Here is a 259,157-nt window from a genome sequence, read left to right on the forward strand (position 1 = left end):
TGACTTTTCCTTGAGTAGCAGAAGGCTTGTTCTTACCCGGGTGGTGGCAGGCCTGTGACTGTCACAGTAGGAACTGAGCTTTATCTGCTGTTTCCTTACCTCTGTTTCCTAAGTACAGGTATTGTATTATTGCTGCGTTTGCACACAGTTCAGAGTGTGAAGGGATGCTGCTATTGTGTTCAGAACCTCTCCTTCACCACTTCAGCCATTTTTTTCACAAACTTCCTACAATTTTGTACTGACGTGTTGATTATTTTTTGTTACGATTGGCCTGTACAGTCAAAACTTATTTTCGCACCTTTTACACCTGTTATTGTCCTTCTGCTGTAACATCATTGTATCTTATGTCTGAAACCATCTGTGCAAAGCAAAATACAACTCGAGTATTTACTGAAGTTAGTTATTAGAATAGCGAGTACCATGAAACACAATAAACAGATTTCAGATGAATGGTTATTTTGTTCTGAAACGCTGTTGAAAAGTGGAAGGCACACCCTGATGGTGTGCTTGGGGTACTACATAGGGAAGAACGTGACTTCTAAGAATGCAGGGCCTCAAAGCCTTAAGAGCTCTTCATCTGTGTTTGTCAGGAGGGTGTGTGTCATCTCCAGGCTGTCTGTCTGTCACTGGTCATTTGTGGGCCTGCTGCTAAGGGAACAATAAATAATCTTGATGTAAACTGAAACTGGATCAATAAGGTGACTTTAATAGTAACTTCTTCAGAGTGGGGAGTACAGTGCCACAGAGCACCACTGCCTCTTTGCCATGACTTGAGAGCTGTGGGTTACTGGGAACAGGGTCTTCCTCAGCTGCATGAGTCCAGCCCTGAGAAACTGTGAATGGAACTTGATAGTTGGATAATTGCTCAAATGTAAATCCATAGAATTTAACAGCAAATTAATTTAATTGCAAATATGCCTGTTACCTGGGTTTTATACAGAAATGCAGTGCCATTGGTACACTTGAGAGAGGAGCTTAGGTGAGAAGCTGGAATTTCAGGCTGGCCTTAATGTGTCACATCAGTCAAAAGCATATTGTTGTTTCTGGGTTTATTATTTGAAGTAGTAAATGGCACCTTTGTTGTTACCTTAAAAGACTGCAGGTGCTGGGGGTGAGGTATCTCTTTGTCATTGATGTTTCTGTATTGAAACATCAGCTATGTCAGTAGAAGTGTGCTGAACAGTGCTTTGCTGAGGTAGGAGTGGGTTTTCATTTAAAAAAAACCACCACAAACAACTGAAGTAAAAAAAAAAAAAGCCAGCAACAACAAAACCTAGATTTTAGATGAGTTCCTGTGAAGTACAGTTTTATTTAGGTTTCAATACTGCAAAAACCAAGAAGCTGTGATGTAAAAAAATTGAATTTTGATTTAAGAGTAAAAAAAAAGATGGCTCTCGTTTAGATGCAAATTTTCTACTTCAAGTGTACCAATTCCCTCACTTAATTAGTTGTAGAGTCATAGAATGGTTTGGGTTGGAAGGGACCTTAAAGATCATCTAGTTCCAACCCCCAGACCCTGGGCAGGGTTGTGTTCCACTATCCCAGGTTGCTCAGAGCCCCATCCAGCTGGCCTTGAACACTCCAGAGATGGGGCATCCACAGCTCCTAAGGGGAGCCTGTTCCAGTGCCTCACAGTAAAGAATTTTTCCCTAATTATCTGATCTAAACCTGCTCTTTAAGTCTGAACCCATTCTCTACCTTGTTCTGTCACAACATGCTCTCATAAATAGTCTCTATCCAACTCAGGATAATCCAGGTTGGGATAATTGCTTGAGGAACTTGAACATTTCATGAAATCTTGTTCCAGGTATTTTTGGCACAGACTATTCTTCTGTTTGTATCACTGTGGAATTCACTTTAGCTTTAAAACCTCTGGAATATGTTTTTAACTCATGAGAAAGTTAATGCAAATTGCATTCCTGGAGTTGGAGCTGTGTTCATGTTTATATACTGTTAAGCAGTTGTTGTTTTAATATGTGTATGACTTTCATCTGACAAGACTTAAAAAACAGATTTTGCAAGTTTCAAAGATGCAGTCAAATCAAAATTATTTCAAAACTTTGTACCCTAAGCTATGATAGGTTTTTTTAAATCCAGTTTTTTCACATCTTAGATTGGCTTGGGTCATAATAGAAGAAAAGGTTAAAACAAGTGGACTGCAGTAATTCCTAAGTAATTATTTTTAATTAATGCAAACAGTTACCAGTTGTAATAGATGTACTTTTTGTTCGGATATATTAAAATTACTTAAGTGACTGAAAAGTTTAGTGCCTTTGTTTTTAAAAGGGAGTCACACTTGTAAACATTCCATTTAATACTTCAGACAAGGAAAAGGCTTTGTGTGCCTGCATAAACTGTAGCTGTGTATTCCTCCTGAAAGAGTTGCATTATATTTGTGCCTCATGCTAACCTTTATTAAATAATGGATATTTTACAGGTAAGGTGTCTGTCACAATGCCTTAGAGCAAGCTAAGGGAAAGCAAATGTGGAGCAGTTGTGTGAATGGTTTTCAGGAGGGTTTTTTCTTTGTTTGCTGTTGGTGTTTTGTGTTGTGCCCCCTCCACTCTCCTGCTGTAATAACATGAGGTGGGAGAATTCAGTGTCACCAGGGTTGGCACAATTGTTGGGAATACAAAACTGGAACCACAGCATTACTGAAAAACTAATCCTAGGAGAAAGGGTTTGCTGCAACTTGTTCTGTAGTTCTGTTTGCCTTCTCTGGTGGCTAAAGGGAGATCACTGGTAGATTTACAGTACAGCAGCACCCAAAGTTTGTTACATGTGGCCTAAATGGTATTTTCTTCATAAAGACAGTATTCCAGGTAGTGTTCTGAAATCCAGGGAATGCTACTGTCCTTCTCTCTGTCTGACTTTTGGTTTGCTTAAACATGAAGAGCTGGCTCTGAGGTGCACCTTGTGCAGACAGACCTTTTCCTTTGACTTTGCTCTGGCAGTTCCATTGACACTTGACAAGCATAAGCATTTTCCCTGTGTTCATGCTGGAAACGACCAGAGTTTTGACTGCTGGCAACTTTGGCATGCTCAGACACCTGAGAGAAGGGACAGGGATAACCAGGGGGATCTACATCCTACCTCTGAGCTGCTGGTGACCTTCCAGCGAGTTTTGACAATCTGAAATAATGTGATATTCACGGATTATGGGGTTATTCCAAATTGGTACTGTTTTGTCCTCTGCATTAATGCCTGGGGCATTGCTTTTTTCTTTGCCAGTAGATGCCTACATAGTAATTATTATCAGTATTAGTCATGTTTAAAAACTAGTATTTCATTGCTCTGTAGAGATACTGTATTAAAATAGGACATTACACACTTGGAAAGCTCTGCATGGTGCAGATTTTTAAAATCCTTTGTAATGAATTATATTCTGTTTGGGGGGCTTTTTAACAGACTGCTGATTTGTTGACAAATGCAAAGTATATTTTGTGAATATATAATGTACATGTCCTCAACAATAAGCTTGATTTACACGAAATAATCTGTTTCTAAAGCTTTTTCAACTTGTTTCCTAATAAACAAGTGTTCTTATTCTGCTTATATTGAGCTGTACTTCCACAGTTTTAGATACGTGTATTTTTATCTTGTTAAATATTCTAGTTGTCTTGTCTCTCCTCTTGTTTGGCTTTGTATTACACACCAGCTGGCTTGGGTTTTTTGGTTTGGGGGGTTTTTTAATTTAATTGGTGGCAAGTGTTTCATGGAGTTAACATCAACACGAAATGCAAACAAGGCAGTGTTCTCAAAGAAAGCCTGGCTGGATAGGCCTTAGAAGAACCACCTCTTGCTGTTTGTTTTTTATGTTGATTTGGTTACATGCTCTCTTGGACATGCTGTTATTCAATAGGGCTAAAAGATTTATGGTACCATACTTTTCATATCAAATTCAAACGTGCTTAGAGAGGAGCATTCAAGGGGTGACTTCTCTGCAGCTGCTCAAGTGTCTTCAGTGCCCCAGTCATCTGCAGTACAGAGATGCAACATTTTCTGACCCAGTGCTGTGGTCAGAGTTTCTGCATTATGTTTGTGCTAGTGATTTCTTTCTCCTCTGTGGCAGGAAGAAACCGAAAGAAGTGGGAGGGAAAATCATGTCCTGGGGAATAATAAGATTCAAACTTGTTTTCTAAGGTACTCAGTTGTGCTGTTACAAAGAGACCGACCCTTTCACAGTTTTTACGTTTTTTAAGTGCTGAAAAGTTGTGTTACACTAAAGGGAAATAGAAGAGGGTTCTGTGTGGATCTATCTGATATGAGCAATCTCTCTGCTTTGTGTTGATGACTAAATTCATGAAGATGTGTGTGAGTGTAAAATCTCACCAGGGCTTGGTGAAAACTCATCAGCTGTGTAAGGAATGCAGACAGAAATACCAAACATCAGTGCACTCTCACCCTTCTCAGTCTGTTCTCAAGCCCAGCAGGACAGGAAGGGAAGAGGGAACTCAGCCACGATGTTAAATACAGACAGCTTGCTGAGCATGAGGTTCCAATGCCCCTGTCCATGGCACTTTGCTCCTGGCAGGCATTTTCTAAGGGGGGATTTTACTGTTGGGAAAGAGAGGCAGAGATGAAGGTCACAAATGCACTGCTCATAGATTTACTGCTTGTTGGTCAATTTTTATAGCTCACATTTGCTTTGTGACTGTAGCACCTCATCTCTCTACAATATATATTTGCCTGGAACAGAAAAATGTGACAGCCTTGGTCACGGAATGTGTAAATCTAAATTACAGGACTTGCTGCAGTCTGGTTGTAGGCTTGACCTTGTATTTCTCTTTCAAGTCCTGCATATGTATGTTCTGTGGTCCACTGCTTCTTTTCCATTAAAGAGAAATGGGCATCCTCCATAGGATGAAGTAATTGCAGCTCACAGTTTTGAACATTTTCAACCTGCTGCAGTCTCTTGATTTGTGTCTGGCAAGGAGCTTCAGGAGCTCTGCATTTATATTTGGAAAGAAAAGCAAACGACAGTTCCTAAAACTTCCAGTCATTTGGTTCTGAAATGAAAAGACGTATTTGAAATGTTTCTAGGCCAGCACGTGAGAGGTTGTGTTCTTTTTGGGGGCCTTCTGATCTGCTGTCCCCTTGCCTCCCACGCGGCAACACGAGAAGGTCACTGCTGCCTGCTGGGGTGGCAGCAGGTGCTGCTGGCAGTGGCAGAGGTCTGAGGAACAGCAGCACACTCGGGTTGGAGTGGTGCAAGTGGATATGATATTCCCATTGCTGTTGTGCTCTTTTCATGTTTTATCCAGCCAGGCCCTTCAATGACAGTGTCTTACCCAGCATCTTCATTGTCCTGTGCATTTTTTTTTCTTTGTACATCTGTTTTGGCATAGGACAGAATGCTGCATTCTTAAAAGTCATTTTTCAATGATGGCTGGACTTTGGCTGCAATAAGACACTTTTTGTCTGCTTCCACATAGACTGCTTTCAAGGAGGTCTGTTTGTCTTTTTGCTTACTTACATCTTAGGAGCCTGAGAGGGGTTTTGTGACTTCTAATAACATTAAATAGTTCAGGCCTGGGAACATATTTTGCACAACCTTAATAAAATATACACCAGCATTAATGATTTTTTTCAGTTACAGTCACATTACAGGATCTACTAGTTAGCCAGCTTTAATATCTCCAATGTGACCTGTTGTTTCAGAATTGGTTTAGTTCCCCAATCCACATGTCATGGAGTAGCCAACTCTAATACATTACAGAGCATTTAGTAAATTGCATCAACGTTATCACTTCAAAAAAATCGTTCTATTGTTTTCCCCAGGACTGATGGCATAGGAAACAGGCTTATGACTTGTTTAGTGGCACTTTGGAAAATATTTGGTGGGGAGCTGGCATTTTTCCAACCCTCTGCAGTTTCCCAGGTTTTCAAGACCTTATTAAAAATTGATACTGATGGAGAAGCTTTTCAGCATTCCCAGTGTGGAACTGTCCCTCGAGAACAGGTTCTGTGGCCAACATCTGTGAAGGGGGAGACCTCTGCTCTGAGCTTTGGGGAGTTCAATTACCCAGCTCTGCCCTCAGGTTAGGAAACACAGGCTGATGCAAAGATAGGTGACTTCCATGGGATCTTGTTGCCAGTGAGCACTGAGTGTCAGCACAAACAGGCACCTTAGGGAGCTCCCTTCTAAACAGAAGAACACAAAAAGATCTGTAAGTGCCAAATGAAGCTTACTGGCTGTGTGAAGGCCAGCCCTTAGCAGCTGCTTGAAGGGAAAGGTTGTTAAATCCGCATTCTGCCCCTTGCTGGTGCAGCTGGAGCCTGTTCCTCCCCTGATCTCCAGCTGGGCTTTGCAGCCTTGGCTCCTGAGCATCCCTTCAGCCCCTTTCCAGAGAAGACTCTGGCTGCATCTGCAGCTCACTGAGATGGAAAGGGCTCAAGTGGTGGCCCTGTCACGTAGCAGGAGGAGTTATGTAATCAAGTGCTTCACAGGGGTTTAAAACTACCAGTGCAGAGAAGAGAAAACACTGAATTAAATGCCTGTGGAGGACAACAATGAATTAGGTCATCTATTAAATTTTTCATCTCTCGAGTCTGTTCAAGCCCAGCGGCATCAGAAGCAGTGTAAGTCTGAGAATTCAGAATCTAAAAACGAGCAAGTGATGGATGAAGAGCCCATTATGAAACAGAGGTACAAGGAGCTGTATTGTTTTCCCCTCCTTTTTTTTTCCTTTCCAAATACAGCAAGAAGGACAATTTTGTTGGCCAAACTGATTGTGTGTCCACCTCGGGTTTATCAAGCTGAACATTAATCATTTGTCAAAAGGAAACTATTTCATACCAGAGTGGATAATGCAGCATGAATGAAAGATATTTGACAAAGTCTTCTGTAACTCAGGAAGAAGCAAAGTGATTTTATTTATTATGGGATTAAATCAGACTGCAAGAAAAGTCTCATCTTTAACTCTTTTCTCCCCTTCCACATTGTATGAGTGGGGTATAATCAAAATTTAAACGACTGTACATGGGCATAGCTCCCTTCCTGTCACTGGAGATTAGCTGACTCATAGCAGCAGAAAGTAAAATCCTTGTGCTTTACAGCAGGGTTGCTAGTTTTCAGGGATTTCCCCTTGGTTTCAGTGGTTTGAGTTGTTTTTCAGGACACCATTCCACTATTTGATAGCCTAATATTTACTGATAAGAGGGTGATAATAATATTCTAGTACCTGCCTTCTCTTCCTTCACTTCTTATCCTACTGTCTCCTTGTTCAAACTTTCTGTCAGCATCTGAACAGGGAAGAGAAGAAATTATTTGTCCCACTCTCAGCCAGTTACCATTGAGATGCAGAAACAGAGAGGAAAAAAAAGGTTTGTTTCTGGCTTACGATTAAAAATAAACTGGATGTGTGGTGATTTCTGTCACCTTCACTGAACAGCCTGCCTGTCTCTGTTTGTGATTCTGCCTGTCACTGGGCTGCTCGGTGCAGTTTGGGTTGATGCAGACTAGGAGGAGTAAATCTGAGCCGCTGGGGTGAGCAGCACGGGGCTGAGGAAAGATGCACCAAAACAGAGCCCAGATGGGCGAGACAAACAGGAGCCCTGGGCTGGCACTGAGGAGGCAGGTCTCTTTAATGGCTCTTAGCAACGCCCCTGCTCTGACCCTCCTCATATGTGAGGGAAATCAGATCAATACACTGCTCTTCAAAGCAGGATGCTGCAGCAGCAGCAGGGCTTTGTGGCAGCCTTGGTCTCCTCAATTCATCCTCGCCTTTCAGCGTGCTGATCTCTGGATATCCAGCCTTGCTTCCCTGCTGAGGAACACTCTGCCTGCATCTTTAACTGGATTGCTTGAGCTCCCATGCACAGCCTTCTTACTAGCAAGAATTAGGTAGGCAATTTTCAGGTGTTCTTGGGTTTGCAGGCAGCCGTAACATTGATCTGACAGCACTTGTATTCTCTGTGAACATTGCAGAAGCCTCTCTTTCAAACCTGCTGTGTTTTAAATCTTGCATTTCTTCTGTTTTTGGTGGTCGGGCAGGGGGGACTGCTGTTATTTCCTTCCTTTGAAAAAAAGATGTTGTAACTGATTTTGGAAAAGGATATACCCTCGCTGATCCCGCCCCTGTTCTGTGGGGCTATAACCCGGGGCCCTACAGTTATTTCAGTGTTGATGAACATCTGTTCAACTGTCTAACATTTAGAGCAGGCTGCTCACTCTTTTATCTTTTCATTTTCCTCTGCATGCTTCAAAGCTGTAGACTGGGACTCTGACAATAAGTAAGTTCTGTGTTGTTTCCAGAGATGGCTAACAGAGGACCGAGCTATGGCTTAAGCCGAGAAGTTCAGGAAAAGATTGAACAGAAATATGACCCCGAGTTAGAGTCTAGGCTGGTGAACTGGATTATTGTACAGTGTGGAGAACAGATAGAGCACCCTCCTCCTGGGAGGCAACACTTTCAGACCTGGCTGATGGATGGCACGGTGAGTGTTTTGTCCAACTGCACACTTTTGTGTTTTGATATGCACAGTGCCCCTGTGTTCTGTCTTCGTTTAGATAAATTGGTCAGAGCTCATGGTCAGTGCAGAAATATATGTCTTAGTATCTGATTTTTTTTCCCTTTTGACCAAGAGTCTTAATCTCAGAAGATAAATCATCCTACTGGTGCACTGAGATCAGTACAATATTTATGATTCTTATGAGTCATGCATGTTTTTTATATAAGTATGACTCATTCCTTCTCTTTTTCGAGATATTTTTTAAAATGAGATGTATGCTTTTATCTGAAAGAAATAATCAGTGTTAACAAGGAAAGGTGAAGAGATATGGCAAATTTGAAGGATAGGATTGTGTCATAACTGTCTTCTTGGGAATAATTCTGCAGCTAAAACATTGTATTCCATTGGTTTGTTGAACAACAGGCAGATGCTGCTGTTTGCAGGGGCTGTAAGACTATGCTAATCATTGAATCTCTGCCAAAGTGACTTTAACAACATTGCCATTGACATTGCTTATTTTTTTTGGCTTGGACATGAGGCTTCTTCTCTGTCAGTTGTTATATAACCCCTACCACTGATTGCTTTGTTGTTTCTAGCAGATTAGGATTTACACAGTTAGGCTTTTGCCTCAGTTAATGAAAGCTTTAATGCTTTTCTAATATACTTTGATTACTATCAAGTCACCTTTTTGTTTTTAACTGAAGATATTATGTCCCTGACAGAAACTGGCCAGGTCAAAAGCATTATGGAGCATCTTTTTATGTGCAGAAATTGCCTCCTGGTTTGGTGCCTGCTTTCTAATTCTGTTTCTGTCTTTATCTCTCAGCTGTTATGCAAGTTAATAAACAGTTTGCATCCAAAGGGAAATGAGCCTATTGCAAAGATCTCAGAATCAAAAATGGCTTTCAAGCAGATGGAACAAATATCTCAGTTCTTAAAAGCTGCCGAAATCTACGGAGTAAGAACAACAGATATTTTCCAGACAGTGGATTTATGGGAAGGTAAAAATAATAAACTGGAAGTCAGTTTACAGTCTTCATTTTACTTTGCTTTGATGTGCATTTTGTCCAGGCATATTCTGTAATGTAATTATCTTTTGTTTCTGTTTGCCTTACCTCATTACCATGTTCTTGCAGTGCTGCATTATTTCCTCTGAGGGATTTATATTACCCTGAGGGCATAACAGAACCTTTCCAAGCTCCTGTGTTATCCAAAACCCCATCATTCTGATAGAAATTCACAGATGTAATAAAACAACTGTTCTCTCTGCTAATTATTTCAAAGCAAATGGCTCCTAATAATAACATGATTTAAAAACCCTGATTTTTCTGATGCCAAAATTTTATTGCAGTTTTCAGATTATAAGCAAAGCTTAAATTGGAGCTAAGAAATGCATTCCCAGGATCATATATGCTTCTGTGAAGCTTATGAGGCTCATTTATGACTAGTGAGAAACAAAACTCACTGCTTAATGCCGTGTTAGCTGAGCTTCTCTCTCTAAGGAGACAGTCTTTTAGGAGAGGTCACTATGGCAACAGCAAAAAAAAAAACCTCAGGGTGCTCCTGTGGTTTTCCAGCAAGACAGGTGAAGTCTGTCTCCATCCCATGCTGGAAATAGAACCTGCCTGTTGTAGTTGCTGAAGAGCTGAGTCATTTGTGCATTGATGGGGCTGGTTTTGCCCATTTCTGTGGTGGAACCTCCTGCCCTTGGTGCTCTGACCAAACACTGTCTGTCCTGCATCTCCCTGGACGAGGTGCTGCAGGGCTTTGGCTGAGTGCTCAGAGCAAGGACAGCTGCAGAGTAGGGAAAGGCACCTGTGAAAGGGCCAGAAGTCTTCCAGGATAATCCAAGAGTGGAAAGAGGAAAACAATCCCCTGAGAAAGCTGGCCAGCAGAGCTTGTGTAGGAGTACACACCCAGAGAATAAAAGCAGGGTGTGTTGTCACAGGCAGCCAGGGTAAATGTGGAAGAGATCACTTCTCTGAAGGACAGCTGGGGAAAGGAAAGGCTAGAGAGCTCTTCATGGATGGGTTAGAGCGAGAGGACACACTGAGAGCTGGACTTACTGCCATCTGTAAATGTCTCACAGTGCCACATTTGCTTGACAAATATGTACCTTTGGCACAAAGGCAAGGGATTGTTTCTTCCACTTCAGTCTTTAGTGTTTTTTTTTTTTTTGCAATCTATCTTTACATGTCTTAAATGAAGGGATTTCCACCTTCCTGAAGTAGCACCTTCCCACCCCTGAGCCTAGCAGGCTGTTGAGAGAGAAGCTCCATCTATCTTGTAAGGATGATGATGTCTTATTTCAGATGTTGTTCTTTGCAGTCTTTTGCAGTGGCTTCCCACCATGCATATGAAAATATGGTATATTGATCCCCGTGAGGAAAAGGACTTGCTTTGAAGACAAAAATGTTCCTAATGCTAGTGGCTGTCTCCTAATTTCCTTTCAGTCATCACCTTTTCTCAACAGATATAAGGCAAAAAGATAGTAGCTTCTAGAGGACAGGAAGTCAAAACACAACTTGCAACCTAGGAGGAAGACATACAAGGCTTTTTTTTTTCACTGTTATTTTAAGACTTCCCAAAGCTCATCTGTGACTCCGCACTTTCCCACTCCCTTTGCATCATCCTGCTGCTCATTTCAGGGCTGAGATGAAGCAGTATGTCTCTCCAGCAGTGAGAGCTCTTTGTGTCTCCCCATAACTCTGACCTCTGGCATCTGTGCTGCTTCAGGGCTGAGTTGTCTGAACAGGGGTGCATTGGCTGGGCAGAAAGGACAGTCTCTCCTTCACTGTTTCATAATTGCAGCGCTCCTACACAGCATAATTTCTTTAGAAAGAGACATGTCAGTGTATGTTTATAGGGAAAGAAAAGCACGTGACTGAGAAACAGCTTTCCCCTGGCACTAATTGTTTTCTGTGAGCTTTTGCTTTGAAATTCTTAGCAATGATTAATGACAATGTTTTAGGGTATGGGCTGCTGTTGGCCGTTTCAAACTCAGTCCATCTGTTGTGTTTTTCTTCGTCTCTGTGGCTTCTTGATCCAGGGGAAGTATCACCTCTCTTTTGGTGCCTTCTTACATAAATGTACTGTGCTGAGCAGCTTTCCCTGATCCACGGCCAAGAAATGTTTGCTGCCTTTTACAGACCCCTTCTTGATATATTCCCAGGCAGGCAAGAGCCATGTGCACCACTGGGTATTTGTTCAACATTTACAAAAAGCCATTTCTGGAGTACTCTGCAGAGCAGGTCTCCATCTTTGTGTTTGAACTCTCTGGACCTGAAGAGGAAGTCATTCCAGATAGTTTTCCCCTAAAGTGAAAGGGGAACAAGAAGTGAGCAGAGAACCCTTCCTCCTTGTTTTGAGAGCAGTGCTGAGTTCCTCTGCAAGGCTGTTCTATTCAGAGCACAGTGCAGAAGACACTGAGGCACAGAGTGTCATCAGTGTGGGTCCCTGCAGAGAGGCTGGAGCTGTGGGCCAGGTGAGCAGCCCACATGGCTGTGCACAAACAAGGACTGCAGCTGAGGGAAGGCACTGACTGTAATTTGCTGCAGTTTGACTGGAGCCAAATGCAGCTTCAGGGAAGGTGTGTGATCCCTTCTGTCAGGTGACTGCACTGGAAATCTAATTTTTTTCTCAAGGTTGTTTTTTTTTTTTTTAATACTGACCATGGAGCCCTTTGTACCCTTCACTGGCAGAGGACAAGTGACACAAGACCACTGGGACTGAGGTCTTTCCTCCCCCATAAGCAGAGCAGAGCCGTGGCTTTGTTTTGTCACGTGTCACTCAGCTCCCACTCACTCAGTTTTCCCCCTGCAGCATCTCCCACTCGTCACTGACAAATAAAGCAGGGCTGAGCACAGGGCGTGGGGGGGCTGCCAGATGGCTCTGCCAGGCTCATCATCGTATTTCACTGCCTGTCTTTTGTTCCCTTTGCTTTTTTTTCCCCCCTTCGCTTGCCGTCATTATTCAGCTGATTCACTTTTCAATCCTTCCCCGCATCTCTTTTCATCCCAGGCAGTCACTGCACTCCTGTTATATGGGAGGCATCCCAAGGACGTTGTCTGTGGCATCTGTTAGAGCATATGGTGCATCTGCTGCTCTGGGAGCTCTGGGCTCCTGCCTCCTGCTCCTCTGTGTGCTCATGGATGGATGTGTGCACGGGGGATGCAGCCACCCGCCCCAGCCAGGCCCCCTCGGTGCAGTTTGCCTTAAATACACACTGAATACATCAGTTCTGGAGGGCTGACAATGAGCCAGTGGTCCCCAGCAGACAGGGGTTTTATAAACTCTAGTAGGCTGTATGAGGTTGGAAGCTGATATTTGTTTTCAGCTTTGGTGTGCTGCCCTCACTTCAGCCACTGTGTTACAGAGCCCTGGACCTGCCAGGGCTGTAACCTGTAATCTGTGATCTGTAACCTGTAATCTGTAATCTGTAATCTGGGTGATGCACTCCATAAACACAGAGTGTGCACTGCTCCCTTCCCTCTGCACTCCAGTTTATCCACAGGGATGCTCATTAACATCGGCCCACTGGAAGTGTTTCTGAATTCTGTTAGCATCGTGTCTTGTCTCTGGTGTCTCTTTTTTTTTTTGTCTGAATTGCTTGTTTTCACATGTGAAGAGCCAGAATCAGAGCTGTCAACTAGATACATTCCTTTAGGAAAGAGGAAGAACTGGAATGAAAGAGAGGAGGGAAGTCGTAGAAATGCTTATGGAATGATTTCATAAGGGAGAAGCAAAAGGCAGATTTCCAGTAATTTGCCAGCTCACACAATTGGAAATACCTGCTGTAACTTATTTTTTTTGCTAGAAAGTATTCCAAAACGTAGCATGTCTGCACTGGGCAATGAGTTATGTAACTTTTATTTGGCTAAAGATGAGACAAGGCCTGACTTTTTGAACTGAGGAATGAAGTAAGATAGCATAGGGAGAACGTGGAAAAATAGTGGACCAAAGGGGAGAAATTAAAGGTATGAAACCAAATAGCATCACAGGAAGTAGGAAGGTTTAGGGAGGTGCTTTGATGGTTAATTTGGGAAGGATTGATAGAGTTTATCTGCACAGGAGTTCCCAGAACTGCTGTCAGCTCTGCTAGCAAAGGGATCAAACTTACTCTGAATAAACTGAGACACAGCACTGTTATTTAACACACAATTCTCCTTCAGCTGCATTTTACTGAGAATATTACCATTATTTGTACACCAAAGTCATCTCTCTATAGGAGAAAATTTTGCCAAAGGGATTCTATAGACTTTAAATGGTATAGAGGAAGGCATTAAAATAATCAAAGGCCTGGGAACCTAGAAATGTCTGAAAAATTAAATTTTGCTTTAACTCTATCCCTTTGTTGACTTTAATAAGCTCTTGCATGCCAGTACTTTTATTTCAGCCACGGTAAAATAGTATTCATAATTCTATTAATACACATCTTCAGGGACCTGAGGGAGTTACTTAATGCGTCAGATAAAAGTGTTTTTCAGTGTGCCAAGCTATTTGCTGTGCAAGGATTTCCTGTGGTAATTTCACTGTCTGGCTTTCTAGGGAAGGACATGGCAGCAGTGCAGAGAACCTTAATGGCTTTGGGCAGCTTGGCAGTCACCAAGGATGATGGCTGCTACAAGGGAGATCCATCCTGGTTCCACAGGTAAAGTCCAGAGCTCAGAACTGCCTCCTCTGGGAAGCTGCTGATATCATCTGCCTTTAGGCTTCAGGGAAATTTATTGGGAAAGGAAAGGAAGACTATTTCCCCAGTTTTCCTTCTAATAGGCAGGTTTTTCTCTCTGGAGGCTCGAGAGCAGAGGCAGGAGAAGTGTCCATCTGTCATTAGGTGTGCTCTCTCACATCAGAGAGCAGACAGACAGACTGATGAACACGAGGCTGTTAAGGATGTCTGTGAATCTCCAAGGAGTGACCCCTTTACTGAGCAAAGAGAAGGCATGAAGTGTCTTTACTTCTTTCGTCAAACCAACAATTATTTTATTTCCTAGGCTTCTTTTGTCTTGGGGAACACCACCTATCAGTGAAGAATTCTCCCATTTGTTTTGGCTAGGGAGGCTGTAAACCAGGGACAGGAAGAAAAGGAAATCCTCCCACAGTTACTCTCCTGCCCCACAGGCATATTATTGACATGAGTTTCTGCCATCCAAGAGTGTCCCTTACATAGAAATGTCGAAGGCAGGTTAGCAAAAAGAATGCTGACTCTTTTTATTTCTGTTTGTTTTTTCTTTGCTTGAATTTTCTGATGTCTAGGAAAGGCTCAGCAAAAATGAAGCAAACTTCAATTTTGTTTGTCTGGAACCCTGAGCTGGTTAAACTGAATCTGAGATTTGAATTTTAGGTGAATAAATGCAACTCCTATGCATTGTTTTTATGAAATTGGATTACATTAACTTAATACACTGCGCAAATAGATTTATATTTATGGAATATAATTAGGTTCAAAATTGATTTCAAATCCAGTTACATTCTTTAATATAAACCAGACATGAAATCACTATGACCCAGACAGACTTATTTGCTTTATGTAACTAAAACAAAGTCCCACATGGAAAAATTAATTTTCATCTGGACCCTTAATTGTGGGTGGGAACAGTTTTTCTTGGCATGGATGAGGATGTGATCACCTCCCTCCTCTTCTCACTGTCTCTCCAGCCCAAATTGCTTGGATAGCAAACTCATATCTATTGCAGTCCCTGGGAAATACCATGGTAGAGGTATTATTTCCTTAAGGAAAGCTGGTGTTATGGCACGTTGCCAGTCAGGAGCTGTTTTCTGAGTAGCTTCCCCTTTCCCTTCTGGCAGACCAAACCCCCTCACTGCCACCCAGTGTTACTCATAATTCAGGGCTTTCAGGCTGATTCTTAATCTCCTTAAGTTAAATTGAGAGACCAGTATCAAGCAGCATAAGAGTATCCGTGCAGGGATCTGCAGTGATTAGGATAATGCCACACTTGAGCTGAGCCATTTAACTTTCCATTGCCAGTGTCTCACACACCCAGTGCCATCAGACTGGTGTCCCTCTCCTTGCATGCCCTAGCAAGGATCATAGATCCACAGTTGTTTGTTACCCTGTGGCTTGGCAAACACAAGCACTAGTGCAAAGCTGGCACAAAAACTTGACAGATCTGCTGGGCCAGTGATGCCAGACAGGCCAAACAGAGCTTGACGTGGTGTGAGACATGGGAGGTAAGAAGACTTGATTTCACCTCTTTTCTTAGTCTCAGTTAAGGTCATTTCCACCCACCTAGGAACAAATATTGTACACGTTATCTGAAAGATCATCATGTTCTAAATGTAGGGCTTATGATGGTAAAAATAACACTATATGATCCAAGCTATATATGTAATCAACTTTTGTTAGCATATCCAGGCTATCCTTTAGTCTCTCCTTTTATTTCTTCTTTGCAGTTCTCATTTTTCCCCTTGTTTAATTACTTTTTGACTTTCTCTGGAAGTACTCACCAACATAAAAAAAAAATCTAGGAGGAAAGAGAAAAGAACAGTAGAATGCTTTCCTGTTGTTTTAATTAAAACAGAAGCAGACACAGTGAACCTGAGATTCAATTAGGTAATAGGAGTTGTTCTAAAAACATCCTCTCGTGGAGATCCTGGCAGGAGTTTGCTGCTGTTTAAGTATTCTGGAAAAAACATTAAGCAGCAGTGAGAGGGGCCTGCTTTCTGAGGCACCACAGTTGTGTGTGTCTCCCCCAAAAGAGTGGGGCTGTGGGATCTGAGAGCCTGTGGTGGGCCCCTCTAAGCCCTTTTGCTAGTCTATATTAGTATACACTTGAGGACTCATTCTGAAAAATGTCCTGGTGTCCTGTGCATCCTTCTCCCCTTCTGTTCTGCTGGGCTTTCCCATGAGTTCATCTCCTGCAGTGTCCTGAACACCCTGAGCCCAGCTGAGAGCTTCAGTGCTTTTCCAGACTTGTACCAAGGTTCTCAGCACAGTGCAGGATCTGACCCTCACACAGAGGACCAGGGTGATGGTTTTCAATCACAGCAGGCACCTAATCTAGCATTTTCATCTAGTGGAGGGGTGGGGAAGAAAAGAGAACTGTAAATTGATGCCATATTGCAGCGTAACCTGTAACCAGACACAGCAGGGAAATAGGGTGGAGTTAGGTTTGGTAGAGAGATGGAAAGCCTCCCTCAGTGTGGTACTGCCAATTCATATAGCTCATTTGATAGTAACTGATCCTTCTCCATCATGAATCACTTGTTTTCTCCACCTAGTAGAAATGAAGGATGAATCCAAGATCAACAGTTTCTTGAGAGGCAGCAGAGTGCAAACTTTTTGTCCTTCTTTTTAGCTGTCACTTTGGCCTTCAGTGCTATTTTCAGGGGGGAAAAAAGGCTCCTTTTATGCCCCAACAAAGGTTCATTGATCCAAAGGGCTTTTGAGACCAAGGACACTGAACAAAAGTGGTCAGTGTGTTTTGACAGAAGATAAAGGACTGTCATACAGTTAAGACACAGTCGCAAAGGGTAAAGTCTATTGCTTAGGAGGTGAGAGATCTGGAAATGGCACCAAAGGGAACGTTCTGTTCTGCAGACAACCAATGTAAACTCTGCAAAAATGTCCCTTCTCTGAGCCATTTGCTGCTCTGGGTACACTCAGCTTTTATTTACTCCACTGAGTTAAATTATACCAGTCTTTATGTTGCTCTAGATGGGTATCAACTTGTAGTGCAGCACAGGTAAGTGTCTCATGGATCAGATGCCATGGACTACAGCTGTTAAGAGCCACAGGGTTCAACACAGATTGTATATAAAACACAAAATAGGGTTCTGTTTAGTGTTTTATATACAACACTGCATAAATAGTTTGCCTTTCACAGCTTCTGGGGAAGTCTCTTGGGGTTCTGGAATAACTGAGACACTGAAAGTCTAAAGTGTTACAGGTTTGATTAGGGCATTACTTCTACCTGCAGGAAAGCAATCAGCCCAGCCAGTATTGTGCAGCACATGGGATGGTGCAAATGACTTATTGCATTTCAAGGGATATGAGGCAATTTCAGATTAACTTTTATGATCAGACACAGAATGATGGCATGTATGTATGTTGCTTTTCTGTGTGTTTCTTTGGACAGGAAAGCACAGCAGAATCGACGAGGATTTTCAGAAGAGCAGCTTCGGCAGGGACAGAATGTAATAGGCCTTCAGATGGGCAGCAACAAAGGAGCATCACAGTCAGGCATGACAGGCTATGGGATGCCAAGGCAGATTATCTAAAAGCATCCCTGTCTCTGGAGAAAACACTTTCTGCAGCATGGTCTTTTAAGGAAAAAAAAAAAAAAAAAAAAGAAAAGAAAAAAAAAAAAAGAAAAAAATTGCTTATTAGTTCCCTTTCTGCCTGGTTTTTAATAGTTAGTGCTCTCTAAGGTTTGGGGTATTTTTCGTTTGGTTTGTTTGGTTTGTTTTCTTTGCAGCTGCAAGAGTTTGCCTAGGAACTTGGGTTTTTGTGGTGGTGTGTGTCAGCTCACAGCACGTGCGCACTGCTGCCTCCTACTTTTGACTTCTGAACTATGCAAAGACAATTATTCTGTATTAATTTATTTGCAAAGTGTTATCTTCCATATTTGTCTCACACTGCACTTGTATTTCAACCAGTAACCTCGTTCTTCAATTCAGTGATGATATTGTTTGACTGAAGAATAAAGACAAATTAAAGACACCTCAAAGGCTCGTTATTTAAAGGAGGTAAAAGCTGAAACCAACAACCACATGGTACAGTGCGGATGAGTTAAATATTTTCAGTGGTCAGTCTCTCTAATCTCTAACCCAGAGCCCTCTCTGAGGGGCTTGCTGCTGTTTACAGTCTGTGTTACATGTTCAATTTAGTGTTTGTCTAAAGGCACACCAAAGTATTTTCTGAAAAAGAAGACAACATTTATTATCCACTGAGTCTGATTCATGTAGTCCCATGTAGCCAACTGAGCTCAGATTTTTCTTGACCTAGTGTGCTGGGTCATCTGCAGCCCACAAACTTGTGGATCAAGCTAAAATCAGTTTTATAGGGAAAGCAAAATCTGTGTGTGAAAACAAAGCAAAATAAGGATTAATTCACTAGTTCCCGTTGGTAGGTAGACATTTAGCCACTTCCTCAAGCAAGGCCTCGACATGCACGATGGGTACTTGTCACCACAGTCCTTTTGCCTCTTCCCTGAGCTTTTGCTGCTGGCCATGACACAATATGGGATATCCCCTGTCCAGGTGGGGCCAGCTGTCCCAGCTGTGGGTCTCCCAGCTTCTTGCCCACTCCCAGCTATGGGGACAGAACGAGAAAGGGAAAGGCCTTGACACTGTGCAGGCAGTTTAGCAGTAGCCACTACTGGTGAGTTATCAATTTCTTTAGTCCCCAGTGCAAAGCACAGCACCCAGACTCAGTACAGCCAGCAGCAGGGGAGTCTCCAGACTTAGGGAATTCTCCACTGTGAATGAGCAGTCTGTCAGACAGCTGAGAACAGCCTTCATCTTGTCATAGTTGGTACTAGACCAAGCTAAGCACAAAACAAGTTGTGTTTTAAATGCAAAGCAAGGAGTAGAACAAAAGTAACAGAATGCTTCCGACCTGAAAAACACCCAGAACTCAAATTCAAATAATCTGTTATGGTCATCTATGAAGGGCTGGAAACGTGGCTAGTGGTTCATTTGGAGTCATTTGCTGAAGTGTCAATAGAAGAAGGGGCTGACACAGTCACTTGGCCACCAAAGGCTGCCAGAGCATTCTCTGAGTCCTTGACCTGCCAGTCAGCACAGCTGCCTTGGGGCTGTGCCCCACACACACACAAACCTTCTGCAACACCTTACACATCACTATTTTCTCTGTAGGCTTTTCTTGCTATTGACTGTCTCTGGGCTTTCACTCACAAAGCCCATTCCCGCAAGCAAGAGGGAAGGGAAACATGATAATTGAGCTCTGTGGATTATTTGGGGTTTTTTTTCCTTTTTAATTCATCCGAGGCCCTCCAAGAAGGCCTGAAACCATACTATCTAGGCAGGCAACAAATGAAGATGAATGTGTGCTGACAGCTCTCTGGGTGCCTGCATACACGGGGTGATTTCTGTCTGCCTTTGAACCCAGTGACACATGCTGACAGCTAGGTGTGTTTACTAGGTAGCCCTAGGGCCAGCCACACACAGCTTCACGTGGCTTCAAACATTTCTCCCACTGAGTAAACTGAAAGGATGGTTCCTTCAGCTCATGGGAAGCTCTATCTTCCGTGCCAGGAGAAAAGAATATCTCCCCACTTCAGCCAAGCACTGCAGAGAGAGTGCTGTGAAGGTCGTGTTATATCATTGGGGCTGATGGATCTGCAGCAGTTACCACTGCAAAGGTCCTGTCCCCACTTGTACCTCCTCTTACAGCAGCTAGGGCATCTTGGCTCCTCCACTGTCCTACTGGCACACTGGTTTGTGTTGACTGCCTTTTCAGGCTATTTTTTGTCACTTAGGTGAGTTAGCTCAGCAGAGGAGCAGATGACAAGTCCAGGTGGTGCATCTCAGGTAGGGGAGCTCACATTGCAGCTGTGGTAGGGCAAAGCACAGTACATAACTTCCCCCTAGACAGGACATTAGTTGTAGCATGAAGAGACTGGCAGGTTTTCTTACTAAAAAAACAAATAAGCTGATTAAAGAAATCTGGGCTGATGGAAAGACAAATGCCTGCCACCAGAAATTTGGTGAATGTGAACAGCAGCCAACTTCCTCTAATAGAAACTACAAAGTCATGGTCACAGCAGGAAAAATGGCTGGATGGGAGGAGCTGGAAGAACTGCCTTGAAGGTAGGTGAGAGGTCTGAGAGGTCCCAGCCTGACCTTCTGCCTCAGAACACCCTCACAGGGGACACAGCCTGCAGGATCCATCCCCAATTTGGTGACCTTGGCCTCCCCTCTCTGGCTGCAGAATTTTCATTCCATTTTCCATTAATATGTCTTCTCTGAAAACACCATTTTTAAAAGCTACATGACAATTACATTCCCAGGGTATATTGTTTTCTCTATTTCTGATGTAAAAAAAAGAAAAAGAAAGAAAAGGAAAAAAGGAAGAAATAATATTAGTGTTACTTTTAATTAAATGCTAATATGCTCTGGCCTACTAATATTCTTCTATTAAAATATCCTTACTACTAATTTTACAAACATCCTAAGCTAATAAGTAAGTTAACACAGTACCATGTTATTTGTTACCAAGTTAGCAGAAAACATCATCACTCCTCTTATATTAGCAATAAGCCATTGTAAATTTGCTTCTGCTACATCAAAAGCACGTATGCAAGTCTCCCAGACAGCTAATTAATTTATGTGACAACCTTTTGCCTTGTTACTAGTTCAAAGCCTTGCTATCCATTAGAATAAAGACAAAGAGGAGCTTTGAACGCTGAGGAGTGTGTGTTTGGGAGGAGGGCTTTATGTGTTTCCAGTGCTTAGGGGAGGGTTTCCCCTGCAGATGAACAGCGTCTCACTCTGATGAAGGCTTTGGACTCAGTTTGACAGCAAGGATGAGCTAAGACAAGATTCCCCACACACTGTCTGTAATCCTGTTTGAAGCCTGATTGTAACCTGATTAACTATCCCAGGTTAAGGATAGGATAGCGCAGCACAGCATAGCATAGCATAGCATAAAATGGAATATTTTTGTGATAAAGTGCTTTAAACATCATAATATCATCCCCTTTCAACAGCTGTACTGGAGAAAGGCCCATCAGAGCAGGCTGGACCAGAAACACCTTAAACATTGTCACCCTTGAGCTTCAGTTTGCCATATTTGAAGACAAGTAAATGACATTTATCTGCCTTTATAGAGGTTTTTTGGACTGTGACTTCGTTATGGACAATTGCTAAATAACTTCTTTTCAACATGAAGCTGGCATCTAACAGCCTTCAGAAAAGATGCTCCACAGCTGTGTGAGTGAGGAAGAACTGCACACATGAGGATGGGACCCAAGTTTATCTCCATATGTAAGAAGAGCAGAAAGAAAATACACTGAACAGCAAGTCAGTATTAAGTTCAGCCAGTTCAATTAAGCTGGAGTTTGAGGACTGTCATAATATAACATAACAAGATATGTTTAAAATAAAAACTAATGAGGGTGAACAGCCTGAAGAGACTTTGCTCTCCAGTAAATCAGCCTGCAGCATCACTTTCTAAGATGCCTGTGCTAAAGAGCATCTCCCACACTGGGCAGGGATGAGAGGGGAAGGAAGGTGCCCCTTGCAGCAATGGGCAGCAGCAGCCCTGTCTTTCACCTGGGAGTTGTCTGTGTGGGCTCTTCACAGGCCACAACACATTCACACCAAAATATCTTGTTTTCATGACTTCTTATGCCAAAACAGAGCCCCCAAGGAGCAAGGGTAAGGGTTCAGGATATGAAAGTTTCTTTTCTATGTCTGCAATTGATTTGATTTGGCTCTGGCTGCATTGTTGGGATTGGCCACCTCCATTCCTCTAATGGGAAATACTAACAATAGTGATGGTTTGAACAGCTCAGATATTAATAGCATCACTGATATGGTAATGTCTCCTAATTAGAAATAAGCTTTAAATATGCTGAGAAGGGGAGTGAGCACCTTTAGAGGAAAAAAATCCAGTCAGCTACTCTAAGGCTGCTTAGTGATTGCCATGGTAGGTCCTGAGCAAGAGTTTACCAGGGCTTCAGATAAGCCTGTGCACACAGACCTTCCTCCAGCTATTTTGTCTTCTATAAACTTTAAGAGAAACATAAAAACTGATCGTTTTAAATGCACACATGAGCTACCAAAGGAAACATTCTGCAACACCTTAAATTTAAGGCTGTCACCAAACAGACAGAGTAACAGACAATTTTGTCTGTTACAATTTTGTGAGTTTTGTGCACAGTGTGCTCTTGAGGGGGAAACAAACTATTTTCCTCTTCCACAGGGCTTGTCATCCTGCAGAAAGGGCAAGCAAGAAGACAGCACAAGGCACTAGTAGGAAAACATTTGGGGCAGCCACTACTCCCCACCCTAACAATCTATTTTAACTTTGCTGTGGTTGTTCTGCCCACGTGAATCTCCAAAATAAAATCACCACAGTTCTACAACTAAGGCTGAGCAGTACAAAACCATGTGATAAAATGGTGGAGGGGGCCAAAAAAAAATACTGTTTCCACAGAGAGAAAATCACTGCTTTGGATGGAAGGAATTTCTTCTGCTTTCACCTGCATTGTTTGTACTACTACACAGTGTGTGCTCCTGTGACATTTCAGTGAAGTTCTAATGCCATTCCTCAGATGTAGGAATAGATTGTCTGTGGGACTATTGGATTTATAGGGGAAATTAAGGAGGTGACCTTTCTTCCTAATGAAATTTCTGTTAAAGGGCTCACTTTGGTAGAAATGCTACCCTCTTACTGGGCAGCAGTAAATCTTATGCTCCAGTGAGTCAGTGCTCTGCAGACCATGTGGCAGCTTCAGTGTTTACATCCAGGTCCAGAAGAAGTGATGTCCAGAAAGTCAGGTGCAAGTTTTCCTTTCCTGAGATCTGCAGGGCCCAGCTTGCTGCTGAGAGGAGAGGCAGAGCCAGAGGGAAGGAGCAGGCAGCCCCAGGCTTTTGGGGGCTGGAAGCAGCACGTGTCTGAGGCTTTGTTGCCTAGAATCAAAGACTAAAACTTTCCAAGTGATATTAAGGGCAGTAATATAAAAAGCAGGTCTTGAATGAAAGCTTTCAGATGCACAAATATGGCTCTGTATACGTGTACAGTTGATTTACTACAAATTTTCTAAGGTTAATTAATAAGTAAATCTAGCAGGCATATCCAATTAAAGAACATTTGCCCCAACAACTTGGGGCAACAACAATTTGCCCCTACCCTTGCAGTCTGCACCTTGCAGTCATTCCAGGGACTTCTTTGCCCTTTTTCTTGTTATGTCTTCTAAATTCTAGTGCAAAACAGTGTCCTTGTTAGAATTCCTCTTCTTGAAAAATAAGACTCAAAAGAAGACTAAACAGAATTTCAGGAATGTGTTACAAAGGGTTAGCTTATTGTTCTAAAATGTGAGAGAAAAGGCAGGAAAAGTACTAGAAGCTATATAACTATCTGTTAATGGTCTACAAAACTACAAGTATATGAAAAATATACGAAAAGCAAAAATCTTCAGGTATCACTGCTGGGTACTTCCAAACTGAATTTTAAGAAAGGGCACGCATTGTCATCTTGTCAGCAAAGATGTGAGGTGGATGAAAGCTTTTTTGTTTGCACAAGAATCAGCTAAATGCTCCGTTTCTCTCGTTTCTTGTCAAGACACAGAAAGGCCAGCAAAAAAGAGCAGTGTTTGTTTTTAGGAGCAGGTTTTGCGTTAGTTAGTGTCGTTATGAGTCAACGCTTCATTCTGAATTTCTTTGTATTACCTCCCACACATAATGTAAATGTACAGGTGACTTCCAGCTGCTTCCAGCACTCATCCCAAGCATTGTTTTGACCAGGTTCTCAAATGTGCTGGAGGAGCACTTGCACCCAAGGGTATGCCCCAGGTCTCCCAGTGCTGCTGAGCACTGGACATGGTCTGTGTTAGTGTGATTCTTGGTAAAAGGGGGCAAATCCCCTTCCTTTTTTTATTAAAGGAATCATTTTGGGATATTAATATTATAGGAATATTGGGATAATAATATTAAAGGAATTAATATTATTTAATTCAGGAAAAGTCACATCAATTCAGGTCTGGCTTTGAAGTGCTGGGATACCATGGCAACATTACTTTTCCAAGAGAATAGCAAAACCTTTTAATTCAAGGAGGGAAAATCAATCATTCATGTTTGGAAGGTGCAAGTGGAAGACCAAGGGACTCTGTGCATGTGCCAGGAACGTTCATCATCTCCTGGCATTCTTCAAAAGACCTTTTCCCCAGATCTGGCACAACAGCTCTGACAGTGCTGTTAAAGCAGTATTTCTTACATTCCCCTACCTCAGAAGAGTATTTTGGAATATGGATAAAGGTCAGACTCAAAGTTCTCATTATTAGGGTCTTTCCCAACCTAACTGATTGTGTGATTCAGTGAAGATGAGCTACAGCTGAGTCCCCACACAAGTAGCAGCTGAAGGTTTTGCTGCTGAAAAGCAGGAGCCTGAGCTGCAGCCAGGTGCATGGGGTGGATAAGAGTGCAGGAATTACTGCAGGGAAAGGGTCAGCCCTTGCCTGAGGACATAAAAGGTGAGGTGAACAACACCCAGCCTCTTGTGTAAGCTGAAGTTAGCTTTGTGGGGGATTTTCCTCTATGGGATGTCCCTAAAAGGGCTCAGTAGGGGCAGGTGCTGCTGGGACTGTGGCAAAGCAGCCACTAATCCTCCCTGGCTCTTTGTTCCCAGCTGTGGTTTGTTGCCAGATGCCAATTTTTTATTTTATTTTCCAGGCTCCTGTGCATTCAGTTTAATTCTCTACCTTTTTTTTTTTTCTTGGAGATCTTCTCTTTAGGGCTTCTTACTGCAGTTAAAAACATTTCAGTTCGGGTCCCAAAGAGAGATCCACTAAAATCATACTGTGTTTTGTAAGAAATTCACTTTGCTCTTGAGGTCTTGCTTAAGACAAGTCTTCTTTTTGTGCTGTGACATGTTTAATTATGGAAATCCTTCCCCCAGAACCTTGCCATGAATGTGAGCTGGATTATGAGGTGCCAAATACAATGGCTAGAACAGATGATTTTTCTCTTTTTTCGGTGGTGGTGGTGGTGGTGGGGAAGGTCATGCATTAATAAGTCAAGCTTTTCCATAACGCTTCAAGAGAGAGTATGAAGAGAAGTATTATGTGAAAGTGATTGTCGTGGTATATTTCTGTGTTTTTTGGATGTGAGACATCTGTAACGCATTGAATCAAAGTAAGGAGAAAAAAGAGAGTGATGCTTTTACAATAATTGGCTATTTTTCTTTTTTTTTTTTTCCTTTGTTACTTCTGTCTTTTTCACTTTATTTCTTTATACTTGGTGTAGGTTGAGACTCACAAGCAAAATTACTGTTTACAGCCTCTGTATTGTGTAAAATGAATCCATGAATGATTAAACAGGTTTTGTGCTGCTTGCTTTTTAAGTGTGGTTGGGAAACAAAGCCAGCCGTAGTAGTGCTGTGTCACTGAAGCAGGCTGTATGAGTATACCTCACTCTGGCAGAACATGTTCTCTATTTAAAATGCCTGCCTCCATGTAATATGATGAATCCCTTAAGAACTACCTTCTGCAGTTGCTCTGTGAATTGCACTCCTCTCCTGCTGGAGTCAAGTACATCCAGGCAAATTGGATTATTAGCTGGAGATAAATGGGCCCAGGGAGCACTTAACTGCAGGAGCAATGATGCTCTTGCCCTTTAGCTAGGTGTAAACGCTGGCTCTTACAAAAGCAGGAGGCATAAAGGAAGGAGGTTTTAGTTCTGAACATTGTCTTCTTCCTCTAAGAGGCTCTGTACTAGCTGTAATGGGATGAATCATAAGCCTTAACACACACCTAGAATGAATCTTTAGTTTTGAACACAATGAATTTCAGAAAATGTTACATTCTTTATAGTGATTTTGAAATAAAAGGGGCATTTTAGCTTTGTGTTTGGGAGAACCTCCATAAAATGATAGTTAGTTAGTTTGTCTTGTAGGCCTAACACATGTGATCAAGGCCAGCAGAGAACAGTCTGCATGCTTCAAACTCCAAAACCTTACAGTGATATTTTTATAGAGTATGAGAAGATGCAGGATGGAAACATCTGGATTTATTTGTTTGCTTGCTGTGTCGAGGTGGTGAGATGTGAGCCCTCACATGGGCAGAGCAAACAAGAGAGGGGTTTTTTTTGTTGGTGGTGGTTTTCTCATTATTCCTGGACATCTTGCTTAACTCTGAGAAGGGGAGCAGATGCAGTCTGATAGCAAATAAAAACTAAATGCAAACATTTCCTACCTGCTGCTAACCTGCCTGTTTTATACGTGTGGTAGGTCTTTAGGAAAACAATGCAAATTAAAAAGAAAAATTAATTGGAAGAATAAATGGTTTTAAAGATGTTTTTCCTGAGAGGAGACTTGAAATAACCAATGAGGGTTAACTTGAAATAAGGGAAAAGATAACCCATAAAACACAGGAAAATATGGACAGAATAAAGCAAGTTCTTGGGAACAAAAGACAACAGTGGAGGGTAACCAGCTGTTCCTTTAGAAAAAAAAGGAGTATCTCCCTCATTTGGGAGAAGAAGGAGATGAATGACCTCTACAAATGGAAATATAAACCAGTCATCTTTAATGTCATCAATACCATCCCTTCTGTCATCAAAGGTCACCAGGGGCCTCGATTTTTAGTTGTTCCTTTGGCCAATGTTTGTATAGGCTCAGTTAATACTTCTGATTTAAATCTATATATAGCAAGTGAAGGGGCAAGTCCTGTCACCTTGGCTGGGAGTGAGGGAAGGCAGATCTTTATCCACATTAGTGGGAAGTTGTTCATAGCACAGACCGGTAATGTACATTGCTTAAGGAGAACTGGCATTTGCTTGTTTACTTGGCTGTCTTAAAATAAGACTGAATACACAGCAAAATGCACATGCTGTCTCCAGATCCTCCCCTCTGTGCAGGCAGAGCTGCTGCACTGGGAAAAACTCTTCCTGTGTCCAGCAGGAGCTACTCAAAAAAACCAAATAACTAAAAGACAGTGCTCTGACTAAGGGGATTTATTCCAGTATAGATGAGTGTCTATCCATCAAAAGGTGAGCAGGACCTTTAAAGGAACATATTTTTTTTAAATTTGATTTTTAAGAACACTCTTTTGCTCCTTGGAGTGAGGAAAACTAACTCCAAAAATAGTTCTGTAAAGAACATTACTTATGAGCTGGGTGCTTGTAGCTGCACTTTGTCCTTTGGGATTGAGGATGTGGCTATTGCCATGTGCTCAGTGTTTTACAGAATGGATCATGTTTCCTCCCTCAGGATTCATTACAAATGCAAAAGCACTTCTCAGACTTATTATTGTGTCTGGGAGTTCTTCATAATCATCATGAGGTGGAAGGCACTGAAAATGCAGGGTATTAGGAAGACTCATTGGAAAATACAGTATCTATAACCAATTTGAACTCATGCACATACAGTTATGTGCCATGTCCACCCTTAAATTGGAGTTAACTAAATTCTTTAAAATATTATGAGAAAGAAATTTGAGAAATTGTGAGGCTGAGGCAAGCTCTGAGATTTCACATCTTGAACAGGATCCCAACTGTGTGTAATGAATACTCTGGAAGAGAAATATTGACAGCCCTGCATGTCCCTTGCAAAACTGAGCTGAGACAACCTAAGGGTGCACAAATTCAGAGCTGTGAGTTGTGAGGAGGGGTCCAGGCAGTCCTTATAGAAGTGTAGGCATTTTTTGTCTTGTCCATATTGTTTTGTGGCCCTGGCAGTAAAAAGGTGGCTCTGATCATCTTAGATGATCATAAATTAGCTCTCTGCTCCTTTTGACTCATCAGAACACCATGAGGAATCCATCTGGCCTGGTAAAATAAATCCACTACAAGTCTGGACAGGCAAAATGTAGGTAGGTAGCCAACATGGAAGTGAATATAGGGAGCTCCCTGTGTCTGAAGGTCAAGAGACACAGGCATTCAGCACTACTGTGTTACATGGAGGAAGTGCAGTCTTTGCAGGTTCTGACATTACTGTACACAAAGGATTTACTGTGGAGATCTTATCCCATGCTTTCCAGACAACAAAAGGTACTGAGATTTCGCTGCACTAGGCAGGTGCAGCTTGTATGACCAGCTGCCCTTACTAGACACTGTCCTTGTATGTGTGTGATCAGCTTGTGTGCTGTGACATCCACCCGAGCCTTAAACAAATCTCAGGTGTGGCCTGCCTGATTTGGCAAATTGCTGGTAAGACTGATTTCCCCTTGATTAGCTTCATTTTACCTTTTACAAGGTGATTTGCTCTAACACTGGGAGAGTTGAAGCTTCTTGAAAGGATATGGGATAGGACCTTCTTATGGGGAAACGCAGTATTTAAATCCCTGATTTTAACTTAAATCAGGTAAAGCTTTTGTCCAAAAAGCTGGCTCCAGTGGTGTTGCTGTGAGATGCTGATTGATGAAGATGGATAACATGATGGTGCTGAAGAAAAGGTTTGCAAGCTCTTTGTGTTGAGGCTGTATGGAGACACAGCAGCTGGAAATGGTATTTCTGCTGACCTTCCACATGGCAGACATGAAACAAAACATAAAAAACAAAACCAAATCCCCTCAGCTGTAGTTCAAACCACAGTAAGATTTTTTTTTTAAGTGATTATATTGTAAATGGAGAAGGCAGGACTGTAGCTCCCTCCTGTTTATAGTTCCTTAGTTCTTACAATTTCTTCACAGGAATTGTAAGGACACAGCCATATGCAGAACATGCCCATATCCAAACCCTGCAGTCCTGCTTCTCTAACCAGCATAGAAACAGCAATCTCTGTAATGCAGAACCTAGAAGCAGGCAGGGGGAAAATGCAGCCTGTGTAGGTCGCAGTAACAAGTTTTATATTTAGACTTTCATTTGTTTTCATCAACCCAGATCCTCTTAACTTCTGTCTGTTATTCCTCTGCACTCAGCCCAAGGGCACGAGCAGATATTCAGCTGGTGATCAACCCCTGATGAAGATTAGCATCCCTGCAGCTGAGAGAAAGAAATTGCCTGCCAGTACCCACAGATGTCAAGGTCAGAGAAGACTGCAGTGACCTAGGCAGAACACCGTGAGCATCTCTGGGGGGAAAAAAAAATATTCAACAGGGCTGTTTGATCAATAGTGCAAATCTTGGTGAATTATATTCATGAGCAGTTCATCTTGACAGGCTTGTCTGTGCTTCCATGTGGAGTTTTGTTTTTTTTTTTTTTCTGAACACCAGGTTTTCCTTGTAAGTTATCTGAGAATAGCACAGCTATGTTATGCAAACACTAAAAATACTTTTGTGTAAACTTTCCTTTGTCAAATTAGGTGGATTAACTTCCTGGTGCCCCTCTTTGTCAAGCACATTTTTCCAGTTCTAGAATTAATCTCTTTAGGTCTTCTGGGTACTCTGCTTATCAAAATCTTTAGTGGGTGAGGGATGACCACAGCAGTGTCAGTAACTTCTAGGGATGAGCTATTGATCTGCCCCATAACTCCTGAACAAAGAAACTGAAACCCCAAAGTCACCAGACTCAGTGAAATTGCTTGTTTAATAGTTGAAAGTGCAGATAATCCTGCTGTTTAATAGTAGGTTAGTTTGAGTTACGTACTTTAAAAAGGAAAAAAAAAAAAATCTGTATTGCTCCCTAACAGTTTGAAGTTGTATGTGCATGCCATATTCTCCCTGCCTGGATCATAACATGGAAGGATAGATAGAGTAGAAATAGAAGTATCACAGGTGGCATCAATGCCCTACTGAAGTCTTTTAGGTAAAAAAAAAATAAAGCCAGAAAAACTCCAGGGATTTGGGTTTGTTGGGTTTTTTTTTCCCCAGGCTTTTTTGGTCTCTTGTCTTACTTAAAAAGTGATCAGAGTAATAGAAATGAGGGGAAACATCAAGACTTGAAAGGAAGCAGCATGGGTAGGTTTTTGAAAGAAAGAGGAGGGAAAACAAGGAGTTAAACTTCCAGTGCTGGTCTTCTGGCAGGGTATCTGAGATCTTCTCTGCCTAATTGCTAGGAAATGCAACTGTGGAAAGGCAGAACAAGTGGATTTTATTAGCATTTTGTAGTGGCATTTGTTTGTGGCAAACACTGACGCTCGGCTGGCATGAGGCTTTGTGTTTCCTGGCAAGATAAGCATGAGTAAGATATTTGTGGTTTTCTTGCACTAAACATTAGACTCACATCAGCTGGCATCTGTTATGGCAACAGAAAGGGCTGCTAAGAAAGTGAGAGATGTTTTCCTCTTTGCTTTCCTTGTGGCACACAGGGTTTGGTGATAGAGAACAGGGTATTCATTAACCATGTAAGTTTTTGGAGGTCTTAGCCTCATGGAGCTTTTGTGCTTTTGTACAACACTGCCTACAAGCTGAAGCCATGACCTTATAAATCTCATCTTTGTTCCCTTTTAACCAGTGAACAGCCAGGTCACCAGATGAAGTGTGATTTGCAGGGACAGGCACAGAGACTTTGACTGCTAAGAGTGCTTGTCAGACCCTGCTCAGGCCTGACCTATCCAAGCACACATGACTGAGCATTCTGGAAGATGGGAATTTGTACATCAGGAAAACACCTGAAAAGCTACAAATATGGCTTTTGCTTGGCTGAAGAGCTGCCCTGACTTGGCCTCTAGAGGATGTTACCATTGGTTTCAGTGCTACTTCAACTGGTTAAACCTCATTATTGAAGAAACTCTATTTTTAATAGTATTTATTTTCTTTGAAATGCAGTAGATTTCATACCACTGTGATTGTCCTAATAAGTCATATTTAGTCCAGCAGTATTGCTCCATGTATGCTGTGACAACAGTGCTTGACTTATTTCTTGCCTTGCTACCCATAGCACTTTGATATAAGCAAGAGAGAAATGGGGAATAAAATCAGCTAGTGGCACCAATGAGCACTGAATAGTGCAAGACCATTAACTGATGGAATAGCAGGGCTTGCTGTCCTTAAAATGGCACAGACAGATAAATGGATGTTGTGTCCAAAAGATGCGCTCAGTCAGCGTTTTAAATTTAATTTAAATTGACGTGAGAGAAATAACTAAGCTATTCTCAGTCCTTTGTTGGGATGAAATAGCTCTATTAGCACTGCTGTGCAAGATGGTCAGCTGCTTCATTTCAGGTGATGTGCTCTGCCAGTGGCAATTATGTATTGCTTCTGGATCCTTGGAGACAGCTCAATTGCCTGTAATCTCCAGGGTGATTTTTTTTTCTGTTGGAAAATGTTTTGTTACATCAGAGACCTCTAGAGCATAATCAAGCATTGTCAGCAATCAGAAATGGAGTAAGAGATCAAGGAGAAGAAAATTAAATACAAGCACTGTGATTCCAAGTTGCATCTCCAGATGACAGAGATTTGGAGAGCAAGCAACACAGTGCTCGTTCAGCGGAGGAAGGGAAAAGAGGCTCAAAGTTCCTACTGAAATGTGTTACTAGACAGTTATCAATAATTTAGTACTTAGTAATCAATTGTCACCCACTTCCATACTTTGATAAAAGTGTCACTTCAGCTTGCTTGCAGTTTCAGCTTTCAAAAAATTGAAGCAGCATCTACTGTGTGCTGGTTCTGCCTTCAGTGGTGGAAGAGAGATATTCAAAATGTTAATGACTTGCCTGTTAATGACTTGCAGACCTTCTCAGACTACTAATACCACAGCGGTTATTAGTACATGCTTATTGAAGGCATTTGACTTTCTCTGTGCTCAAATGAAGCTGAATAACAAATTCAGCTGGCTTATTAGGAAGGACAGCCAAAACCTTTCCTTCCTCTGCTGGAAGTAATCTCGGCTGTAATTTGAAGAAATTATTTGAGGGAGAACATATGAAGTCAGTGTGATTGTGTACCAATAAAAATTGATTGATTTAAGAATGTTTATGAAAGCCTCCTGAAATGTTACTATAAATTGCCACTTAAACTCTTGTTTGGTTTTCACAGATATTTTAAAACCATTACTTTACCTGACTTTTGATTAAAGAAAAACAGATACAAGCAGTATGCAAGAGAATTCTTATTGGTAATAAAACCAGTTTGTAGTAAAATTAACTTTGCTTTGTGCAGGGACTTTCCTCTGCGATTTCATCCAGCTTGTTAGACATTTTTTTGCTAAGCAGTGGAAGATCCTGCAATACAAGCAAATTCTGTCACTTCTGATGTTTAGCTTGGGGAAAAAATGTCATGCTGAGGTGAGTGGCTCTGTGGAGCTCTGTGCTGTGTCAGTGGGCTGATGGTGTCACACTGGTTCTGGGCTCCCATCAGTCAAAGGACCATGAAGGCAGCTTCGATGAGAAGGGAAATATTTTGTAGAAGATAGGTTGGGTAAGATAATTGCCTCTTTTCTGTCTGTGCTCAGTGGTGAAAGTGTGATTCATCTTCTCTATTTTGCATGAGACTTAGGGGAGTTACATGAGCACTTTAAAAGACAAGAACAGTCCCTAAAAGTTAAGCATAATTAAATAAAATAAATAAAGATACTTTGAAGCAATTAAATATAGTAATATGGACTACATGGATAGACTTTCCTATGCAGCTAAGCTTTAATATGGCCCAGAACTTAACATATCACTTCACATTCTCAGAATACTTGCAGTTCTAGATCAAGCAGCAACAACTGAGGATGTAATTACTGTGCTCCAGGGCATAAGCCAAAGAGGACTCCTGAAAAGAAGTGGTTAGTTTTCTAGTACAATATCTAACTGTAGGATTTTTTGCCTTGTAGCTGAAGTAATTTACTGCTGGTTATATGGACAGAGCACAGATCACAGCTGGAGCTCACTTGCTATGAGTTGACTACATCTTTTCTGTTCTATTCTACACCTTTTTCTTAGTACTTTTTTCCCCCCTTTTTAATTTTTTTTTATTTGCTAGTCTAGGTTTTCTATCTTCAAAGATAAATTAAAAGAAGGGTTATTCTTTAAATAATATTTGTCTCTCTCAAGTACCATTTCTGCAGCTGACTCAAGGAAGGCATTGAGATTGTTAATCACTTAAAAGGAAAGACAGCTCTATACTTAGCATCCATTGAGGAAAGTACTGGTTTACATCCTCTATAAATATTTAATTAACAAAGACAATAGGACGGAACTGTTATAATACAAGCGACTTCCTGCATCTGGTTACAAAAAAGATTCTCAGTTTGAAGCCTTCTCTGTTTTAATAATATGAAATTATTGCCTGGAGTAGTTTATTTTTATAGTAAAATAACTGAATTTGAATGTTCAACAGGTACATTACAAGATTTTAGATGAGAGTCCAAATGCTCATCTTGATTTGCTGTTGTTATTTGCAATTTCCAACACTTTTACTTAGGTGCTTATGTTTCTTTTCTGTATTTCAGCACGGTTTTGCTCTCACTTTTACATTTGACTTGCCACTTTTCTTGTTCATGTAACTAATGTTGTGACATTTTCACAGAATCATAGAATATGCTGAATTGGAAAGGACCCATAAGGATCATTGACATGTAGATTTTAGCACTGTATTTTATATTTCAGCTTTATAAAGACCATGAAAAGCCTATTTTATCCAGTCTGAATTTAAAGTCTAAAGTTACCTGAGAGCAGCCTTCTAACATTTGCAAAGGTGCAGCAGGGCAGATGAGATTACAATTGGAAACTCATGGAAGTAAATTGATGCTTCTTTTGGTCCTGCACATCCAATTAGCTGTCTACAGCTTCATTAGCAGAAGGGGTGCCTGAGAAAAGGTGCAAGGCTCTTTCTCAGCTTGGACAAGTCATAAAATGAATTCTGCTGAAATGGATGAAAAAAATGATCCCCCAACAGCTAAACCTGAAGATGAAGCAAGTGTAAGTAGGTGACTTACACATTCTTGATTTTCCATACTTCCTGACATTGCTAGATGTCTTGTGATCTAATTCTCAAGTATTGAACTGAACATAATAGTTAGATTTGGTATAGTTTTCTAGTTAATAGCTCAGTCTGAAAATGTAAACATGTGTTTATCTCTGGATTGCTAATATTATGTATTTTCAGACGATTGAAATAATGGACATGTCAGTGTGACAACATAAAAGCTTATATTGGTGTCATGCAGCATATTTTTCCAAAAAGAAATTACCTTCTAGGCAAGAAAGGCAACATGAAAGGAGGCAGAGTGTTTTTCTTTTCCCAGAGAAGATAGAGAAGGGGATTGTTGTATGAGTGCTAACCCATGACAAAGATGTAATTATATAGTTTAGTGTATGGTGATAGTCAAAGTGCAACATTAGCTGGAAACCAGTTCTAGAATACAAGAACTAAGTTGCAGTAGAGAGGAAAGCTGAATTGAGAATTATGGTCCTTATTGAGGGAAGGGAGCAGCTTAACTTTGCTGTCACTTTCCTTACTGTAAAATGTTTATGCTAAAGTAATAAAAGATGGAAATATTGGTAATGTAACACACAGCATTCAATATTCCTATGAATCCCATGTAACAGAGAACTTGGTCACGGAAAGCTTGAGATATGAATTGCTTTTTAAAAAGAAATAAGATGAGGATTACAGCAGATACAATGAAGACACAGGCAGTTTTTTCAAGTGCCCATTTATACATCCAGAGTGTAATTTGAGTGATTTTTAACAATACTTGACAGGATTTGATTTTTAATAATGAATCTGTCTGTCTAGGTCTAGAGCCACAAATAGGAATTACATGGGAAAATCTTAATATAAAATATTGTTGTGGGAATCTTGAAAGTGACAGGAATTTCAGATGTCAGAACTCAGCATTCATTGAGCTCTCTCACGTTGGCCTCCTGAATACTTGAGTGTGTGAAGGAACATTGTGACAATCCACAGTTTTAAACAAACAAACGTTCATTTTCATACTGAAGGAGACTCAGTAAGGTTTGTAAAAAATACAGAAAAGATGGGTACATCAAGTGGAGAGCACACAAAACAAGGGCAGTTAATTACCTTGATAGAAGATGTCAATCTGAAATGTTCCAATTTTTTGTTTAAAGATTTTGTTTGAGGAAATTGTGGAGGGCCATACTTAGTCTTTTAACTCTACTTGTTATTACTTATTACCAAGTTTTCTTCTCCTCTTAGAACATCCTCCACTCTGAGATGAAAGATTGCTATCTGTGGTATTTAACTATGGGACTAGCAGGATATTTGTGGGGATGTTTCCTTTGCTTCCTCTGAGGATACATAGAGGTCTCTTTTTGATAGTACTGCTAATACATAATATCAGAGAAATGTATCAAAAAATGTATCAGTGAAGACTTCTTCAGGTTTTTAATTATTTTTAAGGACAGAGTTAACAGCAGAACAAGAACAGATTTGTTGGAATGTTGATTCTCTGAGGTTTGAATAATTCCAGGTGTGGGGATTCCCTGAGCTCTCTGGGCATGGCTCAGGTACATGGCCCTTGTGATAAAATACACAATTGTGATAAATTCCCCCTCCTGCAGTGTAGTGGAATGTCCCCTGTATGTGACTATTGTGGCTCTCTGTTCACTGTGCACAAGTGAGAAAAGCGTGGCTCTGTTTTCTCCACAGCTCACTTTAGACATGGAAATGTATAATTAGATTTACTCACGCGGTCTTCGCCGTCTTCTCTTCTGCTGAACAAACCCTGAGGGCTCTCAGCTTTTCGCTGTACATCATCTCCTCCAGCTCCTTACCTCTGTGATCTTTCCTGGAGTCATTCTGGATTATCAACATCTCTCTTATCTTAATGAACCCAAAACACAGATGGGGGTGTTGCTAGAGGCTCTAATTAATAGGAGGCTGGACACAGCAATAACACATGCCAACCAATTCGCGACATTCTCCCCCTTATTGTTTACCAACAGTGAGTTATATAGATTCACTCATAATTTACAATTACAGGGAATACAAAGAATGCAAGCAAGCCTTATTTCTCTCAGTCTTAAGGTGGCTAAGCTGTCAATATTCTAAAACGATTGTCAATGTTATAACCCCCCCGGGACACCTGGAGTGAATTCCCGGTGAATTTTTGCTGCGTCACTGCGGCCTGCAGGCCCCACAGGCCCCGGAGGCCCTCAGGCCAAAGCGCCCGGTCTGGAACTGCTCAAGCCCCAATAAATCATGTTTTACTTTATGAAGTGCTCTAAGAACTCCTAGTGCTTAGCAAAAGTAAAGAAGGACTTACTGTAGGTTATTTCACAGCACTGCTTTGGCAAACGGCCGGCACTTGTGTTATCTCCTGCGTGTCAAGCTGCATCGCCACAGGGATTTTTTAGCCGCTGCATTAAACTTGGCGTCCCACACTGAAAACTCCAGTGTGAAATTCTCGGCTGGCTCCTTCCTGACTTTCAGTCTTCTTTCTCATCAGTAGAGGTGAAAAATTACTGTTGTGCCCACACATTTTAGTTAACACCAGACCACACGCTCTTTGAGGGCTGCCTTCTGAGGGGCTTCAAACAATGCAATGCTGGTAAATAGATGAACATCTTGTCACACCTTTCTCCTCATTGTCTACCTGCTGTGGGTCTGCAGAGGCTAAAAAAGGACCTACTGAGCACAGGGAGCATCTTCCTGAGTTTGGGCCTCTGCCATTTAGTGTGCGATTGGGAATTCCTCAAGGTGTTTTTGTGTGGGCACGGAATAGGACAGCGTTTTGTCCCTCTCAGTGAGACTGTCAGCATCTTGGGCAGATCACAGACCAATTATCACTGGTTGTTGACAGAGCTTTTCGATTTGCGCTGCTTAGGAATAATGTAGCACTTAAAGAGCAATCTGAGTGGCATGAATTCGGCTGTGAGGGAAGGGAGGTGAGGGAAGAGGCCCTTAAAATGAGCCAAGCTGTTCCAAAAACAACGGAAAAAGACCCATTTCTTTTGGCCTTCACCTTTAAAATTACGGAGTTCGGTTGAATCCTCATATACATGAACTCCTGAGGCACATAATTTTATCCAAGACTTTGTGCTTCTTAGAGGACTGTGCAGTAAAATCCTTGCTGCTGATTGCTGGCTGAAATTTGTCAACACCTTCAGTGATGGACAACCCACAACTTCCTAAGGTGCTCCTTGAGACACTGGCATCAACATGTTTTTAGAGTATTTTTCCTGCATGCTCCTTGTTTCTGTACAGTATTATCTAACTTACGTTATAATTTTTATGTAAGGAGGATATGCATGGCGAGTTTTGGTGTGGGGTTCTTGGGTGGTTTTTTTTGTAATTTAATTCTGGTGCAGCTGGGTAATAACAGCTAAAACTGTATTGATATCCAGTGCATTTGGTCAGTAATACTCTGAATAGTCCAGGAATTTAGCAGCTAAACTCTTGAGAGATAAGAGAATGGATTGACTTGAGAAAGGCAATTGAACCTCCAGCTGATCTCACAACAAACCAATTTACTGTGACAGGAGATACCCTTAAGTGAGAATTTTATGAAGTGCCAGAGACTTCTTCAGGCAGCTCTTATTGTGCCCACAGCGACTGATAAACATTTTTTTTTGTCTGCTTAAATGAGTTGATTATCTTCTGCAGAGGAAAATGCCTGAGGGGTGGTGGTGTCTGGTACAAATGGGCTTTCCAGAACAGACAAACCACAGATACCTTACGGGAAATGCAAACTCCTCCTGCAATAGAAATGGTCGTGCAGTCTTTTGTACCTTGATGAGATAGTCAGGACATATTTTGGATCCAGTTTAGAGAATTTGGGACTGTAGTTCAAAATAATCTGTCAGTAATTTGGATATCCAGGTGATGATTTTGTCCCATTAGGTCCCATCTCAGCAAGTCCTGTGCTGAGGTTCACTGGAGGTAATTTTTTCAGAAGGAGCTAGAAGAACCTGTCCATAACCACTGCTCCACTGCCTAAAGGAAGTGGAGTCTTTTCTCTGAGGAAGAATTGGTTGAAACTTGTTGCTCAGTCACTTCCTGCCAGAAAAATTCCACGACTTTTGTTGTCTTTCACCTTATTTTAGGCAGCCAACATTTCAGTCCAAATGGTATCTGCAGAAGACAAGTTGGCAAAGAGGATTCTGGCAAGGAAAAAGCATGACAAATTGAAGAAAAAAGAGAAGTTGCTATGGAATTTTCAAAACAAAATAATTCTCTTTACCCTCATTCTATTCATTTTAGGAGTTGTAACCTGGACATTACTGTGGCTCTTCATTGGTGAGTTGCTGAAAGTTCATGCCAGCTCCATATATCATTATTGCCAATAGTATTTTCAGATTACTTTAGGATCTCAGTTGTCCTGAAGGCTGTTTCTAAAGTAAATGTGGAAATTTTAAAATGAGGTCTGTAAAACTTTTCTCTTTACTGAGACTTAACAAGTAATTAGGAAAATTACTCCCTGGCTTTAGGGAGCGTGACTTTATTTCAGCATTGTGCAAATATTTTAATGTGCAAGCTGATTTGCACAGACCTGACAGGTTTTATGAGGTTGATTCCTCAGAAATTTTGCCTTCTACTGTGTTTCTTGGCCTTCTGAAGTTCAGGTAAGTCCTTTATTTTTCAGAGTAGATTTAAGGAAGTAAAAGGAGAGTAAAATAAATATGTATGTAATTGAGCCTTAAAGGCTATGTTTTCCTCTTTAGGCCCCTGATGCTAATACTATCTAAGATATTTTAGGGATGCTCCAGTATCTGGATGTTGATACTGCCTTTAGTTTTGCTGGCTCATTTGTATGGTGGTATCTTATATTGTGTGTACTAACAGGAGCTCAGTTAACCATAATTTAATAGAACAGTTAGGCTATAAAAGTGTAGTGTTCTTTGGATAGTTGTTTCAAACTAAAAAGCAGATTAGGCCAAACACATTAATTTTGCTTCAAATTTCATTAAAAAAATCTTCGTTGTTGTTTTTTAAAACCTTCATTGTTGTCTTCTCTGTTTCTTGCAGTTCAGGCAGAAAACAAAGATGCGCTGTATTTTGTTGGATTGTTTCGTGTTGCAAACATAGAATTTCTCCCAGAATATAGGCAGAAAGAGTCGAAGGAATTCCTCTCTATGGCACAGACTGTGCAGCATGTGGTAAGATGGGTGGGCTGCTTGGTTAGCAAAAGAGATCAGAGCTGTGAACAAGTGATGTTCAGCTGCCACTGAGGCTGCTGTGGTGTTCTCCTACCCCTTCTCTCCCAGAGGATTAGGTGCAAGTGGCTGTCTGGAGGTGTGAAGGAACTGACTGCGTGTTAATCACAAACTGAATTTTTAACAGATCTGGCTCATACATTTGAATTAAAATTTTCCATCCTTTCACCCATAAATTATGATCTATGACTAACCAAAGTCCTTAAACTCAAGTGCCTCTTTTGAAACATCAAACACATGAAATCTTTTGCATTTACACTGGTATCTTCTGCCTTAAAGCATCTATAATTACCCTGAGGACCACAAACATATTTACATTTACATTTCCTTCTGATACTAGGTATTCTAAAGACCATTATTCTCTCCAAACACTTTGGATCAGTCAAAGCAGAAATAGAATTCTGTATCAATACCTGCTCTACAGTGGGAAGAAAGGGGTGGGAATCTTGGTTAAAAGGGAATTTGACTTTAAATATATTTGGTGTAGAGAGCAAAACTACATTATTGCCTAGAACTGCAGTACTGTCCACACAAGGATTCAAGTATGAAAACTGCTAAACAAAAACCAAAACAAAGTAATGTTACATAACACCAAGATTTTTTTTTCAATAATTACTAATCTTTTGTCATTATATAATGTGAACTAATGTTCTTGTTTTCTGGCTCTTTCCAAGTCCCACATATTGACTGTTAAATTTCTTTCAGATACCAGTGCAGGACAGCACCTTTCCCTGCTCTCCATGGAGCAGCTCTAATGTCCTGTATTCCCTGTGCCTCCCTCTTGTCCCAGAGCATCCTGCCCTTGTCTTACATCGTGGGGAGAATACAGACAGAAGGCATTGAGCTGTCACTCACCCACTTGAACATTACTTGGAATTTGGTTTTTTATCTGTAAACTTCGCCTGAACTCATCAATGGATTTTGCATTGCTGAAACTGGCAGCCCTAAATGTTGACTAAAATTGTTAGTAGGGAAGTGGGGGATTTTGGATTTTTTTTTTTTTGTTGTTCTCCTCAAAACTGTTTTGTTAATGGCTTCTGACCCAGAGACTCCAAGTGGTAGTAGAAAAACCTCTCAAAATAGGTTCTTTCCATTTGATAGTAACAGTAATACATAAAATCCCTTGTACCTTAATCTGGAGAAAGATTGAGCTCTACCCACCTTATTTAGGCCCTTAAAATTGTTCTTTAAACTTCCTGTTTCAAACTATGAAAGTTAGAGATTAACATGGATGTGATTTTTACAACCTTTGAAACATTCTGTGCCGTAGCCCTTTGTGCATTAATCATAAAGCAGCAGAGTGAGGTCTGAACAGCTGGAGGTACATGCCACCTTGTGGCTTTGAACAGGACGGGGAGAGGAAGGTTATTGCCACATTGGTGCTGTCACAGCCCAGCAACAGGGACAATCAGGAGCTGGCTTCTCCCAGAGGCAGTCCTTTGGCAGGGAACAGGCAGAGATTTTGCTTCTCCACATTTTACTCTGTGTGTAATGGAAAGAAATGTGTTAATGCTAAGCTGTTGATGAAGAAGATAGACACAAATTAATCAAAGTGCAAGAATTCCTTAGCTGTGAGGGGAATCAAGCACTGGTGTTCTCATCCAGAGAAGATGTGGAGTCTCTATCCTTGAAGGTAATCAACTGGAAATGGCCCTGAGCACCGTGGCATAGTTGAGCCTGCTTTAAGCAGTGGGATTGGACTAGATGCTCTCCAGAGCCTTTTCCTGTCTCATCACTCTGTGATTCTGTGGGAAAAACTTTGGAATGTGCTGTTCACTGCACCTTAGTAACAACACAAAGAGCTGTGTGTGCACATTCCTTTAAGTCTGCCTTTAAGTTTTAGCATCAGGATAGAGAAGCCCTCTGTGTTTGGGATTTTCTGGGTGAAGGATGTGCACCTTTTCCAAAATTCATTCCTATGGAAGGAGCATTACTGTATATGTCAGCTGGCCATGGGCAGAAGATTTGCTGTTTCCTGAGAATTTTGGATTTGTTATGGGTGCATTGAAGAGCTGCTCTGTTCACCTCCTATTCTGCCTAGCTTGGCTGATGTGTGTCTGAAAGTGTGTGCATGTTGCATAATCTCAGTGGAAAACAGGTTGTTCCTAGGAAAGTCTGGGCATACAGCATCTCTAGGTGTGACTGATTTTCATTTCAGAATGCTAAATCTTTATACTTTTTCTTTCAGATGAACTTGGTCTACACAGCTTCTTCTTTCTCCAAATTTTATAAGCAGTCCACTGTCTCAGAAGTCAGGTAAAACTGTCAGGTTGATGTGATTGCTTTTCTGCTGGGTAGTATATACTGTGAATAAGCTCACAAAGCAAGCTTATTTTTAATAAGTTTTGATTCAGAGTCTTTGCTATGTACTTGAACTGATAGCAGAACAGGTTTATAACCTATACCAATTCACTAAACAAAAGTAAGGGTAAACTAAAGTCATATAAACAGTTCCTTGTCTGCCAGAAATACAGTGCAAGATGAAGAGAAATTGTCTCAATAAAGAGGTTTGGTGATCTTTTGGCTCATGCAGAAGTTTAAGCACTTAAACATGCTGTTGGAGCACAACTCTGTGTTATTGAATAAATTGCACATATTTTATAAGTAACATTATTGGAATAAAACTACTGATGAAGTAGTTACTATGCAATAAAATAGTCTTACTCTAATATTAATGTTTGCAGCTAATGCTAGAAGTTTAGCTATTTCAGTTCTCTAACCAAATATAGTTTTGGTTCAGAAACTGGAAGTTTCTAGGCTGTGTTTGATTTAAAGGTCTTTCTCCCTACTAAGGAGATAGAGATTAGTGTGATCATACATGGCCTCTAATGTGTTACCTAAATAGTCTAGGAATCATTTCCTACATCCTGCAGCACACAGTGCAGGGTGAGATACACACCAATGCAGAGCTCTGCATTTCTGGAGATGATAATTCTACTTTCTGCTCTTCTATTTCTGTTTTGGTCTTTAGGAAATAGTCCAGCTCTAATTCATGTGTAGACAATGTGATTTCCATAGATGACAAAAGTTAGGAGCCCTCAGGAAATCAGTCTGCTGAATATTCCTGACTGGATGTGAAGAGGGTGTTTTGGGGTTTGTCTTGTTTGTTTGGGTTAGTTTTTTTGCAAGGGGAAAATATACATTCAGTGGGTAAAAGTAATTATAAAATATGGAAATGAGCCATGCACTTCTGAATTTGTACTTGAGAAGCTTGGGCTGAGAGCCTAGTCTTCAGAGAACTTCCAACAGGATGATAATCTGAGCTCTTTATTTCAGTAACAACAACAATGGAGGCCTCCTTATCCATTTCTGGATCGTATTTGTGGTGCCACAGGCCAAGGGGCAAGTGCTGTGTGAGGATTGTGTGGCTGCCATTCTAAAGGATTCCATTCAGACCAGCATCATTAACAGGACTTCGGTGGGAAGTCTTCAAGGCCTTGCAGTTGACATGGATTCCATTGTCCTAAGTGGTTAGTCCATATCCATATCCATGAGGAAACACTTCATTAAGCAAAGGTTTTTACCTTGGAGCAGCAATTACTATAAATAAAGTATCATCATGATACTACATCTCTAGCTTCTAGTACTAAAATTTTAATAGGAAAAAAAAGTGAGAAGGAAAATAAAAAATGAGATTTGAGGTCAATCAAGGTACAAATTGTCCTTGTAAAACAGTGTGATTGCAAAGGATAGGAGGTGATTGCAAAACTTCCTATATTGGGAGTGCTGATGTTCATAGTCAGGAGGTAAAATGGATGCCTTTGTAGGCAAATTTGGGTTGGTCTGTGATTTTAAAAGCATAAAAAGATAAAGGGTTAAGGTGGGTGATTCCATTGAAAATGAGACTCTTATTGCTCCTTTATTAAAGATTCAAAAACAGATTATAAAACTGCCCATTTGTTAAATAACTCCTGTGTGGGGAACAAACTCACAACATGTGATTTAAGCATGTTTAATGCATTTAGCTACAAAATGTTTAATGATTTTCCCTTTTAAGGATATCAGACAGAACAATTCTGTCGAACTGAAAGCTGAGAGAGACTTTGTGGCCAAGGATGACAAAATGACCTCCTGGGTACCTCTGTCTCAGTCATTCAATTGGCTTTGACTGCTCAATTGTCATGGAGTCTCTTTTTGCCTCACCTCCACAGCTGCTTGCACAATTTTCAGAAATGAAGGAGGCTATGGCAACCCCCCCTGACTGAGAGAAATGTTTTGTCCTCTGTGTTCAGGGTTAGGACTGAGGTGTGAATGAATGAAACCCTGAATTCTGAGTTTCAGGCAAACAAGAAGACTCACACAACTCTTTTTCTATGCAGCAGGTCTTCGGTCAGATTATTGGTCAACAACAGGAACAGGTAATTCACCCTTTTGGCAGCTTCCTTTAGAGGAGACATGGAGATTAAGGCTTTTTCCAGCTTTGGTTTCAAATGAGCTTGCTTGAACTACTTCTAGTTCTAGAGTCAGCTCTGAATTCTCTTGACTGTGCTCCATAGCAGCAGCAAGCTCATCTCATTATTAATTACTTAGTAGAAATAATGGTAGTTACATAATTTTAGAGATTATGATGGAAGTTGGCTTGGCTAAGGGTGATTAAATAAGCACAAAAAGTTATTATAAAAAGAATGTTATTGGGAAGAGATAAGAATGAGGAAGAACAATAGCTTAAAGCTTTTAATAGTTATAACTGTAATTCATATCAATGGAATTTGACCCTTACAGATTGTTCATAAACATTCATAGCATTAGTTTCAAGATTCTAATTTAGAAGTGGAAGCTGGACAAAGCCTGCCACTTCCTGCCTTGATTAATTACTGATCAAAAGGGTAACATGTAATTTGAGTCAACAATTGGTAGTAAACTTTCACAGTGCTCTAACTGGTGTTTCCATGATGGTAATAACTATTTCAGATACTTATGTTTGTAATAGGCAGAAATTAATGCAAATATTCACTTTGGATCTTATTCTCCCTAATTTGCATTTTCCTTCCTTCTTGCCTTTCATAGAACTATGTTAAGAGTTTTAGATATGATCAAACAAAAATTCCCTGAGCTTTTTGCTGACTGCAAACTGCAATGTTGAATTGAAGTAAAGACCTCAATATATTTTATTTGGAAATTGCAGCTGTTTCAGCCAAATTGGAAAATTGGATGCAAGTATGGTAATATTCTTCTTATCCTTGTCTAAATTATGACACAAATTTATACCCTTTTTAATAAATGTTGTGTAGGGTAGATCACATAACTTTTGTTTCACAGTATTTCTATTTCTAAAGGTGATTTCTAATGCTGCAAAAATTTTCAAGACTGTGCAGAACAAAGTCCTGGTCTGAATTAATTTTTATCCTGCTTTGATCAGAATGTTCAGCAAGAAAAGTCTTAGCATCCCTTTCAAACTGAAGGACTTGGTGAATCTGAATTTGTTGCTAGCACTTCTAGCTCATGTCATGATAAAAAACTGAGAACTTTGACATTTGATCAATTAAGAAGCTCGGGGGATACAGGCATGCAACTGCATTTTTGCTTTGATTTTGTTTTATGTATTTTAAATATCCTAATGTCCATAGGGGCAAGCAGTTCATTTATCCTTTGAAAGCAGATGAGTATCTCCTAGCGAAGAATTAAGCAATTTATCCTCTAGAGGCTCTGCATAACATCAGCTGCAAATTGTTCAAAATGGCATTGCTTTAGTGCAAATACCCTGCAAAACTGAATTACAGCACTGTTGGCCATGCTCTGTACTTTCATGAATAGATTGTTCTTTGACCACAGAGTGGTAACTAAGATGAAAACAGTGAGTGACACAGCCAGAAACGGATGCTTCACAAGGTCAAGGGGGAATGGCTTTAGCCTGAAAAAGGGTAGATTTGGGTTTAGAGCAGGAAGAAATTCTTTACTGCAAGGGTTGGCTGCCCAGAAAAGCTGTAGATGCCCTTTGGAAGTGTCCAAGGATGGGTTGGATGGGGCTCTGGGCAGCCTGGCTGAGTGGAAGGTTTCCCTGCCATGGCAGAGAGTTTGGACCTAGATGATCTCTTACAACCCAAACCACTCTGATTCCATTTTTACTTTGTTTTCCAAGTTAGATGTGCTTTCCTATTTTGCCTTAGTTTAGCACAAGTTTTAGGATTTCTTGTTCTAAGTGGATTTAGGAGTTTTGGAGTGACTGCATGCAGTGTTGAAAATGTGCCATTTTCACAGGAACAAATTGCATGTATGATCTCTATGCTGACCAACTGCATGAGCACTTTCCTCTGGATGCACGAGCTACCTCAGAGGGAATAATCTGCTATTTTAAGCTGATTGCATCTGTGGGCCACCTCATCCGCTTCTCAATAGTATCCCTTCAGATTGAAGCAGATAACTGCATCACTGACTCTCTCACCATTTATGACTCTCTGATGCCAATAAAAGATAAGGTACTCTACCGGTGAGTATAAATTTCTATTGAGAATTAATTGACAACATTTGGTTTTTCTCTGAAGACCTGTCACCTTCATCTTTTTGTTAGTTTGGTTTTGTTAAAATTGCTCTGATCTTCGTGTATTACTCACATAACACCTGACAGAATTTTTTGGATAAGATATCTTGCTAATAAAAGGGAAAATTTTCTTCAATTTTTTTCTCTGTTTCTTTAATTGGAATGCATTGTCACCTAGCTACAGAACTATGAAAAATTCACACATTACAGGACAAAATTTTCTGTTTCTTATCAGGAAACACATGCTGACTGAAAGAGAATGTCAAAATTTCCTCCCTTAAGCAAACTGTTCTGTGTGAAGATTAGTGCTTTTCAGATAAAGACTGAAGTTCTGAAACTAAGTCTCGTGATTTTCACTTACTGGCACTCACTAATTCAGTACTTTTTTTTATCTGCTTTATTATAAAAATCTTGACTTGAAGCTGTGATGGGTTGGGGGATGTGGATTGTTACTTTTTTTTCTTTTTCTTCTCTCTCTCTTTAATGATTCATTATGGTTGTTTATGGACTTTTTCTTTAAAATCCCTGATAATTAATTCCATAGGACTCTCTTAGTCTAAAGGAAACAACAGCATCTCCATGAAGCAGACAAAAGCTCAGTGTTTTCACCCCTGAAGCCTTTTTCTCTGGCATTTCAATCTGTGTATAAGCCTCAAAACCAGAGCATTGGCTTTTCAGTCCTTTTTGAGAGCTGTCCTGTACTAATCTCTATCTCAAATTGACTTGGCTGGTGTTCACTTACATCTTAGGATCTATAGAGGACTGAAGATGTCTGCTAAGTAATGCATAGGACAGGGTTTTGGTGTTGTTTTGTTGTTTGGGTTTGGTTTTTTTTAATGAGACTACTTGATTGGCTCAAATCATTAATTTCTGACTTGAAGAATAACTTTCTTGTCTTTCTCACTCCCCAACAAAAAGATAAAACTGTTGCTCTAATGAAATAAGATTTCTATTTCTTCCAGCTTTTTGTTAATTTTGACTCCATTTATTTTTACTGAAGTGAAGGCTGAAAATCATTATCTCATAGAAGCACTGCCATATTCATTTTCATGTTTGCAATTACTCTCTTTTTTGCAAGAAGGATTTCCAGTGTTGAGTTTCTAACTGGCCTTGTGACAGGGAATTTTGTGCTTAAGAGCATGGAGATTTGATTGGACTTTGAAGTAGGCAAGATCTGAACCAGTGGAAAATTTATGCATAGAGTGAGAGTAATGTGTTAAACTTTTCAATTTTTAAGTGATTCCTTACGTATTTGCTCTGCTTTCTTCCCCCTCAGAGCCTGTGAACCAGCTGATTCATTGGTCTCACTCGTGTCCACAAATAATCTCATGCTGGTAGTATTTAAGGCAGCACAAGTCAAGGAGCAAAAGGAATTCCATGGCTATTTTGAGGTCATTACACAAGAAAGTAGGTTTGTTCTGTGTTTGTAAGCGTGTTAATTAGATCATTTCTTCTAAGATCCTGAAGTGTCTGTCTTGTTTCTGTCTATGAAAAAATGATGCCTGTATCTGAGTTTCTTCTTTTTATAGGTGCCTGTCTCCCCTTCATCTCTTCTGCATTACTGTCTGCCTTCTATTGAGTGATGTGATGTGAGCAGACTAGCTGACAAATATGAATGTCAAAGGCTGGCAGCAGCTCTGAATTCAGGTGATGAGGACTGCATTGTGCCAGCAGATGGGGCTGTTATTTCAGGTGTAGCAGAGCTCTCCCTTCTGCCTTGGGACTCCGGGATCGTGTTAAGGTGGAAAGATGTCAGCACTAAAAGCTGCTTGCAGAAAATAAAGCTTCAGTTGCTTTGTCTGCATTTGCTATCGGTCCCTGCCTCCTCAGGAACACAAAAGGGTCCGTAACGTTTGTGCATCAAATCCATGACTTTATTGCTTTAATCTTTTAGAAATGGTGAGGTCATAATCACAAGCAGTACTGAGAATATCATTCTAGAGGCGTAAGGAGAAAAACCTCACACAACTCAATGCAAGGCAATTCAAGCTGCTCAAAAAGATGCTGCATACATTTCACGTTGACAGGAATTAAGCATTCATATACCATGATAAAAGCATGTGATAAATTCTCCATAATAATTAACTTCCAAGTTCTGTTCTGTGTGGGTTGTAGATTGGTTGCTTGGTTTTCTTTGTTTGTTTCTCTGCGTGTGTGAGCTTATCTTTAATGAATTCTGTAAATCTGTTGAGTGGTCATACAAGAAAGTTTCGGTTTCCAGGAGGCTGATGAGTTAATATGTTGTCCATTTCACTTCTAACTGGCTGCATTTTAAAACTAGAGATCCCTGTGTAGTACTGCAGTGTGCATGGATTGAGATTCTTGTTTGCAAAACTGTCTTCAGGGAAATAACATATTTAAACTTTACAGTGTGTTCTTCTGATCCTGCAGAACCCAGCACACATCCCTGGGTCTTTACATCCTTTGTTTTCTGTGTGCATCATTAGAAAGGGTTCCTTTTTACAACTTGAATCCAGCTAAATATAATTCCTCACTTGTCCAGCTTTGCAGTGGCAGACTTTATGATAAATTTGGGTGCTTTAGCATGCTTGAGATACTGAAAGTATATCAAGGTTTGCCAAATTTTGCCTTCTTTATTTTTTCCCCTAGGGTGTGGAAAAGCAATAGTGACAAAAGAGGAAACTGGCTACGAGGGGAGAATCACAAGTCCATATTACCCAAGCTATTATCCTCCCAAATGCCTGTGTGCATGGAATTTCCAGGTAACATGACTCTTTATCTCATTGCTGTGTGTTTTAGGTGCATAGAGCTTAAGTAAAGCACAAGTGATTGGGTTGGCAGTAACCTGCATCCTCACAGATGTGGTACTTTATGGAAATGGCATTGCTGAATTCCTTGCTGTGCTCAGGTGTTCTGTATCAGTTTTTTTTTCTCTTTCTGTGCACTTCCTTTTAAGAGACAGAACAGTTCCTAAGCTGTCCTATTACAAAGGTGAAGAGCTAAGATGAGTTTTGATGTTTAGCCTGCAGAATTACTTCGTGGCAGGCAATGTAAGACTTGACTGTTTTTAACCCCTCTCTTCCCACCCCCAGAAATCTGGATGAAAAAGTATGTACAAAAAACTCCTCTAACCTAGTTATTACTGCCACTTGTCTGGTATCTTTTCATGTTCCTAATACATTTAATTTGTCTTCAAAATGGTCTGTCCTATCAGCACAATCCCATAGACTGTTTGTGGGTTTGTTTTTTATTTAATTTGGTATCCTTTTTCTACATCTTTTCAGCTACTCTCCTGAAAGGAAATTGCTGAAAGTTGGCATTGTTTTAAAGTGGTTCTGTTTTCTCTGACATGAGTGTTTCCTTATTAGTGCTGCTAAAATAAGGTCTCTGACTTGGAGTTTGCTCTTCAGTGTTTTTCTCTCTAAAGAATATAGCAGTGGATATGATGAGGTCCACTGTTTACCCATCTTTCTGTTTCTGTTACTCATGACTTGTTAAGCTGGTGGCTTCCAGCACTGAATCACAGCAATATAAATTAAGTACAGCTAGCCGTAACCTACAGCCTCTTCCCCTTCTAGAATGATAAGACAATTTCAGGGGGGCTAAATTTATGGTCTTCTGTTCATTCTGGACTTCTGATAAACAGGTTTATTGCTCAAACCAGTTCCATTTTTAATATTGTGTTTTTGTGCAATATTGAAACTTCACTTATTTCCCAAGTTATATTTTTTTTATAAGAGAGGGAGGAAAATTTCATTTCTGGATTTTTGCCCTGAATCAGCCCTTGTTTTTAAATTAACCCTGCCTCGCAGAAAAGGTTCTGTTCCTTTTATGAAAGGAACTTCCAGTTAAGTATGAACAATCATGATTCTGCTGGGTTTATAAATGTTTTGTAAAATACTAAAGAATGCATGGCTAAGCAGGTGCTAGCAGAAGACTGTAATATTATGGCAGAAGTAACTCCTAGCATTACAGAGGTGACACAGGTATTCCAGTCAGTATCTTAACTCTAAAAATCCTCTGGGGCTCTGTGTCCTTACACAAATACATTTGGATGTGTTTGAGTGCTTTGATCTTGATACAAAAGCTGCTTTTTATCTCTGAAGATGAGAAGGCTCTTGGCTAGAGGGGGAGAAAGCCTGCAGCTGTGATGTAGCTGTGCCAACCTTTGCTTTGACTCAGGACTGAATGAAGCCAGCACAGCTCCTGGGGTGTGGCAATGCCAAACTCTGTAATTCCTGAATTATGTTTATAGATTTTTGTGTTCTCTGCTCACCAAAGGAAAAAGCAGACTGCTTGCACTGTCTTTCTTGCTCACAACAGACTCCACAGAAGAGCCTTGGTGTAGCTCTGAAGTTTCATAACTATACCATCAGTGAGAAGAATATTAAAGGCTGTGAGCGAGGGTGGTGGAAAATTAATGAACGCATGTAAGTACTCTGCATGGATAATTAATGTAATTGTACCAAGATGAACCTTCCCATTACCACTGCAGTGCACTCAGAGAGCTTCCACAAGGACAGAAGTAATTCACTGGGATGTCCTGCCATTCTTTCATTTTAGCTGATCATGTACTAATCCTTATAAAATATGTATTCATATATATATATATGTGTGTGTGTATGTATATACATACACATATATATACATATATACAAATACACACACATATATATACATACACACACAGATATATATATATTCAATTGGAAAGTACCAGCAGGATGAAGACAAGAGTCTTTGGTACTCTCTGGAGAGAGAGAAATGGAAAGAGTTGGATGAAGATTGATGTCCTGTGGACCCTAAAATAATTCTGTGTTTTCTAGGGCCATTAAACAAGGTCTGTTTAAAGCCCTTTTAAGTGTAACTTAATTCTATGATTGCTCCACAGGACAGAGAATCTAATTAACTTCTTGGTGAAAGCCATTGCAATGAGATGATTGGGAATAGAACTGTAACTGCTTCCTCATTCCAGTCACTAGCACTTGAAAGAGAAACTGCACAAAGTGGCTTTCCAGGAACCACTGAAGTGGTTTTATTAAAATAATGCTGCTGGTTTTTGATTAAGATACCACTGCTTTCCCAGCACATTTTGAGGTCATCTTTGGGATGCTGGATGATGAGGCAAAGCTAGATTTAAAGCATCAGATTTTTTTTTTAAACTTCGTTCAAATGGAAACAGTGATCCTGTGCAAAGGTCTGGTCTTTCTCTGGAGATCCAGTGGTGGCTGCCAAGAGCTCTTTGTCCTCTGGGTGTCAAGTGGAGATGTTGTGGTGTCCCCCAAATTATATCCAGGCAGGCAGGACTGTTTGGTACACCCCCCAGGGACTTCCACAATGGGGTGATGTAATTCTCTGAGTCGTTCTGTGGAGTCCTTGGTGGTCCATCAGCACAGATGAACCCTCAGAGTGCTGCTGCTTCCCAGGAGGGAGTTATTGGGGTCATGCAGAAGATAAAGAGACACTGCTCCACTCATTTGAACAGCTCATGTAGATGGCAGTAGAATACTTACTTTTGGTTACACCTCACATTGTAACCCAAGACAGTTTGTTTGGGGTTTTTTGGAAGGAAGTTTTTTTGTTGCTGTTGTTTGGTGGGTTTTTTGGGAGGTTGGGTTCTTTGGTCATTTGTTTTGGGTATTTTTTGTTCTGTTTTTCTTTTTTTGTTTCGAGGGTTTGTTTACTTGCTTCTTTGTTTGGAGCTTCTTCTACAATTAATTTTCCCGTAGTAAAAGGCTGTAAAATTAACTAGGATTTTTGCATCTGCTTTCATGATGTCAAAGAGGAGTCTTATTTTTCTGAACTATTTTCTTCCTTTATTTTTCACATTGCTGGAACAGAATCTCTTAGATCTGTTAACAAGATGTTTCATTTCTGTGGGGTGAAGTAAGGTGTACATGAAAACATATGAATAAGTGTGTCCCTTTCCTGTGGCAGACTTCACTGGCATGCTCAGGACTCCAAGGCAACTTCTGTTCACATGAAAATCACTGACCAATTTTTCTCCACACATCAACATGAAGAGTAGTCCTGATGCAATTCTTGATGTGGAAAAATACACAAGGGAAATATTTACCTCTGGCCAGCCGTCCACTACTCCATTTGACAATATAACAATCCATTTTTTTTGTTCTTTGTGTTCATTTTGTTGCCAGTGAGTGACCTTGTACTGCTGTCAAACAAGTGTGTGTGTCAATTCTGCTAAAAATCAATACAGCTGCTTGTGCTCTGAAGTCTATTTAAGATTCGTATGTACTTTGACTTTGGCAGGAATATTGAGGCCAGATGTTTTTTTTTAATAAGTATTGCATTTTTGAGGCATTTTTGTTGAACAGAGGAGAAAGTCTATTTTCACTTCTGGAACCTGTACCATTGATGTTAAGTGGTTTACTACATTTAAAACTGTCTCCATTTTGTAAATAATGATCCAGCAACCTTCCCCTTGTTGAAGAGGCTTTGTTTGGTAGTGGGGGATTTTTTTTTTCTTGGTTTGGGATTTGTTTGTTTTTCTTAGCTTGTTTTTTTTTTTAATGTAGGTATTTTGTTGCCCACCCCTCAGCTAGAGATTGGCATATTTGATGAAAGGAACATTCGAAATTCCTTAACAATGGATAGATTAAATGTTTACTGGTATAGAAAGCATTTAGGTTTTTCTGACACCTAGTGGCGCCTAGGCAGAAGTCCAAAGAACCTCTTTGCCAAAATAGCAATTTAAAGTAGATGTGCACCCAAGGCATTATTTTTAGGACCATTTATTTGAAGGTGTGACATTCAGAAGTAAATTCCACAATGTTAATGGTAGATGGAGGCTGGGTGCCTACTGAGAAGTATTTTTGGTTTTGGCTCTTAATTAAAGTGTGGCAGCTGACTGTATTTCTGCATTTCAGTGGTATTGACATTTAAATTGCACGTAAGGCAGTTTTCCTGTGAAGTCTGCTCTAGAACTCACCTGAACACTTTCAGGTACTGTGGTTACTATGTGGATCACCAAACAGTCTTCCACATCACCAGTTCTGCTGTCAGTGTGGAGCTTCAGTGCAGCTCAAAGGTCTCTGAGAAGCCCCTGCTGGTGGAATACGGCAGCTATAACATCGGCCAGCGTAAGATGGATTTTATCTTTCCACCCTTCTCTGCACTTCACATCTGTAAAACAGCCTTTTTTGGGCCAGTAGGAACTTAATTAGGTTTATGCAGGACATTGCCTGTTGGGTTTCGATTCATTTTGTTTTCTAATCTCACTAAGTCAAACAACTGGTGAGCAAAGAACCTTTTCTAGGCTGTGTATCTGTGGGCATGCACATCTGGTTTCCTGCATGCACACTGTTCTCTTCTGCACAGTCCTCAAAGCTCCCTGCCTGGCTATGACCATGATGCAGTCAATTGAAGTCTGCTGTGCCTGTTTGTCTTCATCCCTACCTTTTTGTTTGCAAGGTTTCTATTGCTATGAGGCTTCCAGGTAATGAAAAGAGTACCAAATCATCACCTTATTTCAATGTTTCCATGTATTTATACAGAGTGTGCACAAATCTGAATCTGAGCCGAACAAACAGCTCAAAAAAAATTGATGAACTCCAAGACCCTGATTTATTTTTCCAGTCCTGAAACAGACAACTTGTTTACTAGTACTTTTTGACCTATGTTAGTCCTACATATTCTTTGTAAAGTAGTAGAGAAGCAGTGGTTTCTAGACAGAGTTACTTGTTGCATCAGAGGAACTTTATTCAGTGTATATATCCAGAGGGGAGGTTTGATTATTTTAGTTTGTAAGGCAGAATTATGCAGTTCATAGACCACCTCAATCTAGTTGTTTACCAGAGTTGCAAAGTGCTGCAAGTTTAGGCTATTGGAAGTGGGACTGTCCTTTAAAATAAAGATGGCATTCTAAGCAGTCCTGTGTTGCAGTAGAACACTGGCTGATTTGGTCCAGCCCTAGAGAGCCTGTGCTACATATTCCAGAAATGGCTGAATTGTAACTTTAGAGTCATTTTTTCCTCTTCTTTAAATCACTCTTCTCAACATTTCAATTCAATTCAAGTGCTGGCAATGTATACAGGCTATTAAATTTACATCAACTTTATCATTCCTTGGAGCAGCTTAATGACTGTAAATTGAAACGAGCTGGTAGTATTTATGAAACAGAAATTTTGCAGTTTGGTTGCTTGGTGTTTTGTTTTTTTTTCTTTTTAACCTCCAGCATGTCCACCTGGACATTTCAAGTGTTCTACTGGCTTATGCATCCAGCAGATGCAGCGTTGTGATGGCATAAACAACTGCTTCGATGAAAGTGATGAACTCTCCTGTGGTTTGTATTCACTTATCAGAGATCTTGACTGGAAAACACAGTGAATGTGTTCTCTAATCTTAGAAGGCAGCTGAAACAAGGTGAAACTTTTTAATGGGCATCATCAAAGATGTTTTCAGCTTCGTTTGCACGTCCGGGTACAGACTACCCATCAGCCTCTTTAATGCTTAATTTGTAGTTAATTGGCAAGGGACAAAACCAAGAATGAAGAAGGTGTGGTGCTGGAGAGCACAAGGAAGAAATTCAGATGTGCAATAATAGCTGTAGTAGGCTATATTTTAGTTTTTCCTCACGTGATAAAAGCTAGCAATTATTCATAAAGTCCTGTCCCACTTTGAGATGAGTTATTTTATTTTTGTGGAGGAATGACAAAGGGGGGCTCAGAGAGTAGATGGGAGTGATACTTGCCATCTCCACCTGGGGAGCTCACTGAACTCCTTTGTGCTCTGTTTTCTCCATGCACAATGTGGCAATGATGCCCATCTTTATGCTATATTGTGAAGGAATGAATGTTTTGTCCAGACATAGCCAGAAGGGGATGTGTTAGCATTTACAGGAATGCTTCTCTACCTGATTTAACTTATATTTTTAAAGTTGTCCCTGAGTGGAACTGTAACTCCAGCTTCACAATACAGAACAACTTGCTTGCCTGCAATGGAGTCAGTGACTGTGAGAATGGAAAAGATGAGCAGAACTGCACCCACAGTAAGGCTGCTCTCCTGAATAAATCTTTTTCTCTCTTTTTTCATCTGTCTATTTCTGGCTTGAATTCTGGATGCTGCACTCACAAGGTTAGGAGGCACTGTCAAATCTCACTTGGGCTCTATAATTCCATTCAATTCTTCTAATACACTTAGAAACAAGCCATTACTGATTTAAAACTATTTCTTTTTAATAAGCTCATGAACATCTGTTTCTGCAAAATACTGGCAGAAGAATAAGGTACTTCGGGTGCATGATGAGGATCTAAGGATTTAAAGCTTGAGTCTGAGATTTTGTCTCTTTACAGCATAATCTGTGCAAATTAATTCCTGGATCTGTCTTGCCATCTGTAAAATAACTATAAAAATGATGGTTTCTCTGTAGTTTTCAGGGTTATAAGGTTAGGGGAAGCCATAAATTTAGCATTAGGCAAATGAAAGGTTTGAATCAGAACTTTCTTGAACTTTTCAGAATAAATGGATGCTGTGACATACAAAAGGGACTTATGAAAGGGTGCACAACTGAAAAGTGCTCCAAGTGACTTTTTTAAAGAAAACTTTTTTGACCTCTCTAACAAGAGAGTCTGTTTAAATGATTACAGAATATATCTGTGTATTGACAAGAAAAATGGACTGGGTTTGAGTGTCCTCATTTATTGCAAGCCACAGGGAAACAGGAAAATGCTGAGTTTTGAGGATTGCAGTTTTACTGGATACAGTTGATAAGTTTTCACTGCAATCTTTCATTTCTCATTTAATGCTGAAATACAAAGGAGATCTCCTTTCCAGAGTACTGGATGTTTTCTCTTACTATCTTTACACTCTATATCTAATTTTCCCTACTATATCTGTGTGTGTTATCTGTGGGAAAGGATGGGAGGAAACCTTTGTTTGGACTTAGCCAAGTAAAGGCACACCCAGCAACAGATGCAGTTCTATTTGAATAGTTTATTCTGTTTAGAAGTTAAACCATCCCAGCCAAAGTGCTTTTTTGTCATATTACTTCCTATCTATTAATACAATTATTAATACATGTACATCTTCTATCTGTGCAGACATGTCTTTGTGTATTAAGCTGAGCCAATGGTTGTTTTGTTTTGTTTTTTTCCTCACAACTATTTCAGGTACTCCCTGCACCAGCCACACATTCAAGTGCAGGAATAACATTTGCATTAGGAAGAGATATGCAAGATGTGATGGGACTGTGGACTGTGTTGATGGAAGTGATGAAAGCAGCTGCAGTAAGTTCCTCTCAAATATTCATCTCTCTGAGCTTTTTTACACAATAAAGACCTTTATTTCTTCCTCTTTGGGAGTGGCCACAAGTCGGGCAGCAGTACTGAATGTTTATTGCATTCTCTCTGTCGTAGTTGGGTAATGATAAGATTGCAGAATTTGCAGAAGATCCGATCTCAGATCTGATTGCAGAATTTGCCAAGTTCCTGTGGGAGGGTGGGCTTACAGTTCTGGGGAGCCTTAGACAGCTGCACTGCTTATTGCAGCTATTCTAAGGGTTAGGGCAGGGTTAATTACAGAGTGAACTTGGTTAGCTGGGGAGGCAGCAGCTTTTGTTGCCTGCAGCAATGCCAGACACTTCATTGAAGTCAGAGTATTTGAACTTCAGGAGTGATACAGTTGCAATGAGAAAAATACCATGAACTTTTAGCTTTTCTGACTCTTCCAGATGGTGAAGACCCCAATACTAGGTAGTATCAAGTGAGGTGCTGGTCTTAAATCTTCCTAAAGTAACCTCTGTACAACCTTTTCATTTTGTTCTGCTGTAAAGCAAACAGATAATTATCACTGCAATAGCAATAAAAGTGGGTTTAGGATTAATTGCTTAAACTGAACAGTCCCGAGCATATTACACAAACACAAATGTGCTGGAAAAAGTCCAAAGGAGGTTTGTGGAGATATCTGCAGGCTGGAGCACCTCTCCTATAAAGACAGGCTGAGAGAGCTGGGCTTGTTCAGCCTGGAGGACAGCTTTAGGAAGAAGGTTCTTAGCACTTTCCAGTACCTAAAGGGGCCTGCAGGAGAACTGGAGAGGGACATTTCACATGGGCATGTAATGCTACAACAAGGAGGAATGGCTTTATAATAAAAAGGGGCAGATTTAGATTAGATACGGGGAAGAAAGTCTCCACTGTGAGGGTGGTGAGGCTCTAGCAGAGGCTGTCCAGAGAAGCTGTTGATGTCTCAACCCTGGAATTGTTCAAGGCCAGGCTGGATAGAACCCTGAGCAGCCTGGTTTAGCAGGAAGGTGTCCCTGCCCATGGCAGGGTGATTGCAACTAGTGAATCTTTAAGGTTCCATTCCAAACCAAACCATTTTATGATTCTGCCTGGTCCTTATCTGTCTCTGGCTGTATGTCAAATCTGTCAGCACTTGCCTTGAATCCAGTAGGATGTCTTAAGAGACTAGCCATATGCCTGTTTTAATTTGGAAACATTAAAGCTGCATTCGGTTTTGTGGATGTGTCCAGGAAAGGGTCCAGAAATATTAACACCTGTGTGTGGGAGTGTGGACTAAAACTCCTGAGCAGAAACTTTATGTGCAAGCACTGGGGATGGAGGGGAGGCTCTACAGAAGGGTCTTTCTTCCTTGCCTTTCTAATTAAGAGTTCAGATTTTTGTGCTGATGAGACATGACTTCTTCACCTGTTAGTAATATACATTGTCAGACTGTCAGTCATTTCTACACAAAATAATGATTGTACCACCTTGTTTCTCAAATAAATGCCCAATCTCCACGTACTTTTTGTTTCTATCATTCCCACTGTTTTGGCAAGAGGTAAGTGCTCTGATGATGTTGAACTTCTTTGTTGATGGTCTCCTTTCAGGTGAGGGTTGGCAGTATCAAAAAGAGATGAGAGTTTGCCTATTTGTATATATTCATTGTAATGCTTGTTAAATCAGTGGATCCTTTGACATTTCTGACACAAGAAATATTTAGGGGCCAATTTCTGTAGCAGAGGGACTTAGTAAAATTTCCAGACTAGTGCCTTTTTATGGAGTCACTGCTTGTTTCATTCCTGGAGTAGCCTAAAAGAGAAGTTTTGTGATTATAGCAGGGGAATGACGTGGATTTCAAAATATTTCCCAGTGCAATATTCTTTCATTGCCACGTGTGGGAAGCCCCTTCATTAAAGAGATGAGGATTATAACCTGAAATATCTCTTGCAGGTTGTGGCAGCAGCAAGATCAGCAACCTCATCTCTCGGATTGTGGGTGGCTCCAACACTGAGGAAGGAGAATGGCCCTGGCAGGTCAGCCTTCATTTTGTGGGAGCTGCTTACTGTGGAGCATCAGTGATATCAAAAGAATGGCTTGTGTCTGCAGCCCACTGCTTTCAAGGCAGCAAGTAAGCAGTCTTCCCTTTTATCTGTCCCAAACATGGCCAGAATCTACAAGTGTGGTTAGGTTCCAGAGTCTGAACTGCGTGGAGGTGCTCCCCTTTCCCCAGCCCTGCTGTCAGGGGGTGTTTCGAGGTACTTTTTAAAGGAATGACTCCTCTGTTTGCTCCCACCCAGGCTGGCTGACCCCAGAGCGTGGCGTGCCCACCTGGGCATGCAAATGCAGGGGCGTGCCAAGTTTGTGTCTGGGGTGAGGAGGATCGTAGTGCACGAGTACTACAACAGCAGGAACTACGACTACGACATCGCCCTGCTGCAGCTGAGCACAGCGTGGCCAGACACCATGGGCCACCTCATCCAGCCCATCTGCCTGCCCCCCTCTTCCCACAGAGCCCGCACAGGGGACAAGTGCTGGATAACAGGCTGGGGCCAAAAGCAGGAGGCAGGTGGGTTTTATCCCTTCCATGGAGCTGGTTTTGTTCTCGGGAGCCTTCACAGCTGGGGCAGTGTGTATATACCTTCACACGCTCAGGAAACTTGGCTGCTGGTCCCCTGGATCTGAATGCTTTCCATGGTGTGGTGTTAGTGTAAAGAGCTACACTTAGGCAGCACTGTGATATTTTGGTTTTCTCCTTTGTTCCCTTTGGGGGCGTGGGATGCCTGGTGTGGTTTCTCACTTAGGGCTGCTGGTCAGTTGGATGTGAAATTAAAAAGCTGGTTATTTCAAAGATAAATGTAATGCTTCAAATAAAAGATGAGGGGGGGGTGGTATTTTTTAAAAAAGATGGGGGATGTATTTTTTCCCTGTTTCCCTCTATTCACTTCATCAGCTTCTACAATACAAGTGCCAAATCATTTTTTTATTTTCAAAGTATACTTTATTACATACCAGCTTTATCAAATCCTAAAACCACGTTTCCTGATGTAAACCAGTGCTTGCATATTTGAATATGTGGGTGAAGGCTTTTTGGCTATAACCAGATTTTGAAAGGATCACCTGGTGATGAGGTTGGGCTGCTGTATTGGATGGAAGGGAAACTTTGGGTTAATTCTGTTATTATTGAACTATTTATCTTATAAAAAAAGAGGTGTTTCACCAAATCTTTCAGACAGAAAGAAGCAAATTTGGGAATTGATTCTTTATGCTGTCAGAATTTGCATTCTGAAACTCTGAGTTTCAATTCTTATCTTGAATTCAGCTCCTTCAGATATGTTGCCCTCACTGCAAATCTGTCATTTGATCTAAATATCTTTGTAAAATTCTGTTTCCTTTTTGAAATAAAAAGAGAGCAAATTAAGAAGTCTTGAGACATTTTGGAAAAAAACCAAGAGAAAAGGTTTTGGCCAATGCTAGTGACTGTGCCATTGTGTTTGGTGTGTCTGAAGGACTCAGATCACATTACACTATTGCCTGATGGTTTAAAGAGGCTTTCTGCTCTGTTGCAGTTAGTTGTTTGGAATCTGGAATAGCTCGATGGCCAAAAGTGTGTCTGGATATTTTCTGGTGATTTCTTGTTTTGCATTTCAATAGATGAGTAAAGTGCTAAGCTCTGTTGAATCCCCCTGCCCTGAATTTGTTTTCCAGATGATGAAGGTTCAGCAGTTCTTCAGAAAGCAGAGGTAGAAATCATTGACCAGACATTATGTCATTCCACGTATGGGATTATCACAGCTAGGATGTTTTGTGCTGGGCTGTCATCTGGGAAAAGAGATGGCTGTAAAGTATGTATCTCAGCAAACTTTGCAGAGACCTTATCTTGTCTTTCATTGTTGTGTGGTGAGGGGTCAAGTTGACAGGCAGACCACTTTGTGTCAATAAGTTTTAATTCTGAAAAAAAGCAAGATAAGGATTGTATGTCAGCAAATCTCCTCTGTGGGTAATTTTGGAGTTCTGCTGCTTTATGTGCATAGTAGCATCATTAAGTTTCAATTGCAGGTCAAGAGCAAATCAAATTGCAAGTCCCAATAACAAGTTGAAATCAGGCAAATTTTGGCATAATAGGCTCTCATCTGAAGAAAAACACTGAGAAACTAGATTCTGTCTTTTCAGGATCCTTCCCCTCCAACTTGGAACTTCAGGACTGTATGATGAGATGCAGACAATTAGGCATAAATTTGCAAATGTAAGATATTTCTGGTCTGGAAAAGCTGAAAGATGATAAATGTAAAGTGCTGAATTTACTTCTAGTGAATAGTGTAAAGCCACATAGATATGCAATATATATCTATGTGACACTTAATATTACAGGTCTTATATGCCATGTTATACTATATTGAACTCATATAAACCATACATATTTAGTGCTAAAACAGTAGTAAATTTACTGCCAACATAATAATCAAACCATTTTTTAAATGATGGAGATCTGAAATCTTCAAGATGTTCTAGCTTTCACTGATCAACATAAAAATGAGTGAGCCTACAGTGGCTGAGGGAGTATAAGGCACCAGCTGTTTTTTAGAGGTTAGTGAGGCCATTGATATTAAGTATTACTTTCAGTAACTGGGGAATTTGTTTGTTTATGGCTGCTCAAGATACAGCCAAGGGAAGACATCCATTTTGGCTGCATTTTTGTAAAGGCAAATGATTTGTGTCTCTGTTTGGCAGCTGTTAGAGCTAATCAAATTGTGGTGTTCCTGTTTCGTGAAAAGTACTGGTGTTCTGCTTTTGTTTTTTCCTAGGAATGAAAGAAAAGGCTTGCAAATTTTACTCTCTAAATGTAAAATCTGATTTGTCATGGAAAGAAAAAAAAAGTCTTCTATATTCTTAACCTTTTTTGAGGCAATTCAAGATAAGCCTACTTTGAGGAGAGGGTGGCACCTAAGCACCTTGGAAGAGATCCCTTCCAACCTGCATATCCCAACAACCTGTAAAGTGAAGGCAAAATAATTTTCTAGCTCCAACAAAATATTTATCTAGAAAGAGGCAAAATATCTCTTGCAAAACACATCTGTATTTTGCCAAATGCACCTTTTGCTTTTAGAAGCCATTTCTTGCACCCAATGTTGTGGTAAAGTCTAATTTGCCACTGGGTGTGTTTTTCAGAGATGCTGTGTGTACAGCAGAGCCTTACACAGATATATAAGTTTGGTCCCTTGTAAAAAGAACTTCCCCAAATGGTGGCAAATGATTTAATACCCGATGCTCTGCCCATGTATTTCTAAAAGAACACCTTGTAAAGGAAGAGTCCTAGTTGCTTTGTCCTGCATTTTGGGATCCTGTATTAAGTTCTGAAGTGTAGAACAAGCTTCATTTTAACAACTCTAATTACATTATGGGCCCCTAAACATTACATTCTGACTAGTATCTACTAGAGGAAAATCCTTGGGCTCTTTCTCCTCCTTAAAAAAAAATATCAAGGAAAACCTCAAACACATAACAATAGAGGTATCCCATCTATTTCCATTTACCTCTGATTTGAAAGAAGCCATACAATTATTAAATACTTGAATTATTTTATTTATCTTATTTTATTTTAAAATTTTTTTCTAAAAGCTTACTCTTTTGAGTTTTAGTGTGTTACCTATGAATATCTATGCATGTTAAGTAGCAGATTTGGGGTTTAGGGGTGAAGTGTGAGGTTAGAATAAAAATGTGAATTTTAAATATAGTCCATGCAAAGTAATATCTTTATTAGTGTCTTTAAAGAGAGAGAACTACCTTCTCTCTGGTGAAAGAGCAAATTTTGGTAAAACTACTGGGAAAAAAACCTCTATCAGTAGTTTGAACTATGTAGATATGAAAATATAAACACTGGAATTTTACAAAATATCACCTGTGGACTTTTGCCCAGTTTTTATAGCTCGTATTGTAAACTCGTGCAACTTGATACATTATTTTTAGGGTGATTCTGGTGGACCACTGTCATGCCAAAGCAATGGAGATGGAAAATGGTTTTTGACTGGTGTTGTCAGCTGGGGTTATGGATGTGGAAGACCAAATTTCCCAGGTGTCTACACAAGAGTGTCTAATTTTGCACCATGGATACACAAATACGTGCCTTCGGTCTTGTAACTTGAAAACTGTTTTCTTGGGATAAAACATATCCTGGATATCTTTATTAAAACCATATTTGGCAGAAGTGTTCAGTAGTGGAATTTCTTTGCACGTCTCTTGCTGATTCTGGAATTCACACATGGAGATAATAAATACCATTGTTCCAAGCTTTGGTGGAAAAGGAGGAGGCTGTTTCTCGTGGTGGTTGTTCCACACAGATATCTGGAGACGTGGTGGGAGGTGCAATAATTAACTTCCTTTTCAGTGCACCAGCTAAATGCAGGTGCACTCATCTGTCAGGGAGCTGAAGACACAGTTGATGTCTGAACAGAGAGCTTGAGGTTTACTCATCTTATCTTCAGAGATGTGTGTGGCCACTGCAGAAGTGTGAAGTGGCAATGAACTGTTTGATAGTGGCAAATCCCACCAAGAGCAGCTGACAGGGAGAAAGGGAGAGGAGGCACTAAAAAATGAACTCAGTCCTTTCAAATCTCTAGGGCCCTAATTTCTGAAGATCAGAAATGCTGCTGCTCTAAGCAGTGAATTGTTGCACGATTATTCCTTCTCCTGCTTTCATTTTTATTAACTGCATGATATGGAGCTACTCTTTTATTTCCTGCTTTTGTTTCTTTATTTTCAAGTTCATCCTCCTAAGAATTTGAATTCTTGAGCTTCAGGCAACCTAATCAAGATGAATAAACATAGTGATGTGTGGTATTGCAATATCTTGTCCTTGCCAAAATAAAACCAATGTTTATAAAAGCTCCTGATATAATTTTTATGCAAAAGTGGGGTTTGTTTCCTCTAGGCCTTTTCCTGTGTTTTTTTTCTTTTCCAGGAAGGAAGGGGCAAAGCATATTCTGTGTGTGTAGCAGAGGCAGGCTGTTGAAGAACAGAGGGCTTGAACAAAGCCATCTGTCTGCAGCTGTAGTTTGAATTCCTGAGCCATAAGGATTGCTTTTCAGTTAATCCCTTTTGCAATCTCTGTGTGAACTGATGGTATTTGTTTATTCTCTTTCTATTATTCTTCTGGGGCTGAGATTTCTTCATCCCCTTTTGCTTTTCTAGGTTCTTTGTGCTCTCTCTCTCTCTCTCTTTCAACACATATCAAATATGTTATTACCTCATACATATCCTTGATTTCCTTATTTTACATGCAGAATATGCTGAATTTGATGGTTTGCTGACTTAAAGCTGCTTTTCCTTTCAAACAGGAAATGTGAACATAAATCGGTTTGCAATTTATTTACTGCATTTATTCTGTGGTACCACCTTGAAGCTGGAAAACTAAGGCAATATGAGGAACTGAGCATTTCTCCTCTCTTATGGATATTTCTATGAATTCCCTGGGGTGTTTATTAGAAGTTGCCTCATTTATATTGACCTTTTATCTGTAAATTTGTTGCACGTCCTTTGTCTTGTGTTGTAAATTATTTCCTTGCTCTTGCATTTCTGAAAGAAGTGATCTATTTTCAAATGATGGGATCCATATCCTGCTCAGCCACTCAGGAGAACAAAGAGTTACAGCGGTGGTAACTTTTCCTGCCCACCTTCTTCCACTGCAAATCAGCTGGCTCCAGCTTCAAGCAGCGTGGCAAAGGTGAAATAAAAGAAGCCTGCTGTGTTGGTGGGGAGAGCAGCTATTCTGAGTTATGTTTAAGAAACGGGGTTCCTTTTTAGGAGGTTGTGGCTAGGTTTGTCCAAAGGCATTTTTCCTGGCATCATGCTGCAGGCTTCTCCCTCTGTGTACAGCATTCCAGCTCCAGACTCTGCACGGGCACCAGGGCAGGTAAGAGCCACCAGCTAAGCTTTGTACTAGGAACACAGTAAATAAATTCTCTCTGTCCACTCCTGTGTGCATTGACCCCCCGATGTTCATAAATTGCTCTTAACTAAAGTGGTAAAACACCCACAACCTCTTTCACAGCTTGAGATGCATACAGGAAGGAAATAGCCCAGAGATGTGGGGTTTGTGCCTGATGTAGCTGATAGCATGAAAGATCTTATCTCCGCTTTAATCTCTTTAAAATAGACAGAGTAAATACACCAAAAAGTGATACAATAGCTCTTCTTTTCTCACTAACTGGTGCCATCCATGTCTTTCTCTAGGAAAGTCTGCACATTTGCTACCGCCCATCCCACCGAGAAGGTTTGTGCCAAAAGCATTGTTTCTTCAAGTGGATGAAGTTGTGTTCCTGGAGGAGATGCCTTCTAGGAACACTACCTGCAGTTTCTTTAACAGTTACAGCAGTGGTGCTAGCCCTGCACTACTCCCTCTGTGAGTGTTACTCCCCCAGTGTGGTCTGGTTATTTCCCACTGTGAAAAGCTCTGCACCAGGCAGCTGAGCACATAATGTGTGTATATAAACTACTGACTTTCCCTTCTCCTTGATGTCTTTGCTAAAGCAACAAAATGCACAGTGATTAGCAGTTAGCACAAGAATAGTGAAAGCTTGCATTTTATCTCTATTTTTTTTTTTTTTGTGTGTGTCCGCTTATGAATCATTATTGGTATGAAGCTTTATCTTTTGCAGGAACATATAGAAATTATTTGTCTGTTTTCTCTTCACTTTTCTTAAAAACAGAATGGGCACCTGAATTGTTTATGTACTTTCTCAAATGTCAACACATAGCCACTAAAACCATGCATCTTCAGGAGGAGAGGATTGCAAAGAAGTTGAAGTTTAACAATGATATCTTTCTAGTAGAAATGCCTGCCTAAACCTTTATCTCCTTCCTTTCTGTTCCTGCTGGGAATTACTCTGCCAGTGGGACTGACTCAATGCACTAGTTATTACTGCACATTTCTCTTAAGAACTAACACCTGCAAGTGCCAAGGACAAGCACATACTTCAGCAAGCCTCTTGTTCTGTAAAGTTATTAGAACATTCTATAACATGCTAATTTTTTATCCTTTTTTTTCTTTTCTTTTCTCTCAGCTCCAACTTTTTCCTTTATTTATATTGGTGGAAGTGTAGAAATCCCTAATTTGACTTACACAAATGACCTCAGTGATCCAACATCACAGAAGTTCCTCCTGCAAGCAAAAGCAATCCAAAATTATGTAAGTTCCCGCACAGGTAGAGCAATATTTTGTGAATATTTATACAGAATCAGCTGGGATTGAGGAGAGGATGCCAATTAGCCATATTTTTTCCCCCCTTGGAAATAGTAAGCTTAAAGCTAGCAAGAGCCTTGGCAGTTTTCAGATTTAGAAATGCAGATAGACAGATGGGGTCAATGTTTTCTAGGTAATAATGTTTCAGGGTTACAGACAACTTACTTGTCTTGAAGGAAATAGGAGAGTGGGTGTTGTTTTATTTTACTTTATTCAAACTCTCTTCCTTCTACATTTTTATTTTTATTTTTAATTTTACCTCTAATTCTTGTGCTTGCTTTCTTGCCCTTCTTATGAGTTTCAGTTTGTGAGATCAGTGCTGTTTCCTAGGTGCATGTGGACAGCAGTTTTGAAGACAAAGCTGTTCTCTGTCAGCCTGTATTTCCCAGAATCTGGTGTATCAAAGCTGCTTTGTGCACAGTCAATACAAGTTGATCATATACTGGAAGTTTAAAGACTGAAACAAAAATATAAATGTGTTCATAAAGGCTTTCTTCATGACTAATTATCAAGATCTACATCCATGGTCTTGAAAGCAGATGTGAAAAAGAAATGTTTTAGTGGAATTTAATGCACATTTATGATTCTTATTTGATACATTTTGTGAAAATTATGGACAGTGCTTTGAATGTGGGGGAGAGCAGTGAGGAAGAGGAAAGAATGAAAAAGACAAACATTTTATAGTATTAGAGATTATATTTGCACTAAAATATAATGTTACATTTTCTTTTACCACTATTTTGTTTTCAGTTGGCAGAAACATATGAATCTTCCTTCTTGGGAAAGTACTACCTGAAGTCTGTAGTGGCTGCTTTCAGGTGGGTGCTTTTTCAGCATTTGGTATTTCAGCATATTTCAAGTATTCAGATGTGGTTTTCTTTCTTTTAATACATTTTAAATTAGCTTTATAGAACAATTTGCACATCTCTGTAAGAAAATGCATAAATACATTGAAGTATATGAGCTCAGCTGATAGTGTGACTTCTGTTCTGCCCTGTAGAACTGGGGAGAGAAATGAAGTCTGATTAATTGTTCCCGAGTCTATGGGTTGTTCTGTTGTCTATTAATCTACTTTTAATTTTTGAAATAATAATTCAGCACTTGCAGGACCTTATTTTGGTTTTGTCCATTCAAATGAAGTTCTCTTAACCTCTGAAAGCAAATCCTTTAATGTATCATTTGGAGCAATACACTAATTGAGCTCCTGGTAAGAAACATAAATCCGTTGAGCAGCAGGTTATTACAATCCTGGTAGTTTCTGAAAATTGTGAAAGGTCAGTGCACAAGCAATTTCAAAAGTATTGTGGTGGAATCACTGAAGTAACAACTTGTATGTGTATGCTCACGGATTCTTTATTTCAACAAAAATTATGTGAAATGCTATATCAAAGTACAGGCATAAAATTGTGATATTGTATGGCACTAACTTCCATTAAAAATATTAATTACAATGTGTCTGAAGCTGTTGTATGATCTTAAAAGTGTATAATTATACAGCAGGGATGGTAACATGCAATTTCTTTAGAACTGTTGAAGGATTCCAAGGTGTAGTTTCCAGTCTCAGTGTGTAGCTGGTTAAGCTGCATATGTCAAAAATATTTCTACTGTGTAGCAAAAAATAATTGTTAAACAAGACAGCTTTTTGTCACCACGTTTTGCAGCAACAATTGGACACAGAAGTTCAGCTGGCTATAAAACTGTGCCAGCCAAAAATGCAGACCAGTGGAAATCATATCCAAAATAGTAATTAAACTGTATTTATGACGCATTTTTTTTCCCTTCACAGTGAAGGAGGATCTGGGCTGCGAGCTTACTTCTGGAATACGTTCTGGGCACCACAAGATATGGTTGTTTCTCTTAAAAAATTAACCCCAATGAAAGGAAAAGAGATCTGTAGTAAACAAGCAGCTCCCCTGTTCAGTTCTGGGGAGGAAGATTTTGATCCTGTTACAATGGAGATTTTTGGTAACAATGTACCTGTCATTTAATACCTATTCTGTCTGTTTTTCTTTCTCCACTTTGTCTCTTTGGCTTGTGTAGCTGATAATTATCACATTTCAGTTTCAGATTCCACAGAATATGATGTGATGCTAAAATCAGGTAATTATGCTTCAATCTCAAGTGATATAATTTGGGGGGGAATGGAATCCTGTGACAGAAAAATGGTATTCTTCCAGTTATTCTTATATCTGCAAGGCTTATGACCTAAACCAGACTATGGAATCTCCATGCCTTGTGTTCCAAATGGAGGCTGGATGAAAATACCTTACAGCTTTTATTCTGATGTCCTGACTAGAATGGTTGAAATTTAATAGTTCCAACTGAATTGCAGTGAGTGGTGGCTCCTATTTTTGACATCTCTAAAAAAAAGCAAACCAAAACAAACCCCAACAAAGCCTCTAAAAAACTGTACTTGGTAATTGTAATTACAAATCTTAATTTGGCTTGTGGTTAGATAATTTTGGTTATATGCTGATAGTGATCAGTCAGTTAATGCAGAGTTTTAATTCACTTTGCCTGATTTCTTCACATCAAGCACATCTGAAGATTTTTCTTCATGTACTTAGCATCCTCATTGCATGGAGAACGAAGAAGAGAAAATGGCAAAGGAAGCAGTATTTGTAGCAGATATTGCAGCAATTGCAGCTGAATCATCTCCTGCTTGTGGAATGTGCAATGAGCTGGTGATGATAAGGGTTTGTACTTCCTTGGCCAGAGCAGGAGAAGGTGATGCAGTCTGAGAGGGAAAAGGGAACAGAGTTGTAAACATAAGAGCAGAAAGGGAATAGAGTAGTCAAGAAATGTGGGTAGGTGATTGTTTCTACCTTGTCTGAAATCTTACCCAAGAACTTATCTTTCACTCCAACACTTTTTCCATACTGATCTACATTCTTTTTTTGTAGCAGCATCCTTTGACCTCTATGCCAAGCCAGGTAACAACAGGACTCTAACTCTGACCAATCCCAAAAAGTCATTTTATCAATGGAGACTGCGAGTTCCTTCTAATTACGTGGTGAGACTGGTAATTATCACTTGGCGTGGTGTCACTCCAGAGAGCTGTGCATCACACCACTTGTCAGCATATGATTCCCTTCTTCCACTGCAGAGCAAGATCATCACCAGGTATGATGCACAGAGCACAGATGCTGTACAGAAGCTCTCTGAAACTCTAACAAATTGATAAAATGTGAGATTTGAAATACAACTTAATTCAAAGTCTTGGATAGTGTAATAAAAAGATCTTCTAAAAAAGTTAGAATGGACTGATAAGGGTTTTCAAGTCCAAACCCCTGTTCCTTAGAGGACTACCTAAAACCAAACCATCTGACCAAGAGCATTGTCCAGACATTCCTTGAACTCTGACAGGCTTGGTGCCATGACCCCTTCCCTGGGGAACCTGATACAAATTTCTGTGGGGTTTTTTTTCTACACTATGACTAATTCTTAATGATTTCCTTTCCATAAAATTACTCTCACAACTTAAAAAGACACAGGCTTTATTTTAGGGTGTTATATTCTATTACTTTGAGAAAACATATGTTTTATGGCAGTCCAGTCACAGCTGAATTCCTGTTCACAATAGGAGGGCTGGAAGGCACCATTCTCAGAGTCACTGAATAGTCTATCTGCATAAGTGAGTGCAGATGATATTTAAATTTGAGTGGCTACACTGCTCCTGCTTCTCTGAGTCAAATTTCATGTATAAGCACAATGAGTTTTTCTTCCTTAACGAAAAAAATAAACAAGTTGTGGGATCTGAGGATGGATGGTTTCAAGAGGAGAATTTTACTTAAGTTTTCTTCTTTTAGGAACTTTTAGGAAGAGGTTAGCTGGGCATGAGGATTCAGCTAATAATCTGAAATGCACTTGTACTGAATTTACAGGTGCAAGAAATAGCATCTCACATTACAAGTAAAAGAACAATAGGAAGTAATAGTTGCCAAACATGGGGCTTCACATTTTGTGTGATAGCTTTTGTGACACAAAACCAGGCTGAACGTGGAGAGATTGGAAATGTTTTGGGTTTATCTGTTGCACAGATGCTCTGGACACTGCTGCACTGGCACTTGTAGCCTTTTCACTCCCAACCTCTGCTTCTCAGTGCCACAATCACCACTGAAGTAGCATCATCTGACATTGCCTTTCTGATGCTTCTATAGGTATGAAAAAACTGCAGGGCACTTGTTGAGCAAGAAAATGGTGATATAAATGCAGAGTGACCTAGCCTCAATGCTGGGAAGCCCCAGCATCCCCTGTACCACCAGCTGGATGCAAAAATAAAAGGGAAGTGGTAGCCAAGGGAATGCTTCTGAAACACAGATGCCCAGCTCAGTCTTACCTCTGCCCAGTTTCACAGCAAAGATGACAGGAATGTGGGAAATGGTTTGGGATTACATTTTTTAATGCTTTTTTTTTTTGTAACCTTCCAGATGGTGTGGGCCTGGGCCCTGGACTCCTTCTGTGGTGCATTTAACCTCATCAAGTAATGTGATGTTGCTCACCTTCTCACTGGACAGAAGAGGAGAGAGCAACTTGTTCAAAGCTTATTTTAAAGCCGTTCCTAAAATCAGTACGTAGTTAACAGAAACAAGCATCTGATGGAAGCACACTTATTACTGGTTTTGCCTCAGACAAGTTGATATTGCCTTGATCATGTCTGGGGGAGGGAATGTTGGCATTTAAAGCAGGGAATTACCGTTCTGCTCCACTTTACAGAAGACTGACAATTGAGCAGAAGAGAGAACATCCTTTTGTCTTCCTGATAACTATTCAAGGCTCACTTGGCAGTCATTTCATGGGTAACACAGAGTAGTGGCAGCAGAGCAGACAGACAGACAGCTCCTCTCTGTCTAAACAAAACTAGATATCTCCAGTGACAGAGCAGCTACTCCCATCACTTTTGCCCAGGGATCCACAGATCGTAGAAAATACGTAAAGAAAATGGAAAACAAGAGCAAGCATTTCTAATTTATCCTTGCTCTTTCTCTGAAAGCATTGTTCAGTGTGGTTAACTGAATGAGAAAAGTGTGTTCCAGACCTAAAAAGTGAATTTCAAACCTATGGGGTGCTATGGATTGTACGTGAGTGCTGCGTGGTGAAATGTTTTGAATAATGCTAAAGTGTGGTGCTAATTTTAGAAGAGATGAAGGGGCTTCACAGGGTCAAGTTGCTACAGTTATTTTGTAAGGTACAAATGAAAGAGTTTTGACAATGAAGCAAGTGACTGTGTTTTAACATGTGGAACAAGTCACTGGGGATAAACTCCTCCAAAGCTGCCACATTTCAGCTTTTGTCTCTTTGCATGCTGCTTATCCAAATACTTATCCCATGCACATTACTAATTAAAATGGCTTCATTGTTCTGAGGATGGGCGTTTCAAATTATATTTAGCCCAGGTTTTGACACAAGATTTTTTTTTTAATTTCAACATTATCTTATTTTCTGCTATGTTTATATTTGCATTCACAATGTTACCCAAAGGACTAAGGACTGGATATCTAGGAGAGTCCTTGGCAGGAAGCAAAACCTCAAAGGAATTGTTCAAATATGGCATGAATTTTCAAAATGAGAACTGATAAATGAACTTCCTTGTTTACATGAAATTAATTAGTTTTCATGTCACTGGGCTGATTGTATTTTAATTTTGAAAATTAAAAATTAATTTTGAAAACCTACAGAAAGTCAGAAGTAAACTGGAAGCAGGAGGTTTGTTGCATCCACGTCTAATTGCTTCTTTCACTTGCCATGAAAGATTTTTTAAAAAAGAAAAACTTCAGTCAGTGCTTTTTTTTTGTCCTTACCCTTAGTTGTAATTTGATCCAAAAATAAGAGAAGTTCAGTGTGGTGTGGAGGTGGAAGTTATGTGATTTTCAGTTAATACAGGAAAAATGTAAATTTAATTCTATGTATTCTTCTAACTGTACATAGAGAAGGGTCCTAGCAGGTGAAGCAGACTCTGCACTTTGGCCCAACTAAGATAATTATGTTCTTTGCTGATATATTTCTCTCCTAGTATGTGGTGGTCATTATGTTTCCTGGAATGGGACACTGAGTTCCCCTTATTACCCAAGTTACTACCCACCAAACATTGACTGCACCTGGATCATCGAGGTAAAATGCTGGGAGCTCTTCTGACTTTTCTTTATCTTATGTGGACACAAAATTGGGAGAAATGGCTTTTGATGTGAGTGAAACAGAGAGAGAACCTAGTGAGACCACTGAACCTGACTTCTTCTCAGGCATGCATTTCTTTCCTGTCCTATGCACAGGGAAGAATTGCCAGCTTCCAGAAAACTGAGCATCATTTATGCAGAAACAAATTAATCTGTAAGATGACAACTCCCAGCAGCCAGAGATAATTAATAATCAGAGCTTTTCTTCGGTATTAAAAAGAAAAAAATGGTCCTGTAAACCATGCCTCACGTGATGGATATACACTGTTTCCCTGAATTCTGCAGAGCCAGGACCTTCTCTGGCTCAGAAATTCACCTCCAAATTTCCTTTAGCAAGACTTAAAATCTGCTCATGATTTCTACCAACCACCTAATGCGTTGGTCTATTGTCCCACTCAGCATTTAACTACATTTTTAGTTTCCCTGGTAAAGGAGACTTTTCATGTATATGACTTGATAAGTCTCCACCTTTCACGGTATTATCAGCAGCTTGTAGCACAAAAGTGTCACCTCTGTGCAGGACAGAAACATGTGGCATTGCAAACCTCAGATATAGTGCTTTTTGCTGGCTGCAGAAAGGATTTCCCTCCTTCATCAGGCACAGTCTAGCCAAAGTTTAATCTGAAAAGACTTCTGTAGATGTTAAAATTAGCAAAGTTTTTTTTTGTTTTTATTGTTTTTCAGAGGTGCTAATTTCAATAGAAATGCAATAATCCCATAATTATTTGGATTATTGCATATATATTTCAATCCCATGATAGGTAGAACATCTTGGAAGCAGAGGCTGTTTTCATTTTGTGGATGCATGTCTGGGGTTTTTTGATTTTTAGGCACCATTGCCTGGCTACAAACTCTCACTGAAGATCCTTGTAATACAAATTCAAGAGAAGTCTCCAGAGTCCAGTAAATGTGACAAAGACTGGTTAGAAATTGATGGAGTTAGGTGAGTAAATGCATTTTTTTTCTGGCATATTGATTTGCACTTTGAAGTTCTGCACCTTTAGGCATCCTGGATTTTTCTTACAGGTATTTATTTTTTCTTTTGTTCCTGTTAGAGCAATAATGTAGAATACAACAGGATTTTATGCAGCTGCAGCTGAACTGTAAATTCCTGGCTGTGGTCTTGATGTGGCTGAAGAGTTTGTGTAATCAGAAGTTTAATTTTCTGTACCACTTGTTCTTCAGTGACTGCAATTGTTACACAAACACTTATAATAGAATTAAACACATTGCTATTCAGAGAAATCTGTCTCTTAGAAGGAGCATATTGAAACAATCCAACAGCTGTTGGATTTGGCTGAATGATTTAATCCTTTCCTGGATGTGCAGCTTTTGGGTTTGCAGACCTAAATGGGAAATCTGAAATTAATAATGCTTGAAGCAGTTTGTATTTATAAGGTAGACCCTGACATTGATAATCTTGCTGTATCTTTGTTTCAAAGTCTGCTAATCCAAAAAATGTTGCAGAGTAGGAGGAATTTCTAAATAGGCTTTCTAAAACTTTTGCTGAGCAGTTTTTAACACCAAAATATAGCTGATCCTTCTTGCATTGTCTTGAAGCTTTTTTGACATCACTACCACTCAGTAAAAGGAGACAGAGCTGGATGGTAGTGATCACTTTGGTTAGAAATTAATATTTCTCACTTTTGCCTTGCTAGATACTGTAAAGCTCTTTCAGAAAACAACAGAAACAGAGAATATGGCTATTCTGTTGCAATCAACTTCCATTCTGATGAGCTGCTCACCCACAGAGGGTTTTATATTGAATACAAAGCTTTCAGTCATACAGACCGTAAGTTATTAAGAACACACTTTAAATTAAATTAATTACACTTAAATTAAAATTAATTACAGTTAAAATTTTTAAGGAGAAACCTTTGAGAAACCCTGCTTGACAGACCAATTGTATACAACTCATCCTGCCTATTTTCTTAACCTTATTGCAGGAGAAAAAAGTAAAAAATGTTATGTCTTTATTGACCAAATAGAGGTACAAACTTAGATATAAGATGCATTTAGAAGCTAGTACTTATTTTCTAACTTTTATCACCATTTCTGTAAAATGGGGAGTAAAAGTAAAATTTCTCATTTTATCTGCATCTAGTTATACAGCACTTTGCTGACACCTGAAAATAGCCAAGCTGCAACATGAAAATAGAATGGCAGAGAGCCTCTAAGCATGACTTCTGCCAAGAAAAGTCAACCATGAATACTCAATCTTCTCTTTCAAATCACACCTCAAGGTGCTCCAAGATCAGTTTCCAGGTTTAGACAAACTGTTTAAGTTTTATTGGCAGTCAAAGAGGACAAATTGTTAGAAGATGTTTCAGAAATATGTCTGGGTTTTTTAGGGGCCTCTCGTAACTCCCTAGTCTATGGACTTCTGGATTAATGTTAGATTTTGGGGGGCCTCCAGATGGTGGAGCAGGAATTTTCAGGAGATATTTACTTGTGACATTTCTTAGAAAAGATGCAGTTTAAATGCCTGGGGTTTTTTACCCAATTAATGTCTAGGTAGCTAAATTTTTCTGAGATTTCAAGAGATCAGTTCATTTTGAGAGGCCTCTTCAAACCTTCATCTTGCTTGTTGGAGTGTAATTCTGTTCACTGTTGACACAGAAGCATTTAAATACGAAGTTTTTTTGTAAAGATTTTTGTTTCATGTCTTTCACTCTAAATAAGTGATCAGTCATTGTATAAGACTCACAAATTTTCAGGGATTTCTTCTTCCACCAATGTGGGTCTCTTTCTACTAGAAAAAAAAAATTACCAACTATTCTTAATTCTGTGGTTTCTCTGGTTACTGCCTCAAAAATGGTTAAGAGTTGAAACCTAAGAACATCTTTTTTTATGAGAGAAAAAAAACCCAGTCTTGATGGTTTGTATCTGTGTGCTCTGCTTCCAGCACTGAGCCAGATGGTTCCAAGTTATTTAATCCATTCTTAGTCACAGCCAGGAGGCTCTGCACAGAGACTCATCAGGAGGAGTGGAATTGCTGTGATGTGTCAGGATCAAGTGGATGCAGTAGTTTGGGGAAGGCTGCCTGAGATAGCAGCATGGATTGAGAGTGCTGGCCTGTGTCAGCAGTAATAGAAGGAGGAAACAAAAATAAATTCATGTTTTCCCACATCTTTAGTACCTGCAGTCACCCACCTGAGGTCAGTTTTTCCCCATTATTGGGTGCCTATCAAAGCAGAGTTATTAAAAATCACAGGCATTTGTGATTCCAGGTCACCTCAGATGTTCTGAGGTGATTCCAGGTTATTAAAAATCACAGATACTGTTCTGAGGTGACCTGGAAAGCAAATTCCAGCCATCAGGGAGAGTGATGAGAAAAAGGAGACACTCCTGCTTTGAGCTCTGCTGGCTGGGTAGTGTGTGCTTTCCTCCCACTGGCATCACGTGCAAGGCAGTGAAGAGGACTAATTAACTCCAGATTGATTAGACAACTGTGGGACAAATGAATTTGGTCTTTCAATCTGATGTAGCTCCTAATTTGCCTATGGTGCTAAATGGGAGAAAGAAAGTTTCATTTGGCTTCACTTAGGCAGAAAGAGGAATGGTTTGAGCTACTAAATGTTTCAGAGACTTTTATTTTTCTTGCACATCTGAAAGAGTGAAAGAGAACAAATACTTTTTATATATCGGAAAGAAACAATTTACCATCTATATTAGTAGTTAGTTTACATGAATGTAAAAGAAATTCTTGGTCAAGGGCTGTTTTATAACAAGACTGCAAGTTTTGGGAAGTGTTTGATAAAGCACTTATTCACATCAGACACTGAGGGTAGTAACAGAATTGTAATATCAGGAAATATGTATTTGTAATACTAATGAGAATGCCTAGTTTTAATTTTCTTTTCCTTAGACATTCCTGTATTAAATACATCCCCTTAACAAATTAAAGAGATGCTTCCTATCAGTAGTTATGTATCTGTAGAGAATGATTTTCAACCCTTAGAGAAGAGGCCATTAATGTGAATTTAATTTGCAAAGTCTATTTAGGTGACTCGTGTAATCCAGACTGCTTGACAAAAGGCTTTGACAGATTGTGCCAAGTAATATATTACTTCTTTTAAATATTCAATTTGTTTTACAAATGACACAAACTTTAATCTTGATTAGTCTTTTTTTAATATTTCTTCATGGTAGGGTCCTGCATGACTGCATTTAGACTGTATCCATATTTCTAGTGTCACTGATTTCTTATTTTTCTGGCTTGTCCTTAGAAATGCAAACAGAATGCACAAGATTTCCTCCAAGAAATCTGTCTGAATGCTGGAAAGGCTGCCCAGGTGGTAGTGATAAATTGGATTGGAGCAGAGCAATTATTTCTTGTTTGTTGCTTTCTGTAAAGTTGAGAGATGGGCTGAAATTATTTCTAAACTACTGCTGGCAATCTTTAGGATCACATGAAGCATGTGGGTGTGGAAAAGAGGCTGTGTAACATGTCTCTGAAGACTGGGAGAACAGAAAAATCAAGAGGCAATTTTACACCAGTCTTTATAAGTGAACCTTCCAAAGGAAAAAAAAAATAAAAAAAATGCAGAACTAACCGAAGTTAGCTATTTGTAAATAGTGAAAAGAATATTAAAAGCAGCATGGAGATTCAAAATTTTGTTTTAGTTCCCTGCTATGAGAGAATAAATAGATAAGTAGTACTTTGACACTGTCTTGTGTGACAAGCTTATAAGTAAGTAAGTAAAATGTGGGGAGAAAAAAAAATAGAGGAAACAGTTTCCACAGAACAAGTGGTCAAGACTCATTAGCAAAGAGGAAGGATATTTTTAATGTCATTCTGCCACTATTGTTACAGAATGTCACATAATTTTGGTTCATTATCTAAATTATGGACTAGAGTAGATGCTTATGAAATAGGAAAAGTGTTGCACAATAGGAAGATGGATGTATTTAAGAACAATGTATTTGTAAGTGGTTCTGAGGAGCTGCAGAATATATATGGAGAAAAATAAAGATAAGGATATGAATCAGCAGTGCCCTGGCAGCCAGGAGGTGACCACCCATGTCCTGGGGGCATGAGGCACACATCCCAGCCAGGAAAGGGAGGGGATTGTCCCCTCTGCTCTGCCCTGGGGCAGCCCCACCCCGAGCTCTGGGGGAAGCTTTGGGCACCAGAATATAAAAAATATTCATCTATTAGAGAGTGTCCACAGGGTGGTAATGAAGATGGTGAAGGGCCTTGAGGGGAAGCCCTAAAAGGAGCAGTTGAGGTCACTTGGACTGTTCAGCCTGGACAAGAGGAGACTGAGGAGAGACTTTATCACAGTTAAGCTTCCTCCTGAGAGGAAGAGGAGGGGCAGACACTGATCTCTGCTCTCTGGTGACCAGTGACACTCCCAAGGAAATGGTCTGAAGCTGTGTCAGGGGAAGATTAGGTTAGATATCAGGAAAAGGTTCTTCACCCAGAGGATGGCTGCTCACTGGAAAAGGCTTGCCAGAAAAGTGATCACAGCCCTAATGCTGCTGGAGCTCCAGAAGCATTTGGAAAATGCTCTCCAGAGAAAGGGTGTGACTCTTGGTGCTGTGCAGGGCCAGGAGTTGAACTGTGAAATTCATCCTCGTGGGTCCCTTCTAACTCACAGTATTCTGTGATTCTGTAAAATGTGAATGTAGATAACTGAAAACACATGTGGATTGCCTAAGTTGTTTTTTGGGGTTTTTTTTTGCTAAAAAACAGCTGGGGGGATGATTGTTGCTCAAAAGCTGATTTGTGAGTCAGTCACAAAATACTCTCTGTGAGTTTTGTTCGTATTTGGTGTTTTGTTCTGGCTGGTTGTTTTTGTTCTGGGGTTTTTGAAATGTCACACTAGGATGCAAGACAAGAATTAGAAAATACCTTCCCAATCACCAGTGGGAAGGCTTCAGCTAGGGTACTGTACCTAAATTAGGCACTGCATGTCAAAGAAAATAGGGAACATTCAGAAGAGGCCAGAAACAATGACCAGAAGGTACTCCAAGGTCTGAGAGCACAGCACTGTGTCACTGGATGCCATCAAAACCAAGATGGGTAAATATCTGACAGAAATGGCACAGAAACACCCAAGTGACCTCTGGCAGGGAGTGCAGAGTGTGGCTGTTGGTCTGCTGTTTGTGTTAGAAATCTACAGACCTTTTTCCTTCAGTTTGTAATCCTGAACAATTGAACTGTGGTGATGGAAAGTGTCAGCCTCAGTATAAGTCTTGTAAAGACCATGACAGCTGTGGGCAGGACAGTGATGGAAAGAGCTGCTGTAAGCATGTATTTTTAGCTATTTTCCAAAAGATGGTGGAAGGCAGAAGCAGGAATATGCATATTTTAGTGGTTAAATGTGTTGTTTCTAGATTTTTTTTTTTCATAGCACAAATTAAAAGTTTCACAGTAGTGAACATAAATCACACAGAGTAAAATTAGGTTTGGGGAGAGTTTAGACCATTAATGAGGAAAAATCCAAGATGACAGGGATTTTAGTAAGGAAATCAAACCACATTTTGCTGGTGATCTTGTTGGAAGAGCACTTTTTCCCCAAACTCTGGCAGATCAGTACCACACAATTTAAAGAAGAGACACTTTGTAGGCTGGGGACTTTCCCCACATTGATGGTCTTTTTACTACACACCCACAAGGACTCCCTAGTGACTTGCTGCATTTTGCTTATATAATTTTTGTCTTGCTTTCAATCTTGGGGTAGCCAGGAGTAAATCTTTGTTGAAAAAAAACCTACCTCCCCCTGTTTAGAGGTCCTTGTAAACAACTGGTAATAAGAATAATAGTAATGGAGGCCAATTGCTAAAGTCTATCAGGATTCTCACATAGTAAACTGTGATAGTCCTTCATCAGAAATTTATTGGAGGGAGCTATAAAGCTCCTCCACGTTTTTCTCAATTTCACTTGAAAATGAAAAGATGCTGTGAGGATTTGTGATTTGTAATGCCAGTCGTGCTGGTGAAGGCAAAAGAACAGATCTGAGAAGCCACACTTGCTCAGTTCAGAGTTATGTAAAATGGGAGCGTGGACAGCTGGAGGGTCTTCTTTTTCCTCAGGGGCAGTGAAGACTGAAATTAGTGTGATCATTAATTAGAGTGGATCATTGCCCTGTCCACTCTCCATAGAGGGACCAGTTTACACCAGTATAGACTACTCCTTCAAGCAGGCTAGAATGTGTATCTTCAACAACAAGGTTTTTGTTAATAATTCCAAAGCATGACTCCAAACATGTGACACTATCTTCTCTCTCTTATTTCAGCCTACAAAAGTTGCTCCCCTTATGCATACAAATGCCTCAGTGGAAAATGCTTGCTGAAACCAAACCCTGAATGTGATGGGAAAAGAGACTGTACGGATGGATCTGATGAAATGAGCTGTGGTGTAGTGACATTTAATTTTATTTTAAATTTTTTTAGTTACTTGGGAAACTAAATTGACTAATTTGTGTTATTATTAAGAATTATTGGATTAAGAATTGGTTAAATCAAATAAGAATTTTAAAAATGAAATTTCCCAGTAACACTGTATGCAAATGTCTGTCTTGAAGTTTGCACTGTTTCTTTTAAATCTGTCTATAATGACTTATTTCAAGCAATGCACTTCCAGGATAAACTGGTAGGTCTTGCTGCTTTTTTGAGCTGAATGAAATGCAGTCAAGGAGCTGTGTTTGTAAGGAGGGAAAAGAGACAAAAATTATTCAAATGAACTTCTAAATTGTGCTTAATCTCTGAGTTATTCAACACTTTAGAAAGCTACACAGAAAGACAGACAATGACTGCCTTATATCTGACCTGCCCATTGAGTGAAAATGGGCAAGTTTTGACCTTTTCACCAATTGCACAGTAAAGTCTAAGGGTAAAAGTTTGTGTCGAGCACGGCAAAGTGAATTAACTGCTGGGCTTTTTAGTGATTTGTTAACTTATTTCTGTTAGCTTGTGGAAGAGGCCGGCTTCAGAAGAACAGAGTTGTTGGGGGTGAAGATGCAGGACCTGGGAAGTGGCCTTGGCAAGCCAGTTTACAGCTGGGGACACGTGGCCACGTGTGCGGCGCCTCTGTCATTTCCAGCAGGTGGCTCGTCTCTGCTGCCCATTGCTTCCTGGATTCTGCTCCTGTGAGGTGGGAAGAAATTACACTCTTCTAGAGTATTTGTGGTTTAATCACCTTACAGGGTTTCTTTCAGTAATTTGCAGAAGTTATTCCTTGTCTAGATAAGTTGATCCGTGTTGTAACGTGGTGATGTGACCTCGCTACACAAACACTCGGTGTTGTCTGCTGGCTTCAAAAGTCTTCAGTTTTTCAAGTTATTCTTTTACTTCCATCCCCACTGAGTCCTGCATGATAGAACACTGTTCTGTTCAATTTAGGGTAAACACCTTTTTTTTTTTCCCCTTCTTTTGAAAAGGCAGGGGTTTTCTGAGTAGAACTATGGCCTTTTATCCCAAGACATGCCCTATGTATTGATCAGTGAATGAAAACCTTATTGATGTTCACTTTAGGTAGTGTAAATTGAAAATGCTTACCTCCTACATGTGGTAAGGATGAGACAGAGTTTAATAAAATGCTTTTATGAGTTCCAAAGCATGATGCATTGCAAGGAGTTCGTTTTATAGCTCCAAAAAAAGTAATTATTTTCATAATAACGAGTAAAAACACTGTGTAATGTTTTAGCAGACAGAGTGCATTTATCTTCTGAAGTCATATGCTACTCCATGCACTTTGGTTTTGATGAATGTCCTCAAATACTGAACAGTAGTCAAAATGGAGTGAACTAACAGCGAATTGCTTTCCAGTGGGACATTCTAAAGACATTTTTTTTTGCAGATACTCCGTTCCAATGGGATGGAGAGCGTACATGGGCTCACACACTGTTAATGAAAAGAGCAATCGTGTAGCTGTGAGATCAATCACAAGGATCATTGTCCACCCACAGTATGACCAATCCACCTCAGACTATGACATTGCCCTGTTGGAAATGGAGACTCCTGTACTCTTCAGTGAGCTGGTACAGCCCATTTGTTTACCCAGCACCTCTAGAGTATTTCTTTATGGAACTGTCTGCTATGTCACTGGCTGGGGAGCCATCAAAGAAAATAGTATGTGCATTTCCTGGATATGCTTTTTTTGCAAGTTTGGCTTAGTTTTTAAACTCTAACAATGGAATATTTACACTTGTGAGCAAAAAATAAAAACCCATGTGGTTTGCTTAGTGTGTCTATAAAAAGCCAGGAAAGATCTCCTTAGCTGCAGTCTGTGAATTCTGAATGGTTGCTTGGGTGGCAGGTGACGAGTGACAAAAGGCATACTCTGGTGTCCCAGTTCATTGAAAGGCAAATGATTATAGATTTACAAAAAAATGTGCCCATTTTCATGACTCATTACTTATTTTATCTGGTTAATAGAACCTTGCAGGTAAAGAGATTGTAACTTGCAACTATTGCAGAGAAAGAATTTGTTCCTGATTGACAATATGGAGCCATAAGCAGCAATAAATGCAAAACCAAAAAAAAATGTGGAGGGCCTTTATTTTCTCTGTCTTAATCAAAGGCACTTCAAAGTATGCCTCATGAAGTGTTCTGCCTCTGTGCAGCTTGGAGCAGCCAGCTGCAATGGAGAGGCAGGAAAAAGTGTGTTGAGTTAGAGAGGGGTTGCAGGGGGGAGCCTGTGGGATCCTTGCCCCATCTCAGCATTAAATAACTTGAAACCTGGGCTGGGGCAGCATCTCAGCACATCAGAGGTTTCAGGAGATTTAGCTCACAAGGTCACCTTACATCAGTACCAAAGAATTAAGGTCTTAGCATAATTTGTGAGTTACAGACTGTTCTCTGGGTTTTTGGTTTTTTTTTTTTAATTATTTGTTTTTCCACACTCAGCTTTATTCCTCAGTTCCTTCCCTAGAACTGAGAGGATGGAAAACAACATAGAAATTGCACTTTGTAGGACTTGGACGTTGTTTGGAGCACAGCCATGGTGTAAATAATAGCAAAAAGCTTCAGGCATAATTTGAAATGGTATTCAAATTTAGTCACCCTGTGTCCAGTCTTATCTTAAAATTTGCATGGCACTTTTACTACTTTCTGGCAGAATAAGGTCATAAGGATAAAGTCTAGGGAAATGGGAAGGTGGTGCCTTGGAACCTCCATGGCTATAGGGTAACAGCTTTCAAAAACAAGGGCAGGCACCATTCAAAGGGAAGGGAATTACTATGCTTCCATCAGCTGGATAGATTTTGAGTTTGAAACAACTCTCTTTTGTTTTGCTAATTGGTGTTTCTATTAGAAATTCGTGCCACCTTAACCTCTGCAATACCATCTGTATTATTTTCTAGGTCATCTTGCCAGAACACTGCAGGAAGCTCGAGTGAGAATGATTAACCAAAGTGTTTGCAATGAGCTCTATGATGGTCTTATAACTTCACGTATGCTGTGTGCTGGGAACCTCAGTGGTGGTGTTGATGCATGCCAGGTAATCTGGAAACTGGTAGGAGAATTACCAAGGAATGTTTCCTTTCATTGGAAAGCTCTTTAGAGTTTTAGGTTGTTTGTGTGGTGTGATTTTTTGGTTGGTTGGTTTGTTTTAATTGAGATGTCACGAGTGTGAGTTTATGGTTAATTTAACACGGCAACTAAAAGCCCAAAATAAGGAAGAAACCAAAATAAGGAAGAAACCAAAATAAGGAAGCAAATTCATCGTAGATAATCTCTGACTCTTTTGAGAAATATCATTTTGCAAAGGCAAGGGGTAAAATGTGTCAAGAATTCTTTTTAATTTTCAACTGTTACATTTCATACAAGAGAACAAAAAACATAAAAGGAATCGTCTGTGATAAAAGGTCCATCTGTGAATTATGATATTCATATTAATTTCTTTTAATCTTTTTTTAATATCTGGGTATGGAATTGTTAAAATACTGTAAAAGTAGAGTGAGTGATGTATTGTTACAGTTGCAAAGAAATACAAAAGGAAAAGCTAAGTTAGATTTTGGAACTGCAGCTGCAATGGTGCTTTTTAATTTCAAACATTCATTTACAAAACTTTACAAACATGTTTTTTATACCAGTTACCATATAAAGGGGATAGAGATTTGTTACTGATTATTAGACTGAGGCAATTTGGTACAATTTTTGTGTCATATATATATATATTATTATTTTAATGCAATAGGGTAACTTTTGCAAGGCTGTAGCTCATGATAGGTCAAACTTCTTGAGCACAATAGACTATTTGTAGAATTTTCTTGCAGTGTCTAAAATCTAATTATATTAATTACTATTTTTAATAACATTATGTAGCGTTTGCAAACTTGGACCTTGAATTTGTTTTGCTAAAATGTGTTCATTTGGAGGGGTGATGTTCCTCCAAAAATTTTGTTGCTTAAGAAACGCCCTTGAATTTTCAGATGGGCATTTTTAACCAATTCAGCTGTATATGAGACTTGCCAGTTTTGTTCCTCTGGATCTTTAGGTTCTTAGTCTGGGTAGTATCTTTGGGGTTTTGGTTGGGGCTTGGTTTTTTGTGGGGTTTTTTTTGTTATTGTTGTTGTTGTTGTTTTAGGGTTTGTTTTTGTTTGTTTTTTGAGGGGTTTTTTCTTTGGCTGGTTTGGGTTTTTGTGGGGGGTTTTTTGTTTGGTTTGGGGTTTTTTTGGTGGTTTGTTTTTTGGTGGTTTTTGTTTGTTTGGGTTTGATTTTTTTTGGTTTTTTGTTTTTTTTTTTTTTGTTTGTTGGGGTTTTTTTGGTTTTGGTTTGTTTTTGTCTTTCCTTCCTCTCTTCCCTGTATTATGTAATATATAATATGTGTTTCCTGTACAATGCTAGAGAGGAATGACACTGGGAGTTCAGGAAACCCCCAGAGCACCCTAAACCCCCTTTACTATGCTTTGACTTGAGTGTCCTGTTTGGTTTCACTTCTTCCTGCACATGTAAGCCGTGCATATGTTACACAAGTCACGTGAAGCTTCCAAAAACCATTCATCTTTGGAGGATCCAATACATGAGAAATAAGAAATGTACCCTTTCAGACTGTCTCCTTATGACTCTAGGATATTCTTTGATCTTGGTTCCTCAGCTTAGGATCTTTCCTCCCCACTGCCATACAGCCCCCTTTGGTCTTTCAGCACTGGCTGAGTAATTGGCTGGATTATGCAACCTCATTTCTCAAGTCACTCTGACATCAGTCTCCTGGATACCAACATTTCTAGCAGCTTGAGAAAGAGGGAGAACTCTGGCAGCTTCTCTTATCTCTAGATAATTTTATACCACCATAATAGATCATTTTGTTTGGTCGGGTGATGAAAGCTTTCTGTTATTACTCTTTTCTCAGTACATGGCTTTCTCCTGACCTCTTGCATGTTTTGGATCCAAGTGGGGGCTCAAATAAACCCAGGGTCACTTTGGAGGCTGCTGACTGCCTTGTGTGCATCAGGAGCAGCTGCAGAGAGGAGCTGCACTGCAGTTGCCCAGGGTTCTGTTCACAGAAGACATACAGGGTTAAAGCAATGAAAGGCAAAAAAGTATTGATGAGCCCAAATGCATTTTGATCCTGTGAACTGAATTGAATGGGAATTTTTATTTTTCTGCGTTGCTGTGCAAACCTGCATGTTCCATTTGAGAAGGCAGTTCTTATTTGCACATTCTTTGTTCCTTCTTCTGCCTCTACAAAGTAATCTCCTGTAGACTCAGCCTCGATTATAAAGCTGCTGATAATACATAGTTGTGCCTGGTTTGTTTGTTGGGTTTGGGTTTGTTTCGGTTTGTTGGCATTTTTTCATTGGGCGTGTGCTGTATCTTTCTGTTCCTATTTCATACACAATGTAAGAGATCTGCCTTCAACCTGTAAATAATTTATGTTCAAACTGTAGTAGAATTCCCTATTTCCACCTTTGTCTTCTTCTCTCCCTATTTGGGCTGTGGTGAGTTATTCTATGAATCCTGTAATGGGACATTATCAAGGAGTAATTCTGTAAACTGCTTCTTGCCATTAGCTTTATATTGATTAGTGTGCTACACTCATAAGTTAAAATAATTCAAGAAATATTACATCTGGCTGGGTACATTTTACCCAGAAGTAAGTTTTAATTAATATTAAGTTTTACTCTGAGAAAAAGAGGGGCAGGTATTTACTGTCCTGAAATAATCTAATTTTTGTTAGAGTGCTCTGTGTGTGTGCACTGATGGCTGGACTTGGTTTCAGGGGGATTCTGGAGGTCCCTTGGCCTGCCCAGGGAAGGACAGTAGGTGGTTCCTCGCTGGCATTGTGAGCTGGGGTGAGGGATGTGCTCGGCACAATCGTCCTGGAGTGTACACCAAGGTGACAGCACTTCAGGACTGGATCCGCCAGAACGCAAACTGACGAGCCAAGGAGAAAACGCAGGTCAGCTCTGTGTGAAAGCTGCTTCCTGCTGCAGTCACTTTGATGATACAACATGGAAATGCCATTGATTGTCCCTTCGTGAAATAATGCACTTTTTAAATGAAGAAACTGTCATTTGTTCACCTAGCAATAACTGTTCAGCCTCAGAGGAACTCCAGATTCCTTATGGATTCATCTTCCTTATGCCTATTTGCAGAAACAGCACTGCCTTAAAAACAAAATAACATTAATTAGAACCTGTAACAAAAATCCAGCCATACCTCATCCATAACCCTTCTCCTCTCCTTCCTCGTCTCTTGTTATCTGTATTTGTTTCCACATATGCATATCAGGATAAAAACGGCCACATGCCAGATATATTCAACTCTTTATGAGTGTTACAGCATTCTAAACATAAATAATTATTTCATAGTTCTTAAAAATATGAATAGTGTATTGTGTACAAAGCTGAGGTTAATTCTTTCTAGTTGTGTGTGACTGCATGACTTTAACTTTCTGGGCTGCAACTTTTGGCTTCTATACTTTTGGTGTTTTCTTAAAAGTGCCAGATATATAGCTCAAAAATGTTAGGACGCAAGAAATTTTCATTAAAGAACTGGAAGAGCATAATTTAGGTTCCTTGGGATGATGTCCAAGTAAAAACAAGGAATTAATGAGTTGTAATTCATTAAGCAAAAGGAAACTATAAAGCTTTCTTAAATTCTCTTTAGAATTTGAACTAACTGTAGGGTTTAATGTTTGCAGTATGTTACAGGTGTATTTCTCCAGCTCTGGCTCTGGCATGCACTGTGAATTTTTAGCATGGTTCTGGTAGATTTAGGATTGTTTTTCCTGCTCTCCTTGGTCCACAGTAAGTAGAGTTTCAGGCTCAGGAAAAATTTTTTGTGTATCTTTCTGGGCTGTGCCCACAAAGCCACACCAAATTGAAAGGGATATAGAAGGAAAATGGATTTATGCAGTTGGATGCATCCTTGGGCTCAAAGAAAGTAGAAGAAATGACAGCAAAATTCCTTTAACCCTGATAGTAAATCTAGATTTTATAATTTTAATCTCCTGATGATCTTATCACTCCAAATCTAGCCAATTTAAGGTTTCCTAAGATGTTTATGGGACTTCTAACACCAGTACTTAGCTTAATAAAAGAATTGTTTAGATGGTCTTTAAGTTGTGTTCAATATCTGAAAGTGTTTAGCTTTCACCTTTAATATACATATCTAAAAAATGAAGGTGGCAGTTGGAACATCTCTTATTGCTGTCCACACAGCACACTTACTGTGCAGTGTATAAATGTGTGATCTTTGATGTTGGCAGCACGTGGGGGACATGTTGAAAAGAACTAGCACGGTGAAATTCCTTTTCTGACTCTGATATTGCTTTTCCTTCCTTTCTCCAGCTGAGCATCTTGCCCCAGCTCATGTCCAACTTGCAGCATAAGCTCTATTCAAAGCCTGCATGTCAGGAGGTCTGTTTCTTTAGTGGCTACTCAATTATTCACACCTTCCTCTTTAATAAACACGTGCTAAAACTGCAAGGGGCTATATTTTATTTGTTTGGATGTGCAGCTGAAACTCTAAACCCCAAGTACAATCAGAACTGCACTGGTGCCTTGGACTTTCCTGGTTTTGTAAAGCCCAGCCTAATGTGCCCCTGTTACTGAAGCATACATTTAAGGGCACAAGTTTGTTTTCCTTTAGCTGAAACCAGAAATATCCTGCCTAGGGAAGAAAACAGCTTTGCTGCTGTTCTGTTTTAGATAAAAGCCTAGCCTAGAAAGTTCAGCTCATTTCTTGACTTCCCGTTTTCTCTGAGAGTTTCTGTCAGAAGGGTCAGTATTTCACATGGAAGAAATCCACCAAGTGTGGAAGTTAGATCTCCAAGATGGAAGAGAGACTTTAAGGAACTTCTTGAGAAATATATAAAATAAAATAAGGACTTTGGCCTTTGCATGGTGAGATCTGTATAATCATTAACTCTTTGTCTCAGAAGAACAATTTTGATTTCAGACAATCCAGTAGGAAGGTCTACTGTGAGTGGAAATTAAATATTTGAGCCTGATATCCAGCAGGAGTAGTGAGAACCAGATAAAGGCTTTTCTAGTGTAAGATGTCCCATGTGAGATTCTATAGATCCAGATACAAGTTCTGACCTTGAGGACTGCTCAGCTTCACCTCCAGTCCTCCAGAGCTTCAAGGATTCTCAGAGGTATACAATTTGTATTTCTTTTTACTTGTGGAATAAACCTAAGAAGTGCTCACTTTCATGGAGTGCCTTTGCCTGGATGGGTGTGACACGACTTCAGAAATGCAAACCCTGGGTGTGCTTTGGGTGGCAGAACCAAGGTGAGTTGCACAAAGGAAAAATTGAAGTGGTGGGGTGAGGAGAGAGCTGAAAAAGGAGTGGTGTGTGAGTGGATACCCAGGCAGCAGAAAAGGGGTTAGGAAGAGAGGCTGTGTTTGGTTCTTAATGCATGATACTCTCTGTGCTGGGATAAAAGAGTGAGCAAGGGTCTGGTTAGCAGCTGTCTGCCCAGACCTTTTGATTCAGAGGGGAGAGAGTTGCTCTTTGGGGAGGAAGGAGAACACAGGGATAGAGTGTGAGCAGAAGAAATAAGAGGAGATAGGCTCAAGGGTCCTGGATTTGTAACCAGCCCTGGCTGCAGTAAGTGTGAAATAATGCACTTTCTAAATGAAGAAACTATCGTTTGTTCACCTAGCAATAACTGTTCAGCCTCAGAGGAACTTCAGATTCCTTATGGATTCATCTTCCATGCTTCCAAATCACCATGCTCGTTTCATAAAAGCATGTTCTGTAGAGCACAGGTTGAAATTGAAGTCCATCTTTCTCTTCTCTTTAGCTATGTCCTTTGGGGTATTTTGACCTGAAAGCAGCTTCTCAGCTTTAGGTTGGATAGTATGTTCAAAGATATAAATGGTTCTTTAACACCAGGTATGATTTTAGTTAGTGTAATAGCTAGAGAGAGAACAATATTCTGCACAAAGGTCAGTAGTGCTCATTTCTTTATTGACTATAGAGGAAAAATTAGAAATACAAGTGTTGACAGAGTCGTAGCCTAAGCAAACAAGATGCTTTGTGAACTTTTACTCAATCTGTGCTGTTCAGCACATCTGTTTAGCTGGATAACAGTAATAACATTTTATTGTTTTGGCTGACAGCAGCAGAAAAAAAGCACTGTGGTTCATTTCAAAATCGTCCCAGCAAACGACAGCGTTTCTAAAGGTTTAGTCATCTGCTTGTCAAGGGCTGGGACAGGAAGGTAGGCAAACTGGAAAACCTGGTATTGCACAGCTGAGAGCCAGAGTTCCCACGGCTACGCAAATCGATACCTCATCCGCCTTCCTTTTCTCTGCAGCTGGGGCAGCCCACTTTCTTTGTTCCCTAGTTTATTCCCCTAATTTATTCCCCTAATTTAAGACTGTTTTGAGACCTCTCCTGTGGAAATTATCCCCACACTCCCAGTCTCCAGCCCGGTGGCAGAGCTGTCACAGACCGTATCTGCAGCTGAAGCAAAAGGGAAATGAGAACGCTCCGTGCTCACTTCAGAGACAGAGGTCCTCACAGCAGACCTTCTTCTAAGGCAGAAGCAATGACAAGGCAGAACTCTGCTCAGGAGCATGAGATTATTGAACTGCGGCAACAGAACGGGGAGGAAAGTGAGACTGATCGTGACCAGCCTCCAAATGCTGGAACAAGACAGGTAAGAATTTCACTTGCTCATTTGATCCTTCTGGTGGGGGAAGTACTACGCAGCAGGAATGACACTTGAAGGAACCTTTTTTAGGGGTGATTTAATTTGTTGTTTGAGATAAACAGGCTAAAACCCCATTAATTTATTTTTTTTCTCATCAATGGGGTGTTCTAATTTGAGAGTGGGATTTTAAGCTTTAATTTAGGAACTCAAACTGTAGTTGGTTCTCTGAGTTTTGCTTTCTATTTTAATGTGCTATCAGTGGGATTGGGCTCAAAGGCAGAAAAAAGTTGAAATAAGTTTTAAAACCAGGCTTCCCTTCAGTAGAAGTTAACCAGGGAGCAGCGCTGCCAAACAAAAACAAGGTGTGCTCAAACAGACCACGCTGGATTCTCTTGATCTATGTCATTTTCAGTTGCTAACCATTGTGAATTTCTATTAATAGAATGCTCCAGAACCTCAGGTAAGGTCAGCACGTGAATCCTGAGAGAGGTAGCTCCTGGTGCCTGGTTTAAAGCTGCGGCACAGACTCATTCTGGCAGAGGAATGACACGTTCACGGGTGATGCTGTGCAGAGTTACAGCACTTACTGCAGGAACATTGGGGTGGAGTGAAGATGTTTCCCTCTTTTCCGTGGGCTGGTTCATCCATCCCTGGACCAGGCAAACCCTGCTTTGTCCTGCTCAATCAGGGCTCAGATGCCTCTGCTGGGTCAGACACATTCCGGGAGGTGCAAAGAGGAACAAGGAGAGACAGGAGGAGAGGCAGGGGTCAGCTAGATCTGCTTGGCTATCTTGAGAAACTTCACACTCGGGTTTATCCTTCCCTTTTCCAGAACTGAGTTTTCGTTTGAGCTCTCTTTAGGCTGATGATAAAAACTCCCCGTCCTCTGAGACTGCTGGGAAGTTACCATGCTCTGCTCTCTGCTCAGGTGGCAGGTGAATCAGAGCTGCCCTGCCCACTGGGGAGAGACTTTGCCGGCTGCTGCTGCTTCCCCACGGCCTGTGGGCAAAGTTCAGAGGGTGTTGGACTACCTGGGGAGCTGAGTGCTTTCCTGGGATCGAGCTAGTTTGCTACATGTGATTAAGAATTGAGTTTTGTGATGATCTAAACGGAGTGGCTCAATCGAAACTCGGGCTGGCCAGCTGCCTGTCTCAACTGATGAGGCTGTGGCTGATTTCATAGCTGCACTCTAGGCAGTAGTTACTGGCCTTTAAAACGTTTAAAATACAGAATATACTAGTGTTAAGTATTAAGATGAAATTCAGACTTCTAAAATATTTCTAAAGTAATAATTTAAAAAAAAGGAAATATGATCACAGCTGAAAGCTGTAAACAAAGTGTAAAAATAACCATACTCAGATATGAATGGCAAGGAGACCAGATCCTTTGAATGCCCTTATTAACATCAGCTCTAGATGGGGGCTCGTGGGGTTGTGCACACCACTGCTGCTCCTGATGATCAATGCAATGGAGAACATGTCCACCTCTAACTCAAGGCACAGCTGGACCTTCCACCTCTGCAAAAACCTCTGGAAAACCCTTGGGAATGCCCCAGGAGAGCACCAGCTTGTTGCAAAATCTAGGGTACTCCTGCAGAGAGGGTACTGTTCAACCTGCAGTGACAAGACAGAAAGGTACAAGCAGATAGCCCAACGCTTTTCTCTGCTCACTGATGGCATTTGGAGCCCAGTCCAGGCACTGGCTCTGTTGCTTTAGGCGTTTTTAGATATAAATTCCACTTGTGCAGGGCCCATGGGAGTTCTCATTTTGCATGTGCCAGGTGGTGACATGGTTTGCCATGCAGGGAGCAGCAGGGCAGGGAGCAGCAGGGCAGGGGTGGATGCTCCACGGGGATGAACACAGTTCTAAAGTTCCCTTCGTTCTGAGGGAAGTCGTATTTAACAGGGAAATTTATTCAGGACAGGCGTTTGCAATTACAATAAGCTTGGTGTAAATGGTATTTAACACAAAAGACTATTCAATAGGAATGAGATAACGAGGTATCCACTATTCAACCGAGAGAAGGCGCTTTGCACCAACGATACTTACCTGAATTTAGAAACTTGTGTTTTATTTCTTACAAGTGTTTGCCTTTCAGTCCCCTGCAGAGCCAAGTTCTGTGTGCAGGTGTGTTCCCTTTTCTGCCTCTGCTCCCGGAGGAATCTCTCTTGTAAGATCTTTCTCTTTATGTGTGTTTTCTCTCCCTGCTCTCCTGCCACACACACAGAAGCTTTTAGCCAGCTGCTCGATTCAGTGAAATTCAGTAAAAACCTCTCTGTGTTCTTAGAAAGCCCAAAAAGTAAAGGAAGGAAATGTGGATTAGTGGCTGCAGCAGCAGCTGGTTCCTCCCAAACTGCACATGTGTGGCCCAGACAACCTACAGCATGTGCTTTTCCTTACCTGGTACTGATGGCAAAAAGAGCACGGGGCTTCCTACTGCCTTTATGGTGGATGGAGAGGAGTAATTAAAATGACAGCTTATGATCTGCTTATGAATTCAAGCCCTTGCTTCAGTCTTCTGAATCTTCTGGCTGTGGAACAAAACAGATGAAGTCACCTCTTTTGCCATCACCTAAACTTGCTTTTTTCCCTGGGTTCTTTTGCTTGTTTGGGTTTTGTTGGGGTTGTTGTTGTTTTTAATATTCCTCCTGCTGGAATAACTCATTAAAAACTAATTTCTGTCATGGTTTTCGGCCTTATTAAAAATTAAGTAACAGGCAAGGTGTTGTCCTTTCTCTCTCATGTGAATGTACATACATGAACAATTGCTTTGAGGGAAGTTTTCTTTTGACCTCACAGAACAGGTGAGATTTGCATGAAGCTCTCTGTTAAATACACTCAATAGCCTTCAAGTTTCCAATCTTCTGAAGAAAAAGTAAGTCAGCTATAAATGTCTCAATTATTTTATGGAGGGTTTAACAAACAGTATGTATTGAATAGCACTGCCTTTGCTTTGGGGGCTGGCAACCAGAAGCTATGCAGGTTGACATCATCAATGCCACAGAGGTGAATGATTTTGGAAATACCTCCAGAGATGCCTTTTTAGCTGGGGGAGATGACAAACATTAAAAGGAGAGCTTGTGGAATGTGCAAATATAATTCTCACAGTTAAAAAAAAATATGGAGCTAAGAAATCACCTTTGCAGTAGGTGATAATATATTTATAATATTTATAATAATACAATATGATATAATACGATAATATTTATAATAATATAAATCACTTTAGCTTGGGCCATTCAGGAGTGGGAAATTCTGCACAAAGGGGAACGATATCTCTCAACTGAATGTCCTTTTCCTTCTCTAGGTCTGCATTTTTCTCCTGCTGCAGTAGTCAAGGCTGGGAACCCCTGATGTAGGGCATTGCTTACCAATGAGACTGTCCCATCTGTGTGGGGTTTTGTTTCTAAGTGTGACAGTGACATGCCTTATTTGATTAATCAATATGCCCTTCTTTTTTATACCTAGGAGAGAGATCCCTGGGAATCGTGCAAGAAGGTAGTTTTCTGGAAGTGTAAAAAATGGATGGTTATAACTACAATATTTCTAGTGCTCCTCCTGGTCATTGTCATCAGCCTAATCCTTTATTCCAGTGAGTATCTCACTCTTGGTTACACTGATATAGACATCAATATCTGCCCTCTAAAAGAACACAGCTGCAATAGCATCCTTTAGTCTCCTTCAGTAGACTGCTGAAGGAACTGGGATGCTGACTGCTGAAGGAACTGGGATGCTGACTGCAGAGGGTGGTGGTGGAGTTCAGTAGCTGTTCTGAAAGCTTTGATCTTAGCAGGCAGCAAGCAATTTGGACCCTGATCAGGTGGCAATTCGAGTGTGTAGCTAAGTGAGAAAATATCACAAAAGGAGATTTGGATATGAGGATGGAAATCATGTTTGTAATGTAGGAACAAGTGCCATGGGTGACTTAAGTCTCTTGGTGTCATTCAGAGCAGATGACTTTTGCTGATGGAGGTGGGTGATTGACCTCCACGTGCTGTCACTTTTTTCAGGTGACTTGCACTTTGTTTCTGTCTTTCCCAGTCAGTCTTTACCCAGGAAATTTGTGAGAAAGCAGCTCTGGAGAGAGCCAAGAGGGGTTTTTTTCAATACTTCACCTCACTGAAACTTTTTCCTCCCTTTTCTGTCTCCTTTTGATCCTTAGCTGTTTACACAGACGAGGATGACTACTGGGATGCTGATGAACTACTAAGCAGTGGGAAGGTTCACAGTTTTTCAGGAACATTGGAGTTAATGTGCGGTCTCACAAACTTCTCCTCTGAGGACATTACTAAGAGGGTGAGTGTTTTATGTGATTTTTGGCAAAGTTGATTCTGCTTAGAACATAGTTTCAGTGCTTTGCCATTTAAGAAGTTTCTGTTTCTCTGCGTAACAACTCAGTCATTTGCAAGTCCGCAAATAAAGTGTGTCGTACTTTTTAAAGTTGTGATCTCGAAAAGAAGGAGTTGTCTGCTTTTAAGCACAAAGAAGTAATGATTTTTTTCCCCTTAACCCAGCACAACTCTGGGTTACAGCTGAAATAAACTCAGCGTATTTGGCAGTGATCATTTGGGAAGGCAATCTCAGGACAGAGACCACCCCTTCCATGAAATAAGAGTTAGAAGAGCCTTTTGGTACTAATTAAATCCCAAACCAAACAACACGGCAACATGAGCACGTACTTTTAGTTCACCCTGAGTGCCTCCCTTGTGTTTAGGTTACATAACAATCACTCAAAAGCACAATTAGCTTGTCTGTCAAATTTAAAGGACTCTGTACCTTTTCCAGGGCAGATAGGCGCTGTTATTTGACCTTCAGCACCTGGTTTTATCCTCCTTAAAGCACTTTGTAATAATGATTTGCTGGGATTTTGGGGGGTTTTTTGGGGTGTTGGTTGTTTTGTTGTTGTTGTTGTTTTTTGGGGGCTTTTTTTTTGTTGTTTGTTTGTTTGTTTGTTTTTTATTTATTTTGTGAGGGGAAAAAAGAGATTGAATAGAAAAAACATGGGTTTTTTTCCTCTCTCTCTCAGCTAACAGAGGTCTACAGCTCATCTCCAGCTTTAGGACGTTACTTTAGGTCAGCTCAGGTGCTTTCTTTCAGGTAAGAGATTTCTGTCACCAAAGTTATCTGAAAATTACAGGCTTTTGATGAGACGTGCACGTGCTTATGTAAACATGTACAGTATTTAAATCTGTGAAGAATAGGTTGTTTTGGGAAAATTATATGTATAGGCGGTGAAAACTGGTCAAAGGATCCTTTGGTGTAAATGGTAAATGCTGCTAAAATTATGTAATGACATGAACATATTGTTGCTGTGAAGTATTGCCTCTGTTATCTTTGGTTCTAATTGCAGCCCTTAAACATATTCAAGGTTATTTATTAAAACGAGAGTTAATTGCTGGAGACACTTAAGATTGAGGTAGTTTAAATAGTCTTAAGTAAATAAAACAAGGTTCATGGGGAGGAAAGAATCATTTTGTTCCCAAAAGAGATAAAGGCAAGAGGAATATACATGTCCCCTGTCATGGAGAAATAGCTGAGAAGTAAAGGGAAGACAGAGAGCTTCCCCAAGGACTTCTGAAAAAGAACTCTGACAAAAGAAATTAGAAAGACAGGAGAAAATCAAGGGAAGTCGTTTTGCAAAGTCCCAGGTCCTCTGAGATAGGAAGGACAGAGGAAAAGCCACGTTGGAATGTGGCAAGGGGCAGTTTTAAGGGCACTTTGCTCCCTTGCCCTGCCAGCTTTGTTCAGCAGTGAGCTGTAGCTCCTCAGCCTTCTGGGCACTCGTTATGATTTGGACCATTAAGTACAAAGCTGTAGTTCTGCACATATATTGATTAACTAATAACTCTCTCTCTCTTGCTGTCTCTCTCTCTCTTTCTTTCCTTTTATTTCCCCCCATTCAAGTATCTTTTGAAAATGTTCTGAATTCTGGGAGCACAAAAGATAGCTGTAGAATCGTAATCAGTTTTGGTAGACCACAAGAAATGAAATCTCCAGAGACGGTTTCCAGTTCACTGGTTTGTGTAATCCACTCCAGAGCTGAGCCAGGAGCACAGCTGGGTTGTCCCAGGTCCTGCTGGCAGGAAAACAAACCCTCCTACAGGTTCCTAGCTAAACTCTGCACAGGGCATTGCAACACCTCTAATCACAAGCTTCTTGTGGAGCACCAGTGCTGAAAAGCACATCCCACCAGAACAAGGGTCCAATTGCCCCTCGTGCCTTTGGAAACATTTCTCTGGCTGCTTTCAAGTACATACCCAGTTTCAAGAGCTGTTCTGAGAAGGGAGGGGGAGGCAGAAACTGGCATCTTTGGCAGTTTTCTTTCATAATGCTGTTCTTAGGAAAATGGGTTAAAAAAAAAAAAAAAAAATCCTGCTGAAACTTGAAGACACTCATCCTTGACTTTGTTTTTCAGTAATGAGAACTCCACTGTAAATTATCAGCTACTGTTTTCTGTACCACCATCAACAGAGGGATTTATGGAAAACAGCATGAACCCAGATTTTATAAGGAACATTTTACGTCAAAATATTTATGATGAAGATACTCTGAATCCTGGGACATCTGAATGTGATACCTTAAAGCTTGACCCGACTTCTCTCACATGTAAGTCTTGTCCATGAGAGAAACTCCTCCTTCACAAAGATCAGAAGTATTTATGGGAGAGGAGGAAAATATTTCTAGAAAAATATTGAGACTCACTAGTATATATGATTTGTGTAACAGTATTAAGAACATTTTAAATTAGCTTTCAGAAAGTCTTGATATGTTTAACTTAAACACTCTTTTGTCCTCAGATGAGAAAGGGAATAGTGATGAGACTGTTTAGCTGTGGACTCCAAAGAAACTTTTCTGATCTAATATTGTATTTTATCTATACAAAAAAATTCTCCTTGTATGTGTGTGTACCGTAGTGGAGAGACAAATAATTTAAAATATTTCTCCTTATTGTACATTTGGGTTTGAATGCTAACAAAACAAATTTTAACCCAAGGGCTGAAAAAGACTTCTGGTTTTTTTGTAAAATTTATCATGCACAGAAATACTTTTAAAGGAAACAAATGGTCATTCTTCCAGGTTTTCTAGGCAGTGAATCCAATGGCTACCAGGGACGAGGTCATGATTCCAATGCATTTATATTTGTCCTGATAGAAATGCCTGAATAAAAGTCCCATGAGCTTTGAAGTTTTACTGAAAACAATGCATGGAGCTGCCTCCCCCCAGTCCCAATTTACTAAATCACACTTAGGTGCTTTTAGAATGATCCTAGGCTAACAATTCAGCATTGCAATATAGGTAAATAAGGTTTGTAATTAACTCATATTGGTTCTCCTTGGGACTCTTACCAAGGGACAAGAGATCAACAAGTCACGAGTTTCAATTTTTAGAAGCATTTTATTCCTTTATGTTGACAGGATTCTTTGAAAAAGCAGTGTAAAAAGAGACAGGAAAGAATACATTGAAATAACTATTTAACATTTCATTTTAATATTAATATTGTACTGTTTTAACTTGCAGAGAAATTATGGAAAGATTCCTCATCTTCATCACCTCCTGGAAGAGATGGGATTCCCTATCTATAAGTAATCCCAGGGCAAGGAACTATTCATTAGGTAGAAACACTTCTAAAATTGTCTTATAAATACTGCCTGTATTGTAAATGGAAATGCAAATGTTATAAATGGAAAATGTGATATATTTATGACAGTGTTGTATTGCTATAGCACCACTACCTCCTTCTTCTATGTCTCAACAATCTGTTTCATCCTTGAGAAAATCATGCATTTGGTGCATGCTCTGTTAGCTTTGAAAGCTCTGCTTTGTCTTGCCTTATGATAAAATCTAAATGCTCTGCATGTGCTTTAAAAACAATCTTGCACATGGCTCCATCCTTTTTCTCTTGGCTTATGCAAAATCATCTGCACAGCTTCATCCTCAATGCTCACTTCCACTCAAACTCATCTCTCTTATTTTTTCCCCTCCAAACTTCATATGCCACATTTTCCTGGTTGCTCTTTCCTTGTAAAAGAGCCTGAAAACCTATTTTTATATATAGTGTGTATATATCTTTGTATTCTTTAATTACATCAAGGCCTTTGCACTAGCTCCTTAAGAGTGCTTTAGCTCTCATCATTTCCTTATTCTTCCTACAGTCTCCTTGGATGAGGTGCTCTTTGCTCTATTTTTCTCTTCTTCAATGTGAAATATGAAAGAAGAAAGCAAGAGCATGAAGAGATGTTTCTTGTTCACTAACACTCCTGAATGTCACAGGAATCTTTAAAAGGTCAAATCAGCAGTGTGCTTTTACAGTTAGCTACTGCTACTAGATAATAGATAAATACTTGACCTGGTTTTGGAAATCTGAAGACTAGTCTATACCCTTAATCATAGTTCCTGCCCAGCTCGGGGGGATAAAAATGAAGAGATGTAAGGTATTTGCCTTAATAAGGCAGGAAATAGTTGTTCTGGTCGATGAGAGACTGGATGAGATGAATCAGTGCCAAGAGGAAAGTGAAGCAGACAACGCAGACAGTAACTGCATATGACAAAAAAATTAAGCATTAACTTTATGCAGAATGGAACATATTCACTACCATGTGAGTGAATTATATCTTGTCATTTATTTATAGCCTTATAAATGTTAGTAGTGTTGGGTAGACACTTTTATGTTTAAAAGCTTTTTGTATTGTAAGAAATATGTCATAGAAATTTTTTTTTCTCTTTCTAATATTATCAGTTTATTTAAGGAGTAATCTGACCATGTTATTGTGGATTAAATTATTTATTTTTATTCTTGAAGTGACTGTTTTCATTCTTTAGCAGCTCTAGCCTTTCAGCTGTGTGAGTCAGAAAATAGCCACTGGGATTCTAAATGCTGAGCTGTATGAAGCACATCTGACAGCTACACACTCAAACCCATAGCTGCTGTTGCATCTGTTTAAACTGACCTTGTGAAACACTCTGGACCAAATTAGGGCCTCATATTTGCACAACTCTCATATTTGTGTTTTATTCTGATTGCCTCTTGGTTTGTAAGATACAGCATTGACTGTAAGAACTATAATTTCTCTTGTTATAATACTCTATGTAGCATACAACCAGAAGAAAGATTCCTTTTGACTCTTATGCTGGGCAAGGATAAACTTCATGGTTTATTTGGCTTGTCCCAAAAGCAGCAGGCTATGAAAGCACCAGCTGCAAAGAAACAAATTGCTGTTGAGATGCTGCTCAATCTTATTGCTCTCACCCCTGATCTTTTCCTTGAACACTTCTTTATCTTGATTCTAGGAACTGAAAAATCATGTGATGATTAGACTTTTTTATGATGATACCCATATGGGCATTAAGAGCTGAGAAATGAGTCAAGCATTCAGTTTTTTTCCCAGCCATCCTCCTCTGTGTGCATACCATCACCTCAGAACCTCACAGGAAACACGAGGTGGAGCTGTAGCAAGATGTGATATTCAGCAGAAAATGTCTGACTTCACAGACTGCATCCACTCAGGTTTTGAACTCTTGTTGAAGGAGATGTTAAAAAAAAAGGTGGTTACTGGTTATATATCTGTGAGGCAAATTGATCATGTAAAAGAAAATTTAAAAGTGAATTTATTATGACTCAATCCATTAGGGACACAGCAGAGTGAAAACACATTATTACATCAAGTTAGATATTTTGTGTGAATGATCAACATTTATTTTAATAGAAGAAACGAGGAAAATAATTACTTAGACACTGTTAAAAAGCAGCTTGTGGAGTGTGCAATCAACCCTTTGAAATCCTGTGGCTGGTGTCCATCCACTGCTCCATGGGACTGTCCCCAGCATGGAAATGAGAGGTGGGAGTCACAAAGGCACTGCACCAAAAAGCCAGGGCACAGCCAGATAATCACATACCAGAGAGGACTTAAAATCAGAAAAACCGTTCAATATTTTCTTCCATATTGTTCTGTTACAAAAATGGAGGGAGCAAAAAAAAACATGCTTAAGCAAGAACACAGGCACATAATCACTTTATGAGCTCTGGTAAACAATCAGCAATTGATGGAGAGATGGGAAGACTGATTCATGATCACAATTCTATTTTACTCAGGTTTTCCAAGTCTTATATACCATTTCAGCGAGGTTAATAATTTCTACTGCAATAATTAGGTTAGAAGATCATACAAGCAATTCATGCACTTTACAACATTTTTACCTTAGGGAGCTGATTGAATCTTTTCCCTTAAGCAGGTTTTAATCCCATCTTCTCATAAGCTCAACGTTCTGTTTGTCCTTACCACGGCATCCTGGTCACCAGACTAGTTATGCTAATTAAGTTATGCTAATTAAATCTGTCTTACTCTCAGACTTGTGTATTCCCACAGTAAACAGGTTTATACCTGATTTCAGCCCTTTGCACCCAGAAATGCTGCTTGCAGAGGCTGCAGGGCTGTGAGGAGGTGATGCTCTATCGCTGCAGAAAGCCCAACTGGAGTCTCCAGGCAGGAGTGAGCTGTGGGAGCAGCACCTGGAATTCTGCTACTGATACGTAGTTATCACCTGGGCAGCATCAGTATGGACTGTTTTCTTGTGGGTGTAATGTTTGTTTGGCACGCAGTTTATTGTTTGTGGGATTTTTATTTCATTCCAACTTTAAGACTTCACATTAAGTAGCATTATATTAGAAAGGGGAGGGGGGAATTTGAGAAATGGGTCCTTTATAAAAATTATGCATTGTATAATGGTACAAATCAAGCATGTCAGAGCAATTTTGGGCAAGAGTAAGTGTTTCTAACACAAGGTTTATGCTTTCATTTAAAACATGCAACATTCCCCAAACAAACATAAAGACCCTGTTATTATTGTATTTTTGAGATTTACAGCAGTAATTCTTTAAGGCCCCTTTAAAAAAAAAAAAAAAAGAGGTATTCTAAAAGTCCAGAAAAATGTACAGCCTTGGTTGTTTAACATATTGTAGCTCCTAGTTTTCTATAGAGGAACATTGTCTTCTGCTGGCAGTTTCCAGTGATTCCTGCTGGTTTAATTGTCCAGTCCTGTGCCCAGTCCGTGTTTCTCTGTTCATGGACAGGTTTGTCTCATAGTTAATGACTGGGAGATGTAGCCTAATGAGCAAACTCGGTGACAAGTGAGAGGGATTTGTTTGAAGACCCAAGAGCAGAGGTAGGATGGTTTCTGAGGCAGAAGAGTCCACTCTAAGTCACCAGGACATCATCATATTCACTGTGCTCCTCAGCGACATTGGCTTTCCTCTTGGGCACACTGATAAGTGCATATTCTATCTGATTATTGCTGTCCATCACAGACACTTCGTGTTTTACATCGTGCCTGACAGTCGAGTACCACAGTTCACTGGAATTGGCAGAATCTTTTTTGGCGATGTTTTCCTGAGGGGGGGAAAAGAGGGAAAAGTAAAAGGGTATGATTCTACCCTGAGGATGTTCGCAGATGTCAGCACATCTGGAATAGCCTGTACACCCACGCAGTGACTAATACACGCGGTTTTAGGTTTGTAAAGACGAACACTTCGCCTAAAGCGTTTGTAAAGCCTAACAAAGTGGGTTTGTTGGTAGCTGTGCGGGCTGTGGCTGCTCACCCGGACAGCCCGAGGATGCTCGGCGGTGGCGGCCAGCTAAAACCATCGCCACACGAGGGAGCGCACGGCGGGGATCATCCCCGGGACACCCATCCCTCAGGGATCATCCCGCAGGGATCACCCCTGGGATCACCCCGGGACACCCACCCCAGCAGCAGATGGGAGCTGCTGGCCAAGGAGGGAAGGTTACAGAGATGTTATCGCTGCTTGTCAAGGGAGAGCATCTGCGGTTTGAACAAGACTTGATATGGGGTGTTTCGGGAATGAACTGAAGGAAGGGTGACTTGCAGGATAAAAAGCATAAGGAAAGAGAGGAAGAAAGGGAGTCAGGGACTGTGCAGAGTCTGGGAGCCACTCACTGGTGAAAATTAAGAGTCTGGGAGGCAGCAAAGACCCAAAGCACAGGTGTGTGTGTGTGTGGCTGTCCAGGAGATGCAGTCCTGGAAGGAGCCCAGGGATGAGGTGAGGGCTAATCCCTTCCCCAGCAGCCCTCACCTGAAGCTGCCCTTAAGAACAGGAGAAGAGAACCATTAGCAAAGGAGGAGGTAAGGTTGTGTGAGCAAATGCCTTCCCAACTCTGCTCAGACTTGTCCCTCCTTTGCCTCCTGAGGGGGTTTGCTCATGGCTTGTGGGTGATTGTGCAGTAAATAGTTGGCAGGATGACTCATCCCAAAGGGCTAATGAGCACTGATTAAGTGGTTGGAGCCACAAGTTAATAATCTGTTTGCCCTTAGTTCTTGATTGGAATGCACTCAAGCCAGGGAGTAACTACTGGCTTTATAGTGGGGTTCTCTGCTGTCTGCCCCAGTGCAGTGTTTTGAGTGAGTGTTGCTGGGTTCGTGGTGACATTTGTAGCTACCTTCCACACTGTATAACAGAGGTCTGTGTTTCATGGGTTAAAAACTCCGAAGGGTTAGCTTTTATTTTTTCAAGCCTAGAAGAAGGACAGTGTTAGAACGAAATTCCTGCAAGAATTTGCCTTGCATTTTCCAAGTTCATGAAAGTCATGTGGTCTATTTAGATTCTGCTTTGTGTAGAAGATCTCCTGACCTTGAGAACATGAAAATAAATTCTGATTTTTGATTTAAGGTTTTATAAAGTTTTGAGATGTAGAAATTTCAAGAATTTTAAGGAGCAGAACAATCAGAGTAGACTTGCTTATCATCAAGTTCATGGTTCTTTCAATCCCCTAGTCATGATTGCAAAAATGGAAGGACAGCAGTATTTCTCTTAATGTACCTGTGAAATAAGAACAGGTAGGCTCTTAATTTTCATGAGTGAGTGGCTCTCAGTGCACTAAGTGGAGTCTGGAGCATCTCTTGTCCCTTCAAACACATAGCTCTAACTAAACTTGCTGAGTCACATTTTCCAGAATCCTTTTGAAAGGCTGTTATCATCCACCTTCTCTTATCAGCGGGCAGACTGAAGTGCAGAGGTGAAGGGATTTATCCCACCCGCCAATGGAGCGAGTGTGAAAACTTCCATTACTCCCAGGCCAAGTTTACCCTCAGCAGGGGCAGCTCTCCTATTGCACGAATGGCCCAACACACCCTGCAAGGAACTGTTCTCAAACCACACTCTGGGGCTTTTCCTCGGGACACCAAAAACTCTCAAAAGCAGACAGCTACTTGGCAGGTTCCCCATTACAGTTCCACCCCCTCCCGTTCCCCCACAGTCCATCCCACACTCACAGGTACAAACGATGAGCTCATTTCATCACACCCTTTTCTGTCATCTTGCCCACTTTCTTCAAAATTTTCTGCTAAACACCCACTTATCTGCTGGGCACCAACTTTTGCTTTTACTGAGGTCATCTTTGTTTAAAAAAAAAACCCACAAAAAAACCCAAACCAACCCGGTTAGGCTGCCAAATGGCAGTGGTACATAGGGGTTCTGATGGTTGCTTTTCAGCAGGGATTCAAGATGCAACTTCATTTCCCCTCTGCTAAGATTAATTATTTTTGAAGCAGTGGCAGCAAACTGTACTCAGTACTCAGCCCCTGGAGTTCAGCACATTAACACACACAAACAGCCAAAGACAAACGACCACTTGAGAATGTGAAGTGCCACAGTGGAGAGGTGGCTGTTCCCGCACTCCTGCCTTCCAGCATCATGAATTTGGGCAGAGAAGCAGGGCACACACCAAGTTAGAGAGTTACTTATGAAATTACTCTGGATGCATTGCCAGAAGCCCCAAAGCTAACCCCAAAGCAGAGGGGTAAGATAAACAGGCAGTGGGTTTATCTTACCACTCTTTCCTGCCTTGAAATGCAACCACTTGCTTCGTTCTCATTTATCAGAAACTAAATGTGCAACCTGAAAGGGCGTGTTTGGTTTTGTGGAGATTTTTTTTCTTTTGTTTTCTTCCTTCTAGAGGCAATGAGATGCTGGAAGGGGAAACATTATTCTTTTCCAACAGAGCCTCAGCCATTTGTTGATACATCTGCTATTGTTTTAGAATGCAAAGATCAACCAAAACCCTTTAAACCTCAAAGCATTAAATGTCTCTTTGTTTTTCAACTGAAAATTTCTTTATTACTAAACCTGGTTGGTAATAGTCTATTTAAATGGCTTTTAGAGAAAACATCATGCTGAAACTGAAACTCTTCCAGGAAAGATGCCAGTAGTCAAGAGACCAGCTACCAAAAAGCTGAGTGGAGAAGGGAAGGAGAAGGAGAGAAGCATCTCTGCAGCCGTGAGTTGTGCAGAGGACATTCACTGAGACATCATCACAAGGTTCAGCCTCCTGAATTGCCTGCTTTGGGCCAGACAACACTACACTCAGCCTCAGAAATTATGATGTGTGCTGCAGTCTTTTTTGGCTGCCCAAGAGCTGGGCTGCATCTCAGTGTGACAGTTTTATGTGCACACAATTATTTTGCATGTAGGTTTAAACTGGTGCTTTCCTGCATCCTAAGCAAATAGTCTGATCATAGGCTTTTCTTTCTTCTGCAGGAACATGATGGACACATGTGTCCACGTGTCACATTGAACATGTGGATGCTTTGGACTCTGTTGCCCCAGAGAGTGGAGGGAAGGGGAGGGAAAATCAGTTTTAGTCTTTACCTTGATGGTACCTGGTGGGTAGCTGCAGGTCTGTGCTGAGGAAAGAGGAAGAAAACACATGAGATTGTCATTCTCTGGTGTAGCAACACTAGACAAGGATTTTCATCAGCACAGGATTTACTCAGTCACAGACTGAACATAAGTTGTGCAAAAGCTTGAACTTGTATGACAATAGTAGGGAAAAGGGTTAAACCTCAGAGCTAAATAAATCTGATGACTTTTTGAGATTTATCTTGTCTCTATAGACATTTGGGTCACACAGCAGTGCTCACTGACCCAAAATAAACCTAGACGTGCAATCTTCTTGGGTTCTTTTTGTTTTAGTTTCATTTAGTTAACTGGAATCAGTTTTACACATTTGTCATAGAGATGAAAGTTCTTGCTTGCTTTCTGACTGTGTTTTAGCTCTATCACCTGTGCAGCCACAATCCTGCCTGGGATCTCTGGCTGGATGCTGGGGCACAAAGGTACTACCTGCTGTGCCACATGTGCTGGGTGTCTGTGCACAGACTTGGCAGCCTGGGGCTTTATCTCTCTGTCTCATCAATATCTAAGTGGCAGAGGTCTGTCATTTTGCATTCTGCTTTCTCCTAGCCTTGTCTTTATCTGGCTGGTTCTTAACCCGAGGTGGATTGAACATGTTGTTCCTGTAAAAAGCTGAACTTTCACTTTTGATTAAGATAACAAGGCTTTTTTAAGGCTGCTTATTTGGCAAACTGATAGGAGAGACATCAGTCTCTCAGTATTGCATTGAAACTGCCATCTTAGAGAATTTATGGTGTTTTCAAACATTATTGTGCTGCCTTACCAATGCCACGAAATTGCCAATGTAGGTGACTAACAAGAGGAGGATTTTTGCTAATGCTGCAACTTGCCAAAGTGGTAGAAGTATTTTTGTACCTTTGCTACATAAATGCCTTGATGGGAAAAGCCAGCAGCCTGAATCTAAACCAACACCTCCTGATTCACATGAGCTACATGTGATCCTGACTACCACAAGAGCCTTCTCTATTTGAATATTTGAAGGAACTGTTTTGTTAGGAGAACACGTCATACCGATGACTGTTTGGAGGAAGCCCTAAGCAGTGTCTGTGCATGGGGAGCAGGTCTGGTGTGTGAGCAGATGTAGGCTGTGCTGTGCTGTGCTGTGCTGTGCTGTGCTGTGCTGTGCTGTGCTGTGCTGTGCTGTGCTGTGCTGTGCTGTGCTGTGCCAGCAGCCCTCTGGCTCAGCAGCCCTCCACCTCCAGTGACACACAAGGGCCAAGTGTCTCATGGCAGGAGGCAGCAGCTGAGGACCTGGGGCTCAGCAGCTGGAAGGGGATGGCTGCTCACTGCTGCTGCCTTCTCCAGGAACAGGAAAAACCAAGGAGCCCCCGAGTGAGCCAGCACAGTGGGACAGCAGAGGGCAGCTATATTCCCCAGTGGATGCAAGGAGGTTTCCCTCCGGTGGGATGCAAAATGCCTTGCCGTGGCTGTGCCTGTCAGCTGCCTCTACAGAGATGCAGGGATCTCCCCCGTGTCCCCACTCATGCCCCACACCACCCCCAGGGGCTCCAGCTCCTTTACTTACTTTCCTTGTGGGAGTATCTTTTTCTCCGGCTGGCTACTGGCGCTTTCCACCTAGGGATGGAAATAAGGGTGAGCAGAGGCAGATCTGAGGATCTCCACGGTCCTCACTTCCCACTGCCAGCCGGGGGCACAGGGAAACCCTCAGGGAGATACCTTCTGCAGCTGTTTGGACCAGACACTTTATGTAGCTTCTCCGCTGCTGCTGTCCCCAAGAGGCAGCCCCTGGCAGGCACCCAGCCCTGCTCTGGGGATGCCACAGGGTAAAAGAGGCACCAATCCCAGCTCCAGGGATGGAGGGTGGCAGCTGCTGGGACGTGTTCCAGCATTTAGCTGTTCCTGGGGACCTAAAGCCTTTGTTCCCTGGGAGCCCTGGCAGTACAGCAGCGAAGTTTGTGGGTTGGAGGAGCAGCCAGCCTTTCTGTGTTGTCCATATCGAATAGCTCTAGGTGGGTGAGTCAGCAGTAAATACTGGGAAGAGAGAGGAAAGGACCAGCCTCATGCTCCCACAAACGATCTACATGGATCTGACCTCTAGCATGTGAGAAAAAGCAAAAGGAGATAAAACATAGTCATAGTGTGACAGAAAGGGCAGACACGTGGGGCTGAGTGCCAGGCTAGCAGATCTGATCTCTAGCAGCTGAAATAATCCTTGATGGTTCAAGCAGAAGACTTTACTTGCAGGTCTCAGTACTGAAATTATTTGGCAAAGTGAGGAACTTTTACACTGTGTTCAGGTTGCTGTTAGCAAGTTTCTGGGTGATAAGAACTAGGGTGTGCACTGTTGTTTAAAGTTTACAATTTGGGGCTTGTGCAAAGCCAGTAATTAACTAACATTTTGCAATGCAGTGTTAATATTTATATGCTAGATTAGGATATATGATAAAAATGTGCTGGTGGATATATAGCTGCCAAGTCATATGAATTTAGGGGTTACACACAGCATGCTGCTGGAGGTACATTATGAATCAGTCTCTAATTGCTTATTTGTTAATTTTTTTCTTTCCTAAGATTGAGGAAAACAGGTAATGCTGCTATTCTTTTTTGCTGTTGATACTTTCCTTGCTAAGTGTGTGCTCTTTGGTGTCATTTCTTTTACAAACTACCCAAGTCCCACAACTCACCTGGAATGATTTCTTTCTGCAGATGTCCCTCTTATAAGAGTAGCAGAAAGTTTTGCAAATATTAGTGGAATTCCCAATTTTCTGTTTACTGATGACTAACTCTTAGGTTAATTCTTATTTAGTCAATCATGTGTCATCCTGCAGGGGATATGCAATGTATGGTCTGAGAATTGCAAGTCTTTCTTAGCATCTGCATTCATGTTACAGATGTGCTGACTCTCTGGGGCAGGTCCCCAGCAGTTAGAGAAAGGGAGCCCAGCTCAGGGTGGAGAGGGGTTCTGGAGGGTCAGCTCTTATTGGGCTGAGGTTTTTTGAGGCAATTATAACTATAGTTTTATCAGTAAAAATGCTGGGAAATAGTTCTGGCCAGCAGTCATGAAAGAGGGCAAATGTGACTCTCATTTAAAATGAGAACAAAGGCAGATTTCCTTTTCTTTCTTTCTTTCTCTAGTTTCATTGAGCTCTCTGCAGACGAGCTGCATGAACCATGTTACAAGGTTCTCGTGCTCAGGAAGTGGTGAAACCAACTACAGAAATGCCTCTAAAAGAAACACTCCAAACAGAAGGGATCAAATGGCAGCCATGACGACGTACAGGAAGAAGGAAAGAGTTAAGAAATCAATTACAGAAGAAGCAGGAGAATTTATAGATAAATGGTAAATTTATCTGCACCATTTTCTCCCAGCAGCTGCTGTTAAGAGCTCAAGCTTGTGTTGCCTGCTTTGCACACCTGAAACTGGGGCTGCCTTCAGTCTGAATTCAGTCCAGCCCAGCTGGCAAAGGGCTGAGAGACAGGGCAGGGATGTCCCCTTCTGTCCCTGAAGGGACACTCCTGGGCAGGGGGTGGGATGCTGCTGGTCACAGAGACACCCACCTAAGGAGCTGCCTTAGTAAGGTGAGCCAGCCTCTCCTGCTTCCAGAAATAAAAAACTCCTGTGACCCCTGTGGGGCAGGACAGCAGCCTGCAGGGGGGACCTGCTGCAGCTTGTCCTGATCTGTCCCACAGCAAGAGGTTGCTGCTCCAGAAAGAGCTGGAGCTTCCTCTTAAAATATCCAATTCTTACCTGACTCCTTAAACTCAGCGCCTCTGACACAAAGCTGCCAAACTCTCAAAACTCCCCATATCCTACAAAAAGCATCATCCTTCCTTGCTTGGTTGGTGGCTGCTTAGCAAAGAAAGCCCAAAGCCCCATCACTTTATTTTAATTCCTCCCACCCCTGTGACTGACTCTGGGCCCTCCCTTGGAGCCCACCAGACACGGCTGATCCTCACCTACACGTGGGCTAATTAATCTGATGAACTTTGCCTGCCTGTCTCACTGGAGTGATAATTTTGAGATATTTCTTCCAACCAGCTGCCAAGAATTTTCCAAAGACTTATAGACAGACACTCCCTCACCTCTAGGTGCCCATCTACTTTGATTATTTCCCACATCTAGTAAAAGTTACTCAGGAGAGATGCTGACAGCTGGATGATGTAAATGCATGAGCCTCATTCCTTAGGAATTTTATATGGATGGGATACCTGTTATGAGATAGATATAAATTTGTGCTGCCCTTTCCCTTTAGCCTGACTCTAAGCTCACCCTGTGCTGTGGAGCAGAGGAGTTTTTCCAAGCTGACCCTCACTCTCTGCCTTTCACACGTCCTGGAGAGCAGCAGTGGCCAGGACTGGACCTCTGCAGCACCAGAGTTTTGCAAAGGAGTCATTGCATAGGAATGACTATTTCACTGGGAAAAAAAAAAAACCCAAAACCAAACCAAAAACCCCACCCTTGTCATTTCTCCATCCCTCTGAACTTCTGTGAAGTCTGTGATTTTTCTGAGAGGCTTTGTCAGCAATGGGGCAGCTATGACTGAGGAGAGATGTGCTACACAAAAATCACCAAAAGCTGCCGCAGCTCATCCACAGCAGCTGGAGTGAGAGGATTTGCAATTGCTCTCTGCCATGCAAGGGCAAATCCCTGAATGACTTCTCCTGGCAGTGGTTTATTGGAATTTTTCAAAGTGATGGAAACAGGATGCAGAGCTGCATGAGCCCAGACTGGGGCACAGCACCATGCCAGTGATGGCTTTTATGGCACTGGCCCCTCCTCTCTGATGGGGGATATTCACAGCCCCAACAACCTAGCAGAAAAAAAAAATCTGCCTTACAAAAACCTGGCTTGCAAGATTCTTATAAAGGAATTCTTATTCCCACTCCTAAAAAGTAGTCAGGAATTATTTCAAAAGCAGCACAAGTCCCACATGTAAGGATGACAAGACCACCTAAAGCAGTGGGGATTCAGCAAGCCCGGACCTGAGACACATAAAGCACAAAATGTCATCACTGCTCCTTGCTGCCACAGATGAGGACCCATCATTTCACACGGATTTTGTTTGCCTTGACTCAAACTGCTTCAGAGAGCAAGGCTTCATGGTTTGAGGACTTCTACCCTTTTTGTCAAGGCCAGGTAACGTGGTCACAGCTCAGACATCGGGCCACAGACCTGTAGAGATGTAAGAGATGCATCCTCTTTACAAACAAGAGGAATGTTGAATTTTGGCAGTGGAGTGCCTCATCTGAGCTCCTTAAGACCAAGTAAGCAGTCAGGATGCAGTACTCAAAAACTGCATGACCTTTTCTCTGACCTATCCAGAAGACAACGGAAAGAAAAGGGAATTTTCCACCTGTCCTAGGTTATTCCTGTTGAGCATCCTCCTCTGTCCTTACAGTTCCTTAGGAGACTGTTCCTAACTGTCCTAACCTGTTCCTAATCTGTTCCTAACCACTGTCGTACAGAACTATAGGATATTCACATATCTCATGTACACCATTTAAATATATTGTACAATTCAGTCTATTTCTACATAGTGTACATAAAAGCTTGTCTTTATGACACATGGTACCAACAGATAAGAGAGAGCAAGATGAATCTCCTCTAAGTGTAGTTTTCCTGCCCGGAAACTTGGAGCAGATGACGGGTATTCTGTGTTCCTTTTGTTCCTCTCCAGGATGGACTCTCTTCCTCCCTTCAGCAGACTCTCTGTGCTGGGAGTTTACAGACGATGTCACCTCTGTAAACACCATCCTGAGGACATACTAAGGACTATATTGTTCCTCTTAATTTGCTTGCTAAATTGTGTTTTGTTATTCAAGGAGCTCCTCATGGTGCCTTGCACGATCCCTTGAGGCTGATTCCTTGCAGGTATCAGTTCTACTAAGTTGAGTAATTAAAACTGAGTTGAGTAATTAGAACTAAGTTCTACTTAGTTCTACTGTTGAGTAATTAAATATAAAATGGTGTCGGACCTACCTTACTCTGGGTAGGCAGTTTCCCATCCTTCCACTGGATCTCTGCACCCTTTGGTAGCCAGTTTTGGTGTGGTTTCCTCGCAGGATGAATTGTTTTCTGTGCTGCCTGTTTTACAGAAGGAGACTCAGTGACCAAAGCAGTCAGTTTTCTCACTGTAAGTGTGTGCAGCACTCAGAGGTTGTGCACCTAAGAAAACCAGAAACCACCCCAAAGCTTCCACTGCATGCAGGCATTAACAAGTGGGGGTGGGAGAGGAAGAGTGGGGGAATGGATGGGTGATGCAGCTTCCTGGGGTGCTGCTGGTGGCCTCCACAAAGTGACTAATGTGCTGCAGAACGGACTCCCTCAAAATTCTGTTGTCTGAAATAACTTCGGGTGTTTTTGGCAAGATGAAACCACAGGCCTAGACATCTTTCTGAGAAATGCTGTGACAAACTGAATGGTAAAAACCAAACACTTCAAACCACAGTGTAGCATAGCCTTTACCACTGAAGCTTTCCAGTGCAGTCTTTTTGTGCTTTGTCTCCTTTTTGTCCTTTGTTTTTTAAAAAAAAAATTATGCCTTTATTATTTTTCTTTCTCTCAAGCTACAAGGAAGAAGAAATAGAGAAGAATCATAATTTATAATAATTTACAGAGCTTGTTGACTGGGGAGGAAGCAAATTTTACTTGACACATTTTAATTGCCGTACACTGCCAGAAAAGAAAAAAAAAATCTCTGTAAGATTTCAGGTGTCTGCAGCCAATTCACCAAACCTCAGAGGTAAGAAGTGTCAGGCAGTTAACAGGACACTCTAAGAACATGTGCTGTCCCCGGGGAATGTGTGGTTTTGCAGACAGAGGTACACCATCATGAAGTAGGTCTCCACTAAGTAGCCTCCTCTTTTATTTTATTTGCACTTTTCTAGGCAGCCCAACAGCAGATGTCAGCAGCAGAAGCTGTAACTCGCAGCTGACAGCAGAGTGTGAGCAGAGGGAAGGGGTCCAGTTTGGGAAGAGATCACACACCTCCAATTCAAACCTGACATGGACAAACAGATGTGTGCAAAAACTACCCTCGTGTGCTCTGACCTGTGCTCAAACACAAGGATTTGGCTGTAACCCTGCCTGAACGAGCACCACCTGGTCCTGCAGCATCCCCTGGCTGTGAGCTGCCTCAGCCTGCCCTGATGCAAGGCCAGAGACTGGAGCAAATGTTGGTAGATGAAGTTACTATCCTTACCTCGGTGTACTGCAGCTCCCCAAACTCAGGTGAGATTTCCCACATGCAGGCACTACTAAAACTTGTCATAAAGTTCCAGACCTATTCAGTTGTATTTGACAAGCTGCTTCCCAACAGTGGTACTTACAATTAGAGCTGAGGAGCCAACCTCCAAAAGTCACTGCGATCCAGGAGTGGATGAAACCCTTCCTACCTGTTTTGTTCTCTTTACAGTGTCTTGAGAGGTGGCAGCGAATCCTTCCAACAAGGGAGGCAGATGTGCAGTCATTACCCGGGTTTGGATGGCTGAAAACACAGTGAGTTAGTCTGGTGATTGACAAATCAATGTTTTAGACTATGATTGTGCCTGTGTGACTCCCCTTGGCAACGTTTTCTGGAAGTTCAAGTGTATGGATTGTTAACTGCATTAGTCACTTGGTCTGTGGGGAAATGCTGGCATTTCGTGACTGCACAATTCTCGTATGTCCCTTTTTCATTTGCTCAGAACTAAAGAGAACATCCTGGGGAAACAGAAAGGAAGAAAATAATACAAATCGCTGTGCTTTTCAAGCAGTTGCTTCAGGACCAAAGAGAACATCGTGGTGAAACAGAAAGGAAGAAGATAATACAAATCGCTGTGCTTTTCAAGCAGTTGCTTCAGGACCATTAGTGTCTAATTTGGAATGTGGCTGAAGCTCAGGCGTGGTGTGCAGCTCTCAGAAATGAGAACGTTGTGCAACTGAGGAGCATGGCATCTGTCTGGCCAGGCAGGAGAAGGTCTGTAATCCACCAAAAGTCGGTGCAAAGATGAACAGAGCAGCAAAATACACGCACTTAAATATGCATTGGCAAACTTCAAACGACTGGTTGGGTTAATGGCTCTTACATTATGGATAAAATGTTAGGTTTAAAGCAATTAATCAACTGCTGATGTTGTCTGGTCCCTGGAGGAATGGGGAGTGGTCTGGCAGAGATGCTGCAGCAGTTGGATGTGCATGCAAACACCAATCATTAAGGCTGTCAGGGAGGGTCCTGCAGGCTCAGGATCCCTGTGGCACCAGGAGCTGCCAGGAGAAGGGCAGAGCTTGGAAGGAGCAGCCTTTCTCCCCAGGGATGCTGTAACAAAGCCAACAAACCTTTCCCACTAGCAGAGCCATCTCTGTCTTTTGCTGAGACTGAAAGTTTTCATTGAAAAGTGTTTCCTCCAGCAGCACACAGTTTTTTAAGGGTTCTGGAAGATCAGAGTGTTTCTGGGAGAAAATAAGTTGGTTAAAGCTGACGAGAATATTTCCTGCATATCAGTTGGGCTTGCAATTCTTTTAAAAAATGTGCAGTTCCTTTTGTGATAGCTAAGTGGTGATCTCACGTTTTGATCAGGACAGAATGCCTCTCCAGAAATTTTGCAGGAAAGTGCAACTACACAAATAACTCAAGGAAAGGGAAATAAGATATCTCAAAGGATACAAAATAGTATGAAGCTACTGCATTTTTCAGACTTATGGGAATAAATTCTTGAATCTACTAAAAAGCACTTCCAAAATGTTTCTTTAGAGGAACACTGATACTTGAGCCATTTCTGTTTTCAGATTAGTTGCCACTAAAGAGAGATGGAATCATAAATGTGGATGCATGTTTGAGAATTTTTTGTGCCACTTTCTGCTTTGGGCCTGCTGGCTTGCAACTGATTCGCATAATTTGAGGCTAATCAACAGAGAGAAAACATTTTATTTGCAATCACAGTCATTTGGAGTAGTAAGAATTTGCAAAAATGTAATTCACCCCATCAGAAATGAGAAACGTGAAACACGATTTACTAGTAGAAGTTTGATTAGCAAATGAGCTGTGACAGTCTGGCTGCCCCACTGTGCCACAGGAGAGGTTCCTGTGGGCTCCGGGCTTGGCTGGTTTCAGCAGGGATCCCAACCCACACAGAAAGGGGAACACTGGCATAACAATGAGAAAGCAAAAAAGGCACAAAGGCAATGACTCAGACGAGTTGTATGACCTATTTTATGTCATCTCAGGTGATGGTGGAGGAGAAAGGAAAAGGAAAGGATGCTTGTGGAAGGGCAATCCTGTCCTTCCAAGGGACAGGGCTGGGGAAGGGTCATGGACCTGTGGAGATGGGGACAACCTCAGAGGAGGAGAGGTCAGAGCAAGGCTCTGCTCTTTCCCTGAGGCAACACATGACCCTGAGTCCTCCTCTTGTCTTGCTTGGATCTCCTCAGCCCAGAAAAAGTTTTGTTACAGAAGCACCAGCAGCTCCTGGGCCTTCACTGATGTACATGATGGGTGCAGGCCACCAACTGTGTCATCTGAGCCACACGTAGGGACATTTGCACTGCTCATTGCAGCATGGCTTTTACTGGAGCTCAGGTCAAGGCCAAGGTGACTTTTCCTCCTGCAACCCACAGTCACAGGGTGCTGAGCCAGTTTCAAAACCCGTGCTGGTATTTGGGTGCTTATGAAGACCCAACCTTTGGACAGAGTATTGAGAAAACCCCAGTGTCCCTGACTGCTTAGCAGCACAGCTGGGAATAGCTGTGAGTTTCTGACAGGGGTTGTTGTGTCCCCAAAGATTCAGCTGTGTCATTGGGTCATGAAGGCAGGAGGTTTTTCATGGGCTTTACTCTATTTACTGTAGTTTCACGTGGGGAATGTCCCGAGCGAAGGCCAAGTATAAAAAAGGGGAAGTGGCACTCAGTGGATCACTGGCTCCTCTCACTGAGCACACAGCTAAGATGATGATGGTCACTTGTCTGCTCCTCTCCAGCATCTGGACTGCTGCTCGAGGTAACTGCCTTGTCTGTCTGGGTGTCTGTGTCCTTATCCTGACAGTGTTAGGGACCTCAGTGGCCTTGCCAGCCTCCTTCTATGCTGCAGGGTGCTGCAGTCCCTACCTTGCACCCTCCTGGGGCAAGCCCAGGGGTGACAGGGCACCTGTGGCACTGTACTACTTACCTGAGGCTCACAAGTGCCACTGCTGCCTGCATTGGCAGCATCCACTTCTTAATTTACCACCAGTGCATTTATAAATTCCAGAGAGATATACAAATTTATTGCAATGGGGAAAATCAGAAAGCAGGCAAACTGTGCTTGTAGGTATGTGCTCAGGCCATCAAAAGCATGGGTGTGTTACAATGGATTTGTATTTAAAGATCATGTAGAAAAGGCTGAATTAGTTCCAAACTAGCTTCCATGGTCATGGTTTGTAGTCTGCCTATGGCACTGTTGAGACCTGGAAAGGAAAGTCACTGGCACAGTTTGACAACTGGCTTCTTGGTCTTTGATGGCAATGCACATGGCCACAGGCAGAATCCCAGAGCACTTCATTGAGTGGGTTAGCCTGGTGTACCTCTGGGCACTGTAGACAGCCTCACTCTTCCCTGCAAAGTTATTTCCCTTTCTTGTAAATTGAACTCTGTTTTCAGTGCTTCAGCTGATCTCTCGCTTCCCATGCTGACATGCACAAATAAACCTTGAAGACTCTTGTGCCAAGAGAACCGTGGGGCTGAGCTTCACCTTGCCTGTACCCTTACAATTTTTTCATGTCTACGAATTGGAAGAGGAGACATTCTTTTCTTCTTTTCTCTGGAGACTTTTAACACCACGGCATTTGTGCTGTGACAGTTTTCTGCCTGTGAGCCCTCAGTAGGGTCTCTTCTGCAGCTGTTTCTCAGCAGCAGCATGATTTCAATGCTGAGATAAGAGGACAGATGTAGTTTGCCTCCTTCCTTGCTTTTTCCTTCTGATTTTCCAATCTTTGCCAGTCTCTGACAAGTGTGACCACGTGATGTCTAGTGAGATATATAATAATTTTTAGCAGTTTTACTGATTTGCTTTGCCCCATGCCCCAGGAGGGCTAAGAGGGTGGCATTGGGGCAATTTGGTCACCAGCATGGCTGGAAGTTTAGGGAATGTCTCCATGGGTGCCCATGGGATAGCAGTCCTGGCAGACAAACCAGTGACTCCCAACACCAGAACTGCCTTTTAAGTGCTGCTCTCTGCAGCACAGGTATCAGGCTGCCAAGATGCTTGGTGTGAGAGGTGGCAGGTCCAGTGAAACTCTCTGGGTAGTTCCTTCAAGCTGCATTTTTAATTTTTCCCTGGATGGAGGGATAGAGAAATCCTCCAGAGTTGCTCTGCTTGGAAGTGAGAGAGTGAGGGGCTGCAGGTATCTCTACTGGGGTTGGGCTGCAGAAGAGTATGAGAAAAGCTGAGTGTGACACCCGCTTCTCCCCCAGCCTCTGTGCAGGTGCTGAACAGAAAGGTGCAGTCAGTCCAAGCAGGAGGAAATGCCACTTTTTCGTGTCAGTTAGCCACAAAAGAAGATGTGATACAGGTGACCTGGCAGAAGGAGGTGGACGGGGCTGAAGACAACATAGCAACCTACAGTGAGATGAATGGCCAAAAGATAGCCAAGGCCTATGTCAGCCACGTGAGCTTTGCCCACAGCCAGCTACGAGCCTCGGCCATCTCCCTCCATGGAGTTACCCTTCAGGATGAGGGATGCTACAAATGCATCTTCAACAGGTTTCCCTCGGGGGCTGTCACGGGCAGGACGTGTCTCAAGGTGTATGGTAAGGCACTGTAACTGTGTTTGGGCACTCAGCTGAGGACAGAGTCATTTTTCCTGTGAAAAACCTTCCCTAACGTTGCTACATTGATGGGGGGAAAGTGGTTCTTCCTGGCTCTCTCCCTCTCTGGTTTGACCTCTGATGGGAAACCAGCATTCCACAGTTCTTCAATTTTCTTCCCTTTAAGTCAGCATTAGTGAGATTCAAAGCTGATGGGTAACTCATGACTTCCTCCGAGTTTCCCTGGTCCTGTGCTGTGTTGACAGCTGCCTGGCCATGAACTGTGTGCTCCTCTGCTTCCCCTAATTGCTGCTCTCCCCTCCTAATCCTGGAAATCAGGCAATTTTTAACTTGCTCTGCATTTGCTCGTTAAAAAATCGCAAAGTGTTCAAAAGGCAAAGAGGCACATGCGTGACCAGAATAGCTGGGAGCTCATTTTGAAGCTAGAGTAAAAATAACAGTAGTTGGGCTGGGGGCAGGAAAAGGATGAAAAAAAAAAAGAAAAAAAGAAAAAAAAAAAGGCTGAAGCACTGTGCAGCTCGTGGGATTTGACACATGAATATCTTGAGCAAGTCAGCATCAACTACCTTAAAGAAGAGAGTTGAAACAAACCATGAGTCAAGATTTGTCACCTCCATATGAAATCATCAACTAACAAGTGCAACCTGAAATAAAGGCAAATAGATGAACTCATAAGAACCACGAGGGACAAGCTGCTTATCTTTTGAGGAAAGCTGCTGGGTTTTGTCCAGCTGAGAAAGCTGAGACATTAAACATGCCCTGAGGACCCCCTGTTGGCTCCTGGCTTTCTCATGGATGAGACTGCTGTGGGGAAAGTGGCCAAGGATCATATCTCATGTGGGGAAATCAGCATCTGTGCCCTGTCACTGATATGACCCCTGGAGAGAATTGTGTTTATCCCTGGTACCTTCTGCTGACAAAGACACAGAAACACATGTCTACACACGTCTCTGGAGTCCTCTGTGTGGAGAAAGGAAGCTCCTAACCTATAGGGGAAAGGATGTGGTGGTGGAAAATACAAGGGAAAACCAAGTCAGGAACAAAAAGTTCTTTTTTCTTCTCTTTTGGGAAAACTAGGGCAGAAAAGAGAAATTAGGAGAAATTCATGCAGTAATTCATATATGAAAAGGAAAGTTCCTAAAGAAATCCATTCTGAGGGATCCCCTCCCTGATTCTTTTTAATCATGTGAAACTAAATACAAAGATTTCTTTTGGCTTTGGGGAAATTCCTTCCCAAACTCAACAACCTTTTGTCTATGGTTCATCCTTCACTCAGTAGAGCATTAATTCTAAAAGAAAGGGACGTTTTTCTGCTGAGACACACACTCATGGAAGCATCTCTTCCTGCATCTCAGATGACCACACATCCATTGAGAGGGTTCAGCTTCTCTCCAAGGCTCACAGGACACTGCCAGAGGCAGGTTATGGTGACTTTCCTGTCATGTGCTGTGTCAAACCAGCCCTGGAGGGTCACCGTGAACAAATGGAGAACTCTGACAGAAGGTTTTAGTTCATATGTGGTTCTTTCATTGAAGCCAATTTATACAGCACTAATTAAAAGCCACAGTCCTGCTGGTTATTCCCCAGCTCCTAATGATGGGAATGACTTTTCTGAGCAGCCCGGAGGGTGCCCCAGGAGGGAGAGTGAAGCCAGCAGGAATCTCCCAAGGCTCAGGGCAAAGTGAGCAAATCAGGGTCACCAGCTGAAAACGAAACACTGCCATGTCTTTGCCCTCAAGAGGGGGCAGCCAGGGAATTTACAGGCTGCTAATTGCCAGATTCCAGCAGCCTTTTTAAGTGCAGCCGTTCCGGGACAGGACAAACACCATCGCCACGAGATGAGGGGAACTGAAACCAACTGGATACAACACTGTGAAAAAAGAAACAGGTATGACTGGAGGGGTGTCAGACCTGCCTGGCTGAGAATAGCAAACCCAGGAAAAAGCAGAAATGTCCTGCCCTATAGCAGAATCCATTCTGGAACAGAATAGGTGGGACTCTTTTGAAGTCTGCTGCCTTTCCCCCTTCATTTTTACTTTGGAAATATTTTGCCAACCTTCATTGTCAAAGAGGATGAGGATGAAATCCAGGATGAGGATTGAGGGAGAGGGATGGAGAGAGGGGGATGTGCCACATGAGGACAGACAAGACTTGCTGAAGTCACAAAATCCTGGGCATTTGCTGTCTCTGGAGACTGCCTGCCTTCACTGTGGATGGCACCATTCGTCTGGAAGTCTTAAGCACAGCTGGAAAAATGCCATCACAATTTCTTCTATGAAATCGTGACCAAGGAGACCAAGACACAGTACTGCTGGTGAACACACAACATGGTTTGAAAATTTTTCTGGTTATCATGAGGCAACCTGTGATTCCTACAGTTTTTATCCCTCTGTAACACCACTGCTAAGCCTTTAAACATAAAAAGCATACCATGACCTGATGGGCTCCCTCTAATTACAAAAAGCCATTACAGAAGGTCCCTTTTTCATCTATTTGGGAATGCTGACAGAGCTCAAATTTGGGAACATCTGCAATACATCTGATCTGCAAGACAGACTAAAGCAAGTACTGATTCACCACATCTCAGGCAAAGACTTTTTCACTGGAAACAATACTTTAATGAAAGGCAAGAGAAGCAGATTGAAGTGCGTGCATCAAACATGAACAGCCAGCACATACTAGCAAACAACAGAGCAGGATTTTACTGCAAAAGTGAAGTGGAAAAAAGTGCACTGAAGCACTTACAGATTTTGACAGTGCATCTATCACATACATAGAGAGAAGCTCAGCCCCACAGGATCATTCCTTGTGAGAAGAGAGAGAACTGCTTAGTCAGAAGAGGCACAGGTGCAGAGTGCATGTGCTTCTGGCAAGACACTGAGAAATTCTCTCCTCCTCTGTCTTAACATCTGTGGCTTCTCCCTTTGATTTATTTAAGAATTTTGCATACTAATATTTGAAGTCAATGCTGTGGGTGGATGTGTTATTTTGTGCATCATGTGAGTGAAAGAGGAAGTTCATAGACCGTTTATTAATCGAAACATAAATTGTTTGTGACACCAGTCTTTTCATACCTGGGAGATTTTGAGAAGTTCCAACTGAAATCCCCCTACACGTTTTCCTTGTTTTTCTCAGAGGTTTCAGCAACTCAGTGGGGGTTGAGTTTTTGTCTATGGTATTTCTCACTATGCAAAAAGTGAGGAATACAAGTTTATTTTTTCTAGGCTTGCACAACCATAATAAGTAAAGGAGGTCAGGCTTGTAAAAAGTCAAACAAACAAAAAGCAGCAAAATTATTGGTATAAAAAAGTATTGCTTCCACTTTCTGGCAGTTACGGCTTGGAAGAAACAGACAACCTTTTAAGGTGCATCTGGAATTTTACCAGGAGGTTATAGGTGCCATTATGCATCTGGCACACACTTTTCCCCCTTTTTGCAGTCTGCTACACCTCACAGGCAAATCTTTGTGTACCTCACAAAAGGAAAAATCATTTGTTTTCCTAAGAATGAAAAGGAGTTTTGTTGGCTTGTTTAAAGGAGGATTGCTAAACAATAGTGGTATGTTCTAGTGTTGGGACAAAAATTAATTTCAGCATAAATATTGCATTTACTGCTGTTATTTTTCTTATGTAAGTAGCAATATATATACTAATTATGGCGGTGGATAATTTTTTAATCAGAGGGCGTTCATGTTAATTCAGACTTGATTCAAACTAGAATTGCCACTGCCATAAAGCCATATTCTCAGAACCAGAGACCTAGAAGAAGAGTGTGGTGCACTGAAGTGGAAGGCAGGCTGGTGGGCTGCCGTGCAGAAACCCACAGATTGCACAAATGGAACTACATGCCTTTAGAGATACTGGCCTGAGCAAACTGACCTCACCAAACTGAGCAGAGGCTTGAACTAGACCATCTCCTGAAGTCCCTTCTCACCTAAATTATGGTGTGATTTTATGCCAAAGGATAAATAGGCAACTTTTCACATGGGACATGACTCATGTGCTCAGATCTCACCTGGAGTCCTCTCCAGGTTGAAACCAAGTTCCTGAACTTCTTCCCTTTCCCTATTCCTTGCAAATACAGTTTGTAGAAATAGGAATCAACAAGCAGGCTTCATGTGAGTAAACATGAATGATGCCTGTAGTTCATCCTTCCTCCAGAGTAAAATTCAATGTGACAGCATCCACAAATCTTCTGGAGTGAGTGTTCAGAAGTGATTTTCATGATGGTTTTGAGGGATAATGATGCACCTAAAACCCTTTTACAAGAGGAAACAAAGTTATACAAGCACAAACCCTCCACAGGTGAAATGCCGTGGTGTAACCTCATACAAATTCAATATTACTCTCTTGCACAAATAGATGCATTTAGTCTTTTGATTTGCAACTCTACACACTTCAAACAGCAGTAAAGCTAATCCTGCAGGTAATTATAAAAGAAAATAATTCTAACTCATTTAAGCAGTTCAGCTCTTTCAGAGAGAAAAGAACATATGACTTTACAGTTTTACCACCTTCTGCTTTTAACTCAGCCATAAAAATCACCACTTCTCAGTTGGGGTGCTGCTGCTAGTACCAGAACTGAAACAGATGCTTCTAACCTCTTCTTTTTTCTAGCTCTCCACTTCCAGACTGCTGTCTGCTCACCCTCATGTTCATTTGTCACTGCTGAGTCTTTGGGAAGGGGGAGCTAAGATTAGATAACAAGCTTTTCCTCCAAGATAACTCTAAGTACAAATGCTCTTTGCTCAAACAGAAGCAGAAACTAATGGACTCTGTCCTTTTATTGTTTACAGCCATCTCAGACCCCAAAGTGGAAACTAAGTTTATACCCAGCCCAGACAAAGCCCAGGACTCTGAGAAATTGGTGGGAATGAGCTGCTCAGCAACAGGGAAACCAGCTCCAAAAATAACCTGGCGCCTTCCCAGCATCCTGCAGCAGAAACCAAGGGAGTACCACATCGAGTTCAGCAACCAGACCGTGACTGTCATCAGCAATTTTACCCACACTCACTCCAAAATCCTGCAGGAGTACCCCATCACTTGTGTGATCCAGCACCCTTCTCTAAATGTGACCCTGGTGGTGCCCACAGACAGCCTGGAGCAGGGTCAGTATGTGCCATCAGGATGGAACTCTCCCAGGGAAGGCGCCTGGAAGAGCAGCTGTGGCTGGCCTTGGGAGGGATGGAGGAGGCACCGTGGGACATCCAGATGTCCTGGCCAGTGACATTAATGTCCTAGTGCTCCTCAGGTCCCCTTACCCACCACGGTATGCCCCAGCCTCGTGGTCTCTGGGAAGGACTATTTGTGACAGGGTTCCCTGTCACGCTATGTGACAAACCAAGATGTGCCAGCCTTGGGTAGCTCAGAGGGGCTGGGTTCTGCAGACCTGACCTTATCAGACCCCAGCTGCCAGTGCTGCTTGTGTGCCTCCTGCCAGAATGTGCTCCCAGTTCCTCTATCCACCCCAGGGAATGGCCAAGGGATGCTTCAAATGGGTTTTGGGCTGTTGCTTTATTTCATGCACAAACTGAGCTCTTGCTGCTTTTCCCACAGGTGCAGAGAGCAGCATGGCCCTGGCCATTGCCATTGCAGTGGGGGTCTTGGTGCCCCTGACCTCCCTTCTCCTTCTCATCTGCCAGTGCCTCAGGCCCCGGCGTGAGCCCGAGACAAACCCAAGCTGGCCGTGCTGGGTAGGTCTGCCTTTCCTCAGGGGGCCTCAAAACTCAGCCCCACAGCTCCTGGGGCTCTGCCCAGCCACGCCAGGGCTGCCTGCACACTGCCCAAGCCAGGCTGAGCCTGGGCTGCAGAGGGACGCGGGAATCAGCCCCCAGCCAGACATTTGGGAAGGGGAAACCTGATCCTGCCCGCAGGTGCCCAAGGCACTGACAGCCAGGAAACCTTCCCTGTGCCAATGACAAGGGATGCTGAGCTAGAGGCATCCCTCTATTACTGTGTTTATGCACGAAATAGCTGTGTAAGCAGTGGCCAGATCCTTGCACTGGTTTTCTGCAGCTCTTACAATACCCTCCCTCAGCACAGCCAGTGCAAAGGCAGCGGCTCTGAGGACGGGTCTCAGACAAAATGTGGCCTCAGAGGAAAAGCATGGCTCTGTGAGGGAGGCTCAGGGTGCCGTGCTGGGCACTGCTGGTGCTGTCCTGGTGCAGGGGGTGCAGGACACAAGCTTGACATGGGGATAAACTGAGTGAGGTGGCATCATTTCACAAAATCCCAGTCCAGCTTCGTGAAGGCTCCTCATGCTCCTTGCAGTATATGCCTGGCGTGTGCACCCTTGATTTTGGTAAGAAAATTGGAAAAAAATCAGCAGTGGAGGAAATGCAACACATCTTCCATGGTTGCTGTACCTCTAGGTCCAGGCTGAAGACTGCTGGTGGGAGAATTTTAGTCTCTCCTCACAGAGGGATGCAAGGACTAACTCAGCAATACAAATACCCAGGATCTTTACCCTCCCACTTAAAACATCCATATATTTTGAAGAAATAAAGACAACAACCTCTCTTTCATCAGGTTCTTCCTGCCTGCACCAAAGCCAAGAAGTGCAGGCAGTACAGAGCTGCAGAAGGGTGGGCTCCTGTGGTGTGCCCCAGCCTTGGTGCCCCACTGAACACCTGAGGAACAGCCTGACCTACACATGCAAGAGAGAAACTCTTAAAACGGCACCTCAAGCTTCCAAACAAACCTCCTGTGACTTTCTCCAAGAGAAATATTAAAAGGGACTATTTATAATATATATTTATTTATTTTATTACTATAATATTCTGCTTTGTAAGAAAAAAAAATGTAAAGTATTTATTTGAAACTCAGACTGGCTATGTAGATCCATTTAGTGGAACTCATCCTTTGTATTTTTGGGGGTTTTGACATTGTTTATTACTCTTTGATATTTTAACATTGTAAAACTCAAAAGTGAACGGGGGATTGTCTGAAACAAGGCAGAATTTTGTGTGGCTACCAGCTCAGAAAGTGCTGCTGATGGAGCAAAGGAGCCCCCTACCAGGAGCTGGGCTGCAGAAAACCTGTGGAACAGCCCAGCACACTGCTCTGAACTTCAGGTGTTAAACTTATTCCCCAAAGGACACAAGAGACTTTCCCTAGAGGCCAAGACTGCAGCCAGCCTGAACTTACAACCCAGGTGCCGAGAGCAGCAGGCTTCAAGCCAGGAGCCATGAGCCAAGTCTAATTTCCAGCGACCTCTCCTGGAAAGCAACGTGAAAGGCACAGAGGAGTTTCCTTCTTCACTCTTTCTCAGGGGTTTCCACAGCCCTCTTCTTCATGTCTTCATGTCCCTGATCCATCAGAGCTGTGTTTCCTGGCAGGAGGAAGGTGGGCAATAAAAGGGCAGCTGTAGGGGTAGTGGGTTGTCCACAGCACGTTGTTTGTGTCCTAGTGAGTGCAGGTGAGTGCAGTGGGAAGCAGGAGGTGGGTTGGTGGGTGCTTTGTTTCTTTTCCAGTGCAGGGCAAGGAGTGTTCTCTATTCTGTCAATGCTTTGCTTCTGGGTCAGAGCTGAGCTGTAATCTCCTGTAATTAATTCCCTGAATTGTACCACAGGCTCATGAAGTCTTGCAGACTTGTAGAAATGAGAGGAGAGGCTCATGCTGGTCTTGTGGGAAGCCACCAGTGCAGGCTGCTTCTTCTCCTTCTGGCTTCCCGGAGCAAATGAGGTTTGTTTTCCTCATCCATGTATTTCCCACATGAATCACTAAGTTGTAGTCAAAAAGCCAAGTGAAGTAAAATGAAAGTGAGCGAGTTGAGAATGAGTAAACTTGGTCTTTGCTGTAAAATACTTCTTTTAGATCCCCCTAATGCTCAGAAATAGCACAGTTGGTCAGTGAGAGGAAAGGGGAACTGGCTGCAGCTGTTAGAATTGGGGTTTTTCTCTGTAGCCCCCTAATTGTCAAAGGAGGAAGAAATTATTTGTCCAAACTTTTCCACCATTGCTGTTTCATTTCTCCCTCTATGAGGGAAGAGGCCAGGGGAGAAGGAGGTTTTTTCCTGCGTTTGTGGAGGGCAGGAATGGGGTGAAGAGCCCTTCTTGAGCAAGCTGTGTGGCCTCAGCCCTTGCCATTCTGCAAGTGCACGTGAAATTTAGAGCAGTTTATTTGAGTTTTAACATGAGCTTTCTGCTTGCGTTTAGATTAAGGTTTTGTTGGGTTTGTTGTTTAGTTTGTTGGGGTTTTTTTTTTAAATTTAAAAAATATAAAATCAAATCTCTTGAAGAAACAGGGAGTTTGGACATGAGTGAAGAAAAGGATTTCCTGAGGAAAGAGAGAAAGGCACAATGGCAGTGAGGAATCCATTCAAACCCAGGAAAATGGCAATGATTGTCTATTATTGTTTCCTAGGAGTGGATCACCTGGAGTGTGGGAAGGCAGGGCTTGTGGTCACACAAGTATCTGTTTGTATGTGGGTTTGTAGTGTCTTTTACTTTTTAATTTTTAAAGCTTTTGGAGGTTTATGCTTCCAAGCATGGTAAGTCCAGCAGCTGAGTGAGGGATGAAATGGCTTAGAGGCAAAATTCTGTACAAGATTTATTTTTTTCATTCATGATATTGGAATGAGAACGTGACATCCAGTCACAGAATACTTAAAAACAATACCTGGACTCACCTTCATGCTGTACAAAGCCATTTGCTAATATGCAGTGCCATAAAATGCTGTGTGCCACTGCTGTGGTATTTGGCTTCAGGTAGCAATGAAATGAAGGCAAGAATCCAGACTATAGATAATTAACTGGCTGATAGTTAGGGGGCAAAAAACCACATGAAATAGATACAAACCATCTTTTGTGGAATAAACAAAAGCATGACAAGGAATCAGAAGTTTTGACTATGAATTATGAACATCCTAACTGCTGTCATGAGATTCCTTTGTGATTAGTTTGTGTTTGTCTGCTCAGTTACTTCTGTTGATTGGTAAGAATTCTTTGGAGGTTATATTTCCAATAGATATTTATACAGATGCCTAGTATTTGTTTTAATAAATGTGTAATTTTTAATAAATGGGTGAGTTTGATCTCAACACCTTTTGTCTGCTGTCACCCTGCATGGCTCTAGGTGGAGGCAGTAGGTGAAATGAGAAACAGAAATAAAACTGGCAGATATTTAAGTGAAATAGACAGCTCTATTTTCCTGCTCCAATACAAGTGATAGGAATTAACTTTATAATAGATTAACTTTGTAAGTAAATGGAAGCAGACCACATTTTCAAAATCAATTCTACGGGCGTGTTCTGAGCTACTACTGCCACCACAACAAAAAATTTAAAAAAGTGGGGGAAAACCCACTAGGATTTTTACTTGTTTTGAGGCTGGGCAGTTTTTAGTCTCACCCAACTCTGCCTTTGGCTTGTTTGTGTCACTGCATTTTGTTCAGCCTAGGGACAAGTGGTGTTGATGCAGGGTGTAATTTCTCCTAACTGATGGGAAAAGAGCAAGTGGGAATGCCACCTTTCTGCCTGCCTCTCACTTAGATAAAACTGGTTCTGGGCAGTGTGTCTCTCTTTCTAAAGCAAATGTAGCCTGCACCTCCCAGCTTTGGGATCCTTTGACCCTGACCTTAGCTGGTTTGGGTGAAGATTTTAACTCATGTAAGAAGTGTCCTTTTAAACAGTTGAGATAGATAAATGAAGGTTCCTCAGGCTGTGAAAAACGTCCATGCTCCTGTTTTGGCATGCCAGGCTATTTCAGAGTTGTGTTGTGATGGTATTTTTCTCTGCCTAGATACTGGGTTCCTGGTTCTAAGAGAACAGTAAGATACAAGCAAATTGGCCCCAACACCTCTGGCTGAAGATAGGACTTTAAAATGTAGCTGAAATGTTTGTCTTAGATATTTTACAGGCACTGGCTGAAATAGGAAGAATATTTTTTATCTGAAAGCAGTGCTGGCAGAGCCATGGGACTAAGTCTGGGCAGTGAAAAGAAACTTTGTTTTGGTGATAGACCTTTGAAAGCATCATTCATCAATTCTCTGTTCCATGACCCTGGGGAATGATTAATCTGAATACCACACCAGTAAATTTTCTTATGAAATCAGGCATGGAAGAAAATATAACCTATTATTTTTCATTCAGTTTTCAACCTTGAGCCCCTGGAAATCAGCTGAAACAAGAGAATTGCACTAATTGATTGCATTTTTCTCTTTTATAAATGAGACTATCAAGCCAGGCAAATACAAATCAAGTGTATTTTTGTTTCCCCTCTCAGTGCACCAGAAATTGCTCATGTTTTTGGAAGCCATACAAAGAGCCTTCTCATATCTCTGCAGCTTTCATCTTTGGACATAGAAAGCCATGTGTGAAAGGAGCACTGAATACTCATCCAGCTCTTTGTGGATGGGCTCTCTTGTAGTCTGCTTAACTTTGAGAAAAGCTACCTGAAATTTCTGGGAAGCCTGAGAGAATCCCCAGTCTAAGACCCCTACCCAATACAGAGTTATAAATTCCCTAACATGTCAGAAGCTGTGGTCCTTAACCACCCTGAGGAAAAGGCAGCTTTGTCTAGTAAAAGAGCACTTGAAGTTGTACATGAAAGGCTAAGATGTAATGAAAATCTTGCAGATTTTTGATGGCCAGCATATGACATGAGGTTGGCTATGGGTAAAGCAGCCAGGGAAAATGAGGTCTGAGCACAGCAGACAGCTGATGCTGCAGGAGGGGTCTGGCACTGGACATCACTTCGTGTTCCTCAACTCATTTCTGATAAAATTCCCACAACTTTCTAACTGAAGTCCATCTCACCTTGTATGGAATTCATCTGCAAAATGGGGAGAAGGGACAAAGTGGAATTCTAAGAGCTTATGAGAACAAGAGAACTTGATGCTGCTGCCCCTAATGGAGTGAAGAGTCAAATTCACAAACAGCAGAGATTAACGCAGACCGGTATTTGCTTCCCATGTTTTCCTGTAAAATAGCCTTCTCCCTTTCTGGCAGAAAGCCTGTGTAGAGTGCAGGGGGTGTCCTGCTCTGGGGACACTTGGAACCTCCCTTGGTGTTTGAGCTCAGTGCTGGGTTGCTGTGGGGACAGGAGCTGCACTGTGTAGTTTTACAGCGAACCCCTCGGGCAAAGAGCATCACCTCTGTGCCCAGGCTTTCCCCTGCTGGGATTACATCCCACAGCTGAGTGAGGAGACTTCAGCCAAACCTGGCCCTGCACTGACTGCTTTCACAGCCTGCTGGCTGGGGCTGGTTTGCTTGTGGTTTGTGGCAAGGCACTGCCACCTGCAGGCGCCTCCACACTGCCCTCCTGATGGGGAATCACCTCCTGCTCTGGTTTGTGACTCCTTTGTGCCGTGTCCGAGGGAGGAAAGGGGTCTCCCTGAGGACTCCGGTGTTGGCACGCAGGGTGATGTCTGGTGAGCCACAGCAGCATCTCCCTGTCCACTATCCCTTTCCTGCCAGAGAGAAAGGCAGCAGGGTCTGTCAGCGCCTGTAGCCTCTTGTTTCTTCCCTCTGCATCAGACACCTCCCACACACACCGCAGATTTACACCTTGAGGGTTACAAATGCTTTTGGTATTGCTCATAGCAGAGGATGGGTGAAGGAGGGACATCGCCAGGCTCTGCTGATGGAGAGAAAGAAAACCAAAGAAAGAGCGAAGTGGCTCCTGTTTTGTTTCCTCTCCGGCAGCCAGCGCTGGTCAATGATTGACAATGGTGCTGCTGGCTGGCCACTAAAGAGCGCTCTGAAAAAAGAAGACAAAATCTTCTGTAGTCGCCTTGGGCATCCCAGCTGTCCTCTGAGGGAGGTGGGGAGAGGGATGTGCTTTCCTGAGCAGTTGTTTTGTCCGGCAGTGATTTTCCCCCTGCTCTTCTGGGCTGAAATCTGCCCCCTGCTGCTCTGGGAAGGCTGCAGAGAGTGGAACCAGCAGTGGGTGAGTGGAGCATCCTTTCTCCACACCAGCTTCACCCTGGAGCACCAGCATCTTTCCTGGCAAGCAGAGAGACAGATAGAATGCTGACTAAAATACACAACTCGGTGACTGGGACAGTGGCTAATAAACTGGGCGTGAGTCAGCAGCAGCCAGACTGGGTAAGGCTTGGTCACAGAGAGCACAGCGCACTTTGCTCTCAAGCTGTACACTCTGCCTGTACATCCTCTTTCTATGTTGGTGTTGCTGAACTGCTGAGCGCAGGGGATGGAGCAGGTCTGCCTTTCCATTGTGCGTGTCTGGGCGGTGCACACTTCTCTGGGGAGAGGCTGGAGCAGAGCATCTCCTCTGCAGCGCTTCCTGCTGCCTCCTGGCTGCTCTGCCCCGGGCTGCTCTGCCTCCCCACAGCTCCACAGAGAGGAGCAGGAGACCTCCGGAGAGAGCTGCTTTTGCTGGGTGGTGGCTGTGCTGGCTTTAGAGCTGGCTTTAGAGCCTGCCTGCCCTCCGTTCCCCTTCCTCCTCCCCACGGAATTGCACAGCAGAGGATAACGATGTGGTGGCCACCTGCGACAACAGGGCGTCTGAGGACATCTGGTGGTGGAATTCCTTACTCCAGCGCTCCGCAGGATGGGGACAATGTGACTGCATGTTTCAAGGCGCTGTGGCCTTCCCGGAGTCAAATGTTTCTCCTCCTGCCCTGATCTGGGGATTTGGTTTTGTTCCTAACTTTGAAGGAACCCATCCGACCTGATGCCACCACCGTAGCAGCCCTTGGGGGAGAGGCAAGTATCTGCTACAACTTCTTGCTCTTGGTGGATGTTTTGCAAGTCACCTGGCAGAAGAGAAATGGGATTTCCCTCCAGAACACGGCCACCTCCAGCCCAATCCACGGACTGAGGCTCATAGGGTCATTTCAGAAGAAGGTGTGTTCCACTAGAGCAATCCCAAGGGACTCGGCTATCACCCTCCAAAATCTCACACTCCATGATGACTTCTATTACAGATGCATTTTCAATGTGTTCTGTCGTGGCTCCTCCAGCAAAGAGGTACACCTCAGCCTCCAAAGTAAGTTTTCCACTAACACCTTCTTTCTTTCTGGCACTCAGTTTGGGTCTGATGTAATCAGGAGGTGGGGATGTCATTTTACTATCCACCACATGCAGATTTTCCATGCAGCAGCATCTCCTTGGTGGATAGCATCCAGATTGCCAGACCAGAATTGCTACCTAACCAACTGTCCTTTTTATTGAACCATATGTGACAGGAATATTCATCAACTGACCTTATAAAAATTGAAGAATTACTGTACCACGTGTGGGTTTTGCCATATTGTGTACCTGAAAGCTTTCCAGTAAAGATTTGCTTTTACATTCACTCTAACATTGTTTGGGAAGGTCTGTTCTATTTCCAAGGCAACACTTTCCTCAGGGGAAGTGAAGGCAAGTAAGCCATCAGATCCTTTTGGGTAAAAATCTTGTACAGAGAGAGAAAAACACCCAGCTTTGACTGCAAACTCACCATAGAGTGTAAAAAAGCACCTTGTCTTTTAGAATTCCATTCCCCCCTGCCTGCTGAGGGTCTCCTCACTGCAGTGTGCTGACAAGAGGAAAGCCTACACCCAACATCACACAGCTGGATGACAGAGGCCTGGAGGAGACCCCACATCCAAAACACCAACAGTAACAGTGGCAAGCAGACTTACCTTCTCTGCCAACCACCTCCATGCCTTGTTCTGCCTCCTCAACACCCACAAGGAAGGAAAACGAAGGCCCTTCACCTGGAAAAAGGAAGGGAAGGGAGGCTGCAGTTGTGTGGAGGTGTGTAACACGCAGAGGGGAGCACTTAGGGGAGGATGTACAATTGAGGGAGGGCAGCTTGCACTTACCTAAGTCTTGCTAGACAACTTTCTGTGAGGTCAGATTTCATGCTAGATGAAGGTTTCAGGATTTGAAACCCTCCAGAGGACTCGTCCCTGCGGTACCTTTGTGTGTGTTTGGCGGATGTGTGTATATATAGATGGAATAAATATGTACATTTGTGCATACACAGGATGTCTGCATTTCCACATAATGATTTATGTAGAGGAGCAGTGCACACAGCTGGGGGATGCCAGCAGAGCAGGCTCCTGGCAGATAAATGCTGGGGAAAAACATCTCACATAGATTATCTTGCTGGAGGATGTGTGTCAGGAAGGATGGCGGACTTCTCTTGTGATAAACCATGTTTCTGAAAAAGAAACACAAACAGATGAAGAGTAAAAGTTCTGCGTTTTGATACAACCTGATAGCAGGGAAGTGTGAGACATTATCAGTATTTATTTAAAAACATAAAATAATCCTTCATCTTTGGTAGAGTTATACTGTTACACTGTTCCTTTCTCTCCTTCAAAGAATAAATGAGCACAAAATGCTGAATGTTGCACTCTCAGTCCCAGCCCCTGGAAGAGGGCAGCAGAAACACATTGGCATCACCTCATGTTCTGTGTGAACTTACTGGTTCCTTTTTGTAGATGTTCAGAAGAGCACAGCCATCATCACATCAATATTAACAGCTGTGCTGCTCTTACTGGTCTTGATGTATTGTTTCATGAGACTAAATAACAGCAGAAGGAACAAGGACTTGTCTGGGCTGGCCCAGTGCTCCATCACCACAGTCTATCCTGTCTTTCATCAAACTCCATTTCTAACTCCTCTCCTGGCTGAGGGACACTCCAGCTGGTGTGCATGTGTGTAGGGGGCCCTGATGTCAGCAGCTGGGCCAGAACCAGAGGCTCCATGTGCCTGGCTGCCAGCAGCTGGGGAGACCTGAGTGAGAGAGGACAAGTGGCAGCCACCAGCCTGGAGCAGGTCAGAGCCTGTGTGTTCCTGCTGTGGTACCTGCAGTGAGCCTGTGAGGACCAGCAGAGGTCAAACCAGACCAGCCAGTGAGTAAGGGACATGTCCCAGGATGCTCTTTAATGTCTCACAAGAAATCAGGTAGAAGGATCTCTGCTGTGGATGGGCCAAGACCAACAGAACCAGGCCAGGATTGGTATTTGGTGGAGGAAAAAAAGAAAAGAAAAAAAAAAAAAAAAGAATGTTTTTTCAAGGTATTGATCTGGGAAAGCCCCCATTCAGCTCTGTGTGTCATTCCATGAGGTGTTTCAGAGATGGGCTTCCAAAGTATTTGCAAAGGCTCCTCTGTGGTGGTGTAATCTCAGTGCAGAGCACCACCTGTGATAAGCAACTAGTGGAAAGGAATTATTTAGCCAAACTTTGTAAGGAGTCATGGCCTAGTTAGCTAAAGAATTTATGTGGGGGTTTTTGTACTTTGTTTATATTTAAATCTGTGTTTAACTTAGTGTCAGTAGAACAAGATTAAAAACCCAGGAAAATTGCAAAATAGCTGAACTTGAACCTGCAGGAAATTATTCCAGAGACCTATACACCTCAGGACACTTAACTGAATAGAGCTTTGTTTAGCTACGGAAGCAAATTCGATAGAGAATTATTTAGACAAGAGGATTTCTGGGTTATCTTTAACTAAAGGTAAATGTATTGACTTAGTGCAGTTAGGTAGAAACTAGGAGTCAGCAAAAGGGAATTACATATATGCTGGGAGCTGCCAACATGGAAGGGTCATCCAGAGGCAGGTGATAAAGACAATAATTAACACCCTCTGATGAAGTAACAAAGCTCTCCTAATCAAAATAATAACAAGTAAAGGACAATGTGGCAGCCCTGCTCCACACCAAGACAACATTGGAGAAAACATCTTGGATGTAATGGCTGGCAGACTCTGGGTGAGATTGTAAGGAAATCCAAAGTGTGGCAATGTATTTAAACCCCAGGGAACTGTGTCTCCTGAGACCAGTTCGGGGCAAAAAATTCCCAGCACGTCTCCAGCCCTGTAATAAAGGAATGCCTATTGAAGAGAATTTTGCTGTTGGATTTATGTTCTCTAATTCACTGGTTGGAGAGATCCCCAACCTACTCAGTGAAGGGAAAACACCTTCCATTAAAATACTAACTCACCAGCACTGTGCTTTTCCTCTTTGGGCTTTCAAATAGTCTTTCGGTGTCCAACAACCCCATCTCTGGTATCAAGAAATAACAACCACCATATCCAAAATCATTCCATGATGAAATGACTTTATGAGGGTTGTTCAGCAGTGGACCCTTACTGTGGTTGCTGGAATAGAAGATGTTGAAAGGGACTGATAGAGGAACTGGGCACTGGATAACAGTTCTTCTTTCCTCTCCCCAAGGAAGACATCTTTCAAAGGGCCAGGGAAAAGAATGAGGAAATATTCCCAAGTCTGTTATCCACAATTCCAGGCTGGCCAGCAATGACTAAAAGCTAGAGGATGTGTGGATAAATTCATGATGCTAGAGGTTTATGTCCAAAAGGAGACAGGGGAGTCATATAACTTAATTCAAATGAAGGGAAAGTCCATCTCTCAAATTGTTGGAGAGCACAGCCTCCTTTTTATCTTAATTTTCTGGCTGCATCACCTCCTCCCTTTCCTCATTGGCTGACGTTCTTGGAAGGTACAGACTTCATGATACACACAACCCCCTTTGTGTCACTGCCCTTCTCCAGTTTAATGAATTTAACCAGGCCTTGGCTGAGCAATATCCTCTGTCAATTAGTAGCATTCTTCTGATTCTTCTGAACGGTTCCTCCTGTTACTATCTTGCTTCTGTTCCTGGCCTTATCTGAGTTTATCTGTCCCTGGCCTTATCTGTGAAGCCAAATTGCTCCCTTTCCTTTCAATGACAGATGAGGATGGCACCCAGTTGGTAGTACCCCAGGAAAGCAGACAGAATATCTACACTACTCTGTCTGACAAATTCTGCCCTGGGTTGCCTCCTCTCACAGCAGGATTTTCTGCAGCTGAGCTTCTTTGTGAATGGGCTTTTAGAAAGTAACCTCAGGCTTCTTGACCTTTAGAAGTCAATCTCAAGTGATGTTTTAAGCAAGAGGTGCTCAGGATAAAAAGACAATCATTCCTGGAATTCTGAAAATCCCATGCTGATTCAGTTTGCCTTGAAATCTGTCAGGTTGCATGCATGTGGGTCTTGATGAGGGCTGCAGCTTGGTATTCCTCAAATGAGAATTTCCTGAGATTAAGTGCTCATTATCTTTTTTTTTTTTTTTTTTTTTTCTGTAGAGAATTTATCTGTGTATTTTTTTCACAGTTGTCATCGATGTGTGTGTGCTCTTCCATTGTGGCAATGATTGGAAGCCATCAATGTATGTGTATAAACATAACACAAGATGATGGTTAAGTACCGCTTTTCAAAGTTAACTATTTTTTTACAGGGAAGTGGAAAATTGTGGAGAGAAAATGTGCAGGCTCAGTACTGTGAGACAGTTCCAGTGGTACTCCATGCTGGCCATGGCCATAACTACAGCAGAGGGGAAACACCGTGCTCAGCAGGTGCAAAACTTCTGTTACTGTGGTGTTGTTTGTTCTGCTCTCCTACACATACACATATTTGGCAGTAAAGAACTGTTACTCCTTTTCCTGTATTTTTCCCTCAGAGCCCTGTAATTTTGAAGCTATGATCATTTCAAGGGAGGGGTCATCTTTCCATTCCAGGAAGGTTCCTCCCTTCCTTCGCAGACATTTGTCTTTTAAATCAAGACATTGCATCACCAAAAACTGGGAAATAAATTCTGCAAGAGCATGCTAGGTTAGAAAGCCAAAAATATTTTATAAATAATAATCATAAATCATTATAAACATCAGTTTGTTCAGTTAATAATATAACTCAAATGTATTCATAATAATATAACTTGTTCGGTGACAAATTGCCCCTTTGAGGCTTTAATTCTTCAAAGTTAAGTTTAAGTTCTTCAAAGTCTCAGATGTACTTATTATATTGATTTATTGATTGCAACAAGTGATCAAGATCATGAGTAAGAACAGCACAATAAGGATAAACAATTATTAAGTATTAACTAAGTTGAGGAGCCACAAATCTATTTCTTGCACCTTCACACCAGTATTGATGGTTAGCAGCACTTGATATGGAGAGGCTCACTTTTCTTGGAGAGGCTCTTCAGGTTTTGAGGCAGTCTGCAGGTTGGTATGGATAGACTGTGATATCCAGTGTCATGCCAGCACAATGGATCTGTGGAGAGAAGACAACACCTTCCCACGGGATTTAATATATTCTCTTAGACTCTGGTTCATTCTTCCTGCTTTCTCACTCAACTAAAGTCTCTATGGAGTGTTAAAAGCCCCACTTTATTCCTCACATTCTGGCTGGGCTTTGTGTTACTTCAGCAATCTCTGTCTGGTGACATTCTCACTCACATTCCAAACTTCAGGATCATTTTCTTCTCCAAAACCTTTGCCAGCTTTGTTAGTGCAACAAGAAGAAGCTTCTGGCCATCCTGAGAAAGTATCTGCCAGTACCAATAAACACTTGTGGCCCTCAGCAAAACCTCTTTGTCAGTAGTCTCCTGGATGATTTCCTTTCTTAACACAGGCTATCTAACTTGATGTGCATTGCCTTAGTGTGATGATTAAGGGGGGTTTGGAAATTGATGTGAGCAGAGCCAGCAGGGATTTCAAGCAGCAGAGCAGGTGTTCCGATATAAACCTCCAGCAGGCAGTACATCCTGTAAAACTTACTGTGTTTGGTTTTACTGGAATCTGACTCCTTTCACCCTTTCTTTTTTCATTTTCACTGTTAAATAATGGCAAATTGGATCATAGATTTGCCTTAAGCCTGTATAGGTTTCACTGGCTAGTGGCTCAAATTGCTCTGCTTGTAAGAGGTCAGTAGTCCAGGAATCAAGAGAAGAATGAAGGAATATATTAACAGCAGAATGTGTCCACCCAGAAGGCAGAGGAAAGAATAAAGAATAGACCTCATTTGTGACGAAAGAGCTTTTGAATTGCTTCTTCCACCGGCATGCAGGATGTATTACAGCTAAATAAATAAAGATGAACAGAGACCTTCCTGAATTTTAGGACAAGAACTCTCTACTTACTCTCTTTCTCTCTAACTTCAAAGGATTTATCATACCAGAGAGTCCATGTCACTTTGGCCACCACCTGCTCCAGAGCAGGTAATGTACAAAGAACCGTGTAAAAGTTGCAAAGATTGCTGAGCTGAGACAGGTTCCTGTGAAAATAAAGAGTTTACATTTGAACACAGAATAAGGCAGAAGGGGATTTTTGTGCCTTGTTCTCATCTAAATGTAAAAAATATTTTTAATCTTCCACCGCTGCTGGTTTGTCTGGAGTGTTTTTCATTTGCCTCTGTCTGCCCAGAGATTACCTCTGATCTTTGCTTACTACTTCAGTACCATCCTTTCCTGCTCAGGTGTAATTCCCTCTCTTCCAAGGAAGCAGCCCTCTTGTTTTCCAGACCCTTTCATCCTTTTCTTCTTTCTTCTCTACATTTCTCTCTATATTCTTCTCTGTATTTCTCTCTACATCTTCTCTCCATCCCACTGAAGAAGTAATAACATTTGCATACATTTTCCACCTCAGAAAATGTGAAACTGTGTTTTACTATAATGTATTGCTCATATCCCCCCAAAGTGCCCTTTATTTTGGTGAAATAAGAACAGAAGGATTTCCCTGGGACTTCCCTCCTTTTGTTGCTTTGATGGAACAGGGCACTTCCAGATATTTATTTTTTTAGGCTGTGCAGTGGGCAGTTCTCTGGACTTCCCTGTAAAATCCCCTCAGCTATAGCGAAGGAGATGAGCACAGGAAACTTGCTAATATATTTTTCTCGTTAAAACAAAAAGATGTGAAGTGTGTAAGTACATCAGTCTCCGACAATGGGTGGGTTAGTTGCTGGATTGTTTTAGAGAGAACGAAAAGGAGAAGGCTGGCAGAGGGAAATTTAAGTAATTATAGAGGTAGTGATTGATCCTGGGAGACAGAAAAAAAAGGTAGAAATAAAGGGAGTGGTAAAGTGGAAATTTTGCTGAAAAGCCAAGGGGGTTTGGATAGTTGAGAGGAGGAAAGTGCTTCACTAAATCAATCACAGTGGTGGGGAAGGTGTCTCCACGTCCAGCTCTGTATCTGGAAGAGACACTGACCTCCAGACCCCAGCTACAAGTTAGACCAGATCTGTTTGGAGGCAGCAGAAGCTTTCTATTTCTACAGGTCAAAAGGCACTCCTTTGTGCACCGAGGGACTGAGAGCAGCAGGACAGGTAAGGTTAACACCTGGTGAGCCCGGGATGACCTGGGAAAGCTGCAAACATCACTTTCTTTCTTAAGACAGTTTAGTAGCATTGCTCCAAATGTTCCAGTACGTCTGTGTCTTAAATAAGAACGAGTTTCTGGGTTTGTGTGGGCATCTTTGTCAATTCATTTTGGCAAGGGGACTGAAATTGTGGTGTTTGTTTTTCCCTGTGAGCAGCCGTGGCTTAAAACAGGAGACATCCTAGAGCCCGGCAAGAGAAATACTGTAAATGTATTAAGAATGTATGAACGAGTGCATGCGTATGAAAGAGTATGAAGAAAGTGCAGGCACTGAACGTCCTCTATTGATCATTAAGAAGGCTGTTTCTAATTAATCCGACTGGGAAACGGGTTGTTTCTGCAAAGCCTCCCACAAAGCCTGATAAGTTATCCCTGCTGTAGTTTTATCAGTGGAAAATCTTAATCAAACAATCAAAAAAAAACGATAGAGAGGTTGCTCAGTATCACTCCTGCTCTTTCCCTCCCCACGCAGTGGCGAAAGCAAAAGATCACTCCCAATTTAAGCCCAAAGTAATTCGTGGCTGGGCTGTTTTGAATACCCTCGGGGGAAAAGGCTGCTGACTGACGGTTAACACGCTCACTGCTGTAGCAGGACATTCCCAGCCCCGGCCCCGGGACAACCACAGCGACGCGGCGTGGGAGCGTCCGCCTTCCAGGGCTCTCATGCCATCTTTCGTACTTCATTCCAGGTACCTGGCATCCCTGTGGCATTCCCGGCTGTGAGGAGGCTCCGGGCGGAGGAGGGCAGCGGGACCGGGCTGTGGGTCACCCTCAGCGGGACCGGCCGTGGGTCACCCTCAGGAGAACCCGGCCGTGGGTCACCCTCAGCGGGACCGGGCTGTGGGTCACCCTCAGCGGGACCGGCCGTGGGTCACCCTCAGGAGAACCCGGCCGTGGGTCACCCTCAGCGGGACCGGGCTGTGGGTCACCCTCAGCGGGACCGGCCGTGGGTCACCCTCAGCGGGACCGGGCTGTGGGTCACCCTCAGGAGGATCCGGGCTGTGGCTCACCCTCAGGAGAACCCGGCTGTGGGTCACCCTCAGGAGGATCCGGGCCGTGGGTCACCCTCAGCGGGACCGGGCTATGGGTCACCCTCAGGAGAACCCGGCCGTGGGTCACCCTCACCGGGACCGGGCTGTGGGTCACCCTCAGCGGGACCGGGCTGTGGGTCACCCTCAGGAGAACCCGGCTGTGGCTCACCCTCAGCGGGACCGGCCGTGGGTCACCCTCAGCGGGACCGGCCGTGGGTCACCCTCAGGAGGATCCGGGCCGTGGGTCACCCTCAGGAGGACCGGGCTATGGGTCACCCTCAGGAGAACCCGGCCGTGGGTCACCCTCACCGGGACCCGGCCGTGGGTCACCCTCAGGAGGATCCGGGCCGTGGCTCACCCTCAGCGGGACCGGGCCGTGGGTCACCCTCAGGAGGATCCGGGCTGTGGGTCACCCTCAGGAGGATCCGGGCTGTGGGTCACCCTCAGCGGGACCGGCCGTGGGTCACCCTCAGGAGGATCCGGGCTGTGGGTCACCCTCAGCGGGACCGGGCTGTGGGTCACCCTCAGGAGGATCCGGGCCGTGGGTCACCCTCAGGAGGATCCGGGCTGTGGGTCACCCTCAGGAGGACCGGGCTATGGGTCACCCTCAGGAGAACCCGGCCGTGGGTCACCCTCAGCGGGACCGGGCTATGGGTCACCCTCAGGAGAACCCGGCTGTGGGTCACCCTCACCGGGACCTGGCCGTGGGTCACCCTCAGGAGAACCCGGCCGTGGCTCACCCTCAGCGGGACCGGGCCGTGGGTCACCCTCAGGAGGATCCGGGCTGTGGGTCACCCTCAGGAGGATCCGGGCCGTGGGTCACCCTCAGGAGGATCCGGGCCGTGGGTCACCCTCAGCGGGACCGGCCGTGGGTCACCCTCAGGAGGATCCGGGCTGTGGCTCACCCTCAGGAGAACCCGGCCGTGGGTCACCCTCAGCGGGACCCGGCCGGCAGCGCAGCGCTGGAGCCGTCTCCTTTCCCCTCCTTTCCCGGCCGGGAGGCTCCTCCTGGCGCCGGGCTCAGCCCTCGGAGCCCTGTGTGAGGCCGGGAGCGTGGAGCTTTCTGGAGTTAAATCCCGGGAGTGCCGGGAGCGGTGTGTGCCTGAGGGGCACAGCCCTCAGAGGGGCAGCCCTCAGAGCGCAGTGAAGGATCCGCGCTTCACTTGCTCCGCTCTTTAACGCCTTTCCCCCCCCTTTTTTTTTTTTCTTCTTCTTCTGTTCGTTCTGGGCTTTATTTCCACACCCCGTGCTGCACCCGTGATTTGTGTGATGACCTAAAGGGACTTTTTCGCTTTCTCAGAGCAGCAGGGTAGAGCTGACAGCGCTCCGGTCACACGGAAAGGCCTTGTTCCTCATTCTGAGGGCTCTTGAAGCTGCCCCGAGGATGTGCACTGGGGCATTAAGGGCTTTTAACTGGTGCTAAAGCACTAAAGCAAAGTGTTGTTATTGAAAACTCTGCCTGCCTGTCGGTGTGGCACATCTTCAGTGCTTTATAGACAGTTCTGTGACTCGATAGTTTCTGCTTGCTGTGCCGGCCCGTGATTTCTGCATGTTTGTAGGAATATCTATCTGAATTTCTTATAGCCATACTCAAGTATCTGACGACACAAACCTTTTTCAATGGGCTCGTTGCTGATGTGTTTTCATTTCTTGCTTCTAGTCATAACAACTTGGTCTCTATTTGTTCTTGGCAACCAGAGCATTACATCAGAAGTTGTTGTAGCACAGTTTAAAATTTAGAGGCAGTCTCCTGGTTGTGGATGTATGCAGTGTGTGCACAAGTTTGCTGGCAGTTTGTTTTTAAATACTTTAATTTTTTTACTTACTTACTTGCTTACCTACTTACCAGCCCTCCTTTTTTAACCGGCATAATATCGAAAGTGCTTTTCAGTTGATTGCCTCTTATTTTTTTGCATGCTATGAAAATCTTTAAAAGGTTGGGCTTTGCTTACATTCCTGACAGAAGATGGTTTCAAGATGTGACGGCTAGTTTTGCAGGCATCGGCAAAAAACCCAGCAGTGGATAAAGTATATTAGAGGTAATTTTTGCAAAATAATGTTTCCACTTGAATATAACACCAACTTCAGTTCCAGGCAGGTGTACAATTTAGTTGTAGAAAACAGGGCAATAAGATTTGTCAAGTCTTGCTGTCTGACCCTAGGACTACATTCTTTTTCACATGAGAAATCTAGTTAATTTTTGCACCCTGAATGTACAGTATTACCAAAAAGATGATCTCTCATTGTCTCTCTTTAGGTGGAGCAGATTTTCTCCTCCAAAATGACCTTGCAAGTTCTGGTTCTGTGTTTGGCGTGTTCTGGCCTTGGAAAGGCAGACGGTAAGTTGAATTTCCTGAAAGCTACTTGAAATTGTTTGGAGAAGTGGTTTCAGATTTCTGAGGCTTCGACAGAGTAAGATATAAAAACAGCTGAAATACAGAGTGTTAATGCTGTTCGACTTATGTACTTCTATAGCTGAGACAGAGGTGGTGGTGGCTGTGACACAAAACCTCCCAGAGCAGCATTTAGAGATGGGAGAGAAAAGAAGCATCCCATATCTACAGTGACACTGGACACCATTGTTAACCTGATTTGACAGCTTCCAAGAGTGGGGCATCCCTAAAAACTTCCTTCCTTCAAATGCACCATGAACACCGAAGCTACAGAAAGCCTTTTAAAGGCATTTGGCTTTTAACTTCTCTGGTAATGGCTTGGTGTGTACGGCTCTTACTAATTCCATCTTCCTCTAGCTCTTAGGAAACAGAAGTTGAGTATTTGCTGAGAATATGAAGTCATGAGCTGCTTAAGTAAAACTTAAGAGGGAAGTCTGCAGATATGGGCACAGAAATAGGTACAGGGTTTTGTCTTCTAAGTAGTTCAGAAGAAAGATAAAGCCTCAGCCAATATAAATCAACATCATTTCATTGATTTCTAGGAGTATGCAGGAGAGGGACTTTTTTGTAGGGAAAAGCCGCAGAAACAGTACGTAACTGAAGGAGTTGTGCCTGTGGCCTTAGAATCAACATCAGGCTTTTGAATGTGTGTGATATCTGCCCATTTGATTAACTGTTTACTGTCATTGCAGTGGTTCCAAAGGCTGGACACACAGAAGTGAGGATGGGTGACAGTGTGACTCTGAGTTGTGCCCTGACAGAACCCCTGGAAGTTCTGCAAGTGACGTGGCAAAAAACCTCAGAAAAAGTACATGACAATATAGCTACATACAGTAAAGCAAACGGACTAAAGATTCACAAGCCCTATGAGGACAGAATGAATTTCACAAGTTTGGAACTCAACAGGACAAGCATAACTTTTTGGGACGCTAGAATGGATGATTCAGGATGTTACAAGTGTCTCTTCAATGCTTACCCTTTTGGCTCCTTCTCAGGAAACACCTGCCTGAGTGTTTTTGGTGAGCTTCTCTGCAGGGATATGTCTCTAATGAAATAAGAGGTGTTTTCCCACTCACAGTATTTCCTTGAGCAGATTCAAGAACTGCAGTGATAGCAGCATCCCTTGGTGGAACAGGGTATAGAAACAGAGCACTGCTGCTGTGAGCAAAACTCTGGGTCATACTCAAGCCTGTTGTGGTAGTTTTGGCTCCTGTTTGTTACTCCTTTAAGCAGCAGCTGAAAAGCAGAGAGTGGAACTCAGGCAAACCAACACTGCCCATTGCAGTTTTATTTTTGGTGCAAGGTACAGCCCCAGTGCTGTGAGCTGCTCTGCCAAACCCTGCCATTGATAGGGAATTAGCAAATAGGATCAAGAAATTATTTTACTAAACAGATTATTTTTAATACTCGGATTTCAGATTGAGTGAAATCTTTGGGGTATATAACTTCTGTGTGAAGGGAAGTAGTACTGAGTCCTGGAGGGGATCTGACCCAAGGAACTCTTCTTGCATTCCTTGTCATTTGGCTCAGTGTGAATCAAGAAAGCTTTTTGTAATTTGATTTGTAAGGTTAGACTTCTTCTACTGCTTATGCCAGGTGCTCACTGTGGTGATGACTTTTTTCATTTGTGTGTTGGAAGGTCTTAATGCATCTGTCCATCACAACATATCTGAAGGTCATTTGGTAGTCATCTGTAATGCTGATGGCCTCCCAGAGCCCACCATCACCTGGAACAACCTGTTCAACTCTACTCCTACTCAGAAGACAGTCAAGCACAAAAATGGGATTGTGTCCATCACAAGTAAACTGGAAATCTACAACATTCAGAGCATCGGTGTGAAGGATTTGACCTGCAGAGTAAGCAACACAAATGAAACATTTGAATTGCCCGTGAAGATAAAACAAGGTAGGTGAGCAGCACAAGCAACTCGTTAGCATTCTCTTAGCCTCCCTGTTTTGCAGTAGCATATTTGGATAGAAATCTTCTGGGAAGAGGAGGGAATGAAATGTGTATACGTCAGGAAATCCTATTTACATTCATTGTTGTCTTTGAGGTTATAATATATTGGAGTCCTATCCAAGAGGAAAAAGCTAGACTAATCAGCTGGAGAGGTATGGGGTTTAGAGCTGTTTAGTTTAGTTTAGTTTAGTTGCTTAGCTGTTTAGTTTACGTGCTTTTTGCTGTAAGTTGAACTTGCATTCCCACATACGCCTTCAGAAAATTTTTTAACAACCTAAAAATAAATATAAATATGACAGCTGGTATCTATGAGTAGAAAGATGAGTAAAAACTCTATGGATTGCTTGATGAACTCAGAAATTTTGAAATTCATAACAGTCTCTGAATCAAATGTTTCAGTTCAACTTGCTGCATGTTTTGTTGTATTTCACCAGTATATTATGATTCAGTTTCTCTGATTTTTTGCTAAGGAAGATGTCCACTGCATTAGTGGTCAGGGAGAAATAGTACTTTGAGGCACACAGGGAGGGGGTCGTGTTGTTCTTACATTTGGTTTCTACAGAAAATCTTTGATACATTAATGCCACATATGAGTATCTTGTGGTGTTAATTTATTTCTTCTCCCAACATTCTGTTCTGCTGGAAAGACTTTCACCATGTGTCTGCAGATAAGGAACAGAAACATTAAAACACTGAACTACCATTCCTAGGTCATACAGGAGCACTGACTTGGGTGATTTAAAATTCACATGTCTCTATATCCAGAGCCTTAAATTGAAGACCACTCATAAATTAGCAAGACAGGAAAAGCAGCTTGTAGCTGTGGGTTAATTCTGAAATTACATGCTCAAGAAGTGATTGTTAAAGGAATAGCAGCAAAGAACAGGATCTGATTTTTAATATGCTTTCTAAACATTCAAAAGCAATTTAGTTCCTAATTCTGAATTATATTACAATTCTGAAAAAGCATGTTAATCTTTTTGTCCCGTCTCCAATACTCTTTTGTTTTGGTCATTTAAAAAGAAAATGTATATCTCAGAAAGCAGAAAACTGTTGTTATTTCTTGCTAAGTGGATTACAAATCAGCTAACAGCTTGTTGTTATAACAATCTTATATTTTAGAGTACAAGAAGTTCAAACGAATAGCTCCATGTATCTTTGTTAAAAGACATAATACTTTTGGCTTGAGTCAAATAGATGTCAAGTCACTCAATTTTCCAGCTAATGTCAGTGAAATGAGCCTTTGTATAACATTTTGATTAACAGGAATCAAATGAAGTGGTTAATGTCTAACCAGGGAGGAATGTTTAAATGCAGCTGTTGGGTAGAGCTATTTGTAGGCAGCAAAATACAGCCTGTCTTCTTTTCTTAAAATTAATGGTGTCTTTTAAGGAGTGTTAAGTGTTTAAAAGTAAAAATAATAAAATTCTGGGTGAACAAAAAGCTCTTTTAAAGTGTTGAGACTTGTGTGAAGTTCTGCTTGTGTATGCCAACCACTGTATGAGGTATGGGAATGGCAGCATTCTTTGCCACTTATTTTCTTCACATTTCCTGTGGGCAAGTAGTTTAATTTTGAAGATACATGGGTTTATTCTTCCTGTTGAGCAGTTGCTGCTTTCGTTTATCTTAGCAATACCTTGAACCATATCAGAGGAAGCCTGTCATTAATCAGACATCCTCTCAGCTTGTTTTGCTTTTTCCCTCAATAAACTGATCTGCTGCGGGTGTTTTGTTGTTTTGTTTTCACAGAGGAGGGATCATCGTTGCTTTGGCTGGTGATTATTCCAGTGCTTTCAGTAGTGGCCCTAGTTCTGTTTCTGGTTGTGTCCTCAAGGAAGATCCTACACAGGAGGAGGAGTTGAAGAGGTAAGTCACCAATGTGTGGAGGAGTGGTTTTCCTGGAGCCATAATAAGGTCTGATCATCTGCAGAGAAGATTGAGGCATTGTTGGGATACCACTGGGGGTATGAGAGTGTCATACTGGACAACTTGATAACATATAATAATAGTACCTTGTCTAGGGTTTTTAGAGCTTGCCTCAGTTGTGGATAAGTTTAACAGCTGTTTTCCCACTGCCAAGGGACAATCCAAGGCTGAAAATTGGGAATAAAAGTGAGGGAAGGATCCAAGCAGAGCAGGATGTGCTGCTCTTGATTTGCTTTGAAGTAGCAGTCTCAGCAGAACTAATTCACTTATCTTTCACATTTTCCTGGAAGCCCACCAAGGGTAGTATGCTCAGATAATTTTAGGCAGATGAAGTAAACACTGGAGACAAACTCACTCATGCAGAGTGATATCCCCTCAGAGGAAGCATTTTCTGCTGGTCATGGCACCATCTTTGTCTTTTTTAAGACAAGCAGGGTAATACAATGAAAAAAGTGTGCTCAAATTTGGCACATGAGTGTGCTTCCCAGTGAAGAATTAAGGAGAAATTGCAGTCAGTGTAATGTTTCTGAGTGTGTGGTCATTCAACTCTCTAGTCTTAATTAGTAGTAACTTAATAAAGAGAAAAAGGCTGGGAGGAGGGACACCATAAGCTTCAGAAATCACAGAAATTTGATGGTCTTTGGTAGCTTCACTGTTGTTAAACTAAATCCAAATTCCATATCTGGCTTTAAATTCCATTAATAGATTTAGAAACGCCAGCACATATTAACTCAGTTCCTGGCTATTTAGATACCTGCTTCAGGGCAAAAAATATAAGTTTAAGAAATATTTCAAGGAAAATCACACCTGTCTGTTGTGAACTTAGACCTACAGCATCTCCTATTAATGACCTAATGAATCTGAGAGACAAAAGTCTTCACTAAAAACAAAGAAAAATGAACAGTTCTTACACCCCAGATATAACGTCTTAATTGTAAAATGTCTGTGAGACTTCCATTGATCCTATAAACAATTCAGAAGATGAGATTTCTTGTTGAATTTTCAGCCTGGAAGTTAAAGTGCAAGGAGTTAGTTCTCAATGTCAAGACTTAAATGTAAATCCCTGTTCTTGGGGCAGAGGGCATAAATTAGATGAGCAGTGTTTCGTAGTCAGTGTTTGTTGGATTAAGGTTTATCAAGAAGAGCAGTGTGTTAATGGCATCCATTGTTTGTGTTCCTTCTCATTTTTCATGGGTTTTGATCAACTCTGATGCCAGGATGTGACTTCTGCAATGAGGTTATAGGTCTCTGTTCTTCTAATGTAGTCTAGTTTTTATCAGCCATAGTCTGTATCTTTTCAGTTGCTCTTTGGTCTTGAATTTCAGAAGTGTACTGACCTGGATCAGATTTGAATAAAGGCAGCATTCCTTTATCCAGAGTGATTTTGATCAGCTGATCATATTCCTTCCTACAGCGACCACCTTAGTGAAATGTGTAGTCTGTCTTCCTAATTTATGTCTGTTTCCCTGAAGGCATTGTTATTAGTTTGCAGTAAAACTTCAGTACTGGTGCAGTTTGATCACTCTGTCACCAGCTGATCTATTTTTTCTCCCAGGATGTTCTTTTCTGTTGGTGACTAAGAGTTACTTACAGTTCATCTTGTATTTGATTCCATGGATGTGTCACTTTTGTGGTCATCTTTAGAATACTAAGAATATCTGCGGGAGCTACAGTAATTTTTAACACTTTATTTACGGTGTGTTACCACCCCACAAGTGTTGTAATGAGGAAATCCCCTAAACTTCTTATTTTTGGATCCTAGTTTGGTTTTGTGGCGACTTGTTTTTCCCCTTGATCATCTGTAAAATACGTTTGTGCTTTCTAAAGCATTGGTTGTAGTTGGTTCACTCAAAAGGCAGTAGCTTCTTGCAGAAAGCCCTTTTTTGGTTTTATCCTCTCTTGTCCTCAGACTGAGTGGGATGAGGAGCACTGCCTACACACATACTTTTGGACATTCTGTTTGTAACAGCACAATAGAGAGCTAAAAATAGAGAGCTAACAGCACTGCCTCGAGATTACCAGGGTCTGTCTGGGGCTTCAATACTTCTTTTCATTCTGCGCTAAATAAGTACAGCCTTTCCAGTGCCATGAGCAGGCTGCAAAGAATCACCAGGCATAAATTCTCCCATGGCTGAAGTTTCTTGGTGCTGCTCATCTGATAAAAAGTTAAATCCTTTCATTCCTTACTCAACTAATAGAGCTTAATTGTGTAGACCACACTGAGATAAAGCAGTACAGTCAAGAAGCCAAGTGTCTTGGTACAAGCAAAAGAAATGCCATTAGCCTGAATAAATTCCTGTCTTTTCTGTCTTCACTTGAATGCTTTCCACAGCATCAGTTGCTTATTTTCTGACTTGCAGGATACTCATATTTCAGGTTGGCCAATTAAAAAGCTTTGTAGTTAATTCTCAGGATGTATCAATCTGCAGGAGGATAAAATTCCACGCATAAGGTTTTTTCTGGAGGCGTGTGGTAACCTGTGAGGAAGGATTGCTTCTCAAATGCATATAAAGGCCTGATGATTTTTGTTTTGTTTTAAGAATCAGCATGTTGCATAAGCTCTTGGGTATCTTGTGCAGGTTTTGCCATGTGAAAAGCTTCTGAAACATTCAAATAGTCTGCTTGTGTTTAAAGAGGAAAAGAAATGAGGCTTCTGATTGAGAAGATATGAAACTGGATAGATAAGAAAGCTGAACAGAATAGGTTAACCTGGAAGAAGAAAACTTGAAGAGTCATGGAATAAAAGACTAAGCCAGACCAAAAATTCCATTCTGCAGAAAGCACCAGCATTGTTTCTGCAGGAAAAAAAACCCAAAACTGTGTTTTTCCTGTTTGGAAATCAAAACATCCAGGTTCTCCTTCAAGTGGAGATTTTATGGAACTCAGGTGTAAGCAGCATTGCCTTTGCCTCTTAGTGCATTGGTTTACTTGACAACCTTTTACAAGTCAAAGGTTGGACTTGATGATCTTGGAGGTGTTTTCCAACCTTAATGATTCTACAATTCTTTTTGTGTCTGAACACAACCAGCTGTCTGTATTCCAAAGAAATGCTGAACCTCAATGTGCTTAATGTGTTACACAAGGACTCCAAAACAGGTTCAAAATACCCCTTTGTTACAAACTGGAGATCACTTAATACCCTGAATATGAATTTTAGGTTCCCTGATTGTTACGTTTTGAATTTTATAGTTGTTATAAATAGCACAGAATCAGGTCTGGTAAGTGTAAAATAGCAGCTATAATATGTACATATGAGAAACTCAAATTTTGGTGGCCAAATATGTCCTGGAAGACCTAGGAAATAAGTACTAGGCAGGAGTTCCAGTTTTTGTGAAACTTTATAAGAACAAGTACTTGGTTACTCTTGTCAATTCTTTGTTTATAGTAAAGAAAGTAATTAATTCTGAGAGTCATTATAGCAGTATTCTCTGTATTCAATTTGAGGAAGGCTCTGGCTTAAAAATTACAACAATTCTTATCTTACAACTTGGCATGTTTCTTCAGTGGATTTGCTTTGACATCTGGTTTTCTTATTGGCGAGAGACTTGATAGCTGAGAAAAATAGAATAGTGGCTTGGTTTTAGGAGAATTTTCAGAATAATATTTCCAGAGAAGACCCCTAAATACCAGATTTTCAGATGATAAACTCGGGACATAACTCCCTCTTAAGTGAGGCAGATGGAGATAACACACTTCCTTTGCAGAGACATGGTTTTCTAGCAGTTGTGTCCCAGCTGGAGAGGCTCATTTTAAAGAAGCCTTGGTTCCCTCTGAAATGTGGCTTTAATGGGAGTAGGAGATTGTGTTTGTCCCATTTTGAGTTCCTGCAAAACGGCAAAAAAAAAAATGCAGTGAATATACAACAGCTTCATTCCTTTACCCTTAATACTAAACCAAAAAAAAAAAAACCCCACAAACCCAAGCAAACAAAAATCCCAAAGTCCAAAAATGTCACGGTTTAAAAACAGAATCCCAAAACCCAAAAATGTCGCAATGTAAAACCAGTGTAGACAAACAGACCTAAACAGAGCTACTGAGGGGAGGAATTAAAAAACAAACACCAACCCTCATATGAAAAATGTCACTGAAGGGGTAATTCTGCTGTCTGGCCGCCCATCAGGTTTCCTGTGATGCTTTCTGAGTTTAAACACACACTATTTCCAGACAGCTCCTGTTCCCTAGCAATTCCACTTGATTTTCTGTTCACAGAAATGTGCCTGGGAGCACCCTCAGGTCTGAATCATATATGGAGGGAAGATTGGCACACTTTCCATGCTTTAGTGCTACCTGTTTTCATTGTGAAGGGCAGGGATGGATGGTGGGTTTTGTTTTGTTTTCTTTTGTTTTGTTTTGTTTTGTTTTCCCTGGCATGTTTTCCTGGGAAAAGCATGCTCCTTATCCTGCTTTCCGTTCAGAAGAGCTGGGAAAAAGGACTGGCAGAGAAGGAAGGAGGGGAAGGTCACATGAGTGAATTCTTGTCCCCTGGGCCATGGCTGGTGTTTTTGTCTGGAAGGATGAAATAAATCCTGTTTTGCTACAGGATGAACGTAGTGGTGTAGGAAGCATCTTGGAGTTTGTCCTAAAGGGAAGGCATTGAAATCTGTGCTATCAAAACACAGACCCCTTTCTTTGTGAACAGGGAGGCTTTTGGTATAGGTGACTAGTAAAATTCCTATCCTGTGCTTCATATTTGTGCTCATACTTGATTATGAAGTAATGTTCTGGTCCTTCCTTATCCTTTTCATTCCAACAATAGGGCTTTTGATATAACAAGAAAATCAAATGGCTGGCAGCTGAAAGGGAGAACAAAGAGCATTCCTGTAATATGTGAATAGCTGTCTCACTGTTTCCGTTTCTCATTCCCTTCCTTGGTAAAAATTATTATATATTCAATTCCAAAATGCTTGGTCTGAATGCAGGGTTATTAGATAAGGAACCTCTTTCATACTCCTCTACATGAAAAGTAAAGATGACATATATTTTATTATTGTCTTCAAAGCTGTGTAAAGATAGAGTTACAAACTGAATCTCAAACATACAAAAGATAGGCTGAAATATCAAATTGTTATATATTCAATATATGTGTATTGATTAATTATTGGTGTATTATTACCAGCAAAGAAAGTTGGTTTTCTTTTCACAGTTTACAAATCCTTTCAGTGTTTTGCATCTTGCTTAGGTCATATTCTGAATTCCACAGTGTGTGTGATTTCCAGAAGTAAAAAAGCAGTGAAGTTTTTCACCAAAGGATGGGTTTGTAACTGCTGCTCCCCACTTTCCCCACTGTGCATTTCTCTTCCTTCTGTCCCAACAGCAATTGCACTGCTAAGCAAGTGGCCATGACTTTCCTGGGACTGTTTTTGTGTTTTCTAGGGGCCTTGAGGACTCCCATCCATCTCTCAGATCATTAGACTCCAGCAGCCTGAAGTCAACATTACAAATAGTGACTTATCTGTCAGCAAAAAAAAGAAGATATGATATACACTGCTCTATCTGGAAGCTGAGTTGATCACTGAAATGACTAACACAAATGTCTGGTCTGGGCCCTTAATCTTAAAATGTAGGACTGAAGGGACCACTTGGTCTGCTGCTCTGGAGAGGAGGAGATTTTTGTCAGGCAAAAACTTCTTTACCCGTGCCACTCTTGGTACTGCTTCTGGGCAAAGTATGTTTGCCATTTTCCAGTTGAGTTTTGAAAATGTCCCTGGATAGAAACTCTGCAGACTCTCTGGGGATTTTCTTCCAGTGCCTAATTGCTCTTGCAGCAGAGAGGGATTTAATTTTTGCCAATATCTGTCTGCAATTTCACTTGCAGCAACTCAAGAGTTCATCGCACTCTTCCTGTCGTCTGGTTTTTCTTCTCTTATCCAAATGTTCCAACTCTTTTTTCTCTGTCTGGAAAGACCTGCTGGACTCAAAATCAGAGGACTCAAACCACACAGAATTTCTCAAAATTATTGGGAAAGAGCAATAGGTCTCCCAGCAGGTGATTAAATGAAGGCAGTAGCAGCCACAGTTAGGAAAGAAGAGTTCTAATTAATTTGTATAATATAAAAGTAATTTACTTTATTTTCTTTCTTTTTAATCCTGGAGTGTTTTCTTCTGTGTTTTCTGAGTTTTTTAGGGATGTGCATAATGGGGTTAAATATATAGGTGAGGAGGAGATGGTAACAAAGGCCAGTACCATCACCATCTTACTTTTTGTTAATTCCCTCTCCTACTCCTTGTCAGAAGGCATGGGTTTTGTCAATAGTTTTTGTGCTCAGCTTATGCACTTTTCAGAGTAGTCTTCCCTGTCTTCATCAGTTTTTATCATGTCTTTTAAAACACAGATAAATTACTTGGCTGGCCAAAAGTCACTGTTCCGTGGCTGCTTCTCTGTGTGGGATGTCACACGCTGAGCTCACCATCCTGTGTCGTGTGCTGTGGCTGCAGTGATATCAGCTGGCATCTTAACAGAGCCTGAGCTTACTGATTTCTCATGCTTTTGATAGCAGATGAAGAATTCTTAGGAGCTGAGACTTTGTAGGAGCAGGATTCTGCTCCTGTCCCAGGTTGGATTGGAGCTCCTCTAACACCAGCCCAAGTTGCTCATCACTGCCAGCCCAAGCCTGCTGCTCCAACCATTTCCAGGCTTAAAGCTCCGGGTGCTTGACCCCCTCTTGCTGGGCAGCAGCAGGACTGTGTGCTCCTGGGCATTGCCCTGCAGCTCCTCATCTCTGTGAGGGGTTAAAGGCTCCAGCTGCCCTCTGCTTCTGTGCTGGTTTTGGTTGGGACAGAGTTAATTTTCTGGATGGAAGTTAGTCTGAGGCTACCTTTCCAACTCCCCCCTTCTTTCCTGGGGGGACTGTGCAAGCCACTGTGTGGTGCTGGCTGGGCTTAAACCCTGACAGCCTCTGAGCACCATCACAGGGCAAAGATTGCTGAAGGCAATCAAAGATTGCTGCAGCAGCCTACCTCTGGGTGCACCTTCCTAGTGGCCCATTTCACTGACAGGATAATATGGGTTTTCCCAACGCCTCTGAGGGTCCAGCCTCTGCAGAGAAGTGGCAAAAATCAATTAGTGATATGGCATGATCGAGCGTGCCTTGAAAAATCCAGAAGGTTTTAATAAAGAAAGGAAATAATACAAAAACAAAGGCAAAGCTGAACACAGTATAGAGGCGAGTCTCCTACTTGCTACAGCACCTCAAAAAGTGTGGGATTTCTTTGTTCTTTCTCTTTAGTACTTATTAGTGTAGCTGAGCTCTTTGGCTCTTGGCCCAATGAGATTAATAACAGGCTTTGATTACATGCTTAGAGCCCAATCCATGCTTCTGTGCAGAAACTGAGCCAAATACCATGAGAAAGGCACAGAACTTTCTAGTTAAAACTTCCTCAAATGTCTAAAGGAAAACTGAAAGTCTTTCTCTATTTGGAAACACCTGCTGGGATGTGGGGTGCTTTACTACAGGATAGACTCGAGGTGTTTTCAGTCTTCCTTCTGTCTGAATGTTTTCCATCATATCAAGATCACTAACTGTATTCTCTTTTCTTTTGGCCTTGATGAGGATTTGTTGGTGCATCTGAAACATTCCATCTTACCACAGTGTGTAGCATTTTGGATTGTGCCTTTTATGTCATGTGTTTACTGAGGGTACAAACTGTCCAGCTGAAAAATCAGCAGTGGAGATTTAAAACTTAGGACTCGGTGTTCAGAACAAGAGTTTTGCTGGTTGTAGAGCAGTGGCCTCTGCAGAGTCTGGTAAAAAGTTTTGTGTGTCTGTCAGCTTGTGTTATTGAGGATGTGATGTTTGCTGTACATTTGTAGTCACAATATGGATTATTTATTTTTACATTTCACTTTTTCTAATTAAAAAAAAAATCTGATCTAACCAAAACACCAAATGGTCTTTTTTTTTTTTTTTTTTTTTTTTTCACTTGTTTGGGATACCAAAAATACATCGTTGCAAGTTGGGCTTTTTAGTAGTTTTGATTTATACTTTGCTTCCTTTCTGAACAGAAAATGGGAGTTCATGGGGCTTTTAATGTGTTTTGGGGTATTTTTTCGTTTTAAAAGAAGGTTTTGAACAAAACTTTTGGGATAAGTTTACAGAAGTACTTTTGATGACAGCAGCTGCACTTTAGTTTAAAAATAACTTCAGTCAATCAAAACAGAGTACTCTATATTTTTACATTTATTGTCTATGTCACATTTGGAGCTTAATTCTTTTTTATCTAAAGTTACATGCTCTACTAATACATTGTCTTGTTTTCTATATTTCCCTAGATGAAATGTAGCTAAATAAAGCAATTTGAACATAATTTCTTTCATTTGTAGCACAGTGCTAGTAAGCTTTTAGAGGTCAATGAGAGAAGTGTTACCCATGAGCTCTAAGTGTATGAATAATTCCTTTGGGAAAAGCAGTAGTGACCCAGTGTACTCTTTAATACATGTGGCCTTTTGAGATTAATTGTGGAAACAAAAAATTTTTGGTTCTCATGACATCAACTTGCACTTTTCTTCTGAAAGATGGGATGATGAGAAACTTGAACATATTTAAAAGCATATGTCAATGCTGATGTATTCCTTGAGGAGCTGAGTGTCATGGGGTTGTGTCCTAGGCAACAGTTCTTTGCTTTTCTGGGCTATATTTGTTGGTAAGATACAATAAGTAGTGGTTTCCAGAGGTTTTCCAGAGACTGCAACATAAACTTTCTATTTTCTCAAGGATGCAAACGTTTGCTGATGTTGGCTTCTCAAGAGCTTCCTCCTGGATGCTGGCAAAAAGTGCAAGTCTTGCTGCTGCAATACATCACTGAAGTGAAGGGAGATTGTAGTTTCTTCTGGGAACTCTTTGCTATAACACAAGGTATAACACTTTTAAACTAAAAGAGGGTATATTTAGATTATGTACAAGGAAGAAGGATTTAACAATGAGAGTGGTAAAACACTGCAGCAGGCTGCCAAGAGAGATGGCTGGGTGCCCCATCCCTGGAAACATCCAAGGCCAGGCTGGATGGGATCTGAGCCCCCTGGTCTAGTGGAAGATGTTCCTGATTATTGCAGGAGGCTGGGTGGCCTTCGAAGCTCCCTTCCAACCCAAACCCTCCTATGATTCTAAGAATCTGACACTCTCAGAGCAGAGAAAGCAGCAGGCCAGCAGTGCTGCTGCCCTGAGCACAGTGCAGGGCAAGCTGTGCTTTTCCCAGGGAGAAGAGCCATGTCTAGCATGCACAAGAGCACAAGGGCTCCTTGTCTGACCCAGGGGCACAGCTGCTCAAGTGCTGCTTGAGCCACCAGTGGCAAGGGGTGTTGTGCTGACAGAGCAGAGCAGGAGCAAAATAGCGTGGGCTAAAGTGTTTCAGGCTGGAGCTGGGGTGTGCTGGCAGAGTTACATGGCCTTAGAAAGATTAGATTGGCCACCCTTCATAAAATATAAACATGTGCAGCATTGCATGTTTCCTCAGGAAAACCTCAAGGTTGCTTTAGAATCTGTAAAAGGTTGCTTTTTTAGCTGACATCCTGGTCTTCAGAACCTATCAAAATGTTTGTTTTAGTTTTCAAATCACAGCACATTGTCTAGTTCCAGCAGCTGTCTCCTGCCTTTGTTTTGTCCCCGACATGCTCAAGGATGTCATTACTCAGAGTCTTGAATTGTGCTGACATAAGGGACAGGAAGGTAAAGTGTCTGTGAGAGATAACAAGTTCTACTCATGGCCACCGTGATGCAGAGAGGGTCTTCAAACTGCCAATATGCAGGGCTGGGTTCCTATGACAGATAGGATTTAAAAATATATATAAAAAGAAAATCACTTCTGATCATGGTGTGATCAGATTTTCCTTTCTGCCTTCGGTGTTTTGAGTGTTTCCCCATTGCCTTGCCTCCCTGACCACCCAGCCCCAGGTCAGGCAGCAGCTGAAGTAGTGAATACATGCCTGTGTTCTTCACTTTATCCTTTCCCTATCCTGCACCAGCTCATGAACTTTGCCTCTGCCCACTGTTTCCAGTTTCCAAGTCTGAGAAGTAGGCTTGGGTTGCTTCTGGGTGACTTTTCCACATCATGTCATGCCATGTGCCTGCCTGCTTCACTTCTGTCTCCCAGCTGCTGCTCTGCTAACTAAAATGCTGTTCACTTTGAAAACAATGACAGTGGCTCTCAAAGGCTACTGCATAACAAGATGTCAAGGAAGGAAGCTAAGATAAGATAGAAGCTAAGAGGACAGATAATGGGGGTTTGTCAGAATTTTTTTTCCGTAAGGTGGATTGAAGTTAGTGGCAGAATCAGCACTGAACAAGAACTTCCATGTTGGTGACCAGTATTTTTTCACCCAAAAAGGCTTAAAAGTCTTTCAGCTTCTTAAGTTGAAAGTAGTTAAATATTTTTTGAAGACCATATTCAGTGAGCATCCTGGGAGATGGTAATAAAGTGAGTTTGGTGCTTGGAGTCACTCTGCCTGCAAGAAGGAAGTGACCTGGACAGCAGAACTGGGAAATAAAGAATTGGGGGATTGTAGCCCCAGCCTTATTAATCTAGGTTTCCTTAGAGGAAGAGACAGATTTCCTTACTAATTGCAGACTAATAAATTACTTCTGGAGAACAATGTAGCTGAGTGTAGTGGTTGACAAAAGAAAGTTTCCCACTTCTCCCTTGAAACAGAGGTTAAGCAGGTTGGTCCTTGCTGATGAAGCATTGATCAGAGAGATGACCTGTTCTGACAAGAGTTTGTTAATGTAATTTGATAAGGAAACAAACAGTGAGAGAATGATTCATGTTTTATTTTATCCACGCGTCAAGTGATCCTGATTTCAACCTTTTTCCTCCTGATTTTGCCCTTTGCTGTTCAGGCTTCCCCTGATTTAGTGTTCCTCTTCATCCTGGACACGTTCCTTCCTGATCACTCTTACCCTTTGCTAAGGACTTGGCACTTGGAAGTTTGCTATTTTCTTATTTTGCTTATGTGGACACGCTCTCCATCTGACTTCTCCCTTTCCCTCTCTGGTACTCAAGTGTCCACTCTGTCGCTGGAAGGTGTTTTCATCTTCCTGAGTCTGTTGCTGTTAGGCACACAAAAAGAACAAAATGAAAGAACCACACTCAGTCAGGTTGAGAGGTGAGCAGAGAAAGAAGAAAAAAGTCTGTTATGATTTGGGGTTTTAATAGGATTTGGGATTTGATCAAGGATTGGGAGATAAGAGGAACACCTCTCTGACCCCAGTGGTCAATTCAGCAGCCCATCACAGAGAGGGATGGAAACAATCCTCTTTGTTTATGGTACATGTGTGGGAATCTCCACTGGAAATATGTAGACAATCTGCAGAAGGCTAAAGAATCCACGAGCCACAGAAAAATTGGAATTGGAGAAATTTAGTTCCTTGACCAGGTTGGCTGCTTCCTAGGCAGAAGTTGAGTTTTCCCAGGAAGAACAGAAATCCCAGTGTCAAGGAGGAGTGAAGACATGAGCCCATGAAGTTTACACAGGAGTCATTTGGTGCTCTACCAAGAATGAGAAGCACCGAGGGGGAATCCCTCCAGTGTGGTCCTGTCCCCTACAAATCAGTAAGGAGCAGAGGTGGCAGGAAGCCCTGTGATGGACATTCAGCATCAGGCTATAGAGGTTACTCAGCATGGCCTTGTCTAAATATCAAGGCTGAGGGTTTTGCCACAATCTCCCTGTTGGATTTGCTGTGAAGTGCTTTTTGGGACTGTTCAGGATCCTGTGAGATCTGAACTCTCTAGTTCTAGATAATAGACTCAAATAGAAATAGGTGGAAATACAGATGTTTGGGTTTTTGAAGAAAAACTTAAAGAATATTCCAGATTCCTTCTTGGGGCACATGTAGTGGTCGTATTTTGCCCTCTGTTTTAAGATGAACGTACATACAGATATACATGCAACTGAACTCTGAGACTCTGAACTTCAGACACATTTCTCTTTGTGCTGTGCAGACCAAGTTTCTGTAAGAAATGCTGATCTGATACTAAATTTGGGAAAGAGAACACACTCCACTGTTGGATGAATGTTGTGCGTAACAGTCCATATAAAGAGCTTATTATGCCTTTATTTTTTGTCATATAATCAGCATTTCCATCTATGGGAATAATCTCATTCCCAGTAGGAGCAGGAAATGTGTCTCTGCTAGCAAACCAGATCTTTTCCCTCTCCCTTCTGACAGAGCTTTCCCTGTTAATCTAGCCAACAGAAAGAACCTAGGGGTAAAAATGAAACCTAGAAGTCTGTATGGGCACCCTGAAAAATTGTTATGCTAAAATCAGGGAAGACAGAGCCATTGAGAAAGATCAGATGTGGAAATGGCGAATGGTTTGTGTAAGCAGCTAACTGAATCAACTGGAAAAGATTTCTGGTTTCCTGCAAACAGTCCTCAGGATGTTTTCCCCTTGTGTTTAAATGAGTTTTCTGCTGCAAGGCTTTTCCTTCTCCTTTCCTTTTCTCTTGCAAGGTTGGTATTTTAATATACGAGGGAAGATATTCCTGGAAACTGCACAATGGTTTCTTCTGTTCATTATGACCTTTTAAAGTCTGAAAATTTGAGGGGTTAAGTGCTAAAAATAGGCATGAACTTATTTTCTATCTGCCTAATTTGTATTATGTAGATAATATGGCAAATTATTTAGCATTAGCTGTAAATCCTCTGCTCTGTGGTTTAACTTAAGAGTTAGAATTCTGTATTCCTAATACAAAATACTAGAATATGATAATATTAGAATATTAGAACATTCTAATACAGTGTATATATATAATTTCTGTTTGTTATAGTTAGAATTTTGTCTTTCTAATGGGTTGTATTGGTACCCATTTGTTAGCCTTTCCTGATGAAATATTTGGGACAGTTTTAGAATTAAAAGCATTGAAATCCTTTTTACAGAGCAATTGGTTTGGAGCTGTTTCTGAGAAAATTCCCCTGAGCAGACATTTGGAGAAGTGGGTCTGTTTTTACAACCCTGTCCCAAAACACTGTCTGTTTTAGTTCAGATTTGGCCTGATTTAGCTGTTTACAAATAATTTTTATCTGCTGGCATACAAATATATGGTGCATTCTACTTTTGAAATGAAGAGTTTATTCAACATTTATTATTACAGTGTAAATAATGTTGACTCAAGAAAACAAGTATTACTTCATCACCTTGTCAGAACTTTTGCTTCCAAATATAGGGCAAGTGTAAACAATTGTGGGCTTTTGCCTTTCCCACTGAAATGGTGAAAGGTGCATTCTGTGGAATGAATAAATATTTTACAAGAGAAGTAGGTTAAGGTTTAATAAGTCTTTCAGTTAAAGTGTTCCTTAATGTTTCATTTTACCTTTATAAATTGCTATGAACTGTTTTATGTTAAGGGACAGATAGTGAACAACCCTAAATAATGCAAAAACCCTACATCTTCAGTCCCTAAATTGCTCCTCTGGTTGAAGATAAGAGACTAGAGTAGAGGGGAAAATAGAGAGCAATATTTAGAATGTACAACAAACTGAATAAACTTTTCTGAGACACTAGGTAGAAGTTTCAGAATGTCCCTGAGACTTTAGGTAGTGCTTTGACAACGCCACTAGGAAAGGAGATTGATAAAAATAGGGAATAAAAAAATGAATTTATAAATATATGAAATATTCCTAAATATTAATTATGTTCATTAATATATAAAATAAAAATATTAATCTCTTTTCCCAGTGGCATTCTCAAAGCAGTAACTTTGTTTATATGACTTTAGTTCTAGATGTGTCATTAGTTCTAGACACTAGAATCAAATAGAAATAGGTGGAAATACAGATGTTTGAGTATTTTAAGAAAAACTTAAAGAACACTCCAGATTCCTTCTTGGGGCACATTTAATCATACTTTGCCCTCTGTTTTAAGATGAACATACATACATACATATATACATGCAACTAGAACTTTACTGTGCCACTTTCTGAGTTCTGTGATAAAATCCTGACATGACTGCAGCTTTGACTTCAAGCAGCTGTTTTCCCTAGACAAGATCTTCCACTGATAAACAGAATGACTTGTAAATTCAAAAATAGTAAAGTTTAGTTAGTATCTAAGCTAGGATTCTTCACATTCAGAAAGAGAAAACTCTCTGAATGAGGTGACATGAATGAAATGAATGAAAAAAGAGGTAACAGAGAGAATTAAAGGGCCTGAGTGTATCCTGTTCCCACCTTGTTGTGTCTCTGTTGGCAGGTCCTTGCTCCCAGCAGTGGTCTCTGGGTGCACTGAGTCTAAGTTGTCCAGGATATCTTGTCCTCCAGAAGGAAAATGTCTGGTTTTGTTACATATCAAAGATTTTTAATCTTTCCTAGTAGACATTAAATAAACACTCAGACCACCGAGTCTTCTGGGAGGAAAATACATGAAAATAGAAAATGCAATAGTAAAAGAAAGAGATGTGATATAAGCCAGTTGTGTAAATCCAATGAGTTTAGGCTGGAAGAAATCTTTTTGGTATTAATGTGGAGATTTACGTTTTTGTTGCTCATGTTATTTGCTCTACATATGATGAAACAGTGTAGTGCAGAGAAGTACTAAGAATGATGCTTTTCTGCCCTAACTTGGAAGAAAAATTGTTTTGTCCCATGGGGGTAGGAGTTACAATTTTTCAGCCAATCCTAATTTTGAGTGTGTATTTTCTTTCTCATCCATAATCTCCAGAAAGTGAGCTTCTAGCAATGCCTTGGCTTTCCCACACCCTGAGGAAGTTTAGATTGCTTTCTTCACAGCATAGGGTGCCATGCTTCAAAGCATGTGAAACTGAGATGCAGTGCTCCTTGTGAAAATAAAAAAGCCTCATAAACAAAACTCATGTATCAAAACTTTCTGAAATGTTCTGCAAGCCTTTCTATCCTTTCTTTGTTGAATTAGTAGAGTCCAGGATTATTTCTTCATTTCTATTTGCTTTAGCATATTTGGCAAAACCCCTGCTAGTTCTCCCCAGTGCCTAGTTTGGCATCAATTTAAGGCCAAAAATAATTCACTGTATGGGTAGTATTCCTTGGCTGACCTAGTCTGAAGCTGAGGAACAGTCTGAGGAATACACAGAGCCACAGTTTAATAATCCCAGTGAAGTTGTATCAAGTCTGAGGGTTCACCTGCAGCCTGTCAGAGCGGCTTAATAATAGTGAGACTGCTCCCTGGGCATGTTTTGTCAAGGCAAGGTTTTAATAAAAGCAGAAAATAACAAACAATACAGAAACAAAAGAATAAAAGCCGTGTGCAGGTGCCAGAGAAGTATCTGACACCTGACTCGATGCCCCAAGGAGCACTGAGAAGCCTCGTGCTCTCCCTTAAGTGTTGAACAAATCTGGTGGGTTTTTAGGCAAACAGCTCAATAGAGAATGACTTCATTTCTGAGGAACAGGTAAAGAGGCTTATCAGTGTGATTTTGTCTTGGCATTGAGCCAATTACTGCCAGGAAAGCAAATAAACTTCGAGTGTTTTTCCCTTAAATGCCCGAAGGTGAAACTGGAACACTTTTCCTTATATAGAAAATATCTACTGGTGCAGTGCCACAACTGAGCAAAATCAGCAAGGAGATTCTCTTCTATACCCTATTTAAAGCAGTCAATGTTTTAAAGGCAAAACTGATTTGTGGCCCAAAAATGTGAGCCAGGGAAGTGAGGGCTTCCTGAAAACTGTGCTCAAAATATCCAAGCCTGAGAGTTAGGTAACAAGCAAATTTATTTGCTTTTTGCTGCAACTTGTTTAGTTTCCTGGACGTGCTTGGACCAGAATTTGTCCAGTGATGCCACAAAATACTCTGTGAGGCCCAAAATATGATTTAGGGAGGTGAAAAGGAAGTCTGCAACCCTCAGGGTGCTGTTACAAAGTAGTTCAAGGAGGGCAACAGGAAAGGCAATGTTTATTTCTGAGTGGATGAACCATGATTTTGGTTACTTTATGGGCAAGCCTAAGGGGAATAGGCAACAGGATCCTGCCAAGGAATGGGCAGCAAGCAAAATACAGGAAAAGAGTGTGGGAATTCCTCTTCTGACTGTTTGAACCATGAAGAATAGAAAAGACACAACCAGAGGAAGCATCATCTGCCCTTGAATTAAAAAGAGGAAAGGAGATCTTAAAAGAAATGTGTTGCTCAGGTGACAGGATGAATAACAGGGAAATCAGCATTATCCCCTTGTGTAAATGGAAGGCATGAAATTGTAAAATGAAAAGTTGATGCATGTCATTTGAATTTGGCTCCTTGGGTGGACTGAATTAGCAGAGCCTCAACATGCATTTTTTCCATGTGGGCTTTCCCACATCCGGTGACTGGAAAACACTTATCTATTTTTATATTCAGCATGTGCTTTTCAATGACTTTCACTGCTCTGAGTGTTCTTTGTCAGTGTTTCCTTCTCCTCTCTCCTGAGGAAGAGGAGGGATGTGCAGAGTCCTCAGGAGCCTGGGGGCAGAGGAAATTAGTAACCTGCAGGCAATTGTAGGAGCTTCCCACCTTTGTCTTCCCTTTCTTTAAGGGATATTAATCATCCTGGAGTTAGACAATGATTTTACAATGGCATATTTCTTTACCTAGCAGAAAAGGCCTATTTAAACTCATCCTGTCATTTTCTAGTCAAGACAACCACTTCCGAAGGAACTGCTGATATATTTTGTTTTCCTTAAAAAAAAAATTTTAAAGAAAAATATAAATCAGGATAGCTGACTTCTAGTAGGTGTCAAAGCAAGCCACACATGAATAAACCTGGATTTTCAAAGGAAGAGAATAAACCACCACTATTCAGACATGGAGGAAATCAAATTTTACGGTCTTGCAGAAATGTGTTTTATTCTTTTTAAATCAAAACAACCTATCTGAAAAAAAAAAAAAAAGTATTTTTCATTGGGTCATTTTTTTCTGAACATTCCTGTCAACATTTTAGGGGAGTTTAGGAGGAGACAAACTCTGTAAAGCTTTCCTATGGAAATAAAAAAGTCAAGGGATCATTTCAGATGACTGAATTAAACATTACAGGTATGTTTAACCACTGACTTCAGCCACAGTGTGAATTACTGAACAGAGCTGTCAAACACCTCTTGTGTTTCTTTAGCTAAAATAGCTGTTTTCATACATCTAATCCATTTCAAATCTTTTCTTGCCCCTCCTCAAGTGGTTGGAGCCAGGTTTGCACATTGCCAGTCCAAACAGAATTCTAGAATGCCCATGTTGACCCTTCCCTGCCTTGCTGGGGCCACCTTCTGCACTTCCCTTCTCTTTTTGTGGCTGTTGACAGAGACTGTGGCCTAAACATAGCAAAGAAACTGTGGAGTGACACAGACACCAACGTGTTTATTAAAACTATAGCTTATTGCTCTCTGTGTGTCAAATAGTCCTTCATCCACTGCGTACACAACCTTCTGCCAGGAACAAAACCTCATTTTGCAATAAATTCAAGGAAAACAAGATGAGGTGGTAGGAAAATTTTTATTTTTTTTTTTTTAAGAAAGGACATTAAACCCTTTGTTTGGCATCTGAAAAGCTGTGTTGTGCCTGCTCATTATTCAAAAAAATTCTTGCAAGCTCTGGACAGTCTCAGAAGAAATGAAGACTGTTTATTTCTCCTTATCAAGAATTTTCCAGTCTGGAGAGAGACACAACACAGACATCATTTTTAAGAAGAAAACCTGGACTTTGTCATTTAGATCTGGCTTTTTTTGGGGAAGACTTGCCAGGAGGTAATTGCTCACATCTGTTCTAAGGCTGCCCACTGTGGATTGTCAATGTAGGCAGCTTCACCTGCTTCTGTGGGGTTTGTGACCCCGAGTGGGTTTGGAATAAATCAAAACTCGCACAAGAGCTGTATGACAGATCAGATAACCTAATGAGAGCTCTGAGTCTGCTGTGAGCTTTATCTGTTGTGGTGGTTTGGCCAGGAGGGGATTTTTCAGGAGGTTACACCTTGACAAACCCATTAGAAAGGGATAGGTCTATGTGAACATACAGGGTTACATATGAGTGGATCCTGGGAAACTTCCTTTTTCCTAAACTTCCTTTTTCCTCCTTGGAAGAGGTGAGCTGGCCCCAGCTCCTGGGGCTCTGGCCCTTCCCTGAGTGAGAACAAAGTGATTGAACTGTAAGGAGGCACAGCTGAGACCCGAGGGGAGCAGGAGGGGTCCCTCCTGCAGGGAAAAAAGGCACGGCTGGTGCTCAATCCTTGCCGTATCTTGCCATCTAGTGGCTTCTCCAAAGCACCTCTCCTTGGCCTCACATCCTTGGAAACATCCTCAGAAGGGAGAATGCTGCACGCCCAGGGAAGAACACTGAGAGGTGGGTGCTGCTGTGCACAGCCAAGTCACCTCCATCCTCCCTGCCCGTTCTGTCATCCTTCCGGAGGATGGCCGGGTGCCAGAGGCTTTGGTCACTCGTTGTGACCTTGTCTAGGCTGGAGAGGGCGTTAAAATTATCCCTTCAGTGTTTCCTGAGTAACTAAAATAGAGTTTGGCCAGCCTGAAGTGAAAGATGGTAGAAACACAGGACGAGGTGTTTTTGTCCTTGGTGCTGCTGGGCTGGGTGCTGTAACAGCCTCGAGGCTTTTTTATTTTATTCATATATATTTATTGCTCTCTAGATTGTTACTGTATAGTTATATAGTTAAAATCTCCAGTACTTTTCCTACCCTGACAGACAGAAAGAATCTTGGGGACTGGAATGCATTGGACTACAAGACCCAGGTAATCTCTTTGGGGTTCCTCCTCTGGATCTAGGGTGCAGGGGGAAGCAGCAGTGCCTTTGGGGAGAGATGCTCCAAGACTTGCCCTCCTGGGTCCCATTCAAAGGCAGTGTGGAGTGGGCACTGTGGTGCTCTCGGGGGTTTTGGGCTGTGGAAAGCTTGTGGTGACAAGTGTGGGCAGCAGCACAGGGAGGCAGGGAGCTGCCCACTGCCCCACACCTGCTGTGCTGCTGCCTGTGACCTGCAGCAGAGCCACTAACTCTGCAGCTCCTCCAACACAGGTTGAATTGGCATCCATCCTCAAATTTGTGCTGGATAACGAGGAGTGCCTGAATGAGAATCTGGAGCCATTTCTGCAGAGGAAAGGGATCACAGAATCACAGAATGTGTAGGTTGGAAGAGACTTTAAAGATCATTGATTCCAATCCAGCCCTAACACTTCAACTAAATCATGGCATCCAGTGCCACATTCAGTCTTTTCTTAAACACGTCCAGGGGTGGTGACTCCACCACCTCCCCCCAGTACTTACTCACTCTTTCTGTGAAAAACTTTTTCCCAATATCCAACCTGTATTTCCCTTGGCACAGCTTAAGACTGTGTCCTCTCGTTCTGTCAGTGTCTGCCTGGAGAAAGAGACCAACCCTCAGCTGACTACAACCTGCCTTCAGGAAGTTGTAGAGAGTGATAAGGTCACCTCTGAATCTCCTTTTCTCCAGGCTGAACAACCCCAGCTCCCTCAATCCTTCTTCATATGGCTTGTTTTCCAAGTCCTTCACCAGCCTTGTTGCCCTCCTCTGGATGTGCTCAAGCATCCCAACATCCTTCCCTAAACTGCGGCAATCAACTCTATTTTCATTAGTTTCAATACTTACGGCGTCAAAAGCCTCCCTAATATAAAGGGCCACCCCACCACCTCTTCTCCCTTTCCTGTCTCTTCTGAAGAGTTTGTAGCCATCGAGTGCAGTGCTCCAGCTCTGAGAGTCATCCCACCATGTTTCTGTGATGGTGACTATATCACAGAATATAGCTTTGCTGCTGCACCATGACCTCCAGCTCTTCCTGGTCTTACTCACTGGTGTACATGCACATCAGCTGGGCTACTGATTTCACTCCTAACTCAGGCTTAGCACCCTTGGGCCTGCTTCCATGCAGCCCAGCTGCATCCTCTTCCCCCTCCAAACCTAGTTTCTGTGTTGTCTGTCTCCTCCCTGAGCCAGGCACACAGCCAGGCCTGCCAGCAGCTGCAGGCTGAGCAGGAGAAGGTGGCTGTGCTGGAGGCCCAGGCAGAGCAGCTGGCTGCCCTCCAGGCTGAGCTGTCCAGCACTCAGGCATGGGCAAAGGAGAAGGAGAGCGAGGAGCAGAAGCTGAGGGCCCAGATTTCCTCCCTGCAGGAGAAGATGGCTGTGGCGGAGCAAACAGCAGCCCAGCGCGTGGCCAAGCTGGAGGCGGATGCCCAGAGAGCTGCTGAGGCACTGGAGGGAGTCTCCCAGCAGCTCTCCCAGGAGAAGCTCAAATCCAAGGAGTTGGAAGGCACCAAGGACCAGCTGCGGGTCGCAGAGAAGGAGCTGGCGTCCCTCCGCTCTGCCGTGCAGGAGAAGGAGAGCTGGAAGGAGCAGGTGTCCCAGTGTGTCCAGGAGATGGAGAGGAAGAACAGCCTGCTCAGCAGCCTGGAGCACGAGGTGCCCATCCTCCGTCGGCAGGTGACGGAGAAGGAAGGGGAGAGCAAGGAGCTGAAACGCCTGGTCCTGGCCGAGTCGGAGAAGAGCAAGAAGCTGGAGGAGAGGCTGCGGGTGCTGCAGACAGAGATGGCCACCGCAGCCTCCCGAGCGGCTGAGAGGTGCTCCCTGATGAAGGTGGAGGTGCAGCGGTGCCAGGAGGAGATGGAGAAGCAGCGGATGACCATCGAGGCCCTGAAGAGGGACCGCCACTGCCAGAGCGAGCGGGAGGACGAGCTGCGGCAGGAGGCGAAGCTGTGCCAGGACAAGTGCCTGCAGAAGGAGCAGCTCCTGGCCGCCCTGCGGCAGGAGCTGGACGGCGCCCGGGCCGAGCGCGCCTCCCTGGAACGCCAGCAGCGGCAGGAGCTGGAGCAGAGAGCCGAGGCCACGGCCACGCTGCAGGCCGAGCTGGCACAGGCCAGGCTGGAGGCGGCCGAGGCGCCGTCCCTGCGGGAGCAGCTGGCAGAGCAGAGCCGAGCCATCCAGCGGCTGCAGGCCGAGGCAGCAGAGGCAGGGACACAGCTGGCAGGGCTGCAGCAGGCCAATGCTCGGCTGGCCAAGGAGAACCAGGGCCTCAGCAGGAGCCGCAGCCAGGGGCAGTAAACAGTACACCTAGAAACGTTTTATAGGTTTTAGGAAGTCAGCATAATTGATAAAAGGCACCAGTTAGGAGGAAAAGTGGTGATGCAACTCCCCTCTGCCCAGGTCAAGCCCCTCCCCTGGAGCCCCTCGCTTCAGCACTAGTTGTACTTTGTCCATGAGAATGTATCTCAAAGGGCTGTTCTCAGCCTTGGTTCCCAGGAAGAACCAAGATAGTGCAGAGCCTTGTACCTCCCAGGGCTTGAAGCTCTGAAATTTGTTTTGTCTTCTGCTTAAGGAAAGGCCAAAGAAAAGTACTGGGAAAACTAGTCCATAATACAATAGACTACAGAGCTGCAAATATATGCATGAAGAATACAGAGAACATATAAAAGAAAAAAATAAGAAAAAAGTGTATTTTTCAATTGCTCTGGGGCCCCTGGCATCCTCCTCTTACAGTCCAGATGCACTGGAACTCTTCTCAGGGCTCGAGGGGAGGAAGAGCATGATCTCCTCCTTGTCCTGTCACCATCCTCATGAACTGCAGAGTGTCCCAAGGCAGGAGGCTCATCCAGGGAACCTGCTGTAGCCCCAAGGAGTCGTAGTGCAGATTTCCATCTTTCTTCTTTTTTCTCCTTTAGCTTATTCTTCCCCAGTAGTGACTCCTGCCATTACAGTGCTTCAGACCCCACCAAACCTGGCCACGGGGGTGAAGTGCCTTTCCCATCCTCACACCAGCCTTGCCACAAATGTCCAGGGGCTCCAGTGTCTCTGGTCCTTGGAGTCCTGCAGCTTCAGCCCCCAGGGCTGGTGACACAGGCTTTGTCCCCAGCTCTGCTGGCCTGATGCAGGCACTGGGGTGAGGACAGGGTGTCACCCTGGTGTCTCCCCGCAGCTGCTGGCGTGCTGCTCCACCTCTGCCAGGCCAAAGGGCAGCTGGCAAATGGGGCAGGACACCCAAGCCTCAGGGGACGAGGAAGGCCAGGCTGTGGTGGGGTCCTCTCCACACTGGGAGGCGTGTGCAGGGAGCAGCTCCAGCAGGAAGCAGCCTGTGGGAAGGGAAGGTGGTGTGGTTGTCACAGACTCTCACTGGTGTTGGGATGATGTTGGGACTGACCCCCTCCCTGATGGTTCTCATGGCAGCCTGGGATCACACTGTGATGTCCCCCCAGTGCCAGGGCACCAGCAGGAGTGATGTGTCCCAGCCACAGAACTGCCACCACTGCCCCCATTTGCTGCTCAGTGTCCCCTGTCCCCCAGAGGACACCCCTGCCAGACACTGACCTGAGCAGATGGGGCAGACACCAGTCTCCCCATCACCCCTGGCCTGTCCCCTGCCCTTCCTCCTGACACGTGTCTCTCGGGGGCCACAGGCTCGGGCTCTTCCCTTCACCCTGGGTGTCCCTGAGGTGGCAGCTGGAGCCCTGCAGAGAGGTCACATGCTGAAGGCATCCTATGCCACCTTCTGCCAGCCCAAAAGAGTGAAGGGCTGGGCCCAGAACTATCTGGGAAGGACTGAGAGTGGTGAACCACCAGGGTGAGGGTAGGAGGAAGACACAGGATTACCTGCCAACAGGGCTGGGAGCACAGTGCTTGTCCAGTTGCCTGCAGGTGCTCGGGGGGGCTGCAGGGACATCCAGTGCAGAGCCTGGGGAAGAGCAAGCAGGAATCACAGAGAGAGAGGACAGTTTGGGTTGGAAGAGATTTTAAAGTTCATCTTGCTCCAAGCCCCCCACCATGGGCAGGGACACTTCCCACCAGACCAGGTAGCTCCAAGCCCCATCAAACCAGCCTTGGAACACTTCCAGGGATGGGATAGCCATAGCTGCTCTGGGCAACCTGTGCTGGTATTCTAACACCCTCACATGGAAAAACTTCTTTGTAATACCCCATCTAACCCTGTCTTCTGTCAATTTGAAACCACTGCCCCCTGTCTTATCCTCCCAGGCCACTGTGCCTCTCCAGTTCTTTTGGAGCCCCTTTAGGCAGTGGAAAAGGCTCCACGTTCTCAGAAGCTTCTCATGTCCAGGCTGAAGAGCCCCAGGTGTCCCAATCTGTCTCCACAGCAGAGGGGCTCAAGCCCTCAAGAGCGTCTCCATGGCCTCCCCTTGACTCATTCCATTTGCTCCACACCCTTCTGATGTTTGGGGTCCCAGAACTCTGGGGACCAGCCCAGGACACGGCTGTGCAGATTCACCCACCTGGCACTGCAGGACCTCCCACATCCTCGGCTGGCAGCTCTGGGTGATCGCCCAGGGGGCTTGTGGCAGCCCTGGGCCTCAGCGCCTGGTTCCGCGCCGCCAACAGCAGCATCCGGCCAGAGCGGCTCCAGGCAGCCCCCTCCAGCTTCCACAGGCAGCTCCTCAGCTTCTCCTCCTCCCTGGATCTCCTGGGGACAGGCAGTGTCAGCCCCACCTCAGGGACAAGGCTGGTGGCAGCTGGGGCTCTGGGATCCAAGGAAACACCCCAAGGGGCTCCAGGCCACACTGCCCAAGGACAGCATGGGGTGGACCCCACCAGGCCACTTACGAGGATGGTTCAGGAAAGGAAGTCTGCTGAGAGGCAGGGCTGGAGCACCAGGGTCTGTCTGAGAGCTCAGCATCCTCCTGTGGGACAAGGGGAGGCCTCAGGCAGTGGAGACAGGTATCTTGTGCCCATCACTCTGGGCACAGCCCATAGCTCAGCCCAGCAGGCACCTCCCAGGTTTTCCATGGGGTACAAGTGGTGTCTGTGGAGGGGCAGCCCCTTCCTGCTGCCTCCCCATGGAGAGGGATAGACACATGGACGTGTGAGAGACACCTACTGTGCCCAGGGGTGGCTGTGGGGGGTCAGGCTCCTGCTCCTGTGGCGTGCGCAGGCGGATGAAGGAGAGCCCAAAGCGGCTGCAGGGGCTGAAGGGCTGGCTGCAGGTGAGCCGCACACGGTCCCACTTCTGCCCCACTGCCAGCTCCGAGAAATCTGCTGTGGGGAAGAGCAGCTGGGGTGGGGCACAGCACTGACCACTGTCCCAACACCACTCCTACCTCTGCTTGTTGCTGTGCCACCCAGGACATCTAGGGGATTGTGGGCACAAGAGGCAGGGAAGCAGAGCTGGTACAGCTTCCTGATGCCAGGAACTTCCTGACCCCTAGTCTGCCTGTCCTCTTCTACCCTCCTATCAGCCACATCCTACCACCAGCCCCATTTCATCACCATCCTACCACCACACCTACAGCTCTTCCCCGTGCCCTCTTCCTTTGGATCAATCCTTACCTTCCTTAAACATCCGAACCCCACAGCGATTCTGGCCCAGCTTCGAGTCAGCCGGTGTCATCAGTGTGACAGTGGGCACCAGGGTGAGGTAGGGCTGGTCACGGGGCCATGAGGAACGGCCAACCTCAATCTGCAGAAAGGCACAGCCGTAGTTCCCTGGGGAGCAGTGAGAAGGACAGGGATGAGTTCAGAGCTGCTGACCCCACTGTGGGACATGGCCCTGGCTGCTGCACAGCGGTGGGGGACAGGCAAGTACCAACGTCAACAAAGCCAATGGGACTGGCTCTCTCAAGCTGCAGCTCCACACTCAGCTGCCTCCTGTGGTCCTTGGGGCAGCCAAGCCAGGGCTGTATGCCATCCTCACTCAGCAGGTTCTCTGCCGGGTACTTGGGGTCCTGCACACACAGCAGAGGCACAGAATCATGCACCAATCCCTCCTTGGACACCTTCCCCCTCCAGCGTGTTCTGAGCACAGGGGAGAAGCATGGAATTTTCTAGTAACCTACAGGAACAACACCCCATTTTGAGAGAGCAAGAATCACATGGATCATGACCCTTCAGCCTAACAAGGAGAGCTAGTAGTGCACCCTGTCACACCCTGACCTGCCTCTTCCAAGACCCCAGCAGCTCAGAGGGATCACCCCACAGCCAGACCCCAGAGGAAACCCCCAGGCACCTGGGAGGAGAAGGACACCACGTAGCTGATTTTAACCGGAGCCATTCAGCATCCTTTGGAGACAACACTCTGCCAGAACAAAACTTCCCTTCGGATCCCTCCAGGGCCTGGTGGGGAGAGAGGAGAGTCTGATGAGCTTGGGCATCTCCTGGCTCTGGAGCCATTCAGACCTGCCCCACCACCCCTCAGGTTACTGTCCCAGCAGCAACCCCCATATCTGACTCACGATCCCCCAGTCCCCTTCAGCCACCCCTGCGCCCCCAGCTCACCCCACAACCCCGCTCCCGCCCCATTGTGCCGCCCACATCCAGCCCACAAGCCCCATATCTACTCTCCAGTGCCCTCAAGTCCTTACCCGCAACTCCCTCCAGCCCCACGGCGAGTGTTCCCTGACCCACAAACAACGCCCCAGATCTATTCCGCTATGGTTATAGCCGCTAGTCCTTCCCCACTTCCCCAGCCTTATCAAAAACCCCTCGGCTCTGCCCCACAGCCTCCCCACGCCGTTCCCAACCCAGCGCTCCACCGCACAGCCCCAGCCGCACCGATCCCAAATCTCCCGCCGCCCCAATCACATGACCCCTGATGGCCGCTTCCCGCCGCTCTCCGGTTCCGGCCCGGGCCCGGCCGCGGTGCCCGACGGGACACACGGCCCGCTACGGCCCCGCGCCAGCGGAGCTCAGGAGCCGCTGCGCCCCTTCCGGAGCAGACGGAGGCGGAAAGGGGCGGGCGGGGCAGGGCGGCGGCCCAGCCGCGCTGACACTGCCGGCACGGCGGGGCGAGGCGGCTGCTGGTGGTACCGGCGCTGCCCACGGGGGTTCCACGTCCCACCGCGGCCTACAAACGGGAGCCATTCCCCAGCCCTGACAGCTCACCGCTTTTATGCGGCCGAAGTGGCGCGGCTGGCAGCTGTTCCACTCCTCCCCTCTCCTGATTGGCCACCGGGGCGGCGCTGCGCCCAGCCATTGGCCCAAGGTGCGGCAGCTCGCCCGCTGATTGGCCAAGGGCGGCGGAAGTGGCTGGCCGCTGGGGGGGCGGGGCAAGATGGCGGCTGTGCTGGAGGTGGAGGTTGGCGGCCCCGTTGAGCGTGAGGTGGAGGAGGTGCGGGGCACGGGGCTGGGCCGGGGAACCGGGCAGAGCAGGGCCGGGGAGGGCTGCAGGGCACCGCTGTGAACAGGAGCCGCGGCGGGCGTGGGGCTGAGGGACGCGGGGAGCGGGGGAGCGGGGTAGGGATGTGCGCTGAGCGGCTCGGAGAGTCCCTGGAATGGGACCGCGGCGGCTCTGGGTCGCTCTGAGCTTGTAGGCCTTTGGGGCAGGTAGGTGTGGGGAGTGTTAGGCTGGGGGACATCCTTGGTGTAGGAGGACACTGAGGGTCCCAGGGCAGGGTGGCACTGGGAGCTTCGGAGGGTGGATAGGGCAGGGGACAGTGCGGGCCTATGGGTGGAGGCTCAGCTGGGGTTCCCGAGCTGCTTTTTAAGTGTTTCTGGGGATGAAAAACTGAAAAAAAAAAAAAAAAGCTGTCTGGAAAGATGGAATTGGATGCGGGGTGGGTGCGTCTGTCACAGTGTGAGTGCCACTTTTTGGCACTTCTGCCCAGAGCTTTGCAGTGGCTCTTCACCGTCCCCTGTGCTTCACGCTTGGAAGTTTTAAGTGTGGCTCAAAAATTCTCGGATGCTGATGGTTGTTTTGAAGATTCCTGGCAGGACCAAGTTGTGGGGATTCCCTAGCGTGTGGCTGAGCTGTGGGAGCTTGTACCTCCTCCCTGTGCCCTGTGTTGCTGCAGGAGAGTGGTGCAGCAGGGTGATGGAAGGATTAAACCACAGATCAGTTACTCTGGGGTTCCTGGTGGTTATATTTGAAGATACTCTTTGATGACTTTGTATGTAAAAATGTGGAAGATCCAAATTTCTGATCCTCAGAGGTGAAATTCACACTTTTCATTGTGCATCAGGGTCTGGCAGAGAGGGTGTTACAAGGAGGCAGTGAATGAGGAGGTGCATATAGGACTGTGCTTATCCCTGTGATTCCACGAATTGTTGGTACAAAACCTATCTGCTTGTGTTGTCCTGAGGCCTTGGCAGCTCTCTGGGCAGAGCAGGTTGCTGATGGGGACCTGGAAGCAGTTTAACATTCCACCAGAATAACACCAGGCATCCCATGGCCCTGGCTCTGCCTGTGGGGAGGCAAAGGTTTAATTTCCATTTACCCAAATGTTTGATCAGTCGGGACATTTTCACTCCCTGCTCCTTGTTCCTGTGCCTTAAGAGCTGAAAAAAGTGCAGAATTGAGATTCCAAAATCTGTCCAGACTTTCACTAAAGAATAGGCTTTGTCCCAGCCTGCCTTGGTTGGACTTACAGCACTGTGGAGTTTTATCTTCCCTTTATTTCAGGTTATTCCTGGTAGCTGCTGGGAGACAAAGACTCAGGGCATTGGGAAAGGTGAGATCAGGGCTGTCAGTCGCTCTGGAGCTTTGAACTGAAATCAGCAGCTGCTTATTCTCCATCCTCAAGGCATTCTTCATGCCTCCTTTGGAGATTTAGAGCATAAGTAGATTACAGGCAGCTCACAGTGGCATGTATGTTTGCCCAGAGATCCTTCCAGCTCCCTGGGCTGTGAGGATTGTGTGCCTCCAGCTTTGGTGTTATCCTTACCAACAGCCTTTGTTTTTCAGGAGGGGGTTATTCCATGATCCCCTGGTGGTGGGGATCACAGGTTTGTGGAGGTTTTGGGGCATCTGCAGAAAACCAGGGAGTGGCACGAGGTTCTTCCAAAAGCCATGATACCATGTCCAAGGAGAGGACTGGACTTTAGTCCTAGTTATCCAGTTTTTCCCAGCCATCACCCAGAGGCAGCTGAGGTTTTTGAGAGGACTGTGAGTTACAGAGGAGACAAAGAGCAGAAGAATTATTCTTAATTCCTTTTTTTTTTTTTTTAAAACAAAAAGGTTGTCTAAGAGCTGTAGTTGGTTGCACACTGTGTTGTGTGTGTGGCAGCTGGAGGATGCTGAAACAGGAATAGGCTGGTCCTCAACACTGAGTCAAGCTGATCTTCAGCTGCTTCAGTCACCCTAAATGTTTTTGTCAAACCCTTCTTGGTAAAGGGAGATTGAGGAGTAGAGGTTCTTCAGCCCCAAGCTGGAAGTGGAATGAATGCTTCCTAGCAAGGGCAGGTGCTTCCTTCACCATTGCTGTGTGTTTTTAGCCCCAGCCCAAAACATCTGTGCTAAGAGAGTGTGCAGATCAAGGAGGGGATAATTAGAAGGTCTGACTCAGGGTGGCTGCTCTGCCAAATCCTGTCTGCCAGTCATCAGATCCCTTCCAACATTCCTTCTCTCATGTCCTCCCCCCGCCTGTAATAAAGTTATTTCAGGAGCTTTGAGCTCTGGGGAATCTGGTGAAGCTCAGTCCTTGTAATTGAGAGAAAATTGTGTCCAGGGCCATGGATCCCTGGTTGGTTTGGGAGCACATCTCAGAAGCAGCCTGCTCTGAGCAGTGCCACAGTATTTCCACAGGGCTTGGGGCTGAGGCAGCTTGGATGCATTTGCTGGAAGAATTTGGAGATTCAGTGCAGATGCTGAAGGCAGGAGGCTGGTAAATACCCAGTCTCTAAGATGGGACCAGCACAGGATGGAGTGGCTGCTGGTGTGGTGCAGAGGAGTGAGCTGAGCCACTGTACAGGAATGAAAATTATTGCTGTGCTTGTCCAATGCCTTCATCCTCACTTCAGCAAGGGTGAGGGCAGAGCCTGGGAGGAGTGGGGTCTCATGAGGGGAGGCAGTGAGAGCACTTAGGTGATTCTCAGGGCTTGTAGAGGTATTGCCAACAAGCACTAGGGGTTTCTCAGCTTCTCCTGTGCGCAGTGACTAGTAAACATTTTTAAATCTCCTTTTATTCTGTGTATTTGGAGCAGTTCTTGCTCCAAATTACATCTCAGCTGCTGAACTGATGGATCTGGATGTGGCTGCTTTAGCTGCTTGAGGAATTTGGTCGATACAAACACCCTTCTTGGTGTCAGGTTGGTGTCTTGGTGTCACCTTCCATCGGCTTCTGATGCAAGCCAGCAAGCTCCAACAAGGATTTTCACAGTTTTAGATTTTGTGTCCAAGTCCTGCGGTGTTTCTTCAGGACTTGATTCTCAAGGGCTGTATCTCTTGCAGGTATTGCTCTGGGGTGAAGCTCAGCAGATGTTCCACATGGGGCAGACAGATTGCTGCTGTGTGGTTTTCCCCACCTCCTCACCCTGGGGTATAATTATGTGGCACAGAGGAAAGGAGGCAGCTGTGCATTTCCAGCTGAGCCTGGCTGGGATCAGAGCTGCTGCCTGTGTGCTGGTGGTGAGGTGACTGCTGCACCAGGCTGGGGACAGCCCCAGCATCAAGTCTGGATCCAAGGCCCTGTACCCAGTGGGGTGAGGTGGAGCTCGTCCTGTGTACACATCTCTGGTGTGTGCAGGAAAGAGTGATAACACTCCATGCTATGGCTTCTTTCCAACCTTCACCTCCAACACGTCAGCAGTCCTGGAGTGTCTCCAGCACTGTGAGGATTTGTAAACCCCACATGTGTGTTCCTGGCTCAGGAACTGAGCTGCTCTTGGTTTAATCTGAGTTTGTGTCTCACCAGGAAAAGGTGATGGGAAGAGCTGTGGGGTTCCCTCCCCAGTACCATGGGTCAGGGTGGGTAACTGAGCCCATGTGGGACGTGACTGGTGCTGGAGGCTCCTCAGCACTTAGGTGAAGATATCAAGGGCAAGTTTTGCCCAGAGAAGCTGAGAACTCCCCATCCCTGGAGGTGTTCAGGGGCAGGTTGGATGGTGCTTGGAGCCACCTGCTGTAGTGGAGGTGTCCCCACAGGAGGTGGGTTGGAGTAAAAGGAACTTTAAGGTCTCGCTAAGTCAAACCATTCTGTGCTTCTGTGATGCTATATAAAGCTCCAGGTAAAAGCAGAAATGCAGTGTTGAAGCTCCCCTTATTCCTCCCCTGTCTGAAAGTGAGAGTATTCACACTTTTTGTGACTCTTACTGGGGAAAATGGGATACAAGTATCCATTGTCAATCTTCACTAATAACAGCACCTCCCCTTGCTCTCTGTAGCTCCTGCCTGTGATGTTTAGGAGGATTTCCCAATTGCCTCAGCAAAGCAAGACCTAAATCTTTCTTTTACTGTGGTTTTGAAATCTTTTTGGTGCTGATTTGTTGCTGATGTGTGACATACCATCCCCTGTCCCTCAGCCTAGTGGGATTTTGGACACTGGTGGGAGCACTGGCTTCACTGGGATCACCACTCTGTGCCTTTAGACACCTGGCTGGGTTGTGAATGGAGGATTGAAGGCAGTTCTCTGGTTCTGCTCACATGGGATGGTGGACAGAGCTTTGGCTCCCATAAAATACAGGAGTGTGAGTTGTGGAGGAGCAGGAGGAGTCACCAGTCCTCCCAGGAAGGTGAAGGACAGCTCTGGGCTGTGCTGGCACCATGGACATGTTGAGGTTTCTTATTTAAAGCATCTCAATCCGGAGTTTCCCAGCAGCTGATTTCATGGGTGTTTTGTTTTTGTTTTTTTATCTCCCTAGGTTGATCTTTCACACTTGTCCCCAGAGGAGAGATGGAGGTGAGTGTTTTGGGAGCTGATTTGGAGGATACAGCTCAACTGAGCACCTGCAATGGCCAGAACAACCAGCAGCACAACCTGTGATCACAGTGGGGCAGGAAAGGGTCATCATTTTTCAATGGGGAGGATATGAATTATCTTAAAAGGCAATAATATTTTTTTTTCTTTTAAACTGCTGCTAAATATAGAATAGTTTAGCTTGTAAAAGCCCTCTGAGATCATAGAGTCCAGGTTCTCCCAGCACTGCTGAGGTCACCACTAAACCACATCCCCAGATTCCACATCTGCATGTCTGTTAAATCCCTCCAGGGATGGGGATCCCACCACTGCCCTGGGCAGCCTGTGCCTGGGCTGGACATCCTCTGTGTAGAAATTTTCCCAATATCCATCCTGAGCATCCCGTGGTACAACCTGAGGCCATTTTCTCTTTTCCCATCACTTGTTAAGTGGAAGAAGAGCCCATCCCATGTCTGGGCCCACCCTCCTGTCAGAGTCTTGGATTTTTTGTTTCCTCTAATTTCTTGAACAGTGTTATCACCTAGAGACCAAGACATAAGGTTGTCACAGCTCTTAATTCCACCTTGTTTTTTTTGTCAAACAGCACAAGCTGGGCAAAGAAACCCCAGGTGTCTTGGGAAGCATCAGTCTGGAAATGACTTGATCCAGAATGCTCAGGCTGGAGAGAAGCAATTTGCTGGGGTTTGGGGCTTTTGCCAGATACCAGCTGTTTGCCCCACTCTCCACCCTGACCCCTCCAGCCTTTCCCTTGTTGGACAAGAGGGACAGCAGTGTCAGTGGTTCCAAAACCGGGCCGAGGCTTTGGTAGTGAGAATTAGCACACACTCTGGGTCAAACAGTTGCAACGTGCTCTAGGAAAACACTGCTTGATCAGGAAGGTTGAGATGACCCCATCTTTCTGGTGGTGCCTTCTGACCTTGCCCATTCTGGGACTGAGAGTTCTGTCAGCTGTGCACTCCGTGTTCATTAGTCCAGGTCCGTCAGTGGGATTCACACTCAGATGGGCAAAGTGTTGTTCTTGGCTTTCACAGCCTAGAAATGAGCTGCTCCCAGAGCAGCCTTTTGTCCCTTCCCCTCTGGACCGTCCACAAACACAATTCTTCTTCGTGTTTTTTTCCATCTGGTCTGGCTGGCTCCCCTGAGGTGCGCAGTCTGTGGCAGCGTGCCCCTCAGCCACCTCTCCGTGGTCCTTGCAGGGTGGAGCACGTGCGGATGCACGCCAAGCACCGCGGGCACGAGGCCATGCACGCCGAGATGGTGCTCATCCTCATCGCCACGCTGGTGGTGGCACAGCTCCTCCTGGTGCAGTGGAAGCAGCGGCACCCTCGCTCCTACAACGTGAGTGAGCCCACAGCCCCTCTGCCCGCAGCGTGGGGTGGGAGTGCTGAGCAGTGCCCTCCTGCTGCTGATGAGAAGCTTTTCCTCTCCTCTGGGGTTGCCATTCCCCTTGTTTCTCCCAGCATGTGGGGGATTCTGGCTGGGGGTGAGGATGGGTGAACCTGAAGGCCTCAGGTTTCTCTTGGAACTGGTGTAAATAACTCGGTGTGGCATGGTGCTTTAACATCAGGCTGGACAAGCAGATCCTGGGGGAAGCTGCATTTTGTGGGTGCTGCCTTGGAAGCAGTGGGGGCTTCTTGCTGCTGGCAGCTTGGGTTTGATGGTTCCTGCAGCACTCTGCTGAGCAGACCTGCCACTTGCTGATGCCAGCAGCTTGTCTGGGTCTGCTAGTTACCTGAAGCAACTTTGCTCTGACTTCCTTGTCATCATCATCATAATAATGGTGATGTAATGTTTCCAGGTAGTACCTGGAGTCCTCTGTGAACTTTAAACCAAACCTGTTTGCCAGTTTCCCTGCAGCAGCACTGTGGGAGCTCAGCTGCCCAGCTCTAGATCCTTTTGGGAATAGGCTGTCATGCAGAGGCGAGCCAAAACCTTCCTACCTCATGTAATACCTGTCTGACGTGTCTGTGCCTGCAGCATTGTGACCCTGGGAAGGCAAAGGTTTACTGCCTTACAGCAATTCCTTGTGTGGATCATTTCCCCTGCAACCCTCTGGAGATGATTCCTCTGTGTTCTCCTGTCAGCTGTACCCTTTGCTACCAAAAATCACGTGGCTGCTGCCTCTGACTCCCTCACAACATCATCGTTTGAGTTGCAAAAGCTCTCTGAGATCATTGAGTCCTACTGTTCTTTCTGCACTGCCAAGCCTTGCACTAAACCATGTCCCCAAGGGCCACATCCACACAGCTTTTAAATCCCTTCAGGGATGGTGACTCCATCACTGCCCCGGTGCCAGGATTTCGCCACCCTTTCTGGGCAGAAGTTTTCCCAATATGCAACCTTAACCTTCTCTAGCAAAACTTGAGGCCTTTTCCTAATGTCCTGTCACTTGTAGCCCAGACCGAGCCTCACTTGGCTGTAATCTCTTTTCAGGTAGAGGCAGAGAGCAGGAAGATGCCCCCTGAGCCTCCTTTTGTCCAGTCTGAGCCCCCCAGCTCCCTCAGTTGTTCCCTGATTCATGCACTGAGCTTTGAGCTCTTCTCTAGGTGCCGCAGGTTTAACCTCCCCGGTTCCTGATGCAATTCAGGGCAGGAGAATGGCTGCCACAGCTGACAGGATGTGTTCCGATATCTATGGGGCAGAGAACCATCTCCAAATGCCTTTTCTCTGTTCCTGCAGATGGTGACCCTCTTCCAGATGTGGGTAGTGCCTCTGTATTTCACTATCAAGCTGAACTGGTGGAGGTTCCTGGTGATCTGGGTGCTCTTCTCAGCAGTCACAGCTTTTGTCACCTTCCGGGCAACTCGAAAGCCTCTGGTACAGACAACACCCAGGTTTGTCTGCTGTTCCTGGGGAAACTCCTCAGCCCCAGGGTAACCATTAAAAGGATCTCTTTGCAGTTTCCCTGTTGCAGATAGATGTGTGTTAAGCTTTGCACCCTGGGAGTATGAGAGCCCTGCACGTGTGAAAGGGTGTGAAGCACTGCTGGCAGCCAGCCCAGTATACCTGGTACCTGGGTGAGGGGTGGAAAGGTTGATTCCACCTGGGCTGGTGTCCTCAGCCAAGGCATTCCCAGCATGCTTCCTCATTGCCTTTGGAGATCATGAAGTTTCTAATTTGGAGGTCAAGACTGAGCAGCCTGTGATAGGTTGAAATAGGGATGTAAAGCTCTTGCCTATATGTAGGGTGGGTGAAGTGTCTGCAAAAACACAACAGGTGTGAAAAATAAAACTTACCAGGTGATTGGCACACTGCAGGAAAAAAATGAAGTAATTAAATTACTTGTTTTATTTCTCTACAGGCTAGTTTATAAATGGTTTCTACTAATATACAAGATCAGCTATGCTACTGGGATCGTGGGGTACATGGCTGTCATGTTTACGCTTTTTGGTCTTAACTTATTATTCAGGTGAGTGAATCTTTCAGCTCCCACTCCTGGGGCTATGGGGTGGGACACACCTTTGGCTATTACTCTGGAAAAACAGTTTACTTGGCAGTCTGATTAATGGGGCCAAAGAGACTGTTGGGGTGTCTTTTCACTCCTGGCAGGATTACAGGTGAGGTCCTGTTACTTGAACTGGTCCAGGTTGCTGGAGAGCCCTCTTTCCAGCTCACTTGTTGGCAGCTCTCCCAGTTCTGTGGTGTCCAGCCTGGGGGTAGCAGTGGCTTTTGTTTTGTTTTGTTTTGTTTTGTTTTGTTTTGTTTTGTTTTGTTTTGTTTTTGCTATACTGCAAGAAGCAGCCAGTCCATGGGTAGTGGCAGAGGACTCTAGCCCAAAACAGCTTCATTGTTACAGAGGTCCACTACCTCTCTGAAATAACACATTCTGTGCAATATGGTTAGAGTGGCCTTGCCCTCAAAAAAAAAAACAACAAACCCGTTGATGGTTTTTCTGTTGTAGAATCAAACCTGAAGATGCAATGGACTTTGGCATCTCCCTGCTCTTCTATGGTCTGTACTACGGGGTGCTGGAGCGGGACTTTGCTGAGATGTGTGCAGATTACATGGCCTCAACCATCGGGGTGAGTGCACGAGGGACTGTCCCCTGGGCCACAGCTGTGCCCCAGACCAGGGGGCCTGAAGCATGTTGGTCTCAGCAGCAGCTTTGGCTTCCCTCAAATGGGAATTCCCCCCCTTAATGTAACAAGAGCTGCTCTGACATCCTTCCCGAAGAGCACAGCCTCTGCAGGGTCCCATCTCCAGGACAAGAAGTTCTTCCCTGTGAGGGTAGTGAGACACTGGCACAGATTCCCCAGGGAAGTTGTGGCTACCCCATCCCCTGGAAGTGATCCAGGCCAGATTGGATGGAGTTTGTAACAACCTGGATTAGTGGAAGGTTTCCCTGCCCACAAAAGGAGGTTGGAACTGGGTGACCTTCAAGGTTCCTTCCAACCCAAGCCACTCTCTTGTTCTACAGAGAAATGGAATAGCCCTGCTAAGCTGACAAATATTTCATTTTCTGGGCCTTTAAAATCTCCAGTGCCAATGACCACTCCCATTGCTAACACTACTGTGCTTGCATTAACTTGTGACCTGCAGCCATCAGGGGAAGGATCCATGCTATGGGCTTCCTGCCTTGTACCTGCTGCAGCTTTAGCTGTCCCTGTGGACAGAGGATGCAGTGGCCTAAAATCTGTATCTGGTAACAAAATAACCCACCCCACCAAAAATACATGACAGCAGTGGAGTAGGTCATGTTTCTTCTTTTCAGCAGCTGTTTAGGGTCTTGGACTTTGTGTTTCCTTCTTTCTGAGCTTTCTTCTACTGCTCCTTGGGGTGCTGCTCCAGCCCCTGGCCTGGCCCACCAGGACACCTTGGCACAGCTCAGGTTTCTCTTACATTCAGGGCTCTGTGGGATGCTCAGAGCAAAGCTGTGCCAGGGCTCTGCCAGAGGAATGTTTTGCTCATCATACTAAACCAGGAGGAGCTGGGACCTCCTTGAAGAGAGAGCTGGGCAAGCATCATCTGTGTGAAATTTAACAAGGGCAAGTGCCGGATTCCCCAACTGGGATGACATAATCCTGGTTATAGGTACAAATTTGGGAACAAGAATCCAGAGAGAGTTCTGTGGAAAGAGATGAGGGAGTTTGGGTTGAATATGAGTCTGCAGTGTGTCCTGGCAGCTAAAAAGGGCCAGCTGTGTCCTGGGGTGCATCAGGCACATCAGTGTGTGGCCAGGGGAGGTGGTTGTCCAGCAATAAGTCATGAGGAAATGGAGTGAAGCTGAGTTAGGGGAAGTGCAGGTTGGACATGGGGTAAAGGTTATTTACCCAGAGGGAACAAGCTCCCCAGGCACATGATCATGTCATCAAGTATACCAGAGTTCAAAGAGTCTCTTAATCATAGGGTTTAGTTTTGGGTAATGCAGTGGAGCAGGGAGTTTCACTCCATGATCCTGAGGGGTCCCTCACAGCTGCAGAGCGTGGGACCTGGTTTTGTGCCTGCACTCTCTGTGTTGTGTCAGGCCTGTGCTGAGCCATCAGGCTTGGAACTGGAGAGGGGCAGCTGCTCTGTGCTTTGCTGAACGAGTGTCAGGGACCTGCAGGGCTGCAGGTGGGGGCTGCATCTGACTAGCAGCCCAAGGTTGTAGTTCTGGGTCAAAGCTGTCACCTCTAGCTTGTCCTGCTCTCTCCCCAGTCTCTGGCAGGCAGCTGAAAACTCACCTGGAACAGGATAACTCCTGTTCCCACCACCTTTGCTCTGTTGGGGAGCAAAGAGGGATGGCCCCTCAACATGGGGAGGGGGTGCATGGGGCTGGGGTGTGATGGGCCACTGCGTCACTGAGCAGCTGTCCTGTTGTAGTTGTTTCCCACAGCCGGACCTGTAACAAGGTTTTTAAGCCCCAAAAGCCCTCCTTAGAGCTTAGCTGTGCCACCGCGGGTGCGGGACACGTGCCCTGCCACTGTCACGGCTCTCCCTGTGCTCTGCCCTCGCTCAGTTCTACAGCGCCTCAGGGATGCCCACCAAGCACCTCTCGGACAGCGTGTGTGCCGTGTGTGGCCAGCAGATCTTCGTGGATGTCAACGAGGAAGGCATCATTGAGAACACCTACCGCCTCTCCTGCAACCACGTGTATCCTTCTCTGCCGTGCTGGGGTGGGCAGCAGGGAGCTCCTGCCCCGTGGCTTCTCCTGCAGTGGGTGGAGAAATGCCTGTTCTCCAGCTCGGGGATTTGTCCAGCTGGATTTGCATGTGATCTATGCCTGTGTCATCCCTGACCTGGCATGGGAAGAGGTGTCTCTGAAATTACTTCATCACCAGTCACAAGGGATTGTTTCCTCTTCCTTCTCCTCCCCAGCTACCTCAACTGAGCCATGGAGCTGCAGCTCAGTTTTTACCTGCTCTTGACCAATCTGCTGTGACCCATCTGCCAGCAGTGTCCTTAGCAAGTGTTCTAGGGGGAGTGATGGTGTGAGATCAGGACATGAGGCATCTCTGCTCCATGCCACCCTGGCCCCTCATCAGAGATGCAGTGCAGTGGGTCCTGAGTGTCCATAAGGGAGAATTTCACAGGCCCCCCTGTGAAAACAGCCCCCTGTCTTGCACTGCTGATTGCTACCTGCAATGGCTACAGCCCAGCAGCTTCCTCCTCCAGAATCCTCCAGGATTTCCACCACGCTGGAGTCACCTCAGCCCTTCATGTCAGCTGATTGATGGGAAATGGGTTTTAAAACTGGAAGTCCTGGTTGGTGCTCAGCCCCAGCTGGGGCAGTGAGTCAGGGTTTTTTACTCATGATGATTCAGTGTGGAGATAGGGTGTCCTCTGGCACTGTGTGCATTACTGCCTGCAAGGTGGTTTCCAAGCTGGGCCTGAGCAAAGGTCGTGCTGACAAAACTCAGAGCCTAAATTTAACTCCTGTAAAGTGTTGGTGAGATTAATTGCTGACACTGTGCAAGACCCCAGAACTGCAGCAGCCTGGGGTGGTGTGGCTACCAGAGGAGCTGGCTGTGGTCCTCAGGGCTGGCTGGGCACTCCTGCATTGCTGACAAGGAAGTGACTCCTGTTTCTGCTCCCTGGCATTTTTCTGTGGTTTGAGAAGCAGAAATAATTCTGGGGCAAGTTTATTCATGCAGTGACACCCCTTTATGTGGCAGAGTCAGCTGCAGCTACCTCATGTTTTCCTGTAACTTCTCCAGGTTGTGCAAATGGTTGTGACAGAGCACAGCAGGCACCTGTAAGTCAGACCCTTACAGAGAAATTCTTTAAATGTTAATCTCCAGGAAGCCTTTGAAGAAGGCTTCCAGAATGCATGCAGTTCACAGAGGTCTCCCAGGCTGTCCAAACCTTCTCAGTGCTTGGGCACCATCACTGAAGAGTTTGAATCTCCCTGGTGCCCATGCACTGTCAGCACCTTCATGCCACCACACTGGTTCTGTCCTGCTGCTCCATGAGCTCCTTCCTCTTTTCCTGGAAGCTGCTGCTCCTAGGAAAGGGTTGTGGTTTGTGCGATGCACCATCCTCAAATGGCAGGATGTTTCCATGGCTCTGGGGGGACTTCCTTGGGCTTTGGTGGTTTCCTCCACACTGAGCCGTGTATCCCCCTCTTCCTCCAGTTCCCCTTAACGTGCCACTCCACAGGTTTCATGAGTTCTGCATCCGGGGCTGGTGCATTGTCGGGAAGAAGCAGACGTGTCCATACTGCAAAGAGAAGGTGGATCTCAAGAGGATGTTCAGTAACCCGTATCCTTTCTCCTCCTGGGAGCCAGCCCTTTGGGAAGGGAAGCAGTGGGCACCCTGAGTAGGTCACTGCAGCATGTGGCTGCGGCCGAGACCCTGTAAAATGGAAGGCAAGCGTGGCCACAGCTGTCCCTCCATGAGGACCCGTGTCTGTCCTTCCCTGAGCGCTTGTCCATCCCTCCCTGGGCACTTGTGTTCTCTGTCCCTGCTTTGGGTGGCTTGTGGGTGGGCCGTGCTTTTCCCCTCCATTTCCCCACGGCTCTTTAACTCCTTCCTACCCAGCTGGGAGAGGCCACACGTCATGTACGGGCAGCTGCTGGACTGGCTGCGCTACTTGGTGGCCTGGCAGCCAGTGATCATCGGGCTGGTCCAGGGAATCAACTACATCCTGGGGCTGGAGTAAGGGCAGGCGCTGGGGAGCCGCGGAACCACAAGAGGACATTGCCACCAGGGATGCTGGCTTTGCTCTGTCACCTCTCAGGACCTTGGCCACCCCCAAGGACAGCGACATCGGGGCCCCTCCTGCCCAGGGCTAGGGGAGGACTTTTTTAAAAAGCAATTATTTTAATGAGCATATTTAAAACTTTCTATTACAGCCAAAAAGAGACACTCGTCCCCTTTGCCTGCCCCTCGCCAGTCCTTTGCAGCGCCCTGCTGGGCTGAGCTTTGGGCTGGGGGCTGTTCTCCAGCTCCCTTCTGCCACTCTGTCAGGGGAGGTCACAGGGAGAAGGGTCAAGGCTTTGCCAGCTCCAACGCCAGCACCCTGGAGCAGCCTTGCTGGCAGCGAGGATGGGATTTGGGGCTGTGGCAGAGAGGCTGGAGCCCAGCGCTCTGAAAGGGGATGGAAGGTGGCCTGGCTGACCCCAGATACCAGCTCTGCTCTGAGCACCATGAGTATGCCAGCAGGAACCGAGCTGCTCTCTGGCATGATGATGGTGGGCTCTGCCTCGGGGAACCCTTTTATATGCTCCCAAATTTTCTGTGTTTCTCCCTGGAGTCCAGCGGTGTCCCCTGACTGCTCAGGGGGGTGTCAGCCAAACCGTGGAGTGAGGCCAGTGCTGTTCCTCTCTGTGCCCTTTTGGGTGATGGTAACAGTGTGTCAAGAGCAGCCAAGAGAGGGTGCCCCTGCCCCAGAGCACGGGTCCACCCTCATTGGGTATTGCTCTTGGCACTGGAATAAAAGGGATGGAGTGAAGGTTGGGCTGGTGCTGGTGTTTCCCTGTCCCAGCATTACTCCATGACATCCTCCTGGCCATGCTGCTAGGAGCCGTGGTGGTGCAAGTAGCCTTGGGCTCAATTTTTGGTACTGGGTGGGGGCAAAGTCCCCAATCCCAGAGTCATTGGTGGTATTTTGGCAAGTGGAGACTTGAGTCATATTCCCTGAGGGCACTGGGGTCTGGTGGAAGGCAGCTCCGGGCTCAGGGGATTTGGGAAGTGGCCACAGTGACGGCATGGCTGCAGGTTCTGTGTCAGCTGTGTTCCCCCCTGGGGAACCCCAGCACCATGCTGCATCCTCTGAGCTTTGTTTTGGGTGAAACCACATTGCAGTGTTGTGCCAAACACCGAAATAAGAGCCCTGGAAACGGAGTCGCGGCCCTGGGTTTTTCTTGATCGTCTTCCCTGCTGCAGGGTAGGGCCGTGGTTCCTCCTTCCATCTTCCCCAGGGGAAAGGTATTGCATGGATGATGACCAAGCAGTGTTTTGCATCCCCTGCCCGTGTCTTTCACCCTGTACCATGCAGGGCTAAGCTGGTTGGTGTTGGTGGGAGCAGGAAGGTGGCAGAGGAGCTGGGTGCTGCCAGGGGAGCTGCCTGTGGCTCGTGTGCCCCTTGGTTGCTGCAGGGAGGATGCAGCCGCTGGCTTTATCCCAGCAGGAGGCCAGGAACCTATTGCATTTGCCGGGTCTCCAAGATAGCTCCTCTTCCCACCACCTTCCTGCCGTGCTGGGAACAAATAACAAAACTCACTGGAACTTCAGGGACTTTTTCCCAAGCCTTTCCAGGGCCTGTCACTCAGGTCACTGTTCCTGTTGCCGTGCCTGTGTAGCTCCCAGCCTTGGCACTGCGGGAGAGTGGAGTGTTGGGGGCTGGTCCCTGGTTTTGTAACCGTGGGTTGTCAAAACAGCATCTGCTGTCAAGGGGCTGGCTCTTGGGGGAGCAGGACTGCTGTGGGACACTGGAGATGGCTTCCTGCAGCCAAGAACTAAAGCCCTGCAGGTTTCTGTCCACTAAGCTGTTGTCCTGCACCAGCTGGGACACCCAGGGGCCAGCACCCAGGCTCCCCCAGCCAGTGTACTCAGTCTCCTGGGGGCTTCACCCCCCTTCCTCCTGTGCAGAGCCTGTCCTGTCCCTGATCCCAAAGCAAACCAGCCTGTTCAGAATCCTGTGACACTCAGCCAGAACTCCGTGTGCTGGACGCTGGGGGCTCCACCATCCCTGGAGAACCCATGGCTGCTCCCCCAGGGCCGAGGGGAGATGTGGGGCCGGGGGGCCGTGGGATGCCGGTCATGGGAGTGGCTGAGGGGTAGGTATCCCCAGGTGCAGGCGACACAGAGCACAGGGGACACGGAGTGCTGGGGACACTGGGCACGCTCGGGGACATGGCTGCACAGGACCCCTCGCCGCACATCGAGGTGCAGATGAGGGTCCCCGTGCGGTGGCGTGGCGCCAGGTCACCGAGGGCGGCTCCCGGTGAGTCACGGCGCTGCCTCTCTCTCGCTCCTCCCCGGGCCGCGGGCATAAAGCGCCGCCGCCCCGTGTCTGAGCCACGGGCTCCCCGCAGGGACCGGAGCGGTAGGCGGACAGCCTCGAGGGGCTCTAGCCGCGACTTGAGGGACCCCGGGAGGAGGATGCTGGCGGGACTATCTACGGGACTATCTACGGGACTATCCCAGACTGGGGGCTGCTGGGAGGATAGGAGGGTATGGGACCGTCAGCTTGGGGAGCATGCTGCGGGTTCCGTGGCCAGCTGGGAGGACGCTGAGAGGACAAGACCATCCCAGGCTGAGGGAATGCTGGGGGAGCCACCCCGAGCTCATGGGGAGCATCCCTGTGTGCCTAGCACCGAGCTCCATCTTTGCCTGCAGAGCCCCTGGGATGCCCTGCCTGGATCCTCCTGCTCTGCGGGAGCCTGGCCGCTTGCTGCACAGGTAAGTGGGGTTACTGGGGCACCGGGGAGCCTAAGGTCAGCGCTGGGCTCTATGCCCCTCAAGAGGCCTGTTCAGGGGTCTGAGGAGACCCTGCCTCCTCACCCACTATAAAAATGTGGGCTCTGGAGGTCACTGTTACCTCCCAGCTCACCCCGCTCTGCTCCGCCAGGTGCCATGGCCTTGCAGCCGCCCAGCATCACCATCGTGCGGACTCCAGCAGAACTCCCCCGCCCAGGTGAGACACGCTCGGGGCCACGGCGGGGACTAAGGGTGAGGAGGCTGCCGTGGGGGCAGCTCCTGTGCCTGGGGGCACTGCGGACCCTTGCAGCCCCCTGACCTTCACGGCCCCTCCTGCTGCAGGTGAGAGTGTGACTGTGTCGTGCGAGGCATTGAGCGCGCTTCCGGAGTTCACGCTGCTCTACTGGCTGGAGAACGGCTTCTTCGTGGAGAGCCTGCACCCAGACGGGGCTGTGCGTGAGGGGACAGTGCAGTGAGTACGGGGACAGGGGCCTGGGAGGCAGTGACAGCCTCAGGGGCCGCCCCAGCCGGGGCAGGACCTCTGGGTCTGTCTGGAGTGGGCACTGAGGGGTCCCCGCTGGGTCCACAGAGAGGGGCTGCAGGACTCGGGGGGCAGGACCCTGCACCGTGATCTGCACTTCAGCTCCTTTGACAACCGGTACCTGCACACCAACTTCACCTGCGTGGTGCTCAGTCCCCTCGGTGTCGACAGCAGGGAGGTGCGGTGGCCGTCCCCAGCCCCGGTCACTGGGAAGAGCGGGGACCTGGGCTGAGACAGGAGAGCAGCTCCAGTGCTGGGTGCTGGGTGAGCGCCCTGCAGTGCAGCTCCTTGCTCTGACAGCCCCACACCACTGCACACAGCACATGTGACACCTGCTTTGGGGACTGCACGGCCCCCCATGTGCTGGCTCCACTGCGAGTGGGCCTCCTGGTGCCCCAAGCCGAGTCAGGAGCGCTGCCTGGGCTGGAATCAGCCCTGCCCATAGCAGGCTCTGGGACACCAGAGTTTATTAAATTATATCAAGGCTGCCCAGTGTCACCTGCATCCTGGGGATGGTGCTGGCCAGGGGTGTAGAGGGCACCTGTGGGATGAGGAGGGACGGAGGGAGAGGAGGCAGCCCTGGTGCTTGTGAAGGGCAGGATCCACTCCTGTCCCCCTCCCTGTCCAGTGAAGAGCACAGCCACAGTCAGTCTCAGTTCTGCCCAGGGAATACCTGGCACAATGGCTGTGCCTGCCCTGGAGGAGAGAGAGGGTGGATGGAGAAGCCCTGGGGTCCAGGCATCCCAGAAGATGGGCCTGTCACATCCCTCTGTGCACCTGGGGGGCTTGGGGCTGTTCCTCAGCGTGGCATTGCTCAGTCCCATCTGCTGCTCCATGGGGCAGCCCCCGTAACCACCCTGTGCTGGCAGGGCCCTGCTCTTGGGTGCCAGCCCCCTTCGTGCTCTCTCAGGTGCTCCTGGGGGCTGTGACACCCCCGGGCTGTGGGACAGGCTGGGGAACAGATCCCAAACCCGCTGAGCAACCCCTGGGCTAAGAACATCACATTGCAGGATGCTCAGAATGTGGGAGGGATGGGGATGGGAGGGGATGGAGAAACATCCAGATGCAGCCACAAGAGCCCCCGGGGGACACCCCAGTCCCACAGTAACTCTTAGGAGCCAGGGGAAGGCAAGCAGTGGAGCAGCCACCTGGGCACGGACCTGCCCAGAAATGCAGGAGCTGCCCCATCCCTGGAAGTGTCCAAGGCCAGGCTGGATGCAGCTTGGAGCAGCCTGGGACAGTGGAAGGTGTCCCTGCTCATGGCAGGAGGGATTGAACTGGGTGGGCTTTAAGGACCCTTCCAACCCAAACCAATCTGGGATTCCATGATTCTCTGTGCCCTTAGGGGAATGGCTATCAAGATTCTGAGGAAGCTGCTGCAATTCAAAGAAATACAATTTCTGTTTTAAATAGTCATATTGATATAACTGTAATCAATGATGGAGCAGCTTTGCCAGGAAGCCAAAACTTAATTTTTCAGAAGATTTATATACATGCCCACCCCCCATTACTATGAGCTTTCCCACTGAAATCAACAATGTGCTAACGATGTAATTAATGGGGTCTATTTGCAATTGCAACTAGCTTTAAGCACAGTGGTGTTTGCAAGCTGAGGACTGAATCCCATTTAACTCAGCCAGGGAACAATTGAATCAGCTGTTGTACCTTGGCAACAAACCATAAACCTCCTTCTCCAAATTACAAATATTTCTAGTGATGCCTCTCATGACTGTCTAATACAGACACAGGCACATAATTCATGTCATCTGCCCAGGAACCCCCTTCTCCAGCTGTCTGTGCAAGAGAACTAACCTTGCCTTCACAAACAAGCAACTCATCAATCCTACACAGGATAGTGTTGTGTTAAAAAAAAAAATTAAAAAAAGAAGAGAGAGAGAGCGAGAGCTTGTGCACACAAATATATTGATTTCTAAATGTTACCGAGGCTTTCTCCAAGATCTGGAAAAATGAAACTTACATGATCTTCAGCAAAGATCTGCTGTCCTCTGGTAAAAAATGTGCTGAAATCACAGTAATTCCCCATTACCACACCAGCAGTGTCCAAAAATTCACACATGCAGCAGTGGCTGAGGACGTACGTATTCTGGCCCTGTTGGGAAGAAACGAAGTTAATAAATCCATGGGTTTTCTAACAGAGCAAATTATATTTTCAGTTACTTTTGTGACTGTAGTGCTCTGAATAAGGCTGGTGCAAGAGACCTTTTATTCCAGTGCCCAAGTAAGCACTGCAGGATCTTATTCCTGGAAAGAGCAAAAAATCCTCAACTACAGAAACTAACTGCTCTGATATTGTGGTGATCTTCCCGCTGTTGTGCCCCAGCGGATACCCGATTCTCCCAATTCCATTTTATATGGCTTTGCCCTATGGAAGTACTGCATTAGAAGCGCGGGGAATTTTTCCACAGCGATGTTTCCAAAACGCGCGTATGCCTGGCACAACAACAACAACAACAATAATAATAATAATAATAATAATAATAATAACAATAATAATAACAATAATAATAACAATAATAATAATAACAATAATAAAATAAAAATAAAAATATTTTAAAAAAGAAAAAAATTGGAATTTTGTATAGCAAACTCATCTCGCACGCTGAATCTCTCTTTTAACAGAACTCACTCCACACTGACACCACCCGCCGCTCCTTTCCCCGTCCCGCTCCGCTCGTTTCCCGCCCGCCCCGCGCACCGCTCCCGCCACAAGATGGCGGCGGCCGTGTGAGGGCGGCCCCGCGCGCTCCCCGCCGCGCAGGCGCAGTCCCGCGGCCCCGCCCTCCGGCGGCCGTGCGGGCGGCAGGGGGCGCTGCGGGCGGCGGTGCCATGCTCGCGGGGCCGGGCCTGGGCCGCGGCGCGGGGCGGCCGGAGCGGGCGGCACCGGGGCCTGCCGCGGCGGCCGGGCGGGATGTTCCGCAAGGCGCGGAGGGTGAACGTGCGCAAGCGGAACGACTCGGAGGAGGAGGATGAGGAGCGCGACGAGGAGCCCCCTCAGGAGGCGGCGCCGGCGGCCGGGACGGCGGGGGAAGGGCCCAGCGAGGCCTCGGCGCCGCTGGCGTCGGGCGCCGGGCTCCTGCCGCTGCCCGCCGGCTGCGTGCCCCTGGCCCTGCCCGGCAGCCCCGCGGCCTTCGCCTGCGCCGCCAGCTACGGCGCGGCTCTGGGCCTGGGGCTGGGCCTGATGGGGGCTGAGCGGGGCCTGGGGGCTCTGCCGCCGCCCGCCGCCCCGCGGCCCCCACAGCCCCAGCAGGGCAACGGGCTGCCGGCCGCCGGCCGCCCCAAGGAGAAGAAGCGGTCGCGGGAGAACAAAGAGGTGCCCAGGGCCAGCCTGCTCAGCTTCCAGGACGAGGAGGAGGGTGAGTGAGGCGGGTGGTCGCTTGGCTTTTGGGTGGCTTCTTGAGGGTGCGGAAGGGGTCCGGAGCTGCTCAGCCTGCGCTGGGCCTCCAAGGGAGGCGGGACCCGTGTTTATTTTTTAAGGCGGTGTGGTGTGAGGCGATGTGAGGGGACATAAGAGGGGCCGAGCCCTGAGGGCACGGGCGGGAAGGGCCCGTCGTGCCCGCGCCTTTCCCGGCTCCAGCCGCCTCACCTGGGCTGGTGCCTCACCTGGGCTGGTGCCTCACCTGGGCTGGTGCCTCACCTGGGCTGTGCCTCTCCTTGTGCTGTGCCTCACCTGGGCTGTGCCTCACCTGGGCTGTGCCTCACCTGGGCTGTGCCTCACCTGGGCTGTGCTTCACCTGGGCTGTGCCTCTCCTTGTGCTGTGCCTCTCCTTGTGCTGTGCCTCTCCTTGTGCTGTGCCTCTCCTTGTGCTGTGCCTCACCTGGGCTGTGCCTCACCTGGGCTGTGCCTCACCTGTCTGCGCTCCCTGCACCTGGCTGGCCCCAGGTTTGTGCAGCAGCGGGGGCAGCCCACAGTCTCCCCCTGGAGCCAGCAGCTTTGGCTGAGAGGCGTCTGCCCCGTGGCTTTGTGTCGGGTTTGTTTTAATCCGGTGTTCACGGGTCGCCTCGGACTGTTGTCCGAACGATTTGCGTAGTTTTGAGTCGTCTTAGAAGGAATTCTCTTGGAATCGCTGGAATTTAGTTTCTAAGACTCGTGATTTTAAATCTCCACGGAAGTACTGAAAGCGTAGAATTAGACTTTTCACTGTAGACTGTGAAATAAGACTGTGAAAAAACTTTTCACTGTAGACTGTGAAATAAGACTGTGAAAGAACCCTTCAGTGTTTGTTAATGGCATTTGTGAAGTTCCAGGTACAAAATTAAGAGCTTTAATAAATAATTATGCTTGAGAGAGCTAACGTAATGTTATGCAATTCATCTTTTAAAGAAACTGAAGAAGTTTTCAAAGTGAAGAAATCAAGTTACAGCAAAAAGATTGTAAAGCAGTTGAAGAAAGAATACAAAGAAGATCTTGAAAAATCGAAAGTTAGAACAGAAGTCAATTCTCCAACAGATGGTAACTGCAAAACTAATAGTAACTTTTGTAGTGGACAAGATGAAGTACTGTAATTTAATTTCTTGTTTTCAAAATGAATTGTTAGTCTTCTAGAGCATTTCACGTTTAGAGCTGAAGTAAAGCACAGATGAAATGTGTTACTTGAGCCTTAGGAACGCTGTTCTGTAGTTGGTAGAGAGTTCTTTGATTCTCTTGTAGAAATTAACACAGAAGGATGGAACTTCTCAGCTCTGTTAGATGATTGTCAGTAGACATAAGTATTCTGAATTGCAGCTGTGTTTATGACAGATGAGTTGCTTTTTGAATTAGGAAGGAATTACATTCTTTTGAAAACATACCTGGTGCTTGTCTGACAGGGTGTGCCCTTGGAATGCATTTTCTTTGAAAAGGAAGATTATTGGGGTGAGCAGAGTGGTGGTCTTTGTTATTAAGTTAATTATTCCACAGCTGCTTGTTTCAGGACTTGGACCTTGGAGTAGACTTGATTAAGCTGCCAGGCTGAAAGTGTTGGAGCAAAAGGATCTGTTAACAATGTACAGTCCTTGAGAGCTTGAAATGGAGCCTAGGACTTCAGTTTCATTGAACTGTTGGTTTTTGGGAAGCTCGTTGATAAAGTGTAGTGGTTGCTTTTCCACCTAAGTTTTAACATTGATTATGTGATGCTACTAGCACGAGCTGGGAGGTTTATGATGTAAAGATTGCAATGATCTAGAGAAGCACATGGAGGTGATCATGGTCCCATGCATGAAATATTCTTTAAATTTAATTAATTTTTTAAAAAAGATTTTGTCTGCATTTAGAAAATGCAGGGATTCTTCCTTATTAGAATCCTTAAATTGCCTATGCAGTGGTGTGGGGCATGAGCAAAAACAGAAATTATCATTTCTGTGGCTAATGTTTAGGTCATCCCTGAAAACTTAGATTCTTACTTCTGTCACAAAGATCCCTAAAACACTGCATTTTGCACATTTCTGTTTATTTTGCTCTCCCTAATTCATGTGGCTATAGTTCAAAGACTTCAAGGCTGCTACTGAGAGAGTAGCTTGGATTCTCTAAACCAGCACTTGAGTTGGAAATCTCAGATATGTGCAGCTTTTACATATTATTTGTGCTTGCTGCCTGTATCTGTATGTTACCCACCTAATGTAGGGTGTAGCCCAAGAGGAAAATGAAGGGTTCTTCTGAAATCAATTGGTTCTTGTGGAAGATTTGGTGTAACACAGCCAGTCCTTTCTCATTGCATTTGTAAGAGATTTTGACAAGGCTGAGTTCTCTCACTTCCTTAATACTTCACAATGTGGAGAATGTTTAGTGGTTGATGAGGCCTGCCTTGTCACATCTTATTTTGAGGGGATGTCAGTGATTTAATCACAATTTAGAAAGTGTATTTTCCTAACTCTCAAACAATAAAATTATTATTTAACGTTTTCATTTGATTTTCACTTTTGATTGCAATATCTTAAAAAAATATTTCTGAGTCATCTTTATAAAAGGAGTAAAACATGGACTTTGCTGTCTTATCAGTTGAAGCACCACTAGAAAAGACAGGACAGGTTAAAGATACAGGCCAAGAAGATGGGACTGCAAACAGTGAGCATGGTGAAGAGGAAATGGAAGTTGAAAGTGAGAAGGAAGAAGAAAAACCAAAGGCTGGTGGTGCTTTTTCAAGTGCTCTGTCGTCACTGAATGTTCTCCGCCCAGGTTGGTTTTTGTAATATGTCTGATAAGTTACCAGGTGATTTAGCCAGTGTTGACAGCACACTAATGTATGTGAGAGATTAGGAAATAGTTTCCAACAGTTTAGCATCTGAGAATTCAAGAAACTGCTATTTTATAAAGGTGTTCAGTTTTACAAGCCTTATGAGAGAAAATGTTTTGCTACAGAATGCTTCATCCTGATGTCAGAAGCAGGGATTTTTGTCTCAAGTAGAGGACAAACTGCAGGAAAATCTAGATTTGGAATAGGTGGCTTCACATGAGATTTAACTGCTTTCAGTTAAAATCTCTTCTGTAATTCAGATGTTTCAATTATGAGTCTGCAAGGTGTCTGAAATATTTTCCTATATTGTTTTGTATACTGAGATTCTAGTCAGGCTCTGAGCTCAAAGAAATCACTCTGTGAAAATATTTTTGAAACTGGTTTGCTGATTGTGGTAGTCTGCTCCCCAAATACCAGATGGGTGTCCTGGCTCCACACATTGATTTATATGACTTCTGTAAGTTGCATTAAGTTTTGTGCTGCAGATTTTAGAGTTCTCTATTAAGTCTGATGCTCTTCATGTTTCCCCCTGATTGTACAATTTTCTGTATAATAACTTGTGTGATTTGGTGTCCTCTTCACCTCTGAGATGATTGATAGATGATTGTTGATGCTTTTTATTCCCCCAAAATAAGAAGAGCTGTGAGCAGTATTAGGATAAGAAGTGATGCAGTCAAACACCTCATTTTCTTCCTCCCTTTGCAATAGTCAGCTCCTGTAAAGGGCTTTCTCTACTTTAGAAGTATTTCCCATAGGAGCATCAGGCTCCTATAACATGAGCTCCTGGAAGCAGAGCCAGACTTTCTGTGGTGATCCCAGCTTTGAGGGTTTGTGGTCAGAAAGCTGGCACATTTAGCACCTAAGTTGCTTGCAAATATTTTCCGTGAGTACGGATTTATTTCCTCTCACGTTTTTTTTTTTTCTGTGTGGTGACAAGAGATGAGCAGTAAGAAACTGTTAACACCTGTTTTGTTGCAGTGGTCGTTTAACAGTGCACACATCTGTCTCTAGGAGAAATTCCAGATGCTGCTTTTATTCATGCCGCTAGGAAAAAGCGTCAAATGGCTCGTGAGCTTGGAGACTTTACCCCCGTTGACAGTGAACCAGGTAAAGGCCGCCTTGTTCGAGAAGATGAAAATGATGCCAGTGATGATGAAGATGATGACGAGAAGAGGAGGATAGTTTTTACAGTGAAGGAAAAATCCCAAAGGCAAAAGATTGCTGAGGAAATAGGTAAACCCTTTTTTGGAAGGTCAGCTGATAAATACTCACACTGTTTTCGCTGCGAGTGCTTCCATTCGGCATTTTTAACCAGCATGTCTTTTGAACAATCTGGAGTTGCATAACATTTCTGAGGAAAAGTACTACATAATGAAATATGCTGGTAGAATTTTGAGCACAAAACTGGGTTCTGTGCACACTGCTGACTGCAGTAGAAACTTACACTAAGGATCAGTTCTTATTTTTCCTGTACTCTGTTTTTAGGAAGTATATAGTTGTGAAAAGCAAAACATTTGGTATAGGATTCTTCTTGCTGTTAAGCAGGTAAAATAAGCTTTTGGAAAAGGAGTTAAGACATTAGGTAATTTTACCAGCAGCGAATTGCAAATTTTCTCATTGGATCTCTCAAGTGGAACCCCTGTGCTAATAATGCACAGGCCAGTGTCCTTAATTCCTCATGAAGACGAAAGAAAGATGCTGTGAGATGTTCTCACTGGGGCATGGTTTAAGGTTTTTTGAATTTGTGGCCCTTATAATTATGGATGCATTTTATCTTTTTTTTTTTTTTTTTTTTACGTGTATGAAGGTATTGAGGGAAGTGATGATGAAGCACTAGTGGCAGGGGAGCAAGATGAAGAACTCAGTAGATGGGAGCAAGAGCAGATACGAAAAGGAATCAACATACCCCAGGCACGTATATAACTGTGTGCTTTTTGGATTTGTTTCTGCAAGTGTTGGCTAAATCCTTTACAAACTTGAGTAGTTTACAGAAGGCTGTTTCATTTGAGAATTTAAGTCTGTAAATTCTGATGCTCTTTAAAGAGAAATAGTGTAAGTATTTAGAATGGTAATGATGCTAAGAATTTGTCCATTGACCTCTTTGAGGGCATTTGTTTCTTCTGCCTTAGATATTGGGTGCTTAAATCCCCTTGATAATTGCATTTTGTAACCCTACCTGCTTACATTTTTCACTTCGATTTGAGATGCGTAAAAAAGTTTCCCCTTTCATTAAAGCCTAATAGAGTACAAATGCATTTCCTCTGCTACCAGGTTCAGCCAAGTCAGCCTGCAGAAGTGAATAATGTGTACTACCAGAACACCTACCAGACACTGTCTTATGGTTCATCCTACGGCGTTCCATACACCTACGCCGCGTATGGATCATCGGAAACCAAGTCTCAAAAAACAGATAACACAGTTCCTTTCAAAACTCCCAGTAATGAGATGACTCCTGTTACTATTGATTTGGTAAAGAAACAGCTTAAAGACAGGTAGGACAGACCATCTTTTTAGACCTAAAGACCTGTCCCCTAGGTTTCTGTTCCTCAGGTGTCTTTTAGTCTCGGTGAGCAAACACAGAGTTTCATCGCTGGAAAAGTACTGACTGGCACATCCATTAAAAAAAAAAAAAAAAAAAAAAAGGCAAACAAAAAAGCTCTAAGTGAAGATGACATTGACACTTTGTTCGAAAATCTCCTTGGATTGCTTCTCTGGAAGTGAAGCTTTAAATGTGAGGCCATTGATCTTGTTGAAGAGAGGTCTGAGTTGCATCTTCTGGACACTGCACAGTCTTATAGTGAAGAAATAAAAGGCCAGTGAGGTGTTTAGCTTATCAAGCTGCATTCCTTTAAACTGTGAATCAGAGATTTCCCTTTCAGTAGATAAAGAATTTAATTTTTAGTGTATACAGGGATTTTTTTGGCTCAAACACTGTAATCTGCTTGTCAGGTACACAAAAGATATGGGATGAACAACATGATTGCAATGAGAAATCATATGTAATGAACAGCTTGCCCTTTACACGTCTTCAAAATTGGTTTGTATGCCCCTTGTAGTGTTGCAGCCTTTGACAGTGACTCAAGTTAGTGGAGGAAAAAGAGTGCTTTGTATAAGCTGTAGTTCCCATCCACCCCCAAACTATCCAGCCAGCTTTTCATTAGGGACAGCCTTGCACTATTCTGTGTGCTATCAACTCCTGTGCAAGTTGTAGGAGTGGCCTGTGCAATGCACTAGAGCACAGTCCTGAAGAGAGGGGAGAAGGTGACAAATCAAAGGGCGAGAGTGTCTTTGCAAAATTCCCATGTGTAGGCTCAGTACTTGCACTGTACTGTCTGTTTGATGTCTCAATGGTCTGAAGTAGACAGACTTTGGGATGTAAATTCACTGTTTATCCATTGCCCTTCAGGTTGGACTCTATGAAAGAAATGCACAAAGCTAATCGGCAGCAATATGAGAAACATCAGCAAAGCCAAGAGGACTCTACCAAGGCAATTGAAAGATTAGAAGGGTCTTCTGGGGGTATTGGTGAACGGTATAAATTTTTGCAAGAAATGCGAGGGTATGTCCAAGACTTGCTTGAGTGTTTCAGTGAAAAGGTAAGGATGCAAAAACATTAATCTCTTTACCAAAAAAAAAAAAAAAAAAGGTGTCTTATTACATGCCAAAAACCACATCACCCTCTGTTTTTGAAAAAAAGTCCTTTGAGAGCATGTTCTTCAAAAGGTTTGGTTATTTGAGGATTGAAAAGAATTTTTTATCATGCTAAGCTGATTATCAGAAATCTCTCCTCCCAGCCCACTGACTTTAGATTGCCTAAAAACTTGTAGATTTTATGTCTTCAGGATTTTGGTAGATACTCTGGCGTTTCAACTTCACTCAGATCCTTTTTTTTACTTGTGTTGGAATCAGGTTAGCAAAAGTAAGGACTGAATGATGACATTGCTACTTTCTGGAGTGCTTGGTTTACACAGTAACAGAGACTTGTATTTTCTGTGTTATTATCAACTTCCTCCTGCCAGATGATTCTTGGTCTTGCTCTGGAGCCTGAAGGAGAGAAGTTTTAAAACTAGCGTAGATGTTGAAAGACACACTTAACAATATATTTCTTTCATGTAGTGTGATACTTTTATGCATCTCTAAGTCATAAACTTAGTCTTTTTTCTGATGTATGCACTGTGCTTTGCTTACTTATTTTGTTGTAAATACAGTAGGAACTCCTGAATATATATATACACACATATTAGGCACACACAGGATATACATGTTAGGCACACACTGTAGAATTCAGTTAGCAGTATATTGGCTATTTCTTCATTGTCTTCTGACTTGAACACAGTAGTACATTAATTTCTTAATGTCTTGTCAGGATAATTAGTAGTTTTAAGGTACTGCTTGCCTAGCCTGTTAGCTGTGGGAAAGGAATGGAAAAGCATTTTGGGTGCTGAGGGGTTGAACATTAATTGTCTACTGTTAGTGGAAATGGCAGAGTCAGTTGTCATCCTGTAAAAGTGAAGAGTTAACTATGCTATGAGCAAACCCAGGAAGTATGGGACAGTTAATTCACCTAGCTGATTGATTAGTGTAACTAATTAGTTGCAACTGATTGTTCACTTAAGAGGCTATATTCCTGAGACTGTATTAGCATTAGCTGTTGAATATTAATAAAGGTACTTTCCTAAGCAGCTCTGGCAGTGCTGGTTACCCAGATGGCTGAAGTACTACTAAAGATAAGTTTTTACATTATTACTCTGAGATAAAATTTGTATTTCAGAAGTCAGGTTAAATATCTATGTCTCTATTCAGTGTTTGCTATCTAAAAACCTTTTGTTAAATGACTTGTGATAACTATGAACCATGTCTGGAGGTTCTCCTTCATAGCATAATCTGTCTTGTTCAAATATTCTTAAGGTGTGACTTTTATCATCTCAGGCTCCTTAGGGGCATTTGCTGCTTTTGCTGGTTTCAGGAGGAGGCTGCTGCTGTACTTGAGCAAAGTGAGGTGCAAAAGCAGCAGGTGATGTGTCAGTCTAACAGGAGTGTTTCATTTATTTCGATGTTGTTTGTCCAGATAATGTGGTTTGGAATTCAGTGCTTTCAGCATGACAAAAGTACCATCAAGTTCAGAACCAGTAGCCCACAGGACACTGAAAAGTTTTCTAAAGAGGAGGTGTCAGAAGGGGACAAAGTCAAGCAATAAAATCAGTATCAGTTTTTATTTAAATGAAATGCAGTAGGACAGTAAATTTTCTAATGTTTTGAGCATAGAGATAAATTGCCTTCAGCTTTTTTGTAGAACCTGTGGCCCTGACTGCTTCTATTTCAAGTGTTGTTGTTATTATTTACATAATAATATGTATTATTTATTATTAATTATTTAATAATTATTTCCATAATTAATAATCTCTGTAGTTATTATAATATACATGAGGATATGTGTGTGTATATATATATGTATAATAATACTGTTTGTGTATATACCTATATCTGTATACATACATATGAAAACAAATCTTTAAGTATGAATGTTAAGATCATTTCTCCCATTCTTAAGGTTCAGCAAAGAGTATAACAAGACAGCTATTATACAGATTTTAGAAACTAGCACTAGAAAGGTCAAATCCTGTGTAATACATTTTTCCCCCATAAATAAGGAATCCAGTAGAGTAGAAGGTGGTTGCATGACTTCCTTTAGAAGTAATACTGTCAAAGTTTTGCTTTCTGAGAAGGCTGGGGAGTGACAATGACACTTTCACATTTTGAATGTTCAGTGGATACACAAAGATTGAATTGTTCTGGGCATACCTTTAACAGCACAAGTAGATGAAATGTTACTTTACCTGAAGAAGTGAATTACCAAAACACACTCTGTGTGTCAGAATTATCCTTGTGATCTAAAGGTTTAGAGACCTTTCTGCTTTTCCTCTTCCACTGTATACAGGGAAAGTGAACATAAAAATCCCCTTGGAAACACTGAATTTAAGGTACTGACTAAACAGAACAGGGAATGAGGGCTGTAACTTTGTAGTAGTCAGTGAAGTTGTCAGCTGCTCATTAACTGCAGTGTGGATTAGAGAAGAATAGGGGTTCTAAGTCTCTTGTGTTCTGAATGGGAAATATTTCGAGTGGTTTCATATATCTGAATACATCACTAGGTTTCTTTTTTAATCCTGAGAAAGTTACAGAAAGAACCACTAGGGATGGTTTGAAAAATTTTTATTTAACTTTTCAATCTTAGAATTTCTTCTATATGCTTAAGAGAAGAAGCTAGATTTTCTATGGTGAACTGCAGTAAAACCAGTATTTTTAAAATATTATTTCTGTTTTCAAAACTGTCTTAAATTCTGAATATAAACTTCCAGCCCTTGGAAGTTTATTCCCTCCTTGTCTTTCTCTCTACTCTTTTCTTCAAAAGAAAGGTGTACGTATTTTGAGTTGGTGCAGAGCTGCTTTTGTTTTAATCCCTGGAGCCTGGTTTATCCCACAGAGCTAATACCTTTTTCTTCTCTGATGTGTGTGTCAATCTCAGCCAGCTGAAGGGGCCCTGTAGCTATAAACTCAGAATTTTACATTTTACTGAAGGAGGTTCTTTAATAGCTGCTGAGTCACATTCTAAAATACATCAGGAAAAGATTTGTGATTTTATCTTTTGTTTGGGAAAAAAAAAAACCCAAAACAATCCTGGATGCTAGGCAGCAATGAATTATAAAAGGCTGGAAGACTATGGAGTAAGCATACATCTCAGAGGTAAGGAGGACATGGTTTGAGTGTTCAGAGCAAAAGGACTTGCCTTTCCAAATTAAGAGATTGCAAAAACTTCTGGTTTGCATTTGAGTCTTTATAATGATCTAATTTTAACTTGTCCCAGGGGATAAAAAAAAGAGCAGTGAGACTGCTATTTAATGTCAGGAAATTCTGGGCTGTCATAATATCATCTATTTTTGTCAGAGATGCTACTAAAATAGGTCATTAAAGAAAAAAAAAAAGTGACAGGTCTGACGTGACCTACCTGATTAATTCAAGGTTATACTTAATGCATAACTTGCACAAATTGTACTGTTTTAATTTTAGTGATAAGCTAGAGGAGTATTTGACTGATTTGAATTACCTGTTGGCATAACACCCTTATGCAGGGTTTGATTTCATTTCAGTAATATTTCAGCATATACTTCTAAGAGTTAGAGCAAAACAATAACTGCTGGCTTCAATAGTTTAGATGGATGGGTGGTTTTTTCACTGTGTAGAGTCAGGTTATTTTCTCACTGAAGTATAGAACACTTCTACATTCTTGTTTAAAGGCAGAGAGGAAATAATTGATGTCTGAGAAATGCAGACCTTTATACAACACATAACACACTTGGTAGGGAAAACAAGAGTACTGGCAAGGATATTTCACTCTCTAAAGAGGATGTCTGTCTGTGTAGACTCATTGAAGCCACAGAAGTTGCTTTCAGAATGCTCTTGTTCTCATTGAAAGCTGCCAGTGTTAAACGTGTGCATTTCCCATACCTTGACCTCTTTCCTGGTGCAAATGCTACAGAAAGGAGTGAAAGGCAGGACTTGGTGCTGCTGGGAGCACATTTTGCTCCGGAATAGACTGGGACCCCAGAAGCTGAGCACTCAGGATCTGGGTATTACGTGGTGTGTTGTATTTTTACAGGTGCCTCTGATTAACGAGCTTGAGTCTGCAATGCACCAGCTGTACAAACAGCGAGCTTCCCGCCTTGTCCAAAGACGACAAGATGATATTAAAGATGAATCTTCGGAGTTTTCAAGCCATTCAAGTCAGTCCATCTTGAAGGTTTTTATTATTCATTAAACAACCTTGTTTACTTAGTATGATCTAATCTGAAATGTAAATGTTTAATGTATGACTGTCTGATTAAAGTTTACTCTTACTCTTGATATGAGTAGAAGCCAGTATAGATGAAAGTTCTCTAATCTGTTTGGTTTTAAACTCAAAACCACTGTAACTCTGACTTCATCTCTTCTTTCTGTTTCACTTAACTGTATTTTCTCCTTCCTAGCACTAAAAATGTATGTATGGTGGCTGTGGGAGTAGGGGTAGTATGACTCCCCATTTTCTTCTTACATCAGGACTTTTTAAAAATTTATTTTAACCTTCCTGAATCTATAAACGTCATTTAACATGTACAGTTAACTGTATAAAGCCACTGAGCCCTGGGGCTAGGCTTCCATCTAATGTTCTGTTTTGTAGCCAGTATAAGTATTTGATTTCAGACACTTAAATTAAAATAAAGAACTGGAATACTAATCAGACTAATACAGTGACCCTGTATGAAATACAGCTTAAGAACAGCTAGTTGAAATTCCTGCTGACTGTGAATTTGTGGATTGGGGATTCTCACTGAGGAGGTTTCTTACGTTGATTACTCTTCAGTTTGTAAAACACTACAAAAGCATAAATATTAACTTGGATGAAAACATATGTTTCTTGGAGGAAGTTTTACTCAGGTGATTCAATCAGTGGTTGAAATATCCTATCAATAGGAGTCTTTATGCTTCAGAGAGCTTTTCCATTTTATTAAATGGCTTTCTGTCCTGTTGCTGATGTAAAATTCTGTCATCAGTGGCATTTCCCTCGTCTGCCAGAGTTGAAATCTTGTGAAGATGATGAAGTGTTAGGGTGTCAGAGTTGGTCATTCCTTTACAGAGTGGTTAGCATACATATTCTTTCTTGGACTGTTACTTGGAGTTTCAGGCATCACGTGGACTTGCAGTTTTATCCTGAAAATGCTGTTATGAGAACTAGAAACCTGTTTCCTAAAAGAAGCTTAGAATGGATTCTTTAAACTGAAATTTAATTCTAGGATGGGTATAGCTCTCATTGCTGAGGTTGGGTTTTACAGGGAGATCTTATTTAGTATCTGCAACTTTAGAGAAGGCTCTTAGTAGTTCAGGCATTGAATTGGAATACTGATACAGATCGGTGTTAATATTTTAAATGATGAATTTGCCAAGAGATTTTTGCCAGAACATGTAAATTTATTCCTGAAGTTTGGATAGGCTGTTGCTTAAATGTTAATATTTATACTTTAATGGGTGGAATTGAGCAGTGGCTAGCATTCAGTGTTGTGAGAGGGGTAAGAGTGAAGTACGGTGAAAACTACTTGACATTGAAGTGGAAATTTTTCAAAACTCTGCTGCTTTCTGTTTTAACCTCTACACGTCGTGAATTCAGGCTTCTGGGGGGATATTGTGGGTTTTTCCCTTTTTTTAATACTTCGACTTTCTATTTCAAATTACACTTAGTTTAAAAGTGGATGAAAGTCTCTTATGAAACTGCCTATAGCACATATATAGAATCACAAATAAGCATTTTAATTTTCATCGATGTAATTTTACAGATAAAGCCCTGATGGCACCAAATCTTGATTCTTTTGGGCGAGACAGAGTGATCTATCAAGAGCAAGTCAAGCGTCGAACTGCAGAAAGAGAGGCTAGAAGGTAGAGAATGAGATTTCTTTTCTCCTTTAGGAGTCTCCTTTGTCTTTTTGCAAGGTGCAGCTGTCCTCTGTGACACACTAACATGAGTGGCAATGTTTGCTTCTTCCCTGCAAAGGGAAGACAACATTCAGCTGGTATATTTTATACACCCCATCTTACCATGCAAGTGTACAGAACATTCCATGATACTGACTGAAAATCACTAAAAGAAAGCAAAGCAAATACTTTCCATATCTGTGTGCTCTCTGCTGCCTTTACTTCTTTTCCTTGTTTGAGGCAGCAACGTAGTGGAATGCTCGAGGTGGTGGCATAGTAAAAGTTGTTTTCAGCTTGACTTTTCCTAGAGCTAAAAGGACAAGCCTAAGTGGGCGTATTCATTGTGTAAATGGGGAAAACAGCTTTGCTGTAGCTAGTTTGTACAGGTGATAGCTGGTTTGTGCTGCTCCTTTGCAGAGCTCGCCGCAGACAAGCGAGGGAGCAGACTGGGAAGATGGCAGATCACCTGGAAGGCCTCTCCAGCGATGATGAGGAGACTTCCACAGATATCACCAACTTCAACTTGGAGCGAGGTCAGAAAAGCTTTGTCACAGAATCACAGCATGCTCTGGGTTGGAGGGGACCTTAAAGCCCACCCAGTTATTTTTGATTTTTTTTTTTAACACAACACTATCCTGTGTAGGATTGATGAGTTGCTAGTTTGTGAAGGCAAGGTTAGTTCTCTTGCACAGACAGCTGGAGAAGGGGGTTCCTGGGCAGATGACATGAATTATGTGCCTGTGTCTGTAATAGACAGTCATGAGAGGTATCACTAGAAATATTTGTAATTTGGAGAAGGAGGTTTATGGTTTGTTGCCAAGGTACAACAGCTGATTCAATTGTTCCCTGGCTGAGTTAAATGGGATTCAGTGCTCAGCTTGCAAACACCAGTGTGCTTAAATCTATTTGCAATTGCAAATAGACCCCATTAATTACATCGTTGGCACATTGTTGATTTCAGTGGGAAAGCTCATAGTAATGGGGGGTGGGCATGTATTTAAATCTTCTGAAAAATTAAGTTTTTGCTTCCTGGCAAAGCTGCTCCATCATTGATTACAGTTATATCAATATGACTATTTAAAATAGAAATTGTATTTCTTTGAATTGCAGCAGCTTCACTGGTTCCTCAGAATCTTGATGGCCATTTCCCTAAGTGCACAGAGAATCATGGAATCCCAGATTGGTTTGGGTTGGAAGGGTCCTTAAAGCCCACCCAGTTCAATCCCCCCTGCCATGGGCAGGGACACCTTCCACTGTCCCAGGCTGCTCCAAGCTGCATCCAGCCTGGCCTTGGACACTTCCAGGGATGGGGCAGCCACAGCTTCTCTTGGCAACCTGTGCCACAGCCTCACCACCCTCACAGGGAAGAATTTCTTCCCAATATCCCACCTAATCCTGCCCTCTGTCAGTGGGAAGCCATTCCCCCTTGTCATGGTGCTCCAGGCCTTTTTAAATAGTCCCTCTCCATCCTGCAGACTCTTCAGGTATTCTAAGGCCACAGTGAAGTTACCCTGAAACCTCTTCTCCAGGCTGAACAATCCCAATTCTCTTATGTAGCAAAACATCAAATGTTTGACAGGAAAAAAAATTGATCCAAATGTAGCCCTATTTATATACTTCACCATATTTTGGAAGGAGTTTAGGAACTTTTGATTCCTGGATAATCAGGTGACTAGAATATCACCAACCTGTTGTGTGTCTTGCAGCTGACTGAATAGCCCATCCTTAGTGAAGTTCTATTTATTTAATTCACATATGCTTTTCTGGCAAGCAGTAACCTTTTGGACAGTCAGTAAATCTTCTTTTTAATTTGTAAAATAACTTAACATTCTTGAGATACGTTTGTCTTACTTGTGAAATTTTGAAAACCTCAGTGCTTTAAAAGTCCTTTTTTGATTCATAGCAGGTATTTAGTGGAGTTGTGGATAAGCTTCTAGGAATGCAATGACAAAAGTTTTGCAGAGTCTTGTTGCAGCCTGGCAAAGTTTGCTAATAATAGAAAACAATCTTGATTTCAAAGATTGAAAAATCTTGTGGTACAATTAGCATTTACTCTGATTAAAAGAGAATCAGGTTAGAAGAAGTGAGGAGGAAGAGAGCAGCAAGAATCTCATTTACTTGTGTTGCATTTGAGGAGGGATTGAATGGTTTTGGTCTCTTCAAGTAGGAGAACAATATTGATTTTTTGCAGCGTGAGGGCTAGGGACCATGAAATTAAATTAGAGGATAGGTTTAAAATAGAGAGGTCATTCCCACAGAGAAGGAAATAAATGGCTAAGTCATTGCTGTAGGTGGTTGTGGAGACCTGAAGTATGACAACATTAGAAAAGCAATTAGATGAACTGTCTAGCTGTCAGGTCCTTTGGAAGTGCAGACAGTTTCCACACCTTTAGTTGCTAGCTGATTTACTGCAATTTTATGATTACACTGATTTTCTGCATGCAGGGAGGGGGTTGTTAGGTACTGTAATTAACTTTGCTAAATTAAATTCTCTAGATTCAGTGGGGCTGAAATATGCTTGGTAATTTGGCAGTTTATGTGTGCAAAAGCATTTTGTAGAAATGTCTTCAGTTTCTGAACGGGCATAGTGTTTATAAAGCTTTTTTGCTATTGTTTGTAGCTCTCATGTTGGTCCAGAAATAGCAGTGGAGGAGTCCTCTTTGGACCTAACTTTATTTGTAGATTTTTTTCTCAATCTCAGTATGAAAAGTGTGCTTATATGACATAATCACCTGTTCCCTCAGCCCTGTCTCTGCGTAAGGGTTATTTCTATAACCAAACATTTACAACTGTGGCTGCAGCAAATAGGACTGATGAACATGAAACTAACCCTGAGAAGAAAAAAAGCTGAAGGAAAAATAATACATAGAGAAAAAGGTCTGAACTGTATAGAATACTGGTACTGTAACTAAAAATAATTAAAAAAAAAAAAAAAGAAAAGAAGGTGCTAGAGGATTGTAATCACTGCCCAGTGCCAACAGACTTGGTGTCTGCCAGGACCCACCCTGTCTGAACTGCCAAATCAGTTGACTTATCTCAGATATTTGCACAAAGGTGTAGAATAATCTGAGTTGGAAGGGCCTGGAGATGAGCTGTTTGAAACTCCTGTGCAAAGCAAGGCCAGCTTCATGTCAGATCCACTCTGGATACAGCCCAGTACCTCACCAATCCTAATTACATTTGGTAACTTCAAATCCTTCCATGAAAGGTTTAAAAACCTGTGGTAAAAAAGTCTATTGGAGAGTAGTCATATGCTCCTGGTTTTGTAGCTTTGTGTGTTTGAGGCAGGAGTAACAGAACTAATAAAGATGATGGGTTTTTTTTGTTGTTGTTGTTTTCTTTATGGGAGTTAGCTTATGCCAGTGAGCATCATAGAATGTCTTGAAAGAGGCATTACAGGGAGCAGGTGATTAACTTGTTGTTCCTTTTCTCCCCTGCTAGATCGTATATTGAAAGAATCCAGCAAAGTGTTTGAAGACGTTGTGGAAAGCTTTTACTCCATTGATTGCATTAAGTCGCAGTTTGAAGCTTGGCGCTCCAAGTACTTTGCTTCTTACAAGGATGCTTATATTGGCCTCTGCTTACCAAAGCTGTTTAACCCTTTAATCAGACTTCAGCTGCTGACCTGGACTCCTTTGGAGGTAACCTTCCCTGCAGGCAGCTTCTCTGTCAGCTGCTATGTGGTGGTTCTTTCACACTTGGGCAGAGCAAAGGAGATTGCACCTTTGATGTTTCTCCTAAAGGTGTATTCTAGGGGTGAAATTTCAAATGGGCACCTGTCTTGGGGCAGATTTTCTGAAGAGTGCCAGGACTAGTTAGTCCTCTGTGCTCCCAGAAGACAGGTTCAATTTGGCACATGACCAGTTCCTTCTCAGGAAGCAGTGCAGACCAAAAGGTCTACAACTGCACAGAGGAGTGGCTTGGAACAAAGTGATCTTTAGGATCCCTTCCAACCCAAACCATTGTATGAGTCTGTGAAAATACGTTTAGTCTTTAAAATACTTCAGAGAAAATTGTGACTCTGGATAATGTCGTTTTATCAGGAGTGTAACTAAGAACCTTGTCCTTATGTGGAATTACAGCCTGTGTCTCTAGGTTATGTATCTGTCTCTCACATACATCTCCGTGCCCTGTACAATTCTGGCTGGCAATTTCCAAGTCTTTCTCATAGTACTCGCTGCCCAGTTATTCTGTAGGGAACATGAGAAAAGCAGGACAGCACTGTGGCAGCCCAGAATCCCTGACACACATTCATTATCCAGCCTGCAGATGTATGTTTTCATGAGGTGCCACCAGGACAAACAGTTCAGGTAGCTTTTGATTCCATCTCTGTTCTTCCTTTGTTTCAGAAGTTAGTTTTATTTTCCTTACTACTAAGAGAATATCTGCAGAAGGGGATTTTCTGTCACCTTTTCTCCAAGTGCAGAGGAGGGGAAGGCGTGACTCCTCTTCAGAGAAAGTTCAGCATGTTAAAATAATGTTATTAATTTGATATTTGACTTCATTAGTCAAGCAAGGAAAAATCTTAAGAAAAATGCCCTCATTAAATTTAAAATATTTTTTGTGCATTCTCTCTTCTCCCATGCTATTTCTCTGAGTTTTCAGGTTGACAAAATAAAACTCATGTTAGTTGGAGGCATGATACAGAATTGTCAAGTCTTAACTGTATTCACTATTCTCTGTTACTCTTCTTCATAAGCATTTTGTTAAAGTAGAAAAATTACAAGGTGCTCATAAAGTTTTCAATCCAGAAGGCATAATTTTATAATGCAGCAGAATTGAGCTGCACTTCTGACTTGTACCCTAATCTGTAGGCTTTTGTTTGGCTCAGGTGTAAATACAACTGCTAAAAAATCAATCTTGCTTCAGCCATTTTATCTATTCATTGCATCTGGTGGCTGTGCTGGTAGAATGAATTGGTTCATTTGGCAGAGTGTTTTAAAGCTGTTTTTGTCACAAAAACATTGTGCATTGTATTTGCATACATAGTACATTTTCTATGTACTGACTTCAAATTTTTGTTTAGGAATCTAACCCCAATTCTTTTTTATTTACTAGGGCAAGTGTCGAGATTTTGAAACGATGTTGTGGTTTGAGTCATTGCTGTTTTATGGCTGTGAGGAGCAGGAGCAGGTGAAAGATGATGCTGATATTTCACTGTTGCCTACCATTGTAGAGAGAGTTGTTCTTCCTAAATTAACAGGTACAGGCTTAGAAAATGGGAGGGAAGGGGTTGTGGAAGTCTGATGCTTGTTTGTGCTTTCACATTTTACTCTTGTGTAAATAATTGGATGTCTCAGTACCTGTATTTGAGTATTTGTAAAGTGGAGTAATTCTTTAATCTCTTACAGTAATTTCTGAAAATATCTGGGATCCCTTTTCTACCACACAGACATCTAGAATGGTAGCAATTGTACAGAAACTAATAGATGGATATCCCTCAGTGGTGAATGCAGAAAACAAAAATACACAAGTAAGTTGTTGGATTTTTTTTTTCTTAAATACGTTGCATGAGTTAAGGAATTTGAATGCATTTTTAATACCTTATGTTGGGAAATACAGCAAGAATAAGAATTTTTTAATTGTTTAGTGCTCTGCAGCCTGGTTGTGGGGAGTATGGTGATAATAAAAGAAAAAACTCAGTGGAGCCTCCTCGAAATAGATACTAGAGATAAAAAGTTGTACTAAGACCTGTTGGTCTCCAGTTTTGCTGTAAGGGTTGGCTGCAAATGCACAGGCTTTTCTTTTTTAGATCTCTGCAGCCTTTTAAAATGTATTTCCTGGAAATTGGATTGTTTTACTTGCCTTCTGTGAATGCAGGAACCGGTATTAAGAGTTCAGGTTTTAATTGAAAGTGTCAAATTTCAGCTCTGTTAATTATTACAGGCTTCATTAGACTATTTATTTATGTGCTCAGATATGTATGTATGTTTATTGTTATGGTCACAAATGTTCTTTGTTGCTTTAAAAATGAGTTTCTGAGTGTTTAACTACTAAGCAGTGCATTGGACATTTAAAAAAAATTACCTGTTTCAGATGCTTTTAAAGGCGCTGCTGCTAAGAATGAGGAGAACACTAGATGATGATGTATTCATGCCCTTGTATCCAAAAAAGTAAGTTTACTTTCAACTGTGGTGTTAGACCTTTCTCAGCAGGTCACTGTGTTATGTCCAGAGTTAGGAGGGGTTTTTCCTGGTCTGGTTCAGTGCCTGGGTACAGGAGATCTTTTGTTGTCCTTCTGGGGGCATTTAGCAAGGACAAGAAGGCTGGAAGGGAATATTTATGGAAATGAACTGTGTGTTGGAAGGAAAAAGCCAGCAAATTCGAGACAGAGGTGTGGTCTTTGTTGCTCATTAAACAAAATCTCTTACTTTCCAGCATCTTGGAAAACAAGAACTCTGGTCCGTATTTGTTTTTCCAACGTCAGTTTTGGTCCTCTGTTAAGGTAAGTCAGTAAATACATCCAGCAAATCTTTGGTCTGAGACAGTGTAGCAATAAAATCCTCCTCAAATTTGTGGGAAATGGTAGATGGAAACTGTTTCAACTTCATTTGCAAAAGCTCCAGCTCTGGATTCTTAGTCTTTGATAACACACTGTGTCCTCTTCACGGCGTGTCTGGTTGTTCATGGTGTCCCCCAGGGCTCAGTTTTGGGCCCAGTCCTGTTCTATATCCTGATTTATGATCTGAATGAGGGCATCAGGTGCACCCTCAGTAAATTTGGGGACGACACCGAGTTGGGCAGGAGTGTTGATGTGCTGGAGGGCAAGAAGGCTCTGCAGAGAGACCAGTGGGATGAGAGCCAGCAAGGCCAAGTGCTGGGTCCCTGGGCTTTGTCCAGACAACCCCAGGGCTGCAGGCTGTGGGCACAGAGGCTGGAAAGCTGCTGGGCAGGAGAGGCCCTGGGGGTGCAGGTGAACAGAAGCTAAGGCAAGCCAGGTGTGCCCAGGTGGGCAGGAAGGTCAAGGGCACCTGGGCACCTCAAATGCTGTGTCCAGCTCTGGGCCCCACAATTCAGGAAGGGCATTGAGGGGCTGGAGCATGTCCAGAGATGAGAACAGAGCTGGGAATGGTCTAGAGGAGAAGTCCTTTGAGGAGCAGCTGAGGGAGTTGGGATTGTTGAGCTGGAGGAGGCAGGGGAAGGGGAGGTGACAGGACAGGGACACCTCATCACTGCCTGACAGTGGCGTGTGGCCAAGTGGTGTCTGCCTCTGCTCCCAGGCAGCCAGCAACAGGATGAGAGGAAATGTCCTCAGGTTGTGCCAGGAGAGCTTCAGGATGGACATTGGGAAGAATTTTTTCACAGAAAAGATAATGGACCATGGGGATGGAGCACCTAGCAAGGTGGTGGAGTCACAGCCCTGGAGGTGTTTAATCACATGGACGTGGCACTCCATGTTCTGGTGGAGTTTTCAAGGTGGTGTTTGGTCTTAAGAGTGGACTTGATCTCAGAGGTCTTTTCCGACCTGATTGGTTTTGTAGTTGAAAAGGTTGTCAAGTGGAAGTACCAGCATTTCAGCTTGAATGTTATGGGGTCACTTAGCTTACTTGCCCCAGGTTTTTTATATCCTTGTGCTTGTCAGAATAAAAAAATACTGCTTTTAGGAAATGGGGGAGCTCAGAGCTGTGGCTGTCATAGTTTATTTCCAATAAAAGACAGTGAAGGAAATTAACTCCCAACTAAACAGAAAAGTAGACACTGATGTTGGTTGAACAACTGCTCTCCCTGATTACACAAACAGAACTCTTCTCTGGAATTTTCTGTTTAAATTGCAGCAGCAAGGGAAACTGTTCTGAATAGGTTTGCAAAATGTTTAAAATATTTGCTGTGTTTGATCAACTCTCTGGTTTCAGTACAGTTTGGAATACTTATTTTCCCTGTGTTGTATTTTCAGTTATTGGGAAACTTCCTCCAGTGGTATGGAATCCTTTCAAACAAAACTCTACAGGAGCTGTCCATAGATGGGTTGCTTAATAGATACATTCTTATGGCTTTTCAAAACTCAGAGTATGGAGAGGACAGCATTAAGAAAGCTCAAAGTGTGAGTAAAATCAAGCAGTGTTTAATGGAATGGGTTTCAACTGAAAGGAAAATATAGTTAAAACTTGGTGTTGCCTATGAAATTTTGGTTTTGACACCTCAAAAGCTGTAGTCAGTGAAAAATAGATTTTTTTTTTTTTAAGTATACAGACTAAAGAAGGAACCTTCTCTGGCTCATGCCTGTAGATGGATTAGGTTCCAGTGCTTTTGGCCTGGGTTTTTTTTGGTTTTTCTCATTTTTTCACTCAGTTGGGCCTTGTTCCTGCAGTCTTCACAAGTCATGTTATGTAGCTTTTAAAACCTTTGTTACATTGGGTTTAACTTCCTTTTTCCTGTTTTTCCTAGGTAATTGCTTGCTTCCCTAAGCAATGGTTCACTAATCTAACAGGAGACAAGACTATTTCTCAGCTAGAAAACTTCTGTAGATACCTTGTTCACCTGGCTGATACAATTTACAGAAACAGCATTGGGTGCTCTGATGTAGAGAAGAGAAATGCAAGGTAACTTAATTTTGAGTTAAAGCAGTTGCAGTTCTTGTGATTTGATTTATTTTGCCAGTGTATGCAAACATGGGTAACTCTCTCCATCCTGCTGCGTGTCTTTGGAAACTTCTTTAAATTTAAATGTTAGAAATTGATATTTTTAAGGTGTCTGAAAAGAGCAACTGCTGAAAGTACTGACACACTGATAATATATTTTGCACTGCTGCTTAGTGTCCTGGATTGGAAAAGGGGGTTTACAAAAAGCAGGGAGAAGCACTTTTTATAAGAGCAGATACTGTCAGGACAAGGGGAGTGGCTTTAAACCAGGAGGAGGGATTTATGTTGGATATTGGGAAGGAATTCTTGGCTGTGAAGGTGGTGAGGCCCTGGCACAGGCTGCCCAGAGAAGCCTCCTGTCCCTGGAAATGCTCAAGGCCAGGTTGGATGGAGCTCTGAGCCTGGTCTGCTGGAATTGTCCCTGTCTGTGGCAGGAGGTTGGACTGAGATAAGCTTTAAGGTACCTTCCAACCCAAAGCATTCTGTGATTCTGCCAAATTTTGTAGCTACTGTGTTGGGACTGTTGCAACTTGCTGATTCCTGCTTAATGGCTTCTAATTGCAAACTGTCTTCTGTATACAGTTCAAAAGTTCTGACTATTTACCCAGCCAGCTAGATGAACCTGTTCTGCCTGAGATCCAACAGTAATTGTACTTGAATCTAATGATCAGCTTAATTAAAAGTTTGCATTAGGCATGTTACTGCTGGCCAAGTAACCTGTTATGCCATGGGAACAGCAACAGCACAGAGATGAAGTCTTCCAGTCTTGGTACAGTCCTGTGTTTGAGTGTAATAGTTTGGGATTTAAGTTTTTGAACTCTCTTCTTTTGGTGGTGTGTTTCTAAATTTAAAAGAACTTTCTTCACCACATGAAATGATAACTTGGTAAAAAATTTTATTGGAAGATAAACATCTAATTATCCTCTTTCCATAGCAGGTTCTGATTTTTATCTTTGGTCCTTCTGCTTTTTCCCAGCATTTAACAAATCTGTTGCCGTTACCCTCATTAAGCAAATATTATAAATCTGCAACAGGAATATGAATTACATGGCATCCATGACGTAGTCTTCTGTTGAAAAATTAATCCATGTCCTTGGTGGTTCTGTTTCTGTATTGATTTCTCTTGCCTCTTTTTTAGGGAGCACATCAAGCAGATCATAAAGCTCCTGGCAAGTATCCGAGCCCTGGATCATGCCCTTACTGTTGCAAATGATCACAATGTAAAAGAGTTCAAGATTCTAATAGAAGGAAAATAGACTTTTCCCACCACTCATTTTGAGCTTTAAAACCATTCCTGATGTGTAATTTATGTACATATGTAAAGTTTCTTAAACTGTAAAGTATTGATCTTTGTTTTAATACAAAGTGCATTCTTATATACAGCATCCTTAAAAATAAAAATCATTGACTTCATTGAAAACAAAAATGGAATCCCAAGGTTGTCATCTTTCCAGAAATCAGATTTTCCCTCAAGTTTCTCAAAATTTTGTTCACAAAAATACTTTGTGTCCATAATCAGTGGTCATCTACTCCTGTTAATTGTTCCATGGTTGGCTGGAATGTGTATAATAGATTCTATGTAAGACGATGTATGCATATATTTATACCACCATGTTGCTTTCACACTGGATATAGAGATGTTGTACTGTTGCAATAAGCTTTTCATTTGCTAAAAAATACTTATTTTGACAATAAAATGATCTTCTTATTGGTCAAAAGGGCTGGTAAAACATATGTGAAAAATTACAAGGTGAAGAGTAGGGACACACTGAAGTGGATCCAGACCTTTAAAAGGCAGCTGTGGACTCCAGGTGGAGTAAGTAAAAAGTGATTGACATTCAGAGTACAGAACTCTTATGACTGTTCTTTAAAAGGAAGATCTGGATAAATAGTGAAGTGGTTTGGTTTTTTTGATGCAGGCAAACACTGAGAATTTGTGATTATTGTACATGTGTAGATGGTGGCACTTCCTAAGCTCCAGGCACCTTTCATTTTGTAGGACTGATGGTTTACCTCTGAATTCTGGAACCCTCCTTCCTTTTCTAAGTTGCTTAAGTTGTATTAGGGTTTGTGTGTGTGTGGGAGATTGGGTTTGGTTTTTTGTTTGTTTCCTTTGGAGTTTTTTTTTTGTTTGTTTTTGTTTTGTAATGTCATTCATGTAACCTATTCCTTCAAGTTAGAGTGGCTGAAGATATGCAGCAAAACGAAAGTGGAAAAAAACCTTTGAGGTATTTATATTGTAATATATATTCAAATGTTATACTAAATACTGTCTTAAGTATAGTCCTAAAAAGCCCAAGGCATTTAATTTAAATGTAAGTAAAACCACTTCAAAAATCTGTTGATATACATGAAAACACAAGTGTCTTGATCTTGGGCTCCAAGGCAGGTGGATAACTGTAACAGCCTTGGGTTAAGAGCTATTCTCCAAGTGTGCCCAGCTTTTTTTAGGGTATCTGTAGCAATGAATTTGCATACTGAGTATTTATGCTTATGTGGTGTGGTATAAATGAGTATATTGAGCACATACCATTTGTAACATGCACACTTCCTTGGGCCACTGGATAGTTGTTTTTTTGAACAGCTGGGATTGATGGAGCACACTCAGAAATACCTGCTTTTTAAAATTTAAATGAAGTCATCTGTTGAGTTGTTGCAGTGCAACTTGTTAAGCTTTGCTCCTTTAGGGAGGGAGTGAATGAAATTATGTAGGAGGCTGGTTCTGGTTGACTATTCCAATATGTCAGAAAAATAATCTTTCAAAGTTGGATTTCTGGAGTGAACACAGTAGGATAAACACTGGAATTCACATACCTACATAAATCATAGTTTAGATATTTGAAATACCATTGCAGCTGTAGTTGCATGATTTAAGAGTGACAGATTTGATCTTTCTGTGCTAAAAACGTTACTGATTTCAGTACCTTGAAGAGGACCTGAAGGGAGCCTGTGAGAGAGCTGGAGAGGGACACTGGGCAAGGGCTGGAGTGACAGGTAAGTGTCAGCTGGAGCTGAGGGAGTGGTGACGGTTCTCTTTGTTACTGGTTTTTTCTGTCCTTGCTGTTTTCTAGTAAATTGTTCCTATCTCAACCCATGACCTTTTTGTGCCCCCAAATCTCCTGCCTTGGAGAGGGGAAGTGAGCAAGTAGTTCATAGTTTAGAGTGATTTCAGTGGGAGCAGTCAATCTGGAAGTACCATTCCTAAACCAAGACAGTGTTACTTGGGTCCCAGTGTGAAGTACAACGAGAGCACAACCCACAAAAGAGTGAGTTGGAAAAGAAATTCTCTCAGCATTTGGTGTCTTAGGTCCAGAGGCACAGGTGACAATGGTGCTTGGTCTGGTCCTGTGGGGGTGGTACCTGACCCTGGCTCTATCCCTGTGTTTCTGTGTGTGCTCCTCGGGGTGACACTTCACAGAGCAGGGACAAGGATCAGCATTTCTTTGTTGTGTTACTGAAATAGGAGTTTATGCCATGATAACATCAAGGGCAGTGAGGATACTCTGGGCTGTGAGTTCAGTGCTGCTCTCCTGCCTTTAGCAGCAGCACTACCTTTGGGAGTCCATTAACAGCCGTGCCCAGTCTGGGCAGGAACAGCAGAGGGATGACTTTCCTCCTTTTCCTCCTTCAGCCCTGGCACTAGAGCTCCTGAAAATTCTGAATTCCCTTTTGGGAGGGTAAGGAAAGCATGTTCTCACTGCTATGTCTGCTGTGTCTCTGTGCAGTCCACACTTGTGTAGAGTCATGTTTGGAGGCAGAACAGAGATTTCCAAGAAAGTCTTTCAGAGACCTGTCCCAGGGGGGACTAGTCACGAGTGGCATGGAATGTGTGAGAAAATTGGCCGGTTTTTTGAGAAATTTTCTGCTCTAGTGGTTTGGGAGTTCACCCCTGAACAGCTACAGGACTCTGATGAAGTGACAGAATATTTGCAAGGAGAATGCTGTGGCAGCTCCAGAGCTGTGCAGCTTTCTGCAGTGTGGTGGGACACTGGTGGGCAGTGGACAGCACCCTCAGGGGAGGAGGAGGAAACAGAACAGACCCATGGCCACACCAAGTGCAGCTGAAGCAGAGGAACAGTCTGTGCTGGGAGAAGGGATCCAAACCAAAATCAGTGCAGTTGGTGAGGGATGATGGCAAAGCAGGGCCCTCAGAACAGGAGGAGGACTGACACGATGGTAAGTCTTTAACTGACACTGGTGCACTAAATACCCTGATGCCATCAGGATCTGTAGGGGCAAGGGTCCTCTGTGTCTGTGGGGTGACAGGGGGATGCCAACAGTGACTGTGCTGGAAGCTGAAGTGAGCCTGACAGCGAACAAATGGCAGAATCACCCCACTGTGACTGGCCCAGAGGCCCTGGACATCCTCGGCGTATAGTACCTCAGGAGAGGGTATTTCAAGACCCAAAAGGACATAATTTGGCTTTTGGGATAGCTGCTGTGGAATGAAACAGCTTCAGCTCCCACAAAACTGCACCAGTAAAGAAGGAATTGCTGGACTGTCCCTTGTCCTCTCTGCCTCCCAGAGCACCACAAACACTGGAGCTATGCACTCTTCTGCCATCTTACTCCTACAGTCTGGTGAGTCCACCTGCCAATTTGAAATCTCCAAAATCCCCCAGAATAAGGTCCTAGAACAGAAAGAAAGGGCTGGGCATCACCTTCCACTTGCAGCCTGTGCACACCCTGGTGCAATTGAGGTTCCTTCTCTGTGTACCTTCTCCCCATTGTTTCCCTCTTACAGACCCCAGACCCCAAACAGTTTACTAACTGCTCCCACACTAACAATGTCACAACAAAAAGCTTGTGGTACCTTTTACCTTCTCTGTCACAGTTGCTCAGCTCCACACAGCAGTGGTGGTGTAGTTGTTCAAGAGGTAAGTGTCCTGATTCTCCAGAAGCGATGCAGTGTGCACATCCCAAGCTGAAATTGTCAAATTTCAACTAGCAAAAAGCAAAAAAAAGTACTAGCAAAAAGCAATGTGCCAGGACAGAAAAGTTTGTGTGGCCTTCAGATTGCATTTGCAACCTGTAATTCACATCTCCCTCCAGCAGCATTCACTCTCTTGTGACTGCTGTCCCAGGGGAAGGAAAACCAGGAGAGGCAGTGTTTTTAAGTGCTGGTCATAGGCTGCCCACTGGAGGTAAAGGCCAGCAACAGCTTTCTGGCCTGGCACCTGTTGTGTTGGGGCAGTCCTTGGACATAGTCCATTTTTGAGCTTAGCCTGAAATTTCCAAAGTGGGGTCCAGGAACTGAGTGGCAGAACAGTTCCTTTGGAACAAAGAACATAGTTCCAGTCTTGCTGGTGCATGTCACAAGCTTCCAAGGAGAGGGAAAGGCCAGCAAGAACTCTCTGTCCTAAAATGCTTTTTTGTGCAAGCAACCCTTGGATGTATTCAGAATTGGAGCAGGTATCCTGAAAGAGAACAAGGGTTCTTTCACATGGGAAGGAAAGCACCTAGACCACGTTTCAGTAGGAGACAATAACTTACCCAGAGGAGGTAAAGACCACCAACACTTCTTTCCTTTGAAGCTTGGATCCACTTGTCAGAGCTAGTGTCCTGAACGTGAATCATACTACCTTTCCTTGGAAATACAAACAAGCTCATGCTGCAGATAGCTGATTGTCTGCCCAGTGAAGGTAAAGCCATTTCTGTCCTGGCACCTTTCTCTCTTAGATCAATCCCAGGACAAATTCAATATTGGAATGTAGGCAGATTTTGGCTGTAAGCTCCTGGAAAAGGATGACCTGGGAAGGAAAGCACTGTGTGTCAGTGTGGCAGCTGCAGATGAGAGGCTGCCTCACACAGGTAAAGGCCAGCAACTGCCTTCTCTTCTGAAACTTCTTATTTGTAGGAGGAAAAGGGGGTGAAAGAGCCTTTCTGGGAAGGAGACCACCTTGCCCTGGTGCTGTATCTATAGCTGGGAGGCTGCCCAGGTGAGTAAACAGCAACAAAACCTTTCTTCTTGGGCCCATGACCAAGAGGGTAGAAACAGTAGATTTTGTAACTGAGAAGACTAAGACAAATTCTGGTATTCTGTACAACTCAAAGCACAGAATTTCATCCAGTCTTTCATCCATTATTTTGATTTGCATGTAAAAGGTTTGCTGTAATTCCTGTAGAGGGAGGAAAAAAGAAAGGACATAAAAGCACAGAAATTGTCGGTGGTTTTAAAGTCCTTATAAAAGCAATTTACAGGACAGATTTTCAACCAGAATAATGACAGGTCCATAGGCTTTTTGGGATAACATCTGGACACATACAGGTGAGCAAAGTTTCCTGGTTTTATGGGTAAGCAGGACTGATTAATTTCAGAGACCACAATAAGAGTCTGAAAATTTTGTGTACCTTTTAAGACTCCTACATTCAAACACCACATGAGAAAAATGGACCAGCCCAACAGACAGTTGCTAGAGATATTCCCCCAAATTCCCATGGTCTGCCATTAATCCAAATCTGGGGATCCTGTGACTTCTACTGTCTTTTATCCCTGCACCTGTCTGCTGGTTTTTAACCTTTTACTTTGTTGCAAATAATAATTTCACACAGTTGCTAGCTGATTATCCTGCCTTCGAGTAAATGTAAGTACTGGTAGTTACAAAGAGCAATTATGTAACTGTAGCAACCAACAGCGTTTTAACATCTGCATTTAAATTACCTTCACTGATTCAATACACCATTTTTCACTGCATCTGGCAGTCCTGTTTAAGTGCAACCTGATGAGGCTCCATCTGAAGGACTCTAGTGGATCCTGTATTAAAGCAAATCAATTTTTAACAAGAGTCAAAGTAACAGGAATGAAAACTCAGAACCAATAGAAGCTGCTCATTCAAAATCTTTCTTATTTCCCAGATCATTACCTGAAAAAGTCCCAAATGTTGCCAGGCTGATATGAAATGTATAGTCTGATTTATCACCACTGGGCTGAGAGATAAAATTGCAATAACATTTAGAACTTTGGAGTCTCTCATCAAATACTTTTAAACAAAATCTTGCCAGTTCACCTGAAAGCTTGAGACTTACAACCTTCAACAAGTTAATGAAGTTGAATATATACACATTCTGGGGTGCTATTTTCATTACTGAGTCTTGTTCCTTCCCAAGTCTCTCCCATCCACCTCCTCCTTTTTCCCAATAAATAAGAAATAGTAGATTGCAAAGAATTAGGAAACTTTAAGTACCATACTGAATTCTTACTAGATTATCATATATCAAGAAAGCCTTAAAAGCTATTTCTCAAGTTAACAAGATATACTCAACTTATTTGTATTGCAATATTATTCTCACCCATTATTATTTGTTAACCAGTTTTAGCATTTTTATTTTAAATTCTGTCTATCTTGGCTCTGCCATTCCTATGAAACAGCAGCTCTTCCACGTGGCAGATTTCATCTTTGGTAAGCTGAGAAGAATATTCATGCATTAAAGAATATGCAGTTAACAAAGAAAATCAATAGACCAAAACACACACTACTGAGGAAATATCATGAGTAATTCAGCAGATACCCAACTTTGGTAAAATTACCTCTCCAGGTTACTGGATTTCAGCTTTGAAGAACCCTAAGCCAGTGGTTTGGGCCTATTAAACTCAAACTATGAGCAGTAGTACAAAAATGAATAAAGCACCAGTAGAGACTTTCACAGCAGAAGACTTACACAAAATAGAAAAGCCTTTGTAGAAAGGATAGTGGTTTTTATTGTAGACTTAGAAAATACTGAATTATGAAAAATACAAAATCAATTGTTGTAATTATCTGTTTATTTTACAATCTGCATGCCATCATACCCTTATGGCTTTAAGATAGTCTGTCCAAAGTATTTTAAAACATGCTTTAACAAAGTATTTTACAATTTCAAAATCGAGTATTTCTTTACTGGAAGAAAAAAAAAACCAAACTCCAAAAACATTTTTCCTGAGAATTCTGTATCATAAAATTGTCATTCATTCATAACATTTGCAAGTTGATGATATAGGCTTATAGAAGTCAACATGCAACTTGTAGGTCTATGGTATTAAATAAATACTTTAAAAATTATTTAGATGCAGCTGGTCAGGCAAAAACCTACCCTCAAACTTCATCAAGTTCCTATCAGGTTTAAAAACATGATTACTTTTCTCATAGGACAGTGCCATGATTCCTGCCCTGGAATCCCTCCACCATCAGCTCTGTGGAATTCAGCCTTGGGCTGATCCCCCAACTGCAGCAGGAGAGCACAACTCTTTAGGGATATTCAGTCTCACACTTGGTCATCACTCACCTGGTTTTCCCACATCTGCAGCCAAGTGTGGCAGGGTTTGGGCCACTGGATAAGCTCCTAACCAACCATTCCCTACAGAGGTGCTCCACCTCGTTATAACACAGAATTTAGCTCAAGGAATTTTAGGACAATGCTTTAACACCACTGTCCACGTCATTTCAGAGTATCACCAGCTTTAAAAGCGAGAGTCCTTATGAACAACAGACTGAATTGGGCTTTGAAATTTGCTTTTGATTGTTTCTTGTTGGTTTGCTTTTTAAATGGAGACATAAGAGCAAAATGCTTCCCAGAGTGGCAGCCTGGGAGGGAGACAGGATTAAATGAACCAGGAATCTACAGGAACTGGAGAAAAAGCCCAGAGAGCTTCATAAAGTAATACATATACAGCATCATCATATCTCAATGATAGTAATTTAAAACAATTTCAGTTCAATTATCAGGATGTCTGCCGTGCAGTATTTATTCCTGAATTTCGATTACTGCAAGCATTGTGATTTATACAAGCTATACTCCATTAGCATATTTTTTTCACTTAAAAAAAGTAATGATACATGATGAAAATCCAAGGATTCACTAGAGATTTGAATCAACTTTCAGTCCCATAGGTGAGGTAGTATGGTCATTTGTGTTACGTGCTGGTTATAAGAAGTCCTGCTGAAATCTGTCAATTTTTAAATTTTTGTTTTAAATAAGTGGCTTACTGTATTTATTAATGCTATGTTACCTATGGGGGAGAGGAAAGAAATAAAGAGCCTTGCCAAGAACAAGTTTTGTCTCACTGCAAGGGAAAACTGAACAGCAGTATTTACAAGGGCCTTTGCTTAGTTCTGCCTACTGTACATGCACACAAAGACACAAAAAACTAATACACATTCTGAGGTAGGAAATGAAGAATTCCACTGGCTTGTACAAGATTCTTCATGTTTTGTAAACCAGCAAACCCAAAGTTTTCTGTGGTGAGGTTCAATACTTAGTTCTGGTGTGAGAATAACATCTAAATAACAAAGCATCATTGGTATACAATATGCATCCACTGCTATGTAAAAATCTAAAAAATGGGGATTATTTTCAGTAGCTGAATTTCTCCTTCACAAAGTAATAAAGGAAATATCTCCAGCTCATTTCTTCAATAAACTTTTTATATATATATCTATGCTAATAGCACAAGCCATTGAAAATATAATACAGGTTTAGCCATAAAGTATCCTGAAGACTGATTCTGAAATAGAACTTTACTGGTCCCAGTGATCAGAGAACAAATATTTGTAACTTACTTTAGGCAGTTAGGCACTGAAAGGAAAAAAATGTGGCGCCTGAATACCTTAAAAAAATAAAATTTAAAAAAAAAGAAAAAAGTCTGTCCTTAGACTTTTGCAATACTTTGATTCCAGCTTGCCACAAACAAGCAGCAAGCTTTGAAGGTGCCAGGACAGGAAGTCACAATACAGCAGTGAGGTTTGATAAGCCTATGGGATTCAGATGCCAGAGGATCTAATGCACACTCATCCAAGAACTGCACCAGTTTCACTGTCTGCCTTTCACAGTGCCTTGTTATTCCTCCCACTGAATTTAGAGAAGAGAGCAGTACGTGGCAGCACCTCTGCTGCTCCACTTCTTTTAATTCTGTACTAGAGACAAGACAAAAGCACTTTCAATTCTACCACTAGTAGTAGCCTACTGCTTCAATTCAGTAAAAGCCTTCTCTGGGCTGGGAGTGGAACAGCAGGAATCAAGGAGATATTTCCAGAGTGCACTTACCAGAATCTTCTCATCCCACCATGTTCCTTAGCCCATCTACAAAACGAACATTGACAGAGCTATTATATGCTTCTTAAGGTTTGTCTACCAGGAAAAAAAGATGTCTTAGAAGAAGAATTCCAGGCATTGTGCATCAACAGCTGTCAGGAGGCTTTCCTTCAAACACAGAGTGGCATTAAATACTGTGGCATAAATCGAGTAAGGCTGCTTTACACATGAACAAAACTTCCTCACAAATAAGCACCTGTGAATGGAGCTTGTACTTTCCAACAGCTTTCCTGAACCCTCCCTGGCATCACCACACAGAAAGCTCCAAGGCTGACACACACAAATTACTTTCTGGAACTACAGAGAGCAAACCCAAAGCTTGCCAACTAATAATGGTGACCATGTAACTGTCAATATAGTTTCAAAAGATTAAACTTTTATCTTTCCTCTCACTTAGTAAGTTACTTTCCAATAATGCTCAATCCCACTGCTGACAGGCTGGCAGTGGGAAGGAGGAGAGATTCACTCATCTGTAGTGCATTTGTCAGTCATTTGCTGGCAGAAGTCTGTGATGCCACTGCTCTGCCCACACGGCTCCACGAGCGATGCTGGCTCCAGTGTGCTGGCAGAAACTGGTGCCACTTCTTGTACTTGATTGTACGTGGCCTCACACACACTTTTGACACACTGGAAACAGGAGCTCTGCTCAGCTGTAGGTGTGACACCTGAAAGGCCATTGGCTGATTCTGCAGGTGCTGGTGCCACAAGCTCGCTGTCAGATGGAGCTGTTTGTTCTCTTCTCGGGAACAAAAACGAGAGTGGACAATCTGAAGAAGAATATTTTGCAAGTATTTGGATTTGCTCTTGACTCAAGGCTGCTTCCTTACACACCTGCTGGCAAAGTCCACTCAGATTCTGCTTTGTCTCACCCAGAGTCGATAAAATGAGGTTTCTTTCCTTCAGCAAATTCTCCTTCTCATTTTGCTGCAAAAAGAAAAAACAGTGTTTTAGTCCACATTTTAACATAAAAACTATGGTTTAAGCTCCTATCAAAGCTAAAACAAGACTTTAAATACTCTGGTCTGCTGAAACAGAAGTAATTTGGCATTACCAAAGTAAGCAGCAACACAGTCAAACATACCAAAAGGTGAATCCTAACCTCCCTGGAAGCATCATCAGCTAAACCATTAGATGGGATTTTTCAGATGTGCAGCTTTTTCCTAACTCATGCTGGCAAACAAAGGAGTAATTTGCAATTATTGAATAAATGAAACATAGTTGCACTTCCTGTAATTATTCCTGAAACACTTGATCTACAGGGTAACACAAACCATTACCAATGAGTCAACAAAATATTAAGCAGTCTTCATAGAGATCTGTATTTTAAAATTGAAATGCTGAAAAATCAAACACCACATTTTAATTATTGATACTATTGCACTAGGTGAAAGTAACTTCCATTCTCAAGAAGTGCCAAATCCACTATAGGACCAACAATGGAGTTAAGTATAGTTCCTAAATTAGACAGAAAATTGAAGAAAAAGAAGGAAGATATGCTTAAGATCTGACAACATAGAGATAATGTAGCAGGATTGTCCAAGCACATGGCAACAAACAGGATGGCAACTCACTAATAAATATCAAGTAGAAAAAAACAGCCTCTATTAAATCAAGCTTGTTTGTTTGCTTCAATGTTGTGAATTTTTCTGAGGCTTCTGATAGAACTGACTAAAGATGAAAAGACACTGGTAACTGAGAAGTCTAATCATGGAAACAAGCAACTTTTTGAATAAAGACAAATGAGGAAATAGCAAAGGAGGACAGGGAACAAGCAAGACCATCATGAAGAAGTTGAATGAAAAGGACAAAGAACCCAAATAAATACATGTCGCAAAGCATACATTTTAAATTTTGTAATTAATGAATTAAAATAAGATACAGTTTTGAGAGACACAAAGCTTTAAACAGTTTTTAAGTTCTAATCATAGGGAGTATGTGTTACAACTACTGTTATGTCAATTCACTCCTGGAAAGTTTTGTTATTTTCACGCCTCCTGATATCCTCTTTATGCACAGTAACCTCATACTGCAACCTCTACAACTTCTTTTTGAAAGAACTGATTAAGTTTAGGCAGCATTTGGCAAGAAAAACAGTTGTTGCCGGTTCTTTTTGTCTAAAATTAGTAGAAAGAGGACGTTGTGAGTAAATTTCTACTTGTCAGCATATTGGGAGCAGCTGTTAATCATAAAATATGCCACACTGGAAAGGATCCTCAGGGTCACTGAGTCCAGCTCCTGGGCTGCACAGGATACCTCAAGAGTCACACCCTGTGCCTGAGAACTTTGTCCAAATGCTTCTGGAACTCAGCCAGGCTGCTGCTGTGACCATTGCCCCAGAGAGTCTGCTCTAGTGCCCAACCACCCTCTGGGGGGAAAAGGCTTTTCCTAACATCCAACCTAAAGCTCCCATGGCTCAGCTTTATGCCGTTTCCTCGAGTCCTGTCACTGGTCACAGAGAGAAGAGATTGCCACCTGCCCCTCCTGAGGATGGTGAAGACCTCAGTGAGATCTCCCCTCAGTCTCCTTTTCTTCAGGCTCAACAGACTAAATGCCCACAGTCACCACTGTAAGATTTCCTCTCTCCAGACCCTTCTTTGGATGGTCTTCAACGGCTTAATGCCATTTTTTACACCCCAAACTGCACACAATGCTCGAGGTGAGGCTGCCCCAGTGCAGAGCAGAGTGGGACAACAGCCCCTCTTGCCTGGCTGCTGATGCTGTGCCTGATGTCCCCCAGGACACGGATGTCCCCCCAGTGGCAGGGCACTGCTGGCTCCTGCTCAGCTGGCCATGGAGCAGGCCCCAGGTCCCTTTGCCCAGCTGCTCTCCAGCCTCATTCCCCAGTCACACACTGTCCAAGTCTCCAATTTGTCCAGGTGTTGTCTCTGCAGGGCCTCTCTGCCCTCAGAGCAGTTGACAGCTCCTCCCAGTTTAGTGTCAATGGCAAACTTACATGTGTTCCATTGAGTCCTGTGTCCAGGTCGTTAATGAGGATGGTGAGGAGCACAGGCTCAGGATGGAGCCCTGCAGATCCCCACCAGGGACCAGTGCCAACCTGATGTCACCTAGTCACTGTCACCATTTGTTCCTGACCATGAGCCAGTTGCTCTCCCACCACATGATGTGTTTATCCAGCTGTGGGCTGGACATTTTGTCCAGAAGGATCCTGTGAAGAGCTTTGGTGAAGAGGATTCCATCTACTGGCTTTCCTAGATCAGCTGGGTGGGTTACCCTGTCACAGAAGGAAATCAGGCTTGACAAACAGGACTCTCCCTCATTAAGCTGGCTGTGACTGATGCCTGCATTGTCCTGCAGGTGTTTTTTAATACTTATCAGAATAATCTTCCCCATTCTCTTAGGCAGATCACCCCTCACAACTTCCCTCATTTAAAAAGTTTTGAAGTGAAAATCAAAGGCTGGGTCAGGACCACAGAGGGTCATCTGGTCTGACCTCCCTGCTCATGCAGAGCCATCCTACTGTACAAGAGAAAGTACAAGGAATGTGAATATACAGTCCCTCTGAAAGAGCTGCTTCTAACAAGTCACCACCTCCTTAAGCAGCCCTTGTGTATTCTCAAATACAGAACATTAGTGCCCAACAAGAACTCCCAGAGTCACCTGAAAGGTCAATAAGCAAAGGCCATATGGGAGGTAAAAAAAGACTTTATCAGTACAGAAGATCAAGAGACATGATCAAAGATAACACCCAGATAACAGATTCAGCACTGAACAATATTTTTCTTCAATATGAGTAGAATTTAACATAAGATTTCCAATTTTACAGAATCACTTGGTAGGGGAGGTAGCTCAGCTGGTCTGTAGTTTGACCTGCTGCTCAAAACAAAGTCAGAGATCAGGTAAGATCAGGCTGCTCAGGGCTTCACTCAGCCACGTCACAAACCCCTCAAAGACAGGGCACACACAGCCTTTCAGGTGAACTGCTCCACTGCCTGCCTGGCCCCACTGGAAGAAAAAACATTCCTTATATTCAGATGAAATCCACCCTTGTAATTTAAGACCATGTCTCTTGTTCTCTTGCTGTCAAGTGCTCCCCCCAGGAAGCTGAAGACCTTCCACTACCAAAGGCAGTATAACCTCAAGGACTGCCTCACAGAGATGGGCAGGTAGCCATTAGGTCTCCCTATCCTTTTTCCAGATAAAAGCCCCATTTCTTCTGCTTCTCACCACAGAAGTACTTCAGGCCCGGCCATCCCAGTGGCCTTCACCCAACCTTCCTCCTATTAATGTGCTATTAATGAGTCTATTAATGTGCTCCTGCAAATGGGAGGGGTGAAAAGCCAGCAAAAGATTCAGTGTTGCACGTGCCAAGACAGGTAACAACCACTGCCCTCCCTCAAGGTGCTGCTCTCCTGCTAACACAGCCCACAGTGGCCTCTCTTCAGCCTGGACATGGTGCTGAGCCACGCTCAGCCTGCTGCCTGCCCAGGCACCAAGGTGCTCGGCACCACCTCTCAGTCTCCAGCCTCAGTCAGGCAGGGGGCAGTCTGTTCCAAATACAGGACTCCTCCAAGAAACACACCAAAACATCTTCTGAGGCACCAAACAGAAACAAATACAAGACAATGTGCTGCATAAACTGGAAACCAGGATGAGGAATTCCACCTAAAAGTATCTCCTAACTGGTAGTACAGAATGTCTACAGATAATACAGAGTGCAGTGTCTACCTGTCAGAAGTTGTTAAACTATAGCTACACCATTCTGTTCCCTCTGAAAGCCACATTACAGATGACACCATGAGAAGATCAAAGTCTAAAAGGTCTGAGACAAGACTGACCCAGCAAACACGAGCAGGGCAGGAGCCAGGATGCATGAAGCAATCTGGATGTCCCACACATAGCCCTTCTTTTCTTCCACCCACCTGGAAATCATGCCTAGACAGATCTTAACCTTCCTGGGTTTTTTGTGTACAACTTATATACAAATTTGATGATCTGGGACTGTCAGGCACGGTCAACAGCTCCAAACAGGGTCTTTTCAGGAATTTCTGAAGAAACTTATCAGTACAGTTGAAAAAAAAAAAAAAATGCAACTGGAACATGTTTGTGCCTAGAGGATGATTCATACAACTCAGACCTCACCTCTCAAGACTCAGCACTCATTATCTAGGCCTTGCACAGTGCTACCTGTTACACAGCAGACATTCAGTCTGTTCCAGCATAGGTCCACAGAGAGAAGAATATTATAATTATTAGTCTCAAACAACCACATGTCTAATCTTGCAGATCAACCTTTAATTCCCTGCCCAAGTATTGCAAAATATTGACAGAGTTACGTAAGAGAAATGACAACATGATGACAAAACCAGGCAAAAAGTTCTGAAATGTCAGAAATGCAACTACTGTCTTTGGTAAGGATATCATTAACACAATCACCTGATTCCCTTCCTCACAGAGCACCTTCTTCATTGACCACAACCTGCTCTGTCAGCTCAGAGTTCTATGGACCTGCAAGCCTCCTTCAAAGCCTATCTCCTCACTGCAAAAGTAGGAGGAGATACAGTGAAAGATGATGAACACAGGTAAATAAGTTTCCAGTCCATGGCATTTGGCTCTGATTTTATTTTCCTTTTCACTTTGAAGTCAAAATAGATGCAACATGACTGCTATGTTCCAGCTGATGCAGATACCAAATCCAGGTACACCAAGTCTAAAATGCTCCATGAACAAGAATAAGGGTACAGGAATCCTAAAGAACTGAACTATTTCATGCACATGGTATGACCAACTACGAAACAGAGATGATAGAGGCAAACAAAAACTTATTTTTCTGAAAAAAAACCTACTCAATTATCTTCTTGCCATCATTATTTTTACATAACCCTAACCTTAGATTACCTACATTTCTCTTAAATTACATATTTATCTTTTTATTGCCTTCTTCAGGAGAAAATATATTAACAGATGGCTGCAGAGAAAATCTGGATGCATCAATTCCTCAGCTACAATCTTGATGCAACTGCTAAAAAGGCAAGCAACTTCCCAAATTCTTCTGTATCTTCCGCCTTACTGCAAGGGTCTCATTTTGAACATTCAAGGCTCAGGAAACAGCTCACCAGCTCATGTTGATACATTCCAAGAACAGCACTTACACAACTAACAATTGCATAACTGCAAACTCGATCACGAGCAATACCATGAGCTGAAGAACAACATCTCAAAGCAAGAAAGGGGAAGAGAGGCAGAAAACAGTGTAGGATAACAGTCTGGGAATCATTGTGCACAATTAAATTCAAAGCTTATGGGTTTCAGAAACATCACTCACTAAAAATTATGCTGTGATGTATGTTTGATTTGAATGGAAACAAGTCCACAGAAGGAAAGATGTGTGTACTTTAGAGCAAGGCTCAGAAAATCTAGAACTGCTGGCAAGAAGTTATACGAGACTGATAAAGTTTTTTAAGTTTGAGTGGAGAAAGCAGTAAACCACCTCACTCTCAAGCTACTGCCAGATAGCCAGTCCAGATGTTTAGAGAAAGAGATGAAAACAGCAATGAATATTTATACATACCAGTTTTTCAATTTCAGATTCAAGATTCTGTATGCAGTCCAGTTTTCTCTTGCGACACCGCTGCGCCGCAATTCTGTTCTTACTGCGTCTCCGGATATCGTGAATACAGTCCAATTGCTCAGGAGTTAACTTGTGCATTTTCAGAAAGGACTGGAAGTCATTTCTGGAAAGTGAGATAATCCTTTGTGCATTGAATGGCAGTTTTACCTAGAATGTGAGACACAGCTGTAAACCCAAAGTGGAACTGATAGACACAAAAAACAACAAGTCAAGTTTCCATTTTAAGCATTCTTTACCACACAACCCATCCTTCTTCCTACATCTTAGAGACCATCAGATGATGGGATAAATCCAGGGGACTCAACCACAGGAGTTCAAGCACAGGCTGAACAATAGAATATTTGCACATTTACTAGATCCTTACAGGCATATTCAGAGTAGGATGAAAGCTCCTGGTGTGTGCATCAAATATGCAGGTGATACACTCTAAGAAGATGAGTTACAGTTTAGTGAGGTACAAAACAGGTGTCAAGACTAATACAAATCTAAAGTTTTCCCAAAGCTGCTATCAAGTCTGCATCCTGCATAAATGTTTATACCTATGTGGTTTTTTCCCTGCAGGAAAAGTTCATCTGAAACGGGCATTTCCTTAAAAATACAGAAATTACAATATTTGTCTTTTATTTCTTAGTGTTGGAGAAGAGAGAGGACCAGGCTCTGGCTACTGCTGTATACCTGAGCTACAAAAGCATTTGAGATCACAAAGTGTTGATTAATTCTGAAAAACATTTACCTTTACAAAATAATCACATGTTTTTTTGAGTGTCCAACTGAAGACCACCTTATTTTAATCCCTAAATTTGAGTATAGTAAGTAGCAGAATATGATACCTTAGTGTGGTCAAAGATCTGAATTTAGTTTAAGAAGACCATAGAGAAATCTCTTCTCTGATTGGCTACTACTGGTGACAAACAGGCAAAAAGAAATTAAAAAACCCAGAGTACTGTCCTCAGCAATGATGCCACCTTCTCTGTCACATAAAGGTGAGGAATGTAATCAACCAATTCTGGCCTTTTCTTTGGCATTCCAGCTTTTTGTATCGATGGTAAGTTGCAATTATGTTCAATCTCAGTAAGGCCCTGTGGCTTGAAAAGATAAAAACCCTAGTGTGATAAGAACAACTGAATTTTTGTGATGTTGAATCATGATTTTTGTAATGTTGTGATCATGAAGAGTTACACTGCAATTCTATGATGCTAAGAACTGAGTTGGAAACTGTTCCAGGCACATCACAAAATCTTTTAGGATCAGACTATTCTTGTGTGCTATCTGCCTAAAGCACTACTAAAGCAGTAACAAAGAAAGGAAGTGCCAAATAATTACTGCAGTTGGAGAAACAAAAATAACCTTAGTGTTGGAGAAGGTGATGTTATTAAACAGTCTTAAATACACAGCTACTGAAGCCAGCTCAAAAACTTAATTTTCACTTCACATTAAATCTGAAGAACCATTTTTCTCCCACCTCCACCCCACAGCTTAGAATAAAACCAAGAAAACTGGTATGTTTTTATTAAACAAAGGTTCTAAGAAGTTTAGAGTTTTCTTAAATCTAACTGAAACAGATAAAAAAATAAATCTAAGAATGAACCTGCGTGCCTTAAGACTCAAAACCTTTTCTGATGGTTGTTCCAGAATAAATCTTATGAGATCTAATAAGTAAGCATCCAACACTTCAGTATCTGACCAAATATACTTTCATACTTGAATTCAGTCTCCCTGAATTAACCATGACTTTCCATATAAATCTCTGAATGTTCATTTAAACTTTCAGTTCAAGACTTTTTAAAACAAGCAGCCACAGGAAAAAAAAAAAAAAAAAAAAAAAAAAAAAAAAAAAAAAAAAAAAAAAAAACACCAAAACAGAAGACTCAGAATTAGATTTTTGAATATGTGAGACTGGGAAGCAAAGGATACATCAGGATGTTCTTACCTCACATTCTTGTTCTCTTGCTGAACAGGATTCACTGTCTCCCTCAGTGTCAGTCTCCGAATCCTCTCCCAAACTTATCACATAGTTGTAGGGGCACTGCTCTTGTGGTTGTCCCTGAACATAATCTCCACTGTTTATTTCAGAGGTGTTGGAGCATCCTTCAGTGCTAAGGTTGCTTATAAAGGGGCAGTTGACAGAACTCAGTGTTGTAAAAGTTCGCTGAGAGCAAGGTTCAGGGCTTTCACTGATCCTGATCCCCAGCCACGGACACTCGGACTTTTTCCCAGAATACACTGGCTCCAAGTACTCTTTAGAAACTGCAGGTGGTAAATGTATTTGACAGGCATCTGTGCTGTGAATGTCACTCCAGAAGCCCTGTGCTAGCTGTTCTGCGATCTCTCTCTCCACGCTGCTTCGATCTCCTGCTGAGGTGATGTTAGTGGCTTCCCTAATGCACAAATCCACCTTTGAGGAGGGGTTTCCTTGACTCTCAGTCTTGTCGTTTCCAGCTCCAGCACTTGACACAGTTTTTTCAGCTAAGACCGTGCTGTTCTGCATACTACTGAAATTCAAGTTACCATATTGCTCACAACTGTGTAAAATAGAGACAGAATTGGGTCCATGAGATGCAGCGGAGTTTTGGGGGAAAGCAGCAAGATCCGTTTTCTCCACAGGACATGACACATTCTGAGTGACAGAATCTCTCTTTGACTCTTCTTTTTTCTGCATGCCTCCTTCCCCTTCTTCCATTTCTACCTGAGGCTCTTCACAGTTTGAGATCAGCTGCATAGGCACACACTGCTGAGTTTTTTGTATGCCATCATTATCAGGTATTTCCTTCTCAAGAGAAGTTGGTGGTACCTGAACGTCTTTAATACTGGAATTGGACTCTGAAGTATGAACTTTGTCATTTCCAAAAGCTTTCTGGAATTTTCTGTATTTTGGGCATTGGGAAGATAAGCTGGAAGCACTACCCCTTTCAAAATGTACAGGATCACAGTTTTGATTTGGGTTATCTTGGAGAACAGGCGATGATTTAGCATTTTCTTCATCTTTACAGGGTGTTGTTTCAGGTATTTGACTATATTCCTTTTCTAGAAGTGCTTCTACTTCACAATTTATTTCTAGGTCTCCATCATCTGCACTGCCAGTTTTAGGGTTTGCTTTCTGACAACTCTGAGTGCAGCATTTCTTCCTAGGACATTCCTGCTGATCCAATTTAAAGTCCAAAAATCTGAATCTGAGAAACTGAAAGCAGGACTCTTCAATGTTGCGGACACCCAAAAATTCTGCACATTTGCAAACTTCAGACACATTGTCTTTATTTAAAACAAGTTTTGCTGTATATGCAAACTGAAGCAAAGGACTAAATCCTTTAAGTGTTACCTATAACAAAAACAAATTAAAAAAAAAAAAAACAGTAGTATGGTCTATTTGGGTTTAAGCAGACAAATACACAAATTTCTCTCTCCTGGCAGCAGGACAGAGTACAGGACAAAAGCAGCAGATTTGTTCTATCATGAAAACCTGGTCAAAGTCACTCTGAAACAATTCTTCTGATACAATTTTATCATGCACATTTTGTGACAGTTTTCTTCACTGTGATCAATCTCTTAATAAAATGGTCTGGCAACGCAGTACTCAAAGTGAAAAACACTGCTGTATGCTGAAAACCAGTAACTAGACTCCGACTCACAAAGATGCATTTCAAAGCAAGTTGTATACTAATTACTCTAGAATATGCTGCTGGTATTTAATTGTAGTTTTTAAAGAGCAATTACTGTTAATCACTTAGTCTTATGCTCCACTGATGTAAACAAATTTTGAAAATAGTGGAGTTTGACCACATATGATTATTTGCTATTACAGCCACCTACTTCTCTTTTCTTCCCATAGATTTGAAGAAATGCACTCAAAAACTGTACACCAAACAGAATTCCCAGTTTAAAGCCCCTTTAGAGCAAGTGACTTTAATTGAACATTCATGTCCTCACAACAGCTGCCTATCAGGGAATCCAGAGGCAAACAAAAACTTTCTCATTAGAAACTGCACAAGATCTTCTACACATGAAAAAACATCTAAGAAATCAAGTAGAAAGCTACAAACAGATTACCAACTACATACTTCTTCGAGCCTTTCCTCTGCAAATGAAGAATAAAGCAGTATGTCCACTATTAATACTCAAACTCAAGTCCACAGCCTGCCTTTACTGAAATGAACAGTATGTTTATGCTAAATAAAGCACTATATCAAGGCATTAATTACACTCAATCCTTCTACCAGCAAAATAATGAATTATTAATGCAATTCAATTTAAGAATCAGATGAGGGTCTGTTTACTTGGGTTTTCTTTAATAGTTGTTTGGTATGTGCTTTTAAAGAATACAACACATGAAAGGAAGTTGATAAGATCTGCATAGAGACCAGTTCTTTAAAACTGTCTGTAAACTCTTACAACCCATCTAAAGAATTCTTAAAACAGCATTTGAAATATTCTTTGGAGAATTATACTACTAATGATTACACCACCACATTAATTCATCCTTTATAATGTGGGGAAGTAGAATGTAAAGATGGTTTATCCAGAAGCTGTCAAGATACCTGCAGACTTAGTGCAGTTAACAAAACATTAAAGTGGCTTTACAAATAAGTAGCATACATCAATAAAACTGAAAGAAAAAAAATGCAGTAGTATTTTAAACTGTACCTTCTTTCTATTTAAGGGAGAAACATTGCAAAATCAAGAGTGCGAGGATCAAGAGTGGACAAACACTCTACTCCTTTCACTTTCTCTTACAAATTTCTATTAGCTATGCTCAAACAAGAAAAAAACCCTAAAAAACTCTTAGTGAAAAACCCTAAAAAACTCTTAGTGTGACTGACCTAGGAAAGCAACTCCTGCAGTAGTCATTTATTTAATTTTTATTTGGGATGAAAGTAAAAAAATAAAAACACCGGCAAAAAACGAACAGACCCTACACCAATAGGGCACTAGTTAGTCTTTACAATATAATATATAAGAAGTACTTGAATTCAAAAAATATTTTTGTTGTCCCAGATTGTGTGCTGTTGTCTTTCAGCTCTTAAATGCCCTACTCTAACTCAGCCTGCCATTAAAGAGAAGTGAACAAAGCAGATTAGAAGCACCGACAGGTAAAATGCAGAAGGGAGTGACACCCACCTCTTCCGGTAAAGTGATGATAAGATCAGCATCCACCTGGCCCACAATTCTTGAAAGGAAGTAGCTGCTGCAAGCTGCAAGCACGGCTTTGTGCGCCCGAAATCGCTGATCTTCCACTAAAATGGTAACATCACAAAGGATATCTTGTTTTCTCTGATCGTCAAGGCTGAGAAGCACATTGGTACTGTGCACCGAGGATTCATAGGCAAACACCACGCTGTTGTTCTCACTCAGAGACATTCTGTATCGTGGGTGGCACTGTGAGGCTCAGTGGAAAGCATGCTTCTGTGCTTCAGACCTGCGGGAGCAAAGAGACAAGTTGTACCCCTGAGAGTCGTGGCCAACAGGAATCTATTGGTACTGAAACATGGGCGTGTTAAACGTGCACTGGTCTAATTCTTCCTCAAATTAGTGCTTCAATAAATACAGGCTTATGACCATTTAAAGCACCCCAACATTGATATGTGTATCTCAATATCTTATTTGAAGTAAATGTGGTTTTGGTTTTTTTTATTATTGATTTGTTCATTGTTTGTGTGGGATGATTAATGAATGAGGAGAAAGATAGATTGTAGTCTTTGTAGTCTGATAGACAAAAAAAAATGAACTTCAGCAATAGAGAACAGTTTTTTCCTTGCCAAGTGATTCAGAGACATAAATTTACTGTAACACTTCGAAATTATCTAAGCTTTCACTCTTAGTAATTGGTATATTCTAACTCCAACACTATGAAAATGTAAAGAGAAATAAAACAGATGCATAAACTAAAATTCACCAAAATACTATGTGAGCTACTTCTGTTTACTGATTCGCCTGGTGCAGACTAAAATATATGTGGTTTTCTTTATGCTTTCTTTCAAAAGTATTTTGTCTGCTCAACAAATCAGGCATTGATAAAATACCCTGATTTTCTCTCTAGTAGGTTGATGTTCTGTTTTTAAATTTGAATTCTCTAACTGCTTTAATGCAAACTTTTCCCCCCCCTTTTCTGGTGATGACTATTGGATTTGTCATACTTGTTACAAGTTTGCTTTCCCAATGGATCATTATGATTCAGATCACCTGGCAATGGAATACCATCTCCCTTCTGACAAAGTTCTCAAACAACAGCATTTAATGGATAATAAACAACAGTTAAATTTATACAATACTTAAAACCTGGACATATATAACTCATATGTAATGGTTCTGAAGATTTCTAAATTTGCAGGAAAAAAAGAAGGGCTAGGGAGAAGGCAGCTCTGCTGGTGAGTGCAAAGACTGAAAGTATTTCCAAGTCTGATCTTAACACTGTATTTCACTTTCAATCGAGCCCTTCTTCCAATTGAAATGAAGAAAAAAAATTATTAAGCGCACTTGCGCAATCAAGGAACCAATTAAGTCCGATTCAGAACAATCCTGCAAAGAAACTCTGCTATTCCTGGGACACTATACCTTCACAAAGCGAGCATTCAGCTGACACTTGACCCCAGGGTTCCTGTAACTGAGCACAGCTGTGGAGACTCACTCCAGCTGACATGGGACTGCCTCATCCCTCTATTGCTCAACAATAATCCGGCTGTGGCCAGTGCAAATCCTCGGCTTTCAGATGTGGGGAAACTTTCACAACGTGGGGAGTGCAGAGGGCATGGCCACATTTAAACACACTGAGGAAAAAGCAGCCACGGTGCCGGCTGTGCTCCTGGTTAATCACTGCTGAAGCTGTTTTCACAGCACACAGGCATTTTGAGTGAACTTCTGAACAGAAAGAGGGAGGAAAAAAAATAAAAATCCCCATTTCCAGTGGCAATAGCAGCAGAGCATTAGTCTGGACCCCAGTAAAGTGCAGAGCACATCAGCATCACCTGCCCTTCCCACTCCCTTATGGAACACTCTAAGCTTAACTTCACTGCCAAAATGTACAAATGTATGGTGAAAATAAAAGTTTTGAGGGGAAAATTAAAAAAAAAAAAAAAAAATTAAATCTGAGTTTTCCCCTCTAAGAAGTGGTAGAGAAAAGCACTATACACCATGCACTGTAAACCCTAAAGGGCTTATTTTTGGAAGGAAACAGTTTAAATGTTTTCATCTACCTAATAACAAGACTACAGATTTGTTAACTTAGGAAATAATTAATTTCCACTCAATTTACACAGGAACAAAAAAATTCATCACGGAAGCCTTAGACAGACAACATACCTATCATATATGCTGCTTTGGGGGTTTTCCTGATAAAATTATCAATTCCAATATCCAGTTCACTTCATTACACTTCCATAGCACAGCAGGCTAAAAGGAACACCAGTTTATTCCTATAGATGCAGACAAATTAATGCAGAGAAGAGTTACTCCTCCTTCTCACTCATCTCTGTGAGGCACACACCATCCTTTCAAAACAGCTTGTGGACTACTTGGAGCACTGAGAGAGCTTCCAATGTTTCAGCTGCCAAAAAAAAAAAAAAAAATAGCTTTCAACACTGAAAGACTACCTTCTGTTTCTTGACAAGTGAATGAAATACTTAGTTGCAGCATAACTCCATTTAACACTTTACTCTGACAGAATGTTGTACTTCCTAATTGTGAGAACTTCATCAGCCAAGTTATGTACCCTCTATATTTAAACAGGATGACAAGTTTGAGGTATCCATAACATAGAATGCAGCATAAAATAAGCATTTCAAACTTTAAGAGAACCTTTAAAAAAACCCCACAAAAACAAAACAAAACAAAAAAAATACCACCCATATGCTACACTCAAACACGAAACTCCTCTCAGCCTTTGTAAAATTTAGGTACTGTCAAATACAATAAAAAGAAAATCCAGAAAACTAAAAATGCTGGTGAAAACAAAAGCATCAAATGAGAGGGAGAAAATGTAACCACTGTAAAAAGCTGTCACACTTAAGAACTAAGAGGTCGAACTTGTGAATGTCTGAATTCTGTTTGCCAGTTGTGTAATAAGGGCACCACGTTTAGGACAGTATCTCTCATGATTTTGCAGATTTTCCACAGCAGTGTGAGTACAAAATCACTTCTCTACAACTAGATTTGTTGTACACACATCCACAACAAGAATGCTTAGTGTCACAGCAAAGAGAAAAAGTACATCTCTTCTGTAAATTGTTTCATTTCTCTTCTATCATAACTGTTCTTCTAGAGCACACAGAATTCTTAAAATTAGTTTTATTTATGAATGGGTGGACAGCAGGGGCAAAGGTATGAAGTAGAGAAAATAATTCAATTAAACTTAGAAGTTTGTGCTGCAACTGTTGTGAGGATAGGCCTTCTATAATTCTTCACTTTACATAATTTAATTTTCTACAAATATTATTTATCAGGCTCTTTTTTGCACTCTCAGAAATGTTATTAACTTCAACACCCAGGTATTAAAAAGGAAAACTGATACTACAAACAACAATAACAAGTCATATCTTTGGAAAGCACCCTAAAACTCCTATAATGCTATTTGTATTTTAAAAGTAACCTTCAATCAAGGAAAACTAGAAGTAAGCTAACTTGAAAAAGCATTCCACAGGCAGATGTATGTTGAAATCACTGCTCACAAAGGAGGTGCCAACAACCATGGGACTGAATGCAAAAGATGAGAAGGAAAAAACCACACAAGAATATTATTTAAGATATTTGTAGCAGACATAACCATCAAAAATATGGAGAGTCCAAAAAGATCTTCCAAAACTTAAAATAGTTCTTATAACACAAGTTGGAAGGATTAAAGAAATAACAACATGAAAGGTCACTTATCATAAACCCTCAATTCGTGGAAGAAAACTAGTGCTGTGAGCACTCCTCACATTCCTCTCACCTGAAACCCTGCACACCTAATAACCTCATCCTCACTGAAATTAGACTGAAAATTAAAAATCCCATGAACATAAGTATACACACACGCTGGTATAAAACTCACAGAAACACCTGAAGCACAAATTCTCCTTTGAGAACACAACCAAGCCTGCTACTGCAAAGTTTTCATTCTTTATCAGTGATCTTGAGATTAATCATGTTTTGCAGAAGGACAAAAATATTTCCTCCTATGTACCAGCTATAAAACTTTATTCTGCTTTATCAAAGAGAAGTAACTCCATTTTTTTTCTCCCTACTAGTATAGAATTAGGAAAACTATGCCCAACAGTTACCTGCAAAATTACCATCCCTTCAGTAAATTTAGACATCCTTACATCCAAATGACTTGATTTATTTCCAAAGAACACATAAATACTTATCTTATTGAAAATCAGTACTGCAACCACATTTAAAAAAGGAATACACGTTCATTTAAGCACACAATATTAGGATTCATTGTAAAATATGTATCTCATCCAAGGCTCATTTTCCTCATGCATTCAAAGTCATTCATTACATTATAGAGGAAAGTAATAATGAGATACAGTGAGTGTAAGGTACTTTAAAATTAGGCTGCAAGTTTGCTCATCTGATGGCCTTTACTTTACTGCTCTTTACTAGCTGACTGGAGAACAAAGGTAGATTTAAAATCCTTTACTTTCTCCCACCACAGTCTCTGCTTTGAAGAGTCACTTGGTGCAGATCCTCAGGTAAACCATAAAGTCTCCCAAGGACAGTTAAAAAAACAAACGTATTCCAAAGATGCAAACCATGATGGCTGAAACCAGGTAAAGCTATAAATAACTGTTACTGCTAAGTGACAGAAGAAAAATAGTAGTAAAACAGGTAATATTGTTGAGGAATGTGCCCAGTGTAGGTAGAGGACAAGAGCAGGAACAGAACACCCGAGTAGAACTCACAATAGTGTGATGTATTCCTCACCCCCACAAAAATCTCACACGAGGTGGACAAACTTTCACCCAAACTCAGCACCACACCTTAGAGGGCATCCTGTGGACAAACGAGTGTCATGGAAGAGCTGAAGGAAGCTAAAGGCATGAAGTTGTCACTGAAGGTGACAAAAGCACACACATTTGTGCACATGTTTACCAAATGCTTTTTGAACATTCAAAGTCTGAATGTTTCATTAAGTGTCATTAAAAATACTAAATCCGAACACAGAAACCCATGGAAATCAATGACTGTCATACCTTTACTACTCTGAAGACTTAGACTCTCAGGAAAAACAGCTGATTACATTTTACAATCTTAACTCTTCACGCTAAATACTGGAAAATGAACTTCCAAAATCTAATGGTTACCAAGATAGAATGGGAACACCAAATCCAGAGGCAGCTTCCATCCTCACATACCTTTTTTCCCCTCCAAGCTACAGGTTTGTTCAAATTCAGGAAAAGCCACACTAAAGAGCAGAGGAGTCTGGAGAAGGTTTTGATACAGAAATCATTTAACACTCTCCTCCTGGCCAGCTGAGGACCTGGCACTCCTGTAAGCCCTGCAGAGCAGCTACTCCCATCCAGCAGGACCACACTGTGCCCCCGTGACCAGAAATTTCCTCATCACCAGCTGAACATTGAAGAAGAGAGGACTCACCCAAAGGCACCCAGATTTAGCCCAATCTAGGATCCAAACTTAACGATTGTCTCAAAGACTCACTGCCAAATAAAACACAGGAATCGACCTTGTTACCATCAATTGTAACACACCTAAGAGCAACTGGTGCAACATAGGAGTAAAAATGGACCTGGGGTCCTTCAGTTTGAAGCTCCACTAAGCCATAGTTCTAGCAAGAGCCAAGCAAAAACACTTGAGCTACAAGAGTTACATCCTGTGAGCTCAGTGCTTTCTTTTCAAGAGCAAAAGCCTCTTATTTTCCATCAGTGAATAAATGCAATCCAGCTATTCCTATAAAGAGGAGCTAACCTTTTACTCCTAGACTCAGCTATCAGTTATGCAGCCCTACCATCCAAATCAACTCAGTCTGAGTGTTTGGCTTTTTTCTGATCTGCACCTACTGTATAATTCCCATACATGACCCAGCTAAAGGTTAGCCAAATTACTAAAACTGTCAACAAAACCCTCTTCCTCAGTCTTTTAGTGCACAAGCACCCAGCAGCACCACACTGGATATCAATCCTCTCCAGCAATCACAGTGAGTGTCACCTGCACACTTCTGAAATAAGAGAGCAGAGAGCAAAGTTCCCCCTGGCAGCTGCAGAGCCCAGGCAGGGCACACCTTGAACTTGCATGAACTTGGGCACCCAGATGTAAATTCAGTTGTGATCACCTAAATGATAAAAGTAGCAATTTATCACCTAGCAGATGATAAGTGTCTGTTCAGTCAGCATCATGGTTCTAACATATCTGTGCTCTTGGAACACTTCAAATTCCTCAGCAGTCGGTAAAAATATGATTGTAGACCCTCAAAACAAACTCTTGGTGCTACTCCTGCTGTGCTGATCTATTGAGTAAGTTTTAGCAAATGAGTCATTCCATCAGTTCTCTTTGGGTTGACATTTGCATTTATTTTAGCCTATTAAAACAAATCTGTCATCTACAGATGGGAAGTCCAAAGGGACAGCTATCATTTACTACTGCAAAAACAAGACACTTTAGATAAGACACAGCTCATTCAAAACACTGCAAAGGCTTTTTTTTTCCCTACAGTTTTATCTCTCTGTCCTTGCCCCCAGCTCTGTCTCCTTTTAAGGAAATAGTTATATTACAGATGAATGTCTACAGTGGTTAATAGCTGCTGATTCACTTTATGCTGACAAAGAATGAACAAGCATTTCAGTGTGCATGCTCATTGCTTCATCTTCAAAAAGGCTGCAAAAGAAAAAAAGGTGATAAAAAGCAAAAAAGCTTTGCTGCCCAAGAACAACGCTTTCTCCTTCAAGAAAAAAATTACATTTAATCTTCAGTTATTAGCAGAGTCATCATTCTAAATTGGTTTTTTTATTAGTTTATAACACCTGGATGATACTTTTCACAGCTAAATTACATAAACGAGATTTTTAAAAATTACTAGTTTGTATTTTTGTAGCATCATTTTATATGCTGCATTTGGACTCTTGTCAAGTCACAAGTGAGCATTAAAAAGAATCACGAGAAGTCTGGCAAGTCTTAAGTTTGTGCTGAGTGTCTTAATTTATTTTCCAAGTTTTAAGACTGAATATACACTTTTTTTCTCAATATTTGCAAGCTATATGAGAAGTTGGGACTTGGGAAGCAGAGCATGGAGGATCCTGAGAATGCCAGAAGTTACAAGCCTCCAAGTTTTAAAAGGAAAAAAAAGAGATTGATACCATGTAACATAACCATAGACATTTTCCAAAGAACAGAAGTTTGAAAAGTTTCCCTCAGAGGATGACACAATCAGTATCAAAGCCAAATAAACCCCAAACTGCTCTACAGTTACCAATTGTTTTGGATGACACTAATTGTTTAATTTTTGGATCAAGGATAAAAATCACGTTGAGGGATTTGGTTTGTTTCACTGTTAAAAAATGAAATAGGTCTGAAGGAATTTCACAGACTCCTCTGAAACATTCCAACACTTACACCCCTTCAGCTGTGCCAGTATTTAAAGAGAATTACTCCAGAAAGATACAATCCACTGACTTTCTAAAGAACTTTCTAAAAAACAAAACCCAAAGCGCCTATCAACAACAAAATCAACCACAAACACAACACCCCAAAAATATAAGTAAAACTGGTTTTATTTCTTCTTAACTAAGAGCTAGGTGTGATAATGAAATCATCAGCTAAAGTCTACTGTCAACTCCTGCCTTTGCTTAAGACAAACACCTTTGTATTTAAAGCTACATACTCTACTCATTGCTACAGCTAAACAAACCACATGAACAACTTTGAATGACCATCACAATCCATTTACAAGTATATATGTCAAAATATTTATGATGAATACTAAATTAACCATTTAATGTACTTCAACTTAGAAGGACACAAGAAACAAGCTGAAAGAACTGTGAAACAGCTACATTGCCAAGTCAAAGACAATACTGGTTGGAAATTATATTTAGAACTTCATTTCTGGTATTAATCTGTTTAACTTTGATTTGTTTCCATAACTGTCCTTCACAGTACGTGAAACTGAAAAGAAATCTGAAAATATTTCAGATACAAATCAGAAAGAACTTCAGAAACATTACTATGAAAACGCAATAGCACAGGTTTAATAGAACTAACCATATCTATATAATAATAAAACTGAAATATATATATATATATATATATGCATTAGACCAGGCTTCAGATAGTAGCACTAGTAAAGGTCTCCACGAAATCACATCAAACAGTCTCAGCCTTCCCATCCTGAAACTGGTGACTATTTGCTATGTGGCATATGATGTCAAAAGACATGATCTTACTAAGCTGACCAGTAAATCAGCACTTTTGGAACGCTGCCACATAAAATACTGATCTCCAGCTCCGGGGACCCCAACCTCAGAAGGGCACAGATCTCCTGGAATGAGTGCAGAGAAGAACACAGAGATGCTCTGGAGACAGGCTGGGAGAGCTGGGGCTGTTCAGCCTGGAGAAAGCTCCAGGGAGATCCTAAAGGCCCCACAAGGGCCTAAATGGGCTCCAGGAGAGGGGCTCAGGACTCACAGGACAAGCAAAAATGGCTTCAAATAGACAGAAGGCAGGCTTAGCTATCAGAAAAATCATTCCCTGCAAGGGTGGTGACACCCTGGCACAGAGAAGCTGTGGCTGCCCCATCCCTGAAGCGTTCAAAGCCAGGCTGGACAGGGCTTGGATCAATCTGATCTAGAGGAAGGTGTTCCTGCTCATGGCAGAGGGCTGGAAATGGATGATCTTTGAGGTCCCTTCCAACACAAACCACTCCAAGATTCTGTGATTTGATGCCCTTAAAAGCAGCATGAAGAGGGCAAGCAAGTGCTCTATATTTACTATCACAGTAGTTTGTCAATGGGCCAAGACAGGAATCCAAACACCTACAAACATTATGTTGACAGTTCAAATAAAGTCATTCACAAACAAAATCTCAACACAATTTTTAAGATGAACTGAATATTCTTTAAGACACAGGCTCTCATTTAAAGACCCTGAGTTACTGACACTGTAGGCTACACCTCTCCCACTCTCTCCCATGTATGTTTAATGATTAAACTCAATTTATTTGTATTTCACCAATGCTTCTAAAGTCAATTTACCCTTCACAGCACACTTTCCCCTTTTTAAAGCTTCAGTAGCTGGTCAGTCAGTTGAGCCTTCCTCTGACCTTCTAACTCACATTTATACCCAATACTACATTTTCCCTTCATACTTAACGAGAAGAAAACTTTCTAAAAAAACCTCTAAGAGGCCCTTAACCAAAAAACACTGCACACTGCTGGAAACAGAGTGACTTATGATGCAGCCTATGACTTGTGACAGCAAAGTAAAGCCTTTCCATCACTTTTAGTCCTCTCTCCAGACTGCTTACCTCGGAATTAAGAAGTAGGGGCAGGGAAAGCTGCAGGTGGATCCTCACACGTTGTTCTGCTTCAGCAGTTAGTTTTGGCTCACTCAGTGTTTTGTTCCTACCCACACCTGCACCAACTAACAGGCTACCTCTGGTTTAACTAAGGACTATATAAAAACAGGACTCACAGTACGAACACCACAGTGTTTTTCCCTACTCCCCAAAACCTCCCCCATGAAACTTCCAGTGGTCAAGTTCTACAGGACAATGAAAATGCCAGCATTCAGACACAAACGTGAACCCTCTGACTGATCTACCACTCTTCTCCATCCCCACAGCAGCACGCCCAGTGCAGGGAGAAAGGCAGGACTATGGTTAAAAGAAAACCCATGGAAGTGTTTATAGAAACACTTTATCAAACTTGGAAGGCAGGGATGATGTGACAAGGAGACTTTTTGAACTGTTTCCCTGAAGCACATGGCAGGAATATTTGGGATTACAGAACTCACATGCAAAGACCTGTCTATTCTGCACCTAAGAAGAGTGCCCACCTGATCCTATCAGGTATAAGGCATGGGTTTTAATACTACACCATTTCTGTCATAACAAATTTAGTAGCATTCAAAATATCCCTTGCATTAGAATGTTAGAGCCCGTTAAAAGCAATTAAACATTTAACACATTAACATCTGCCCTATTTTTTACACATAAACTCAAAGATACAGCTGATGGAAGCTAAAGCTGTACTTTAGCTTTTTGGTTAAAATCAGGAGTGTGCTAGTGAAGCAAACTTCCCAAAACTCCCACTTATTACGCTTTCATTCACTTCACAACAAGAGTAGGCTCTTTCTTAGAGTAAACTGGAAAACACACTCCAGAAGTTCCCAGGAATTTCAAATACTAAGGGATTTAGCTTCTTTTTTTTTTTTTTTTTTTTTTTTTTCAGATTTACTAAGCCAGGTCAAAGGGAGCCCTTCTGAAAAACAGAGTGGCTATTCAGTTTTCAGTGACAACTGTTTCCCTCTGCAAATCTGCCCATTTTGGGCCTCACTGCTTGCTAAGGTACACACAGGCTTACTCACTTGAGTTAGGGCATCCAAGAGTAATTATGCTATTTAAGTCATCTTTAAAGTTAAACTCATATTACAAATCGTATTTCGTGGTCTACCTTAGATGGTTTAATTCAGACTCATCATGCTGACAGGAATACAGCCCTTCCTTTTCTTGCTGTGTGGGGTAATACTTGAGATTAAAGGACTGACTCTATAGGCTACAGCATTGTGAATGCCGCATCACCTTCATTTACAGCGCTTCTGGATTGCAATTATTCCATTACTGCAGCCAGATATTTCTCACACACAGAAACTGCTTTCCTCAAGTGCCTCAAATGAACGCGTTTGCCAAAATTTACTCCACACACGGTTGCCTTTAGAACACTTTTTCTCTCTTTTTTTTTAGTTCAATAAGGATTGGGAATACCCCGTTGCAGACGATTTTGGGATTACCGTCAGGCTAAAACGGGTAACTATTCTTTGGCCATTACTATCTTTTCCCCAAGCCCCCAAAACGCGCCAAGGACCTCACAGAGCACGGGACAGGGTTTGTATTTCGTTGTTTACAGCCTGAAGCAGACCTTCCCCCAAAGGGAAGCCCACAGCGGCGGCCCGGCAGTGTGGTTCCCAGCGGGGCTCAGCCGGGCCTCTCCGGTGCCGGAGAGCCACGCCAGCGGCGGCGGGGACAAGGGCACGGAGCGCCCTCAGGAGAACGGGGGCGAACACCCACAGTGAGGCGCTGCCCCGGGAAAGCCGCCGCCACCGCCCCGGCGGCCCCGACCCCGCGAGGCCGCCTCACGGAGCGCGTGTGGCGCGGGGAGAAAAGGCCGCGCCGCTGACACCGCCCATGTGGAGGCGCCGCGACCCCCGCCTCACCGCGCCCCGCGCCCGAAAGGCGCTCCCTCCGCCAACCCACCGCGCACCGCGCACGCTCCCGCCGGCCCGGCTTTACCTCGGTGCCCGCCGCCGCGGGGCGGAGGGGAGGGCAGCGCCGCCGCTCCTCAGCGCGTCCCCGCGGGCCGCGTCCCCTCGGGCCCCGCCGCTCCGGCTGCGGCTGCGGCCCGACTGCGGCGCGCGCCGTCAGGTGACTGCCCGCCGCGCCGCCCGCCCCCCCGCGCGCGCCCCGCGCACACGCCCCGCGCGCCCATTGGACCGCGCGGCCGCCCACAGCCGCCGCGGGCTGCGCATGCGCGTCTCTGCCGGCGGGCGGGGAGGCTGAGGCGTGCGGGCCCCGGGCCGGCCTTCGTCTGCCGTGCCTTGGTCTGCCGTGCCTTGGTCTGCCTTCCTGTGCCCTGCCTTCCCGTATCCTGCCTTCCCCTGCCGTGCCTGCCCCTGCCCGGCCTTCGTCTGCCTTCCCGTGCCCGGCCTGCCGCTGCCCGGCCTTCCTGTATCCTGCCTTCCCCTGCCTTCGTCTGCCTGCCCCTGCCCTGCCCTCCTCTGCCCTCTCTTCGTTTGCCGTGCCTTCCTCTGCCCTCCCTGCCCCTGCCTCCTTCCCTCTCTCCTTCCCCTCTCTTTCTTCTCTCTTCCTTCTCTCTCCCTTCTCTCTCCCTTCTCTCTCCCTTCTCTCTCCCTTCTCTCTCCCTTCTCTCTCCCTTCTCTCTCCCTTCTCTCTCCCTTCTCTCTCCCTTCTCTCTCCCTTCTCTCTCCCTTCTCTCTCCCTTCTCTGGCCCTCTTCTCTCTCTCTCCCTTTCCCTCTCCCCCTTTCTCTCTCTCTCTCTCCCCCTTTCTCTCTCTCTCCCTTTCTTTCTCTCCCTTTCTCTCTCTCCCCCTTTCTCTCTCCCTCTCTCTCCCCCTTTCTCTCTCTCCCGTCCCAAACCCCTGGTACCTGTCTGTCCCAAGGCAGCAGTGAAGGCCTCCGACGCTCGGAATCAATCGTTAATGAGGGCAGATGATACGCTGCCAAGAGCAGTGACGGGAATTTCGTTGTTGAGATGTTTTAATCCGGTCTAACGATTAAACGTGCCTTTGAATGATTGGGTTTATGTCTCGTGGAGTGACACGCTGTTTTACTCCGTATTTAAGGGTCACATCACTTTCTTCAGCTGTTTTTACAGTAGGCTTTCAGTTTTGGTAGGGACTAAATCGATTTTCATTCCACATCTGTTGGCTCATGGCCTTTCACCTTTTAAAAAGGTAGAATTTAATTATTTCTATTTATGAATCAGTCAACGTATTTGCCAGTACAAAGAGCTGTGTTCAAAATAACCTCAGCGATTGGTTGGAATTTACATTTAAGAGCAGCTATTAGCTAATGATATCCAAAAAGCAGCATTTGGCTTGAGATTTGTGTACCAACAATACTTTAGGTATCCTGAATCAAAGCTTCTATGCCTGCTTTTTGTGTTTTTTATGACTTCTAATTGTAATGCTCTTACACATGTTGGGAAATTCCTAATTCCCTGGTACTCACACATAAAGACAAGTGTTTAGATGGCAAATACTGAGTTGCAGAAGTGTGAGATAATTACAGTGTTTAAGCATAAAATTTAAAATACCTAATACTAGACTGAAAATTGGGGGTTTTCGGATTTTTTTTTTCAGTCTTCCAGAAAGATTTTTGTGGGGAAGAGAGGAAAACAGAAGAGAGAAGAAACAAATCAAAACAAAAGGAGCTCTTACTTTGGTCGAAAGATTGACTACAAAATCCTGGTCCACATCCAGCAAGAAGGGATCTTCATCTCCTGTTCTGGATCTCGGGGATGATGCAATTCTTACTTCCCACACAATAGGGAGTGAAGTTACAGTGTAATAGCTTGGTTTTCATTCATAGTCAGACTGAAGAACTGCATCAGTACTTTCTGCAATGAAATGAGACACAACTAGAAGAGGAAAAATTAAAAAAAAAAAAAAAACAAACACCTAGTCCTTTTTTTTTTTTTCCTAAAAAGGAGAAGTAAAACCAATAAAAAGGAGATCTGGGAATCTAAGCTGAAAATCAAGGACATGCATCTCCTGCAGCTGAATCATAAATGTTTTAAGCATTTAAAACAATATAAAAGCTTAGGTGATAAATGCTCACAAAGTTAGCGTGCATGATAACAAGTAATAACAATATCATCAGAAGAAAACAAGGGAAAATGTCCCTTTGTTTTGGAAATAGATTTATTTTCCTGATACATTGGTGTCATTAATGGGACTCTAAGTCCCATTCTGTCAAATACTGTTTATTCCTTATGAAGCCTGGCTGTAGCTGTCTCTGTGTTTATTGTCTCTGTGTTCTCTTCTGCCCTTGTTCCCTCTTTTTAACCTTTTTATACTGAAGCTGGTTTCTTACCATAGAAACTTAACTAATAAATTCCCCAGAGGTAAATTGTGGCGTATCCCCAGGCTAAAGGTGAGATTATTCTCACTTATCTTTAGCCATCTAAAATTTAACTGCCTCTAAAATTTAAGCTACTCATCTAGTGTCCTGTGTAGCTGACAGAACTCGATAGGCATCTCCATGGGGTAATTGTTCCCTTTCTGTGGCTGAGGCAGGTGGGATGAAACTCCTTTTGGAGATGTCTGTTCCACACTTTTGTGGTGGGGATGTGTGTAACTGGGTTAGGCTACAGACAAAACTCCCAGATTACACCCAAGGCCACAGGAGTTCTGCAGGATGGAGCCATCAGAATCCTTCACAGCAAAAGTGCTGGGGAGTCATTAGGAAAAATTGATGTGAAAGCCCATCTTTCTAATTTCACAGGGCAGAGGCTGATGACCCTGTTGCACACATGACCCCATCAAATGTGACTTCTGTAGGTGTCATATAGAATTGTCCATTTTACATTCCAGTAAATGAAAGCCAAACCACTCCCTCTTGTGAACTTGCAAACACAAAAGCTGTTTTTTAATCTACATTTAGATAACGTTTTCTAACTGTAAATTGAGCTATCAAGGAGCTGCTGTGGTATGTGTGTAAGTGATTGAAACCTCAGGGCTGTGTCAATATGTATGAGCTGAAAAACTGACCCTTGTTTTTAAATGTTTTTTTGAAGCCTTTGAATACATTACTTTAGAATTTATTTCCTTACTGTCTTCTGCTGTATGTGTGTGTTACTGTTTTAATCCTTGGGAACACACATGCTTATTTTTTGTGGTTTCTGGCTTACAAAAGTCTTTTGTTCGTCCTGGGAAAGCATGGTGTTAATCGTGGGAAAATATTTTTACATTCCCTCTTTACAAAAACTGAGAAAAAATTGCTTTCTGTCTAGAAGTAAATCCTATTCGAGTAAATCACCTTTTAAAATGCAATTTTAGGAGTGATTCTCTTAAACCCACAGCTAATATGGTCCAGATTCACGTCAACTCTTCTTAAAATGGAAACTGGTGACTTGGTTAAATCTGGTTTGTTTCCTTTCTTTTCTCCCCCTTTGGATATCGTTTTTGAAACCATCATCCTTAAATTAATCAGTAACGTTTCAATGGGGAAAAAAAAGGGACTTCTTTTCTTGAATAAAATGAGAGTTATTTTTGATTCAGTGAGAAGGGATATTAACCATGTGCAAACAATGGCAAAAAGATGGGAAACGAATTTAAAAGGGTCAATGTGCAGAAAATCAGAGTTCTGCTTAGATAGGCTGGGGGAGCTGTATGAAAAGACCAAAGAATGAGAATTGAAGCAAGACAGCTAAAAAAGCCTCATAAGTGTACTTAACTTAAAAGAGGAAATTTTATTAATGAAAAATGGATTTGCCTTCCTGGAAGCTTGGAGCAAACACTGTCAATGGCTGTGATTTTGTCACACAGCAATGCCTGAGCTGACTGAGCAAAGCAGCAGCTCTTAGTTTCCTGCTAGATGCATATCCACACATGGACTGATGGAAACACCAGGAGTTTGGGAAGGTGGAGACAGACCTGGTGAAATACCTGATGCTTGGGGGACTGAGGATGTGCATTCACAGGACCACAGACTAAATGTTTAACAGACCCCACTGTTTCCATGTGCTGTCCCCCTGTGAAGGGGTCACGCTGGGGAAAAGAGTAATCTCTTCACAAAACCAACTGCTAGGGTGGGAAGAACCCATCTTTTTATAATACAAATTTATAATTTGTCTACTGAGAGTCTCCTGAAGTAGCAATTTGGGATGACCCCTCTGCATGTGCTTAGTTTCGGAGAACTAATTGCTTGCAGTACAATATTCCCAGACATATCTTGTTATTGATTTCACTCTGAACTGTTTTAACCCAGAGGTCTACTCCTTAGCACTTCATTATCTGAGTTATCTGGAGTACTGGTTGGCTGCTCATCTAGAAAAATTCTAACCCTCCCCATGCCAGGTTATAACCTGGGGAATGTTCAGTGTATCTGCAAAAATAGGTACCCTGAGATTTCTTAAATGACAAAAGCATTTGTGGGTGAGACGCTTGAAATGTTGAAACTTTGGACCTATTCCCTATGAACTGTAGTCATACCCCTGAGAGGAGAAGGATGTTGAGTCATAGTGAAGAAAGGAAAGAAAGAAAAATTGAATGCTTTTTCTATTGCAATCAACCCAAAGGTCAGCCTCAACCAAGACAGACAGATGAACAACAAAAACTCTGGTTAAATGACTCAAAAGATTAAGTTGTCAGCCACTGGACTGAAACAGTTCAAGTAGTCTGAAAGAAAGTATGGAAATAAAGCATATTTTCTTTTTGAGTCTAATGCCTGAAGAAAGATTGGTTTTAACATTTATTGGTAGAAAGCTTCTGAATGACTTATACTTAGGCTGTCTGAAGGCTACTGTGAATATGTAAGTGAAATTGCATTTGCTTTCAGAGGTGTCTGACAGGGACATAAAGCCACATATCTTTAGCAGCATGATGTATCACAATTTTTTTAAGTACCTTATGAAGCTACTTTTTTGCTTAATAAATTCTTCTTTATGATTCCCTCACCTTGCTTTCACTATACAGAATGATTGCAAAAATGAATGATGCATTTGATGACCTGGCAAGGGCTGGAAAGCATACCAAAAGTAGGAAAGCATTCAAACACTTGGCTAAGTTTTCATTTCACAGCATAAGGCTCTTATTGTAACCTGCTATTCATGTATTGATCATGCAATGACTTGCCAGGAAAATAGTTTGACTGTTTGACGTAGTCACTCTCTTGTTACAGCTTTCAGAAAAGGTGATTTATTATCCTGAGGTTGAACATTTCCTCATTTGTCATAACAGAGGAAAAGTTGATTCAGTATCTACTTCTGTCTAGAGCTGCACATTAAAATGCCCCACAACAGAGGCTGATCATTTTCTGGGACTCTGGGCTGAATTTCAGTTGAGAAACCAGGGGGATTGGTGGTTTGTTTGTCACTGTGGTGATCCAGCAAGAGGAGGGAGCCAACCTTCACCCATCTGCTGTGTCTATGTGGATTGCCTCCTGTTCTCAGGACTGACCAGTCAGCTCATCATAGGTCTGGGTGTGACTGCAAGTCATGATGAATCATGGTTTAAGTGCACAACTCTACTGAAGGGAAAATGAGGCAAATTTTAACTCTACTTTTGATTTTATCTCCAGGTTACTTCGGTGAAAGTCACCAAAACTGCTACACAGCAAAAAAGTAACCTAGTGCAAATCAAACACAGAAGATATTGCCAGCAACATGAAAATTATAAACAAAATTTAAAACAAAACAAAACAAAAAACAGAGAGAGAAAGAGATACAAACCTGTAATTCTCTGTACTGGCTCTGATAGCTTCTCAAAACCAGATCACTGGATGATGCACAAACTAGTGGTTGGTGCTTGTCAGACGATGAAAGTTGCTGAAAAGAGCAAGCTGACAATTGGAAAGTGCACTTGCAAATCTGGAGCTTGTTATAGAGCTGATGGAACTGATTATACAGTGTTGTTTCCTGATAACTTGGTTCTTAGCTAATTTTTTGTCTAATAGCTTAGCACGCAATAATCAGTGAATTTCCTGCTGTCCATACTTTTCTTCTCCTTCCTTTGCACAGTTCAGGATCCACACCTTTGGAGTCTGGTTGTACCAGGGCTGGAGGAGACTCACAATCTTTTTTTAGAAGCCTTTTGGAGTTGGGTTTCTCCCAGTGCAAGTACAGGCTTCTTGAACCCAATGTCAAAGCTTTACTCAGGAACACGCTTTCTCTTCTCCTTTCCCTTCACAGAATCACAGCACGGCTGAGGTTTTGAGGTTGGACATCTGGTCCACACTCCCTGCTCAGGCAGGGCTATACAGGATTCAGGACCAAGCCCAAGACACCCTTTGATATCTCCAGGGTTGGGGACTCCATGCCTCCGTGAGTGAACTGTGCCAGTGCTGGGTCACCCTTACAGAGAAAAGGGATTCCCTGATGTTCACATGGAGCCTCTTGTTTTCCAGTTTGTGCCAGTTGCCTGTCACTGCATGCCACTGAGAAGAGCCCATGTCCATCATCTTTATACCACCCTTCTGGTGTTTTATCTGCTAAGATCCTCCCTCAGCTGTTGTTTAACAGGGATGAAGTACTAAAGGAAGGCTAATATAGGCCAAGATGCCTAGTGAAAGACAGATTTACTCAGCAGAAATGCCTGGTGCTCTTCATGCACGATTCAAATAATTTTGAGGCTTTTTTTTTTTTTTTTTTTAAACCTGTAAATATCACTCTTAATGGCAGTGCAGATCTTGAGTGTTGTTGGAGCCTGGGACCTTTTCAAAACAGTCTGCAAAAAACCACCTGAAATAGTCAATGAAGGCCTTTTAAATACATCCTGGATTGTGCAGCAGCCTACTGTTACAGTATGCCTTGAGGCTGGTTTGATATCCAAAATGGTCAAATGTCTGCTAGGCTGGAGTGCAGTGGTGAAAAGCAGCCTGTGAGCATATTGGTGATCGTTTCTTTGCAAATTTTGTATCTTTCCTGAAACTGGCCCCTATCTCTTGTTTGCAGAGCTCACATGGGGTTTGCAGTCCCTGGGAGAGACCAGCTTAGTTACATTTTGGCTTCTTTACCTCTCAGCAAGTATCTGAAGGTTGAGGAAAAGGAGGGAAGGCAGAGGAAGTGAAGGGCTGTCCCACTGCCAAAAGGCTGGGAGAGAATCCAGTTTTTGTGGGTCATTCTTTGCCCACTGACTTCCTGATAAAGAGACCTCCAAACTTGTATTTCCTGTAAGGTGATTACCGACTGTCGTTTCGCTTAGGAAATTGACTTTCTCTTAGTGATTCCTGTGCCACCGTGATTCTTTTCTCCAGTACAAAATCCTCCTCTTTTTATTTTATCTATCCAGCAAATTCCAGCTGAATTGACTCAAGGACTGCCCCACTAGGTAGCTGGTTGTAGAAAGTCTTTGTGTAAGACTGTTGTCTATGGGTGGGTGTACTCCCCAGGAAGGCAAGACCCTTACAGCCTTTCAAAGAGGATGTGACAATTTATAGGATCTGCAGAAAAGTCTTCTCTACCTGTTTATGCCAAGCACACTGCTACACTTGGAGCATCCAGAGGAAGTGCTTGACAGAACAGTCTGCTGCTGACTAACCTCTCAAAATGCCCTGGGGCAGTGATGTTCTCCAGAGTAGTTCTTCTACTTCTCCTTATGTCCCTCCATCTCAGAATGACTTGGAAAATTTGGGATTCTGGAGTTCAGGGAGAGTTTTGTAAGCCAGGGTCACCTTGTTTACACCTCTGCTTGCAGCCACGGCAGAGCACAGTAATGTTTGGAGCTGATAAGGTACAAGCCTTCAGCTCTGTGTGCTCCTTCACAGCCAGAGATGAATCAAAATTAGATGTTTTTCTCTGAACATGAATTTAATAAATTACATGCAGAAATTGCATGTAAATACACAGTAGTGACTCCTGCCTTATTAACAGAACATGAGGTGTGGATGACAGTGAACAATACAGGGGCATTTTTAAGTGTTTTTGAAATAAAATAACAAATATAACAGAAACATTTGGGAAGGCAAATCAACTGCCACTGCAGCCAGGAATGTAGACTTTGGGACTGGCACTTATAGCCTATGTAAGGAATGTTTATGCAAAATTATGCAACTCTAGGGTTGGGAGTTAAAAACTCCAAAGAGACAGTAAAATGGAGTTTAGTATGGGCTGAGTCCCTCTTCTGCTAAGACTAAGACATTTAACAGAGCACATCTACATAACCAAAAGAGTAGTCCCACTAAGATCTAAAAATTTATTCAAAACATACCCTGTTCTGTAGCATATTTGGAAATGTCAGAGAAGTGTTTCTCCATTGCTCTGATCTGTGCTATTATAATACCACTTGGCAGTTTCACTGGTGGCACAATGTGAGCTACCAAACTGAAAAGATACAGCGGAATGAGAAGGAAACTTCCAGACATTAATTTCAAAAAGCAAGGAGGAACAGATATTTGGTGTAAAACTAGTTTGGGGCAAATGCCCTTGTGTAATAATAATTAATTACCGATTTCACAATCTTTGGAAAATTACGTTTTTTTACAACTGTTCCATATATGAGGCTTCTAAACCTGTCTGTGAATATTCATTCAGATGAGCTGAAATCTGAAGTGATATATAGATAAAATACAGTTTGAGGTTCTACCCATTCTGTCTCTCATTGTCCCAGTTATTGCCTGTTTGACTGAGAGAGGTGATGTGTCATGTCACGAGGTATGTTGATTCGGATTAGTAGCTGTTCTTCCAACAAGAAACTTTTTAACTGTTTTTATGTTGCCAGCAGTTGTGTTTTTAAGGACATGATGACTAAGCTTCACATGTTTCTATTAGTATAAAGTTGGCTGTCACTGATATCAATACTTGCTCTTGCATAAAGTGAAAAATACTTTTGATAACCACTTAAAAATTTCTAGAAACTTCTCAAATGTACATTGCGGTATAGATTTGGGATTAAATGTTCTCAGTTGAACAGGGCAAAGGAAAACTTATTTCTGTCAGGACACGAACAGCCTGCTTGGGTTTTTTTGTTATTTGCCAATCGCAGTGGAAATGATGCAGCAGAAAAAACTGCTGAAGAGTCAGTTGTATTTTCTAGGTACTTTCTGGTTCTGAAATAACACTATCGATTATCACAAGTGGTGCAGTTGTTTGAATTCAGCTGCTGCCGAGTTTTTACGCTGCTGATGCTGGTGAGAATAGAGAAATGAACATTAGAAGCAGCTTCTTAACTCATATCTTGTTATTTTCAATATTAGATATAAAATTATATTTAAATTCAATGTTATATTATTCTCATGACATTTCTTAAATTACAATATATCTTAAGAGTGGTGTAAAGAATAATGTGGTTTGGAGAGCTGCTGCTGCTGCAGAAAGCTGTGATTACCAGTATAGGTAAAGGTCATGAGTTAATGTGCAAGGCGACACAATGCCACTGGTACTATAAATCCCCTGATGAATGATAATAAAGAATACATTCCTCTCAATCAAGAAAGACAGCATCTTCACCAGATAAAGCCTGTGGTGGAGGTCTCTGACAAAGAAAAGCATGATCATAGAATCACAGAATCACAGAATATCCTCAGTTGGAAGGGACCCAAAAGGATTTTGAAGTCCAGCTCCTGACTCTGCACAGGGCAGCCCCAGGAATCCCATCCTGTGCCTGAGAGTGTTGTCCAAATGCCCCTTGAGCTCTGGCAGGCTTGGCAATATGACCACTTCCCTGGGGAGCCTGTTCTTCAAGGCTCTTAGTCTCAACCTGAAAGCAGGTGCCCCCCAGGAAGGCAGAGCACACCCACACCCCAGGAACTTTCCTGGGGTTTGCAGAGCTCTGCCCTGGAGGGACCTGCTGTGCTCAGTGTCCTTCCTTGCCAGGGTCACTGTGTGAGCTGGGGTCTGGGGACCACCTTCACTTCCACCCTAAGGTTAGGCAGCTCCTCTAGCTAAATAATTAGCAAAGACATCAGCAAAATCTCGTGTTGCAACATGAAAGAGCTTACGTTTTATTTGCAAGTATTGCTCTTCAGTGATTCTTCTGGGGAGCTAATAGTAAAATATTAACTTGACTGAAAGGGGAGGGAGGCAGCTTCATAATGGCTGGTGTGTTTGGAGCACTGCATTTGATAAGGCAGTTCAAACACCAGCCCTGAGCTGCTGACAGAGAAGCACAACTGCAAATACTGCTCTGTGGGAGGAGTTTGGAAATATGCCTCGGTATCTCTAGGTACACAAATACACCTGGTTTTCTAAAACTGACCTCCAGTTACATCCAAAATGCAAAACTAAGTGATATGTTCCTTGTTTCTCCCCCTGCACACAGGTCGATTTGCTCCATCCTTCTCTGTTTGACTTGAGCATCTTCTCAGTGCCCCTGGCTGTGCACACCCAGAGCAGCCACAGCCCAGGAAAGCTGTTGCCTTAAGTGCAGTGCTCGAGTTTTGAGGTGCAGGAGTGGCATTTCCAACGTCCTCAGTCTGTGAGCACAGGTGAAGCCCAGCCTCTGACAAAATGCATCCCTAAAATGCATCCCTTCGCCTTCCCACTGGGGTACCTCGTTGGAATCAGAGAGGACTTGGCCCCTCACCTCAGAGCTGTGCATTATATTCCAAAAACAGAAGTATGAAATTTAGGTGGAGAGCTCCAGTACCCAAACAGTAGGGTTTCATTTTTTGTTTGCTCTCCCCCCACTCACAAAACTTTGCAGAAGTTGCAGGGAAAGGACCCATTTCCAACATGACAGAATCAGAGTTCATCCTCTCTGCCTGTGTCCTCTGACTCCCTCAGCCTATTTTCTGGTGGTGGGGACACTGTCTTTGAAGCTGACAAGACTTTCCATACATTCCTCTTTCCATACATTCCAGAGCATTCTTTGAATTATTTTGGTAAAAATTACTAAAAAGCCACAAAACCTAAAAAAGCTGCCATCACCAGTTTTCCTTAGTTCTTCTCATCTCCTTCTGGTCATTAGTTCTACAGATATTAATTAACCTGTTTATGATGATCAAACACTGCTCTTCTGCACACATCACCTGTGCATTATTTTAAGCTTGGAATTCATGAGTTATAAAAAACAGGGAGCAGGCCATTAAAAAAGTGATAATTAGCTTGAATTAAACTGAGCTTTTTCAGATACTGTCCAAGTTTCAAACAGCAAAATACAACATATTGTCAACTGCCTCTCCCTACCCTGAAAAATGTGAGATGGAAATATGCTTATACTAGGGAGAAAGCCTGTTGCTAAAAAAAAAAAAAAAAAAAAGGGATTTCAAAAGAGCATGGAGGAAAAATAAGTCAATGAGTCCATAAGAGGTTGGAGAGCAGAGTAATTATAAAACAAGTAGCTAATTGCAGTAGACTCTTACAATCAGGGAAAAGCTGCCCATTAAGAAAGTTAATAGGCTGTTAAAATATTAAGACAGCTGTGTTGCTACCAATAAATCCTTTTTTTCTTTTAATAAAGCATTGGTGTGGGTATTTTAAGTTAATTTTTCTATAAAAAGAGCCATCTGACAGAAGGTTAGAGCATTTCTAATGCAAAACACAGTGAAATGGTTCAATTCAGAAAGGGAAATGAGAAACAAAAATTCTAGCCAAGAACAGGTAACAGAAAAGGGAAGGGGAAAGGGAAAGGGAAAGGAAGGGGAAGGGGAAAAGGGAAAAGAAGGCAAAGCTTTGGTTTTGATTAGTACTTGATTGGTGATTCTGATGAGCAAATCAGAAAACTAGCAACAGGTTCAAGTCAAATTTAAAGGCAGTCTTCTTCCTTCACAGGTCTAGATACTGGATTATTTTGTGGTTGATCTTGATATAGTCTTTCTCTACAACTTGCAAAGACCAAAGGAATGGCATTAACAGCATGAGAGAATCAAACTGTAAGATGAAATCACAGGAAAAATTGTCTGTGGCCACATGTGCCTGTGTGAAGTGTGCATTTGTGTGTGAGGAGAGAGATCTGTGCTCTGAATTGTTGCCAGTGCATCCAAGTTCTTGGGTTACAAGTAAATTAAATTCAGCTGGGGAATATTTTAGCTCTATGTCTTTACTTACCACATTCAAAATGGAATTTTCATTTGCTTATCACACATTCAGATTCAAGTAGCAATTCATGTGGAGAGCAGAGGGCCCAGCTTTAACTCGAGCACTCCTCCTCTGCCCAGTTCCTGCATCAAAAGCAGAAGATACTTTCTCCAACAAAAGGGTGCCACAACCACAACAGTGGGAAACATTTTATTTCTCTGTCTCACCTTTGAAGCAGCTGAGATCTCCTCTTGCTGGAAGAACAGGGAGAGGTATATGAAGAGAGAGGAAAGGAGGAATGAGGCCTATCTGACAGACACCCTTGCATTTTTGTCCTAGTCCAGTATTTCTGCTACAGTTTTCCCAAAAAAACCCAACCAACAAAAAAAAACCCAAAACAAAACATCAAAAAAACAAAAACAAAGCAAGAGGGGTATTTCTAAAATTTTTAGTAGGATTATGCTGTTAGTGAGCCAGTTAAGAGCTATTTCCAAATGTATTTTATAGTGCTTTGTAAATGCTTAACCTTTCTCCTGTGTTTGCTTGCTTTTTTTCTTTTTTAAAGTCACATAGTTTCATTAAACGACCCTACAGAGTCACTTCAGATGAGTTGGCACGGCTGCAGTTATTTGAGTGGGAACAAATGTGCTTACCAGGAATGACAAAGACACTGTTTTGTTCACCAATTCTGCATTACAAGCATCTGGCCTTTGTGGCAGCTGCAAATGGCTCTAGACCAGCTCATGGTGCTGCAGCAGGATGGTTTTGTGTGCACCTCACCACACAAAGGTCCTCTCTGCTGATAGATGCTGTGAAAATCTTTTTAGCCCCCTGACAGACAGCTCAATGGAAAGGCCCCAGTTGCAGTGCAGTGTTTGAAAACTCCAAGCATGTAATTAAATTCCAATGAACCCCAAACCAGTCAAGGCTCAAGCTGAGGCACTGGTGTCTCTGGCCTCAGGCCAGCAAAACACTTCAGTGCATGAATAAACTTACTTTGAATAGTCCTATTGGCAAATCAGTGGGAACTATTCATTGCTTCAAGTTGGGTATGTGTTCAAGAGATTTGTTTGATGTGCCCCATGGTAAGTGCTGTTTGGTTTACCATGTGCTGCCTTCATGGCACTGCTCATTTCTTACCAGGAAGTCTTGCTCCTTTAGACTTGGACACCTTCATTTCTAAAGCAGTGTTAAGCACTTTGAAATGCCACTTTCTCATTCAGGGATGATTTCCTTTTGGGCAGCAATGGAGCAGTAGATTACTCTGGCAATCAAACTGAGCTGAAGTTCCCTTGAACAGAATATACAGGATTAGAAGAATATCATAAAGATATGAAAACACTGCAGATATAGTCATACCCAGGAGATACAAAGATCTCAAAGGCTGCCAGTAAAAATGGTGACATCGGTAAAATTCTCCTTATCTTTTGCCTTCATGTCTCACCTTTAAATACAGCATAACTAGAATTTTATCTCTTACTATGTTTCAGCCAAATGACAAAACATAGATCTCTTTTTATTAATTGAAGGTGAATTCTGAAGCAGCTAAAGTAGAAGACCAAACTTAGTAGCATGCTTTTTCTGCTCTTTTTCCTTTCAGCGTGTTCTAGGAACCCAAACTTTCCAGAAACAAGTTTGTTCAAACAGACTGTGGGATGTGCAAGAGGCACAAAATTCATTACTGGTAAAGCAGTCCTAATATTCCAGCACAACCACTTTGGGCTGTTGAAACTCAGGCTGTGGTTGGAACCTTGCCCATGCATTAGGACACTGTCCTGAAGCCTGACACTTCCCCTATTCAGATCACTTAACCTAAACACAAAGAGAAAAATAGGGAGAGAACACTTGTGCTTTCTTTTAGAAATGGGTCACTCATTAATACCAGGGTGTACGAGATTTAAGGCATATTAAAATTTACCACCAAAAAAGAGGCACGTTTTTCAGTTGTTCTGCACTGTGTTATTTAAAATGTATTTGACTTAGTAATTGTACCATTCAATAAGCACTGCAAAGGGCCTGCAGTCAGTCAGTACTGTCTAAAGCCATACAGGCCAGATTTCTAGGCATATAAATCCAGCTGAGCTCCAAAAGTAGTTTGAAAAAAACAGATTTTATTATACGATTGATAGAATAATAGAATGATAGAATGGTTTGGGTTGGAAGGGACCTTAAAGATCAGCAAGTTCCATTTCCCTTGCCACGGGCAGGGACACCTTCCACTAGATCTGGTTTCTCCTAGCTCTGTCTAACCTTTCCTTGAACATTTCCAGGGATAGGGCAGCCACAACTTCCCTGGACTACTTGTGCCAGCCTCACAAGGAAGAATTTTTTCCAAATATCTAATCTAAACCTACCCTCTTTCCATTTCAGTAATCTTTTTTTTTTTATTATTATTTTTTAAATTATGAGCTCTCTCAGCTTTTGTAGGATGCCAGAACTCATTTAACTTGGGTGCTTCTGTTAAGTTCTGGTCAGTTAGGTGCTGTTGAAAACTACACCTAGCTACACTCTGTTGAAGTATTTCTAGTATCTTAAAAATATTGGATATCACTCTTTGGGTAGTTTCAGATGTGATCAGATTGTGATAAATTTGCACACTGACTTTTACCTAGTTATATACAATTATTTGCTATAAACAAATTAATAAAACTCCACTGGGACAAACATAATTTTATGTTTTCTTATGTATATCTGCTTTGTAATAATAATGTCCTATTACCCACCAGAGGGAGCTCAGTCAAATGTAAGGGCCTGTTCCACCAAAGTAAATTAGTGAGAGCTATTTGAAGGGGTATAAATAGATTTAAGGACAATTTTAGCAGTTAGTGCATAGCTGGATGTAATTTATATTAGCTAGGAACTGTAATGTGGGTGGTTTGGAGTTTTTTGCTTGAAAGAATACTCCTTTTTTAAAATTATTTCAAAAAGAAGTGTTTGCATTCTTGGCAGAGATAATTTCTTCAGGAAGTACTTCTTATATTTGAAACAGTATTTTATTTCATAGCCATGGAGGGAACACTCTGAATAAGTCAGAATTTAGAACAGCATTCATAGGATTATGTCTGAATGTGCCTCTGTCTTCCATGAATGTTAGCATTTGTATTTTTTGTACTGACATCTAATCAGTAAACACGTATACTGATGTATTTGCAGACCAGGAACACAAAAAGGTCTGACCACAAGACAGTCAAGGTTCTTAGCAGGTAATGTTAAATGATTTGCTTCTGATTGCTTTAAAAAGTTCGGAGTGGTTGACTTATTTCAGCTGTCCACACAGAGCAGGGGGATGTGAGAGTCAAAGGTCCAAGTTGGGGGGACCACTGATGAAATGGTTGTGGAGAAATCTGTGGCCACAAGGCAACCTGGGCTGTGCACTGAGGTTTGTCATGCACTTGTAAGAAAGTTACAAGACAGAGGTGAAAGTTTTTCAATCACAGAACGTCAAACTGCTCCTATTCCTTCAAGTGGGAAACTGGGGATCTAGTTCATAAAAGTGCCAAACTCTACTTGTGCATTGAAAGCAGCAAAAGACCATTAGTGGAGCTGCAGTTATTTCAGTACTGAAGTGCTCTGGCTTCAGTGCAGTTTTTACTCTAGTCTATTTATCAAGATTTTATTTATCTTTAATGCAAATGCAGCAGTTGGCATAGAATTGGGCTCAATAACCCTTATGGCACCCTCCCAACTCAAGATTTTCTATGACTCCATGATTAGCAGAATAGTCATATCCTGGTACTGGTTATTCCTCTTTCTGTAGGACCATCTGCAATGCTCTGACATCTGTATCACATCATAACTTTTAATTCTAGACAGAGCTGACAAAAACATAACCTTAATGAAGTCAATATTCCAGTATAAAACTTTAGTGTAAACTAGGCTCAGAAAAGTGTTGGGACACATCCAAACAAAAGGTTCTTAATGTTGAGCTAAGGACAACAGCCAACACATTCTATTGGTGCAAACCAGAAGCAGCCAGAAAGCAAGCTGTTAAGGCAAGAGCTCACTCACCAGTTCCTCTTCCTAGCTGTACCTACTTCCTTTCTTTCACTTACAGTTCTCAAATCATTTAACTCATTCTAAGCACCCAAAGCACAGTTTGGCATCTGGCTGCACATTTATTACATCAGCACACACATCCTCGTTTCGTTTCCCTAATTCCTGTATTAAAATTTAGTATAAGATTCAGACAAATAACTAAATCCACAGACCACCTACTCTCGTATTTTTTAACCAGCTCAAGGAAACCAAGCATCTCTGACAGCAGGCACCTGCAGGCTGCTAGAATTCCTTGCTGCCACACACCAGCACCGAACCACAAAACTGCATTCTTGGCATTTGGAAACCACCTGGAGCACATGGTGATCATCAGACCATGTCATAAGATGGTCAGACAACTGGATCTGAGCTCTAGGCTGATGCTGCTTACTCAGTGGGGATGGATTGTGGTCAGGGGGATTAAAGGAACTGAGGTTTAGAAGGGGGAACTGGTAGGTGGCGTGTAGAAAAGAGGAGTGACTCATCTGCTAAATCTTGTGTTTTTCACAGAATAAACCATGTAGTGGAGGAAGCCTGGGTTGAGGATAACAGTGATTTGTGAGTGGTTGTTATCTTTCATTCATATGTGTATGAGTAACACATGACATTACTTGTTAAGAGTGCTGAAAAACCCAGAGGTGACCGGCACTGTCCCAAGCAAGGTAGATTTTTCATCCTCATAAAATAATCTACTTTGAATTTAAAGTGTCAGCCTCACAGTTCTGGTGCACATCTGAAAGACCATCTTGATAACTCTCATGGCAAACCCAAGTGACTCAGTGAGGGAAATGGTGAGGTTTGAGGCTGCTCCTCCAACTCCTCTTTGCTCCCTTCCCTCCCTCCATAATGTGCACTGTGGTGCACTCATGTGTCTGGTTTTGCCCCAGGAACACCTCATATGCATGCCACACCATTCAGCCAGGAGGGAGAAGACCCTCAGAGCTGTGGGTGCACAGGGATGATTGTGGAAGTATGAGGATGGGAGAGAAAAGTCATGGCAGTGCCCAGGTTTTGTCAACTCTCCTCACAATCCTGCTGGACAGGGCCAGTGTTCATCCTGTTACATCACTGCCTGCACCAAACTTCCTTTCTCTGCAGCCCTTTTCTTCCACTATTGCACATCTTGTACCTCCCCACAGAAAGAGAGGCAAGGCTCCTCCAGACAAGTGTCCCCTGTTCCTTTTGACACTTCCACTTTGTGCATTGATCAAGAAAAGAATTTTAGGTAGGGGAAAAACACCAAGTGGCTTCATTATTATTACTGTGACTAGCTCATTTCTGGAAGGGGCCCTGGAGATGAAGCATTAAAGGGTGGCATGGCAGAGCTCCCCAAAACACAACCTCTCTGTCTTACCTGTCCCCACTGCTAACAGCATGTGATCCTCACAAAGGCCTAGGTGGCAATAAAGGCCTTTGACCTCTGGTGGAAAGTGGCACACTTCCAAAGATCATTAATTCACAAAACCAGACAGAATAGAGGTAATCCTGGAAAGGGAAATATTTTTTAGTGAACTCAAACTCACAGCTTTTCCAGACTTTCCAAGTGTCAAGTCACCCTTGGCTCTGGCTGTTTCAAGACTGCATGACTCATATCCTTGCTAACTGGAAGCCTTAAATTTGTTCAGCATTCTTTACAGTGGAAGGAAGTTAGTTAGCAATAACAGAAAATGGAAAGCACAGGTCTTGTTTTTATTTTAAACCCATGTACTTCACTGTGCCTTAAGTGTTTTGAAACAAATGCATTTACCATGGTAGTGGCATGCTTACTTTTGCTGACTTGAATAATCCAGATAACAGCAAGAAATACACTTTGTCTGTAATACAACTGCAGTTCTCACAGGTTGTTGT

The 259,157-nt window shown here is 42.8% G+C and overlaps 13 protein-coding genes across 21 annotated transcripts in view; 11 read left to right on the top strand and 2 right to left on the bottom strand.

The window, feature by feature from the left end:
• Positions 1-685, top strand: part of ABHD10 (abhydrolase domain containing 10, depalmitoylase) — a 6,997-nt gene extending 6,312 nt beyond the window's left edge. The window contains exon 5 of the mRNA XM_066340579.1: positions 1-685. This exon is cut by the window's left edge and continues 377 nt beyond it. The gene's annotated coding sequence lies outside the window, so the exon portion shown is untranslated.
• Positions 686-8,228: 7,543 nt separating this feature from the next.
• Positions 8,229-18,136, top strand: TAGLN3 (transgelin 3). Its single transcript, XM_066338540.1, has 4 exons — positions 8,229-8,439; positions 9,281-9,455; positions 14,002-14,104; positions 17,553-18,136. The coding sequence occupies exons 1-4, from the start codon at positions 8,260-8,262 to the stop codon at positions 17,692-17,694; spliced, it is 600 nt and encodes a 199-aa protein (XP_066194637.1). The 5' UTR covers positions 8,229-8,259; the 3' UTR covers positions 17,695-18,136.
• A 19,841-nt stretch (positions 18,137-37,977) lies between these two features.
• On the top strand, positions 37,978-61,961 carry TMPRSS7 (transmembrane serine protease 7). 3 transcript variants are annotated; one of them, XM_066340580.1, is made up of 17 exons: positions 37,978-38,165; positions 38,895-39,025; positions 41,271-41,338; positions 42,359-42,552; positions 43,402-43,440; positions 45,281-45,509; positions 46,837-46,967; positions 48,171-48,283; positions 49,845-49,951; positions 52,485-52,621; positions 53,716-53,823; positions 54,418-54,528; positions 55,649-55,765; positions 57,710-57,887; positions 58,057-58,325; positions 59,465-59,601; positions 61,724-61,961. In XM_066340580.1, the coding sequence occupies exons 1-17, from the start codon at positions 37,994-37,996 to the stop codon at positions 61,892-61,894; spliced, it is 2,412 nt and encodes an 803-aa protein (XP_066196677.1). In that variant the 5' UTR covers positions 37,978-37,993; the 3' UTR covers positions 61,895-61,961. The 3 variants fall into 3 exon arrangements, with proteins under 3 accessions (XP_066196677.1, XP_066196678.1, XP_066196679.1); XM_066340581.1 differs by lacking the exon at positions 54,418-54,528; XM_066340582.1 differs by lacking the exon at positions 38,895-39,025 and having other exon boundaries at positions 38,128-38,165.
• A 1,638-nt stretch (positions 61,962-63,599) lies between these two features.
• Positions 63,600-85,673, top strand: LOC136375211 (suppressor of tumorigenicity 14 protein-like). The gene is made up of 17 exons (XM_066340583.1): positions 63,600-63,665; positions 63,986-64,154; positions 64,816-64,940; positions 65,745-65,812; positions 66,781-66,959; positions 67,056-67,094; positions 67,901-68,117; positions 69,425-69,564; positions 71,008-71,105; positions 71,998-72,110; positions 72,826-72,959; positions 77,311-77,418; positions 78,412-78,531; positions 79,085-79,268; positions 79,974-80,245; positions 81,478-81,614; positions 84,339-85,673. Exons 1-17 carry the CDS (start codon positions 63,600-63,602, stop codon positions 84,495-84,497), a joined length of 2,328 nt encoding a protein of 775 aa, XP_066196680.1. The 3' UTR covers positions 84,498-85,673.
• Positions 85,674-87,949: 2,276 nt separating this feature from the next.
• Positions 87,950-96,279, top strand: C2H3orf52 (chromosome 2 C3orf52 homolog). Its single transcript, XM_066340591.1, has 6 exons — positions 87,950-88,233; positions 91,696-91,819; positions 92,390-92,523; positions 93,254-93,324; positions 94,643-94,833; positions 95,746-96,279. Coding segments are annotated over exons 1-6 (702 nt in total). The 5' UTR covers positions 87,950-88,053; the 3' UTR covers positions 95,748-96,279.
• Positions 96,280-112,428: 16,149 nt separating this feature from the next.
• Positions 112,429-120,531, top strand: LOC136373403 (OX-2 membrane glycoprotein-like). The gene is given in 6 exon segments (XM_066338312.1): positions 112,429-112,561; positions 112,718-112,797; positions 112,800-112,866; positions 114,318-114,653; positions 119,467-119,778; positions 120,227-120,531. Coding segments are annotated over 6 exon segments (1,233 nt in total).
• Positions 120,532-134,343: 13,812 nt separating this feature from the next.
• LOC136373410 (uncharacterized protein DKFZp434B061-like) lies at positions 134,344-136,849 on the top strand. Its single transcript, XM_066338317.1, has 2 exons — positions 134,344-134,347; positions 135,465-136,849. Exons 1-2 carry the CDS (start codon positions 134,344-134,346, stop codon positions 136,847-136,849), a joined length of 1,389 nt encoding a protein of 462 aa, XP_066194414.1.
• Positions 136,850-138,045: 1,196 nt separating this feature from the next.
• On the top strand, positions 138,046-147,556 carry LOC136375212 (OX-2 membrane glycoprotein-like). The gene is made up of 5 exons (XM_066340584.1): positions 138,046-138,145; positions 138,892-139,218; positions 139,839-140,105; positions 141,909-142,025; positions 147,459-147,556. The coding sequence occupies exons 1-4, from the start codon at positions 138,088-138,090 to the stop codon at positions 142,019-142,021; spliced, it is 765 nt and encodes a 254-aa protein (XP_066196681.1). The 5' UTR covers positions 138,046-138,087; the 3' UTR covers positions 142,022-142,025; positions 147,459-147,556.
• Positions 147,557-163,647: 16,091 nt separating this feature from the next.
• XNDC1N (XRCC1 N-terminal domain containing 1, N-terminal like) lies at positions 163,648-167,188 on the bottom strand. The gene is made up of 9 exons (XM_066340585.1): positions 166,971-167,188; positions 166,551-166,689; positions 166,295-166,450; positions 165,846-166,003; positions 165,572-165,648; positions 165,244-165,431; positions 164,609-164,690; positions 164,327-164,466; positions 163,648-164,091 (listed from the first exon to the last, which is right to left on the bottom strand). The coding sequence occupies exons 1-9, from the start codon at positions 167,013-167,015 to the stop codon at positions 163,916-163,918; spliced, it is 1,161 nt and encodes a 386-aa protein (XP_066196682.1). The 5' UTR covers positions 167,016-167,188; the 3' UTR covers positions 163,648-163,915.
• Positions 167,189-167,996: 808 nt separating this feature from the next.
• Positions 167,997-181,857, top strand: RNF121 (ring finger protein 121). Of its 3 annotated transcripts, none has more exons than XM_066340586.1 (9): positions 167,997-168,071; positions 172,538-172,575; positions 173,790-173,931; positions 175,273-175,427; positions 175,895-176,002; positions 176,495-176,615; positions 178,532-178,665; positions 180,172-180,273; positions 180,553-181,857. In XM_066340586.1, the coding sequence occupies exons 1-9, from the start codon at positions 168,015-168,017 to the stop codon at positions 180,671-180,673; spliced, it is 978 nt and encodes a 325-aa protein (XP_066196683.1). In that variant the 5' UTR covers positions 167,997-168,014; the 3' UTR covers positions 180,674-181,857. The 3 variants fall into 3 exon arrangements, with proteins under 3 accessions (XP_066196683.1, XP_066196685.1, XP_066196684.1); XM_066340588.1 differs by having other exon boundaries at positions 180,172-180,270; positions 180,539-181,857; XM_066340587.1 differs by having other exon boundaries at positions 168,003-168,062.
• Positions 181,858-182,699: 842 nt separating this feature from the next.
• Positions 182,700-184,464, top strand: IL18BP (interleukin 18 binding protein). Its single transcript, XM_066340589.1, has 4 exons — positions 182,700-183,417; positions 183,587-183,652; positions 183,778-183,907; positions 184,025-184,464. The coding sequence occupies exons 2-4, from the start codon at positions 183,592-183,594 to the stop codon at positions 184,206-184,208; spliced, it is 375 nt and encodes a 124-aa protein (XP_066196686.1). The 5' UTR covers positions 182,700-183,417; positions 183,587-183,591; the 3' UTR covers positions 184,209-184,464.
• Positions 184,465-186,817: 2,353 nt separating this feature from the next.
• PAXBP1 (PAX3 and PAX7 binding protein 1) lies at positions 186,818-210,004 on the top strand. 2 transcript variants are annotated; one of them, XM_066340593.1, is made up of 18 exons: positions 186,818-187,350; positions 188,319-188,447; positions 189,972-190,148; positions 191,218-191,313; positions 192,014-192,117; positions 192,478-192,698; positions 193,613-193,802; positions 197,864-197,987; positions 199,572-199,671; positions 200,125-200,240; positions 203,149-203,348; positions 204,766-204,910; positions 205,059-205,180; positions 205,744-205,820; positions 206,086-206,152; positions 207,602-207,748; positions 208,093-208,247; positions 209,425-210,004. In XM_066340593.1, the coding sequence occupies exons 1-18, from the start codon at positions 186,906-186,908 to the stop codon at positions 209,540-209,542; spliced, it is 2,733 nt and encodes a 910-aa protein (XP_066196690.1). In that variant the 5' UTR covers positions 186,818-186,905; the 3' UTR covers positions 209,543-210,004. The 2 variants fall into 2 exon arrangements, with proteins under 2 accessions (XP_066196690.1, XP_066196689.1); XM_066340592.1 differs by having other exon boundaries at positions 186,819-187,350; positions 191,218-191,439.
• A 5,957-nt stretch (positions 210,005-215,961) lies between these two features.
• On the bottom strand, positions 215,962-241,499 carry BACH1 (BTB domain and CNC homolog 1). Of its 4 annotated transcripts, XM_066340596.1 has the most exons (7): positions 241,373-241,499; positions 232,234-232,477; positions 230,056-230,353; positions 226,874-228,259; positions 224,884-225,090; positions 219,224-219,278; positions 215,962-219,121 (listed from the first exon to the last, which is right to left on the bottom strand). In XM_066340596.1, the coding sequence occupies exons 3-7, from the start codon at positions 230,293-230,295 to the stop codon at positions 218,817-218,819; spliced, it is 2,193 nt and encodes a 730-aa protein (XP_066196693.1). In that variant the 5' UTR covers positions 230,296-230,353; positions 232,234-232,477; positions 241,373-241,499; the 3' UTR covers positions 215,962-218,816. The 4 variants fall into 4 exon arrangements, with proteins under 4 accessions (XP_066196693.1, XP_066196694.1, XP_066196691.1 ...); XM_066340597.1 differs by having other exon boundaries at positions 215,962-219,278; positions 226,874-228,121; XM_066340594.1 differs by having other exon boundaries at positions 215,962-219,278.
• Positions 241,500-259,157: the final 17,658 nt, after the last annotated feature.

The sequence above is a fragment of the Sylvia atricapilla genome, chromosome 2, assembly GCF_009819655.1.
Source record: "Sylvia atricapilla isolate bSylAtr1 chromosome 2, bSylAtr1.pri, whole genome shotgun sequence".
Taxonomy (NCBI): domain Eukaryota; kingdom Metazoa; phylum Chordata; class Aves; order Passeriformes; family Sylviidae; genus Sylvia; species Sylvia atricapilla.

Coding starts and splice junctions, on each gene's coding strand:
- TMPRSS7 (XM_066340580.1), top strand. CDS start 37,994: ATGGTATCTGCAGAAGACAAGTTGGCAAAGAGGATTCTGGCAAGGAAA. Junction 49,952..52,484: donor TGGAAAATTAATGAACGCAT/GTAAGTACTCTG, acceptor GAACACTTTCAG/GTACTGTGGTTACTATGTGG. Junction 57,888..58,056: donor CACTGCTTTCAAGGCAGCAA/GTAAGCAGTCTT, acceptor GCTCCCACCCAG/GCTGGCTGACCCCAGAGCGT.
- TAGLN3 (XM_066338540.1), top strand. CDS start 8,260: ATGGCTAACAGAGGACCGAGCTATGGCTTAAGCCGAGAAGTTCAGGAA. Junction 9,456..14,001: donor GACAGTGGATTTATGGGAAG/GTAAAAATAATA, acceptor CTGGCTTTCTAG/GGAAGGACATGGCAGCAGTG. Junction 14,105..17,552: donor GATCCATCCTGGTTCCACAG/GTAAAGTCCAGA, acceptor TTCTTTGGACAG/GAAAGCACAGCAGAATCGAC.
- LOC136375211 (XM_066340583.1), top strand. CDS start 63,600: ATGCTGCAGGCTTCTCCCTCTGTGTACAGCATTCCAGCTCCAGACTCT. Junction 72,111..72,825: donor TTAGAAATTGATGGAGTTAG/GTGAGTAAATGC, acceptor TTGCCTTGCTAG/ATACTGTAAAGCTCTTTCAG. Junction 72,960..77,310: donor AGCTTTCAGTCATACAGACC/GTAAGTTATTAA, acceptor TTTTTCCTTCAG/TTTGTAATCCTGAACAATTG.
- LOC136375212 (XM_066340584.1), top strand. CDS start 138,088: ATGACCTTGCAAGTTCTGGTTCTGTGTTTGGCGTGTTCTGGCCTTGGA. Junction 138,146..138,891: donor TGGCCTTGGAAAGGCAGACG/GTAAGTTGAATT, acceptor CTGTCATTGCAG/TGGTTCCAAAGGCTGGACAC. Junction 139,219..139,838: donor CACCTGCCTGAGTGTTTTTG/GTGAGCTTCTCT, acceptor GTGTGTTGGAAG/GTCTTAATGCATCTGTCCAT.
- C2H3orf52 (XM_066340591.1), top strand. CDS start 88,054: ATGAGAACGCTCCGTGCTCACTTCAGAGACAGAGGTCCTCACAGCAGA. Junction 91,820..92,389: donor CAGCCTAATCCTTTATTCCA/GTGAGTATCTCA, acceptor TTTGATCCTTAG/CTGTTTACACAGACGAGGAT. Junction 92,524..93,253: donor CTGAGGACATTACTAAGAGG/GTGAGTGTTTTA, acceptor TCTCTCTCTCAG/CTAACAGAGGTCTACAGCTC.
- PAXBP1 (XM_066340592.1), top strand. CDS start 186,906: ATGTTCCGCAAGGCGCGGAGGGTGAACGTGCGCAAGCGGAACGACTCG. Junction 188,448..189,971: donor AGTCAATTCTCCAACAGATG/GTAACTGCAAAA, acceptor CTGTCTTATCAG/TTGAAGCACCACTAGAAAAG. Junction 205,821..206,085: donor ATGCCCTTGTATCCAAAAAA/GTAAGTTTACTT, acceptor CTTACTTTCCAG/CATCTTGGAAAACAAGAACT.
- IL18BP (XM_066340589.1), top strand. CDS start 183,592: ATGGCCTTGCAGCCGCCCAGCATCACCATCGTGCGGACTCCAGCAGAA. Junction 183,653..183,777: donor AGCAGAACTCCCCCGCCCAG/GTGAGACACGCT, acceptor CTCCTGCTGCAG/GTGAGAGTGTGACTGTGTCG. Junction 183,908..184,024: donor GTGCGTGAGGGGACAGTGCA/GTGAGTACGGGG, acceptor CTGGGTCCACAG/AGAGGGGCTGCAGGACTCGG.
- BACH1 (XM_066340595.1), bottom strand. CDS start 230,295: ATGTCTCTGAGTGAGAACAACAGCGTGGTGTTTGCCTATGAATCCTCG. Junction 228,260..230,055: donor TCATCACTTTACCGGAAGAG/GTGGGTGTCACT, acceptor TTTTTGTTATAG/GTAACACTTAAAGGATTTAG. Junction 225,091..226,873: donor CAAGAGAACAAGAATGTGAG/GTAAGAACATCC, acceptor CTCACATTCTAG/GTAAAACTGCCATTCAATGC.
- XNDC1N (XM_066340585.1), bottom strand. CDS start 167,015: ATGGCTCCGGTTAAAATCAGCTACGTGGTGTCCTTCTCCTCCCAG. Junction 165,432..165,571: donor TCCTTTCCTGAACCATCCTC/GTAAGTGGCCTG, acceptor GCCTGTCCCCAG/GAGATCCAGGGAGGAGGAGA. Junction 164,092..164,326: donor TGTCTGCCCCATCTGCTCAG/GTCAGTGTCTGG, acceptor CCCTTCCCACAG/GCTGCTTCCTGCTGGAGCTG.
- RNF121 (XM_066340586.1), top strand. CDS start 168,015: ATGGCGGCTGTGCTGGAGGTGGAGGTTGGCGGCCCCGTTGAGCGTGAG. Junction 172,576..173,789: donor TCCCCAGAGGAGAGATGGAG/GTGAGTGTTTTG, acceptor TGGTCCTTGCAG/GGTGGAGCACGTGCGGATGC. Junction 178,666..180,171: donor CGCCTCTCCTGCAACCACGT/GTATCCTTCTCT, acceptor GCCACTCCACAG/GTTTCATGAGTTCTGCATCC.